Here is a 275,791-nt window from a genome sequence, read left to right as displayed (position 1 = left end):
CTACTAGAGGTCAGAAATGTATACAAGGAAAGAGTTTGATTATAAGCAATATAAAATTTAATGTGGGGGACAATGTATCTATACTATTTGGCTTGTCAACCTTTCCTTTAAGCATTGGAAATTTGGAGAGCACGAGGAGCTGACCCATGGGGCATGACACACCCCCGTATTCACACTTGCGAAGTGATGCGACCATCCCGATATATTAAACATTATATATATGCAATCATCTCATCTGTCTTCATCATGGAGGGTCGAGACACCGTGTATTGGACCGCACACCAATCTTTCAACTCAACCGACTCTCAGCATATTATCTTATTTATCAAAAAAAAAAAAACCGACTCTCAGCATGAAGGTACATTTAGCTAGCTTGATTACCAGTTCTGCAGGATCGATATATGGTTTAATATTATGATGATTAAACAAATGAATATTTGCAGCATCAATACGTACGTAGTGCGATTAACTATATAAATAAATGAATCCTGAAAGGCAATGAATGTAAAGGCTGGCATGGAAACGGGTGGCAAATGGCAATCTGTGGGAAAAAGGGAATAAGAGTGTTCTGGGCCGGCATTATTTGGAATTTTGGACCGCCAGATGTTGTATGTATATATGAATCGACGAGGATAGTTGTATGTGTTTTGACTTGCATGCATATATATATATATATATATATATGTGTGTGTGTGGAAATTGAATTATATATGCATAGATCGGATCATCAGATAACTCGAAGTTTCTCCGTCATTTCGATGCTTCAATTGCATGTACATATATGCTGATGGATATCATCATCGTCAATCAACTATATGTGTGGCCACCTTTATCAGTTAATTAATAGTCTTGGTTTGTTTGCTCTTCTCTCCCATTGACAAGATCGGATCGGAGAATTTGAAGAAATAATTGGGCACACGGCTTCTCTTGGATTTATTGATCTGGTTATTAGTCAAGATAATCCGCAAAGAGAGGAGAGAGACTAGAAGGATCATCGAATTTATATCTGTTCACCATGTGTTGGATGCACGTAAAACTTTTTGACGAAAATATAAGGTTAATATCAAAGCCTCTTGGCATCTTCCCTAGCCTTATCTCTCGAATTATGCCTTTTTTTCCCTCAATATGTGTATGTACATGATTGCATGGGGAAAAGAAGACGGGGAGAAATTAATGAAAGGGAGGAAGGGGGGAAAAAAAAGATGAAAGGAAGCCAATTTTAAGCTATTGCTAGAAATGTCATAATAACCTTTGTCTATATCTCGTCTTGTTTTATATTAGTTGGCATATAATATATATATATATATATATATATATATATCACACTGGTCATATGACACATAAATGGATAAAAAAGGAATTATGTAGGAAGATGCATGGTGTTCTATCGAGGGTAATATTATGATGGATTTGATTTCGTTGCTTACGTAATTTCAATAAAAATCCATATATGATTTATTATAGGGGTCCATATTGTACACCGCGCCTACATTCTTTATGTATATGATGTAATCGATTCGGTTGACGGATCGGCTACGTTATTGATCAGTGCTAGCCATAGCATCTTCCCCAAATAATTTTGGTCCGATAAGAACTTGGAAGGGTGTGAAGTCTTGTTCATTTTCATTCGCTAGAGTCATATTCAACTGTGATGAAGAGTTAGTGGCATGTTTGGTTAAGGTCCTTTTCTTTATCAGAAGGTCAAAAAATATAGAAGAGGACACATTATATTTCTTTAGCATATATATAGACGAAGGAGAAGTTAACAATATGCATTCAAACTTTCGGATTTAAGCAATACTAGCTGTAAGGCCCGCGCATATGCTTGAGCTATTTTCTTGGATTAGGAAATAATGGTTGGATAGTAATGGGACAATAACTATGAAAAATAATTTATATAGACGACAAAGTGAACAAATTATAGTCAACAATAATGTTCTTCATTATTTAAATGAGCAAAATAACAATAAAAACTAATCTCAAGAATTATTACTCCCAAATTTTTTAATATGAAAGTCATTATTTTAGATAAATTTTATAATTGACTTACAGTAACTATTTGATATTGCAAAAACTTAGATATGATTGATTTCAACGAATATTATTTTTTCGTATCATTAGTGTAAGGTCTATCTTCTAAGAGCAACTGACTTGTGTATGCAATTGAAAATATGGTAAAATTTTAAGGTGTTATAACAATATTTAGCTTCTATATGTAACTAAAAGACTCGCTTGATTAATGAAAACTTCTTTGTTTTGGCACAAAATTCCATCAATTATCACATCTTTATTAGTGGTGACTCCAAAAGACACGCCTATTGTAAACTGTAAATAACAATAATAACATTTAATTCAACAAAAATGCAAAATATAAATATGTGATTCATAGTCTTCCCTTTCGGTTTCTAAAAGCGATATGGCAGCATATTATACCACTTGTCGTATCCTTATTAGTTGTGACATGAAATGTCGCGTAATGTAAATATTCCTTTGTCCTACGTGACATTTCAAGACGCATCAACCCGACTTTTATAATTGTACATAGATTCTTCTATTTAATATTAATGAATGATGAATTAATTAATCGATAAACAAAGAAAGCAAAATAAATATCAATTTGAATAAGAGAAAGAAGGTGTGGAGCAATATTGTACGTCCTCGCCCGGTAATCAGAGAGTTTCAAATTTTATTCATTTTGTGGGACTATACATCCAAGCTTCTTTATGTTTTTTATGAATAAGGGGCTGAAGCCTACGTTTATTTAACTAACACACCGCTATAGCTTTTTCGAACAAAAATAGCCTAAGCTATTAAGAATAGAATCAAGGACAAGAGCACCTAAAGGACCATTAGAAGCCCTTCTAGTAAGCTAATTCGCATATCCATTACCTTCCTTAAAAGTGTGAGTGATCTCTACTTCCCAATCACATGCAAGACTTTTTAACTCATTGCAGAAAAAAAAAATCAATTTGAATTCTCAATTACACCTTTCAAATAGGGTGTTGAGAGGGGGAGAGAGATCTAGAGGGATGCTTTTCAGTGTACTAAAGACCGATACAAAGGATTAGTCTTCTCCTACCCCCCCCCCCCCCCCCCCCCCCCCCCCCCCCCCCCAAAAAAAAAAGGATTAATCGTCACATCGGAATATTACAGAAGCTTCTATTTAATTATGGGTCTTTTATTAGGACTATTTATTATCACACACACCTAATTGGAAAAATATTAATGTTCTGAAGACAGCTTCTAAGGAATTATGATTCAAATTGAATTGGTCGAATATTATTGATAAAATCACACAGGCACACATTTTGTATGTATACTTACATATGTGTGTATATTATGCTGGTACAAGTCATAATCATGTTACCCCACCCTTTATTAGGTTTTCTCGATATCGATTAGAACATGTAGACATCATATTATAAGGTGTCGGTTTGTTTCTTTACTTTGCCTCCACGCTGTCTTATTTGGTCTTCTTGATCCATTCCATTCTGTGCTCTCTGCCAAATTATATATCATCCATCATTCTTTTCAAATTAATAGCCTTGTGCTCATCCTCAACTCCACTCATACGGCACATATCCCCCGCACACACACCATTTCAAATCAACGCGGCCGCATCATGCCTGCCCTTCTAATAATCACTTTCACAAATTTTTAATTTTTTAAAAAAATCTTAATGTTAATTAGTTAAAGAGAGAATTCCATTGATTAATCAACACGAAAGATATTTAATTTTCAACCAAAATATATTATTTAAAACATAATTTCCAATGAAATATATAACTAAATTTGCTGAATTTGGTGATGTATGTTGTTTTCTATCGACTCGATTCCATGTGGGATTAAAATGGAAACGATTCGGACCAATTTTTAGTGTCAGGCATCTCTTCTTTCCACTTCATAATTTGTCGATTTGGCGTTCTGCAGTTCGGAATCTTATTCAAATATGGGAATGAGCTAGTGGAACCGTATATAATATGTGTGATGGAAATGGAAAAGGATATACTTTTTTTGGGTCGAAATCGAAGAATAAGATTTTTATTATATGGAGAGAAGAGAAAGTTAGCTATATAAGAATCAATCCACTGAAGAAAGTTTGCTCTATTTGGACATTAGAATAAACCAAATAGAGAACACCATCGATATCAATACAGACACCCCATAGCATTAATCAGATTATTATTTCATGAAATTCAATATATATATATATATGTATCTGCTATATATACATTCTAGTGCCAATATACAACCTGAGTCTATCACGTGATGGATTAAAGCTGGAGGATAACTGCATGATGGGCTCTTTCATGATTAAGTATTCCCTGATCTGTAAATGCTAGCTAATAGATCATGGATCCAACGTTCTTCCTCGTAAAAAAATATGATTTATTTGTCATTTAATTTTCCCTTTTTTTTCGTGGTCGATGGAAACTGGAGGAGGCTACGCCTATTTGATCGTGTACTAAAAGTACGATAATAATACAAAATTAAAGAAAATAATTGATTCATGGTAATAATATGTTTTTATCATTTTCCCACGCAGTGCAATAAACGACAGAAAACCAATTGATAGATCAAGATCCATCGAAATAATGACGTATAATGTAAGTGGGCGGCTCCATTTCATTGAGCCAAACCAAATATATATACTCATAGAGTAAGATTCGAGATTTCTCATCAATTTTCATTTTAAACGATTTCCTGATTTTACAAAGACCTATTACCGTAGCATATATCTAGAAACAGAAAGGAAAAGTAACGAATCTCCACGATATATAAACACGTCTCGATCGGAGATGAGCTAGCTCCAATAATGAAAAGTAGAAAGACGATGACTTTTTGTTTGTGGATATAGCTAAAAGCTCGCATCCACGGGACGGGATGGTCTAATATTACACATGCATGCATAGCCCTTAGATAAGAAATTATTTGTGTATGGTCTAATGGACCACGCGAGCCCGACAACAACAACTTCTTTGAGACGAAGTTGAAATGGGCCTTCCCAATTTTAGAATGCCGTGCTGCTAAACGGACTTAGCTCATTTGATTTTGCTTTGGGCCCATCGTTGGTCGAAGCTCCACCATTCTTAATATTAACTTTTTATTATTATCGACTCGGTTCCACTTCTCGCCCTTTGTTATAGGCTCACGAACGAACTATGGAAGCATTTATGATCGCAATCTTTTTTTCTTTTTTTATTTCCTTCTTTTGATAGGCAATTTGGCGTCCAAAATTATAAAGGATCCGACTAATCTAATTCGAACATGATAGACCTATTAAGAATAAATTTATCATAATATGAATTTTCTCTATTCATAAGACTTAAACTCGAAACATTATTTTAGGGTAACAAACGATTAACTGTTTGAATCAACTCATGTTGATTAGGCATTATACACCATGATATGCTCTAAATCATTGCGGTGCTATAATCTCCTGTGGTGGACTGGTGACTAGAATCGATCGAAAGAGTAACAAGCAAAACACATGACACATACAATACAACACACGCAATTTGTATCAGCATCTGCCAATTAAGACTAATTATGGCTCAAAGATCGACGCTATCGTGCCCACAAGATATTTTCTCGTTTCATGCATTGTAGTTAAAGTCCGGATAACACGTTTTTTTTTTTCGCTAAATAAGGCGTATTATAGATTAAAGAACGGAAGCTACAACATTGTTTCAAAGGTTCGGATATCCCTGGAAGATACAAAGCGAATCAAAATTTGACTTTGAGCCAGACTGGCCCAAGTCATGAGCAAGGGAGTTATTGGACCTTGGAATCCAAGAGCAAACCCGATGCGAAAAGTTATTAAGACTAGAAATAATATCCGATTCTAAGCTCCTAATCTCCCACGGCAAGGTATATGGGCGCAAAATGGCATCAACAAGTAGCAAGGCGTCACTTCATAGCCAGATCTAGGTCAGTCCTCTTTCCGCTACAATTGTTACCGTTAGGAGTGCTACACGGGCCTCGACTTGGAGCGGGTTGGCTTCTTGTGAGTTCTTGAACCATGAGAGTGTTGAAGAGCTACACGGGTGTTGTAGAACCCCCGATAGGCAAGAGTTACTATTGTTCCATGAAGCATCCGTGTTGATGACGCTCCAGTCAAGTCCAGTGGGTTCTTGCGAAGGATCGGGTTGTAGAGGCGGTGCGGATGGGCTTCCTTCTTGGATCCTATTGCTTTGACTTCTCCCGATGTGTTCCGAATAGCTGGATTTGATTCTCTTGATGGTTTGGTGAAGATCTCCTGGTTTACCTGCATGTAAGACATCGTTACGTGAGTTCCATAATAGATAGAAAGTAACTGCTGCATATAAAGAGAAATTAGCCTTATTCAATGAGTTATCAATCAGTGTATGCGGAGGGCTAGCAACAAAATTGATCATGTCCTTAACAAAGGAATACGGGATAACGTTTGACTGTATATCCTAGGGTGATTTCCTCCAAGCAATACGATAAAAGATACAATCTCCATGGAGATGATCTAAATTATCAGAACCGGTTTGACAAAGAGGACACGGGGTGTTCTATTCGCTAAACCAGGAGAGGCATTCACTAGCAATTCTCTAGAGATGGAGTTTGAAACGTTCATGGATTTTCAGATTCCAAATAGCTTTCCAAACTATTTCATTGTTGTTTTGGAATCCATGAGACTGATCTATTAAATAGAAGGATTTGACAGGATTTAATAGAGTGCTTCAATGAAGAATTTGGAGTCCATTCTGCTGTATCATCGAAGTCTTCTTGGGCCAAGTGAATCTTGAGTATGTTCTCCACGGAATCTTGCTCAAAGAGGTTAGTGAGGACCTGGATATTCCATCTTTTGGGGTGGAAAAGCATTAGATCGCGTACCTTGAGCTCCAGATTTGGAATTACATTTAATATAGGAGATGGCTTTCGGTAGTGCAAACCTGGTATTCATGGGTTGATCCATGCTGAAATGGATGAACCGTTACCTACAGAGAAGTATGTGCTTACCTGGATGGTGTCCTTGCACCATCGGAGGCATTTCCATATTGGCGAAGGGGAGTTGTGGTTGACTGAGTTTAGAAAGTTTCCGTACTTCGCCTTTATAGCCCTGCCCGCTAAGCTATTGTTTGAATTTGTTAATGCCCGGGCTGTTTTAGAGAGCATTGCCTTATTCGAGTCTTCCGTTTTTCTGAATCCTAGGCCTCCCTTTGATGTTGGTTGGCGGATGGAGTCCCAATTCTTTGGCGCGTAGTAACTTCCATCTTCCGTTGTCGTGCCCCACTAGAATCTTCTCGTCACTTTGTCGATGGAGCTCAATCTGGATTTAGGTAAACGGAAGAGTGACATAGTGTAGATTGGGGTATTGTTGATGACCGAGTAGATCAGAGTAGCTCTACCAGCCTAAGAGAGTGCTTTTGCTTTCCATGATGAGAGCTTGCCTTTGATTTTGTCAATGAGGAATTGGAATGATTCCTTTCGCTTCCTTTTGATGAACATAGGATTTCTTAGGTATTGGGCATCTACCTTTAGTTTCCACATACCAAGGACAACTTTTGCGTTTCTTTTAGTGTCAGCCGGAGTGTTTTTGGAGAAGAAGATGCATGATTTGGAGCAATTTACTTCTTATCCTAACCGAGAGCAGAATTTGTCAAGTATGCTCTTCACATTTCTGATGTTTACATCTGTGGCTTTGGAGAGAATGAGAAGGTCGTCTGCAAACATTAAATGAGAAATTTGTGGTCCACCCCTGCTTATCTGGACTCCCCTGATGTCTCCATTGGCTTTAGCCCTATAAAGGAGTCGAGACAATATTTCCATTGATATTACAAATAAATAAGGTGAAATAAGGTCTCCTTGTCGTATACCTCTGGATGGTGAGAAGTGTCCATGGGGTGAGCCATTGAGGAGAATAGAGAATGTGGATGTGGAGACATTGGTATATCCAAGATATGAAAGTAGAGTGGAAGCCTAGTCTTTCCATGATTTTGATGATGAAGCTCCATTCTAGCTTGTCAAAGGCCTTTGTAAAGTCGATTTTCATCCTGATCCATCATTTTCTCACTTTTGTTTTCCTCATTGTGTGTAGGAGCTCTTGCGCAAGAAGTCTGTTTTCGTTGATCCATCTCCCTTCGATAAAGGAGGTTTGGTTCGGGGAGATGATCTTATCGAGAAGCGGTTTGAGCCTGTTTACTATTATTTTTGAAATGACCTTGTAGCATGCATTGCAAAGGCTGATGGGTCTGAAATCTTTAACCGTGGAAGCTCCTTGGCGTTTTGGGATAAGGCGGATGAAAGTGTTGTTCCATTCTTTGAGTATGTGGCCTGAGATGAAGAAGCTTTTTATAGTAGAAAGGAGGAGAGGCTTAATTGTTTCACCGTAATGTTTGTAGAACAGTGAAGGTATTCCATCAGGGCCTAGGGCTTTGAGGCTTGGAATTGAGTTAAGGCCGTCAAGATCTCCTTGTCATCTAGGATTTGGATCAGACTTTCATTTTTAGACTCTGAGATGGTACGGTTGATCAGATTCTCCATGTCGTCAGGTATGATTGGGCAGAATGTATTGAAGAGATCTTGGAAGTTCCTAAGGAAGTAGTTGCTTATCCCTTCCTGATCCTGGACCCAATCCCTGTTATCCTCTTTTATGGCTGCTATGTGGTTTGATATTCGTCGGATGACAGTTGAAAGGTGGAAAAATTTTGAATTTCTGTCTCCGTCTTTCAGCCATAGCTCCCTCGACTTCTGATGTCATATTAGGTCTTTTCTGATGAGGTTTTCTTCAAGATCTGCTATGAGTTTTTCCTCTTGCTCTTTGGTCTCCGGAGTAAAGGGTCTTGCTTGAATTTCTTCAAGTTTCTCCATAATATCTGCAATGTTAGTATCACAGTACCCAAACTGTTCTTTGTTCCACTTCCTGGGATCTTTTTTAACCGTTTTAATCTTTGAAGAGAGTTGGAAAGCCTTAGAACCTATTACAAATTTGCTCCAAGCATTTCTAACAATATCCTTACTAGATCTATCCCGGGTCCAAGTTTCCTCAAAACGAAAAGGTTTGGGTTTGGTAGATGATTCCATCCAAAGTTTTAGTAGAATTGGATTATGATCAGAATGAATTTGAGGCAGATGGAATACCCCTGCCCTTGGGAAAATAGTTCTCCATTTGTTATTGGCAATAGCTCTATCTAAACGTTTTTTCATGGAAGCTATACCTATTCTCTTGTTCCGCCAAGTGAAGGGGTTACCCATGAAGCCCAAATCAATGCACCCCGAATCGCTAATAAATGTATCTAGGAAGGAGCGAGAAGAAGAAGCAAAATTGCGGCCTCCTAACTTATCATTTTTAGCGCTGATTTTATTAAAATCATCCACTATCAACCATGGTTTGTTAATATTATTCGCAATATCAGCAAGTTCAGCCCAAAAGATAGATTTTGCATGTGCATAAGGGGGCCTATAAACCGCGATGAGAATCCAAGGAACAGGTAAAACATGATGTTCAATTAAAGCATGGATATAATTAGGAGAAAATTTCTGAATGGTTACCTTTAATTCGGTGTTCCAGAGTAGGCAAAGACCGCCTGATACGTTTGAGGATTCGACCGTGAAGATACCGCCAAGGTTACAACGTCGTGCTATCTTGTTGTAGTGCTTGGAGTTGGACTTAGTTTTTGAAAGAAAAATCATGCTGGGCCGATGCTTCCGTACGAGGAGGCTTAAAGCTCGAACTGTCGGTTCTTCCCTCATTCCCCGACAGTTCCATGCTAGAAGACTCATAGCGACGTTGGAGGCATGTTAAGGCCCGCCTCCTCAGCCATTTGGACTTCATCGGTGTGGACATCGTCTTACATCTCATCAACATAATAATGAGTCCCCGGTTGTAACATTTGTTGTGGGGGGTGCCATTCCTCTGTTACTTCCATTGTTTGTTATGTGTACCAGTCTCTGTAAATCTCCTCTCCTATGGTGCGCATCATTTTCTTTAAAAATCTAGAGTAAGGGGTAGCAAGCTTAAGGTATTCGTCCAGATTCATTTCATTTTTCCTTTTCCTCCTAGGCATGGTGGTCAAAGCTGCAATCTGTAGGTCCCGAAAATTTCCGAAATTCTGTTTTCCAAGTTGGGCTTTGTTTCTGCTGAGCGGCTAAGGAGAGTGTTGGGCTTGGGTGGAGGTTGGGCTTTGGTTGCAGAGAGGTTCAGGGTGGGCTTTCTCTTGGGCCCTGTTTCTGCGGTGTTGAGTTGGGCTTCAGTGTGGGCTGTCCGAAGAATAGAGGCTGGGGTCCTGGTGGCTGATTCGATTGCAGTCATGGCTTGGATATGGGCTGGCCTGGGCTTGAAATTGGGCTTCGGCTTGGAGATGTTCATCGATCAGGCCCGTGTAGAGGCTATCGGTCGCCAGGTAAATCCGGATAACACGTTAAGTTAATTGGAATAAGAGAAAGAAATTACGAGATGACTAGGTCTCCTCCCGCCGAAAGATTCGAAAAATTGTATTAATAACCTGACAAAGTACTGACCCTAGGCTAATTGGCTTTAGTGTAGGGTGCGGGTCCAGTCTAAGTAAATTTCCTAGAGATTTCGTTCACTGTCCTTTAGCGGGACCATTGCTAGCGAAATTGATGATGTATATATATATATATGCAAGCATTTTGCATGTGCGCGTTCCCATTTTCCCTTCCACGTGTCCATTAAAGAGTTGGGAGAAGTCGATAAAGAGTTAGATTTTGCCGATTTATCTATTTTTACTTTCCCTACTCTTCCTCTCCAAGGTTGAACAAATTTAACGCATGCTTTAACAAACGCTTCCCCATATAATTACTGTCCCATGCATCCTAACCATATGAATTTAGCTGCCATGTAATGTAAATTCTCTTGACCATTTTTGTAATATACTCAAATTACGATATGCAGTGCAAACTACACTCTAATGCAAATAATTCGAGATCTATTAAAATCGCCATGACGAAAATAATGTTTGAACGGAGTTTACTTTTATAATATCGCGTCTTGTTGTTTCTTGAATGAATTAGGTTGAGTGGTCGACTTCATAAATTATGGGTCCCACCAAAGATATCGGAGCATGATTAAATCAAGGCGACGTCAGCCTGATTACGACCAATTAATTCGGAGACAGATGATAATACAATCCACGTCAGCATCATCAATCCGCCATTTGCCTATACCCGCCCCGTGGTGTAAGCCTACCCCCACTCTCACGACAGACACTAACCCAACAAGTCGTCGGGTCCGCGTGTTGACTCCGCCATGTGTTGGATGGGACTTTGCACTTCGCCCCTTCCGCCTCAAAGTTTCTTAGTAGAATCAAATCAAATGATATCGGGGCACACTCGCACCCACAAGTTGGCCCTTCCACTTGCTAGTAAATTGGACCATCTTATCTTATACATACTAATTAATAATTGTCCTTATATAACTCATTCGGTTGCATTTGTGTGTGCGCATGTATATTATTGGTCCACGTGATTTAAGTGGAGGATGAAAGTAACAAGTTTAGATTTAATCAAATTGAATTTGATTAGAACCTTCGTGATGGTGAAAACATAATAATGGAAAAGGAGAGACGAGGATTAGCACGTGAGGGAAGTTTGAATTGTAAGGCAGGAAATGACAATACGATCATTTGCGTCATAGTATATATTGGTTCTTTGACAGTACGAACCATATAAAACTAGAAGGAAGACAACTCCATTTGAAATTCACAAGTTGTCTTGAAATTACATGAAAAATACATTACAAATACCTATCATAAAAGTGCAAATTATGGGGGAAAAATGATAATTAAGAAAATTGTAGCCCTAATTATCTTTAATTTTTCTTTTGGGGTGGTGGGTTGGGAGGCTTTGACATGTTTGTTATGGTATAATCATTGGTGCCATTGATTAACGGCTGTTTCTATAAATTATTATTAATTTTATTATTTCCACCGTCTTGGAACAGGAAGGAAAGTGTGGGTTGATTCAATATTTATTTAATAATTCGGAGGCAAGCTAAAAATATCTTCAATATCACATTCCTCCGACAAAATCCAAATAAAAAAACTTGCATTTTCCAACTTTAATATCAATCCGCCATTATAAGAGAAGATAAATGATCAGAAAGCCAATCAAAGAGGATGCGGTGCACTTGCACACGCCTTCACATGGTAATCAAGATGATTATAGTATGTTGGTGCATATTCTCGTTCGGTAATTATAATGTTTTATATTCAATACTCGTAGTGAAATTATCCGTGTCTCTTTATTTAGTCATTAGGATTATAATTTTTATTTATTGTACTAAACTCATGAATCACTCTTATAATCGAAATATATATATATATATATATATATATGTATGTATGTATAATACTTATTCACCAAAAAGGAAAACAGTACTTTGCATATTTTAAAAGCCTTGAAATTTCATATCCTAAGATATTAAAATAACAACATAGATACAAGCGGTAAGAGACTGACCAAAAGGGGTAGTCCCTTAAAATTGCTGGACTCTTATCATCCATTTGAATGGAGGAAAATGGAGAAAAAGAAGAATTATATGAGAGTTTTTGAAAATTTTATACAAGTTTTTCTTTCCTTCCCTCGTCCCCCCCCCCCCCCCCCCCCCCCCCGGCAATCAAGTTCATAGAATTTTGTATATATATTCTCTTAATTCCCCATACAATTGATCAAGGGATCTCGCTCCTCTTTCTCTATATACTATTTCTGGGCAGCTAGCATGACCTAATTGAGCGAGTCATGCATGATGTATCTATGTATAGCCTCGGTTGCGTACGTCGTTGACTCAACTCAGTCAAGGGGTAACTTTAATGGATTCCGAACTCTTATGTCGGAGGTAAAATATGCTTATTTTAAGTACAATTTGTCAATTATTCGTCGCGTTTTTAGGGATTATTATATCGATTGGCGACTGTGAGTAGAATACAAAGGAAAACCTCGAAACAGAAGCCTCTTCAAACTTGTCCTCTGCCTCTGGTCTAGATTCTATTTTTTGGGCCACAGACTGCAAACAATAATGATTATATGTGTAGCCGAAGTTTTGCGTCGAAAAGTGAACAGAAAAAAAAAAGCAAAAAAGAAAAAGAGAGGAAAAGGCCAAGGCATTAGGAGTGAAAAGAAAAGAGAAACTGGAAGTTAGCGGGGAAGTGCATGCATGCATGCATGCACTGATGATGATTTGATATGCAGTTCGGTGGCCGATGATCGAAGTCCCTTCCACACGCATATAGAATAGGGTATCAGATAAGGTATCGGGGCCCAGTCCAGTTCTTATACCACCTACCTGTCACTGTCATTGGACCAATTCTACTACTTCCTCGAATATGATACCATGTGATTGTATAGATCCAATCCGATCCGATCCAATCAATAATGTCAACATCTCGGTATATACGTAGTACTCAAATCACTGATAAGTGATGTACACGAATGAAGTATATATTCACACTTACCAATGGATATAGGGTAGCTCGAACAATAAATAGAATAATGAAAATTCGATCCCAAATCATATCCACGTCAAAATAAACCCCATGAAAGTGAACGGACATACCAAAAAATGAATGGCAATCTTTGTCAGATTTGATCTTTCAATTTTCATGATTGGATGAAAGTAAACGGACATACCCAAAAAAAAAATGAATGACATTCTGATCAAATTTGATCTTTCAATTTTCATGATTGGTTTGTTACATTCAATCTTAATTAGTACTTCATTATTATAGCTACAGCATGCAGTTTCCCGACATAATTGGTTGATAGACGGAAATTGTTTCCGAATGTACGAGGTTGTCTCGAACTTTGTCCGTATAAGGGTAGAGGAACAAGTAATTTCCGTGCATATCACGTGCCGGACCGAGAACGACAGTAATCCGAATCGTATGAACGGGCGAGGGTTATATTATCCGAAGCCGATAATATGAAAGAGAAATTCGAATGGCCGTCGTTTATGATTATTAAAAATAATAATAAATAAATAAAAGTGAAAAGCCATGAGAGTAGCCGTCGTCAGCCGCTCGACCCAATGAGAAGGGGCCACGCCTATCCAAATCCGCCACGTGTCCAACAGTGGCCCCCCGTCCAAATTCCACATACATTTGCCAGTTACCTACCACGTGTCACCGGCTTTGCGTCCGCCTTATCCGGAGATCAACGGCTCAGAACTCTCTTCCCGTTTAACCCAAGTTTTCCGCAGCCGGCCCCCCCGTCGACATAACTTAGTAGGTGCGGAGGCGGAGATGATTTTTATCTGACAGTACCGAAGCTGCTGACATAGAACAATTAATATTCTCGGCAAGCTTATCCGACTCCGAAGTATTCATTATGTAAGTTGCTTGATCCATTTATCATAAGAATTGACATCATATTAAGATATTCATCATGTATTCTTTTAGAGTGTTTTTAACTCCTTTGGATGAGTTAGTGATCATACTTGTATCAAAATTAATGGTTTATTGAAACAAGTAATATGAAACCTTGTTGTGAATATCTTATTATTTCCTGCTGTTGGGATATCCAAATTTAACTTTTTAAAAAATACATTTTTTTTTCAAATTTTATAAAAAAATCATCATGAACCTAACACAAGGATGAAAGGATAATAAAAAAGGTGTATACTTATAATAATCGATTCCAATTCAGCAAAAATATAATAATCGATTCGGAAACATTTTGATTATACAAGCGACGAGATTGTCCCTTTTATTATAGGTTGCAACGGGATCGTACCATTCGAGCAATTTTTTTAGACAAAAATGCATTCCATTATGATATCGTTAACCTCTTTTTCCTTTTGTAAAACATTTTTTTGTTAACTTGGACAAATTCACCATATCGCGAGTTAACTATTAAATCTGCTCGTGTGGTTTCCACTTTGATATCTTGTCTCGCATATTTAAGACATGTAATTCAAAGAAAAAAGTTATGTATTTTGAATGGATAGTTGCATTAAGGTCTCGCATATTTAAGACAAGTAATTCAAAAAAAAAAAGTTATGTATTTTGAATGGATACTTGCATTAACGAAAATCGAATGTGAAACTTTAATTCGCGGATGGAAATGTCATTGCACAAATACTTTTCCTTTGTTTGGATCGTTTTTAGTTTTTAGGTAATGAGATTGATAAAAGGTGTTTCCTTGTAACAAAGCATATAATGTTCTTGTGCCCCTTTATTTTTTTGATTTGTACATAATATTCGAAAATTCAATAAATTTTGACTAATTCAGTTAAATTAGGTTGACCTGCTAAGAAGTAAATGTCGCACGGTGTGAATTTTTTCCATTTACAATACTCGAACCCAAAATTTTACTAAAGAAGAATAAACGTCGAACCGTTTAAATCAATTCACGTTGATCTTCTTGTACTCCTTTATTAGTTATTTTGATTTTTAGTCTTTGCAACCGATAGTATGTAATGCTCCTCCCCCGATTAGTACTTTTTTTTTGTCTTGTTTCGAACCTTTTTCCATTTGGCAAATTTCATCTTTAACCTTACTATCTTTTATTTTAAGTCTAAATAATTGTGTTTGTTTCAATTTAATTATTTTATTTTAAAGACTTTCAAATTCATATAAAAAAATATTAGAAGAATAGACAAGGTAATTCAAAATACTTATCCACATATATATTTCTAATTTGTCAACATGAGAAATTTTTCGATAATTCTATCTCGTCATATGACGAGAGAAAACTCCAATCACATCGATTCAACCGAATAAATTAGTGTTTAACTACTCGAGTAATTGCCATAGGTGTTCCCGATTGCAACAATATAATTGATTTTTGCTAACTATTTGGTTACATGTTTTACTTGGAAAGTTATCCTCAAGGTAGCACAACATGAAAGAGAGCTCGTTCGCAAAATTCCAATTTTCAAGGTTTCTTTCGATATGAGATCACAAATCTGAAAACAAGTCATAATCTACGTACTTAAACTTTGGGCAAGGAAATGAATAACCTGAAAGGAGGGGCAGCAATGGAAATTTACTTGTTTCACTTTTACCCCCTAACATAATTGGATAAATCTGAAAACCCAATTTGAAATCGATTTAGAGTTCCCTCTTTTTACCTTTTTTTTTTTAAATTACCGGTTGGTTCAGGTCATGTCAGTCAGCTTAGTAACTGACCCAAGAATCAATGACGGGATTTAACCCACCTTAATTTCAAATTGAGTGTTCGTATTTCTTCGGGTCGTGTTTTCAGGTTTTGTTTTCAATTTACGCTCCTGGTAACGAGCAACACACGGTAGACTATATTTCAAAAACAAATGCAAACATGGTATTTTTATGAAACAAGTTGAAAATGGAGTTAAAATATGAGATATATAAAAATAAAAATTCAGGATTTTTGGAAAAGAAAAAAAATTAAATAAAACAGAAAAAGGGCAAAAAAGGAAAGACGTCTCTTCTCAGTTCTCCCGCTGAACCAACCAACCACCACCTCCCTCCCCCTCCTCCCCCCCCACCCCCCCCCCCCCCCCCCCCCCCCCCCCCCCCCCCCAAGCCCGCGCAGGCGCTCCCCCACCGGCACCTCCCGCCTCGTCCTTTTGACTCTATATTTTCTCCTCTTTAATAAGCTCCGACTTCTATCTCTCTCTCTACCCCTCTCTCTCTTATCTCTCTCTCTCTCTCTCTCTCTCTCTCTCGTGTTTGCTGCTTCGAGCTGCTCGCGGACATGGCGGAATCGGTCGAGTTGCCGAGTAGACTCGCGATCCTCCCATTTAGGAACAAGGTCCTCCTGCCCGGTGCTATCATCCGCATTCGGTGCACCTCTCCCAGCAGGTGGATTCCCCTCTCCTGCTTAGGATTCCATCTTCTGCGTCTGCCTCTGAATTTTCTTCAATTTGATCGCTACTGCGACTTGGAAGATAGTAGGTTTTAGGAGTTCGATGCTGCTGTTACTGTTTGAGCTTCGGGATAATTTGCTAGGTGATTGATCGAGGATTAGCGGCTCAGCATCAGTCATCACTGTTGATTTTTGATCCCTCTCGGTGTTTAATTGCGCAGCGTGAAGTTGGTGGAGCAGGAGCTGTGGCAGAAGGAAGAGAAAGGCTTAATTGGCATTCTTCCTGTGCGAGATTCTGCGGAGAATGTTACAGTCAGCTCCATGGTAGCTCAAGGTATTGATTGTTGCTGTTGATATCTCTTTTTTTTAACTGTTATTGCCGATAATATCAGCGTCTCTTTCCGGTTAAGATATGAGCTGGTTTCTACCTACTATTGCCTATACTGCGATTTTGATAGAAGACGATCATTTTGCTTTTTACAGGTGGGGGAACCGATCCCGATGAACGGAGCCCCAAAGTTCACGTTGGTTCTTCAGATTCTCACAAGCTTGATGGAAAAAATCAACAAGAAGTTATTCATTGGCATGCTAGGTATGAACCTGCCTGTGGCTAATCTTCCCTTCATGCTCATCACTGACTTTTAAACATGCTTACGTATTCAATTATTGACATCAGGGGAGTTGCTGCTCGAGCTTTGCATCTGTCCAGAGGAGTGGAGAAGCCAAGTGGGAGGGTCACTTATATGGTTGTCCTTGAGGGCCTGAGCAGGTTTAGTGTGCAGGAGTTGAGCACAAGAGGAACTTACTACACTGCCAGGATCACTCCTCTGGAGATGACAAAAGCTGGTGATATCCCAATCCTCAATTTTCTTTATCTAGTTTGTGTAATGTAGCAATTCCTATCTATTTCATTTGTATTTTTTCTTTATATATATATATATATATATATATATGTAAGTTGCAGTAGAACTTGCTCTTCTTTCTTCCTGCTGCTGTCATGAATTTTTCACTATATTTATTCACTTCTTTCTGGTATATAAATTTTTGTACCATCCAGTTTTGCGTGTGATATTGTGGAAGTTTCCACTTGCTTGTCCCTTTCATGTAATTACATGGGCGCCATAGTTGGAAACCTCTATTGGATTTTGCAGTTCTTTTTTCTTAGGTCTTTTTTTATTTAATTAGATTTATTTTAAAAAATTTTACTCCATTTTACAGAAACTTGACTTTGCACCTTTATACAGCTATAAATTGTTCAAGTTCCTAAGGGCTGATATCTTGAGCTATCATGCTAAGCCTCTTTCTTTCTACTTTCTCTGGTAGAGATGGAGCTTGTGGAGCAAGATCCAGATTTCGTATCATTGTCACGCCACTTCAAAGCTACTGCGATGGAACTTATCTCTGTCCTTGAGCAGGTAAATAAATTGTTATGCATACTTAATCGCTCTTCTTCTTTCAATTTGAAGTAAGAGTAACTCTACTTGATTATTTAACAGGTAGATATCTCAATAATATTTTTCAGCTACTGGTGAAGTGTTAACGTTTTATGCATGGGATTTTGCGATGCCTGTAGAAACAAAAGACTGGTGGAAGGACAAAAGTTCTCCTGGAGACAGTTCCGCTTCACAAGTTGGCAGATATATTTGTTGCCAGCTTTGAGATAAGTTTCGAGGAGCAATTGTCCATGCTAGATTCAGTTGACCTCAAAGTGAGATTATCAAAAGCCACGGAGTTAGTTGAGCGGCACTTGCAGGTATTGACACCTTTGCATCTTCTACACATTTCAGCATCAATTGGTCAATTCTTTCTTCTGTTGATGGATTCTGTCCTGTTTTTGTTTCAGTCAATACGTGTAGCAGAGAAGATCACACAAAAGGTTGAGGGACAATTATCCAAATCACAGAAAGAATTTCTTCTGCGTCAACAGGTTGGCTTCCTTGTTCAATGATTTAATTTGCCAAACAATCATCCTGCATTTTCCCTGCATAATCTTGATTATTCTGTCCTTTCTTTGATTTTGCTCTTTTGAGCATGAATTGAGCATGGTTGTGGCTAATGATATTTATCTACTGATTTGCTTGCCCTTGAGTGTCAAGGCATGTGTTAGTTCTAGAACCATTGTGTGTTTAAGTGGAGTAATGCGGTTTGCACCATTAGGGTGTTTGAGACTGGATACTGAAGCCACTAATAATTGAAGCGTAGTTTTTATGGTCTATACTTGGCATAATCTATCATTATGAACTATATTGTGAAAACAGAGAAATATAAAGCTATTTTGCAATTTTTGCTAATAGTTTAACGGAAGTCTCCTGTGAAGAAGCCTTTCCTAAGCCCAATCTTCTTTTTTCTTTTTCCTTTTTTTTTTCTTTTTTTCAGATGGACCTTGTACCCACCTTTATATACAAAGTTGCATCTCTCAAGCTTATGGTTCTTTCATGTTGTTGGATGCTTTTTGCATGATGCTACTGCAGTGTTTATTTGTTATCCTATCTCTCTCATTTGAATTTTATACAGATGAGAGCTATTAAAGAAGAGCTTGGGGACAATGATGACGATGAGGATGATATAGCTGCCTTAGAAAGTAAAATGCAAAGTGCTGGTATGCCTTCAAACATTTGGAAGCATGCACAAAGAGAGTTAAGGTATTCATTTCATTTGTAAGAGAATGATGACTCTAAAAATTGAGTTATGGGATGCTGGTTCTTAGAGTTCTCGGAACCTTTCTATTGCCCTGATGGCTTTTATTATGATGAAAAATCTGTTTTAAGAATAATCGATTGCTATTCTATCCATATATCTGCTGATTCTGTGCAAGTTTCATACCTTGAATTCTTCATGCAATAAAATCTGCTATATGGGTGCTGCAAATCTCAGGAGACTGAAGAAAATGCAACCACAGCAGCCTGGCTACAATAGCTCTCGTGTTTATCTGGAGCTTCTTGCTGATCTGCCCTGGCAAAAGGCTAGTGAAGAACTTGAGTTAGACTTAAAAGCCGCAAAAGAGCAGCTTGACAGTGACCACTATGGCCTAGTTAAGGTCAAGCAACGGATTATAGAGTATTTGGCTGTTCGCAAGGTTGATAAATTGTCTGTTTTATCTTCCCCCCATTTGCTTGATATATACAATGCATCTCGTTAACTAAAATGTTTTTGCAGCTTAAGCCAGATGCAAGAGGGCCAGTATTGTGCTTCGTCGGTCCACCTGGTGTTGGAAAAACATCCTTAGCTTCATCAATTGCTACTGCACTAGGAAGAAAGTTTGTGCGCATCTCTCTTGGTGGTGTAAAGGATGAGGCTGATATAAGGGGGCATAGGAGGACTTACATTGGTAGTATGCCTGGACGTCTCATTGATGGACTAAAGGTAGTTTGCTGTTTGGGTTTTGTCTGATAACAAAGTGAATATTTTGACTTGTGAGACAAGACAGTTGTTACTTTTGTGGGGAGAGATTGCTAGTCTTCATGGCCAGCTCTGGTTTCGTACTGATTTTGTTACAGCTGTAATTAAATAGTTTAGTTCTTCAACTTTCTGCCTGATTTCTATGCCTTCTTTGCATCTTATGCATGTGTGCTGGGAGATTCATCTTCTCAATCTGAATCTGCTTGGAATAATCCTCTTTGATTTGGAAACTAATATCTTTTTCTATTTGATTTCTAGAGAGTAGCTGTTTGCAATCCAGTCATGTTGCTGGATGAGATAGACAAGACAGGTTCTGATGTGCGAGGGGATCCAGCCTCAGCTCTCCTGGAGGTCCTTGATCCAGAACAGAACAAAAGTTTTAATGACCAGTATCCTGCAGTGTTTTAGCTCTTTAAAAGTACTATCTTTCCTTTTTATTAATCAAGTTTTCACTTAAATTGCTTTGAAATCAGATATATCTATGTTGTTCATACATTGATAATTCTCTTTAAAAAGTTAGAACCATTATGGTTTACTTCAATAATTTAATTTTATCTCCCATTGATGGGTGAATGTGGAGCACCAAGTACTTCCTTAATGATCAATATAGCTATTTGAATGTGCCATTTGACCTTTCAAAGGTGGTTTTTGTGGCAACTGCCAATAGAATGCAGCCCATACCTCCACCACTCCTGGACAGAATGGAGGTTATTGAGCTGCCAGGATACACACCCGAAGAAAAGCTGAGAATAGCCATGAGGCATTTAATTCCTCGAGTTTTGGATCAGCATGGGCTTAGTCCAGACTTTCTTCAAATTCCTGAGGTAGTTTGATATATCACTTTTAATATTGCTAAAACCTGTTGAGGTTTGCAGATCTGGTTCAATTATAAATTTTAACTATTATGGTGAATGATAGCAAATGATATGATAATCTTCCTGTTTGGAACATTTACTCTGATTTCCTAGAATTGTTTATGATGTTATTGTTAAGACTGCACGTATATGCATGAAGATTGAACAAAGCGAGGGTCAAGAATTCACAAAAGAAGGGACAGAGAAGCTCTAGGGTCTAGTTTATTAGGATATCACCTTCCATAGAATTTTATATTTCCCTACTCTGCAGAGCCTGATTCGTGATACAGAATCTTGTTACTTTTCTGGTATGCTAGGATATGGTGAAACTTGTCATTCAAAGATACACTAGAGAGGCTGGTGTTAGAAATCTGGAAAGGAACTTGGCTGCTCTTGCTCGGGCTGCAGCTGTAAAAGTTGCCGAGCAAGAACAAGTTGTCCCACTGAATCAGGATATGCAACGGTTGGCTTCACCACTGGTTGAAAATAGACTTGCTGGAGGAGCTGAAGTGGAAATGGAAGTCCTTCCAATGGGTGTAAACAACCATGAAATATCAAACACATTCAACATTTCCTCACCGTTGGTTGTAGATGAAGAGATGCTGGAAAAAGTTCTCGGGGTAATTCTCGTCCTGATTATGCATTTGATTAACTGGATCTGCTTGTGCTATATCGTTAGACTTTTATATTTGTTATTAAAAGCATTTGAGAGCACTTTTCAACTAAAGTTGCGTGGTATATTTGAATGAGAGAATATAATACTCACTGTCCTGGGACCAAACAATTTGTAAGTTTCACTGCAAAATGTTTGCTCACCCCCATCTGGCTTTATTATTCAATCTTTGGTTACATCTAGGTCTCTATCTGTTCTGTTTTCTGCTCATGTAGTTTCCTTGTCTTCCATTCCGAGAAATAAATGCATTCTCTCCTTAATAAGTGCAAATAGGCAGATGCGTGTCTGGTTCTGTTACTAGGTGCAGAGGCAAAAGCATTTATTGTAACTAATTTAATAGTTTGTATCTAAATTTGGAATGGGTTAGCAGATTTCATGGTTTCACATATGACTTGGGGTCGCGGATCAGTGTCCTGGATTAGTAGCTATTAGCAAGTTCATGTACTCTATCCTGTGTTTAAGTTTCCGTCATAGCTACCTGTAATAATGGTGAATGGTGAGAATGGGATGCAGTTAGGAAGTCTTTCGATCATTGACTGATACGTACATCTGCTCTCACAATGCAGCCTCCAAGGTTTGATGACAGGGAAGTAGCAGAGCGTATTTCCAGTCCTGGTGTGTCCGTTGGGCTTGTCTGGACCACTTTTGGAGGAGAAGTTCAGTTTGTAGAGGCTACAACAATGGTGGGAAAGGGTGAACTACATCTCACTGGACAGCTTGGTGATGTTATTAAGGAATCGGCACAAATAGCTCTGACATGGGTAAGATATCCATATCCTTCTGAGCTAAATAGCGTATTATACACACACTTCCCTATCATATTGGACAAAAGAATGGAAGCGAAGCAGAACGCAATTGGCATATTATGTGGTTGCACTTTGTTTTAAGATTGCGTTTCACCTCATTTCCATTATGTCATACCAGCAGTCCTAAAAAATGCATGCTTTTATTAAAAGTTATTTTCTTGTTTGGTGTTATGTGCTGGCAATATCCAAAATGATAATTGTTCTCTATGCATGTCATCACAGAGTAGAATCTTCTCAAAATCAAGATGTGAAGTGTATTAGGGTAATTTCTCTTGGAGTTGTTGATTTAAATTGGGAATGTTATCTTTTGCAGGTAAGGGCTAGAGCAGCTGATCTCAAATTAGCTTCTACAGAGGAAATCAATTTGCTTAATGGTCGGGATATTCATATTCACTTTCCGGCTGGAGCCGTTCCTAAGGATGGGCCATCAGCTGGTATCACTCTGGTTACGGCATTAGTTTCCCTGTTTAGTCGGAGAAGTGCAAGAGCAGATACAGCAATGACTGGAGAGATGACTTTGAGAGGCCTCGTATTGCCAGTTGGTGGCATCAAGGACAAGGTGACGTCTATAGACGACCTCGCTAATGTTTAATCTTTTGTACGGTTCGTGATATAGATGAGTATTTGTGACATTTTGAAGAATCCAACGATGTGTTGGATATATAACAAGGAGTTTAATGGATTCAGGTTGAAGGCCTTTCATCTTCTATTTTGGAGAAAACTTTCGCTTTTAGACAGAAGATGGGGTTAATCCATATCCTAATACATTTAAATTCCTAAGAGATGATTTTTGGTTCTCCATGCGGCAGATTTTGGCAGCACATAGGTATGGGATCAAGAGAGTGATACTGCCAGAGCGGAATCTGAAGGACTTAGTCGAAGTGCCATCAGCTGTGCTTGCCAGCTTGGAGGTATCTTAATATTGGATTCTGCAAGATGTTTATTACTTGGCAAAAGACATTAGCAAAGTGTCTCAGAGGATGGTGTTTTCTTTGCCTTCTCTTCCGTTTCTAATGATACTGCTTCAAAGATGTTCTTATAACGAACATAACATACAGGGGAAGCATTCTTCTAATCATTTGATTGTAGCCTAGTCCGGGATTCATTTAATAGATCTTTTTCATCTGCTGCAGATAATATTCGCGAAGAGAATGGAGGATGTACTGGAGCAGGCTTTTGATGGTGGTTGCCCTTGGCGACAGCACTCAAAATTATGACATCGAACGTGGATGACTGCCACCTTTTTGAGAGATTGGCTACTCCTTGTGCTGAGTTGAATCGAGTTCAGTTTTAATTCGTTGTCAAATGTCTCTGTGGTGTTCTCAGCACCTGTTGGCCTTGATAAGAGCAGTGTTCATGGATACATCAAAGATCAGCTAAAGCAACAACAGCCTAGAAACCAACGGAGGTTCAGCTGCTGCTCTTCCGGGGGATGATGTCCTGTACCTGAATGAAGCTCTCCACAGGGAATTGTTGGCATTGTAATTATTTTTCTCTCTCTCTAATACGAGGTGTAATTATTTTGCCACCCTATGTTTTCTTTGTGATTTTTCTTCATGCTTTCTGATTCCCGCATGTAACTGTTAAAAGGTGTGTAAATTAAGAGTTTGTGCACAGGGAACCTGTGTTTCCCTTCCTTCGCAGCTTCGCTTCACGATTAAGTCTCTGTCGTTTTCCAGCTAGAATTGGGCTTTTTGCCGTCACCTGGCCAGTAGGAAGTGATGGATCCTGAGTTCAACACCATGCTGCTTATTTTCGATAGGTAAGGATGAGAGGAATATTATTACGAATTAAAATCCCAAGGTATACATAGGTCCAGATAACCCTCAGAGATACAGAGGGAATCAAAATTCGTCTTAAGTAAGTCATGGGCCTAAGAAACCTCAAGGAGTTTGGTCAAGTGGTTAAAATACGCCTAAATTTGCACTCGATCCTGGGTTCGAATTCCCTTGGGACCATCTGAACGCCTTTGACGTGATTACTTATTATGTGCGCCGCCGAGGGTTCATAGAGCTTCGGAGATTAATCAAGTGATGTCTGAACACCCCGGGTTAGTAAAAAAAAAAAAGTCATGGGCCTAAGAGTTATTGGTACGTAGAATCCGGGTGCATTTCCACGCAGCAAAACCACTAACAAGCTGTCACCAAGCTTGATATATCTGGAGCCTAGTTTGGATTAGAACCAGGCTACAAGTATATGGCCCGTCGTTCGGTTCATGCGCTGATCAACCAATTCATGGCCCAGCATGGCCAACTGTCCAACTTACCTTAATAGATATACCACCCAGAGTGCATAGGAACAAATACTCATGGCCCACTGGAATGCGGAGTTGGCACAGACGAAGTCGAGTACTTAGGCTTAGCTCATTAAGATGAATAACGTGGGAGCTCCTCCCCAGACGCAAACCCTGCTTCCTTCCAGTACCCATTCACGAGTTTCACCAGAGGAAACATTGTAGAAGTTCCCCAACCCAAATGTTAGGGATTATAGCATTTATACCAAAAATTTGGAGGAAAGGAATAAAGATCCCACACAAGTTCCACATCTTATTTTCAATAAATGCTAACCCCAACAGGCAGCAGCCCATCTCATAGCATAATTAGAATTTAAATGAGGGTAATCACATCTGGACTCCAAAGAAAAGGGAACTCATTTGAGCATGCAGTAAAAGACATCTGCCGTTATTTCATTTGCTGAGATAGAAAGCAAATTTATATAACCTTCTCACCAGAAGAAAACAAGTTCCAAACAGGAGATGTCTCAAGCAGAACCGCCATGAGAATTCTTGACCTTTATTTCACTTGAATGAGAGTGAAAAAGAGATACACTAAGACAGCACAAAATGGCCGGTTGTTCACTCCAAAAAAGAACCAAACTCAGCAGTGCCAGTTGCGAGACAGAGAGATTAACCTGAAAGAGCAGAGTTTAGTGCACTGTGTACATCGACTCCAATCTGTGCTTCGGCTTTCTCCAAGTCAGTCGACGCCGAATTTACCTTCTGGGTGAACTCTGCAAGACCTTTCTGGACCGAGTTCTGGTCAATGCGGTCAACTGGTACAGCCTCAACAGCAATTATGTCAGCAACAGAGTTGGCATGGATAAAGGCAAACCCACTGCTCAGAAAATATTTTGTCACATCATTCCCCTCATGAACTGATAAAATCCCAGGCTTCAGCTCTGCAATTGTTGGCACGTGTCCAGGTAGAACACCCATTTGCCCAGTAGTAGCAGGTATAATTACCATATCAACCTGATATGCAATAACATGAAGACTATGAGAATGAGCAATGCACGAAATCCACATGACACTGTGAACAGAAATTAATTGCATTTTGCTGCACTAAAGAAATCTCAGCTACTATGCATTGACATATCTCATAAGCAAATACTGTCCTACACTCAGAACCTCTTACCTTCAATTCGTAAAACCCCGACTTGGAACCGACATTTGAAGAAAAATTAGATACCCAAAAGACTTATCTTAATATAATATAGCCACAGATGATGGTCAAGAACTTCAACGTGTTGCATGTAGTAAAAGTTCAATTGTATGGATTATAATAAAGCACACGAGAAATGCAAACCTTCCAGATGCAGGACCAAAAAACAAATGACATAAGCCAATACAATTCAGCAATCTATGGCAATAAGTTGCAAAGTACAAATTCAGAGCTGCTATCAAGTTTCTCTTGTCAAGATAAGGAAGGAAGAGGTTCGGGTCAAATGCGAAGTTAACGCTTCTGAGTAATCTAAGCCGATCTACATCCATTCCAGATTTTCATTTTCTGAGCCACGAATCATTCCAAAGACAACCACAGGTCTTCCATTTCCAGCTCATGTTCAGTTGATAGTAGATTTGGAAGCTGAAAGATCAACTCATTCATCATTCGCTTCAATGATCAAGCACTTTACCCAACGTAACTCAAATGCCAACTCTATAGCAGCACCCTCTAAGCGATCGCCTTAATCAGTTCGCAGTTACCGAGATCAACAATCTAGAAATTCCAATTAAACCCTAATCAACACGAAATCTAGAAAGAACGGCAAGAGTCGGACCTCCTTAGTGGCGAGCTCAGATGCATAAGGAAGCACGAAATTGACGGTGATTTTGGAAGGGATAGTGGAGGGAGTGGGAGGCCTCGGGCTCATGAAGGAAGAAGGAGTCTTCGGCGGCTCCATGTTTGGATTCACCTTCTTCCATGAGTCTATGAAGGTTGAGTCCGTCGACGGAGTAGCCGGCACTTCCGTGGACAAGGCCCGAACGCTCAACCGGTTCGAGAAAACAGGCCGGGATAGAATGCGAGTGGCTTGCCGGAGCATCGTGGCGGCGGAGGCGTAGCTTAGGTCTTATGCGGCGGAGATTGGGGGCTTTGCAGAGAACGACTCGGTTCTGGCGCCTCTCTCTCTCCCTCTCGTCTGAGCTCCTCTTGGGCCAGGTTTGCTAGTCTATCACCTATTTACATTTTGACCCCTGAGATATAGTTATTTAGATTCTACCCTCTGAGATATAGTTATTTGGACACTGCCCCCTGATTTAATGGCTTCTCCTTGAATCTTTCCCCATTTTTCTCTTTCCTTCTTCTTTTTCCCATGAACGTACATAATGTTTTTAAATTTTTGCCCTTGAAAATATGCTCATTAGCTTTCTTTGCTCATCTAGTTTTAGGTCGTGTTTCTTAGAGCAAATGAAGACCATGTAACCTATGCGGAAGCATTATTTTGATTTGATCGATGACAAACATGACCCACGAATGATATTACGTACTATTATATGTACAAAAAGATTTCAATGGTGAGGAATATCGGGGAACTAGATCGGCCGACGAGGTTTTTCTAAATTGATATGAGACTTTCCCACATTTTAGGATTTGGAGGAACTAGATAGGTCAGGGTTCACTTTTGTTAATATGACAAAACCGGGCACCAAAATCCGATGTAACCTGAAAAAGATGGAAAGATTATCTCCTGAAAAGCACGATTCTAGAGTTCATAGCAACAGCTGCTCTCCCTCTTGCAAATCATGTAAGGTAAGCCGAATTAACGGGAGTGAAAGGGGGAAACATATGCATACTTCTCTCAGTACCGGATGGACTGGCCAGGTCAAAAGTTCAGTCTCCATGTACCGAACGATGGGAAATACAATGAAATAAATCTTTGACTATCCACTAAGCTCTGAAGACGATATGCACATCTATGTACTCGGAAAACTCTCCTAGGCAAGGTCAGAAAATTGTTATGTACAGGAGGAGCAGTAGCTTCACCATTAATCACAAAGGAGGCGGTCATGAAGACTCATGTGCCCAAAATGTGTTGGGATCGGAGTCGAAGAGAGTCAAATCTTGTACTTCCAGGTTTGCTACATGCCAGTCGACGAAACGAGCTTGTATGGCCTTGAAGAACACAAGGATGGTGGGGAAGAGCCACCACTGATCATCATCCCTAGCAAGAAAAACAACACTCAAATGCTGTCATGAAATTCTACGAAGAAATGCAAACCGAGGAAATCACGTTTATTAGTAGGAATAGGAGATTGTCATGTGTGCAAGTTCCTAAATGATGCCGCACCTTTTACTGCTCGATGAATTTGACTTGCTTGGTGGCTGAAATGAGGAAATCCCATAATAAATAATGCCGCAAATGAAGGCCACAATCTGCAAGAACCAAAATCATCAGTAAAAGCAATTGCAGAGTTCATATATAGTAGTTCAGAAAACTAATGATCAGATCATTCACACGTCAGCATGAAGAGATGCTTTAAGCGCTTTCTGCTCGGGGGCCACTTACGATATTAGATAAAGATGCAGCATTCCATAAAGCATATACACGAGCAAGCAAAGCTCTTCTAGGTTCTTTACTAAACAAGGCATTCAGTCCTGCCGGGAAAGGAGAGAGCAGAGAAAGAGGAAGAACTAGTAGAACAGCAAGAAAGGCCCCCAGAGAGATCCAATAATAGAGAAGCAATGTGAGGAGCGTGACAGATAGATCTGCTAAGAGCATGACCGTGATGATATACTGCGTCGTATCCTGAAAGAGGGAAACTCTTTAGATACCATAAAAAAAAAAGGGAGGAAAATATGATAGAAGGTAATTATTAATGACACAGTATAATCTCAGAACCACCTGATGACCAATTGGTCTCATGTTCCGCAACAATAGGCACATGGGAAAAGCATAATCCCTCTTAAATTGCAAAGATCTTAAAGTAGCATCATTTATGACTCCACCATTTATTCCTCCAGTTATTCTCTTCCGAGCTAGCACATGACTTGAATATGCTGGAATCTGTTGCGGATGCTTAATTCCTTTTCTTGCAGAATCATCATTTTTCCTGGAATAGAGATCAGCGAGATTATACGTAATTGTTTGAAATAATTCAGCTCATTTTAACAGTCACCGACTTTAAGTGAATCTTGCCCTCAATTACATTCACTCTCTCTAAAAGTACGCACTCCTGATCTGATATATAACTGAGCCAATTGGAATTCGTGAGTCAATTAACTTGTGTGTGGTTGCAGAGACAGGAAAATTCCGAGTAGGCCAACAGACTCAATGAACAGCCTATTAACGAATGCCCCTTTCAGTTCATAAAAGCATTTAGAAATTAAAGCTTAAGAACTGGAAGAGTCAACCAAGTAATGCTCCATTTTCATGTCAAAAGGATCTCTATTATTTGCATATTTTACTGAAGCAAGCAAAACAATGTCAACCAACAAAAATTTTAATTGGGAACAGCCGTTTCAAAACTCGACAATCTGTAAGTACCAGCAGTAGGAGAAAAAGAAAAGCTTAAAAGCTGTTAAAAAGCACATCTACCCAATTGCAACTTGTCTCGGTTTCTTTCCTTACTTTTGCGGCAATAAAAGTTGACAGCAGCTGAAGTGCTGACCTATATATGCCGAGTTTGTGGCACAACTCACAATAGGCTAAACCATACGTTCTAACAATCAGTCAGATTCCAATCACATTCATTTAGAGTCCGAAGTTTTACCTGGAGCATTCATCATTTCTTTCTGATGAAGGGTACTGGTTCAAAGTCTGAAGTGAGAAATCACCGACAGATACCAAGATACCCAGTTGATAGTAACCCGAAGCTGTTGCTTGAAACCACCCAAGATCAATCTTGACCCCATGAAACTCAAGCTGTGGGTTCCCATGACTGTTTATCCAATCAAGGACGGGGCGCAATGATGTCCGAATCGATCCATGCCTCACAGTCCTCAACTGAGCATTCAAACCAGCCACCAATCGATTCCAAACAGTCGCTGGAACATGCTAAAGTGAAGGTGGAAAAAGAAAACCCTTCAGCAGAGACCTAATTAGGCTCCAAGTATCACAAGGGAAAAGAGGCTAGTTTTAATTTCTTCCAGTAACTTATGTGTTGTCTAAAAAGTTGAACATCCATTATGACAACTTACCATAATACACTCATACCACAGCTTCCTGTGCAGAATTTGGTCATGTGCCACTCATGTGACTTCAAGGGCGAGGCTAGATGAGGGAGTTCATGCACATGCTTAAACTTTGGAGCATGGCCAGCTGATATCGAGAAAGACAAAGCTACCTTTTACCCTTTTCAGATACTAAAACAAAAAGAGATTGGGTTTGCATATTTTCTTCAATTTCAACCTACTGAGCCCCTACTATTTGAGCATGTGCATGAAGTCCATAATCTCACTTTGCCCTCACATGAGCGGCACATGGCCAAAGTCCATCAACGAAACTAGTGGCGTCAACAGTATGGTATGGTATATCAACATAAAAGGCATATTGAAGCAACTTAAACAGTATGGTGCATGCTAAGACTATGTTACATTAGAATTGCAGATTCAAACTAAACTTAAAAATGATACAAGGCATATTAGAGAGCCGAAGAACCTGGCCAAGAAGATTAGTCAATAAAATATCACTGTGAATGCTGTAAGGTGACATATAGCTTCCATCCCCGCCAAAGAGAATGCACATTGGGAATCTCTTCTCTATGATAGATACGATGTCCAAACGCTTCTCATCACCACCAAGAAAGAAATCTATATATGCAACTATCAAGTCTGGTGTTGCCCCCACCTGCAGAAAGAAGATTGACACTTAAACAGCTGATTGCTATGTCAAGTAATGATCTTGTGATAATTACCTAATTGGCTGTAAAGCTGAACCGCAAACTATAACGCTTGAAAGACAATAGCTGTGGGTAAGTTTTATAGACCTTAATAGATCAGATACCTAAATTTAATCAAGAGTTACACTACTATAGTGCCAATAGGGTAATAAATCACCTAATCATTAAGTACATCAAATCAAATTAAATGATTTAAGCAGCCTTGAGCTTATTTTAAGGTGTTCCTATATCAATTCTCACACCCGCTCAGCGAATATCTTTCCAAACCAGTATTGAACTATTGACTAGGAGTTTTATCAGCTTCCACCTAAACTGCTTTCGTTCATTCGTATGTACGTAGTATGTATGTATGTATGTACACAAATACATCTTTTTTTGGAGGCAGTATTTGATGATGCAGCACATGATGGTAAGAAGATAGGTGTCTGAGTCATATAGAAATTCAAACTATCAACGGAGGTTCTTTTGATTCATGTCTCTGTGAACACCAGGAATACTATACTGCATTCGTTCTCATGGCAAAGCAGGAGACCTTGAAATGAACAGCTATATCAATTAATGACTAATTGAGCTGCAGCCAAAACATGAAAAGGCAGAAGTGTTATTATCCCAACCTTCATGCCCTTGTATAGAGCTCGAGACCTGCAAGAGCGAAGACACGAATGATCATATTCAGACTTAACATATTCCTGAAGGCGGTGGATTTTCTTTCTTCGACGCCATTGTTTCCAGGACCAAGCACAGGGATAGGCGAGAACTGACAGTATGCTGTGTATTGATCCCTCCCACCAGTCATATGCAGCAACGGAATTAATCTCATCTATGAATCTGTTGAAAGCATCTTCATAACTGCAGTCCAGTGAAATCAGCATCTACGTATTAATATTAGAAAGCTAATTATAAAGGAGGAACTTTCTATTAAGAAAAAGAAAGGTTAATTTCTTTCTCACACTATATCAATAACAGAGTCGGGAGGAGAATAAGGAAGATGCCATGGCTCTCTAAAAGTATTAGGACCCATAAAATACATCCTGTGAACATGACTCTGAGTCTCTTCAGCTCTCGCCCCGCGAACCTAAAGTTGAGACAGAAGAAAAGAAACAGTGTGACATTCTGATGCAAACTTCGACCCCGTTCAACAGAGAGTAAGCTAGATTTCGACCAAAAAAATCTTAATGTACCTCTGATAGAGAAAGAAGATATGGAAAATGGTGATGACTGTGGCGCTCATTTGGGGTTTCCTTGTAATAACCACAGCCGGGTCCCACTACCTTAATTCTCAAAGTACTTAGCAATAAAGCTAGAAGCACCAACAGGCAAGACAAGAGAAGAGCAAAAGGCAAGGGCCCCCCAAAAGTATACATGAGCTCTTCAACAGGATTGTAGCATTTTGGCATTCGGTACTTGTCAGATATACATTTGTATGGACAGGAAGGCCCTCTGACCCCTCCTGCAGCAAGCATTTGCAGTCATATAAACAATGGTGGAAGAAGCCGAGAAGAAGAAAAAATTGAAGGTATGGAAGCAGAAGGCACATAAAACAATTGTACCTCTTACGTATATATAATATGCACGTCTAGGAAGCAGGTCAAGAGAGCAAGGAGTACAAAGACTTGCATCAGAACCATCCACATTTTTGTAAGTGCCAACTGGGCATTCCTATTAATAACGTGCAGCAAAATCAAGTTAACTATTCTGCTTAACCTTCTGAAACAATTGTTTAAATTCCCATTAAACTTGCATAAACTTTGTGGTGTTTAGACTCATGCAAATTGTGAAACAAAAATGTAATACTCATGTTACTAGCTAGTTAAAGTAGTGTAGCATTTAAAAGTCACTAGATATAATCAACTTTTGCCTTGGTCCAAATTTAAATAGAAGTCCTTCCCTTTCTTCCTTTGTTAGTCAAATTTAGCAGACATGAAAAATAATATTAGACTGTTGAGAATCTATCATCTTGAAATATCCAAAAGATGATCACAAGCAACGCAGAAGCTAAAAGAAGGTTGATTCATGATTACTGTCAGATTAAGGCAAAGAACTGGAGTACCTTGCAGAATGTACCATAGAGACCCTTGGGACACCTCTTTCCAGTTATTGTGCCCTTCTCTCCATCAGAACTGCCATTAGCACCAGCTCCTCCACTGTTTAAAATCAAAACTCAAGCTTTTTCAACCATCAGATAAATAAGCAACATGTATTGTCTCATGATTTTTCAAACCATATGAAGATAACCCGTCACTGTTTTTGTTCAGATAAGTACTTTTTTCCTTAAATTTTTTGCTAGTTATTGAAAGATGACCATAATTGTACTGAATACCTGCTATCAATGGAGCCTTCAATAGTGGCAATCGGAACGTATTCCTCCCCAACATCAATCTTAGACCAGTGAAAATGAACTCTCCCACCTCCTCCACCACCACCTCCAAAGGAGCCACCCTTTCCGCCAAGAACAGATAATGATGAATTCTTGACTAATTTAATCTCTTGAAGGAAGAGAAGTATTGTTCCACCAGAAGCTCCTCCAAGCCTTCCAAGTAGAGAGGTATTCCCAGTTCTTGTATAGCCCTGACCATTGGCTCTCAAGAATCCATAAACTTCAAGCTTAAGGAGCGGCCATTGGGTAGATCCCATCACTAATGAAAGACGAAGAATATACTAAGACATTGACTGACATATGGCAAAGTGCATGCTAATTAGAGAAATCATACATTGGTAGTGTAAACTATGACTGCCGTTTTGCAACCACAGAAACAATCAGTCGACTACTCACTGCATAACTTTTTGTAGTGCAGTAACAATCAAATCAAATGGCTGGACCCCTGGCCAATCTGCAAACTAAATCCCAGAAAACTGGATATGCAAGTTTACCACTGGACAAACTGGTTGAACCACGCAGTGCATTTCAGTTTCTTGGTGATTAGGCAGTTTTTACTTTGAACCAGCTCCTCTACTTTCTTTTTTTTATTCCTTCTTTAGCCAAAGCTCCTCTAAGTTTATTCTGTCAAACATATTATACTGATATTTTGTGTTATTTCCAAATGCCAGTTGGGCCAATTGAGCCTTCCAATCCCATGAACACATAAATAAATCAGTTCGAAGTTCGCTCCTGCTCCGAAAAGCAATTGTATTACATCAACATGAAAACGACTTTCAGAAAATAAAATTTTTCGTAGAAGGTTTACCAATCATTCCGCCTCCAACCATGTGCCCATACGACTGATTAGGACCCTCTGTTCCACTTCCCAGTTCACATGGAAGGTCAGCGCTACCATAATCTAGACCACCATTGCAGACTATCCCATTGTAGTATCCTGTGCCACCTCTTCCCCCATGTCCAGCACCACTACCAGCACCGTTAGTATAGTTTCCCCTTCCAATACCATCACTGCAACCTGAAACCCAAGGTACTAGAAAATTTGTAAATAAACAGAACTCTGATGAAAAAAACTAACTAAAATCAGTAAATGCTGGTCACCTAATTCAGATGCAGTGATCATCCCATCAGGGTCAATAATGACTGTCCTTGCCCTGTGGATGTGAATAATGCTCCCCTTGATGAGACCAGTTACAAGAATGTCCTCCACACGACAGATCTACCAATGTTTTAGCATACAACGAGAATTAGAAAACACCACCCTATTTCAGTGTCTAAATCCAAGAAAAGTTTCTAAGTTGCAAACAGATGAACCAAAGAGAATGTCACCAAACTTTAGATTAAAAGAAGTAGCAGTATATTATATGTATGGCTAAAATAGTTTCCAAACAATAACTATAATATCTGCCCGCCAGACTTGATTAAGACCATCTCTATTACCTGATTTTATTAAATTCCAATCAGAGAATTGCAGTACAATAATTTTCTTTTGTATCAGTGGGACATCCGTTAATACTTCAAGATTAAACACACACTTACTTGTAGAGAAAAGGATAATGTATAATTAACATGGCAATCGTCCGGAGGAGTAATTATATCTGTTGGGCATGTCTGACTCTCACAGAGCGATTTCGTTACACTGACAAAATTATACAAGAAGTCAGCTAATTATCCTAAAACGAAAAGCCAGATTGAGAGAAATGGATCAAAATAGCATACTCACACACTTCTACTGGCATCATCATCCCATGGAGCCTGAAGTTTAGCGCCTGGACCCACCTGTCAGGAGTGGAGAGAAGTGAAATCAGTTTACCGAATTAGACCCTTGTATTTATGGATGCTCAAGAAACACAATTAAAGAACTTTCAGCAGAAAATGGGCCACAGCAGTTGTTAATTCCAATCTTTTATTAAAAAAGAAAAGAAAAGAACAAAATGAAGTTCATCAGCATCATCATAATGGTCTAGAAGTAGCATATGTTAAAAAATGTCTTACAGTTATATTATAAAACAGAGACAAGGAAAGTCGCTGGCCCTTGATTGCATCCCCATGACCTGTTAACTTGAGTAGTCCCTGGCCATATACAGCCAGGTTTGTATTTGATCTGATAATGGAGTTATGCTGCAAGAGGAAAAAAAATTCCCATCGTCAGTTTGAACAACGAAGACTAAGTAGGGATGTAGCTAAATATATTATATAATCACATGAGATGGCATACCCTCAGAACTACAAGATTTCTCACTTCAAGAACAGAAGTGGTGACCACTGTGTTTCCGCCGCCATCAATTTGAATTTCCGAGTTCCACATGAGTAACATTTTAACAGCAACTCTAAGCGCACCATAAACCTTTGTACGTGGAAAGCAATTGAATCAACAAAAAGGCTGGCATATTGAAAAACTGCCAAGAATCTCCTACGTAGTTTATGGAACTTGCAGAAAAGGGCTTATGTAAATTGAAGTAATCTAGATGTCATTAACAAAACTAAAGGCAAGCCCTCAGATGTTCTGCTGTTTTCACGAAGGGAAATGACAAAAGAATCAGAAGAAAATTTACAAGGTGATATACCTTAATGATGGAATCACTCATTAACAGCTCCTCAGCAACCAGCTCAAATTCTGAAACTGGGAAATCAGATAGGCCAAAAATGATACTGCTATCACGGTAGAGACTGATTTGACCACGCACCTTTATATTTAAATAATTAAAAGAACCATTAGAAACAGTTTAAAGCTTCAAGAAGAGAACTGAAGCAGAATACAGAGCATGATGGGTTCAAATGTACATTGAAGTAGTTACACTACATAGGGGATCCCCTCATAAAATTCTAGGGAGAATAATACACAGATTGGTGTACATGAATACCACGAACTGGTTAATTATAATGGAAAGTATCTTCTCCAGGTTCACATCTTCTGAAACATTCTGTACTCTTTCATGCTATAGCACATACTTATTCCCATATATATGTGTATATATATATATATATATATATATATATATAGATAGATAGATAGTTCAACTTGTCTCCCAATACTATGAAAATTCAACTTGATATTACGATTAACTTCAACTTTCTGGGCTTCTCAATCAAATAGGTGCGCTAATGGTAATAGATACAAATAATTTTGTGCTATACATTTCTAATGACTTCCTACTACTATTTATATTCAGAAATATTAAAACGAATAAAATAAAATAAAGGCGGACATAAAGTAAATGATCTGGTAGGATAGAGAGACCTGGACTCTAGTCCAAAGTAGCGGGACCAACACTTTTGCTTTATTCTCCACAATGACATTAGACCATAATTTGGTCGTGGGAAAATCAAGTAAAGGCGTCTCCGTTTCCGTTGAAATATAGTCATTTCCAACTCTTAAACTCCGTAGATTTGCATTGAAGTATGTACCAGCTGCTCCAGCATTATGCGGACAGCCAATACTTGATCCACCTGCCACATGAAGAGCTCAAAGAGACTTAGACATAGAGGAGCAGAGCCTGGCCCCCTTTTTGACCTTAGACTGAAAATTTGTAAGATTCCTTTATTTAGATATAAAGAAGCTATGCTAAATTGCTCATGTGACGTTTTACGTGATTATTACTTCTAATTGAACCACCAAAAACAAGGTTTTAGCTTTACGCAATCAATTTAGATGTAATGTGCTAATTCTACTTACTATGCATGTGCCCAATCTAGGATAAAAATGTCCGGTTAGCATGTTTGTATTATCTAAAAGAGCTGTTGGAGAGCGAACCATGAACAGTGATTCGGATGTCTTCTTGTATGCTGTAACAGTCCAGAGATATTCTTCCTCCACCACCTCCTCCCCATCCTCTTCCGCCTGCTGCACTGATGGTACCATATCCCTTCCTGGGTAATGAGAAGATGGCACAATCTTCTGTTATTGACACTCACCTTTAATATCAGGTCTCCAACTTCATAATTGTTAACTAGTAGTAAATAATTGCAAGAATGAATGCAACGAACTACCGACTATTACTGTAATACGAATAAGCAGATAAATCGGGTGCCAATTTAACCTCAGGCTACTTTTCTTAAGGGGATCCCAGGGTTGGATTAACTAATTTGATGGCAACTTCCAGCCCCATAATCCTATAAAATGGGATGCCTGGAACGAGCCGATTGCCAGTGGGGTAGTAACCCGGGTTATCTCATGAGTGGTCATATTCCTAAGCCGGAAACGTTATTTAATCAGTAGCCAGCTTTTTCTAGGAGAATGGAACATGTACTTACAGCTTTACAGCGTGCATGAAGATGCTTCCACCAGATCCTCCTCCCCCATTAAGTCCACCATCCCCACCTTCTGCAAGCACCGATCCATTTAAATACAGCAAATCCTTCACAAGAAGCTTGATGCGCCCTCCACCATTCCCTCCAAACTGTTTCTTATCAGAGGTTCCCCCACCCTTGCTTCCGTAGCTCCATGGCTCGGACAAGTTGGACCAAGAATAAACATCACCTCCCCAAAAACTTGTCGTGTTGCTCTTCACACAAGAAGCTCCTCGCCCGCCATGTCCTCCACCAGCACCATCATAACCCACCGGTGTGCCGCTTGTCTGGGAAGGAGGTGCCCCACCAAATGATGTTGTATTTATCGAAGCACCATTTTCAAGAGTCATATTTGCAGCGGAAAAAACAAGAGAACCAGCAAGGATAGCTGCATTTTGACCGATTCTAACATATCCAGACACATTAAAATTGATGGTGCAGCCTTCTATCAGGCAAGAGATATAGACATGTGGTAGTATCTCAATATTTCCAAGACCATAGATGGAAAGATCTGAACTTAAATACAAGTTTGCACTAAGCAAACAGGTGGTATTAAATGATCCTGCACCTTCCAGGTCCTCACAAGACACTGAATCATTTGATGGGAATGACAAGGCGGGTGATTTAGTTCTGATAGCGCTGCTCCTCCCTGAGATACTGCCTGTGACTGACCCAAGGTCATGAAGCTGAGGATTGGACCCATCAGTTCCTACGTGAAATCCTGAATCTAGAGATGCAGCAGATATGCAGACATACTCCAATAGAATCCAGCATAGAACCGAACGGCGCATTGGTGACAATTGCATCACCAATGCCACACTACCGCATATTAGAGCTTCTACCCAGAGTGGAGCTACTCAATGCTCTGATAGTATAAACAAATTATGAAATTGAGCACCTCAAGATAGACCTAAATGATCTTCACGCGTTATTTGATCCAGGGGCTATAGCATCGAGAATTATTTATCAGCTTGTAGCAGTCGCCAGTCGGTCTTATCAGGGGCAGCCTCTGAGGACCCTCACTCCACGTAGCAAGCTTCAATTAATTCTGATGAGGCATTTCAGCATTGATCGGAGAGAGCTACTGCAGCTCATCAAAAATCTCTCGTCAACCATACTTGCATGTATCCTGCCATAACAAACTTTAACTAAATAATTTACACATGAGTAAATTCATTAACTTTATGAAGCTATAGCATATATATATATATATATATATATAAAACACAAGTCCAATACAGCCAGCTCAACCGGAAATTATAGCTGGTATGACAATGAGAGAGAGTAAAGGAGCTCAAGCCCCGAGAAGATTTAGCTTCAGCAGTTCACTGGGATCCCATCTGTGTTTCTGATTTATTGTTCGGAACAAATGAAGAACCACAACTTCAATAGAACAAACCAGGAGTCTCCTTGCTGTCATTTTTTTGGCATATACTTTATTAAAGTTGAAACGTGAAAAGGGCAGTGAGCTAAAAGTTGGCAAATCATCGTACATTTAGACACACGATAAAAAGCACTTCGACTGAGGGAGATTTCCTTGCCGCATTGAACTTGCTTCCCACTGAATCCTTTGCTAGAAGAGAACAGCAAAACAACAACAGAGACGGAAATTCAGCTATAGTACTCGGAATAGGCAATGCATCAGCTAGAGCAAGCATGAATTATATGCATGAATTAGCAGAGAAGTGGGCGGAAACCACGGACTTCATAGCTGCAAGCTCAAACTCACCAACTCAGGATCTACCAAATTCAGTACATAATCACATTTCGCTTCGACCATCGCATAATAAGCAGTCAACCGATCAACCAAACGAAGAGGAATTATTCAACTCCGAAGAAAGAGATGGAGAGAGAGAGAGACAGTACACGGACAAGGATCGGGAGTGAAGTGAGAGTGAATCCGAGACGGGAAACTTCGTTTGGTGTCTCTTACTGTGCGTGTCTGTCGGTCAGTCTGTGAGATGAATCCGAAGACTGCGAAGTGAGCGTTCGGTGTTCGTCTGATCAGCTCAGCTCAGCTCATCTCATCGGTCAGACTCAGAGAAAGAAAAGAGTTCCTCCACTTCTTTTCCCTTTTCTTTCTTTCTTTTTACCTTTTCCATTAATCAAATTTTCGGCTACAAATAAAATCAAATTATATAGTAGTTAGTAGTAACCTAAGCCCATGCACCCGGAAATTAGTCGGGCGAAACCCCAAACACCTCGAGTTAGCAGAAGAAAAAAAAAAGAACCTGTCTTGCACCTGCAGACCTCACGCCACTCGTTAATACTGCGAGCCGAACTCGAGCTTGGATATTACACTTGCTTGAGCTCGGACATTGCCGTACGCTCCTATTAATTAGAATATTAGACAATTAATGGTGAATTATATGATACAAATAATTCCTAGTGCTGGCATAAATAAATAAATAAATAAATAATTGTAGAGTGTGAGTAGGAGTACGAGTATAAGCTACGTTCAAGCTAGCGGTAGGTAGTTGGATAGATGTGGATGGATGTTGACCTTCTTGGTTGCGTATTCATACTCATCATGTTCATTTGTTTTATCTTTTAGTTTATCGTTATTTATTGTTTCTGTGCTCTTGCTAATTAATGCGATTTGTAGTTAGTAGAGTTAAATTAAAATTGTGATTCTAAAATACCACTCACAAACCAAACAACGCTTTACACGCGGAAATTCTCAAGTGCTTACATCAAATCGGCCAAATGAAAAGAATGGAATAAAGGACAATGTCTAGCTTTTACTCTTTATCCCCTATGTCTACCACGTATCATCTCCATGATATGCTTCCTCATAGCACTAGCTTTTGTGGTTGTGCTATGAAATATCCTTTTATTCCTTTCACGCCAAATAAGATAGGCGGTACAAGTCCAGGATAATCTTTCGAAGGCAGAATCTTCTGTCATACCTTTGCTGGAGTAAACTTGGGCTTACAATTCCACAAGAACAAATATTTTGCCGAATAGGATACGTTTTGGGGCATCGGTTCCTGGATATCAATCCATTCTTTCTTCACAACTCCACGAACCAATTTTGGTAAGGGAAATTCCTTTTCCTCTAATTCGGCACACGTTGAATGTCCCTTTCTAAGAACATGCCCCGGCTTTTTCTGATAATTATAGTAATGACACTCCGTGTATTCGCCAGTGCTAAATTTGGAGGATAGAGCATATCTCTTTTGATAAACATAGTATGCAGTAATCGGACAAACCACCATTGTGCGATGATTTTTTGAGAGGACGGAAATGAATGTGGCAAAGTACCGTTGGATACACTTGATTAATTATTTTAAATACTCAACTTTTTTCTTTCGTGTTGTCCTTTTCTTATTGATTTAGTGGTTAATTATGTCATTTGGATAAAGTTGACGAGGGAATGGTAGGGCCTAGCCCATGAATTAATGGACTACACATTTCTCCATCGGTCATCATTGAGCCAAAGACGGACGTTGCGTGGCTCATTGTACTGGCCCTTAATACCTTAACCATTGGTCATCGTTGAGCCAAATGCGAACGCTGCATAGTTCATTGTATTTACTTTCTCTCTCTTTACAACTCATCGATCATCGTTGATCAAAAAACAAACGCTGCGTGGCTCAATGCACTGACCTTTGATATAACTCATTGGCCATCGTTGAGCCAAATAACGGACGTTGCGTGGTTCATTGTACTGATCTTCGATCTCTTTACAAATTATTGGCCATTACCGAGCCAAAAAACAGACACTGCGTGGCTCATCGTACTGATCCTTAATACCTCGATCATTGGTCATCAATAAACCCGAACACTACGTGGCTCTTTTTCTTTTTTGAAGTGAACTCAGATACTGCATGGTTCTCTTCACCCCTTTTTTAGCCAGGATACTATGTGACTCTTCATTTTCAAGGCAAACCCGAACACTGTGTGATTCTTTTCACCCCCTTTCGAATCGAGCCCGAACACCACACGAGCCCGAACACCACACGGCTCTCTTTTCCATTTTCGGAGTGAGCTTGGATACTACATGGCTCTTTTTATTTTATCTTTCGAATTAAACCTGGACATTGCACTAACTTTTGATCACCGTAAATTCGAAATAAGCACAGTTCTCTCACATTTTTATTTTGATCAACTAATAACACACCTTCACTCATTTCCCTAGGGAGTCACCTTGAGGAGGAACGCTGTGGAAGTTGCACCCCGGGCCAATGTGATCTCTTTCCAATCTTTGAGCCATCACTTTGCGAGCACCGACTGAAAGAGGGGTAGCTGTAGACACCTAGCCTAGTGACTCTTACAAGTTCAGCTACTTGTATATTTTCATATTATCAACCTTTATGTCGTCCTCATATTCCATGAATGGAAATACTAATGCAAGATTTACGGGGCAAAGTTGATTCGTGTTCCTTTACAATTATTAGATTCATAATTTGTTGTTTATACATTATATTAAAAAAGGCGAGTGAATAGACACTCAATTAGGAACTAAGGAAATAATCCAAAATCCGACATGGCAAGCTCTCATCTAACGAATAGTGACATCTCGTTGCATAAGCTCGAGAAGTCAAAATTAAATGCCTATAATATAATGAAGAGACTCAACCAATAATTAAGAAAATAATTTAAAATTTTATGTGGCAAACCTCTCGTCGAATGAATGATGACATCTCATTGCACAACCCTATAAACTATAATAGATGTCGACCTACTAATAGGAAAGTTCATGAGCCTGTCCCCATTATAGGGCCTACCAGCCCAATTGCTCATATATATATATATATATATTTTATGGACCATGTCCATATCTTCAATTTTCAAATGGAAAGGGAGCATCTTCCAATTTTGGCCAGAGTTAGTTATGACGGAGGTGCGTCGAGTGTAAGCATACTTCCATTTTGCCATCTTTTTTAATCCTTTTTTGGTATTAAAATAAGGCAGGGACAGGTAATTTCCGACCAGATGGATTGATTCGCGGCTAAGGACAACAGGTCAGGACTTGCCGACCAATTGCATTGAACGCGTCCGCCGCTTGACGTGACTGAGGATAGCTCGACCTTTTCTCCATTTCCATGGTGGGAGCAAGAGAGATCGAGATCCCCGGTGGCCACAACCTCACCATCCACGAGCTCGACAACGTCTACGACTCGCTCACCGGCCGCGCCCTCACCGGCTCATGGCTCTGGGACTCCGCCCTCGTCCTCTCCCACTGGATGGCCTCTTCGGCCCACCTCCACTTCCCTCTACGCGGTACGTCCGTCCTCGAGCTCGGAGCCGGCACCGGCCTCCCCAGCCTAACGGCTGCCCTGCTTGGTGCCGCTCGCGTCGTCCTCACCGACGTTGGGCCCATCCTCCCTGGCCTGGCGAAGAACGTGGAGGCCAATGGGCTGGGGAACCGAGTCGAAGTGAGGGAGCTCGTGTGGGGATCTGTGGACGAGGACCTGACTCAGCTCGGCAGGTTTGACCTGGTTCTGATGAGTGACGTGTTCATTGACCCAGGGGAGATGCCGGCTCTAGCGGAGACGCTCGAGACTGTTTGTAGGGAGGGCACGAGGATATGGGCAGCAGGTGAGGTGAGGACCGGGACAGGGGAGTGCCTGAGCGAACTGGTGAATCGAGGCTTCACGGTGGATGAGGTGCTGAGTCAGCCCAGTGCAGCTCCATCAACCTCGCAGGGAGACGATGATTCAGGGACATTCGCCGTGTACAATCTGGTGCTGCCGAGAGCAGACGCACCTCGCAACTCACCTCCAACGATCAAGAGTAAAACCCTCACGTAGAAGTAGTTCCAGCACTTACAGTGTCGTCTACAAATTGTAACATTCAGCTTACACACATCGTTATCAATGTTCCAACTTCTTGCTGCCACCTGAAATATACGTAGTAGTTCTACTACTTACCATCAGGGTCCAAGAATTCAAGAGAGTAATCCTGACAAGTAGTGAAAGCATAATATATTCAGAGCTCGATGCAACTTCAAAGCTGACCCGTAAAAGCCGATATCATCGGCAATGTAATAAGGCCCCGTTCGGGTCACATGAACAGATCTGTAAACCAAAATAGAGGGAAGAAAAAGGCATGATGACCACACGAAACAATCGCTCCTTATGATAATATAATCGATCCACCGAGAGGCTGTTCTATCACTGGGACACACTAGCAACATATTCTCATCATCAACATCGTAACAATGCACAATTCTTAAGTCAAAGAGAGTAGAGTTACAATTCAGGAAAAGCCGAAAAGGGGTCGGGCGTGACCACCCCGCCATGTTATGCCTAAGAGAATTCTGACCGGTGTTATTCCTTCTCCTGTATGAACAGACTTTGCAACAAGTCGAGATGAATCGCCCGTTCGGTTAAGTACCGAAAACCCGCCAATTCGACATAAACCATCCATGCAAGTGCTCTTTTTTTCTTTTTTCCGGACAAAATAGGCAATGCCTTCTTTTGACCATGCAGAGACTGTAGGATACATCACCAAGCAATTTTAATGGGATTTGTCCTCTTCCTTCTCAGCTGCTGGAATGTGCGGCCCGTACCAGCCCAATTCTCTCTTCTTCATGGCTTACCTGCAGCCTCGAGATAACAATCTGGCTGCTCCTCACTCCCATAGTCCACAGCCAACAAGTCGGCCATAGTATCAAAAAGGCCTGAAACAGCAAGACCCTTAAACCTTTTCCGCATCTCTCCAAGCCAAACATTAATCAATTGGGCATTCATATGTGACGGCACAAGACACCAAGCTGCTGAATGCGAGGTAGGACTATAACCCATCACCTTCAAAATATTCACTAAAGGCACTCTAACCATTGTAATGAATCTTCTGATTTTGAGAGTTTTGGCCTGGCTGAGGCTGTGGCTGCGTCTGCTGGGAAGCAGCAGTGCCCTGCAAGTTAAGCGGCTGCATGTTGTACTGCGGGAATGGTTGTGAGTAAACAGAATTCATCAAGCCCTGCAAACGCACAAAACAGCTTTCAGAAATGAAGGATTATTGCAATAATACCAGAAACCAAAACACATGGGATTTTAACCGTATCACCTGAGACTGAAAAGCATTGGGATTGCCCACACCAAAATGGTTCTGCGATACATCGTCCTGTGAGGACTCATTGAAGCCAACCTGGGTGAAGAGAGCTTGTGATCCATGGGACATGTAATCCTGAAAATTTTGAGTAATCCTAGAAATTAGACCATGAACTTGCATAACACCGTGCTATTTATCTTCCTCAAGAATCGACTAAGCAACTTGTACAAACCTGAGACATAAAGTCACTTCCAGCACCAAAACGGGAATATCCAGCTTGTGAATTCTGATTCAAGAAGTTCCCTGGAAACCCACCCTGGCCACCTTGTGTGACATAGTCAACAGCATATCCACTTTGAGTAGCCTATAAGAATTGGAAGAAAGGGTCAACATCTCACTCAGTCAATTTGACTGCATATCATTTTATAATGGCTATGCTTTCAAACCCTATACAAAGTCAAGGGACGTGTACTTGTGTGGAGAAGTCAGCAACATTGTAGGGAACATGTGATCCCTGGCTTTTGAAGTCGTCACCCAAGAAGTCCTGATTGTCAGTCAGCAGAAAGAAGCGAGTGGCAACAAGCAGTCAGCACTGAAAAGCAACTTCATCAAAATATCCTAATATAATCGAGTGATCTCTAATCTAATTACCTGTGACATGCCTCCCATGGAAAATCCATCACGGAACGTTTGGCTAGGTCCTTGAACAGGCATCTACAAGATTGAACAGAGCGTTATTACTGACATAATTGAAGAATAGAAAACATCCGTTGAGTCAATGGAACAAGGCTAGAATATGAGCATGAGAAATAATCATTACGTTATTGACAAAGCCAGGCTGAGACAGAGGGCCGCCCACAGAAGGTTGACTGTTTGCACCTTCAAGGGCAGGGAAGTTGAAGCTAGACCCAACATTTCCAATAGTTTGTTGGTTCCCTTGCTGATGTGGCAAGTGACTGCCAATAGGAGAGGCAGCATTGCCTCGCCCAGTCCCAAAACCACGACTCCCCGGTTGAGGAACATGAGGAACAGCCCCGACTGGTCCATGAACTCCACCACGTGTTGGAATAGCATAAGGCTGAGAAGGTGGTCCCCCATGAAATGGTGGGATGGGGACCCGGGGCATAGGGAATCCTGCCGGATGCAACCCAGGCTTGTGGGTCCCATTTGGTGGCATGAAGGAACCTGAGAAGAGGAATAATAGGAACTGTTTCAGAGGTCTTTGTATTTGGAGAGTGAGAAAAGTCAGCTTCCATGTGACAGCAATGTACCACGAGCACGACTATTTCTTCTATCGCCACTTTGGCTGCCAGAGCCAACTGCTCCAAAATTGTCGTTTTGCACAATTCCAGGCCCACCACCATAGAAGAGCCTCCGATCATTGTATATCTGCCAAAGACACCTCAGCAACATCACTTGCTTGAATTACATCTAAGTAGCTTCACAAAGTGAAGCCAATCATATGATAAATACAAAAAGAAATCATCCATTCATATATATATATATATAAGCCCACCTTTTTAGGTTTTTGAAATTGAACCATACTCTGTTTCAAGTTGTTCAAAGGTCCTTCAACCAAGCATTCATGTTCCTGATGAGAAATTTTCAACAGAGAGAGATGATTATTTGTACGTGTACTTCTAGAGGAAATCAACAACACTAAATTACAATTGGACCAGAAAGGATGATTACCTTGTAGTGAGTCAATAAGCTATTCCACAGAGGCTGTTTGCTAAGAACTTTGGGGTTGCCCAAAATAACAATCCCATATCTAGCTCGGGTGAGAGCAACATTGAGTCTGCGTGGATCATTCAGAAACCCAATGCCCTAGGGAAAAATAATGGCAGAACAACTAATCAGTTGCAACCATCAAGTAAATAATTACACAAAACTAAAGGCAGAGTGCTTGGGAATCTATAGAAAAGACTAAATCATATTTTCTATGCTATGTTCTAAGACTATTATATGCCAACCTGATGTTCATTGCTCCGCACACAAGACAGGATGATGTAATCCTTCTCCCTTCCTTGAAATGAATCTACGCTTGCAACCTGTATGGAGTGTAGAAATTACTATTCGATCCATACATGAAAGTAGCATCAACAACAGCACACTCCAACTATAATTTTTTTTTTTTACCTCAATTTCCTTGTACAATTGCTGCCTGAGAGCACCATTTCTGGACATGTAGTTCACAATATATGCTCTCTGTCCCTCGTATGGTGTTATCACCCCTATCTGTAAGATTCAACTTAGTGAATTCAGTAACTAAACCATGGGCGTACTAACAACTACAAAATGGAAAAACGTATAAATTACCTGACCAGGGACTACCCCGCTCCTCAAGAAAGTAGTCACAATTTTTTCAACATTTGCAGCTTCGGTCCTGTTAAGATAAGATGTTCCACTTGCACTGATCTCCTCTTGCCCCATCTAAGAAACAACCAGAAGAAACTTATAACGATTACGATTTAAGAGAGCAAAAAGACAGTAAATCAAGGAGTAAGAAATTAACCTACTCCACAATACCTGGACATAAAAGAACATGGGATGATGTGGAACAGGCCAAGGAAAATCAATGCCTGTGGACTGCCTCTCATTGACTGTCACTCCATTTTGTAGTGTACCTTCATAGAAGCTGTTGGATGGGAATTCTGATAAGGATGGGTGCATCCTATACTGAACCTGTTGAAAGCAGAGTATATTATGCAATCAGTCTACAGTTACAGCAGCAAAAGAATGTGGAAGACTCAACAAGTAGAAAACACAGTCCACAACCACAAGCACATAGATTGGATTTCCAAGATACATGTCATCAGAGTTCATACCATCAGCTCAGTCTTAATAATCGCAAGGGAAAAGACTATCCTCACTCTTAAGATGGTCACGTTGTTTTCATTTACATTAAGTTCAGAGAAGAAAATTATAAAATAATCAAGAACGGCAGCAACAAAGCAAACGAAGGACCACTGACTAAAGCCATTACCTGCAATCTGATTGGTTTCACCCCAAGTAGAACAAGACGTTCAAATAGAGATTGCGCTAAACCAGCACGAGCAGCCTTCTTGCACATGATTACTGGCCCAAGCTGGCAATGATCACCAACAAGAACAACCTAGCACGGAAATTTCCATTAAGATGAAGAATGATATGGAAAAGACATGAAACTTATTAAAACATATAACTTTTCTTTGTACCTGTTTTGCCCCGAGCACCAATGGAATTAGACATTCAGGTTCAGTTGCTTGAGTAGACTCATCAATAAGGACCTGCAAAAGCGCACAAATCATACAATGTTATTGTTAGCAACAATTCAAAAGTAATACAACACAAGTTAAAGACTCTTTGTAATAAAAGAATCCCTACCTGGCGAAACCTAAAGTTTGCCAAGCGTGGATCACCAGCACCAACACAAGTGCAACAGATGACATCAGCACTTTGAGAAATTTCTCTCTCCGTTGCACGTTTCAGGGCTTTGTACTTTTTCTCATCACTGCTAGACAATTCTCCTGGTAAATTCAGAAATAAATGTCCAGTGAAAATCACAGCCCTAGAGGAAATCTAGGGAATCTTATTTTCTTGTCTAAGGGCAACAAGCAAATTATTATATTCAAATAAGAGACAGCTTCAACGTCTGTAGATTGCATGCAAATAACAGAGACACTTTCTTCACCGACATTGAAAAAGAGATCCGGGAAGGGGGAAAAACTGCAGGAACAGAAAACCAGACCTTGCTCATCTTTCAATTGTTGTAGTTTGTGCAGTTCACTCTTTTCAGATGTGTCTAGATGCCGAACCTGCATGAATTTCAATGTCAAGTTAATCGCCTCAACATTGGTGTTTCAACATAAATTATGAATAGTTACACAGAGAGACGTTGACAAACCTGATAATGGAGAGTCAAATGCTCAACTGGAGAACTGACAGCTTCTCTTGATTTTGCACAAATCCTAACAACCTTCAGCAGGGGAAAGTTCAATGCACAATTAGCAAATCATAAGTTCCGCAATAGCAATGACATCACATTCAAGGTATCAGTAGTAGTAACACAAGCACTATAAAACATCAAGTTCCAGTGTGTAACAGTAATAACATCTTCAGGTGCACAACAGCAATAACATCAATGAACATGGTAACAGTAATAACATTTTGGATAGCTCTTTAATACAGCTCTTTTATACATTTTCTTTTATTGGCATTTCACAGCAAGCTTTTGTTTAGTGGAATATTGTCTTCAGATAAAAGCAATGGCAATAGCAGTAGCAATAGCAACAGCAGCAATAGAAGTAGCAGAAGCCAGTTACAAAGCCGAAATAACCCAATGGAAGGGTAAATATAGAAGTTGGACACTCACTTTCAACCCAGTTGCACTTATCTTCTCAGCCAGCTGATCAACAGCTACATTACTTGGAGCACAGACCAAAACCTGGGAAATTAGACGATTATCTTTCTGAGGGATAGAAGCAATTACTGCAGGCAAGAAGAGAATGTTCATCCGCTTACTTGTCCCTGCCCTTGTTTAGCCATGTGATATACAATCGCTGCAGAAGTAACAGTTTTTCCAGTCCCTGGTGGACCCTGGATCAAACTTATGGGCTTCTGCAGGACACTCTTCACTGCAAAAACCTGAATGAAAAAGTTCAATGCACAACCGCCACAAGAAGTATGAGAAACAAGAATACTAAATGGGCAAGCCGTAAGCTAATTAATGAGCAAGATCAATTTGTGATAACAAAATGACCCACTCCAGTCATGTCCTTATCAGCATAGACATTGCTCATATTTGGCATTCAAATATAAATTGCAGAACCGTAATCAAATCAGAAAAAGATGACGAGGGCACACATGTTAGAAAGATAAAGGCATGCATAGAATTACGCAGAAGAAAAACAGCAAACCTGAGATGCATTAAGCTCAGGAAGACCAGGTGCACCAAAACGACGAGGCAACGTATTTCGGACCATTTGAACCTCAACCTCATGGCCCAATAGGTGGTGATATATATACCTGAAGAGCAGGGAGTTTTACTTTCCACAACCAGCTAGCTCAAGAATGTATAAAATGTTAAGTAACTTACCCACTAACACTTGTTTCATCCACAGCAAATGTTTTCATTGCACCCTGCATTCTATCGAAGCTTGTACTCTTCCAAACAAAATCAACACTGAAACCATGGTTTACGTCAACAGGCGCTCCCTGCAAAAGGCATGATGGTAAGCAATAGCAAGATATATGGGAGTACAAATGATGGGGCCATGATATACCAGCTCTACCTGACTAGCACGAAGCTCCAGTGCAACCTCCTCTTGTGCGGTAAGCTTGATCTAAAATGCCATCAAAAAATAAATAAATAAAAATATGGTAAATCACCATCAATGAAACTGAACTGAAAACTCATGAGTGAAGAAATTCAGATTCAAGGATAGCATACCACATGACCCACAGACTGCCATGCCGGATGAGCGGCATCTCCTGAATAACGAAGTCGCAGCTCATCACCAGGCACCAGACGCAACTCATTGTCTTCCTACAATAGTAAAGCGCGCAACATGAATAAACTGAACTAAGAAGTTGCAAGGCATGCACGAAATCTTTCTTAGACTGGAACCTTTGGGAAGATGAAGTACGCAATGCGCTTCTTGTTGAGACCGATATCCCACCGAATTGTAACATTGTCCTTGCTTTGAGATTCTTTCATCATCTACAGTAGGCAATATAATTAGATGCTATTGCCAAGAACTTACAACACAGAATACACAAATCAAATAAAGGTACTAGAAAAGCCCAAATAAACACACTGTCCATCAAGTTCCAACAAAATTCAACCATTACACACTGACACCATCTTACATTTTCTTATCAAAACTCAGAACATATTAAAAATTCGAGAATGAGTAAGTAGTGAGCATACTTTATCATAATCAGCTTCAAGCTTAATCAGCGGAGCAAAGACATTTTGATACTGCAGGAAAGAGGAAACTGTCAGCTCATAAGCGAAAGTGAGAGAAGAGAACAGTCAATAAACTGAGAATTCTCGCATGGGAAAAGTACAAACCTGATATGCATCTTCATACTTTAAGGCAACGGCTTGAGGTTCATCATCTACGCCAGGTTTTTCAAGATCTTCCAGTGAAGCATCAGGATTTGATTTCCAAAGTTCCTCTATCTTATTTATTTGCTGGGCACTGATCTGCCGAGCCCTCAACTGCTCCTGCTCTGATGGAACCTGTAAAGCAAATGTCAGCAGGGCTCACATAATGCAGCTACCTTGCCTTCGTATTTAATCAAGGATATGATAATTAGGTAAAAGAACCAACCTTTACAAGCCACTGCAAGAAGCACCTGTCATCAATCAGGGGACACCATTGACTCAAGTCCCAGTTCATATCCTTCAGAGCATTAACACTCAAGCAGGGTTCCCTACAGAGCAGAACAACCACACTCTCTGTCTTGGCTGAAATAAATCCAAGGAGGAATACATTACGACATCCACAGTTATAGCACTCGAGAATTGTTTCTCCCAAAGGACTGTCTTTGTGCAGACAAACTTCCTTGTGTTTAGCTCGAACCTACACACACCAAAGAAATTGAAAAAGTTTAGCATAGTACAGCAACAAGTCATAAGATGAAATATCGAATTAGAAATATCTGCCTGATGTACTTTATTTTGTATGGGAAGAAAAATATAAATATGTCAAATAAAACTCAGATATACTTATTCTAACAACAGCAGACACGAAATCCAGTCATAACTCCCAAAAGAGATCATGAAGCTAAAAACTGGAATGTATTTTACGCTCCCCAATACAAAGCAATGGTGAACTGGATCCTCATTCTCCATTTGGCTAGTACTGACTATCAAGACATGCAATTCTCTAACTACCCATAGTTCCTCAAACTAGCTTGTCATTTCATGCATTTGATTCCAATTCCACATAGAACTACATGATCAGAACTTAAAAAGCTAGTCCAGCATTCTCGTGAGCTTCAAACTGTACATGCATCAGAAATTCTACCAGTAGTTTGCCACAAAAAGACTTAGACGAGCGTCTCCACATCCTCAGCTTTCTCAAATATCAACTACACCCAAACTTACAGAGCACATCGCCTCTAACTATATAAACATCCTCTTTTCTAGTAAATAAACACTGCAGCGGCTTTCCAGTCTTCCAATCCTCAAGAATACTACTAAACCAAATCACATATTTTACCAGACATTATCAGATGATTAGATCACCATAATATCAGCTGTTTTACAGAATTTCTATGTATAATCATATTTGACAATTATTATTTATTTTGATGAGGATATCATCCATGAATGCACAAACACAGCAAGAAAATTGTATTTATGGACTCTATCTTCTTCCGTTTCGGTCAAGCATCCATAACAGATCAAACTTCTTGAGCATAAAATACCCAACTTCTGCAATCTCACCCGAGATGTGCTTCATTGACTCTCACGAGAAAGAAAACGATTGTGTAGTCCCCCAACTCGTACTAAAATAATCCCGTCATAAATCTATGATTTACCTCTATCAAGATCAGATTTCTTGTTATCTATCCCAAACATAATTCCAAAGCTGCTCAAGACACACTCACGTGAACCTAGAAAGGGATGATATATTACCAACGCGCATGTACTGCTAAAAACTAAGAGAACTCACCAAGTGATTAACAATATGAGACCCGGACGTGTTCCCTCTGGAATTACAGAACCACTTGCGGCAGGAAGGAACATTGCACCTCACCACACATGCTGGGTTCGAAACTCCGCAGTACCGACAAGCATGCTCAGTAAAATCACCCTTTCCAAACTCGTAATTATCATCATCTGCAGTATCTTCGAAATTCAGCCCGCTCATTCCAGCAGCAAGAGCGTCCACCATCTGATTCCCAGCGCCACCCCCGCTCCCAGAGCTTTCCGCCCCTCCACCCCGTCCCTTGGCCGCACTGCTAGGAGAGGCGGACACCGGCGAATTATCGGACTGTTGATCGGCGCCAGCGCCAGAGCTGATGGGGTCCACGAGGGAGTCTGACGGGGTGGGCCATGCGCGAATCGGGTCCCTGAACCCCGGGTAATCGAAATCGGCATCGCCCTGAGTGTTGAATTCGTAGAAGGTGTAGGCGTCATTGCTTGCGTCGGGCTGGGAGGCCGTCTCGAACAGGCTGTTCTGCTGGGAATCCATTGGGGAAACCGGGGCGCAGACTTTGGGCTTTGGAGCCTGATGGGTCGTACGTCCGGAGCTCAGATTAGGGTTTTTAACAGACTCTTCCGGTCTGTGGTTTTAGGAGTTAGGGTTAGGGTTTGACAATGGAAGTGAATGAAAGGAAAAGAGGAGAAAGGTCTGAAGAGGGGGAGAGAGAGAGAGGGAGAGACGAAGGAAGGGGAAGAATTTCTTGGGCGAGTGTCCATTTTGTGTATAAGACGTCACGAAGGAAGAAAAGAAGTCTGTGAGAGTGAATGAAAGCATATTTTCTTCTCTCCTTTTTCCATTTATTTATTTCTCTCGTCGTGAAAGAAACTTTTATTTATTCATTCACTCGCCAAACAATTTCTGAAATGAATTAACATTTTCACTTGCAGCAAAAACAAAAAAAGAAGAAATTTTCACAAGAAACACTTCTATTTATATATGAAATAATAAAACTCATGACGATGCATTGGAATGTGTTGCGTAAGATAGAGTATGACTCTAGCTACATAACCTTTCAAGTCAATCAACAAACAAGGATGTAACAATTGACATGATATCGTACTGCTACTAATCATAAAAGTAAAAGAAATTTGAACTCGTAAAAAGTTATATGTCTTTTTTTTTTTGCTGGAAGTAGAAAGTTATAAGTCATATGCTTATATTACATTTATAAATAGATTTAATTTGATTATTGAAATCTTAATACAGTGCCGTGCTCGAGGCAAAAGAATCATTTTTTGCTCTAGATCTTTGACGTGGAAGAAAATTTGAGCATGAAAGTTCTTCATCAACTTTCATGAACAAAAACTACGAGATGTGGTCTTGCAACTATACAGCCGTTCATCATCTCATGGCGTGTAACTTATTATATAATATAAAGATTAGAAACCAAATTTTTGCTTAGAAAGTTGATAAACTATCCGTGTGTTTTTAGAGAAGAGACGGTCCTATAGTATATAGGATCTTGCATGTTGTTTTGTGTTTTTTTTTTGGATGAATGAAATAAAATAATATTCATTGTAAACAAAATTTAATCAAAGAGAATTAATATATCTAGTTTGTTTTTATGGTGAGTTGAGCAGTAGTTGAGAGACTGCATTCATCAAAAGCTATAAATATATACAAGAATAAACAAAAAATAATGTTTTTAAAGATCACCATGAAAGAATTTATAACAGTAATTTAATTTTGTTAATTATTGCAATAACTTTGTTCCGTGCATATATGCAGAGTCGTTCATTTTGGTTACCTGCAAGACTCAAGAGGGGAACATGGAGGTTGGACCTCGATATTGGAAGAATTCATGAGCTAACTATTGGGAATTGGTGTATGTCCTAGAGACAATCTATCATCAGTTCTGTAATATGATATCTATTTCAGTATAATACGAGGCATTTTTGTTATTGTGTAGATTGCGCTAAATATGATTTTACACAATAATGTCCTTGGAATAGTATGTTCAATAGGCATCAAGTGTGACTTGATTGTGAGATCCTATAATTACCGACCATTATTCCTAAATGTCCATAGTCAGAGTATTATCGTTAATTAGGACAACGATAATACGGTTAGACTAGTGTGAGTGTTGATTGATGACCAAATCTCATAGGTCATGGATATGGAGATATCAAATCACACCACATGTATACATTAAGAGTAATGTGTATTGGACTGACCCGCCATGAGATTGCTACATGGTTTGTTACGTGATTGTCATTAGCATATCTCAAAGTGACTATAGTGTAATGGTCCTTTGACTTGAGGTCACCATGGATTCCTACATGTAATGTCATATACTTTAATACTGTCAAACGCTACCGTAACAGGCTGGTTATAAAGATAGTTATTGGGTATATCACAGAGCATGGAGAGGAATGTGAGTAACCAAGATAGGATTTGTCCCTCCTACGAAACGGGAGCGATATCTCACGGCCACTTGGTGGTTAAGTCTAAAAGTGTATGCATACCCAAATGAGTCGATATAGCGATATCGAGCTCATTTGTTCTGATAGACTTACCCAGTAAACCAAGAAAGAGAGATATTGAGCCATACAAGGATGTCATCGACCATGCCTTGGGCTCAATAGAGATATAGAGGACAATGGATTATATTACACGGTAATATAGGTCACAAGGTTCGTCGAGAAATTGACTTTTCGATTACTTGAGTAACAGTGATGCATTGCTAGATGCCGCTCACTGTTTGTAATATTAAAATAGAGATTTCGATATTACTATCAACGTAATTGGGAACCTACAGGGTCACACACTACGACTAAATTGACGAGATATTTTGAAACAATAAAATCGTCTAATAGAGATTAGATGATTTATGGTGCGACTAATTAATCGGATATTTAATGAGATTAAATTTGTTGATTAATTAGACTCGATTTATTAGATTAAATGGACCAAATTGATGCACGATTAATACGGTGACACATGGGCCATACATATGTCTACATTTATACATACACATGGGCTAATTAAATGATGCCATTTACCTAGACACATGTCATGTAGGGAGCCCATGTAATTCTAATCCCACATCGGTGGGATTTGAATTTTCTTCCCTTCCTGTTTGTTATATAAAGGGTACAGAGCATACAAATATAATATAGATGAGATATATATGTATGCATGTGTTTGTGTACGTTTACATACACAAATATATAAGATATACATGTATGTATATAAATGGGCATAATTGAGTTGAATTGTTCAACTCATTAGGTCCAATTAAGTCTAATAAATTTCGAGAGTCGCACCAGTGTTTCTTTCGAGTGTTGGTCACTAGCACCGCCGATCTCAAAAACTCGTCGACAAAATCGGTGTGGACACCGGTAGAGGCGTCACGCGTGGGACGCTCGGTCGACAACTTTAAATATTCCAGGTACGCTTTTATTTACTCTTATTTTTCTAGTAGGTCTTGGAATTAGTTTCACGGGTATGAAATTTTGAATTTCTGTTCCTTTTCGCTTCCGTTGCGCCCCGTGGAACTAGCAATTGGTATCAGAGCCTAGCTAGTTAGAATCTGAGTAGATAATAGTATAAAATATGATTTTATACTTGGTACTGGTGTGATTATGTTTGATATTTGCGGTGCATGACTGTTAGACATGGACTAGGTCCTAGTTGTGTTAGTATAATAGTTATACGTGTGGACTATTATGTAATTGTTACATAATAGTGTATGGTGAGATCGATTAAATGTTAATAAAATCCCTCAAAATATTAAGTCCATATCCTTCCACCGTGTAACACTCGTCAAGACCAAGATCGATGAGTGTGTAGACCTTGCCTTCGCAGGATGCCCTCATCTATCCTAGTAAGACGTGGTGTTTACCAATGGGTCGGACTTAACTGAGCAAGCCTAATAGGATTAGGAGTTCAGAGGCATGTAATTGGGCATCGATCTACAAGATAAATTTGAATAAGGAGTTATTCACCCAACTAATCAAGAGTTGCATGTGATGCAATTGGGAAAGTGAGTTCCCTACCTAAATAGCCAGTTTTGGGTGAATCAGCCCTCGCTGACTCAGAGCTTGGTGAGATATGGATCTTGAATTACTATGAGAATGATATTCTCTGAATCAATGTTCAGGGTCATTGATTTGATATAAATAGTGGGAGCAATATTTAATAAAGTCCTCATTAAATATTGTAGTGTCATAATACTTATTTTGCATATTTTTTGTGGTAGTTACCATGGCAGGGAGCACCTCTAGTACTTTCTGTTTGCGATCCGTCCTTGATAAGGAAAAACTGTCAGGGAATAATTTCCTTGGTTGGTATCGAAATTTGAGAATTGTTCTCACCCAAGAAAAGAAACTATATGTCTTAGAGCAACCTCTTCTTGCGCCACCACCTGACGATGCCCCCCAAGCTGAGAAAGATGCTTATAGTAAGCATCATGATGATGCCGTAAACGTCGGATGTCTCATGTTAGTCACCATGGACTCGGAGCTTCAGAAGCAACACGAGAACATGAAGGCGTACGATATGATCGTGCATCTTAGGCAGCTCTATCAAGAGCAGGCCCGACATGAGAGATTCGAGATCTCTAAAGCACTTTTTCAGGCAAGGCTGACTGAGGGTAGCCCGGTGGGTCTTCATGTACTCAAGATGATTGGGTACATCGAGACTCTAGGACGACTGGGATTTCCTCTGGGTCAAGAGTTGGCCACAGATTTAGTCCTACAGTCGCTGCCCAGCAGTTATAGTCAATTCATCATGAGCTATAATATGAATGACTACAATAAACCATTGCCTGAACTGCTTAACATGTTGAGAACAGCTGAGCATGATATCAGCAAGGGGACGTCTGTTCTAATGGTCCAGGGGACCAAAAGAAAGGGCAAGGGCAAGAGTAAAGGCAAGAAGGCTAAAGGTGCATCCAAGTATGACTTGGATGCATTGAAACCTAAAGTTAAGGTGGCGAAGAATGATTACTGCTTCCATTGTGGCAACACTGGACATTGGAAGCGGAATTGTAAGGTATATCTGGAGGAGTTGAAGAAGAAGAAGGGAAGTGAGACTTCCACTTCAGGTATCCATGTTATAGAGATCAATGTATCTACTACTTCTACATCTTGGGTATTAGATACCGGGTGTGGTGCTCATATTTGTGGAAATATGCAGGACCTAAAGGACAGTAGATCGTTGGCAAAGGGCGAGGTGGACCTACGAGTTGGAAATGGAGCAAGAGTTGCTGCATTAACTGTAGGGACTTATCACCTGTCTTTGTCTACTGGGCTTGTATTAAATCTTGACGACTGTTATTATGTACCTGCTATAAGTAGAAACATAATATCGATTTCTTGTTTGGACAAGAAGGGATTTTGTTTCACTATCAAGAACAAGTGTTGTTCTATGTACATGAATGATGTACATTATGGCAGTGCACATTTAAGTAATGGTCTGTATGTTCTTGATCTAGATACGCCTATTTATAATGTGGAAACCAAACGGCTCAAATCTAATGATTCAAACCTGACTTACCTCTGGCATTGTCGTTTAGGCCATGTTAGCGAGAATCGTATCTCTAGACTCCATAAGGATAGATTACTGGACTCCTTTGATTTAGAATCGATCGAGACATGCGAATCTTGCTTAATGGGGAAAATGACTAAGGCCCCTTTTATCGGAAAGGGTGAGCGAGCTAGTGATCTTTTGGCTCTCATACATACCGATGTATGTGGACCAGTGAATAAGCTTGCTAGAGGTGGGTATCTCTACTTCATTACATTTACTGATGATTTCAGTAGATTTGGATATGTGTATTTGATGAAACACAAATCTGAATCCTTTGAAAAGTTCAAGGAATTTAAGAATGAAGTGGAGAATCAGTTGGGTAAGAGCATTAAAGTTCTTCGATCAGATCGAGGAGGTGAATATTTGAGCTATGAATTCGCTGACTATCTTAAACAGTGTGGGATTTTATCTCAACTAACTCCACCTGGAACACCACAATGGAATGGTGTAGCTGAGAGAAGGAATCGAACTTTATTAGATATGGTTCGATCTTTGATGAGTCATGCAAACTTACCTGACTCCTTCTGGGGATATGCTCTACAGACAGCTGCTCTCATATTAAACAATGCTCCGTCGAAATCAGTTGAAAGGACACCATATGAGATGTGGTATGGGAAGCGTCCCAAGATGTCTTTTCTAAAGATATGGGGTTGCGAAGCTTATGTGAAGAGATTATCTTCGGATAAGCTTGGCCCTAAATCGGACAAATGTTACTTTGTGGGGTATCCTAAGGAAACTCGAGAATACTATTTCTATAATCCCATCGAGGGCAAAGTGTTTGTCGCTCGAACTGCGGTATTTCTTGAGAAAGAGTTTCTCTCCAAAGGAACTAGTGGGAGGAAATTAGAACTTGGGGAAGTTCTACCACAAAATGACATTGACCAATCGACGGGTGATATTGCAGAACAAGTACCACAAGGTGTTGTGGCACAATCTTCTGCACCGGTGACACAGGAGCCTCGTAGGTCTAGTAGGATACATCATGAGCCCGAGAGATATGGATTTCTCGTGACTCAAGATAATGACGTATTGCTCATAGATAATGATGAGCCTACAACCTATGCGGAAGCCGTAATAGGCCCTGACTCTGAGAAATGGCTGGAGGCCATGAGATCTGAGATGGAGTCCATGTACACTAACCAAGTATGGACTTTGGTTGATCCACCTGAAGGGGCAAAACCCATTGGGTGTAAGTGGGTCTTCAAGAAGAAGACTGATATGGACGGTAATGTGATTGCCTTTAAGGGCTGACTTGTGGCAAAAGGTTTCAGACAAGTTCATGGTGTTGACTATGACGAAACTTTTTCCCCGGTGGCTATGCTTAAATCCATAAGGATCTTGCTTGCAATTGCAGCTTATTATGATTATGAGATCTGGCAAATGGATGTCAAAACTGCTTTCCTGAACGGGAAGCTCCTCGAGGATGTGTATATGACACAACCTGAGGGTTTTGTCGATCCACATAGTGCCGGAAAGGTTTGTAAGCTACAACGGTCTATTTATGGGCTGAAGCAAGCTTCTAGGAGCTGGAATCTTCGTTTTGATGATGCAATCAAAGAGTTTGGTTTCATCAAGAATGAAGATGAACCATGTGTTTACAAGAAGGTTAGTGAGAGCGTAGTGATCTTCCTAGTGTTGTATGTAGACGACATACTTCTGATCGGGAATGACATTCCTTCCTTACAGTCTGTGAAGACTTGGTTGGGAAGGTGTTTCTCTATGAAGGACTTAGGCGAAGCTACCTACGTGCTAGGTATTAGGATTTATAGAGATAGATCCAGGAGACTGCTTGGCCTAAGTCAGAGTGCATACATAGATAAAGTGCTTCGGCGTTTTAGCATGCAGGATTCTAAGAAAGGGTCGCTGCCTATGTTACATGGCATAAGCCTTTCGAAGGCTCAGAGTCCTTCTACTCGAGAGGAGAGGGACCGCATGAATAGGATTCCATATGCGTCGGCTATTGGATCCATCATGTATGTTATGCTATGCACTCGATCCGATATCTCGTATGCTTTGAGTATGACGAGTCGATACCAATCAGATCCAGGTGAGAGACACTGGATTGCAGTAAAGAACATCCTTAAGTACTTACGAAGGACTAAGGAGATGTTTTTGGTATATGGAGGCGAAGAAGAGCTCGTTGTAAGAGGTTACACCGATGCTAGCTTCCAGACCGATAAGGACGACAGTAGATCGCAGTCAGGGTATGTGTTCTGCCTGAATGGAGGTGCTGTGAGTTGGAAGAGTTCCAAACAGGAGACAGTAGCCGACTCTACCACAGAGGCCGAGTATATTGTTGCCTCTAACGCTGCAAAAGAGGCTGTTTGGATCAAGAAGTTCGTGACAGAACTTGTTGTGGTTCTTAGCATCGTTGACCCAATGGATCTCTATTGTGACAACAATGGAGCCATTGCGCAAGCTAAGGAACCCAGGTCTCACCAGCGATCCAAACATATACTCAGGCGCTTCCATCTCATTCGCGAGATCATCGACAGAGGAGATGTGAAGATATGCAGAATACCAACAGATGAGAATCTCGCAGATCCACTTACAAAGCCTCTTGTGCAGCGCAAGCACGAGGCTCACACTAGATCTATTGGCAGTAGACAAATGCCAGATTGGCTCTAGTGCAAGTGGGAGATTGTTGGGAATTGGTGTATGCCCTAGAGACAATCTATCATCAGTTCTGTAATATGATATCTATTTCAGTATAATACGAGGCATTTCTGTTATTGTGTAGATTGCGCTAAATATGATTTTACACAATAATGTCCTTGGAATAGTATGTTCAATAGGCATCAAGTGTGACTTGATTGTGAGATCCTATAATTACCGACCATTATTCCTAAATGTCCATAGTCAAAGTATTATCGTTAATTAGGACAACGATAATACGGTTAGACTAGTGTGAGTGTTGATTGATGACCAAATCTCATAGGTCATGGATATGGAGATATCAAATCACACCACATGTATACATTAAGAGTAATGTGTATTGGACTGACCCGCCATGAGATTGTCATTAGCATATCTCAAAGTGACTATAGTGTAATGGTCCTTTGACTTGAGGTCACCATGGATTCCTACATGTAATGTCATATACTTTGATACTGTCAAACGCTACCGTAACAGGCTGGTTATAAAGATAGTTATTGGGTATATCACAGAGCATGGAGAGGAATGTGAGTAACCAAGATAGGATTTGTCCCTCCTACGAAACGGGAGCGATATCTCACGGCCACTTGGTGGTTAAGTCTAAAAGTGTATGCATACCCAAATGAGTCGATATAGCGATATCGAGCTCATTTGTTCTGATAGACTTACCCAGTAAACCAAGAAAGAGAGATATTGAGCCATACAAGGATGTCATCGACCATGCCTTGGGCTCAATAGAGATATAGAGGACAATGGATTATATTACACGGTAATATAGGTCACAAGGTTCGTCGAGAAATTGACTTTTCGATTACTTGAGTAACAGTGATGCATTGCTCGATGCCGCTCACTGTTTGTAATATTAAAATAGAGATTTCGATATTACTATCAACGTAATTGGGAACCTACAGGGTCACACACTACTACTAAATTGACGAGATATTTTGAAACAATAAAATCGTCTAATAGAGATTAGATGATTTATGGTGCGACTAATTAATCGGATATTTAATGAGATTAAATTTGTCGATTAATTAGACTCGATTTATTAGATTAAATGGACCAAATTGATGCACGATTAATACGGTGACACATGGGCCATACATATGTCTACATTTATACATACACATGGGCTAATTAAATGATGCCATTTACCTAGACACATGTCATGTAGGGAGCCCATGTAATTCTAATCCCACATCGGTGGGATTTGAATTTTCTTCCCTTCCTGTTTGTTATATAAAGGGTACAAAGCATACAAATATAATATAGATGAGATATATATGTATGCATGTGTTTGTGTACGTTTACATACACAAATATATAAGATATACATGTATGTATATAAATGGGCATAATTGAGTTGAATTGTTCAACTCATTAGGTCCAATTAAGTCTAATAAATTTCGAGAGTCGCACCAGTGTTTCTTTCGAGTGTTGGTCACTAGCACAGCCGATCTCGAAGATTCGTCGACAAAATCGGTGTGGACACCGGTAGAGGCGTCACGCGTGGGACGCTCGGTCGACAACTTTAAATATTCCAGGTACGCTTTTATTTACTCTTATTCTTCTAGTAGGTCTTGGAATTAGTTTCACGGGTATGAAATTTTGAATTTATGTTCCTTTTCGCTTCCGTTACGCCCCGTGGAACTAGCAATTGGTATCAGAGCAATTGCTAGTTCCACGGGGCGCAACGGAAGCGAAAAGGAAAAGAAATTCAAAATTTCATACCCGTGAAACTAATTCCAAGACCTACTAGAAGAATAAGAGTAAATAAAAGCGTACCTGAAATATTTAAAGTTGTCGACCGAGCATCCCACGAGTGACGCCTCTACCGGTGTCCACACCGATTTTGTCGACGAGTCTTCGAGATCGGCGGTGCTAGTGACCAACACTCGAAAGAAACACTGGTGCGACTCTCGAAATTTATTAGACTTAATTGGACCTAATGAGTTGAACAATTCAACTCAATTATGCCCATTTATATACATACATGTATATCTTATATATTTGTGTATGTAAACGTACACAAACACATGCATACATATATATCTCATATATATTATATTTGTATGCTCTGTACCCTTTATATAACAAACAGGAAGGGAAGAAAATTCAAATCCCACCGATGTGGGATTAGAATTACATGGGCTCCCTACATGACATGTGTCTAGGTAAATTGCATCATTTAATTAGCCCATGTGTATGTATAAATGTAGACATATGTATGGCCCATATGTCACCGTATTAATCGTGCATCAATTTGGTCCATTTAATATAATAAATCGAGTCTAATTAATCGACAAATTTAATCTCATTAAATATCCGATTAATTAGTCGCACCATAAATCATCTAATCTCTATTAGACGATTTTATTGTTTCAAAATATTTCGTCAATTTAGTCGTAGTGTGTGACCCTGTAGGTTCCCAATTACGTTGATAGTAATATCGAAATCTCTATTTTAATATTACAAACAGTGAGCGGCATCTAGCAATGCATCACTGTTACTCAAGTAATTGAAAAGTCAATTTCTCGACGAACCTTGTGACCTATATTACCGTGTAATATAATCCATTGTCCTCTATATCTCTATTGAGCCCAAGGCATGGTCGATGACATCCTTGTATGGCTCAATATCTCTCTTTCTTGGTTTACTGGGTAAGTCTATCAGAACAAATGAGCTCGATATCGCTATATCGACTCATTTGGGTATGCATACACTTTTAGACTTAACCACCAAGTGGCCGTGAGATATCGCTCCCGTTTCGTAGGAGGGACAAATCCTATCTTGGTTACTCACATTCCTCTCCATGCTCTGTGATATACCCAATAACTGTCTTTATAACCAGCCTGTTACGGTAGCGTTTGACAGTATCAAAGTATATAACATTACATGTAGGAATCCATGGTGACCTCAAGTCAAAGGACCATTACACTATAGTCACTTTGAGATATGCTAATGACAATCACGTAACAAACCATGTAACAATCTCATGGCGGGTCAGTCCAATACACATTACTCTTAATGTATACATGTGGTGTGATTTGATATCTCCATATCCATGACCTATGAGATTTGGTCATCAATCAACACTCACACTAGTCTAACCGTATTATCGTTGTCCTAATTAACGATAATACTTTGACTATGGACATTTAGGAATAATGGTCGGTAATTATAGGATCTCACAATCAAGTCACACTTGATGCCTATTGAACATACTATTCCAATGACATTATTGTGTAAAATCATATTTAGCGCAATCTATACAATAACAGAAATGCCTCGTATTATACTGAAATAGATATCATATTACAGAACTGATGATAGATTGTCTTTAGGGCATACACCAATTCCCAACAGTTAGCTCATGAATTCTTCCCTCGCAAAAGACACAAGCACTAATTCATTTCGATCGTATAAATTTTGTCATCTATGCAAAAGATGGATCATGTCGAATTTCAATTTCCTTATAGGCTTTTACTCATCACCATGTAAGTGGTAATCCATTTAGACAATTAGTTGATGTATTATAAAGTTTGGTTGATTTTGGATACTTTGCATGCAATAAAACTTTACTTTACATAATTGACTTAAATTTTGCCTAATTTCCTCGCTTTTTTTTTTTCCTATTTTCCTTGAAAGGCTTTTTAACTTGGTCCCCAACCAAAGATTAGAAGGCCTCACTTAATTTGTCTGGCTCAAAAAATGAAAAAACAAAAAAAATAAAAAATAAAGGGCCTTTCGGTTACAATATGGGCCTCCCTTAGATGGGCCAGTGAGGGAATCCCAGCATCTGGGCCAACGCCCAATGCCCAAAATTGGAGAGAGAAACACAAGTCGCTGTCTGGCTGTGCGGTTTAAGCAACGACAGCAAAAGGACAAGTGTCAACTAAAGGTTGAGCACGCGTGTCACAGGCGGAGCAAAGAGCGGACGCAGATGAAGCCGCCACCGACACCAATGTTAATAGAAGTAGTAATCATGGTACGAGTGGAAATGACACCGAGAATTAGCTGAGACTGACAGAGAGAGGGCCAGAGAATCAAATATGTCGGCGTCGAACATAGACGCGCGCGACAAGATGAGGGCCAAAGACATCAACACTGCCTTGGCCCGAGGCGACCGCCCCCCCCGCCCCGCCCCGCCCCCGAGCCCGACACCGTTTCCAGAGCCCTTCCTCCCACCGCCGTCGACAATGACCCGGCCAAGCCCAAGGTACAAACTAAGACGAAACGACCCTCTTCCCGCGTGCATGTCGCATAGAGTTCAGTTCAGTAGCTGGTCTGTCAGTGCATGCGACTCGTTTCCTAATAAAGTCTTAACGGAATGACTGCGAGTGCGTGGTTTGGCATGGAACCCTTATGCTGGCGGAGGACTCGAAGACCGCGTCCGCCGATACGCATCTCCTGCGCCACTGCTACGCTAGTTACCTTGAGTATCACAAGTCTGTGTAACTTTTGCTAAGAAGTTTTCTTAGTTTTTTCAGCGATACAATCAATTAAAATTGTGCAATGCGCCGAACATGCAGGTGCATTAACGAGAAGGTTGAGGATTCGCGGAATGCAAGAAACTCGCAAAGCATTGCCAGTCACCATGCCCTTCCGAATGGGTAAGCAAAATTAACTACGATCAACCAATATGACTTAGTTCAAGCGGTTCAGGTTCGAGTCCTTAATGCAGAAAATTCACCTCATGCTGAAAGAGTTTTACCTAACTCTTAGTAGTCTTAGTGGATAGATCATGCTTGACTGGATTAATTGAGAATTGAATTTCCGGATATTATGGTTCATACTGAAAAAATTAACAACCACCACTTATCCCAAAAAAAACAACATTTTTCTTCCATGGTCTTAAGTTTTCTCTTGTGGATGTTTGTATTTGGTTGCTGAGAGACTCAATGCTTCTGCCATTCAATTTACAGATTTGGGACGAACAAAGAGCTCGAGGAACATTCCCAAGTCCGATGTGAAGGAGACCTGGGAAATTTTGCATTTCCCTCAAACTTCAATCGATTTCCGAGTAATTTAAATTATAAATAGAAATCAGTAGAAAGAGATGTCAAAGGTTGAACATTTGTTATCACTACTGCTCCATGTCCTTTGATTGAATCTCCACTTTCATCTGTGATAATGTAAGGCTAGCTCTTGGTGAATTCTACTTTCTGCTTTATTGTTGGTAAGATGCATGAACATTCGAAACATCCGGATAGGTGCTACTCAGAAATCCTATATATCCTCTAGCTAGTCCCCGTGATATATGACTACTTAATGACTCACACCTCGCTAGCTCGAGTCACCTTAGACAGTTTAATACTGTAGATTCATAATGCTAATGAATGAACACCAGACATGAAGTTAATCTGTTTTCGGATGGTCATAGGCTCGGAAGATCAAACAAGGGGACAGTGATTGAAGAGGGTAATCAGCTCATATGGAGTTCTGCTTTCAGGCATAGGGAAAGTGTGACCGGAGAGAACAATTTGGCTTTTCTTTATGTACTAATGAGTTCCTATTTCCTGCAAACTGCTGAAGCCAGGAAGCTTCCTTCTCTTCCCACTCTTTTTAGCCTCTAACATGAATACCTTATGTCGTATCGAGAATTAGTGAAGACCGAGAATTGGTCGAGTGCATGTTATGTACCCGATAAGTTTCTTCCCCCACTCGAGATTCAACCGGAGAAGAAAATGCAGCGATATGTTCGACCTTCTGCGCCACTCGTTCTCTTGTTCTGCTGTTGCTGCTTCTTTGCTCTCATGTTTTCTTGGACAATGAGGAGAAGCAGTCTACCTTACGAACCCGACAACATCAATGGACGCTAGTTTGAACTCTCTCTGACTTGCAATTATGCCTTTTGTTCAGCTTCCCTTGGCCGGATCCCAGTCGCGCACACCACGAACTCCTGGGCCTAGCAATCATCTCGATGGAACTTGCACCGCAGAACGCAACAAACACAATCTCCACCATCAAAGCCCTCTTGGAAGACAAGTCCCTCATCTTCGAGTGACGGCTTACTTTCTTGGCATGGAGATCAGGCAGGCTCCTTATGAGATATTCATCTGTCAGAGAAAGTATTTACAAAAGATTCTGAAGAGATTTAATATGGAGGAGTGCAAAAGTGTAAAGACTCCCATGTATGATAAAGAGAAGTTGTAAAAAGAAGATGAGACAGAGCCAGCTGATGCAGCACAGTACAGGAGTTTGGTTGGTTGCCTCATGTATTTAACAGAAACCAGACCATACATTATTTATGTTGTGACTCTTTTGTCGAGGTTCCTAAACTGTGCTAAGAATCTCACAAGATAGCTGCAAAGAGAGTTTTGAGATATCTTAAAGGGACATCTTCATTTGGGATAAAGTTCAAGAAGAGCAAGGAGTTCAAGCTATTTGGCTTCTCTGACAGTGATTGGGCAGGCTGTGAAGAAGATATAAAGAATACTTTTGGATATTGTTTCACTTGGGATCAGCTTTTTTCTCTTGGTGTTCTAAAAAGCAGGAGATAATCGCTCGGCTCATTGTTGAAACAAAGTTTATAGCAGCAACAACAGCTGCAAATCAAGCACTCTGACTGAGGAAGGTGATGCAGGATCTGAATCTAAGTTCAAGAGCTTTAGTAGCTCTTGTATGAATGAAAAGTAGAAGTTTGCTTTCCCTTATCTGCACTATCTCTTCCCGGTGCGATCTTAGCTTTATTTTTGTGAGGATTACAAAGAGAGTTTGGTTGTTTTTAGCAATACAAAACTGACATAAGCCACCATCTGTAACTTCTTGGGCCTCCTCTACCAGCACCATCACCTGCTGGAATAGATCACTCATGGAGGATCAGATATATAATCATAAAGGATGAATGAAAAAAAAATGATGATTATGATTCACTGACCTATGGAAGTAGGCTATTGTTCGGCTTCTCGAGCTACGTCCATGGACGTCCAAAGATTTAGGATCGGAGTAAAAATCAATCAGAAACAGACCCGAGATCAGCATTTATACTTGGCTAGTGGATAAAACGATATCTTGTCCAACTTGTCTTGTAACTTTTTGATGAATGTCACCGTCTGTCTTTTTGACCGCCGTTGGAGTTGCCGTTCGAGTCAAGGTTGGTGGGCAAATGGCAAAAATTGCTCCTTTCTACCAGTAAAGATGAAAACGGCAATGAGTTTGGAAAATATTCGCATTCTTTTTTTGGTGTAAACCTCGGTATCCGGAAATTCAATTGGTTCCAACTAATTCAATCGAATCGATTCGACCCATTAAATGAGTAAAACTCTCTTAGCAAATATTTTCTCCATTTGCGTTTAGTTAGTTTAAATTCAACTATATGCATTCTTTGCTCCGCTCCTCTCCAAGTGTTCCATCAACCACCATAATAATTCCACTGAAAATATGGTTTTAGAAGTTGGCTATCATTACAGCATTAGAACATGTGATCTAAGGAACGTTTACACCCATGGTGAAACATAATATAGTCTTTTATAAGACGAGGAAGGACGACAGTGATTACCCAAGAGTTAGTCCATATTCATGGTTGCCGGTTGGACCGAAAACCACAACTTCAGGCGTATAACTCAATCAGACCTGGGCCTAGAAAGCCCAGTGCAAATAGCAGGCCCATGCGCCAATTTCCCTTGCCTCAGAAAAAATTGAAGGCAGTTTAATTTTATAAAATGACTTTATTCAACTTATTTACAATTTAATAATACAATTATTATTATTATTTTCAATAAATTTAACTATTCAATTCAATTTTTAATACTAAATTCTCTCAACTATTTATTACTTTTTTCAGAATTCAACAATATAATCATTATTTTCTCTCAACTATTTATTACTTTTTCACACATTTTCTCATAATTCAACAATACAATCATTATAAACCAATTAAAATCAAAACTTAACTTTATTCGATTTTAAAATCAACCACAACCTAATTAATTAAATCCGTTGAAGAAAAAGACAAAGCGGATAAAGGAAAGAAAGGGAAAAAAAAGATGATGTTTTTTTTGGCAGTTTCGATTTGACTCCGGTTTGAAAACGGTCCAACCGCAGTGGCCCACTCAAATTTTAAAATAGAGCTCACGTGGCGCCGGTTTTTTGAATCCCTCACCCGCAGAGCGGTGTGGTCTACGCACATGCTCCCCGGCGTACCTAAGCCCATGGCAATCGCGTTGCTCATTTTGAAGGGCGAGTTTAGACCAGGCGCAGGAAGATGCTTCGGGGAAGCAGCCAAGCATATGTCCTCCGTCACCATCAACCTTGTGCCCCCACCCCGAATATATCTCCCATTAATTAATTAATCCCCAGGAAAAAGTTTCTCCAGTGAAAATCAGCGATCGAAAATAGCTTTCCAACTGCTTCTTCCTCCTCTTCTCCTTCTCCATCTTCTCCTCCTAGCTGTCTCCATCGCCACTCTCTGCTTTCTCTCTGCCTTCGCTGTCCGTTCCAAGTCCTGCTCGAAGTCCAAAGCCAGCTGCGGTGGCACTGGCGGCGCTCGTGAAATGACGGCCACCATGGAGAGCTTGATCGGGCTGGTGAACAGAATCCAGAGAGCTTGCACTGTCCTCGGAGACTACGGCGGCGACGCCGCCGCCTCCCTGCCTACTCTCTGGGAGGCTCTCCCGTCCGTCGTGGTTGTCGGCGGTCAGGTGCTGTGAATAGTACGGATGTGTAACTTAACTGTAGTAGCACTCTTTTGCATGTGGAGCTTTATGCTTCAGCTGCTGTCCCTCTTCTTCATAGCTGTTGCATTTCGTAACTCGCTCACTCGAGCAGATGAATGTATGATTGTATTGATTCGTTGAATGTCTTTGTGTGAACGGTAGAGTTCTGGTAAATCGTCGGTGTTGGAGAGCATTGTCGGCCGTGATTTTCTGCCCAGGGGATCAGGTTTGGAGGAGCATGGCTTAGATTATTATCTTCGTTTCCTGTTTGGCGCAGTAGACTTTGGCTGATTTTCTTGACCGGCGTGTAGGGATTGTGACCAGGCGACCTTTGGTTCTCCAACTCCACAAAACAGAGCCAGGGCAACAAGATTATGCTGAATTTTTGCACCTGCCAAGGAAAAAATTCACAGACTTTGGTATGCCACAAAACAGAAGTCTATTGCTGCTTCATATTTAGTTAAAGGTTGGCCATATTGATGGCAACTTATATGATTACGTAGTCTTAAGCAAGAAAAAAGATTTGAGTTGCTTTATGAACTGGTTGATTTTGAGACTCTCTCCATTTGTTTGGTATAAATAAAACTCCTCTGTTGTTACTATGCAGCTCTGGTTCGTGATGAAATTCAGGCTGAAACCGATAGAGTGACTGGGAAAACAAAGCAGATTTCTCCGGTCCCTATCCATCTTAGTATCTCTTCTCCTAATGGTAACTGCTTTATAATTCAAGCTTGGTTCTATAGGGTATGAATCTGTTTTCTGTTTACATTTTTTGCCTTGCTAACATTACATTTTCCATGGATGACTTCTCAAACCCTCATTGTCCTTCAAATGTGCATTTTAAATTTTGGCCTGTCTGATGATTTTCTGTTATTGGCAGTTGTCAACTTAACTTTGACAGACTTGCCTGGTTTGACCAAGGTTGCTGTTGGTAAGATTCATCATTATTTTGCAATTTGTCGATGCTTGGTACTATATCTTTCTTAAAAGCGATATTATTGTTGTATAAATTGATACTATGCATTATTATTGTAGTCCAATTTTTGATACTTTGTGCTGGCAGAGGGACAACCAGAGAGTATTGTCATAGACATTGAAAACATGGTTCGTTCTTATGTTGAAAAGGTAAGAATGCTATTCTACACATAATCGATGAGCAATTGATTGATTCATGAAGGTCTTATTCTGAGAAATATTTCACCCACATAATACAACTTATGAAAATGGTTTGCGCTGAAATATGGTCTTCCCCTTCTTCTCTTCTTCTTTAACTGATTGAAGCAAAACCATAGCTTAGTCCACCTATCAAGATTTGCAAGTCGTTCCTTTCAAGTTCTTTTTCCTCTTCATAGAGTTAAACTACATATCTTTGTTTCTCATGGTGATAGCCTAACTGTATCATCTTGGCAATAACTCCGGCAAATCAAGATATAGCAACATCTGATTCTATCAAGCTTGCCAGAGATGTAGATCCTACAGGTACAACCTGAATAGTTAATTTGCAATCATATGGCCTATTATAACTCTTTTTCGTATCGATAGGTGAAAGGACATTTGGAGTGTTGACGAAGCTTGATCTGATGGACAAGGGCACAAATGCAATAGAGGTAAGTTTTACCTTCAAATTTATCGCTTTGTAATGTAAGGTCTTAATATTTGAGAATTTGGTTGGTGTACAGCTGTTATATTCTATCAAGATATGTAAGGTATGGGACCCAGACATCCAATACCATTTTCTTAAAACTTTTGCCATTTCTCTATAAAAGGTTCTTGAAGGAAGATCCTATCGGCTTCAACACCCTTGGGTTGGGATTGTGAACCGTTCCCAAGCTGATATAAATAGGAATGTTGACATGATTGCTGCTCGTCGGAAGGAAAGGGAGTTCTTTGCTACAAGTCCTGATTATGGACACCTGGCCAGTAAAATGGGTTCCGAATACCTTGCAAAACTTCTTTCTAATGTAATTGCATTCACATTCAATATTAACCTTTGGGTTCTTTGTAACCTCGGGAAATCTCCTTACATGAACTATTAATCATGGTTTCAGCATTTGGAATCAATTATTAGAGCTCAACTACCAGGCATAACATCTCTGATAAACAAAACCATCGATGAGCTTGAAAGAGAGTTGGATCACTTGGGCAGACCTGTTGGTGTTGATGCTGGGGTGAGATCTTTCGAAATATTTATGAGTACTCTTTACTATGTGAACTTGGTCAAAATAATGTCTAGGCTGATAGACTTACTCGTGTTACTTAGGCCCAGTTGTACACAATCTTAGAGTTATGCCGTGCATTTGATCGGATATTCAAGGAACACTTGGACGGGGGGTGAGGTTTCTTTTATCACCTTGCTTACATGTGTATCCAAACTGCTCTTTGCCGCCAATATATAGTTCCTATGCTTCAGGAGACCTGGTGGTGCTCGTATATATGGAGTTTTTGACAATCAACTCCCTGCTGCTTTAAGGAAGCTTCCCTTTGATCGCCATCTCTCCCTTCAGAATGTGAGAAAAGTGGTTTCAGAGGCAGATGGTTATCAGCCCCATCTAATAGCTCCAGAGCAAGGTTACCGAAGACTGATTGATAGTTCACTCAATTATTTCAGAGGCCCAGCTGAAGCATCAGTCGATGCTGTGAGTTTACTTGCTCTTTATTTTTGCCCTCTATGGTCATCTCCATGCATGGACATTAAATCATGATAGCTGGTAAGAAATGATGCCATGAGAGTTTCCATAGAAAGGGAAATTCATAGAAAAGTTACTAGTAATGAAATAGAAGTAGGTAAATATGCACTAAAATTATCTCTTATGAGTTCACCGAATTGCTTGAGATTCAAAAATGTATCAACCTACTTTATTCTGAAACTTCATTTGCTTCCTAAAGGAGCAAAAAAAGAGTATATGTTCAACCCTCTTTTATCCTTCCACTGCATCTGTTGTTGCAGGTTCACTTCCTGCTGAAGGAGCTCGTCAGAAGGTCAATCTCGGAAACTCGGGTACACTACAATTTCCAATTTAATACTCCTTGCCATGTTAAAGTAACGGCTTTCTTTTGACCATGTAACTTTAATGGTTCAGGAATTGAAGCGCTTCCCAACTCTTCAAGCTGAGATTGCGGCAGCGGCCAATGAAGCGCTGGAGAGGTTCCGTGAAGACAGCAACAGGACGACCTTACGACTTGTGGACATGGAATCCTCGTATCTGACTGCTGATTTCTTCCGAAGACTTCCACAGGAGAAGGAGAAGGGAGGGAACCCAGTTGCCACTGCTGGAGATCGATACTCCGAGGGTCACTATCGTAGGATCGGATCAAATGTTTCATCTTACATAGGAATGGTGTCTGGGACACTTCGGAACACAATCCCGAAGTCAGTGGTTCATTGTCAAGTCAGAGAAGCAAAGCAAGCTTTACTAGATCACTTCTATGTTCAAGTGGGGCAGAAGGAGGTACGCAACACCCAAGTCAATACGTTCATAAGAAGCATTTTAAGGCTCCTATAGTAGTGATTGCTGATGATGGATTTCTCTCATGTTTCTCGTAGGGCAAGGAGCTTGCGGAGTTGTTGGATGAAGATCCTGCCCTGATGGAGAGGAGGCAGCAGTGCACTAGGAGGCTCGAGTTGTACAAATCTGCTCGGGATGAGATCGACTCAGTCTCGTGGGTGAGAGAAGTATAAGGCGTTAAATGTTTAGGAGCAGTTGCTGTGTTCGATGTGTTTATATAGGGAAGTAGTGTTGTTCGTGTTGTGCTGCTTCTTGCTTTTCCTTTCTTTCTGAGAATGTCTGTATCCAAAGGGCCGGGAAACAGGTTTAAGATCAATGCTAAGTTTTGTTATATGAATGCCATGTTTAATTTGCCTGTGGAAGCACAAATTCAAACTAAATAGTTGGGGCTTAGCGACGCGATTAGGCCTTGTTGGATTGAACTGCAAGATAATTGGACCATTTTGTTGCAAGAATCAGCTCGACATGCGTTTGTAATGGAGTGAGTCAACGCACGTCCTCCACCATTAATGTGGTCTGCATTTTGACGTATATAGATGATTTTCACAACGAGGTTGATTCTACCATCAGCTTCTTTGACAGACTAAATTTGACAACACTAGGGACGGTTGGGTCTAAAACCTCCTTTGTGGTTCCCATATCATGGCTGATGTGATCCAATGCTCAATGGATTGTCAATGAACAGGATGTCAATAGCCTGATTTCGTGCTGACTGGGGGGACACTGCGGAATCAAATGTTTGCCGGGGGAGTCATCCTGGAGGTCAAGGTTGTACATATGAGACTCAGAATGGGAAAAGGTTGAAATTCCAAACAGCAAGTGCAAGATCACCTAACTCACTGTGCTGGTATTTTCCATGTTAAGAACGTTGTCAAAATTTCCGTTTCCGTCCTAGTTGGGTAAGTCAGAAGTCGATATCGCTAACAGTTGGACCGAACAGCAGAAGCTGCGGTACAGTTAACAGCCTAAACAGAATCTAGGCCATATCTAAAGAAGCCACGCCTCAGAAAATCGAATGTCTACCTCTCACCGGCTGCCTACTTCCACTAGGTTGCTGACTAATGACAGGACGGAGCTCTCGGCGACTCAGCAGGCATTTCAGTGGTTTCTGCTGCCTGCGGACGGATGAAGAATACCCGGCATTCGACTGTTTTATTGGAAAATCTCCGAACTGTGATATCCGGCCTTTTTTCTGTGCGTGCATAAAGTCAAGTACTTTCATAACTAGGAAAAGAACACTTGCACGAAGAGAAAAGCACTGTTCGATATATATGATAATATAACAAATTTTCAGTTAGGGTCAGAGGGCAGTTTTCTACATTCTCGAGTAATGGCCATGTCAAAGTCTAATAACGTAGCTGAGTAAACCCGTAGTCGAATGCATTTGTCCAAATTAGATGAATCACAAATTTTCAAAGTTGGATATGATTACCTGGGCAAGGCGAGTTCGCTATAAATTCTCGAGATGTCAAAACTTCATGCACTATCACCTTGGCGTTCTTCACCTGCGACTTGTTCCTCCTACTTGGTCTTTTACAAATGGCTCTAAAGCTTCACTCGCTTTTCGCCCTCTCGACGGCCCTAATTCTCATACAAGCACCAGCAGAGGCTGCCACTTGCACCGGCTGCTTCGTGCAATCTCGAGCTACCTACTATCCAAACTCCGATGAGCAAGGAACAGATAGTAAGCGACTCAAAACAGTATCAAGAAACAAAGCATATCTCTAGTACATGTTGCAGATGCTACTGACAATTGCAACATCGAGTGACTATTTTTGATTTGATTGCAGCTGGTGCTTGTGGGTTTGGTTCTTTTGGAGCAAACATCAATGGCGGTGATGTATCTGCTGCATGGGACCTATATAGAGATGGACTCGGTTGCGGCGCTTGCTACCAGGTGAGCAACACTCCATCACGAATCACATACACAACACTCTGCTTAATTGCTTTTAGGGTACATTAAAGAAGGCTTCGCCGATTGTAAAGAGGATGTCTTTGTTGGATTCTTCAAGGTGAGATGCACAGACAGCAACTACTGCTCGGACAAGGGGGTGACGGTAGTTATAACTGACCAAGGCTCAGGTGATAGCACAGACTTCATCTTAAGCAGGCGAGCATTTGGACGCATGGCTCAAACCACGGATAAAGCCTCATCTTTGTTCACCATCGGTGTGATTGGAATCGAATACAGACGGTAAGAGCAACAGGCACAATATCTGCAACACCGCATACAGTAAAATGTTATGCTAACCGAGGAACGTCCGCCCTCTCTGTCTCTCAGAGTTTCATGCAGCTACCCAAAAAAGAACATAACAATCAAGATCGATGAGAGCAGCAGCTACCCTCATTATCTCGGCTTTGTCATATGGTATCAACAGGGAGACAAGGACATCACCGCCGTGCAGCTGTGTGAGGTAATCTGCCGCTCTTACTCAACATGAACTGAGATTTATGACCTCAGGGCTGCACTAACTTAGCATCATATGCGATTATGCACACGCAGAGTTTCACTTGCAAGCTTTTGGAGCGGTCCCATGGAGCCGTGTGGACAACTACCTCGCCGCCCAGCGGGCCCCTGTCAGTGAGGATGTTGCTGAGTGGGGACGGTGGGGATGAAACATGGCTAGTTCCTGTTAACGACATTCCGGAGGGATGGAAAGGTGGAGAAACATATGATACCGGCGTGCAAGTGAACTAGAGAGCGAGGGCAACTCGTTGCACCTTCATTCTTTCATAGGATGTTCCATTTACGATTGAAATAAGGTCCTCCTCATCGCTGGTTTCCATAGATTTCTTTCTTTTCATTTGTTAAAAGACAATCTCGTTAAAGACAACAGATTGTCTTGAACGAGAGAGATCTGTTGTGATCGATAGGATTTCGATAGGTACTTTGCCAGAATCCCAATAATAATGTAATTTTCTTCTGTTCAAAAAGTCGTTAAAGAATCATTGAATCTTTCCATAATATGATCAGAACATTTCCGGTTTATCCATCAAAACCGCTAATAAATGTTAACATAATTATGCTTGGATAAGATGAACGATTTATAAGACATGATTAGACCTGAAATATCTGACTCAAACCCGACTAAGTTCGCTGAGAGTACGGAAACCAACCAAACCAGATGCTATACGGCCTCTACTGCTTATTGTAGAGCCTGTACATATGTCCAAGACTCTGAAGACGTCCCATACCCAGTCGTTCGGGCTAACTCGGTCCTAGCAGCATCGAACTCTACTCTGGACTTTCAAATAGGGTTTAAGTGCGCTGTCCACATGCTTTCAAATCTCGCTGAATCCCACAGTAGCAGCAAAAGACATGTATCACAGTATTACTCTCTGCATCGAAGAGAAAAATAAATATTTTCGTCACCCAATCTACTCCTGAGCAATGCAAGTTCAGCAGATCCATTGAGCGGAATTTCAGCAGTACAGATAATAGCTCACAACTCCAGCAGACAAAGGTTTGCACTAAAACAGCGCCATTCCTTCAGCTTCAATCTTTCCTTCCAGCTCCGGGTTACAAGGGGAAACAATTACATGTCAGACACGGACCAAAGGTAAGCTTCTCTTTCAGTGGCTCGTTTCTCATTCATTCTCTTGAACATTGCATTCTCGAAACCTGCGAAAGCCGAAGAATGCCACTCTGGGTAAGTTTCTGAGACAGGGAAAAAGGTTACTGTTCGAATAATTCACAGTATGGCGTGTCTAAGGGAGCAAGAAAAGTCACAAACCGCTGCTACGATCAACCCCATCCCAGTGTCTTCCTGGTCTTATGCCGTATCGATTTGGTGCAGAAGCGCAGCCCCTCCTTATCCAGCTGTGACTGGGAATCTCTTGAGGAACTATGAACCCTGATTCCTTCATCTTCTCGTTGTCCCCAAAATCCGGAAGGACTGGGTCTGAAGCTTTTCTCTACAAGGTGTAAAGTCAGTTTAGTCAATTAATGCAGATCAGCTGCAAGATTCTCAACAACCAAATAAGCAAACATGAGCAATTACCTTCACCAAGTGTGCCATTGGATCTCCCCATCTCACTCTATCCTTCAGCACTTTATCAAGTTCTGGATCATCTCTGCAGATACCAAAAGCAGATGGAACGCCAGTTTTTATTCAAAGCCAAACGAAATGATGTTAAGAATCCCCTATCCGTGAAAAGTAGCCTCACCTAGTCCTGGCAAATGGTTTTTCTTTCTCAAGTTCTAGCTCCCGTAGTCTCTCTTCAGCCTCCCTTTTCTGAGCCAAGCCTTTGCCCCATTCCAATTTCTTCTCCTGCCAAGACAACAAATCCGATTTCATCCAAAATGAAAAGAATTTGGGAATACAGTTGAAGTAAGATATTGTAATAAAGAGTGATGCCACCACACTAAAACTATTATCTCCAAAGACTAAATATGTCACGAGCAACCCAATTTTGGATTTTCTTAAGTACCTTGGGCTTCTCTTCCTCCTTGGATTTCAACAGCTCCTCTTTTGATAACCGTCTTCCTGCATAAACAAAATCATGTAAAGAAAAGCTACACTTTTGCATCTTCTGAAGTTTAATAACACACTTATAATCCCAAAAAGAAATCCAGAATGTAAAGGTACCTGTTAATTTGTCCCGATATACAGGCTCGGCACCTTTGCCTGTCAGAGAAGGATCCAAAGCTTGGAACCTGCACACATTAAAATTCCATATTTATGTGAGCGCACACGGGGCAACGCGACACGAAGAGATAGAGACTCATACGTATGTGCATGTTTTGTGCGAGCGCCCAAACGGACATCAAAAGAGAAAGGGAGTACTCAGTTACCTCAATTGCTCGTCTGCTTTAGTTTTAGCTATCTCTTTGCTAGTGTCCTCGGCCAAAATTAAACCACCTCTCCTCCACTCTTTCGAGTCTATCAGATCTGAATCCTTCCTGTTTTTCCTTGGCGGAGAAAGATCAGAAACTGAAGATGCAAGTGGAATATCAGCTCTATCTTCCCTCCTCCCCCTTCTTGGAGGTGAAAGGTCTATGTTATCAAAACTACGACGACCCCTTCGAGGGGGGGAGAGATCAGAAGATTCCAGTCTTCGAGACTGAGGTCGTCTGGGTGGTGAAATATCAGGTGATAGAGGATGGCCATTTTTCTTTTGCTGCCGCACAGGTGATAAGTCATCATGTTCCCGGCCAAAATCTGCATGGATCCTGCTTGGCTCAGGAGATGGTTTGTCATTACGAACCCTGTGTCTGCGAGGTGGGGACATATCACCAGCTGGACCAGATTCACGAACTGCAGCAATTCGAGAATGAGGCCTCCTTGGTGGAGAGGCATCAGGTGATAGAGTAGTCTCAGTTTTCCTCCGCTGCCGTGGAGGTGACAGGTCATCCTCTTCCTTTCCAAGATCTGAGCGCATCCTGTTCGGCTTGGGCGATGGTGTGTCATTGCGCGTCCTGCGCCTGCGAGGTGGGGACACATCACCATCTGGTGCGGATTCTGAATTCAGTCCATGGGACTGTCTGGGTTCAGGCGATGGAGTATCCTGGCGTCTCTGAGCAGATCTAAGTTCTGGTTCCGGTGAGGGGGTGTCATTCCGGGCCCTACGTCTTTGGGGCGGGGAGATGTCAGGGTTCTGATCGATCGTATCTGGATGATCTGTCGATAGTGACACCCAACCACTTCCATCCTCAGCTATGGAATGATAAGGACGCCTGGACCTGAGTTGCTCCAGCCTCTTCATTCTCTTAACTTCGATATCTTCATCAATCTGGGGCTTCGCTTCATCTAAAGAACAACCCACATGTCCACAATACAATGTCAATCAGACATCGAGGATTCTACATGATCTAGAATAAGATGAATCGAGAAAAACAGAAAATGGTTAGAACTTTACCAGCTGAATCCTCATCATTCTCTTCTTCGAGGTTTATTGGCTTCTGCCAGATGGGATCCTCGTCAACGACTAAGATAGCACCAGCACCAGCTGTTTCTGCTCCGCCCTTCTTCTTCGTCTTCTTTTTCTTCTTCTTCTTTTCCTCCTCCACACCGCTGCTTTCGTAACGCTTAAGGTACTCCTTGAGGGACTTTGATCCTGAAGTTGAAGCAGCCATCGTCTTTTAAGCAGAACCGAACTCCTGATTTCACAAGGTCAAAGCAAATTCACTAACCCAAAGTGATACCAAGATATGATTCTTATTTGCCTTTGCTTATCCACTGCGACTAACCAACCCAAAAGCAGCTGCAAATTCAGATAATCGGACGCATTCTTCCATTACTTTTGAGAAGATGACCTAGTTAAGGAGATTGACAAGCTAAAACAATTGAAGGAAAAAAAACTGACACAGATACAAGAAATTGAACAATTCTAGACCAAAATCGGTAAAGCTTCATCGTTTGTAGAGTTATCAGAAACCTCGAACTCCGTAGAAGTGTGTGAACTATCAATTAACCCCGAGCTGAATCCTAAAATCGAAGCGAGCCAAGGTCAACGGAGAGGATAATCACTTACCAGGAACACTGTGGTTCAGTGAATGCGTCGGCTCCGATGGAATTGACCGGAATCGCAAAGAAAAATAGCCGAGACGAAAGGCGGGGAAGAGCCGCCACGGAGACGAGAAAGACCGCCTTACGAGCACCGGGAGCTTTGCAGAAGTGAGGACTGGTTGGCGAAAATAAGAAGAGTTGAGGGACTGAAGTATAACATGAGTAGATTCGTTGATGGGCTTTATTTAATTGGACCGGGTCCGCAGGCCCAATTCGCAGTATGGATCTTCTATGGTTTTGGGCCCATAATGTTGATTATGATTTGGTGATTACAATTGATTATAGCGTTCAGGGAAGGTCTAACATGCAATCAATTTAAAAGTGGTTGTACTTTAAAAGTGGTTGTACTATACAAGCAAGTAATTACCAAAATTTGTAGTAAAATAGCTTAATTTTAAATTAATTACATGTATTTCTAATAAATTACACGTAATCCGAAAAATTAATCGAGGTAAATTACATAGATTCACAAACAAATTACTTATATTTATTATATAGAGTTTGAAGAATTATTTTACTTACATTGTTTAGTAAATTACAAAGATTTTGAGGGAACTTTACTTGAACTTTTAATAAAATACTTGAATGCACTATGTCACCACTTTTGGTTATTGCACCGTAGAATTTCTCGTGAATTCATGTCTTTGTCAGGAAGATTCATGGTGCACTCAACGTTTAATTGATGGTAGAGTTCATAAATTAGTCGGGAAGGTTTATGGTGCAACAATCAAATTAAATTACTTTATTATATATATATATATATATATATATAAGGTGTAACTTTATTTGTTGATTGCACCCTCAAATCTCCTATTTCGATTCTAGCCAGGCTATCAAAATTGACTTGTCATTTCCTTTGCGATTCGACCTCTCGGCAGGCCAAAAGCGAGTCATGAGGCAGTCCATGAGTGCTCTGCCTAGGCGTGACTCGAGGATTTTCTTGGCTTGGTCTGTTCGTTTTCTTATTTTCCCTTTACTAGAGAGTAATTCGATTCGACGGATGATAAGTAGAGAATTAATTACGTGCCTATGAGATTCGGATTCGGATTTGGATTTGTCTGTTGTATAATAATATGCTGAGGCCTAATCTGAGCATAATCCATCCAGATAGTTTCCATCTTTCTTTTCAAACTGTATAATAGATGAAGAACTATGCATGGAATTGACGTCGATCTTATTCTTCTCTCCCTCTCGAAGTGATTGTTGTGATTAATTGTTCAGAAGCACTGGTGATGGTGCGAAATGCATTCTATAGTTAAACGACCCCACAGAATCGGTTTCAGTAAGCAATTATAGCTCAAGCTGGCGGTATAGTCGGAACCATCCCCTCCTTACTGTCGGGGCAAGTGCAGATATTGTCCAGACACAGCGCAGTCCCGACTTTGCAATAATGTCGCTTGCAATCTGCAATCGATAAACACGATAATTCCGGAATCGCTGCGTTCCTCAAAAAGCAACGGCACAACCCCCGCTGGCACCGAAGTTGCCTGTCCCTGCAGTAGCCTATCGGGCAATCTGCGGATGATTTGCAGGACTTTCCAAGAGCTTGCGCTGGGATGCCATGCATGCATGCACAGGCCAAAAAGAAGACATTGCGTCAGATCAAATCAAAATAATTGTTTCGTGATGAAAAGATCATATAATTACAGCATGCACGCTTAAATATCGTTGGTTCAGACTGTGAAAGAGATCGTGGATGCATGAGATGAGAGTGCTTACACGACAAAAGGACCAGAAGAATCAGGCCGAGGATCAGCTTAGCGAATGACGAGGACTTCTCCATTAATCCTTCTGATCTTGTGATATTGTGAGGTTTGCTGCAAATGATTAATCTTCGTTCGGAGAACTTTTGATGTGCTTAATCTCCCGCGACGTGAAGCGTATTTATATATCCATGTGGGGGTAAATGATTAAATACTCGATAATAATGCAATTTCCATAAACATTGAGAGGAGAAAAACTGGGATAATTGTTATGACTTATTTTCCATCTTTAGCGGTTTAGCCAGATGCAAATGGAAAGAAATTACATTCACAAATTAATATTGTTTGTGAGATTTATAGCTCGTTTGGTTTCAAAGTGTGAACTTTAATTTAATTCTACCCATAACAAAACAAAATAACTCATATAAAGTTAAAGGGTGGACCCCATTTATATCACTCTTTTTTTTTTCACAACAAAACAAAATAACTCATACAAAGTCAAATGATGTGCCCATACATAATCATTTATACCACTCTTTTTCAAAATCAAAATCTGATTTTAAAATCCTACTTTGAAATTAAACACAGCATTATACTGGCATCTATATACAATAAATAAAAGCTATGACGAATATCCAAATTATGTCACGTGGGACAAAAAAGACTTTACATTAGGTGACTCTGCCTATCCCAATCAATTGATGAAAAACTTAATATAATTATGATACGTTGCAAATTATTAAATATATTAAAGTATATACTATCCGAGAGGTTGTAAGGTTTAACTAATTTAGTTGAGATGACCTTTCGGATTTTCTTTTTTAATTTATAAACGTCGATCGTATAGAAATTACATAGGGAATTTGATAAATGTGCAAGAAGTATGCAACAAGCTTTCTCAAAATTAGAAGAGTTAATCAACGAGGAATATAAAAGGTTGAGCAAATTAGTAACACAAAAAAAAGGTTGAGAAAATTAATAATTAACAAAGATTTTAACTATAATGAATACCAAACCGTGATGCTCAAACCTTTTCATACATGGAAAATTAATATAATTTCGCCAACTGATTTTCTTTTTCTAGTTTTAAGTTTTTTTTTTTGTTTGTATCTTGATTTCTGAAAGTCCAACGAATAACAGCTAATCGAGTTCGAGCATGGTTGGCCCTTTAAGAGGTAAAGTCCTCTCAATCAATAATTTTTTTCCAATCACACAAAACTTGAACTCAATAGTTACTTAAGAGGAATAAGTGCCGAATCATTTGAAATCAACCATTATAGTCAATTTTTAATTTTTTTTGTTCTAATCGGGGCACGTCGAACTAATAAGTAATAAAGGAATAAGTAAGGGACATAAACAGGTATGAGAGTTTCCGATGATAACCCAAAACTCCTTGATTTCATATAGGAGTGTGTATTGCTACATTATGCACCTTACTCAATGGAATTTGACTTTCGAAAATTGGAGAAGATATATATATATAAACAAAAAACAAAAACAAAAGCTTGTGCCAAAGCAACTTACAAATCCAACTTCGCACGGGGAGTTTTTTTTTTTTTTTTTGGGGGCCACTGTCAATGTCTTTTTTACATGCGATAACGACTAGTAACATAGCAAATAAAATCGAAGAATCTGAATACGAGCCAAGATTAATTGGCATAGAATTGATATATCAGTGTACAGAGAGCCCCTGCCGTCCCGATAGATAAACTGAGAACATCGAGATCTGATCAAGAGATGGGGAAAAGGAGTCGAGGGACTGCTTTGTAAAGTTCTTAGCTTCATTAATGGGCTTTTATTTAATTGGACTTGGTCTATAGGCCGCAGGCCCAAGGCGTCGCGCGGACTCTCCCCTTTTTTTGGGATAAGAATGACAAATGATTTTACTTAATAATGGAGATCATGCTGGACTCTGAGTTTCTGGTAAGGTTCGGATCACGCTCGTCGGATCAAATATGAATTGAATCTAGGATCAAACTCGGCTTGCCAGTCTCATTTTCTTCCCGTCGTGACGTAATTGTAAACTACAAGCGAGTTGTGCTGTCATTTACTTTTTCCTTCTTTTAAGAAAGTAATTTGATTCGAGTGCTAATGAGTAGAGGAGTGAGTACCAATAATGGGATATTGGATCTCTCTGTTGTATAATAGACGCTTAGACCTCGCTCGCGTATAGTCCAATGGTTCCCGACTCGTTCCAAATTAAAATAGTTCAAACACTACTTGACGGAATCAGAAAAAGAGAAGTGCATGACTGCTATCTGTTGATATAATAACTTTTGTTAATATATCACGCGGTAAATTTGATACTGAATTTATTCTTCTCTCCCTCTCAAAGTGATTATATTGTTCTCTGACTGTTCAAATGCACGCAGTGCAGTTCCACGACCCTAGCAGGTTGGCTTGCAGTCGGCAATATTAGTATAACAACATCACATTATAATGCGCCCGGGGCCGGAAAGCAAGCACATTCTCCCAGCTCACACACCGGAACCCCGGCTCTGCAAGTGATGAGTCCTTCGCATTCTTTAGCCGAACTGCAGAATACAGTTGGAAGCATTGCGCTGATCTTGTCGCCACAACCGCAATGCCCATCCATACACATTGGAAGCCCAACTCTGCAAGTGTGACTTTTGCAATCTGCATTTGAGGTACAACTCTCGTTCGGGACCGCTTGTGCTGCGCAGGCAAAAACTTAGAGGCCTTAATTATCAGTTGATCCATGAGACGATTAATATAATAATTATATTGAATAAACATCGATCGATGCCTTGAGCCATAAATTAAGAACTGCATGCACGTACGTCATAATCTTCCGTGAGAGAAGGCTCAAAAGAATGAGGCCAAACAATCAGCTTACAGGACGGTCTCCTCCATATTATCTTCTTAATAATGAACTATGTTTACCGAGAAATTGCCTCTTCGTTTCGGAAATCGTTGTGCTTAATGTATGAGACATCACGCATCCTATATATATATATATATATATATATATATGCGTGTGCGGATAGGTAATACAACCCTGAATAATAATATCTGTAATTTGTTCACCCAAAAATAATAATACTGTAATTTCCATAAACATATCATAACTAGACACATATAATTAATGACTTAGTTTCCATCTATAACCAAAACCGAATCCAGCGAGTAAGGAAATAATTAATTACATGTACATATTAATTCTACTCTACATTAGAATACATCTCAATTGACGTTGACTTTTGAATACTAGAAAAAAAAAAAATATATATATATATATATATATATATATATATATATATATATACCCTTTATATAAAAGGAAAAAAATCTAAAAAAGGGATAACAGTACAAAGGGTCTAACTATTTCAGCAAATTGAAAATTTATTTTAATATTTCAATGCGTCTCTCATATATTATTTACTTTTGTTGAACCTTGTCGGTCAAATTCAGATATTTATGGCTTGTTTGGTTTGCAAATATGATTTTAAAATCACAACTTCAACCTAATTCTATCAATAACAAAACAAAATAACTCATATAAAGTCAAAAAGTGAGCCACATTTATACCGTTTTTTTTTTCCACAACAAAATAAAATAACTAATATAAAGTCAAAGGGTGAACTTCATTTATACAATTCTTTTTCAAAATCAAAACCTGATTTTAAAATCCTATTTTGAAATCAAACGCAACATTAATGGCCAAGATGGGTCACATTTTGGACAATATTGACGTTTTTTGAGATTATCGTCGATAGTATACTATTTCCGAACACATTTTTCACAATTCCCAGTTTTCAATGATAAAGTCTATGATCGGTCTCATTATCACATATAATAATGTTGTGCAGTTCCAATTTTTGAAATATTCAAAATTATCATGTTGTTATAATTTAGTGAAAATAACACCCGTACAACCTAAACTTTGACCGTTTTCTTTCTTTAAAAAATTTATGAAATATCCCAACGTTTAGTTTTGTTTCAAATCTATCATGCTATCAATTTTCAGTTCAAATTTGACTAAAATTCTGACTTGATACGTTATCTAGGGCCCACATTACTATATCATAAATATTTTTATATACATTTAATTCAAAAAATGCAAAAAAAAAAAATTTCTCTATTTGCCGGCGATCGATTTGCAGGACTTTCCAAGAGCTTCCGCTGCCGTGCCATGCATGCGTGCGTAGGCAAAAAAGAAAACATTACATCAGATCAAATCAAATTATTTGGTTCATGATGAAAAGATCATATAATTACTGCGCACTTAAATATCGTTGGTTCGGACTCTAAAAGAGATCGTGGATGCATAGATGAGATAAGAGTGCTTACACAACAAAAGTACCAGAAGTATCAGGCCGATCGGCTTAGCGAACGACGAGGACTTCTCCATTGATCCTTCTCTTGTTTGTGAGCTGCTTGTGGGTTTGCTGCAAATGGTTAATCTTCGTTCGGATAACTTTTGTTGTGCTTAATCTCCCGTGACGTGAAGCGTATTTATATATCCATTTGTGGGTAAATGATTTAACACCCCATAATAATGACATTTTCTTAAACAGCGAGAGAAGAAAATCTGGGATATCAATAGTTATGATTTATTTTTCATCTATATCCAGAAGCAAATCATATATATACATATATAAAGAAATTACATTCCACAAATTAATATTGTTTGTGAGATTCATATATACTTGCATTACTATAATGGCGATACCTTTTCATACATGGAAATTTATCACAATTTCCGCCAAACTGATTTTCTTTATTAGATTTTTACCATAACGAAGGCATGTATGCCTAATAAAGGAATAAATCTTTATAAATCTTTAAGATGTTTGATTTTACTTAAACTTTAATAGCCCGTTTGGATTTAGAGTTAAAGTTACTTTGATTTTGATTTTGATTTTGAATTTGATTTTGATAGTGGAAAAGGACAAATGAGAATTGATTATAAATTTGACTTGAGAAACGTGTGTTTTTGTTATGTAGTGTGTTGAGTTAAAGTTAAAGTTAAAATTTTTGAATTGAAAAATATGTATTTTTATTGTGTAGTATGTTGAGTTAAAAGTTAAAATCATTGAACTCGGAATCCAAACGGGGTATTAGTAATTTATTACTTGGTTGTAGGCAAGGTGTAAATATTTTTGTTGATTGCACCATAAAGTTTCCAATAAATTTCAATCGATGTTGGATTGATCCGAATGAAATATAGCCATGCTCTCAAAACTGACTTGCCATTTGCCTTTTTCATAGAATTTCTATAGGTCTCAGCTCCCCTTTTATAATCTCTGATTGAACCAATCGGGTATCCGGACTAATTTGATTTGATTGTCTTGGTTGATAATCGTTGGTTTGAACCGATCAACGAAATCTGGTTGCTTGATTTGACTATTCAAGGATTGGGTTTGTTTAGGAATTGGTTTGATTGATTAGATCTAGAGTTTTGACCCTTGAAGGGTTCTTGCGCCGAGTATCGGTTCAAGATACCTCTTGACTCTACTCCTTTGTTTCTGCACAGTAGCAGCTTTATATGGTTTGCAACTTGATTCGGCTTCCCAATTTTATCTGGGACCATATAGAATCTAGTTCTAAGAGGTTGAAAACAAATATACAGCAATTAGAAAGATCTCTTCAACTGTATATGTACCCATTATTTGTGTTTCGTCACTTTGCTTTTTCTTTTGTAGTGATTTCGGTGATCTGTTATATTTTTCTGTCCATATAATCTTCTCTTGAACGTTTTACCATTTAATCGTTTTTATTATCAATGGACAATCATTAATTGTTGAGCAAAAAAATAAAAATCACTTGCCATTTCCTTTCGGGTTCGAACTAGTGGCAGGCTATATAAGCAGAGTTGTGGCGGGGCTCTGACTACGCCAAACTCGACGGCTTACTAGGCTCGATTTGTTCGTTCTCTTTTATCTCCTTTGCTGGATAGTAATTCAATTCAAGAGACAAAATAGCTAGAGAAACACGTGCCGGCAGGATTTGGATTTGGATATGGATTTCCATGCTATTGTATAATAAACGCCAAGGTCGTTTAACTAGGACATAATCATCCATCCAGATAGTTGCCAACTTCTTTTCAAATTATATAATAGATAGATGAAGAACTATGTCGACAAAATTGAAAAGCGTTACTGGTGCTTATTGATACGAGTTTGTGTTCGGAAACATATCAAATTGAATTCTCGAAGTGATTGTTCTGATTGTTCAGTTGCATTCGCAAATGCCGGAAAGACACAATCCCATTCCGCGACGCTTGCAGAAATCCTTGCAGTCTGCATTCAATTTACAAGGTGGTGGGCAAGTGCACTTCCCTTTCAAACACACCACGGGCCCTAATTTGCTGCAAACGACATCCTTACACTGTGCACCAGAAGAACACGAGACCTCCTGAACCACTGCCGCAACGTCGGGGCAAGTGCAGCTCCCGTCCATACACGTCGGTAGCCCGAATTTGCAAACAAGGTCCTTGCACTGTGCACTCGAATTACATTTTTACGGAACCACTGCCTTGCTCAAAAGGCAAGTGCACTGCCCCTGCTGGCACGCAGGTTTCCCTTCCCTGCAGGAGTAGTGTTTCTTCTCGCATTCTGCCGTCGACGTGCAGGACTGTCCAAGAGCTCGTGCTGCGCATGCAAAAAAAGAAAACATCATAGATCAAATCAATTGGTTCGTGAAAACATCATCGTATAGTTACTCGAGATGAGAGTGCTTACGGGACAAAAGGACGACCGTAAGAATCAGGCTGAAGATCAGCTTAGAGGACGATGACGAGTTCTCCATTTCTTCTCTTGTTTTTCTGATGTGAGCTGCCCGTGTTTGTTTTGGTGCGGATGATTCTTCGTCTGGAGAATTGTTGTGCTTAATCTCTGTGACGTGCAGCGTATTTATATCCATGTCGGAGTAAATGATTCGAAACTCCATAATAATGTGATTTCCATGAACATCGAGAGGAGAAAATCCTTGACAATATATGTAATCATAGCAAATCATAAATATATATATGCATATATGTGTATGTATAGAAATTACATTTGCAAATCATTTGTTTGTGAAATTCATACTTGCAGTTTATTAACTATAATGAAGACACCTTTTCATACATGGAAAATTATTTAATATCGCTAAATGGACTTTCTTTGTCATTTTAAATTATTTAATAATAACAGAGATATGTATTGTAGACGTTAATAAAGGAATTCCTCTAGTAAAGAAAATAAAAAAAAAAAAATTGGTATGATATGACAAATTATACTGGAACTTGACAGAAGGCCCAGAAAAAACCAGGCCAGCCATCGCCTTACAGGACAAGGTCTTCTCCGTTATATTTTTCTTATGAACTGTATTTACCGATAAATGATTCTTCGTTTCAGAAATTATTGTACTTAATATATATATATATGAGACATGGATCCTATATGCGTGTGAGTAATTAATACAAGTAATTAGTACAGCACTAAGTAATAATGTTATTAGCCCGTTTGATTTTATGGTCGATTTTTAAAATTTTAACCGTAATTTTAACTCTACTCACTACATAATAAAATTCAACAATATAATTATTACTTTTTTTTTCTTTTTTTTTAATTTTTTAATCATTCAATTCAATTTTTAATACTAAATTCTCTCAACTATGCATTACTTTTTCATATGTTTTCTCATAATTCAACAACACAATCATTACAATCTAATTAAAATAAAAACTCAACTTTATTTAATTATAAAACCAAACACACTGGTAATATTCGTAAACTTGGAGATTTTTTTTATTTTTATTTTTTGTAATCAAATGGGGCCCAGGCCACAGAAAAACAAATAAATTATGAATGACAAATGCCGGATATGATTATTGCTAAAAAGCGGCGCTCGCAAGTCCTATGGGCGGGATCTTGATACACATGATTCCCAAATGGCAGTTGAATAGCAATCGTTGCCGACCAATCTGTGCAACGGTTCCCTTTCCTGTATGTATGAACAACTTGCGTAATCCAATCTCTGATCGCAGAGACACAGCTAACTGAGGGGCACAATGCTCTTGGCTTCGAATCAGTCGGCACACCACTTCCAAGTTGTTGACTTCCGGCGTGACCCGCCTCCTTCCCATCTCCCAAGCCAACTCCAATCCCATAAGAGCACCCCATAGCTCGGCCACGACAGCCAAAGCAATGCCGATGTTACGAGCAAACCAAGCATCCACTGGCGCTGTTCATGTCTCTGATGAACAAAATTCTAGATATTTGCAATGAATTGTTTTCTATAAATAACCAGAAAGTGAGTCCAGAAATAAAGGGATACGCTTAGCGATAATCAAAACTCTTACCTTTTGGGTACAGGCAAGAGAGTATGCCCCTATGCTCACTAGCGGTAATCGAACCGCGACGTCCCCAAGTTATGACCCAGGCGTTCAAGCCTGGGGTCTGCTGTGATTCGCAATATTCCAGCACAATAGCGACACTATGTCCTGTGCTTCAGGAGGCAACTTGTCCCCTGAGAGGAGCACGCACGCTCTCCCTCTGATCAGTACCCAACTGCAGCCAGGAACCTTCTTCACGCCCTTCATTCCCATCTCCTTCCTCAGGACTCTCTCCTCGACATGCTGACCCTTTGCTGCGTATATGTTACACAGCACCACATGCGCAGGCCCATTCAAAGGTTCCAGCTTGAGGAGCCGTTGGGCAGCACGCGCTGCGACCTCGTGATTATTCTTCAATCCACACACACCGAGCAGAGCCCCCCAAATGGCAGAATCTGGCTCGAAAGGAAGCCCAAGCACAAAGTCCTCAGCCTCCTCCACTTTCCCGGCCCTCCCCAAGAGATCGATCATGCATATATAGTGATCCCGAGTTGGATTAATTGCATAAACGCCACTCATGGAGCGAAACAACTCCTTCCCAAATGTGACGAGACCTGCATGGCTGCACGCTGATAAGATCCCCAAAAAGGTTACCGAGTTTGGTGGTGTTCCATCATTCAGCATAGCTTCAAAAATGCGCAGAGATTCATTCACCATCCCATAGTTCGAGAACCCCATAATCATGGTGTTCCAAGAGACCACATCTCGATTTTCCAAGTTAGAGAAAATGTCATAAGCATCCTCGATCTTCCCGCATTTTGAATACATGGAGATCAAGGAGTTCTGTACTATCAGGTCAAGCTCGAGATGCGATTTCAAAACCAGACAGTGGTACTGCCTCCCGAGGTCAAGATTCGCTATGGCGCCTGCTGCTCCGAGGAGAACCGAATAAGTGGCAGCCAAAGGATGAATGCCTTGTACCCGCATTTCCGAGAATAGGGACACCGCCTCATTGAAAAGCTCATTATCAACATGCCCCGATACCATTGCTGTCCAAGCAACAGAGTCTTTGTCGGGCATTCTGTCGAAAGTATCACAAGCATTTAATACTTGTCCATCTCCAAGATAACCGCTGATCATAGATGTCCACGAGACTTTGTCAAGGATTGGAGCTGTTTCAAATAAGTCTCGTGCCCTTTCAAGTTGCCCAATCCTAATATAACCATTAATTATTGAATTTAAAGACTGAACACTGAAGTTACCGAAATTTTTTGCAAATATGTGGTGTGCAGAGTCCACTAGACCAAACAGAGAGTACATGTGGATGAGACCTTTCGATAACCTGCCGTCGTAATCATTTAACTCCAAACCATCAACTACCAAGTGAGCATGTAACTGCTTCCCGAGAAGAGGGTATCCTATTCCACCACAAGCATAAGAGAGCGACACGAATGTCTCCTCGTTTGGTCGTACCTCCAGATCTGTACTCATTTCACGAAAAAGAAGCAGAGCATCTTCGTAGAAGCCATTCCAAGTTAGCCCACTGATCATAGCTGTCCAAGAGACGACATTCTTCTCGGGCATTCTCGAGAACAGAGAGTACCCTGCTTCAACATCTCCACTCCTGCAATATCCTGCCACCATGCTAGTCCACGTAACGACATTCTTAGTCTCCTCTCCCATCTCTTCAAACAAGGCCCTCGCCTCTTCCACTCTGCCACTCTCAGCATACCCAGCTATCATAGCATTCCAAGAAACTACATTCTTGACGGGCATTGCATAAAAAATCCTCCCAGCTTCCTCCAAATGGCCATTCCTTATCAACCCAGCAATCATTGCATTCCAGGAAACAACATTCCTCTCGGGCATTTCACCAAACATCCGCTTTGCTTCATCAATTCTCCCAGCATCAAACAAGCCACAGATCACCGAAGTCCGCGAGACCACATTCTTCTCAGGCATTCGCTCGAAGAACCTAACAGCCTCACCGAGCCTATTGCCCTGCACGAGAGCCGATAACATGGCATTGTGAGTGACGAGATTCTTCTCGGGCATGATATCAAAGAGCGCTCTGGCTTCATCGACGAGACCCACTCTCGAGAACCTCGAGAGAAGCGCAGTCCAGTGGCCGACACGCCCGTACTGGCCTCTCTGAGGCATTCTGTCGAGCAGGTTCCGAGCTTCATGGAACCTGTACGCGGTGATACAGTGCAGGATATGGAGATCAGTGGGGAGGAGCTTTGATTGATAGGCACTGAGATTTGCGAATTGGGTAATGGAAAACGGAAGATGACGAACTCGTGCAATTGTTCTTGAACGAAAGATGGGCATCCGCCCCACAGCCACAGACCGTTGGAAAGCTTCAAAGCTTGAAATGAAAATTCAAGAAAAATCAAATATTATAAAGAAAATAGCACCGTAGGCTACGATTTTTTCAACCCTTTTTAATTTAAATCAATTTATACAGAGCGAAAAAGATTTCTTCTTTCACCGCACTGCATGCTGACGAAATTGACGTCCATATTTGGTCAAGAAATTGAGGAAATGCTGACGTGACAGCCGTTCGAAGGAGCCTTGCAACAAACAACAATTTAAGACATAAATAAATAAAATATAAGTTAAAAAATATATTAAAAAAAACTGAGATCCCTCAAAACGGAAGGTCGAGGGTGGCCCTGTCTGGTGCCCACCCCGATCGGGATTGCCGGCGTGATATGAGCCGATCGGCAACCCCAATCGAGGGGTGGATGGCCGGCGGGCTGCCCCAACCGCCTCCTTTGATCCCAAGCGAGGTTTCCGTTTTTCTTCCTTTTATTTTTTTATAACTTACATTTTATTTGTTTATATCATAAGTTATTATTTGTTGTAAAACTCTTCTTAAACAAGCTGTTACGTTTGCATTTCATCCATTTTTTGACAGAATATGAACGGTATGCTTTGCTGGTGAATTTTTTTTCATGTTACATAATAAAATGATTTGAATTTGTGTTGCAGTGCGTGATGCGAGTACTATTTTTCCGATATTATATTTATCTAAGCTTCAGCTATAAGAACCTCAAACGGTGTCGTTTCGGGGTGCTCGTTCTCAGGTCAATACGAGCGTCCTCTTCTCCGACCCAATCTCGCTGTGCAACAATGGAGTTCTTGGACGAAGACGCCAGGCCCAGATTCCTCTTCCAGTCGCCCCGCCATCAGAACCCTCCTCCGGTTTCTTCTCCCCAAGGTCTAAATCGTCTTAGCAAGCCCTTCCTCTTCATCACGACCTCCACTTCCGCCCTTTTGGTCTCTCTCTCCCTCCTGTACATCCACTCGGAGCCCTTCAAGTCCCTTCTCTTATGGGTTGCCCTGTCCCTCCTCGTCGGCCCGTTTGCTCCGCCTTCTCTCACCGGCGGCGATATTCGGGTCGGTCAGGGCCCCATCGTCGAGTTCCCGGATCAAGAGACCGAGCCCGAACCGGAAGCTCGGAAGAAGCCAGCTCAGAAGAGGCCGAAACCGGCTATGGTGGATGATGCCATTGTTAAATCAGTTCCAGCAAATGAGATCGTCAACAGGCCGGTGAAGAATGAAGAGAAGATTCCAGCTCAGGCAAATAGCAATGCCGGGTATGTTCAGAATATTGATCAAATATCCCTGCCATGTTCTCCAGATTCGTTCTGATTTGTTTGATCTCGATAAGAAAGCTGCTAAAAGTCACTAAATATGAAAATACATGCTGAAATGTGGCAATTTGATCAATGAAGTTGTGAACTTTGATACTAAAACTGTCAGAACAATGTAAAAGTGCCGTCTTTAATGGAAGTCGAGCTCTGCTCTGTTATTGCCTAGAATATCGGATATCAGCTACATTTAGATCAAATGCAGTGACAATGTTCGTAATTCGGACTTTACAACGTTACTGGAAATATTAGGCAGAGGTTTTCTTTATGAGCATCTAAATCTCATATTGCCTGATCAATTTGTAAAGGAACAGTACAAAAGAAGAAGAGGAGAAGGAGTGGACCGAGGACGATACCGAGATCTTGAGGAAGCAATTGATGAAACACCCAGCAGGGAAGCCAAGGCGGTGGGAGATAATTGCGGAGGCATTCAATGGGAGGCACAGGGTGGACAGCGTAATCAAGAAAGCAAAGGAATTGGCTGACAGGAAGATGAGCGATAAGGACTCGTATGCTCAGTTCTTGAAGAACAGAAAACCATTAGATAGGCGAATAGACGATAACTCAAATGACGGAGCTGCAGAGAACGGTCAGGTGAAGCAGGACAGCGAGTGGAGTAGCAGTGAAGACATTGCATTGCTCAGTGCCCTGAAAGCATTCCCAAAGGATGTCTCGATGAGGTGGGAGAAGATAGCAGCCGCTGTTCCAGGGAAAACAAAGGCAGCTTGTATGAATAGAGTTGCTGAGTTGAAAAGGGATTTTCGGAGCTCAAAGGCTGCTAAGGAGTAGACCGAGTTTGAAGGCTCCACAGCTGTTGCTTCACGTTGAGGTCGAAGCTCAAGTTAGACAGGTAACAGATGATCAACCGATACAGTTTTCACAAGTTCTTGTCCGTCGACATCTGACGGTAACAAAATACATGCAATTCAATTACTATATGTATGCAGCATCCCGTGAAATAAGCTGGTTTCGGCATTTTCCATTGTATTCAACCAGTTTCTAATGCAGAATTCATTTGTTACTCATCCAATCGTTCTTCTGGTAGTTCCTTGCTCCTATGATAATGGCATATTGATTAAGCTGCACGAGCAGTGATTCACTTTTCGACACAAAAGCAGTCATATTCTTTGAGAAACCTTCAGATTGATAGATTCAAGATTTCAAACTGCTTTACACGATGGCGATTGCATTCAGAAGTTCAGGTTTCTGTTCTACTCCAAACTGAATGGCGAATAACATCTGAAATCTCGTCTGAAAGCTATTAGTCGGCAAGAAATCTACAGGTGAAAGTTTCCTCTGGCCTCCTATCCTGAAAATGGCTTCACAATATGGAGAAAATTCACATTGGTTGCTGGGAGAGTATTATTTCTTAGTGGGCTGACTTGGTTTAAACTGAATTAGTCGGAGCTTTTGGCTTTCGGATGTCAGCATACATGCCGAAAAATAAATGGTTTCACAATGCATGTGCAATTACAATGTTTGGTTTGTGTCTACGATCTGCTGAAGAAATTGGCCCAGGCCCAGCCCACATGCAATAATCAAGGGCATTCAGGTAATTTTGGGGTCCTTTACAACCCAATCTATCACCTTGCACAGAGGAATCATTTTTAACTGGCCAACGCTAAAACCCTCGTGAGACCGACCAGAAAAATCCCAAATTCCCTTCAGAACCTCGTCTGAGCTCCGATTCCACCAGCATGGGCCTCCTCTCTTGGTTCAGAGGCTCCCCGAAGCCCCAATCCGATCCCAAATCCATCAGCTCGCCCCCGAAATCCGCCGCCGTCGCCGAGGTCCCCGGCCTTAACGGCGCAGTGGAGGTGGCCCGGCCGGGGAACGTGACTGTGTTCGAGTTTGGGTCCGTCGCTGTGACTGCGGACAAGGTCACCCTCGCCGGCTATTGCCCCGTGTCCGACGAACTCGAGCCTTGCCGGTGGGAGATCCTTCCTGCCAGTGGGTCGGACGCGCCCCAGTTCCGCGTGGTCTTCTGAGAGCGGATCGAGAGGGAAATTCGGCTGCCTCTGTTGTAATTGGAGTGTTATGGAATGGAGAAAAAATGTTACCTTTGTACGAATATTCAAGGTTTTAATTCGATTCTTCTCATCATGATTTGCCCAAAATATGGACTTTTGGATCTTGAATGCGTGCTTTCAGTTTTTTTCAATTGCAGACTACTGAACTATAGCACCTTTCGCTAATATTGATGTGCAAAAGGCGTTAAATTTAAACGAGTTGCTGTCGATCGAGTGATGCTCCATTGTCTTTGTACTCTCATTGCAGCAACCGGTCGGGTGATTTTTCAAGGAACAGATTGATGAGCAGTTTAATGCCCGTGCCGCAGATCATGGTGATTGATCTTTCAGTGGACAGTTAATATAGAAGAATGGTCTCATGTCAGTCGAAGGTTTAATGATCCGTCAACAAGGCTTGTTACTTCTCTTCTGCTGAGAACCGATGACCTGTTTTTAAGGAACCCGCGTTGTTTGGAATCACTAATGGGGTTATGTTCGGTTTCTTAAGTGATCACAAGTGATATCGACTCAATCATCCTTAGACAATCCCTGCTCAAGAAATAATTCAATCGTGGAAGAAAATTGAATAAAGGAAAAGCAGAAAAGCAATAATTCAATCGCAGGTTCTGATCAAAAGGATCCAGCTCTCTCTCTCTCTCTCTCTCTCAGTTTCTGTACAAGGACAACGGACATGGCCCAGTAATAAAAACACTCTGCACGCAATAAAGGAAAAGAATCAAAGATCGACCAGAGAATCGTGTTCGGATTCATTACAATTAACTTGCATACAGTGTATATGGGCCTCAACCTCAAGGCTAATGCAATGGAGTCGACAACACTTCCAGATGAAGTGTGTAAAACATATCTCATAGTACACTGTATTCATCATCATCGCTCATGCGTATGTAACACATTATAGACAGGACAATGACGAAGAATGATGAGAGCTCCATTGCTAGGGATCCCCAACCAATAACACCAGCATGCTTCAAGATTGCCGGTATGGCTATGCTTCCGATAGCTGAAGCTCCAGTCAAGAACTTGGTTGCATTCACCCAACTGTTTATTCATAATCCAGAAACAAGAGTGAATCATTATCAGCACGCCACAAACAAGTTAAAGCATTAATGATATAAAGGAGATTAAGAAAGAAAACTGACCCGCTGTTGGATTCCGTGAACAGAGAAGAACCATCAGACCTAGCCAAGAAAAGCAGAGGCATCGGAAGAAGCACGTACATTATCACTGCGCAAGAAACAGCAGTTGTCGTGATAATGCTCAATGGATATAAAGGGCATCGATTGATCTTCAGCATAAATAAAAGTTCCATAAACTGAAGGAAGAACACAAAGCCCTCTCTTCCTAAAAGAGAAAGCACTTGTGCACTGCAAAGAATGCTCTTCCAAAGAGAGAAAAAATTACAGCAGAAAGAAACATCGAATAGCAGATGGATATTGGACTACAAAAGAAACTCGTAAAGCACCAAAATCCAATGTTTACTCACCAGTCAGCATTGGCCACCAATTATCGTACAACGCACATGCCTGCAGCGTCACAGTTGAAAGTTGAGAGAATGTTAATGGCTCTGTTGAAAAACCTCCACGTTTCTATTTTTTTTATTATTGCTGAAGTATCAATAGAGTCAATCAAATGTGGTGATATTACTGACCAAGATTTGTAAGACGATCCCTCCGGAGACCAAAATGGCCAAGAAAGCGAGTTTCCCCGAATGCAAGCAGGCCCGCATATGACCAGGTATGTCTGCCATTGGTAGGTTTTGCTTCACTTCATAGATCAGAACAGCTGAAATTCGCATAAAGCCAAGTAATGGACCACGTGATGTGACGAGAATATCAATCATCTAACAGGGACCTAAAAGGATAAGGGCATTTCAGTGCTACTCTAAGCCAATTGCTTCAAAAGCACATACATGGTCTAGGGCATTCCATTACTGATGCAGTTCGACTAACCAGTTATGAATAGAGTTATGAAACAAGGAGCCCAGACAACCAATTATTCATTCCTTCTGCAACAAACAGGGATCTGTTCATGCCCTCAAAGCCCAAGTAAAGCATCCCAATTCTATCAGTTCACAGAAAGATTCTTTAATTTTCACCTGAAGCAAGAACAAGGTGAAACTAAAATCGCAAATCAAGATCCTTTGTCGTTCAAATTAGGGATCCAAATCCAACTGACAATAAGAACTTGACATCTGCACAGACAGCCAGACACGGGAAGAGATACACAGAGAGAGAGAGAGAGAGAGAGAGAGAGAGAGGGAATACGCTGAACTCGCTACCAGGGCAGCAGCCTCAAGCTCAAAGATGACAGCTTTAATTAATGGAATTCCTATCCTCGGTGGTCGAAGCCCAGCAAGACGATCTGGGCATCCTAAGAAATCCCTGGCAGATGCGGAGGGAGAAGAGGAGGGAGATGGCGATGGCGATGGTTTAGGTGGGTTCAGCTCGAGCAGCAGTGGGACTAATCAGACTCGGATGTCGAAACGTAGAGAACTCTCTCAAGATTCAACGAGTTTCGATTCCGCTCAAAGCTCGGAAACTACCGGACAGCTCGGCCTGTCTTGTTTGCTTCCCTTTTTTTTTTTTTGTTGGGTTACAGCGACAGAGGAGCGGAAAGCAAGAAGTTCCGGTCGACCAAACAGGGAATTTTACTAGGCTTGTGTCATTATTATTTTATTAAATAATCTCTTTACTAGCAATAATAATCATATATAAATTTAAATCATGAAGAAAAAAATCTTTAGGGAAGATGATCATATGGGTTTTTCTTCAGTGGCTTGGTTCCATAATTTTTTTTTTTCATTTACAGCTAAAAGCAGAACCAGCTGTAATTCAAAATCCAAAAGAATATCTTAGACTACATGATTGAGCCATGTACAAAGATCCACATCATTCAATGATGACGATGGATTTTCAGATGCCACTATACCTAAAGGTCCACATGAATCCAGAAACATGATGACGATGGATTTTCAGATGCCACTCTTGCAAATGATACCGCATCCCGTATTGCCTCTTTAGATTAAATTCATGATACCTCCTTTCCTAGAGTGCCAAAAAAGGAATTCGAGAAATAAATAGAGATATAGAACGAGCCATGTAGTTCGAGTTATTGTGAGCGTGACCCAAAATTAACAGGTTTCTTTCATGGACCATATTTTGTCCCGTGGGTCCTTAAAGAGAAATTGTCGTTTGGGTTGACAATGTCATCATCAAGAGAGGATGATTTTAATTTCCCATCAAAATGGGCCGAAAAACAAATTGATCTTCCGTAGAAGCCCATCAAAAGCCCAAATCAACTCAACGTTAGACCAGCCCATTAGAGTTCTGGGCTTGCGTATGCCCGGCGCAGATTACAACTCGTCCTCTACCGGTCTGCCATATAAAACAACGGCAAACTCGAAGCTGTTTTCTCACTCACTCTCTGTGCGCTTTGCGCGAAAAATGTCTTCGACTCCGAAAAGGCGCGTAAAAGCTAAGCTCGATCCTTCTTCGTCTTCGAGATCTTCTCTGCACTCCCTCGGCGCCCTGGAGCCGCCGTCAAGCTTCTTCCCCTCGAGGGAAGAGCTGCTGAAGCTCGTCGCAGTGCTCGCGATCGCTTCTGCTGTTGCCGTTTCCTGCAACTTCTTCGCCGGCGTCGTTAATCCGCAAACTAAGCCTTTCTGTAACAGTGACGCCGAGTCTGCGGAGTTCTCCCCCTCCGGTCAGCTCCATATTCCTTTCCTTGGTCTTTCCATGTAAAAGATTTGCTTGTTTCTGTTTTTTTTCTACGATGTCTCATTTCACCTAGATACAAGAAATCGACCCATCACTTAAAAGATTGCTTGTTACTTACTTCCATCCTGCGATTGTGTCACCAATATGTAATCAATCACATTATCTCAGATTCTTGTGAGCCTTGCCCGAGACATGGAGAATGCCATCAGGGAGAATTGGAATGTGTCCGAGGATACAGACAGCAGGGAAGGTCATGTGTAGAAGATGGAGATATAAACGAAACAGCTAAGCAACTTGTCTGTCCCTCTTGACACCATACTCAATCTGTTACAAAGTGACACGAAGATGGTTGAGGTTGAACACCTCTGTTACTCCACCTAATTTGCAAGTATTCGTGATATAATTGCAGTCAGAATGGGTTGAAACTCGTTTATGTGAAGAGTATGCTCAACTTTTGTGTGGCGGAGCTGGGACAGCTTGGGTTTGTCACAATTGCTACCTCCTTCAGTCGTTTATTTGCTGTTTCACATGATGTTATTTGCACTGGTTGTTGGGAATCTTGGGATGCTGTCTGTATTCTTACGTGACATGACCATGCACAGGTTCTGGAGACCAATATATTAAACGATTTAGATGGACAACTGCACATGAAAGATTTTGGTGGGGATTCGTCTCTTTTCATGTACACAAAGATAAGGGCAATGGAGACCATCGTAAAATTATTGGAGACCCGGGCAAATCCTGCAGGGTACCTACTTTCAAATAAAATATTTTCATTGGAGGCCTTTTATGTTTAGAACTCTGTGCTCATATCTTATTTGTTTCCTGTAGGATGAAAGAATATAGGTGTCCTGACTCATTAGCAGAATATTACAAGCCATATAGCTGTCGCATTCGTCAATGGGTCCTTGAGCATGCGTTACTTCTTGTGCCAATTTGCGCTTTGGTACTCCTTTCTAAAGGCAAATTTTCCGTGCTTACGTTTTAACAACAATATATAGAAGCTTGTTGACTGTATTGAGGTCCACAGCTTATGGGTTTTATGGTGTTTATCCGGAGAATTCGTAAGAAGCAGTATCTGTCACACAGAGTGGAAGAACTTTATCATCAGGTAGCAAACCTGCCATTCTTTATATCATATTAAAATAGAGTTGGTGCCTAAAGCCTTAAACCAAATGAAATGGACGTGAATTGAGACCTAAGCAGGGAAGTTCTTCTGCATCCATAGTCATCATATTGACTTTTTGGTGAGGTTGAGGTTATATTGGCATCGGGATTAGTAGGCCAATGGCATTTGATAAGGTAGTGATTCTCAAGGTGGTAATTAGTAGCTTTCTACAGTGGCGATGGACTGGGAAAAAAAAATGACAATATTGGAGTCGTGCAAAAGCAGAATTTTTTTCTATGAGGAGAGCCAATTATTCAAATATTGTTGGTTCTTTGGGAGTCTGGTTGCCCGGAAACCTAAAGATAAGTGAAGGTGTTATCTCTGTGATAGGTGTGTGACATACTTGAGGAGAATGCTTTGTCTAAGGGAGATAATGGTGAATCATGGGTAGTTGCGACTAGATTGAGGGATCACCTACTTTTACCCAAAGAAAGGAAGGACCCCTTGCTATGGAAGAAGGTAAGCCCATGTCCTTGTATCCAATTCTCCTGCAACCACAACTTTACTTATTCCACAAACCACAGTGCCCACAGTGCCCGGTTGCCTGCACTTGATTTTTGCAATTTTATGAAGTAAACATGACTTGATCATTTATATTGCTCAAAGTAGTGCCTGTTTTCATACTTATCCTGTTTGGACGGATCAGAGAGTTGCCTTTTCTTTTATCCTTATTCTACGACTTTATATAAAAGTTTTGAAGGAGGATAGTCAGTTTTGTTTTTAGAATGCTGGCTTATGTGATCGTACATAAATGTTTAATGAACTGATCATTTCACCAGGAGCATATACTTCTTTTTTTATTTTTCTTTCCCCTGCTCAATGTTCATTGTGTATCCTGAGATGTTGTTCTATTGTATGTATGGTGTGAAGTAGCATTCTTCTCTTTCTTTTACTTAAAAACTTCGTCTTGCTTTCATCAAAGAAGAGGTCAATATGTTCCAACTAAGTCACTTTTGCAGGTTGAAGAACTGGTTCAAGAAGATTCCCGTGTAGACCGGTATCCAAAATTGGTGAAGGGTGAACAGAAAGTGGTATGGGAATGGCAAGGTTTGGAAATCTGATTAATCCTATGATCAGGCGAAACCTAACCATTTTTTTATAGCAAAATCTAGCACAAACAATCTGGATATATTAATTGATATTCATTTGAAAAAGTCATCAGTTTCATTGCATCCTCATATAAGAAAATTGGGTGACCAATGCTTTTTTGATGATGACGAACTCGTTATGGAGCTAACCGAAGATATATGATACCAGTTACTCTTCAGAAATTAGTATATAGTTCATCAGACCTGAGATATGGATCATGAACTGAAATCCTACTATATGTTTCTGTATTCAGTGTTGACGTGAATTCTCTCCTTTTGTTATCCTTTCTTCCATTTTGCCTGCAGTTGAAGGCTCTTTGACCTCTTCAAGAGTAAAGAAAAAGAGTCAGTCAGGCAAATCCAAGTCTCCTCGAGAGAGGGATGCTAATTCTCTACATCACGAGTTGAGAAGTGGTATGGTGACTAGGTCTTGCTTTTATTTCGTGACTGCACAAACGACCCGCTCTTTCTTGAATTCGTCTTTCTTGAATTTTACAGATAGCATGTTTTCTGCACCTGGATATATTATATATATCAGTATTTTCTCATACATGATGTTAATGCAGAGCCCAGAGTGTTGCTATTGTGATGGGGAGGAAGCACTAGAAGCTTACGCATCAATTCAATCATGACCCACTGCAGAGGATCCAAGCCTTTTGGAAGCGTTGTGCTATGCAGATTCAGCTCGATGTGTAACTTTTGAGAGTGGTCTCTGAGGTACTATCGGATGTATGGCGTGTTCAAAGGATCAGCAAGAGCAAACAGCTGGTGTTTTCAAGTCACATCTTCTCCTGTATAATTTTCTTCATCCACCAGTTTTCTTATGTATGCATTGAATATCTCTTATATTTTGCTCATTCGAGTCAAGCCTAGACAATGACACTTAAGGGTACGAGGAAGGAATTTAAGAGGAAGTTCGGTTATTTACCAACAGCAAGAATTCGAAGCTGAGACCTATGCTCTACAATCTGCTCACAACCGATTCTAAAGTTGATAATGCTGGTATAGGTTTTCACTCTCTCTCTTATTCGTCCCTGTTTGTATCTCCATCCTGTTTCCACAGAGCTCCAAGCATCAAACGGCAAACAGGTTTGTCTTCATTCTTGAGAATTATTTTTCTCCCTGTTTGAATTTAAAGCTCGTTGAAGTTGATCAGTGGTTCTTGAAAATCAGTGGGCAATTGGCCCTCTGATCTCTATTATTGGCTTTTATTACTTGAAACAAAAGGAGATGAAACCATCTATGCTATGTTTGACCAAAATATAGCTGTGCAGTGCAAGTCATCTTCCCTTTAGATCTGTTGGGCCATTCCTTTCTATATAGTGGCCGACCACCGCATTGAGGCCCTCCTTGCATTATCACTCTTGGAGACTGACTGTTCACTGGGAAGTTGCTGGCCTAGATTTTACAAAAAAACAGCTCATGCACGTCAAGTCAATACGGCATTGAATATTATTCATTTTCCATCATAATCAACTGTCATATGAACTGCTGCAACAGTCAACTGCTGTGATTATAACTTAGCATACAAAGAGTAGCGAGATTAGAGAGTATCATTGTGGTGCTTGCTTTGATTGTAGTCGATGTTCTTTTACCGATCTGAATGTATGAAAATGTTCGCCGGCATATATTTTCTTTTACCAACCAACTACTTTTCAATGCTTAGGTACTACGGGGTACGGAGTATTATTTCTTGTTTGTTGATAGGTCTGATTCCGTCCCTTGTGCAGTTTGTGAGTCCAAAATTAAGCTCAGCCCATGGAGCCCTACTCATCAATGATCTGATTCTCCTGTCCTCTCTCCCCATCCCCTTCCAACCTAGCTACAACTTCACATTTGGTACCGAATAAGTCAGGATCCTCTGATCGATCTTGGGGTTCTCTTCCGTTCGGTGTAGTTCTCTAGACAATCGGCCCATACTCTTGCGCGTGGAGTGGGCGGCTCCCTGGCACGCGCATTAATTAATTAATTAATTTATTTATTTATTTATAAAGGGATATGTAATGAAGGGTCGAAGTTAGCTGAGCGAAGATTTGATTTATGAATCGCGAATGAAGTGAGAGAGCAGAGCAGCAATTGCCAAAGTTAGGCACATTTTGAAGTCTGAAAAGTCATTAGACTGATAGATAAACGTCTTTCCAGATCCACCAGTGACACTGTGCAATGAATTGAAGTCTGAAAAACTGTGGGCTGGCTTGTGCACGGAAAGCTTTGGTAGTACCTAACAATAAAAGATAAGCTTCCAGTGATCTATAATCCCCGGGAAATTTCTAACATGCAGTGGCTGATCCTTAAACCATTTTTGTCTTCTTTTTTTTTTTTTTTGTTGTGCGAAAACATTGAACTAAAATACGAAAAGTTCTTGCATTTTAATTCAACTTTTTCGTACAACGAAAATCCCTTTAGTATGAAACATCTAAATTCTAGTGTAGAACTCTTGATTAAAGTGCGAAAATTTTTCGCGCAATAATCCCTTTAGTACAAAACAGTTGAAGTAATGTGCGAAACTATTGAGCTAAAGTGCAAAAACATTTCGCACAATGTGCGTTTGGATTTAGAATTGAGTTGAGTTGAGTTTTGATTTTAATTGATTTATAATGATTGTATTGTTGAATTATGAGAAAAATCGTGAAAAAGTAATGAATAGTCGAGAGAAAGTAATGATTGTGTTGTTGAATTGTGGAAAAAGTAATAAATAGTTAGAGAAAATTTAATATTAAAAATTAAATTGAATGATTAATAGTTTGAACTGAAGTGCAAAAGGAGATGAAACCATCTATGCTATGTTTGACCAAAATATAGCTGTGCAGTGCAAGTCCTAAATGAAATTAAAACATTTGAACTGAAGTGCAAAACCATTTCCGTCCACTAATTATTTGGTACTAAGTGAAAGGGTTATTGTGCAAAAATTGTTCCCAAATTATACACCGTATAATTTTAGTTTTTTCACATCGTACAAAACTATTATGAGCCCTTAGATCTCCCTCGTTTAATATGGATTGTTCAACTTTTAAGTATTTTCATTCTTTACTTTCCTATTTTCATCCTACAAATTTTCAATAGTGTTATAAATTAGCTCTCGCACATGGACCAAAAGGAAGTGCCCCGTCATCGATGGATGCACCTAAAAAATTTATGATTTCAAATCTTACTCAAGTTTAGCATGGTCCAGATTGAAGATTCCATCTATTAACAACAAAGGATTAGGGTCCCTGAACTAGTTGAGATTTGAATCCCATAGAACGATAGCCATTACGAAGCGTCATTCTTTCAGCGAGCTGACCAGCGAAGCTCACACGAAGGCCTTCCTCAAATTCTTGTAATCTCTATGCCTCTCTCTCTCGCTTTCATTTAGCCGCACATCTAAAGACCATGTTCCATGTTCGTCTCGCATATATATATATATATATATATATATTCCAAACTGTGTATTTATCGGAGGGTGTTGTGCCGCGTCATAGTGCAGCGGTCATTAAAAAATTTGTGTTCATACTTACACTGGGCAGACAGAATTCTTTGATTAGATCGTCATCAGAATTGGATAGCAGTAGATGGCAGGCAAAGTTGACACTCTGGTGGGTTTACTGAGAGAGCGGCGCCAAAAAGTGATATTGAACACACACAACAATGTCTATCTACTGCCACGAACAGAAGTTTAGATTGCCTTGCAAAGCTTTCACACAAAGGGTCAATGGGTGAAGTCCTGTCCTGCCACGAGCAAGACCATCGCAGGCTGTCAGCATCTGAACTTGGATACTTTACCCTGTTGAACTCGACCTCGTTGTACCTTTCAGTTTCATGATGAAACTCTTTGGCAATGTGGACGTACATTATTCATATATTTATTTTCCATGGGACTTGGATCGGCTCCTTTTGGAACCCCTTCTGATCGTGATGACGAGCGGCTTGACGGAAGGTGTAAAGATGCACCAAGGTCGGATCATATCGGTTAAAGGGCTACACAATAATAGGAATCCACGTCATCTATTCGGATTTGTGATGAGATTGAAGACTGACGGAAAGAATAGTGGACAAAAATCACATTTTATATAACAATGGGATCGGATCGTGATTTTCGAGGGGTGTTTTTGAAATTTTAAAACTTATAAAAATCAACGATTCAAATTAAATTGAGGGTGATCTAAGGATTCAAATTAGTTATGTACTGAAAAAGAATCAAATAATGTTAGCACTTTAACTCAATAGTTTCGCACTTTAGTTTAAAAGTTTCGTATTAAAGGATCTATATCGTGTGAAATAGAGTTGAACTAAAGTGCAAAGACTCTTTCCATTTTAGTTCAATGTTTTCGGATAACAAAAAATGACAAAAGTGACTGATGGATCAGCCGCTGAATGTTAGAAGCTCCGTAACATCCAATGCGACATAAAACATATCCGTAATGCGGGGTATAATTGATCCGTGCTTGCCCCTGATGCAGAATATGCTGTTCCCTACCTCGGATACGATCCAGGGCACAGGACCTGCAACGTTAACCTCTCTAGTTTGATTACAATCTTGCAAGATTTACATTATCGGAAACATCTGTTTATTTGGCTCTCTCTCTGCACATTTCGTAACGAAAAAGTCTTTGATGGATACTCAATCGAGATGGCTATTGAAACCCGACGTCTAGTCAGATTTCCATGTATTTCACTTTATGGTAGATCTAGATCGAGGATTGCTACCATGTGAGATCCTTAATCATCGAATTGAACGACCGTGCCATGACAAATCTTGTGGCTATTAAAGCATTTGAGAGAAAATTCACCGAAAGGAGACCCCCAAAAAGGCGTGGATTAATGGGAACCAATTATACTGATGAAAAAAAGATCAATCATTTGACTGATAATGCAATAATAATTAGAGCTTTTAGACTAAGATTGATGTTGGCGTGTAATTTTCCGGTTTGAGCGCTCATTGTAAACCTCTCTTATCAGGATAAGGAGGAAAAATAGAAAAAGACAAAGAGAAACAAAAAATAGAAAAAATGAAATTGCATTCCTAAAATGAAGTATTTTTTTTTGTCATTATTTAAAAATAAAAACAATAATAACAAAAAGTGGAGGAGACAAGGGATCTCTAAACCGACGAGTTCATGATCTCGTGGGATTCCTCCCCGCATTTCATGTTCCCCGCTCAAATGGCTAATCATGCCATGATTTGTTCATATTTACAGATGGTCATAATTTTTTCTGGTCGATATCGGGCAAAGTATCTGTATACGATTGAGTAAATTAATCCTTTATCCTTCCATGACACCGCGGCACGAAGGTATAACTTTTATGCGGGCTGCAGCAGCAAAACTAAAGATGAGATGTTTGAAATTAATGTATGTGTCTGTCCCTCATGAGAGGTCCGTGGCCCAGAAGAAGGTCATATCATTATCTAATTATCTGTAAACTGTCCCAGTGGGAAATGGAAAGGATAGGATCTCTTGCATGCTTGCTGCCTTGCTTTTGTTATGACTGCCATCATTTAGTTTTATTCATATATGGAATGAATTATTTTTAATATAATTTGCAACAATGGTTCACGTCAATGGCGGTCCATTGATATAAATAAATAATAACAACCCTAAAAATACCGAACATCGATCGTCTCTTATCCCTAGTACAAAAAAAAGAAAAGAACAATTTTGATATCGATATAGCACTACATAATAATTAATCCTTTTTTTTTTCTTGGACAAGAATGAAAATGCACCGGTTGATCGAATTTTTATATATGAGTGCTATAGGACCGAGTGCACCTCATAGCTAGAATTCATTTTACATTATACAAATATTATGAAACGTGATGTTGTTGATTTACATACGTTCGTTCGATTAAGTTCTCGAGAAGTCTTTAGCGGGGGATGAATCGAGTCGATTATTTGGGAGGTGGCCGTATGCTGTAGGCTTACATGTAATGCCCCCAACAAGTCCAACAACACATTCACCAATTTCACTGGACAGGCTATGGGCCCTTTGAGATCGACACCACACCACATCACATCAAGTTATATATATGTAAAGACTTTCATAATGTCTATATACATATAATTATACGTGCTTGGTTGGTGATTTTACTGCCGATTTGGTAACTTTTCCTACCAGTCTTCTATTTGGACTCGTATAAATAAAAAAAAGGGTGACTCTAGCGCAATATAATTCGAATTAATTCTACGAATTTCGGGGTTGAGTTAATAAAAAAAAGTATGTGGTGGTGAATGTAGATAGGAGAAAGAATTGAGGTCGTTGTGGAACAACAAAAAGACCGTCACAAGTGGTTCGTGACTCTTTTGGCAACTAGTAAAAGTTCTAACCCACTAATGATCTGATCCCAACCTTTGATATGACTCGTCATTCCTTTGCTTTTTTATGTGTATCGTAGTATTATATGTATCCCTTATCATAATTTACCCAACTACATCAAAAAAGGATCCAAACCATCACCGAGCCACCATGGGATCTAGGGTCGTAGCTCATGGCCCAACATCATTCGCCTCGATCAAAGGTGACGAGGTCATCGTTGGATGCTAAACATCGTAAAATCTGCTACCCGTGCATATCGAATATTTTTCGATCGTAGACGAGGCGGTTCGCCAATGCTGTTGTAAGCAAAGGTTTTGTTGGCAAGCTAACCCTTCCGAAGATTCTCGAGTTTCTTCCATCCGGTATCCAATGAACATGATACGCCCACAGAAACTAGAAGATAATGACATATTTCTGTTATATCACTTAGGTTCTAATTAAATGAAGATTTCAATACTAATAAATAAATAAATATGTATATATATATATATTCTCCGCGATAGAGAGGACAGTCCTCTGTGTCTTTTTTTGATGAACGACCGTCCTCTATGTCATTGACAAAATTGGCGCAGCAGAATTGGCTAATTTATTATATTATATTATATTATAATATATGGACAAAACTTATTAAATTTGTCCCTTTATCGGTTTTATCGTAAGAGAAACTTCTGATTCATAGGAGGGCCACGTAAACCAATTACGAAGCATGCGCGTTCCCTTGGTGAATAAAAAAATTGGGACTAAGTTTTAGTTGATGATACTTCAATCTCGATTACTTTAGCTTTTGATATAAAATAATTAAGTAGTAACTAACCAAACTGCCATTTCCCATTAAATAAATCTCTTCAGCATGGTTAAACGGTCTTGAATTAACAGTTTTTGCCCTGTCGCAATTTTTATAGTCTTTTTTTTTATTAGTGTTTCCCAAACTGACTCATTATTAATTCTTATTTATTGACATAATAGAAATATGCCATTATTTTTCGGAATAGTGTACCGAGCCACGACATAACTTTTTTTATACGAATAACCGAAATCGAGGTTTCGTTAATGCATTTTGGTTGGAACTATGTGGCATTACTCACATTGAACTCATGGTCAATAGGAGTAGGAAAAAAGGTGACAATTATATGTCGGAACGAAAAGCAATGAGTGTATTTAAATGGACAATCATAACCTAATAGTGAAATAAATAATGTCAGCATAAAATATAAAGCAAAGAAAGCTTGGAAAGGGCAGTCCACAATAATCTATTTGTCCAAAGACAAAAGGAAAAGGGGACTTTGTTGAGTGCAAAATCTTTGTTTGAATTACTCTATTTTTCAATTTATTTATTTTTCTAATTTTACTTATTTTTATTACTGTATTATCATCAAAGCTCGTTTGAAGATTTTACTGATTTGTTGTTGCAAATGTGAGTTTATATATTTCTAATTGTAGGAGCAACTTATTATACATATATGATGTTTTATTTCAAATTCGGATGAAATTTTATATACCTGATTTATATTAAAAATTCTTAGGAAAGGAAGATTTAGATTAAGAATTTATCGAGCATGAGTTATCACTTATTAAGAATATTTCTCAATTTTTGTCAATGTAAAAATATTTTAAACATAATATTAGTAAATATATTATTACACTTTTATTAAATTTTCATCGTTACATTACTCCAAGATCCTGATCAAGATTGTGGATTTTTCCTTCTGGCATACGTTCGGTTTGCCCGGAAGAACATATCATCATATTGAATTACCAACTTATTATTATTATTATTATTATTTTCTTTTAGTTTTCGAGACCAACTTACTTTTATTTTATTTTTTTTGTTAGGTTCATTCTTTTTTGAAGGGGCAGTTTAGGAATATTCACCTAAAATACTAAAAGGGTATATTATTATATTATTATTACTGTGAGAATAAAAAAACAAAAAGAAAGGTTGATGAGAGAGATGACGGGGGGGGGGGGGGGGTTGTTTTAAAGGAAGGGGCCTTTTGGGAATATCCAGAGGCCACGAAGGGAGCAAGGAAGCAAACTGACAGCAACGGAACAGTAAAGTCCTCAGACCGCACTTGAAAGGGAGAAGAAAACTCATCCCCCCCCCCCCATATCTCCCCCTCCATTTCTTTACTCCATTCAGCCATTCCTCTGTAAAAATAAAACAGGAGAGAAATACTGTCCTCTCTCTCTCTCTCTCTCTCTCTCTCTCAGGCCACATTGTTTCTGCTTCCTTCAGACTCCCAGGAAGAATAGCACCAAAACAAAAGCCGAGACTTTTGTTTCTTCAGTGGGGGGGACTAACTGGGTCGCAGTTCACCGAAGGTGGTGGGATTGACCATTTTCTCGAACACCCAGCTCTCCATGTTATGGCCTATTTATGCTGGTTCCGTGTTCTGCTGAGTCTATTCTTCTCTTCTTCCCTCATGCCCATTTCTTGATGAGCTGGTGATCTCTTTGCACTGGAGCTAAGTGGTCGCGAGTCGTTCCTGTGCAGTGTAATGAATCCAAAAACTACTTGGATTAACGTCGTGTTTTGTCTATTAGCTGCCTGGGGGCATGTCCCATATCTTTCAAGATCTTTGCTTCTTTGTAAAGATCTATATTTTTTTTTCAGAGATATTAGTCGTGTTCACGGGGGGTCATCTGTTTTTTCATCTTTCGATCAGTTGAAGCTGAAGAGTTTGCAGTCTATGGTGCTAGATTTACGATCTAATCATTTTCTGCTAGAAAAATGTGTTTTCTTCTGTTCAGATCTTTCATGGCATGCTGCGCAGCGTCCTTGCTTTATTTGGAGATGACAGTTTTCATCCCACGATCGGTTCCTATAACTATTATTTTTTGTAATGGAAACCTTAATCGAGCCTTTTGTTTTTCCCTTTTCTGGGTGCAGAATTTTGGGCTTAATACAAGATTTGATTGGCATCTAAAAGACTATGTCTGTTTCCTGAGAAACAATGCATAACCAGCTATGGTTTGCACCGCCAATGATCTCCAGGGATGGAAAGATTTTCCAAAGGGCCTCAGGGTCCTTCTCCTTGACCGAGACTCGACTTCTGCTGCCGAGCTGAAGGCAAAACTCGAGGCTATGGACTACACGGGTTCGTGGATTCATATATTCACTTCTACGAATTGCTCTCTTTTTGCACTAATTTTTTTTGTGTTCCTGAACCAATAACCTTACCGTACGCCCTAGACAAAGTTGATCCATGGCACTTTCCAGCTTGAGAATGATTGTTCGTCTTCCTTTTCATTCGGGTTGTGATTCGGGCCTCCTAAAAGCTCAATCCTACTGCAAATAGATGTGTCATTAAAGCCGCGAAGAAAAGTTTCATCAGTACAAAGCAAACCATCGGTCTGGACTATCATCCTTTTTTGAGGTTTAATTTGGTGCAGCAGTTGGAGCTTTGCCGAAACTATCTCTTGCCAATGGGAAATGTCCTAGTTTAGAAAGCAAAAAAAAATGTGATTAATGCAAGTACGACGTTTCTCGTCATTTTAACTGCGCCAGCTAATACCGAATTTCATTAACTGTGTGGTCCTGGAAAAGGTTAATATTCCACCGAAAAAGAAAAAAAGGTTAATATTTACGTTTACGTGTATATTGAGTAATTTCTTTCTCTTATGCAGTTTCTATATTCTGCGATGAGAATGAGGCTCTGTCAGCTGTTGCAAATAAGTGTGAAACCTTCCACGTTGCTATTGTTGAGGTATTCTGAACAATTAGAGATTTCTTTTACGTCGATAGAAGCTGCTTCGAAGTTTCTTGTTTTGACCATAAATGTGCCTGAAATCCCGAACACGGGTTGCAGGTGAGTTCGAGCAATAGCAGCGAGAGCTTCAAGTTTCTCGAAACTGCTAGAGACTTGCCAACCATCAGTAAGCTCGAATTCTTTCTAGATCTCTAATAAACATGGACTATCTTTTTTGTCTTTGAAACCGCTGAATCTCAAAAGTGTATTAAATCTTCTGTTGCAGTGGTTTCGGATGTTCATTGTCTCAACACAACAATGAAGTGCATAGCGGTGAGTTTCTAATCTACTGTGCTAGGCTAGTGGTGTCAATTCGTCGTTTCTGTATGTTCTACTTCTGTCCCCTCAATCGTTTCAAATATTGGACTGAACTCTTAAATCATTTTAATTTTAATAAGAATAGTGTTTACATCTCAAATTCTCCAGATATCTTAACATGCTCGGGTTGTTATTCTTGTGTTCTCAGGAATTGAAAAGAAGTTCATTCTCGTGTTTACTGATACAATTTTTATTTTTCCCTAAATTTACAGCTCGGAGCAGTGGAGTTCCTCCATAAACCACTCTGTGAGAACAAACTCAGGAATATCTGGCAACACGTGGTTCATAAGGTTTGGCTCTCTCCATGTTCTCAAAGTCATGGGAATGTCACGTTTGGTATGTACGAATGTAAATGGAATAGAATGGAACTGCTTTAGATTTTTCCATGAGCATCCTTTCTAGTTTGTTTCCATTTGATGGCACCAAATATGGCCCGAGTTTTGTGCACTGCCAAGATGAAAATTCTGAGTTCATGAACCTCGAGCAGGCTTTTAATGCAGGGGTTGGCATCGTTTCGGAGTCCTTAAAACCTGTGAAAGAATCTTTGGTTTCAATGCTGCAGTTACCGATAGAAAATGGAGAAGTTAAGAAAGCTGCATCAGCTGATACCGAGAATGTCTCTGTTCACGAACCTTCGACCCCGCAATTGAAACGTGGGGCCCCTTTCATAGACGACGGAGACTGTCTCCAAGAACAGACTCACTGCTCCACCGAGAAAGGCAATGGGGAGCAAGATGTAGAATCTAAATCTGTCGAAACTACTTGTAATAACTTAACTGCCAAGATTGACAGAACTGAACATCGGTCAGTGAAAGAGGCTTCAGTTAAAGTGGAAGACGAATCGGGTGATAATAACTCGAAGAGTGAAAGCAGCATATCTCCCCTCGCACAGGCTAAAGACGATTCCCATGGTTCTCATGATTGCGCTAATAATACTGCCAAATCATCATGTCTCCAAACTTCTGCAGGGAAAGTCAACCGAAAAAAACTGAAGGTGAGTTTCTTCAAATATATTGGGAAAATGGCTCGATGTTCTTGCACCATGTTTATAATTTTAATTTCCATGCCTTTTCAGGTGGATTGGACCTCTGAACTACATAAGAAGTTTGTGCAGGCTGTGGAGCAATTAGGAGTAGACCAAGCAATACCATCTCGCATTCTTGAGCTCATGAAAGTCCAAGGGTTAACACGGCATAATGTAGCAAGTCACCTCCAGGTCTTGGCTGAAACATTCCCTTTTCCTGTTAATATATACTAGTAGGTGCATCGAGCCAGAAAACCGAAACAATAAAGAAAGATTGTTGGTCACTTACACAAGATTTACCACATGTTGGTCCCGAAAGGTTTTTCGCTTCCTTTTCTCATCATTTGTATATGCTGACTAGACAATCTGTGTCTTGTTTTGGAGCAGAAATATCGTATGAATCGAAGGCACATCTTACCCAAGGAAGATGACCGGAGATGGCCACAGCATAGAGACATGGTCCCGAGGAGTTACTATCCGCATAGGCCAATCATGGCCTTCCCTCCATATCACTCTAATCATTTGGCGTATCCTGTGTGGGGAGTGCAAGGCAATCATCAACCTGGCATGCAGTTCTGGGGTCCACCGAGCTATCCCCCGTGGCAACCCGCTGAAAATTGGCAGTGGAAGCCGTATCCTGGGGTAAGAATTTACATGTATCTCTGGGAGGAGTTTATACATTGTTATACACCCACTATGCTTTCTTGAAGAAAATAAAGTGCCTCTTCTCCGTGTCGGTCATACTGAATGAAGGCTGTCATGGGTCCTACTCGAATTCTAACCAGCACCACAGTTGCAAATGGTGCTTTTACTGGGAACTGAAATTCTTCTCTCTCTTTTTACCCCAACAATAACTTCTCCTTTTTTTTTTTTTGGTTCGTGTCAGCTGCATGCTGATGCATGGGGGTGCCCTGTGATGCCGCCTGCTCAAGGGCCGGGGTTCCCTTTCCCTCAAGTGAGTATCACCATATTACAGATCAAATTCTGTACAATCCGAGATGATTCCTTTCTCCTTGTTCGGGTGATAGAACCACCCTTTTTCTTTGAAAAATGCAGGATGGATCGGGGTATCACTGTGCCGGTGCAGTTCACAACGTTCCACAGCAAAGTTCATTCGAACTCCACCAGGTATTGATCTTAAAAGTTTCCAGCTAATTTAAATGGTAATACTCACGCCGTCTACCTACTAAATTTGTCGGCTAAAACTGATTACTACTGGGCCAACTTGTCTTGGGGTACCAAAAACATAAGATAAGAAGACAGGCCTACCGATGCTAGACGTTTCAGAAGAGAGATTTCTGACCGATCATCGGCACTGAAAGAGACGTGTCATAGATTAACTCTTTTTTTTTTTTTTTGGGGGGGGGGGGGGGGGGGGGGGGGTGGAATAGGTGTGTCACGGACGTGTGTTTCAAACACCAATGCCATGGTGAAGTCATTGGTTTTGTTTTTTCGTTTTCTGTTGACGACAATATTTTTGTTGGTTGCAAGGCCGAGGAAGTCGTCGACAAGGCTGTGAAGGAAGCAATAAACAAGCCATGGCTCCCTCTGCCCTTAGGCCTCAAGCCTCCCTCCACCGAGGGTGTGCTGGCCGAGCTCTCCAGGCAAGGGATACCCTGCATCCCTCCTCGCCTCAATGGCACGGAACAGCACTGACATCGCGCTGACTCCGAGAGAGGTACCGCCAGGAAACTCATGACACGCGCCGGGAGCTCATTAGCGATCGCGTCAAGTGAAACCGGGTCGAAATAATGTGCCATCCAACAAGATCAAGAAAAAGGTGGACAGCAGCAAACATCTGAGGACCGGAGAGTTTTTCAAAAGGTCATTCATTCATTCAGTGACATTGATCCTATCCCGAACCCATCCGCCCGATCAAAAAGGTCAAATGTGGAGGTCGACACGTGGGTGGTTGAGGCTGTGCCACTTGTGTGAATCTTGTCCGCACAGAGTGGCGACAGGACATTTTGCTGTTGGGCCTGTTTTTGGGATGTAAATAAAATAGCTGGCTTGTGGGCCAAGGAATGGGCTCTGTCTTTTCATGGGTTGAGTTGGGTCGGACCTCCTCTTGTCTGCTGTCTGCTTCGTCTGGTCTCAAATAATGGGAAAAAAAAAAAAACTTGAGGAAATTTTTGGATAATGCCTCCCAAAAGATCATGAATTGCTTATTAGTTTAGTGCTCGGCGCTTTCTTATGTGTCTTGTCTTTCTGTCTGGTGTTTATAGTTCTTTGATATGGTAACAAGTCATTCTCTCGGCCTATCGTTACCCGAAGGACGATGTTTCTATTTTGAGAACGCCGCATCCACTACTTTGTGCTTGACTAAAATAAGGATTATCCGTCCGTAAACGATGACCATTAAAATGTACAGGAGACTGGCCTTGTGATCGGAATTATCTAGATTAAGGACTGTCCGTGTCATATTGTCGTATCGGGGATGGAATTATCTCAATAATTGTAATTCTGCAGATGCAACCAACTCCACAAAAGGTGCCCCATTGTCCTTGACGGGTAGCTGGGTGTCTTGAACGACCGTTGCATCCTTCCCGCCATTATTTCTAATCGCACCGCATCTGACAAAATGAATTGAAAATATTCTTCTTTTTGTTGGATCTAATTTATTTTATCTAGTAATTATTTATTATCAATTACCTCCTTTTTCTTATCTCTCTAATTTTAATTTTGTCCACAAAGAATTTATTAATATATATATATATATATATAGGGTTGAATTTTATTAATTTATGACTATATATTCTTCTTGCGATAGAGACTGCCCCAGAGAAGGACCACTGCACTGCGTACAATATGACTTCTCCATCGACCAACTTTTTTATTTTCATGAAATGTCTTATTTATTTATATAATATATATATATATATATATGTATTATATATTGATTGATTTATTTTGAGGATTAGGTTAGTGTAATGATAATTTATTACTCTCAAGTCTCAACCATTAAATCCCACTATGTTTTGGATTTTTATCATTAAAAACCAGTCATGCTTTCATGTCCGTTTTAGCTGGAGATCAGATAACGCACTCATTCGATTAATTCAAAACTCTACAATCAAAATGAAACGAGATGATTTTCTTTTTCGGAGCTCGAGATTTTTCTATTTTTTTTTTTTAGGGGAGTAACGGGTAGTTATCCAAATGTCTTTGTTGAGTATAATTGTCAAATTATTTCGTTAAATTAAGTGATCTTATCTTATAATAATATTGTCAGATTTAGTAAACTAATAATGAGTGCACGTCATTTCACACCTTAGACACACAAACCGCTTCGCTAATGCCCAGGTACTCCTTCCTTATCTCGCATGACCCGATTGACGATTTTACCCAGCGCTGATGACGAATTTTGGGAGAAAGCGGCTTTCCTGCCCAGGGTGTTTACGTCATTTTCTCTCGAGGAGTCCCGAATATAGAAAGACACGGAGTGCCCGTAACCAAAGTGCCAACCTGGCATAACGCGACCAGCGACACCTTTCTCTCTTTTTCCTCCTTCCTTTTTTTCTGTCTTTGTGAGAATTCAGAATCCAAAGGGAGAAGGAAAGAGCAGCTCGCGATCCGACGCGATCGATCCTACCTCTGACTGTACTGTAAGTTTCTTTCCGCCGATCCTGTTCTCCGGCGGCGATCTGACCATTCAAACGTTCTCTGAGAACTGTGTTTTCGATCGATTGCTGCCATTTATCGTTTGCTTGGAGCTTCTGCTCTGCTGAATTTGATGTTTATTGGATTGAATTTTGTTGTAGATTGTTGCACATTGTATTTTCAGCTGGATAATGTTGTCTGATATTGGGTCAGTGGTCAACGGATTGTAATCAGGGGAGTCGATTGGATGAAACGACTGTGTCTATCCATGCTTTCAATTCTTGGAAAGCTTAGGATGTGGAAAGCAAGTTTTTTTTTTTTTTTTTTTATCCCTTGAAATGTAATATAAGTACAATGCGACGCTTCTATTACGAACTTGAGTTGCTACTGTAAGCTTTTGTTTTATAGTTTGAATGCAAGTTTGATTCTTTTGGAGGGAGAAGTCGATTAATCTGGAAATTTGCTCCCGCCTCTAGCAGTCGATCTACTTTACTCATGTATATCTTTGTAATATTAATCTTACATTCAGGCTGTTGGTTTCTGAGTTGAATTCGTCTTCTTGTTGAAGGTAACTCGTGGATTGATGAATCAGAGGTGACCCAGTTGATAGTCAATCAAAGGGGTCGAAGAGGTTATAGGAAATGGCTTGTAGAGGGTGCTTAGAATGCCTCTTGAAGCTCTTGAATTTCTTGTTGACACTTGCGGGACTGGCAATGGTGGGGTATGGGATCTACTTGTTTGTTGAATACAAGAATTCGTCCAGCAGCACTCCGTCGACCTCACCTGTGGCTGGGGATCCGAATTTGGTGGAGCTCGGCCGACCATTGCTAATGGCGGTCTCCCTGTCATCCAGTATATTCGATAACTTACCTAAAGCTTGGTATGCCTTCTTTCCTTGCACGATATTTCCTTTATCTGTAATGAGTTTTTAGAGGGATTATTAGGCGTCTAGTATGGCACTTTAGGTCATGGGCCTTGCTGTGATGATTACATCATTACTAGAGTTACAGATATTAGCTTGCAATACAATATGTTTGAGCAATATAGCTGAAAATGTTCGTCTTTAATAATAATCATCAAACATGGTTGGTGACTTGTGATAAGCATTGTTCATTATGTGGGATCTTTTCTGCCCTCAGCTTACCAGATACCAAGCTTAGGGTTGAATATGCTCATTATTGCAGTGGAGTGACTCTCCATAATATATTTCTATGTTCCTGCAAGGAAGTGCTATTATATCTTGTTACATATCTAGCGACATGTCATGCAATGAGCCACATTGATTAAGTTCAGTGGGTTTCTGCTAGAAAATACAATTCCTCTTAGTACTTTTTTGCTCGTTAGAACCTCCTCTTTCCAAATGCATCTCATATTAACATGTTCTCGTTTGCTCTTGCTTTGAAATTACTGGTCAATGGGAATACTTTTGAGTGTTTACTTCCCATTTAGTTTACCATGCAATTTCCAGTCTTCCACATGCCAGTACATAGTTTGTTGTCACTTAAAATGCAAGCTCGTTTTGTTTAGCGAGGTGTTTCTTGCTACTACTCTACCAATGTTCTAATTTTTGCATGGCTTTGCAGGTTCATATACTTGTTCATTGGTGTTGGGGTGGTTCTCTTTGTTATATCTTGCTGCGGATGCATCGGAACTGTGACCCGGAATGGATGCTGCCTGACTTGTGTATCCTTGTCTTTCCTTTGTATTAGAAACTTAGTTTCTTAATAATCTTAAGAAGTTATGTCATAGCAAGAGTTAGATTACAGCTCTCTGAGAGGAAATGATTTTATGCATCCATCATATTATGCTTCCTCAAATTTTAAGCCATCTTTATATTAAGCTAACCCTACTAGCATTAACCTCAAGGGGTTCGGCCTAATGGTTAATGTGCACCCAAGTTTGTACCGAGATCCGGGTTCGAATCCCCTAGTGGCCACCGGAGCGCCTTTGGCGTAATTACCCGCTCCGTGCGCCGCCGGGGGTTCACGGAGCCCTGGGGATTAGTTGGGCGAAGCCCAGACACCTCGGGTTAGTAAAAAAAAAAAAAAACCCTACTAGCATTGCTTTGCCTTTTTTTCATTTCTTTCTGTATAGTCTTTCCGATTGTTGAGACTTGATTCTAGAGCAAGTGGTTTCCTTAAGTGAACACAGTACGCAATCTTGGTGATCCTGTTGATATTGGCCCAGCTTGGGATCGCAGCTTTTATTTACTTTAACAAGAGCTGGGAGGATGTGAGTGTTATTGTTGTTGATCTTTTACTACCACTAGATGATAAAGCATGCAATGACCATCTGCTTGAATAACTTTGTAGGATATTCCGACAGATAAAACTGGAGACTTTGCTATGGTATATGACTTCCTGAAGGAGCATTGGGATATTGTCAAATGGGTTGCCCTTGGAATTGTTATTTTGGAGGTAAGATTGGCATGACGTCATTGAAAAGCACGCCCTCCAACTTCAATCTTTTCCCTCTTCCATTGATGTTTAGAAACTGCCACAATCCCTGGCAGAGATAAATAAACTGTTTTGTTTCCTCGAGAAACCTTAACAATATCAGGTTTGTGATTTTCTTTAGACATATTGAAATGATTCCAGGCATGGCATTTTGAAAATCCAAAAGATGATATTGGACAATCTGGCTTTGGTTTTCTTTCATAATTTGTATCACATGAATTCTTTTTGCATCTCCTTCAGACCTTCAGTTAAGCATATAGTATAAATACGTAGGGTTATGGACCATCACATGATATCAATTTGGGCTTTCTGGCTTGCTTTGGAAGCTGGATTGATCCTCCCGGCTCTCATTAGTTGAGAAAACACTAGTTACTCTGCTTCCAGAATACATTTCATAATGTCTATGTGAAATGATTGCAGGCTCTCGTCTTCTCGTTAGCCCTTATGGTCAGGGCTGCAAATCGGCCAATAGAATACGACAGCGATGACGAGTACATCGTCCCAAGACAACAGATCAGACAGCCACTGATTAACCGGCCTCCACCACCAGCTACAGGTGTACCAGTTGCTGGGGCCCTCGATCAGCGCCCAAGCAGAAATGATGCTTGGAGCACTCGCATGAGAGAAAAGGTACTATCTCACATTCACCTTCTAATAACTTGTTGACCTCTCTTGACTATGATGCCACTTTTCATTGGAAGGAACGGGAACATTTGGAATGAATTTGCCATATTAAATGGGATTCAGATCTGCGGCGATCCCTTGCTTTCATCCATTGGTGGGGGGTGGTAAACCATGCTCAATATATACCTTAATATATACCACAAACTTAGGCTTTTATTAGAATCAGTTCAGAATGACATTAGAACATAGGTTCTTGTTTTGAGTCTTGATCATCCATAGTCATTGCGTGCTATTTCAAGTTCTTTCTGCACATGTCAGGTGATGGCTTGTATGTGAAATCATGCTCAGATAACACCGTCACTACATTATACGAGATTAAGCTTTTGGAAATTGTCCACTTTAGAGTTTTTCAGGAACCCATATTGTCGAAACTTGGTACTGGTACTGTCCCTCCCATAGTGTATACTAATACTGTTGTTGATTTTGGAATTGGATCAGTATGGGCTAGATACTTCAGAGTTCACATACAACCCATCTGAGTCGGGTAGGTTCCAGCAAGTTTCCGCACAGCCAGCAGAAGAAAGGAGCTGTTGCACCATTATGTAACCGTGCTATGGAATTCTTGGTTTGTTTCCGGAGGCTGAGTGTTCAGCAATCGCGCGACCATATTTTGCAGGAGCTTGTGTCTCTCCATTTTTAATTTCTTTTTCCAATATTTTTTTTTAAAAGAAAATTTTCAGGATCATACCTTGACCTTCTGGTGTTTGGCATCGACTACATTTTGGTGTGAAGGATTGTACTGCTACTAGTCTTGTCGAGTTTAGCTGCAGAAGACGTACATTTTCACATCTGAAATTTTTGCTCGCTTGAAGTTTTGCCCTCAGGTACAGAGTAATATTTTCAGGATCCGTTCATTTATCGATGCTGATAATTTCCTGAATGATGCTACGCTTAGAAAAGCAACGATAAGTTGAATATCTTTTAGTTTGGTTACTATATTATCGGAAGGTTGAACTATTCTTGTATTAAGAGGTGCTCCAAAGTCACCGGGAGTTTTCCTGACGATATTCGAAGCAAATAATCGACTAGCAGTTGTCTATATGATCGTCCTACAATCTCCTTACTGGTTCTGCATCATTCAAGTAACTAGATCGGATGGGGAGGATGCAAGTCTATTCGATGTCGTTGGCCAAGAACAATAATGATTGGTGTCTGAAATGGATTCATAAGTCATCATGTCTATGATATAACCTACGTACCTAACAAATTGAAGTCATTCTGCAACTGCCAAAAACATTCGCACCAATCGATTGAGGTTGCTTCTTTTAGGAGTGGTAGGGGCACTCAAGAAAGAGAGAGAGAGATTGAGATGAGATATTTCATGATCTGATCCCCTGTCAACTAATGTTTTCATCGATCATCACCGTCAGCAATTTCGGAACGTTATTCCTATTTGGATGTCAGGCTTCGATATCCTCTCTTTTTATATCATGAATGAGATTTGATTATTCCAAACAACACCTCTATATTCGCCAGTGGTCCAGACATAGTACGACGTCGATTGTGCAACTTGTCCCCGTTTTGATGATCCATTCAATCAGTATCAATCATTTCATAATACATATATCATACATGCATGCACGATGCATAATTATATTTCTTGGGGGGCATTTTCTTTAGCTCCTTGTGTGGCTAAGGGGCCGTGCCAAAAGTTGTGTCTTTTAGCTGTCGCTCTATAACCAGTACCTCGTCCCTAATTTTGGTATGGTGTGCGATGGATTGATATGACATACAAATTACAATACAATCACATATCATAGAAAAAGTATACGAGATTTTGCTAGATGATAAATATTAATCTATCGAGCGCAAACTGATCGTGACGGAGACAACTCGATGCGCTAAGCCTTCACAAAAAGAGACGTGCAGTTGTGTCCCTCAGCAAAGTGATGAACAGCTGTGTATATATATATTTCAATGGCGCGATTGTAATTTTTCATTGTCGATCGAATTGGCCAGCTGCAAATAATAATAGGAAAGGAAGGAAGGAAGTAAAAGAGGAAGAAGACAACCCTCTATTTTCCTTCTTGAATGATCGCTAGCTTTTTCCATACATCTTTTTTGAGGTCAATGTACTTGTACACACACATATATATATATATATATGTATGTATGTATTAATATATTCATCCACTCGAGGTCCAAGACCCAATTTATGTACGTATCCGATCAATTCAACTGTGTCAACGTACTATCTTGTCACGGCTGGGAAAAAAATGTAGATTTTTTCCTCATAAATGTGGCTTTTGTTAAAGTGGGAGTATTCTGATTAATTGTGATTTTAGCAATGAATGAACAAATGAAAATGTTAACATGATATTGAATCAGGAGCACACATTTGGTACCTGCAATTCAAATGTCTAGTACTTTCATTATTTGTAATGAAAATACAAAATACTGAAACTGATGAAATACTAAAAACGAAACTGAGAGTACTAAATATATTACCGTGATTTACTGTCATGCTAAAATAACCACTTTTTCATGAGGTTAGGAAGCAGAAATTTAAAGTGCCCAATGTCTATTATGAACATATATATATATGTGTGTGAGTGTTCATATATACACCCGGTGGGGTTGCAGGACGCACAAAATTTCTTGTAAAGAGGAGACTTCGGGGATCAATGGCTGAGAAAGTCTCGGGATGAGGTAATCGATGAGTTCAGAGTTTGAAGAGAAATTCTAACGAACCAGCGGACTAAGTAGACAGCGAGTGAATAATTGGATGCCATTAATTAACGAATAGTTCGCGTTGCTAATTAATATTTCATAATTTGTGTATATACACATGTGGCCACAATTAGACATATTCAATATAAGAACATATTAAAGCTAGCCTCTCGATATTGAAACCAATGGATCTTGAAAGTACAACTTTACCGATTCAACTGATCATACATCTCTGCCATGCCGACATTGCTATGATTTGGATGGTGTCTTTTGAATATGAGGATCGATGAAATTATGGTATTAGTTATATAGTATATATATGGAGTCCTAGCAAGGAAATGAGACGGAGATGGCCGGCCCTGTTCCCATATGATCTGAATATGATCATTCATCAAGGTAGAAGAATATATCGAGTGCCGGTATATTGAGTCTCTCTTAATTTTTCAATCTTCTTCAAGGTGGACTATATATATATATATATATACACATGACATGTCCAACATTGTCAGAGAGAAGGGCAGATCCTTTCCCTCGTTAATGGCCGGGGAACGAAAAGTATTTCCCATAAGAAGTTTGCAGAAAACTTTGCTTTTCTCAAATAATCCGTGAAAACACCCATTTTCAGTCAATTTACATGTATTATTCACTACAACGATGTATACAGTACGCCCAAAAAATCGAATATTTTTCCACACACAAAAGAAAAAACACGAGATCGACAATTTACTAATTCCAGGCAAAATTATATAGTATTAGGACACACAGGGGAGAGGAACAAAGAAAAATGAAAAATGAAAAAAAAAGGAAGACGAAGAAATTTTGAAATTAGGAATGAGCATGGAGCTGCAACTACGATCACCCAATAATAATTTCTTCAAGAAAAACACCAAATGATAGCATTACCAGCAATATGGATATGCTTTTTCTTTTTTCTAACGCTTTTCTATTCAGCAAAAAAAAAAAAAACAATATGGATATGCCCAAGTCATCAACCCAATATCATATCAATGCATATTTAATTAATATTTATGGCTGTTTTGCATCCCTGATCATGAGAACAACTTTCCTATAACTAAATAGCAGCTGGGAATTTCCATCTTGAAGATGAATAGTGACAACCTCTCAATTTATATTCCTTCCGGACAAGCTATATATTCTCTTGCTCGAATAACGTTGTTTGTTGAGAGGACCATCTAACATATTGGGTGATGTGATATATGTTGTAATGTCTAGGTAGCTACAATTGCTAAAGTGACTAGCTAGGCGAGTCGATGTTCTTTATCTATACTGTCATGAAAGGGAGAAGAGAGGTAGGTAGCGTTCGGTAACGAAATATAGTATGATTCTATTTAACTTCACGGTATAATGATAAAAGTAGTTAGAAGAATTTATTATTAAAAAAATTAATTGTAATAATAGTTATAAAAAAGTATATGAAAAAATTTATTATTGAATTGAATAATAATAAGATAAAAAGTAATGATTGTGTTGTTAAATTGAGAGAAAAATAATGAATAATTGAGAGAGTTAACTATTAAAAAACTAATTATAACAATGATTGAGAAAAAATATGTGAGAGAATTTATTATTAAATCGAAAAAAAATAATAATAATGATTGTGTTGTTGAATTGAGAGAAAAATAAAGTTGAGTTAAATAGAGTAGAATATGACTCCATAAACAAGGCCTTAATTTGTCTAACTTTTGATTTCTTACGCTCTATTTGGTTTTACAATCATGTTTTTAAAATTTTAACTTTAACTTTAACTCTACTCACTACACAACAAAAATCAACAACACAATTATTACTTTTTCATTTTCTTCAAATTTTTAATCATTCAATTTATTTTTTAATATTAAATTCTCTCAACTATTTATTATTTTTTTCATAATTCAACAATACAATCATTACTTTTTCTCAACTATTCATTACTTTTTCACACTTTTTCTCTTAATTCAACAACACAATCATTACAATCCAATTAAAATCAAAACTCAATTATACTTAATTCTAAAATCAAATATACCATTAAAATGTCCTTTGAAAATATACATGAATAATTAAAGAAATTTAAGGACAAGTTTGTAATTTCAATTTCTTTTTTGATTACTCACCTTTCAATCCCTCCCTCGATTTCCTCCTCCTTCCTCTCTTTTGAACGTTCCCACCCATTTTCTTCTTCTTCTTCTTATATATATATATATATATATATTTTTGTAGATCTTCTTCTTCTTCTTTTATTCGCAGCATACCAATGAATATATCATAATTATTCTGAAATATAGTTTTATCATAAACTTCAATATCTATAATTTAGACAAATTGATGTATATTGGATTATATAATAACGTAATATCTTTTTATTTTATTTTTTTGGATAAATTATCTTTTTATTTTTAGATACAAGTATAATAAAGTATTATCTTTAAAATATAATATAGTTTGACAAAGTATCAAATTTAGGCTTGACTTACTTTTTAAAATATTGAAATAACAGTTGATTTTTTGTGTAGTGCGGGTCACGCTCTAGTATAATATTGTACAGGGAATGGATTCCCTATTAATTTCATCTATTGATGATTCTCTTCCATGCAGGTATACGTACATTTCCTCCTTACTAATAATGTTCTTTTATTAACCCCATAAAGATCAAAAAAGGAAAAAACGCAGGAAGAAAGGAATAAAATGTCATTCACTCTAGCTAGCTATACAGCCAGCATAACTTAGATGATGTTAATGTTAAAAATTCTATTCACGGAAAAAAAAAACACAACACGAAGAACACACAAATCAATAATTAAGAAAAATGAGAAAAAACTTTGTATGTAGAACTGGTTCAAGGCACACTGTGAAAGGCGCTGACTTCAAAGTAGATTTCCGCCTCTACCTTGGTGCAATAACGTGATGATGTCCTACTCTTAAGATACAACGAACCACGCAGGATCTTATAATGTGCACTCAAAAAGAAAATCCTAAGAACTCGAAAATCTCTCAACTGCTCTTGAAAATTTTGCGATACAAAGGAGGTTTTTGAACTCAGAGTATTTGGAAGAATTTTTGAGAGATGGAGAGGGATAGAGAATTGTTGAAAAGGTAATGGAGTTTTCTGAATAATTTGTAAAAGAGAGAAAATGGGTAGTTATAATAGTAAATATCACTTTCGTGTCCTTTCAATAAATAGACATATTCATTTATAAAATGAATGAACACATTCCTTTAATTACAGTACACGACTCTCTACAATTAAGGAGACTCATCTCCAATAATTCAAAAGTCATGTCTTTCTACAGATAACTGCCCAAGGCATTTGATTTTGAATCACCAAAATAAATAATTAAAATAAAATAAATCAACAGTTAACGGGCTCATGCTGGCTGGCTATAGCTTTCTCTTCTTCCACAAGTGTCATCTCATCGATCAGCTTTGAATCTTTTCTTCTCGTGGGCACCGCCCCCAAATTCAAAAAGTTGGCCTGGTTATAAAGCAAGCTCATCACGATCAGCTAGCCTAACGGATTACTATAGATTCGTATTATCTGTGAGAAATCACATCATATTCATGATCCATATATATAGTGTTAAGAATTCTACAACACACATTGGAAATATAGAAAGATAATCATGGGTTTATAATCTTATTAGCTTAAACTTTTGAATTAGACGTGCGTCCAATCCTTGTAAGTCACAGCGAAATTTTAAGATGGTACCAGACATAGAATTCAGGCCCCATACCAACGTGTTGTGTGTCCATGCAAGTCCCTCTACTCGTAGCTTTATGTTCACGTTGCGCGTGAGGGTGCAAGTTAAGGAATATTAAATCACTTATCGGAAAAATAGAAGAACAATTCTGTCTTTTTAAGACACCATTCTATTAGCTTAAAATTTTGGATTGAGTATGAAATTTTAAGAATATATAAACATAAAATTTGATTGATTTAAAATCGTCTAGGTCGGTAGGTCATGGGAAGATAAGAAGGTGGGGACCTGGCTACCAAAAACAAGATCAGCCTATTAAGATCCAACAGAAGATTACAAAGACATGGCGTTGCATAACTAATATATCATTATTTTAAACAGCTTTAATCCTCACATATAATACCTGCATTATTATTTTCATTTTGCTCGGAAAGTACATAGCCAGAGAAAGTGAAGTGCTTTCTTGGGGCAGTATACATAGGTATAGTATATATACAGTGTAAAAGAAAGGAAACTAAAGTATACAGCATTATTCTTTCGATCATGTACGCAACCAGGGCTAGTCCCACGGTATCACCCTTCTTTTTCTTTTGGGTGTGTGGAAACGCGGGTAAATTAAGAAAGCTTTCTTTTCATCCATATAATAATTTTGGTGGAATGAATTCCGTGAATTTAAGACAAAAAAAGAAAGGCTTTAATTCGTAGCCACAGTAAGTGCAGGTATAAGCTGTCTTGCTTGCCTGCATTTCACGAGAGAGACTTTCGATCGAAGAAATGTAAGGTTTGATGAGAGAGGATATATATATACATATATGACAGGAATTTTTTTAGGACACCTATATATGTGCGTGTGTGTATATGTATATATGCATGCAATTGTACAGTTCATGCAGTTCTGTTCTACTCAATTCCTGTTTCTTGAAGAAGTGAAGAGGTAATATATACGTACGTCTTCTGTCGAGGTCCTGTCTTTTGGCATCCAACAAAGTACGTAGTATATATACAGTACAGTTCCGTACTCGATTTGGAGTTCGACGCACGGCCACAAACATATATATCTTCTTAATTCTTTTTAAAATCATAAAAAGTAATCAATCATCAAAGTGTTTATTGATTGATAATTAAGCAGTTCTAATATTGCAAATGAGGAGAATACAAGTTTGAGCTCCAGGAAATGCATTTGTTAGAAGGGAGAATAATCTTTAATATTCGACTCTCTGAATTGCAACAACAATGTACTACTAATAACACTAACAACAGTGCTTAATTAAGAGTGCCTGCAAGTACTACTAATAACACTTCCTACACACATATATATACACTAAATATTCAGTAAAGTCGATGAGTAATAATCAATCAAAATACTTGTAAGTAGAATCGTAAGCCCACTGTAAAGCCAATATTTCATTTTTAAACATTTAGATTGAGCATTACACATCCAAATAGATAAGTAATACTCACCCATATATACATTAATTGCGGTCTCAGGGGAATAGGTTTAGCATATACAAAGAATTTGTCAATAACTACCGAGGGCAATCCACGTTGGTTGGTTTAAATGGTTCGACGCTTATTCTGCTTAGGTCAGGTCTCGGTTCGAGTTCTTGTGAATGTAAAAAATTCACGCTGTAAGAGTTTTACCCCTAGTGGGACGACTCGGCTCGACTATATTAGTCGGTATCCAATTGAATTTTCGGATATCATGACTCACACTGAAAAAAAAAAAGTGAGGAGGGCATAAAACCCGAGATTTGAAATCATCAACATTATTCTAGAACAAAACAACAAAGGAAAAGGGAAAGAAACGAAAACGAAAAGCAAAAATCATCCGCTGCCTGCGCAGCTAGAGCTAGCTGAGGCTGAGCTTGCTAAATGGATTGCTTATCATTTCTTTGGTCACTTTTGTATATAATGCATTGCAAGCGTTTACTGTTTGGAAAACTATTTATTCGGTGGTCCTTGCTTGAATACCACAAGCAGCATATCCAAGTGTGTCGTGGTCTCAAATTACGTAATTGCTGAGAAAAAAAGATAGTCTAGCGCATGTAGTGGCACACGCTTTTGGCTGTCAACCAATAGAGATCGAATAGCTGATTCTTATGAAGAAACTCCCCGTATCACTTTATTAGTTATTAAAATATCCGTTTCATTGTCTTAAATCCATGCATCTCTCTTATAACAAAAAATAAGAATCACGTAATTATTACCGTTCTTTTAATTTTTTTCGTTGTGTACCCTAGTATTCAAAAATTTAATGGATTCTAGTTAATCTAACTTGAACTGGGTCGACTCACTAAGTAGTACAATTATGAATATATGTGTGTGTATGGAGGGTTTGTGTGTGAATGGTGAATATATATATAGTAATTTAGAATGCATGCATGTATCGTTATATATATATATATATATATAGATATACCAGATGGGGATGGAATTGCATGCGATGATACCGCGTGAAATTTTCTTGAGGTATGGATTGGACTTTTATTTTATGAACAAAAATTCTTAATCAGGAAGTATTCTCAATATCTATATACGATATATAGTTATTGAGGTATATGTGTGTGTGTATATATATATATATATATATATATATATGCTTGTGTGTGAAGGGGTGGAATAAATAAGGTCGGACGATTCAAAACTTTTTGTTTGCTTTCTATGGCACCCACATATAGTGCGCTAGCAAGCTTGGTCCACCCCCTTCTAAATCCCCCCACTTGCCGCAGCTGACTCTGTCGATCTTTTTCTTGCTTACTACAGCTACAGTCCTATGTACTCAAAAATATATATTAAAAAAAAGAATTAGAAAAAAAAATCGTTATGGCTTGACCGACATCTAAATTAAGATTTTTATTGGCTCAATAATTTACTATTAAGATATGTTGCGCTAAAGCAAATGGGGCTCGGTACTGTGATTCTATCTGTGATATTTAGGTTGCGTTTGGTTTCATAGTAGGATTTTAAAATCAGATTTTGATTTTGATTTTGAGTGGAATAAATGGGGCCCACCCTTTGACTTTATATGAGTTATGTTGTTTTGTTGTGGAAAAAAGTGGTACAAATGAGATCCACTCTTTGACTTTGTATGAGCTATTTTGTTTTGTAGTGAGTAGAGTTAAGTTAGAATTGTGATTCTAAAATATAATCTTGAAACCAAACTGAATGCCTTGTTTGGTTTTAGGATATTATTTTAGAATCACAATTCTAACTTAATTCTACCCATTATAAAACAAAATAACTCATATAAAGTCAAAAAATGGACCCCATTTATATCACTTTTTTCCACAACAAAACAACATAAATCATACAAAGTCAAATGGCGAGCCCCATTTATACCATTCTTTTTTAAAATCAAAATCTAATTTTAAAATTCTACTATGAAACCAAACCTAACATTAATATAGTGAACTTCTGCGCTTACTTTTCATCCCAAAAAAGGTGTTTTTGTGCTGATCACTCCCCTTCCTCTCAATCTCTATCTCCTATGCCTACGAACCTCCTTTTCACACAAAAGAAAAAAATTTACGGTACATGTGCTCATCTTAATTATTCCTTCACCGTAAAGAAAGTTCTCTCTCAAATTACCTATACTCGATTCTTTAATTATCTGCAAACTTCAAATGAACTAGCTCGACTGAACGTTATAATTTTTCTCCACATTATAAATGATATAAAAACTGGAGATGATGAAATGAGGTTCATTACAGCAGGATATATTTTATCGTATTTGAGAGACGTGTTCGATTCTCATCGAGGGCCCTCTGTTTCCACTTCCTGCATAGTATTTATATATCCTGCAACTTTTATACATGTCAATTGGTTTTGCAAAATTAGGATAGAATTCTTTATCATTTGTAAGTAGTTTAGATAAAATTATAAGAAAGAGAGTGAGAGAGAGAGAGAGAGAGAGAGAGAGAGAGAGGGACGTTCTATTAAAATGGGGCAAAAATTTTAATATGCAAAGTGGAGTTTAGCATGAAGTAGGTTGAACAAATCAAAGTCCGATGGAAAATGACTCGTTGTATTAATAGAAGTTCACGTACCCATCCAAGTTGAAATGGATTCCTTATTTACACCTTGCATGAGCTGCCTGCTTGCATGGTCACCATATTGATTGTTTTGTATTTTTAATGCATACAATTTAATTAATCAGGATTTATTATAATCAATCCAATATGACCCAGCTTGCTTTTTTATTTTTATGGATTTTTTGTTCCAAATCAAGGAATCGAAGCTCATCAAACCGCCCTTCCAATGGGTCTACACAGCCGTATATACCATATATATATATGTATATTCGTCCTCCAGTTACCCGTTTGACTTGGACATTCATATTTTAGCGTAATTAAGCATCAACCATGCTTTAAACTAATTTGTGGCGTCCCACGGTTCGGGCAATTCTTTAATCGGTGGGGTCTCAAGAAAATCTTGGTTAAGATAGTTTAGAGCATTTAATATCTCGTGTTGTTTTATCGGGTTCTCTACCTGTAAATTAGGTGCCGTCATTCATTTGGTGCTGCTTGTCTGCGCCAACATTAGAATTTTAGTGTGTTTAATTTGGCGCATGTGTGATGTGGGGGAGTGAGAACTGAGCAAGAGATGGGCCCACCATCAAGTTGCAGTCTTTCTGAATCCTCAGCTGGAGTAGTTGTGTTGTTTTGACTCAATTTCGGCAGCTCAGTTAAAGCTAGCTGTAATTAATTAGAGCAGAAACCTTGTTAAGGGCTCAATGGTATTATGGGGTTGTTGATTTTTCTTTTTGGGTGTGTTTAAATGGACCTGCATCATGATTTATTAATTTGACTCACTGTGTCATTGAAAGCAATGGCTGTTGCATCAATTTGATTTTAGGACTGCAATACTTTGTCATCCCTGAAAGTGATATTTTTTTCGATCTTTTATGGGTTTTCAGTTTTATTATGTTCTTGATTTTCAAGATCAGAAAATAGGGAATAGGACCACTCAGAATTTTCTTTTTTACTTTTGCTTCTTTTTTTTTTGGTTGATTTATTGCAAGTTGAAGTTGTGGATGTTTGTTGAGGTTTGAGTGAGGGTATGGGCTACTGTTTTGCTGTCATTTCTATTTGGTCCTTTACTAAGAATCTTCCTTGTGTTTGGCATCAAAACCGCCCTTGCTCTCTGATAGGCCTCAACCCTCTTATTTAAACATTAATCTCCCCAAAAACATTTGAGTGACAGACTCAAAAAGTCCTGCTTCATTACCGTCAAGAGTTCCTGTTTCGCTCTCGAGAGACACCATGAAGAGCCGTAGAGGAAGGCGTTCCGAGGTATCACTCGTCTTCTTTCACGTTGCCACATCGTGCTTGAATGTTTAGCTCGTCGTCTGATCCCATGATGAATGATGTCTGTGCATGTTTGCATTCTGGTTGCAGCCCTTTTGGCCTTCCATTGTGATGAAGAAATGGTTGAATATTAAACCAAAGGTGAATGATTTCAGCGAGGACGAGGTCGACACTGAAACAGAGAGCGAAGATGATGGTACGTATGTAGCTTCAGCAGCTGATGAATAGTCCGTGATGATGCAATGCCCCAAAAAAAAAAAAAAAAAACTGTGTCTGATTGTGCTCTTTGTTACTGCAAAATGGTACAGCTTCCTCCGTTAAAGATGAGAGTCTTCCCCAAAATGATGATTATTCCCGAAGAACTCAACCGAACCAACCTGAATGCCCGCCTCGAACCTCAGGCAATTCGCTTTTTCTTTTTCCCCCCCTCAAATTTTATGTACTCTGAGCGAAACTCTGGCATACTTTACTTTATACAGATTACTCTTTGTACTGCCGAACTCAGGAGGGCTTTCCATAAGATAATCTTGGCAAGCTTTAGATTTTTTACCACGTAAATCAGCTCCTGAAATTGCTAAACTCGTCCCAATTTTAATATTCAACATCACCTGAATGTTCTGCTTGAAATAATTTTGTGACAGACATGAATTCAAAGGGCAGCTCTCAGTTCAGACACAGGAGAGGGAAGTCGGAGACGTTGCGTGTTCAGTACATAAACACGAAGGAAGTGAGGTTTGGGCATGAACAGAGCTTTTTGCTTTCTCGTCTCTGCTTTGATCGTGTTCGTCAGTTTGAATTATCCTAAGATGGGGTGCTCTTCTTAACTTGATCCGCAGGGTAACCATAGGCACTTGGAATGTTGCTGGGAGACTTCCAAATGAAAATCTTGAGATCGATGATTGGCTCTGTACCAAAGAACCTGCAGACATATACATCATCGGGTCGGCACCTTTCTCCTGCCTGTATCTCTCTCATATTTATTTCAATATCCAGCATGAATGGACATTCTTATACGAAGCACCCTGTGATCAGGTTTCAGGAGGTTGTTCCTTTGAATGCGGGAAATGTCCTGGGAGCTGAGGACAGCCGTCCCATCCCGAAATGGGAGGCTATCATTCGGAGAACCTTGAACAAATCTGCTGAACCAGAAACCAAACACAAAAGCTACAGCGCCCCACCATCTCCAGTGCTAAGGACTTCCTCTGCTGCTGACTCATTGGCGGATGCAGTCGAGGCCCAGGATGCACTGGAGATGATAATCAAGGACGATCTCATGGTACCTGCCACGGTCGGCTACAGCTTTGACGATGATGATCCTAAAGGAATTATGGGTGTAGGAAGGAACTTGCAGTTGAGGATAAATGGGGACTTGAGTAGTCATATCGACTGGCCTGAACAACCACTAGATGCAGGTCCAACAATAATTTCTTCAGGTGCAAAACTAAGGAGAGTGTTTAGCAGTTCTGCAAGAATCGGGTGCGAAACTTTTGCCCTGAGAGGTGACTCGTTGAGAAGATCGCACCACAGCTACGGAAATCTTGGGTTGGATTTGAGTATAGAAGAGAAATGGAAGCCTGGAGTTCTCAATTTACCCTTTGACGAGCCTGGCAGGTTTTCTCTAGAGGATGATGATCCCCTCCTCAAAACATCACCTGAAAAACAGGATAATGGAATGACTAGAGGTAATAAGGCAAAGGCACGACCGAAATATGTGAGAATTATCAGCAAGCAGATGGTGGGGATCTATGTTTCGATTTGGGTTCGGAAGAGGCTCAGGAGGCACATAAACAACCTTAAAGTGTCCCCTGTAGGAGTTGGCCTTATGGGCTACATGGGAAATAAGGTAGAGTTCATATCCTTTAAGTTGAAACTGCCCCAAATTTCATGACAAGGATGCTGAAAGTGGCCTTTCATAGCTTTTGCTTTGAAAGATACTCCTTTCTCTTCACGAGAAGGTGCGAATTTCTACTCTCGTGAATGATTTTTCGTGGGGATGGAAGCAGTCCGCTCTGTAGATATATGATGCCAGTACAGCTTAAATGCATTCTACTTAATTCCTCTGCAGGCATGATATTACTTTCTGGTTTCGAGTTATTAACTCTAATTTGGAATTTGTTTGGTGATGCAGGGATCGGTTTCTGTTAGCATGACTCTCTTTCAATCCTCGTTATGTTTTGTTTGCTCTCACCTGACCTCTGGTCAGAAGGATGGGGCCGAACAGAGAAGGAATGCTGATGTTAGTGAGATTTTACGCCGAACCTGTTTCTCGTCAATCTTTGATAACGATCAGCCACAGACAATCCGATCACACGAGTATGCTCTTTCTCAAATTGTATAAACTACTCGCCCTCTCTCCCTACAAACCCAAATTCGCTTTGATTGCATCAGCGATTGTATACTTGTTTCTTATGGATAAGTAATGTGATTAGGAATTGATTGGGTTATTCTGGTAATACAGTCAGATATTCTGGTTCGGAGATCTAAACTACCGTCTGAATATGGCGGATTCGGACGTGAGAAAGCTTGTTGCTAAGAAACAGTGGAACGAGCTAATGAACCATGACCAGGTAAGTTTCAGCATATTCTTCAGCGTGACATGCAGATAAGTAGGCACTGGATGTCTCTTTAGAAGATTTGTAATCTTGCAGTTAAGCAAAGAACTCCAAGTTGGCCGTGTATTCGAAGGATGGAAAGAAGGTGCAATAAACTTCCCACCAACCTACAAGTATGAGATCAATTCTGACGGATACGTTGGTGAAACCCCGAGAGAAGGCGAGAAGAAGAGATCACCCGCATGGTAAATTCGATAGTTCCAGGAAATTGAAGTGCCTAAACAAATTGAGGGAGGTGCTTCCCCTTACGATAGTTCTTGCTGGTGGAATTTTCAGGTGTGATCGTATACTGTGGCTTGGGAGAGGAATAAAACAGCTTTCCTACAAAAGAGCGGATATAAGGCTCTCAGATCATCGGCCAATTAGCTCTGCATTCTCAGTCGAAGTTGAAGTATTGGACCATCGGAAGCTCCAGCGGGCTATAAATTTGACCAGCGCTGCTGTGCATCCTGAGGTTTTGCTCGATGAAGACAGGGAATTGTGACAAGGAGATTGCACAGCAGGAAACCGAGACTCGAACTACGACACTGATCTATCTGGCTGAGATCCTCGCAGCATCTGCTGTGCTAACATGATCACTTAATTATTATGCAGATGATTGATGCGAACTTTCAATGGAGCAAAGATCATACGCCCACACCGTTACAGATAGTAATCGAAGGAAAAAAAGACTTCCAAAATTTTTGCCATAAATACATAACACACTGGTCAGAATTATGAAGATGATGATTTGGTTCTGAAACTGAAAGTGTGAACAGAAGAACCAAGTGGTGTTGACTTCATTTATTTATTAATGGAACTCTCTTTCACCTCTGGAGCTTTTTCTGACTAATTTTATTGTCAGCAACATCTCTGAGCCTCGTAGTATATCTGTAAATCCAACAGAATTACATCTTTTACTTTGAGTTGGAGGACTTTTGTTTAATGATATTGCCTCTGTATATTGTTCCTTCCTTTGTTCTTTCCTTCACCTTCTCCTTAATAAGAAATAAATATATATAAACTAGAACAAAGCAAACACAAATGCAACAGAAAACTCTTCAACTTCACTATTGAATATGTCATTGGAAACACACACAAGTAACCGAAATAAAAAGAAACCGCAGGTTAAAATGGAGAATGCACCACTTCTCTCGAATTCCTTGTCTGCTACTCAAAGAATCCTGAGGATTCACAACTTGTCCATAATATAACAATCAGAGAACCAAAGGTTGATGAGAGAATGCCTGCAACCATCCATAAGAGAGTATAACCGCAATAATACTGATCTGGGAGAAGTGTGCTAAGTAAAAACATACGCCTTCACCCTTTCACTCTCTTCGGATTAAGGGTGAAAAGAATAATTACAAATTCATCGATTACAAATTTTCCAAATAGGACTAATTTTTCCCTTTCCCTCCCTCCCCATTAATGAACCACATCCAAACACAGCGTTACTGTCTTGATAAGAAACAATGGAATTGTATTCATCTGAAGTCCATCAAAGGGAGTGGTAACACGCCTCTATTGCCTATGGCCGCCAGATCTAATTTTTGTGTGACGAGATGATCATGGCGAATCCATCAAGGGTGAGTTTGAAACCTTTTCATGGACTGGAAAACTTCCTTTTCTTAGAATGAAATTCAGAAACTGTCCAGATCTAAGAACGGGTCACTGGCCTTTTCTGCAATGGATTAACTTTAGAAATTGAAGCTTAGGTACACTATCATGTCATGAAAGAAGCACTTAGCCATCAAGAATGTCTCTAACAAGCACAGCCATAGGATCAGAAACATCGGCTTCTGGAGAAGCCAAATCCCTAAAAAATCTAGCGCCAAGCATCAGAGGGAGCACTCATTATCATTACACATAAAGGTGTGCAGGCAGAGGAAACTATTACTGAGTCAGGGTGGGCATCAGCTCTCCAAGGTGAAATAGCATCAATGATAGTTCAGACGCAAATTACCCATTAATTGAAATGAGATTCATCATCTGCCCACTCTCAATCCAATTTCATGTGAAAACTATTATCAAAACTGAATCTTTAGATTAAAATTCAGAAAAAGAAAAAAAGACAGAACACAACGTAAGAAATACTTGTTCAACTGGGGAGTTAAGGTATTGCGATCAGAACCTGTCGGGATTCACGGTAACATCACACTGTTACATAGTCAGTGGATTGACAGACTAATGAATTTCTATCGTCACCTCGCACAACTCAACTCCCATATCCATAATTTATCCCAAAAAAAAACAACTCCCATATCCATAAACCAATCAATCTCCCGGCAAAAATAAATAAATTCGTAACTTGACTCGGGTAAGAATAAGCTGAAAAAGGAGGAGGAAGATGAACATAGTACACTGTTCAGAACTTCTTAGAGGTGTATGTGACCGTCACCGACAAACCACAAAAGGGGCCGCCTCCGGTACACAGATATTCAGCTCATCACTACAGCCCTCCAGGATCGTTACGCACGAACATACCGCAACTTGATGCTAAAAATTAGAACTTTGAAAAGAAGAACGTCAACAATTTTTGAAAGCACAAGTGCAAACTCAACGCTGTAAACTGGTAGAGAGAACGAGTGGTATGAACGAGAGCATCGTAAAGAATAGCTGATGGTGCTGCTGCCTGCTTTGCCGTGATGCTGATGAGGTGGGACGGAAGAATTATATAGGCAAAGGCAAGGAGAAGGGAGAGGAGAGAGAAAAACCCTACTAGTGTGACATTGCTAAGGGGACAGAAACCCTAGCAGATTTTATTCCGTTGAGCCGACAGCATGATTCACATCTTCGTGGCCCTGCTCAGGCCCATTTCGCAATGTCGGCCCATAACTATTCTGTGAAGACTCCTTTTCAAAATTACACGGAAAATTCTCGTAGTCCGTACTGCGTCACCCCTAATATACGACTTGAACAGGACGAAGATCCAATGAAATGAATAATAATTGCACACGGGTGATTTTGATACGAAGGAGAAATGCTGAGTATACTGCGTAACGGTTATTATTCATTCCAAATGAAACAGCACAGTTGGTAGGGTAATGTAATGAATTACAGTGCTATACATTTCAGGCTCCATACAAATTTACAGAGAAACTCATCCGAGCACGAAGGGAAAAGAACTTGCGGGATTCCGGCTCTCAAGAGGCTTTCCGCACAGCAGCTGTTTAGTTCGGCTCTCTTGACCCACTGATGGAGTTCAATTTCCTCGATCCACTTCAACTGTAAAAAATTCGATTTGCGGAAGCTTCAGAGGAGAGGATCAACTAGATGCCTGCATTTCAAGGTTCAGAGGTAAATGTCTCAAGTCAGATCCAACATTATGGTTCTGCTAAGCAAACATCAGATCAAAATAACACTTTCCCGAGAATTGACAACGTTAAAAATCTGGGGGACTAAGCAAAGGAAGAGCTCATGTTCGAGTATATGTGATCTTGTGTATCAAAGGAGATTTCTGACCTCCCTAGAGACTCCGACCTGGGACAGAGAACTGAGCTGGTTGCTCTCCATGTTCGTTAGCAACTGGGCTACAGTTTTCAAATGAGGAACACTGCAAAGATCCGACAAGGCATGTCAAATTTTGCTGCATAAAAAGAGTTCTTTGCTGTGATGTCCTGTGGTTTCAAAGAATTCTACGGTACTAGAAACAAAATGCAGCATGCTCCTGGGACAAGCTCTGTACTATAGTCTCAGCTTCAGATACCCATGGTAACTCGCATTGCTATTCTAATCATTCATGAGATTGGAAGTGAAGCGATCGCTGCCTGAACGAGTTAAAAAATCAAACCTTTGCAAACCATTCTCTACGTGTGAGTCGAGAGAGGTTACAACTTGAGGCATCTGCTCCAGTACCTACAAAATAATAAGGAGGAAAAATCAACAATCAATAAGAATTGAACTTCAGAAGTTCAGTACTTCAGCTCACTCTACCCAATTCACGTACTTGCCGAGTGTTCTGAATAGTCGGGACTTTCGCTAAAAGATTCTTGGGAAGCTTCACTAGTTGAGCCTGAAGACCACATGGTAGACAGGAATATAATCAAAATCCATTATCAACAATAAATAAAACAATTTTAACTTAATTTCATCCCTGTTCACGACCGAATTCCTAAGAAAATCACGAGCAACAGGAACCCTAATCGAAAGATTTCACTTTTAGCAAGAATTGGACAGAAAGACGATTGGGCTTTCCCCAGTTGCGTATGGCTCATCATGCCTCCCCAGTTTAATTTGAGTCAGACTCATAATGGATCAAAAGCATCTAATCGCACAAAACTACGCAAATGTATCAAATTGGGACCAGATAGACAAAATCGAGAAAACAAACAACTGATCGAGCCGAGCGTACATGGGAAGGAGTGGATTGCTGCATAAGGTGAAGAAGATTAGAAGTGGACTGAACGGCTTGAGATATCTGATCGGCCACCACAACTTTGGCCGAGTTCTCCCGTCTCGTGCTTCCACTAGCCGTCGACGTCGCCATTGTGGAGCTGCTCCGCCTCTCTCTCTCTCTCTAGAGCGCCGGTTAGACTGTCCAAGTTTGCAACCAACAAAACGATTGATACCGGCCCGATTACAACAAACAGGGCCAAAACAGGCCCATAATGGTCCCACTTTCGGGTCTACGGTCCTTAAAAATGCTGTTTTTTTTTTTCCTCCCTTACCCGGTGAGAGTACGAAGTATTCTCAATTGAACTGGACTAATTCTATTTGGAAATCGTTTGAAAGATTATGCAACAATAAATTAAGACTGCTGAATGGAAACCCCATATCCCGCACTTCGACTCGCCCAAACACTTATGCCTTGCATAATGCCTTGTTTGGTTTGTGAGTATTATTTTAGAATCACAATTCTAACTTAACTCTACTCACTACGAAACAAAATAATTCATACAAAGTCAAAGAGTGGATCCCATTTATACCACTTTTTTTCACAACAAAATAACATAACTTATACAAAGTCAGAGTGAGTCCCATTTATATCACTTTTTTTCACAACAAAACAACATAACTTATACAAAGTCAAAGAGTGGACTCCATTTATACCACTCTTTTTTAAAATCAAAATCTGATTTTAAAATCCTACTATGAAACCAAACGCAACATTAATAGCTAGAGAATTTAATCAGAGTTTGTCACCAAGCTCCAATCAAGAACGAGTGGAAAGAGGCGAAAGGGAAGTTCAGAAAGGGCAACGATATTAAAAAATTCTGCTGTGGGAGATGAGTAATGAGCAAATACACGATCACAATCATGATGAGTAATGCACAAGGTCGAAGCAAATAAGAGTACCTGCCTCTGCAGTCTTTCAAACTAATCATACCATACATCTGTATAGTTTTGCAGACAAAACATCAGTAAAACCATCCCAGGATGAGAGTTATTTTACATTACATCAAAAGTAGCTTTGTGCAAGACAACATCAAGACATAAGGGAATCCTGTCTCTAACCCTCACGATTAAGAGCAACAGGTTTCGGTTTCGCATCAGGGGATTGCCCATACGAGATTGATATCAGCTCCGTCCTGTATTTCTCGGTAATGTCACTGTTCACTGCTGCAACACCATTACCGTTGCTCAAGCTTTCGAGCAGTGAGACGTCCTCGCCTAGAACATTATCAGGTAACAAGTTCGATATGGCGATGAGCGATTCACGAGCCAAATCCTTCGAGACCTCCTTGTTTGGTGATTCGATATCCATAAAATGGGCAGTTCTACCTGCAAATCCAGGAGCAAGCAATGCAACTTAATACCATCACTTGCTTAATGAAGGAGAAAACTTTGCATGATAATGCAAAACCAAAGCGCATTTCCCGCAAGGACCTTGAGCGTATAACACCTACCAGAACTACTTGCTCAGAGTCGCCATACAATTTTGACAGAATGGCCAATCGCACCTCATCAAATAAAGTAAAATCTACGAGTTCAGGATATTATGCGATCTACTGTGGGATGGATTAAAGGTCTTGCTCCAGATGGAACAGATTATGGGGCAAGGAAACCTTCACCATACACGCTTTTGACTCGAGCAGAAACGTAAAATTCATTCCCCAGTCTATCCAATACCAAATCTGACTGCATGCTCTCTATCAAGAAAAAGAGTAGGTTTTTGGTGCCACCCGACTTTTATACGTGAGAGACTAAGCGAGGTACATCATCTCTGCATTCAGCAACACATTCTCTTGACCTACTGCCTTTCTCCACATTCTTCTCAGACTCGAGGGAATACATGCAACTGGAGTTGCATTTCCAATGTTGTGAAGGAAAAATGCAATCTGTGCATCAAAAGTTCGACGGATAATTCAGAATGAACCCCAACTAACTGCATGCATCATAATCAGCACCAATAAAACTGTGGTTCTCACGCCAAAATCATGCAAACTCCCCTCAGATGTTTGTTTCAACCTTGTTCTTTCATATGGCCCAGGAAATCAAGAAGCAGCTGGTCGATACTTAAATAGCTTACCCCATACTCCATACAAGACAGTCATGCCTCAGACAGATACAAGAGTGAATCCGATTTCGAGAAAGGAAGATTGGGCGAACCCTAGATTTCTGGATTTGCAGAACAAGAGTCCCAGGTAAGAAGCTAAGAACAAGTAACCGAGCAAAACCCTCGATCTTTCCGAGAAATCGACCCAACAAAACGGAAAAGGATGCTTTTCCATCATAGGGCAGCCGATTTATCATCCACAAGAAGTAAGAAACTTTTACTTTTTTCCCAAATTTTGCGAAGAACCGTACAGAATGAGGAAGCAAATCCAAAATCATAGTTGACCAGAAAAAAAATATCCAAAAATCTAGTAGATTAGATTAGATTAGATTAGCCGGCATGATAATCGGAGTAATCTTGAATTAATCTCGCGCTGTAATAACAGACGGAGATGATGAAGAGAGGAGGGAAAGATCGTACCTTTGACTTTTTCTTCACACGTACAATCTACAGTGCGACGCTGGTTTGAAAGCTCCGAGCCAGCATTTATATAGGCGAAAAATTAGCAGCTGCTTTTATTACAGTCGATTTTTTTTTCTTTTTTTGCAAAGCTACCCAATATTGTCTAGAAATTACGACCCTCTCACCTATCTTTTCCTACAATGGTAGTAAAATGGCAACTACCCAAAAATAAAAGGGTAAATTGTACCGGTGGTCCAAACTATTTTATAAGGGCTTGTTTGGTTTTAGGATAGAATTTTAAAATTACAATTCTAACTTAATTCTATCCACTACAAAACAAAATAACTCATACAAAGTCAAAGAGTGGGCCCTATTTATACCATTTTTTTTCACAACAAAACAACATAACTCATACAAAGTCAAAGGGTGAGCCCCATTTATTCCACTCAAAATCAAAATCAAAATCTGATTTTAAAATCCTACTATGAAACCAAACGCAACCTAAATATTTCATTATGGTTCAAAATTTTTTTTCGCTACATAATGATACAAAATGTTTCAAAATTGTTTCATGATAGTACAAACCGTCAATTCGAGCTTGACGCCATCAAGCCGACGCTAACGTGACTACTACGTGTCACATCCTTGCTGACGTGGTCAAAAAATCTTAAATAATTCTAAAAATTTTAAAAACTTTTAAAAATAATTTTTAGGAGGGGAAATTAAAAAGAAGGGGAAGAGGAAATTTAAAAGAATTTAAACAAAGAAAAGAAAAATTTTTAAAAATAAAAAAATTATTTAAAAATTTTAAAAATTTTAATTTTTTAAAAATAATTTTCAAAATTTTAAAATTATTTTTTTTTTTTTTTTTTTTTTTTTTTTTTTTTTTTTTTTTTTTTTAAAAAAAATTAAAAAAAAAATTAAATTTTTAAAAATAATTTTCAAAATTTTAAAATATATATTTTTTTATTTTTTCTAAATTTTTTCTCTTTTTTATTTTTAAAATTATTTTTTGTATTTTTTGGGCTTTTTAAAATTTTATTTTCTCTTAAATGACGTGGCGCACTATGATTGGTTCCACGTAACAAAAGTGACACATAGGACATGCCACGTCAGCAAAATGTTAAGGGCATTAGGGCCAATTAACGGTTTGTACCATCATGAAACTTTGAAACATTTTATACCATCTTGTAACGAAAAAAAAATTTTGAACCATAATGAAACATTTGTAAAACATTTTGAATCACCAGTACAATTTACCCAAAATAAAAATAAAAATGCATCAACCGGATAGATTTCTAGCCAACTTTATGACTTTGGACTCGTGGATCTATCCTCTTAAAATCGAAATTCTGACATTACGGGTTACTTAATCTGAAAATCATGATTTTTCTTTTTAAGAATGGTTATCGAACATGATACATGTGAGTGAGAGTTTGTACCTGTGTTTACATTATATTATAGGGATCAAATGTATGTCCCATAGTGTAGACTTGGAAGATGGGATTTTAGTCAATTTTGACAGGCTATCTGATTGATCAAGCTTTGACTGATTTTTTTTAACAACAGCTTGTTGTGTGACTTGAGAATTAGCTGGTCCCTGACTATCAGGGACTTCTTTGCAAAAATACTATAAATCATGGGTGTTCTTGCAAGAAACCAATCATCATAAAATAAACAAAGATAGAAAAACCAGAACATCATCTGTTTGCTTCGCTGAGTCAGATGGAAAATGAAGATAGGGGATTAATTAATTGGGATAAGTCTCTACATTTGGGAGGTGAGAAACAGCCCTGGAAGGATAGTGAAATGCTGATTGCTGACAAAGGTTCCATCAGGTTGCGTGGAAGTGATCATCATCCCACCCTCTACCAAAACAAAAAAAAAAAAAAAGTTTTTCCTTTGCCCATAAATGAATACTGACACTGATGTTTTGTCTAATAATCATAATCAAAGTTTGCTAAATCAATCTTTCGCTAATCAAAGCTTTAAGTCAAGTCAAGAATGGTCAAAGCTGAACGCGTGAAGCCTTAATTATAAGATGTTGGCATGTTGCCAGTCAAATCTGCTCAGCTATCAATGCGGTGCAGCGTGTAATGCAGAGTTCGTAACTGCTGACCTACAACCAGCAAGAGCAATACAGATCTTGATTTTCTTCACCATTAAGCTGCTCCCTAAAATAAACAACAAATAAGCAGTATAAACATCTAAAGTATCCATCAAGGAACAAGTTTTCCTCCTTTAATTACATCCCGAGCATCCAACTTATGCTGCGACAGCAGGTGGATTCTGGGACTGGACCCATGACACCAAATCCTCGCGGGTTGCCACGAACCAACCCGCCCTCTCCTCACTTTGCCTAAAGGGGGCAGCAAGCTTGCCTACGTGAGAGGCGAAGGCATTTGCAAGTCCCTGAGAAAATTTGTGGGCTCCTGTGCCTGTTTGGGCTGAAAATACCTCGGGCAGCGCTTCCTCGCGCTTCACGATCCTAGACAAGGTCCTCATCCACTCCTCGAGCGCCGTCTGCGCAGCCCCAACCGAGAGTGACCGAACATCTAGACTCCATTCATCAGCAGTCTTGTTGTGCAAACCTGGATATAGCCCATACATAATTCCCAAGTACAGGAGCTCATGGGCCCTATCGTGCAAGTTCTGGTTTCGGCATATATCAATCAGGCAGTTGCAAAAAGGTCTCCTAGCTTCGACTGCGGTCTCACTGATAATACTCTTAAACTCTACGGTTACTTTCTCAAAATTCACACTCTCTTCTTGAAGGAGCTTCACGAAGGCAACTAACTTTGGGTTCGCTCTACCCAAACAACCAAGAACCTTGTGCAGATCCTCACCCTCTTCGCGCATCGAAGCCACTGAGAGCAAACAACCGCAAAGACGATCATCGGGCTGGACCCCGCGATTGACCGAAGCATCAAAAACCCTTACCAAATCATCGACTCTTCCTGCCTTCCCCAAGCACTGAATCAAGCACGTGCATCCCATCACATTGAGCTCAACCCCTGATCGGGACAACTCTTCAAACAACTCCATAGCTCTGTCCGAATTTCCATCACTGCCATGTATGTTTAGCATCGCGGTGTAGCTCCAGCTATCCGGTCGAGAACTCTCCGACTGTTTCATGTCCTCGAACAGCCTCTCAGCCTCCTCCACGAGGCCAAGATCAGCGCACATACTCAACAGTGTGTTATAAAGGAAGAAGTCCATGGGCCATCCGTTGGACCTCATACGCTCCCACAGCTCGAGGGCATCTCTAGCCCACCGTGCTTTTCCGTAAATCTTTACGAGGGCAGTTAAGGTCTTCTCATTTGGGGTCAACCCTGATTCGACCATTTCCTCGAATAAACTCCTTGCGAGACCAGGCTTTCCAGCCTTGCCCATTGCCTCCAACAAGGTATTGTAGACGACTACATTAGGCTTCACTCCAAGAGATCTCATTTCCTCCAACACGTACCGAATGCCATCATAATCCCCAGCTTCTCCGAACATCTTAGCTAAGACGGAGAATGTGACGGGGTCAGGCTTCCATCCGGTGGCCCTCGCCCTCTCATACAAACTCAGCACCTCCTCTACTTTCCCCAACTTAGCATACACGTCTAAGATAGCAGAGTAAGTGACCTCATCAGGCATTAGACCGGTTCGATACATTCTCTCGAACCACTCTACGGCTTTGTCGAAAAGGTAGCACCTTTTGGCACAGGTAATGATGGTGGAGTACGTGATGTTATCGAGATCAATCTCATTGCTAATCATCTCATTGGCAAGTTCCTCAACGAGCTGAAATTGCCTCCCAAACCTCAGGGACTTCATTGTGACGTTGTAGAATATGGTCTCCATGGGGAATGAGTTCTGGGTCTTGACCCAGTTGAAGAAAAGGTGGGTCTTTTGCCAGGATTTCAAGCTGTTGAGGATCAAAAGTGCATTTTCCCTGGTGGGAGGGTGAGGGATCTCTTCGAGAACAGACAGGAAGGAACTTTCAGAGGACTCACACTCATTCAGCTTCTGCGCAAAGAGCCTGAGCTCTTTAACCCGGGGGTTGTACGAGTGCTGGGACCGCTTCTGTCTCCGAGGGTTGAGCACAGAGCGCTTGGACCTCGTGGGGTTGACCCAGGTTGACTTGGGCTTCGATTTGAGGACATGCGTCTGGGCAGTTGTCGGCGCGGAGAGCGTAGTTGTGGAAAGAGGCTTCAGCTGCTCCGACAAAGATGGGTTGTTCCTGCTCTGCTCAGAAAAACTCTCCGGAGCCCTCGTTGGAGACTTGGGAGCACTGCAGACGACAAAGAATCTCCTCCTTGAGGGATGAGGCTTGAAGGAACTGGTGAAGCAATTTCGGTTCTTGGGGTCGGCTGGATTTGACAGAGAACACGGGAGGTCTATAGCGGCAGAGACCGTAGACGCCATGGAAAGAGAAGAGGAAGAATGAGCAAGAAGGAGAAATGGCAGAAGGGTTTATCCCCGAATAGTTTTGGGGCCTTATCTTCTGCATTCAAAGAGCAAAACAAGCTACTAATATCTCGGGCAAATCCCCGGGACAGTTTTCTTGATTTTTCACAGTGAAATTGCCGATAAATGAAAAGAAAATAAAGCTAAAAAAAAATTGGGTTAGAGATCCACCACGAAGGTGGGTAGCCTTAACCGGATGTGTGGTAACAGGTAAAGCCCGAAGGCTGTTCCCGTCCCTGTCAGGGGAGATGCCAACCATCTCTCCTTTCTACGAACACGCCCTTGGAAAGCCTGTCACAATCTTATAAACGATATGTAAGATTGGTGGCGTTTCGGTGTGGGAAATGACGAAAATTGGGTTGATGTTCTGGACTTCTACTTCAATGAAATTACACATCCACCCTCGTTTTATTTCACGCTTCTCATCCCCATCAGATTCACGAGTCCCTTACATATTTACATGTACTTGTTCGAGCGTTAGGTTCAATTCTGACTCATTCTGCACCAACAGCAGTGATGTCCCCATGGTACAATACACAGACATTTAGGATTATCATATCATCCAAATCTCCTAAACCTTCGATTATTTATTTTAAATTTAATATGATGTGTACACAATGAAATCAAAATACAATCGATACACCCCCCCCCCCCCCCCCCCCCATTTGCAGAACAATAGCAAAAATCTGCCCAAAACAGATGAGCTCTTTGACAGGATGTACAGATTCCACGTCCGTCGTTCTCCGTAGTAGCGACAAAGCTCTTCATCGCGGATCCAACATGCCTTTGATCTGAGTCTCGATCTTCTTCCTTATTGAAGGATGAGGCAACTGAGCAATGACCTCGGCTCCAAAAGAGAAAACCAGGGCCTTTCTAGCTGTTTCTAAGTCGATCCCACGAGCTTGGAAGTAGAAGAGCTGACTCTCCTCCAAGTCGCTGATCGCAGCTCCATGGGAGCACTTCACATCGTCCGCTATAATTTGGAGATTGGGCTTGACATTAACAGTCGCTCGGGGCTCAAGCAGCAGGCTTCTTGTTAACTGTCCCGCATCTGTCTGTTGCGCATACCTATGCAAAAGAAGCATGAGATAAATTGGCATTGCACAACAACACTCGCAGCAAAAAACAAAAACTCCCACCAGTTACCAGGCAATTAGAGCTTCACCGACATTATTGCATACAATTTATAGGAGAGCAGCATAACTTTGTAAAGGGATGGGTTTTGCACCCAAAATTTTGCCTCTGGACCATTTGGCACCCTATAGTTTCCGCTCTGAACAGTTTGCCTCCTATAGGTTATATCTCACCAGTGAATAGGCCATTAAACAGAGGAGCAGTTTACCTGTTAACTTGTACGGTTCCATCGAACACTGCTTGTCCTTCCGAATGAGCAACAATGCACTTGTGGAGTTGTCGGGAGTAACCTCGGGGATGGTCCAAGACCAGTATACTATGTAAATCCTGAGTCTGTTTGCTGACAGACAAGTGCAATGTCGAAATTTCTGTTTCAGTTTCGGGTCCAAGTTGCTGGATGTGGAGATTGTGCCTGCTCAGCCTGCCCCCTGTACTAATCTCTACAAGCTGGTAACTGCTAGCTGATTCCTACAAAGTCCAAGCAAGTATCAGTAATTTATCGTAGACAATGGTGAATAATAGCTCATCAACTAGAAATTCCTTTTTCATTGAATGTATAAAATAGTGGTGCAGTGGTTAACTGCAAACACGTAATAGGCATGATTTTGGATTTAAATTGCATCTACTCCACATCAAGCAAATTGAAGGGTGTGGAAGTTTCAGTTCCTGGAATATTCTAGTGGCCTGTGGCTATTTGCGTTTCATCAGCACAGCACAACACATTTGCATTTCCTTATCTAGCACAAGGAATTAGCAGGTAACACCAATAATCGAACTTTAATCTTTCATTCAATAAAATGTCTAATTTTGAGGAAATCCCCCATAATATCATGATGCAACCTCTTTTAAATCTTTCATACGCTTGATATGCACTTAAAAATTTACTAGTCTGCCCTCTTTCTTTTGTTCACTGATGTTACAGATAACAAAGCTTAGCAACGCAAGTTTGGCAAAAAGGAATACAATCATACAATTCGAATTCACCTGCCGAACAGAAGTCCACTTGATATGAGCTGCACGAGTAGACTGACTCTGCACATACGAATGCCGAAACCTGGCACCTTCTCCAATAACCACCTCTAAAACAGGATTAGCCCAATAGCACTTATCCCCGTCCCCGCTGCAGAACTCTTCAACCACACTGACTTCCCCACCTTCCTCCACCAAAACAAACACCCTCGGGTTCGAAACTGGCAACTTTCCTGACCCCTCATTGCCGCCTTCAGCTGAATAGTACCTCAAGTGGATTGGTTCCTCAACCCGACAACCTGCAGGCACGTAAATGACTGCCAAATCGGGGGTCCCCAACCCATTGATAGACCAAAACAAGTCTCCCCAATCAAACTCACCAACAAGCTCATTCACCTTCTTTGGAATACTTTTATCGCTATCGCTCTCAGAGAGCGGGGCATTCAACAAGCTACCCACATACACCCCATCGGGCAAACTTCCCAAATTGGATAGAGAATCCACAATGTGGCCATCGACAATGGTGAGACCCAGCTCTGAAGGGATTATCTTCAGAGAGTCCAGAGACTGGGGAGGCTGTGAGGTGGGGTATATGTCAGAGTTCTTGATGAAGGAAGTGTCAGTGAAGCGAAATGGCTCGTCCTTGAGGGAAGGCCAGTGGGTCGAGAGAAGGGTCTCCGAGGAAGTGTCCCTAATCTTCTGGAGAGGGGAGAATTGAAGGGAGGAGGGGGGAGGAGAGGGGAGAGAATCTTCTAGGGTTTCTGCTAATTGGAGGACGAGAGGGTCCGAGAAGCCGAATTGAGGTGTGAGAGAAGACTGAATTGGGGGGATTCTGGAGATGTGTTTGCGTTTGAATTTGGGAGAGAGGAGCGAGGGCCTTGGAGGGATGGGATTGTGATGGATGAAGGCCAGAGCCGCCATGGAAAGTGGAGGAAAGGTGTGGACTTTGTGGGCGACTGTCTCCGCCCCACTGCTTCCACCACCTCCGTCTTCAATGGAAACTTTCAGCTTATCTGAGTCCCATTGGTGCACCCGACCCAGTGCAGTACTCCTTGCCCAACAGCAGTGAGCCGCACATGAAATCATAGCCGGTCCCTACTCAAGACAAGGGAGCGGTGGACCGGGTGCATAAGGAAACCATTGAATCTTGGGCCGGATCGACCGAACCGCGGGCCGAGCCTTGAATCTGAATTGGAGTTTCACAATTTATAATACGCTACGCTTCTTTGGGACAGTGGGGGCTTCTCTTTGTGCAATCGCAGGCCCACTTAGTCTAGTCGAGTCAGGTTTTGCCATTTTTATTTTCTTTGCCTCGGCCACAAAAGGAGGCTCAAAGGCATACGTTGAAAGCTAAAATAAAATAGTATAGGTAGTCTCGCTAATAAAAATCAAACTTTAATAAATTTCTTAATTCCTAAGCGAGAGCACGTGCCCCTGCACTGCGTCCAAAAATTACAACTCAGCCATTTTCTCTATGAAAGATTACTGGTGCTCTATGTTTACATTGCCCAACTAAGAAGGCCATTAATTAAAATGGTTCAACAAAAGTGCAGAGTTTTCTTGTAGTCTGGTACTCATGGCAAGCCAGCTAGTAGGTGAGCAAAAATTTTAAAAGGGAGGGAGACTGTGAGCTTGCCAGAGGAGGAAGGTGGATTGAGAATCAAAGGATTTGGAGAGTTGGAATAAAGTTGGAGTTTTGAATTGCACTCATGGCAGATTTTGCTGAAAGGCGCCATTTATACATAGTTTCAACATTATTATTTTAATACGTTGTTTACCGTTTAACCAATAATTAGTGTCATATCCTGTGCATTCCATTTGCACTGGTTCATTATCATTGCCTATTATCATTTTTATGGGAATTAACTATTTCCCATTTATAAATAAATATCTCTTATTAATAAAAATAAATGATTGATTTGAATTCAAAATAATAATTTTCAATAACATTATACTAAGTATAAATAATCTAATAATAATGTTGCAACAAATTGTCTGATTCAATATGAGTTATATATCTATTAAATCATATTAATACTAAGATAAACCAATTTTTAGTTGAATTATTATATATATATATATATATCTAAATATTAGATTCTATCTAGAAACCGAATTCTACATAGATTATCACCTTTTAATAATTTTCTAAATTACATTATCACCTTTTAGTAACTTTCTAAATTACATTATCACCTTTTAATAACTTTCTAAATTACATTATTTTGAAGGAGTTTGCTCTTATATACATTAAATTGTGTCTTTAACTATATACAGAGTGTGGACGTATAGATACTATAATTAAAATATAAATTCATAACTATATAAGTAATTTCTAATTATATTGTATTTTGGACTTTTATTATATCAAATGTAGTGGCTAAAGTAATAGAAATTTATAGTTCCTCTACATTTTTTAAATTTTATAATAACATGAGAATTTTTAATCATTTATCGATTAAGCAGATTGATGGTTCTAACCCTATTAAATATAACCCTATTAATTGCTTTTGGGAGTATAGATAAATTTGTTGGGTTTTTTTTTTTGGTGATAAAAACGTTGCCAAAACTATTACACCAAGAAGGTGGATCTAATAGTCCATTCTCTTTCAAAAACATGATGCCATCGAGAGCTCAAGTATATAAGTAGACAAGCCTGTGTTTGGTTTTCGAGTTGGATCATGATCCAACTTAACTTGATTTTATATAGTGATTGTAAGTGTTGACGAATATATGGATGGATGAGAATATACATATGTATGTATATATAAATATGAAAGTAGATGGAGAATTTATTATTAGAAAATTCATTATGAAAAATGAGTAGGAAAAAGTATGAGCGAAAAATTATTATTAAATGGAGAAAATGAGAGAACGATAATGATTGTAGTGTTGAATTTGAGAATGAATAGAGTTGAGTTGGATAGAATAAAATTTTTTATTTGAAAATCAAACGGTGTCTAAGCCTAAGGGTGTCGCATCCAAGTCTGGGCCTGGTTATCTGGAGATGTTTTCTTTCCTTGTATCTGATCGGATCGTATCCCATGCCATCCTAGTTATAAGTTTGAAACTGCGCAAATCCGTACGAAACCGTTTGCTAGTAGTGGGAATTGACACTTCATTATATTAGTTCACCGTCCAATGAAGAATCGATTGTGCGTTTGCATAAGTGTGTACATATTCAGGGTATCGACCCGAGTTTTGAATTGAGGGGTGCCAATTGCCAAGGTGTTTGGAGTGACCACTAGGAAGGTGACGGCGCAGTTAGTCGGTACATATATGACTTGTCCTTAAAGAAGGTGAGGGGAGAAGTGGAGGGTGCGGGGCTTGAAGCAGGATTATTTGGGGATCCATGTTCTGCTTAAGCACTGTTCCTAGGATGGATGTTGTCCCTTGCTAATCTTCATGGAAGAAATTGATGACTGGCTTGCAATCAACGTATGCAGGATGAGGTAGTACAATCCTTACGCGAGGGTCCGGCATAAACCCAAGGGGAAGAACTTCGTCGGTACTGTCATGACAGTGCTATGATGTGCGCCTCTTCTCTCTCTCTCTCGCTCTATCTATCTATCTATCTATCTGTCTAACTTCCTTGGCTGCTGTGTTGACTGGATGAAACGTACATGCAATTTTAACATGCTTCAGGTGAGACAATGAAGATTGAGAAATCGTGTAAGTTAGCAGTGTTTATATCCGATGCCGAGTGTTTTCAGAAGGTTCAGCAGCTGTGGCTCTCTAGGTAATTTTGTCGAGCAATGGTAGCGAGTTAGTAGCTAGCTGAGCTAGAAACAGGGACTTTTGTGCACGGGATAGGGAGGAGAACTTGCAATGCATACAGAGAGAGATTTGGTTAAGCTTGATTACGGGGGTGCTCACATACCATCCTTTTATTTTCTTTTGCAGTTTTGCCGATCGGAGTGCTAATGAGAGAGCTGCAGAGGAGGCCAAATTTGGAGGAGGACCGGGTAAGAAGAACAAGAAGAAGGAGGAGAAGAATTAAGAAGCAGCCGAAGGCGCTGTAGCTGCTGTGCTGGGCCCTGTGTCAAAGCCTACTTTCTTCTTCTTCTTTTTTTTAAATGTTGGTTTCCTTGTGATTTTTCCATTACTACCTTAAGATCCTGTTGTTTGGTATGGTGCGGTAGTTTTATATATATATATATATATACATGCTCTCATGTACTTGAGACTACCAAACCCAATCTTTATTTCCTTTCGTAAGAAAGCTACTTCTAGTTCTAGTCCCATCTCAGATGGCCCTGCTCGACTCGAGCCTTGGCCCCTTGTACTTCTTTACCAGAGTCCCATGTATCATCACTCGTAACATCATCTTCAAGCGTTTCGTTACGCACTCCCATACTCCATTAAAGCGAAATAATATAATCTGTTCACTTATTTCACTGAAAATCCTTCGAGCTTGGAGAATATCGAATAAGCAGATAAGGAACGTGCAAGGAAGTCTAGAAAAATAATTTCTGTACTTATATTTATTTATGCATTGTTTGTGATCGCTTATTCCTCAATAAGTTATGATATAATATAATATATATAAACTTGATAACGAGATAATAAATGGGGTCATTAAATTAAATATTGTGATATCATAGGGTATTAAAGGTAAATTTATAATAAGTATTTTATTATTATTATATAATCTATAAAAATGGGCCAACTGGTGATAAATATGAGTAGAATTGTAAATCTCTACACAATTAATTTACATAAACATTAATTTTATGTATTTTTAAATAATAAATAACTTAATCCATAAAAATCTTCATATAAACTTCCCTCCTAATAAATTGGCATAGAATCGTAAAATAGATAATACATTATAGTCAATTTAAGTAATGATTTGAATTAATAAAAATAATTCATAAAGAGAATATCTATTCGCACTATCAATTAACATAAGGCGTAATTATACATATTTTATTTTGATTATAATAGATATAAATATATATTTTCTAACAAAAATTATATGATAAAAAACTTGTGTAAAATGAACCTTTTCTCCGATAATGAATTAGCACAAAATTTATTCACCTATTAGTATAATATAATATCAGGTGAAATTATATAAAACTTTCTTTATATAGAGTTCATTTCATCTCCAATTAACATGAAATTAACAATAAAATTCAAAGTCATACATATTTTAATTTAGTTATCGGGACCTAAAAACTTATAAAACCACCTGCAAAAATAATACATCAACGAATCGAATGAAAGAGGACACTTCTCATTTAATACCCTTTTTTTCCTTATTAATCATATATCTGAAATAATTTGTAGGTTAATTTCTGTCAAGAATATTAAAAAATCCCATTTTATAAATATATACAATTTTATACTAAAATAATTGATTTTGTTGGTTTGCAGATAATTAGTAGAGCTTATCTGTAAATAAGGAAAAACAACTCTAATGCCAAGTCATTTAATTAATTATGGAATAATTAAAACAAATTGTGATTAATGACACTCTTTCAATAAGGATAATTAAAAATAAAAAAATTCAGTTCAATGCCCGAATTGAAATTAACGTGCACGGGACATTATTTCAAAGTAGAATATTCAATACAATTTGAAAGACATTAATATGTCGACATAAAATCATTGTAACTGAGGTACTTAAATGCGATAATATTCCTCAATCGATTCCCTAATTAATAGTGATTACACAAGCAAAATGTTATTTTTGCCTTTGCGATACTATTCTATAGAGTGCCTCCATTTCTCTAATATTCCATGCTCTTCGAGAAAATATTAAATGATCTTACCTCGCGTTGACGTGGCCAAGCATGCTCTTCAATTTCTGGAAGATATCAAATCTTACTGAGGAACCCAGAGACCAAAAAACAGTAAGAAGAGATTACAAATATGTAGAGTGATTATTGGATAAGTTCTTGCATCTAATTGCTTAATTTGCTTTTGTGACCGTGCCTCTACTTATTGCTAAAACTGTATTTTGGTCATATATTCGCAAAATAAACACAAACGGAAGAATTTTATTAATATATACATAAAACAAACAAGAATGAGAGAAAATAATTCATATAATATCCTCAATGGAAAGAAAGAAAATTATATCATATCAAGAGTATTATAGTGGGACCACCATAATACATAGTTCTATAACATTTTTTTCATCAATGGTCGTACATTTTTTATTTTCACATTTCTATTTTAAATAGTTAAGATAATATGAGTCTCTCAACATTAATGATTATTTTATAAGCTTAGGCGTATGATTGCTTTCTACGTCTCAATGTTTCACTCGGGCTATGTTCTACAATTATGTCAAAAATTGGGTCCTGATCACGTATTTTTGTATTAGAATTTTCATTTGTAAGAAATATTGAATTTTTTAATATATGAGAATTTTGTGAAAGCAATAATTTAATGGGATTCTAATTATATGATTTGGATAATTATATGACAAATTTGGGTATATTTCACAAAATATATTGAGGTTAATACGCGCAGTGATAAGTTATCATTCCATGTGATAACCTTAATATAATTTATGGTAATCTCATTATATTTAGTTCACGCATAGTGATAAGTTATCAGTCCATGTGATAATCTTAATATAATTTGTGATAATCTCATTATATTTAGTGATGACTTATGAAGTTATTACAAATGCTTCCCAAGTTATCCTAAATTTTGATAATCTCAATTCATTTTATAATAATTTTCAAGTTATCACTAAATATACTAAGGTTATCACATCCGTACGTGTGATAACCTAAGTATAATTTGTGATAACCTCGGTATATTTAGTGATAACTTGTGAACTTATCACAAATGCTTCATTAGTTATCCTAAATTTTGATAACCTTAATTCATTTTATGATAAATTCCAGGTTATCACTAAATATATTGAGCTTATCACAAATTATACTAAGGTTATCACACGTAGTGATAAGTTAATACAATTTGAGATAACATATGTATATTTAGTGATAACTTCTGAAGTTATCATAAATTCTCCCTCGGGTATCATAAAATGTGATAACATAAATACATTTTATGATAAAGTTATCACTAAATATGCTAAGGTTATTACAAATTATGTTGACGTTATCACACGTAGTGATAAGTTATCATTCCGTGTGATAACTTTAATATAATTTGTGATAACCTCAATATATTTAATGATAATTTGTAGTATTATCAAGAATTCACCATTAGTTATCATAAATTGTGACCACCTTAGTATATTTTGCGATGAACTAGATAATAGTATCAAAATATTTACGCATTTTAATAATGAATCCCTCTTTTATATTTTTGTACTTTTTATTTATTGAACATATGAACAATTTTTATTAATAATTCCATAAATTTATTTTGTATTTTACACTTTATTATTAATATTAGAAAGAGAACAGCAAAATAAATAAATAAATAGATAGATAGATAGAGTGGGGGGTTTTACCGGTTGGGACCGGAAAAATCGGCCCCAAGGCCGGATCAAGCTATTGGCAAGTAAAGCCTTCATTTGAGGCTCCCGGTCCATCAAACCCATTATATCAATCTGTTTAGGGCCTCAATTTTTGGCCTAGTAAGGCCTATATATATGACTCATGATCCCAAATATTTTTTACAAAATATGGCATTCATAGTTCACACGACACATATAATAAATCAAGCCACTGTTAATTATCTAACAACCCAATTTATCTCACACTTCCCCATAATTGCTTATTGATTTCTTTAATCTCAATTACTTCCTAATAACTCCTCTAACGTACAAATTGGTGTTTTAGAAAAATTACACAATTAGTTATTTTTCCAAATAAATAATCAATCCAACAACGATCAAATTAATAAATAGTAACAATAAACTAAAATTATTCATTCCGTAAGTCCAACTTTATTTACTCATTCTAATTGGTTTAGATTTTCAATTATTCGTATTAATTCATCCATCGTCCATATTGTTTTTCAATTACTCTCCAAAGTCCAACGAGTATTTTGATATCATTGAAAAACCCATTTTTGTTCCTTTATTTTTTTCACTCTAATTTTCTAAATTGTTATGGGCATAAAAAGTTAGACGAAGTTGATTATAAAAATTTAATTAGTAATTTTGTATCTTGCTTAGAGAAAAAAATTAATTCTCGATCTCAAAAAGTTAAAACAATAATGGCTTATTTGGTTTCAAAGTAAGATTTTAAAATCTTACCTTAACTTAATTCTACCCACAACAAAACAAAAGAACTTTTACAAAGTTAAATGGTGGACCTCATTTATACCACTCTTTTTTAAAATTAAAATTTAATTTTAAAATTATATTTTGAAACCAAACGCAGTATTAAACTTTCATAAAAGTTTATATTAATTTCGTTAAATAAATAAGAGGTGCATTCCTACAGTTTCGCTTTAAGCCCCAATTTCCTTTAAACCGTCCCTAATCGGTCCTCACTTTTTCTCTCCTCTTCCTGGACGGGTCTTGGCCTGGACGAGATAAGCTTCTGCATGGAAAGATTTTGGCATCCTGCTACCAGTATGGTATCGCTGGCTTTATAGCCATTAAACTCGAGATTTTATTTATTTAGCAATCTAACTGTTAAAAAATTAGCGGTACTATTCCGCTAATGGGATGTCAAAAAGCTCCCATTCCACATGGTATTTTGTTGACCGACATCAGTGAAGTGACGTCTAGATGTAGACAAGACATGATACCATTGGCATTATGAGATTTTTCTTTTTGGTCGAAGCATTATGTGATTCGATGGCTGGTTTCTTGGGATATATGTATTGAAGAAAAAAAAATTCTCCCAAACATTGTCTTGAAACATAATTCCATGCATTGACTCAAATAGCCACCATTCCACGACTCTCATTGTGCGACATAAATGAGAAACATAGTCCTTGAGCTCGACAAACTCCTAACCAAGTCATCGAAAGTCTTTCCTTCTTTCTTTTTAATGTACGGGCAAAACTGAAGCAAATGAAATTACACAATAACGGAGCATGACAACATAAAAAATATCATAAAAAAGGAGAGTTTGAAGACTCCAAGGGAGATCAAGTGCCATTCGAGCAGTTTAATGAGAGCAGCAATTGCCTTCTATAAAAGTGTGAACTATATGCACTTGCCACTATCAGTATCAGCAATTAACCTGCGAACAAAGTTGGAATCAACGTCAACGGTAATTCTCTTAAAACCGAGTGCCCAAGCAAGCTCGAGCCCTGACTTTAACACCTTAGTTCTCTGCAACAGCAGTTGTGGCTATCCCGATATTTTGAGCGAAGCCACCAAACCAACAGCAGTTGTGGCTATCCCGATATTCCGATGTATACTCTTGTATCCGGAAGTCTAACGACCTTCGACTAATCCATCTTAAGGCGGATCGGCCCATTAAGGAGTAAAACTCTCACAGCATAATTTTTTTTCTTTCACACGACTCGAATCCCGAGATAAAGAAAGCAAATGTTGAACCCGTTGAACCAACCAATATTGGTTCTTATTAATTTGAATGAAGGGGAAGTATTAACCCCACTAATGAAATCAATTTTTTTTCCATAATAATATATGTAAAACGGATCATTTATTTCTTAATTTAAGAATAAATAAATAAAATACGTACAGTAAAAATAACATATACCATAAATGAATAAATAAAACCTTCATTAGTTTGAATTTTCGACTTTATATGTAACTAGGTATATCTCCAATAATCCGTTAGCTGACATCTCCATTAGCTATTCAGTTCCCAGTGTGAATCTAGCTAACTTTTTTTCAGGTAAAGGAAATCCAGCTAATTTATAAAATGATTATCGGATGACGTTGTTACCGTATGATTGAGATTAAGAACTTTTATACCCAATTAAGAGTAATTTTCTTGACTTCGATCAAAGGAGGTTAAGAGTCATATATTTGGACTTTCGGTCTTCCCTTTTAACTCTCCCTAAATAAGAAATTTCTCCTTTTTTTTTATCTTCTTTTCCATGATGACCATGATCGATCAAAAATCATTCCATCTCAGGACTAAATCCACTTTCCCATTTGAAGATCAAACATATATATATATATATATTTCAACAATATATATATATATATATTATGGACATATGAAAGTATAATTTGGCGAGGGATATAATAAGCCAAATGACTTGAAAACACTTTTTTCTCTCTCGACATCTGCGTTGGGAAGCACTGAAGAGAGATCCCATCTCCTCCCAACAGTTTTTCACAGTGTGCTGTCGTCGTAGATCGAAGACCACAAAAGTGGTTCTAATCTTCCTCTTAATGATTAATGCACAGTAGTGCCTTGTCGTTGATTATTTGGACGAGTTCCCCCGTACGACATTCTTCTTCTTCCTTCTTCTTTTGCTGCTGCAGAACAGTAAATCCCATGTTCCGCAGGTCAACACGAAACTGTTCATTCATGAGGCCAATAAACCACGTAGTCGTACGTACATACAGCGGTGTGATTCGATCGACTCCAGGTTGTTATGGTAGACTCACAATGGTACGTGGTACATTGCGTGAAAAAGAAAAACAACATATGTACAACACTGTCACGTGCTGGTTGAGCTTAATTCCTGTATTGAGATGTGTTTACTTTCTGTATTATATATGATCTTGGATATTTTTGGTGTTTTCTCGGTTATAGTTGGTGAGTAACATTAGTAATCTAATGCCTGTGTGATTGCTTTGATGATACGTTTCTGATTCCATATAACCGAAAAAAATAATGTTTGCGCGATTTCATTTTGGAACATATTAGCTCCCAATATGAATCAGATTTTGAAAGGAAACATGATCTTTCTCTTACATGGTCTATAAGACGTACGTACATGTGTGCTTAGCATGACGCAACTTAGTTTAGCTCCTCAAGCCGTGTGGACAAGTAGGAGAGGTAGGTTTATGCAAGAATTCCTTCATATTTTCACTTGGCAAGTTATAAATATATATGGGTGTGTGTGTATGTGGAAGTATTCTATCAAAGGGTAATTAAAATGCTAAAACAGTTATCAAATAAGGATGTACCGCAATCGTGCATGCATTCGTCTAGCAATCAAGAAGTTTCAAGTCTGATATTCAATGGAATTATCTGTATTATTAAGAATTTTATTTTGTTGTACTAAACTCATAAATTTCTCTTATAATCGGAAAAAAAGCGCTAAAACAGCTAATAAAGTACCGATTAATTTTCAACAACGTGAAGCAAAAGCGTGAACGATAGTACTGATTAAACAGAGTGACAACATAATTAAGGTCTATTATGACCATGAGGGCTTCGCCCAAATTTGTCCATTTCCCCATAAAAGGCCCCTTTTCTCCCCTCTTCTCTATTTCAGCATTGACTTCAACAGCTTTTTTGCATGTGTATGTGTGTGTATATATATATATATATGTTTGTATAGATCTCAGTTAATCAGTGTCAAGCTTAATTAATTAAGAGATCAGGAGAAACACAATGGGCGTTGCCGAGTTATTAACCTTAAGTACTGAAATTAGCGTAGCTTTTGATCGATTGAACAATTCGGGTGGGACGGCAAGATCTCTTCCATGACAAAAGTTATTGTCCGGATCCACGGGCTTGTCAGTCTCATCAACTCACATGCATGAATTTAGATGGAAATTCAACATCTGGTGTTTATATATGTTAGTGCATTCGTTACAATCTTTTCCGGGATAGATACGTAGTGCGTGTAATGAATTTGACATTGTGGCAGAAAGACATAAAAAAAATTCTTTATGACAATCACAATTTCTTTATGATTTCTAAAAATCAATAGGTATTAGTGAATTCTTATTAATTTATAAAAATATCACGTAATATACTTGTTACATACGTGACTTTCTTTGTATGAGGTGATTTTCTGTATAAGTTTTTAAAATTTAATTTCCATTTATGTAAAAGAAGGTCCTCCAAATGATTAAACTGTTGACTACTTCGTCTGATAATTGAATCATTGACCACTTCCACTTGTAAACACATTATTGCGGAAATTATGGAAGGATGATTTTGGTGGTTCGATTTATACGTACGAAGGTCTAATCAAATATTGTAGACGTACACAACCTTTTTAAGTTACGATCATTTATTTGGCCAATCCCATCCCTTCAAACCTGTATCTATATATATGTATAGATTTCGTGTATTAATCTTTTTAGAATCGCCGATCTATAAAAGTGTCAATGAAAGTCATCGTATACATATTATTTTCTAAGCTTTCATTATGATTACACTGTAAATCCCGTGAAAGCCGAAAAATCAGAAAGCCTCATAAGATCTTTTATTACTTTTTCAAGTCTATTATTGATAATAGCGAATTAATATCAGCGTTAATTGCGATCTTTGAATATTTGATCGGATATGATTATGTACCTTCAATGATAGATTCCGAAGAATGCTTTTTTGGTTAGTTAAATTTGTTGTCAAAGACATGACAATTATGCTTTCTTGTTCGTGTATCAATTGGGCACCTATGATCTACTTTGATGGGTTTTGGCTTATCGGGAGACACAATAGTGCAACACAACAGTGCCACTATTGAACACTTGCAAGCTCTAGTCAAGAATGTCATCATTCTTTTCCCCTTTGATTCCAATATTTTTTTTAGAGAGAGAGAGAGAGAGAGAGAGAGAATATCTATATGAGTATTCATTTGTTCATTTATAAAAAGACACATGGCATTCCTATTGATGTTTAATTAATCACGAAAAAAGGCATTAGATAAGGCTTTTAATTTAATTGCTGTTTAATTCCCTCAATGTGAAAAGCAAGTAGGCCCAAACGTTCCCCTATATGTATAGCTCACCAATGGCCATCTGCCTTTTTTACCATTAAAGTCGAAGTTTATCCTCACCAAAACCAAACAGCTATTGCCACCAATTCGATATTAGGTATTTTCACAGTCAGTTCTTTTTTTGAACTTATCGTTTCATCAATGGATACAAACGAAACAAAATAAAAGATTGCTATATGCCGAGCATTGCTTCAGATGGGTCCGGCTCCAAATGTGATTTCCCGAGATCAAAACATGCGAATTCGAATGAGAAGTTTTGTTTGATTTTAGAGTTTATTTTTAACTTTATTCCACTTAATTTTACTTATCTTCAATTTAACAATATAATTATTATTTTTTCAATTCTTTTAACCATTCAATTTAATTTTTAATCATTATTTTTTTCCACAATTCAACAATACAATCATCATTTTTTTCAATTATTCATTACTTTTTCATATTTTTTCTCATAATTTAACGACACAATCATTACTTAATTCAATTCTAATTCCAAACAAGACTTTATTTTCTTTACTCTTCTGGTTTTTGAGCTCCCACTATGGTGGCTCTGCTTTACTCAATTCCAAAAGGTTCAAACACAGCACTTAGCACTTTTAGGACTGTCTTTTGAACCGTGTGGGGCCCCGTTGATGACACCATCACTTTAGTTTAGATTTGCGAGAGGGTTAAAGGGAAAGCGTTTGTTAGTCTGACTCAGGATGATGTGGAAGCAGCTTGGCCTTCGAGAACAGGATCAACCGAAACCTCCATCTGCATCTCCATTAGCCTTGAAGGCCACTCTTGATGTGAATCCAAGTTTGATGAACTCGCTCAGCGGTCCATACCGTGCAAAAAAAATCAAAACCAAAATGATAAATACATTAATCGAGGATGTGTTCCGGCCTTTTTCTTTCGGTTTAAGTAGAGTTTTTGCAGACAGTAGAAAAATTAATACATTTACACTATCTTCCTAGGCCTGAGCAACGGTCAAAACTTGAAAGTTGGCGGGAATAACAGTTTCACAGGTGTGAACTGGGTTCGGGTTCGTGGGGGGCAAACCTATGGAATTTTGAGGGTGCATCAGACAAGCAATCTTAACCTTTCGGTGTATGTTTTTTTGCCTTTGGAGGGGGGGAGGACTCTCTTCAAAATCCTATATAAGTCCCTCCACATAACTCCTGTACTCTTACTCTCTCCCCTCCTCATCAACTTCTTCCGCAGCAGCCAAAAAATCTTTGCTTTTCTGACCATATCTTGACCGGTTTTTCGTTCGGTTTCCATGTGTTGCCACAGGTTCCAGTTCTGGAAGTTCTAGCTACTTCTTCAGGCCAAGTTGGATTTCCGTGCTTTCAACCTTTTCACTCACCCTTTGGGTTTGTGAAGTTATAGAACGTAACGGGTTATTTGGTCTTGACTTTGGGATCGAAACATTGAGGGGGTGTTGGTGGGTGCGTGGTCATAAGAACTATCTTCTTTGAAGACAATGATTTTGTGGTGCAGCTGCTGCACTCTGTGGAAGTTTTCCTCGATTCTTGAGAAGAAATCCATTGTTGAAAAAAGCTTCTATTTTTGGATTTTCCAAATCTTCAATAGGTACAGCCTCCGTACTTAGCCTCGCCATTCAAAGATCATCCTTACGAGTTTTTCAGTCTGCTGCATACCATATCTTTTCTTTCTGGGGTCGTTGGAATTTCCTTATTTTTCGGGTAGAATCGGAATTTGGAAACTTTCATAATGGGAGGGGCATCATTGCCACCTGGGTTTCGATTCCACCCGACTGACGAGGAGTTGGTGGGATACTACTTGAAAAGAAAAGTCGAAGGACTTGACTTTGAGCTCGAAGTGATTCCCGTGATTGATTTGTACAAGTTCGATCCTTGGGAGCTTCCAGGTACATATTAGAATCAATCAGTTGATTTAGTTTCAGCGAAGATGCTCTTCTTTCTCTTCCTCATTCAAATGATTAGGAACTTTTTGTAGCAAAAGCATTCCTTTTCTTGTTATCTGTGCAATTATTCATCAGCTTCTGCCTTTGCTTTATCCAACAAATTCCTTTAAAGCAATTCCTTTTCGGCTCAATCATTTGATTTTTGCCATTGCAGAGAAATCGTTCCTTCCCAAGCGAGATATGGAGTGGTTCTTCTTCTGCCCACGGGATAGAAAGTATCCGAATGGATCTCGGACTAATAGAGCCACCAAGGCAGGCTACTGGAAGGCCACAGGAAAGGACCGCAAGGTTGTCTGTCGCTCCTCAGTCTGGGGTTACCGCAAGACTCTCGTCTTCTATCAAGGGCGGGCTCCCCTTGGTGACCGAACCAGTTGGGTCATGCACGAGTACCGCCTCTGTGATGATGATCCTTCCCACCAAGGAACACCGAACTTCCTGGTAATCGAATAACTTCACCTTCTCTTCAAATGCAGAGGTTCTATTTTTTAAAGAGCATTGGATGACTAATGCTTGAACTATGTCAGGGAGCTTTTGCATTGTGCCGTGTGATAAAGAAGAACGCGAACACACAGAAGACAAGTGATTCCAGTGGAGAACCAGTGAAGGGGAAGAGGGTTGTAAGCAATTTTGGAAATACCTCTGCGGAAATCTCCAACGAGCCTCCAAGTGCTTTCTTGGATACTTCTCCTCAAGGAAGTTGTTACTCAAGCCCTCTTCCCTCTCCTCATGAAACTGGACCAGTTCCAGATTTTGGACCAGCTTCACATCCGGAGAGCTTCTGGGTCTCGCCAGATCTGATCCTCGACTCCTCAAAGGTACCAAGGCTAAGTTACGAGTGAAAAGGCAACATTTCTTCTAATATCTTTCTGTTATGATGTCGAGCAAAATGGCCAATCGATATCTAACTTATGTTCTCACAGGAATATTCACGAGTACAAGAGATGGCACCGGCATTTTTTAGATCATCTGAGATCCCTAGTCCAATGAGTTCCTGGAGGCCCTACGAGCACCAAGAAATTTCCCCTTGCTCATCGTTTTCAAATTTTACTGGTGAAGCTGATGTTGCACTTCCTGGTGATTTCAGCCAATTTGGCTATACAAATGGAAACTTCACTGGGCTCGATGGAAGTGGAGGGAGTGCTTACGACAGTTATGACCTAGCAAGCTCATTAAGAAATTCAAATCTCTCCTGAGAAGAAATGAAGAAAGCTTGAATTCGCAGTTCATACAATCTCTTGAATCTTATTATTAATCACGACAGGATTGGTTTATTGGAAATGGAATCATTGGGAGGATTACAATCTAGAAGTCGTTACCCGAGACAACGCCTTTTAATGTTGGTCCTCGGAATGGGAAGTAATGGTATAGCTTATTCTATATGTTGTCAAGAAAGGATTACCTCACAGTTTCTTATTATATGTCTTACTATTCCCGAAAAAGAAAGCTGTGAAAATCATGAAGAATTAGACAGCAATGGAAATCGAAGAACAGCTGATGTGAACTTTATGACTGCTGTTTTGTTCTCTGTTTTGTTACTCAGCAGTAAAAAGTTGCAAAATAAACTCAAACAACTGTGAAAAAGGACAGCCACAAAAGGTTCCGTGAATCCATAATCCCGATTTAAATAATATCTATAAATCTTCATTTGCCCGAATTGGCTATGATTCCTTTGTCGAAATGCTTTTCTTAACAAAGTCCTAGAAAAGATGTTAACTTCAATTCGTGTTGAGAAGCGACACCATGCGAAGTTGAGACCCGATTGAGTCGCAAAATCTGCAAAGACAAGTGAGAACACGAATTTAAGAAAAGTGCTCATCTCCTCGGCAAAGTTCTCGAATTTGTTCCCTGTCCATTCCTTCCTTTGCTAAGATTCTCAAATAAAGTGACTTCACTAATGCCTGCTTTAGATTTGCTTTCCTCCTGCCCCCCCTATGTTTATGATAATCTGTACGCTTTTCGCCTTTATCTCTTTTTATGTGCAGTATCACGAACTAGCCCCGAATGTACCCTTACGTCATATAAGCGTGTGAGGCTCCAGTTTGCTCAGCGAGTGTGGCGACGGATAGATTGGTTAGTTAACAAAAATATCGCTTTGCAAAGATGCTCAAGGGAAAGTTAAAACTAGTGGAACTTGATGGAAGTTCATGATGTCCCTGAATTGAAATAACATGGCATGGCAGGACTGGACACTGCACCTAAATAACGACAAGCAGACGGGAATTTTTGTCTTCCACCAGCAGTCCTATGAAAAGGGACAATGGACAGGACAAGGGAAATGAAGCAGAGGATAGCGGTGCGATGGGCTCCTGTAGTCCCTCCTGCTCTGCTGTCCTCAAATGAAAATGATTATGAATTCCACCAGATTTTGGGTCCTCGTGTAACAACAGCTCGATCATCAGTTTTTAGCATCCTCGATGACTCAATATCACGAGCTCCTGTAGCCTAGCAGAGCCTCTACTAGAGGAGAACCAAGAGCAGCAACGGCGGGTGCTTCCAAGAAGTTGATGCTCGATATCATGAGGATACTCTGCTGCGGCATAAATATATTCTGATTGTTGAGCATCAATTTGGAAACCCGGGGGGGTTGGGACTGGCGAATAGGATGGTAAGTTTTCCAAATTAGATGGGCGAATATAAGGAATTTCATGAAAAATTGACCGATAATATAAATTTTCTTAAGCGTCAACATTTTAGAGGGTGATTGCCCCACTCAGTCCATCCCTAGTTGTGAGTCACAATACAATTGTTGCTTTAGAGAAACAATGGTTGGAATTTCAGGCAGTTTTGAGGTCCTCTAAGTCTCTATGAAGATGATGGGACAATATCTCATGAGAATAATGGCTTCCGTTCCTAATACTGTGAGAGACCTCCATTAATATTTTCGATACTTCTCTAGAGAGTTTAATTTATTGTTCTTAAACAGAACCTCTGAAAAAGGCGAAGTATGTTTACGCATCCAACAGATCCTTCCAAGTTGGTTAGGATAGTACCTGTGTTTTCAATTATTTCTGGCTGTTACCCCATTGGATATATTCGAAGATGGAGTCGATCAAAGCAGAATATATTATTAACTCAATCCTACATCTACTTTAATCTCGGCTTGAAGAGCCATTCCTAGTTTCACGGTACGGAAATGATCCATAGAATGAAATTGCATGTTCTCTGGCTCCCAGCTTTCGTACAAAGCCAGTGCCACTAATCAGGAAGGAGGATGAGGAGGAGGGATACGGATGAAAGGCTATCGGCAATCTGTCTGGAATAATGTATTCTTATAATAGGTTATTCATGAACTTACAGACTGTTAAGCCAAATTGGATGAAGTGACTACATGAAGTAATCCTGAAATAGGAACTTCGATAAGGAGACAAGGCTATAAAAGCATCTCTGAAGAAACGAATTTCGGGGCAAAACAATCAATGGGAATGTTGTATAGTCCTAAAAAACAAATAATCTACTCTATGCCGTGAGTGGGCAGATGGTTGGACGAAACATCAACTCGAGGTTTCTCGCAAGTGATAGGAATCTCATCACCCAGGTTGAACTCCTTAAAGCGAGCAATTCTACCCAGCTCCTCAACCTCCTCAATGACGAGATCGAGCCTTGCCACAGTCTCCACGAGCAATGAGGCAAAGGCAGCAATGGGAAGAGCTTCTGAGAACTCGAGGCTCGTGATTGCTATTTTACTCAGCTGTGGCCTGAGCATCTTCCTCATCTCACCACCTTCCTTAGGCGGCAACTCTGAAGCCCTTTTCGATCTCCACTCCGCAAGGGCAGAAGTGTCTGTTTTAACCGTTTGTAATGAGGCCGATGAGCCCTGTTGGTTCCTATTATTCACAGGGTTAGTTTCTGCCCCTAGGAAAAGTCGGGGCTGGGACTTTAGTGCCGTGTTAAGGTCCTGTAAAGCCTCGTGTAGGTGATCGGATAGAATTTCTGGCGAGCAATTCCGGCGGTCTCTTATGCTGCTGGCGAGCTCCATTAGGACCTTGGAGACTTCGCCAGCGAGTCGGATGCACGGGTCCTTAAATAGTAGACGAACTGCAAGTGGAGTCTAAGGAGCCATAATAAAAAATTTCAGAAAACATTCTACAAAACTATGCTTCGGTTGAAACGAGATGTAAACCTGAGAGTATTACCTGTATCTCTGTTCGTAAACACCCGTGTAGAGCTACGACAGTGTACCCGAAATGGCGCAGAACTGTCCCCAGCTTTACATATTGCTGCCATGGGTAGATGTAACAATATCTCGAATGCCTTGGCTCCCAACTAGCATGGAAAGCCTGCAAGGTTTATCAAGTTCAGAATTTGATATTACTATATGAATAAAGTTACAAGCGGAGCTTTTTATGAGAAGGTGGGGATGGAATGAAAAGCTTACCAGAGTCTCATCAGTTGATTTTGAATCCAAAACGGCCTTATAACCTTTGTAGATTGGATCCTCGGAAGTTTCATCCTTCCTTTCTGCTAACTTTGCATCAAAGTACTCATTCACACAAGCTGCAAGATTTCAGTACCAACCTATAATCTCTGTTTAAGCATATCATAATAGACAGAACACTAGCAGTTGAGCTTACCTTCGATGGATTTTGCTAGCCCTTCGAGTTTGTATATTGTGCAATTGTGAAGGGCTTCACCCGACCAATTAGGAAATATCAGCAGGCTCATGAAGAGGCATATTCCACAGCCGATTGCGATCGTATAGAACCGTTCATGGGCGATTTTTAGCACATTATCAACCCGGTAACTCGACACGGTGATTAAATTAAATGTCAAGAGGAATATCACAACCCCATAGTCGTAATTCTTCTTTATGTAAGGAATGAACCTCATGTAAGTCGCAGCAGCTCCTGAAAATTCCATAAGCGCCTTAAATTTAGTCAAGAAAGCATGTGATATCTTGAGATGATTCATATAGTTGGGGAGATATAGGACTGACCGATCATAAAAACTATAGCTCCAACAAAAATTGCTCGAGCAACCTGACTCGTTTCATTCGCTACGTACTGAATCAGATACGCCAGCGATCCTGCTAGGAGTGTGCCAAGTCCTCTGTTAAGTCCCTTACAAAGAGTTGCACCTAAAAATACAAAAAGAAGCACGCGAACTCTGTCAGGACAATTTTATTAATGAGCAATTCAACCATATCTTTTTGAATTCGAGTTATTTTGAGATGATGGAGCATATATGGGTAATAAAAAGATAAGAAAGTAGAAAGACACGGGTTCCCGAAAAACACACCAGCAGTGAACTCTAGGACAACAACCACAGTCATGACTGCCCAGATTGAATTCTCGCCGATCCCTTTAAACAAAGGCTCCATCAAATAAAGCAATGACACCAATGTTAATGAGGTGCCCACTTTCAGAGAATGGATCACCCTCCGAGGATCTTCATGGCCCACCTCCCATATTCGTGCCCAAACCCGACGTTGAAGTCCCTGCATTCTCGTGGAAAATGATTTCCTCTCATTGTTCTCTTCCGTCTTGCCTGAACTCTCATTGCCCCCCATCTCCATCTCCATCTCCTTGCCCGCATGAACCTTAGAAGACATTGATCCTCCTCTCCTAATATAGTATAGGGAGGGAACCAAGGATAGATTGTTCCCTCAAGATGCTGTTTTATGTTATTATAATCAGTTTCAGGGAGCCGAAGATGGAGCCAATACATGGGAGAAGATTAATATATATAGTGGTGTTGGCCTCCAGTGAGAAAACGCATCCGCTCTTTCTCTGCCTGTGCTGCTCTTCACATGTCATACCCAATAAAGTATCCTTCTTTTTTTGGCTTAGATCCAATAAAGTCCTCAGATATTATAGATGGGTCGGTTTCAGAAAATCGCTAGTAGGTCAAAAGGGAAGGGAAATACATTTTTATTTTCACGGAAACAACAGAGCCAGATTATCATTAGGGAAATCAAGGTTACGGGCAGATGCAGACACCACCACTACTAGGATGTCTTCTCTATGGACAACAAATGGAGCAGTTTAAGAGGGATTATCTCTCTCTCTCTGTCTACTAGGAAGAAAGTTGTCTCGAACTTTAATGAAAATATAATTTGGAATTTGGGCATCACAAATTTACTTTCTGCTGCACTTAAGTTACAGGGGCAGATGCAGAAGTGGGAACTGCAAGGCGGGCTGATGCATTCTTCACTCTGTTTTCAATAAAGATTTGCCTTTTTTTTTTTTCTGGGCTGGAAACTCATCCTTGATCTGTGTGATGGGTATTTTGCAACGGCAATTGCAGCACAGATGTCGACAGGTGAACGGCTGGTTTTGACCAGAAGGACTTCATTGATGGAAAGTTTGCAAAGGGTTGCAGCTGGAGTCGCCTACTTTCCTCAGGTCACGGGTTACTCATTTCTGGTACAACTGGTGCGTATAAAGCTGTGTCCTTTCCGTGAAGATGGATCTCGTTTAGTTAACCTAACACCACACAGAACTCTTTCGCCTACAGCTGTGCAGTTCTTGGTTTTTAGTTCTACTGCTGGAGCAGTCTCTCTCAACTTTGAAGCTCTTGTATGCTGCAATGTGTTTTTAGTTCTTGCCATTGAAGTGCTTGGATCTTCAGGAAAATGGACCCTTTCAACTGCTAGCAATCCCTCTCTGACACTTTATTTTAATTTTTTTACTAATTCAGTCGGGCCGGATCGGCGCTCTAAGAGGTAAAATTTTTCCATCGTAAATTTTCTGCATTCACAAGTACTCGAATCCGAGATCTTATTTAAGCAGAATAAACGTTGAACTGCTTGAACTAATCCAGGTCCATAATACCTTTGTGACACTTTTAGATGACGTGATCATCAGCTCCACGGACCAATTGCTTGCCCACAACCCAAAACAACAACGAAGAACTGAAACCTATTTCAGCATCTGTTGTCGGGTTCCTCACCGTGGGCCGAACCCGCCCATAAAAGGCAAGCCGGATCGGGTTAAAGGTCCTGTCTTGGAGCTGCCCGCTCAGGCAGCACGTTCCTCTGCCATTTCTGCAGACTTCCTTAAATTCTCCCCTCTTCTGAATCTTTCTCGGATATATCTCTGATACCTGGAAACCTCGACTTGTGGGGTTCGAGCGAGCTGCACCCGCTTCATTGAAAGGTGCTTTGCGAAACTTTTTGCTCTTGATTGAAGCTGGGATTATTGGGTGTCTTTGACTGACTCGAATTGAAGCTCGGGCTCTTGGAGGGGTCTTCTCCGATGTTTTTCCATCGGTCCATGTTAGGTTCTTGTCGATCAAAATTCAAACTTCTGCCTTCATATCGTGAGAATTAGTCGGAAGTTGCTAGGTTTACACAAGTTCGGTTCTTGTTTCGCTTCATTCCTCGTGGGGATAGATCTTATATGCTGGCAGGGAAGAATTTTTTTTTTTTTCCCTTTTTCTTCACTTTCTTCCGGCTTAAAGCACAGTAAGACCAAAGTTGAAGCTTCAAGCATTGATTTTGGATTAGTTTCGTGGCTTCTTTGCCCTGTTTCTAGGTGGTTGTGATACATTTGACCCAAGTAGATCCATTTATGACTCTACATTTGTGAACTCACTAGTATCAGAGAAAGTTCTTGCCTTATGATGTGCACTGGTGCTGCGATTAAGGCAATGGAGGAGCTGAAGCTCAAAATGATCGGAAACGATCTTCCTTCATGCTGCAATTAAGGAGGAATGGCGGAGCAGAAGCTCAAAAAATATTTAGGGGGAGTTGGTTACTTTCTGTAGGAAATGTTTATTATGATTGACTTGCGTATTGTTGGACGATGCTCTCCAGTCTTGCTGACCCGCTTCCTAGCTGAGAACAGGTAACATGATGGACGGGGCATCTTCTCTTTCCCATACGAGCAAAGATCCAGTCGAGAATGTCGTGGAACAAAGAACAAAGGTGTATGTGTGGGACATGGACGAGACTCTTATACTGCTCAAGTCTCTGTTGAATGGGATGTATGCAAACAACTTCAATGGTTTGAAGGATGTAAATAAGGGCTTAGAAATCGGGAAGATGTGGGAGAAACTCATCCTTGATCTGTGTGATGGGTATTTCTTCTACGAACAGGTGGATGTGTCCCTCATAGCAGATTGAAATGCAATTTAGCTATTGATTTGCATCCCAATTATTGCATTCGCATGAATCTCTCTCTAAACTAAATAAATTGCTTCCGCAGATTGAGAACTTCAATGAGCCTTTTCTTGAGGCCTCGCGTCAATTTGATGATGGGCGCGATCTTTCTGATTATGACTTCCATAATGATGGGTTTAGTCCTCCATATGATGATATCAACAAAAGAAAATTAGCATACAGGCTTCGGTTCATTGCCTCAATGTATGAACGGGTAATGATTAACCTTCGTATAGCTTAATATATATCTCGTGTTAATCTAGCAGTAGCTCTCAGAGTTGCATATAATTTGACAAGACAATGGATAACCATTTAGCTGTTGGAAACTGAGATGCCCTTTAGATTGGTTATTTTATCTCTTCATCTGAAAGCGAGCTGCTTAATTAATGCGAATGAATTTGGATGTTATGACTATGGAAAGTAGTGCTAAAGAGAACTATTGTCTATATTACTTTTCACAGGGTCTGGAAAACATCTTTGATCGAGACATGAAAGATCACTGGGAAGCTTTGTATGAAATGACTGATAAATATACAGACGGATGGCTCTCCTCGGGTATAATTCCTGCCCTCAAATTACCTGCATTTGTCGATTAATTACTCTCCCTGATCATAATCTTTTCAAATCTTTAGCCTTTTTTTTTCCTTGGTGAAATAAATGGCTTGATGAGAAGCTTAGGCAGATACTTCGTTGGCTGAGTATCAGAACAGATCTTTCAAGTATCTAATGGTGGACGTATTATTGGTAGGTTTACTAATGACTACTGATTCATAATCAATGCAGCACGGTCCTTCTTGGAGCAGTGTTCTAGCGGAACGGAAGATCCGATTCTGAGACTAGATACAAGCAATCACATCAGCAGTGATGGCAACAAATTGCACCACATTAATGTTTTAGTGACTTCAGGATCGTTGATACCGAGCCTAGCCAAGTGCTTACTCTTTCGATTGGATAAATTGATAAACCATGTAGATGGTAAGATTGGAATTCCTTGTTTCGCTTCATTTATGATTTTCTTTAGCTTACCGGAAATAACCGAACCATGTCTTACAGTGTACAGTTCATGGGAAGTCGGGAAACTCCAATGTTTCAAATGGATCAAGGAACGATTCAGTGGCCCAAATGTTAAGTTCTGTGTGATCGGGGATGGGTGGGAGGAGTGCAGGGCTGCCGAAGGAATGAGGTGGCCTTTCGTGAAGATCGATCTGAGACCCAGCGGTTCCCACAGGTTCCCTGGCCTCACATTGAAGACACTGGGCTACTATTTTTCTGTTGTATACGGTCATAGTTCTGCCGAAGAAACTGAAGAATAAGCCATAATCCAAGCTGATAGTTGTGTTCTCCAAAGTCTTTATAGTGAACTCACTCTGTACAATTTCCATGCTTCATCTAGCTCCGCGTAAAATCAACAGATTGAACACCGCCTGTCGATTGATTTCTTTGCAGAAATGCTTAGTTGCTAGGTGATGCACGGGCCAAGATCCGATCCTCAGCTGTAACTTATGCAGATACAAGGAATTTATTCAAGTCAATTACTATCAGCAACATCGGAAGCCGATGAGCTTGAGAAAGATCACCCGAAAAGTGTACGTGGATGAGGGTTAGATAGAAAGTAAAGATAAGATCAATACGTATAGTCATGCTTTTGGTTCATCTGCTATTACCGTCCCCTTTCTGCAACATCAGCAAGACCGCTCGAGTTTAGCACGTTTACTGGTTACCGCATGGTTTCTCCCAAACCATGAGGTGGCAGCAGAGCAACGTTTGCATGTTTGCCGTGTGGCAGCTACAGACGCGACGATCTGTTTGATCTTACCCGCTGCATGTATGTACTTCCCGCTTCCATGTTCGGTTGGCCTTTATAGCTAACTGAAGCACATGAAAGAGGGAGAGGGAGAGGAGGAGGAGGAGGAGGAAACGAGAGCAGCAGAAAAAGATGCAGTCTGGAAAACAGAAGATCAAGGACATGGCCAGTGCGGCCAAGGAGCATGTCGACATCTACGAGGCCAAACTCGAGGAGAAGGTTAATGCAATTCTCTTACTTATGGATAAATATATGGTAGTTTTATTCTGCCAATCAAATACGGATGTTACAGGCGGAGAAGGCTGCAGCAAGGACGCCGGAGGAGAAAGAGATGGCCCATGAGCGGAGGAAGATGAAGGAGGCCCAGGCCAAGATGGATCTCCACCAGGCCAAGGCCAGGCATGCTGCCGAGAAGTTGGTTGGCAAGCAAGCACACGTTTATGGTCACGTCCATGAGCCACCAGCTCCGGGTACAGCTCACTATGGCACCACCCAGCCAGCAGCCCACCAGCCAGTCGGATCTGCTGATCCAGTGACCGGAACTGCGGTCCCGACGTACCCACTCGGAGGCCACCCGACAGGACGTAAATATAAGTAGTTGCTTCCTTTAAGGAGGTTCTGGACTAGTAATGTTCTGTTTGTGGATTTCTTAGCTTACTGGTGGTCAGATGGTTCTGTTTGGAGATAAGACAACAGAAGATCTATGAAATGTGTACGGTTTGCCTTATTTATGCATCGTATTAGAAAGTTCAAATCAGCTGAGAAAATGTGGTTACAAAGTAAATCTTAAAAGGTTCAACAAAGATTATAGCATTCGAGATTTCACAATATTGGGCAGCACTTCAATATTTCCATATGCTACAGTTATCGATCAATCCATAATGACACCCTAAGAACTCTGCAATAATAGCAGAAGAAATTCGAGAAGTTCCGCCCACGAGGGAAGCATCGATACAACTTCAAGGACACGGCAGAATTTCTGAAAAGAGACTGGAACATCTCCTAAAGAATACACTGAGCATACCTTCTATACCCATTGGAGTCTACCTTGGTGCTCCACACAATGTTGAATCCTTCCATCAAGGGCCATCACTTGCTCCTTTACCTTAGCCGGTCGGTTGCTATAACGAACCTGAAACTTTGGGAACTGTCTCTTGTGCTCTTCTGATCCAGAGGACACCTCGGGTAATACCTCGTCCAGGAATTCATGTGCCACATCTCCATCTTCATCTATCCTAAGACGCTTTGCGTACCAGCGGAGGCCCTGAACCCAGGGGACAGATCGTCAATTCTAATGCTAAGTTAGGTTCATAAAAGCGAACAATCTCGTGCTTGAACAGCTGATAAATAATATGCATTGAACAGATCGCACGGCACTAGCAGTACTTGTATCATCATTTCCAGGCAGATATATTACATGCGAAGTGTGCATCCCATCATCAGATGACAGCATCTATATCTGGAGGAGTCGAGATTTACCCAGATTTTGTCATAGATTGCGGTTGAAGTGAACATTCATATCAGGGTATCGCTAGAATAGTATTCACATCCCACAAGCTATACTATGACTTAGCAAAGGCCAATTTCAACTTAACTTGCAGTATCTTTGCACCAAAACAAGATCAACTAAGCATTCATTCAATCTCTTAGCTTTATCTAAGGGCTGAAGACCCCCAACTTATAGAAGGTGTTCACTGCCTAGTCCTCAAGAAACATGGAACACAACACTTTCGACACTTGCTTCCTCCAGGAAGTTAACCGAGTCCTACAAATGAAAGAACATGATGATCTACACTAAACTGAAAATCAATTCTTGGGTTGTCTCAATCTCAAATCTAGCATCCAATGGAATGCATTCGTCTACAAAGCAAGATCAAGAACACCTAGAACCAAGCTCGGTCGTGTGCGTTTATCCCACAACACCACAATTCAAGCTTCCAGATAATACAGTGAAGCATGGAATCGAAGTAATCATAAGATGCAAACTGCAAAGAGTGAACTTTTAAGCTCGGCCGGCAAAAGCTATTCACGTAACCTGACATTTCTAAGTTTTTAAGAAAGACGGTGACTGACCTGAACGCCGCCGTCGCCGGAATTGCACGGAACGAGGACGGGGCCGGGATTGGACCGCTCGACGGGGACTTGGACGGGGACGCCGAAGCCCTTGCGGGGAAGCCCAGTTGGCTGGAAGTTGGCAGCTCCTCGATTCCGGTCTTCTTCTTCTCCTCCTCCTTCTTCATCCTCCTCTTCGTCCTTGTTAACATCGTCTTTCCCGAAACCGAACAGCCCAGCTATCTTCCTGAAAAGCCCCATAAATCCTCCCAAATTCCCTACCAGATCATATGATCGAGAAGAATGGTCCGATGCTAATGGCTCAGTGGGTTGAATTTGGAGAAATTGAGTTGGGGAATTTCTTGGAGAATATGCAGTAGAAGAGGATCTGAATGGGATCTTCTTGGTGTTCTTTCTTCTTCCAGGAGGAGGGGAAGAATGGGAGGAAAGGGGAAGAAGGAAGAATGGGGGGTTTATGCTGATATCTCTTCTTCTCTCTCTCTCTCTCTCTCTCTTTTTTTTTTTTTAACTCCAAATAATTATTATGAATTAATAAAAGTTCGTCATCAAAATAAAATCAAGAAAAGCAAAAACATCCATCCAAATTCCAAAAAAGCAATTTTAAATGATAATGATTCATGCTAATCTTCTCTATTAGGGCCACTTTCTCTATTTCTTTTCGTTTTTGGCTCCTCCCCTCGCATTTTTTTCGACCTATTTTGTTGCGCTCATAAATTTATGAATGAATATCATAACAAAATTTGTCATAATGTTCATGTGGCAGGCAAGGGATAAGTACTTATAGTTTGATCTTCCATGTTACGTAATTGCTCACTATTAAACATGAGTTAATTTGGATATAATAACAAGTCACTTTTTGGGTTAGAGGTTGTCATCCGATTTCTCACGATATCATTAATTTTCATTTTTATTGGAGTGTGCTTTTTGGGCACATCAATTATATAATAATCGAGGCTGGGAGACAATTGAACATCATTCTCAAGGGATGGTTTGCAACATGTGCTGGAGGCTGATGTGACTCTACTCATAATTTGGGGTACATTTCAAAAAGAGCAAGTAGGTCTTGGTAACCTTGCCCCCCCATAGCATGCTTGCCGAAACAATCGAGCGCATGTGACTTTTTTACATGGCGCGCAATGGCACAAAATCTTAGATAGAGCAGCCGTTTTAGCCCAAAATTAAGGCAAAACACGCAGCTAATTGTTCGATGAATCAAAAGCTAGTCACTTGTACGCATCGAATCGATGGGAGCCATACTATGCATTAGTATGGAAAGATGGCATCTTAGTCTATATACCTTCGAGCAAGTTACTTATTTTGGCCGTATGAGATTGTAATTGTATTGTTCCCCAGAACAGAGGTGGTTGGCTTGGAGTTTGATTCTTCATTTTTGGCTTACTTCAATTAGTCTTTGATTTGAAATAAGCATGAGAAGTTTGACTGAGAGGACACTTTCCTCTGAACATTAGTCATGAAAAAAGGCTGGTGCTTTACAGAGAACCACCCCCCTACTTGTCTCATTTGGTTGCATTTTTAAGGTCGTATCTATTGCATTTTCACCTTAAAATGCCAACAACTTTCTATCTAATAATCTAAGTGCAATAACAGCTGTGACAATCAAAAAGAAAGAAATGTCAATTTGCTATGACATCCGCTGAGAATCTAGGACAAAAAGGATGGTCATTCTAGCAATGAGCTGATTCTTCGATACGATACGACTGGCATTATTGTAAGTAAGTGTTAGGCGAGTTGGAATCGTCCCCTAATACATTGCAAAGAGTTGTTTCCTTTTGTTTTGATTTTGGGTTGATAAATTATGTTGCAATCACAGTTTTCATCGGTCAGAAGATTACTTGTGAGCGGTGGAGGTAATTGGTATCAATGCGGACTCACAGGATTAACCAATATCTCTATTCATGACCAAAAAAAAAAAAAAGCATGAGCGGATATTGTGGCCAGGGCAAGTTCTCGTGCCACGATAGTTAAACGAGTCCATCCTTTATTTTTTTTTTTTAAGTCCATTTCGATTACACGACGTGAAAAAGTGCAACGCTCCAGTTGATTTCAAGCATATTTGATCAACTAGACTCCCTAAAACAAAATAATCAAAGCTAAAAATTTTTGCGAATGATTAAAAAAAAACACACACACAGACAATTACGCCGCACATATGATGTGCACATTGTATTTTATTCTTTTGCCCTCAATCCATGGAGAGAACTGGAAAATTAGGTACTTTAGGTCAAGAGTAGTTTCTTTCACATGGCATGATCGTATCATCACCGAGAAGTCGATGAGCTAAATGCCGCGACACATGCCTTGCAAAAGCAGTTGTTTGCTATTGTATTCGTCGAGTCACATTTGAATAATCAAAACATACGACGTATTCGCAGATAATCACATGCCCAGACGAATGCACGTACTGCAGTAACAATTAAATGAGCATATGAAACTTCTCACGTGACGTGAAGCGAAATGAACAGAATCGAGTCGGTTTTGAGCATCTACACGTACAGAGGCTGATTCGAACTCGACAAGCAAAGATACCGAAATTGATCCACAATTGTCATAGTTCGGTTAAAAATGCAGTGTACCCTCAGTAATGCATAATCGAGAAAGGAGCCAAACCGAGAGACATGAAGTAATAGATGATCTTTAAATTTGTTGTTATTAATGGTGTTGTGCTCCACAGTACCAACCGCAACAGCGGTTAGATTAGATTGACATAAATAATAAATCTCTCCGTTAAGTTGTAATTTTTCATTATGGTGTGTTGTTTGAGCAAATCACCCAAACGCACAGAATCAAACCTCTACAAAGTAGCACAAAATTTTGCTTAAAAATTGAGATTTGGGGAGAGAATCCTTCATCTCCTTCTCCATTCTAAAACCCAATCAATCCCTTCACTTTCTCGGAAGGGGGAGAGTTTAAACCCTAACTTCGGCCCCGTATTTCTCTCCCCTGACCACTGATTTCAAAATCACTCTCTCTCTCTCTCTCTCTCTCTCTCTCTCTATTCTCTCTCTGCGCGAATGAATCCTCCCCATCCTCCTCCTCATCGCTTGTTCCAAAGTGGGTTTCAGCTTTCAAGTTGATAACTTGTCATCAACCCAAAGCAGCATTTCTCTCTCTCCTTCCTCCACCGGTTTTGCTTTGAAAGAGCTCAAGCTGTGGCGGAGAAGATCTCGCCTTTACCCAAAATTCAGCATCAGAGGATGGACTCCAGAGACAACCCACAACCACCGCCTCATCAGCCGCTACCAAACATGATGGTGGGCCCCCCGTCCTACCCCACGGCCACCGCATCTCACTTGATCAACAACCCTAATTCCGCCACTCCAGCCTCCACCACGGGCACCACCACCTCCTCCTCCATGATGATGCACCACCACCACTCCCACCACCACCACCACCACCACCAGCACCAGCAGCAGCAGCAGCAGCAGCAGCAGCACCATCACCAGCAACACCACCAACACCAGCAGCAGCAGCCACCCCCCAGGTTCCCTTTTGTGGGACCCCCTTCATCTGAGCCCTTGGATTCTCTTGCCGCTGCCACCGGCCTCTACGATGGCTCCTCCCCTTCCGGGTTCTCAATCGAGCCAGCCAAGAAGAAGAGGGGCCGCCCGAGGAAGTACGCTCCTGAGGGTAACATTGCGCTCGGCCTAGGTCCCGCTTCGACTCCCCCCTCCTCTGGGGCTGCTCCTGGGTCCCCCTCCACGGAACCCCCAACCAAGAAGAACAGGGGAAGGCCCCCCGGGTCGGGAAAGAAGCAAATGGATGCTTTGGGTATGTTTTCTTGCTGCTATTGTTGATCCTTATCAGTCTTTGGGTATTGTCTTTTTTCCATTTTCCTTCCTTTTCTCTTTTCTTGTTGAAAGTTTGAGGCTTGATTGATTTTGAGTTCTTCCATGGGGGCAGGATCTGGTGGCATTGGGTTCACTCCTCATGTTATTTTGGTGAAGGCTGGTGAGGTACGTGATAGTTTTGCCTTTTCCCTGTTTGCCTCGGGGTTAGAGTTGAATGTGGTTGCGGAATTGTTGTTATGATGGCTTTCTTGCTGGTTTCTAGCTCCAAGCTTGAGAAACAAACATGAACGTTTGAACTGCATGGGCGAATTCAAGCTGATTGGAGCTGGAACATGTGTTTATCTTGATGAAAATGTGACCTATGTGCATGTATATATGTAGATTTGACTCCATTCCATTTGATTGTGAATTGAAGAGTTAATGTCATGATTTTGCTAAGGAAATGTGGTTGCTAACTTCTCAAACTTGATTTTGAGAAAGCAGTGAATTATCGTTGAACTCAATGCTTGTGTTTTCTATATGATGCGCGTGATTTTGAATTGCGGAACTCTATACGTCATCAGGAGCATTAGGTGGGATAAGTGGTCTAAAATGCTATCCTAGTGAAAGTATTCATAGCTCTGGTGAGGTTTTGTGCTGATCTGTGCAAATCACGTGCATTGTGTCCTGTTCTGACATTGAACGGGCGACAATGGTGTCCTATAGTAAGGAGATTATTGGAAAGAAAAGAAAAAAAGGTCTTTGGACAATTACTCAATATTAAAATGACAATAACAATGAATATCTATTTGCTGGGTAATAGTAAAAGGCCTTTAATAGGAGTACATGTCGACATAAATCGTCAGCTTGACTATGTTTGCGTTGCTAATTTATAATTTTTACGGAGATCTATTTGTGAAGAATGCAGAGCATTCTACTTTGGCAATTATCTTTCAATGGGATTACTAGCTTTCTGCTCAGCTTATGTACGTGTCTGATATTGTGTTTTTGATGCATGTGTCTGCTGTTATGTTTTTTGTTTTTATGCTTGAAGGCTGATGGTTTTTGTTTTCTTCACCCATTAACGAGAGTGAAAACCCCATTCCGATATTTTTCGGTAGTTTACATGTTAGATAGTTTCTTGATGTGGTTCCTTCAAACTTATAAATAAGGAACCAGAGATGGCATATACCTCCTTCCGTCTATGCTGATATTTGTAGAAATCAATTTCGATATCAAGAATGGACTCTGCGCTCGGCACGTGAATGGCATAGTAAACTTTGGAACTGTTTCTTTACATTGAAACATGGTAATTTACTATTTGAATATCATTAGAATGTCAGATTTTGGGGTTGATCCTATGAGTTACTAGTTTCATGAAATGGTTCATCCTATGTGTTACTATTCTCAGATGATTCTTATCCTTGTATCTTTTCATTTTGCAGGACATTGCTTCTAAAATCGTGGCTTTCTCACAGGAAGGACCCCGCACAGTCTGTATTCTCTCTGCAAATGGTGCAGTCTGCAATGTTACCCTCAAGCAACCTTCCATGCCTGGTCCAGCTGCAACATATGAGGTAATCCATCCTTCTGTTTCCTGTCTGGCCACAGCAACATTTTTTCCTGTCTTTTATAGGATTGACACTTGTGCTAATTCGCGATGCAAATTTATCTAACACATTGTATCATCAATAGGAATATATTTATGTTAGAAATCGCAGAATACTCAATATGGCATTGTCTTTATCCTTGGTACTGTGCTGCAGGGTCGATATGAGATCATTTCTCTCACCGGTTCATTCCAATTCCCTGGTGGTGATATCAATCACAGCAGAATTGGTTCCCTGAGTGTGTCCCTTGCTGGTCCTGATGGTCGTGTTGTTGGCGGTGGAGTTGCAGGAATGCTAATAGCCGCTACTCCCGTACAGGTAGTCTCGTAGAGCCCATACTTTGCTCTTGGAATAATGAAATGAAAAGGAAATTTGGACTGATCAATTGTTTTCCATTTTCCTTTTAAACTAACAGACCGTCATTTAATCTAAAGCAATTGCAACAGTTGGTGACAATATAAAGGGGATGAGGAATCAGATAGAAATTTCAGGGGGCAAAGAGCAGGGTTATTAACAGTGAAAACTAGGAGAAGTTAGGCAAGAAATTGAGGAATAAAACCAAATCTTACTAAACAGGCAATATACAGAATTTAGCTATATTTAAAAAATAGAAACAGATTGAAAATCTTTAGTGTTCATAATCTTGAGGTTGCACCAAAAATGTCTTCTTGAAACTTTTTGAGTATGCTTATTGGCAGCATAATCGTAGTTTTTCCAAATCGTAGTTTTTCCGAATCTATACTCGGATGCTTATTGGCAGCATAATTATTGTCGTAGGTAATTACTTCATGTCCATATGTAGTTTCAGTTATGTCATTGTCTTTCTCATTTCATTTGTTGATATGACCAGTCTTTTGCATGAAAATTCTCAATTCTGTAAGATAAAAGTAGAAAAAGGCGAAAAAGCAGAAAAGTTTCCCGTGACAGCTAGTTCTCGTTTGGAACTTGTAAATCAAATGGAAAGGAATGGAATGCATTTATAATAGTGAAATGAAGAAGTGTTGAGAGAAAAATATTAATTTTTAGGTTGAATTTGAGAATATGAAGAGTGTATTTAAGCAAAATAACTCGTTTACCAAGATATCATTTTATACAGATATATAGTTTTAGATATGAGAAACTAATAGAAAATATATGATTATATAAAACTTACTGGAAATGGTGGAATGGGCACTCCTTGAGTTTTTTGAAGGAAAGGGCATTTTATCAAGTTGAACATATAATGGAATGGCCTTTCTAACTCTTAAGAGTAACAACATACAAAGAAATGAAGTGGAAGAATAGAATATCATTCCACTCCATTCCATGCATGTGTACCAAACCGGACCTTAAGGGACTGGTAATGCAATGCCGTTTTCTTTTAATTTCCTTATAGGGGTGGATCCAAATTCTGTACCTTTCAACAGCCAAAAAGTGGAAAAGGAGATTACCTGAACCTTTATGGCTAATTTATCAATTGCAAATGCTAATTCAACTACTTAATCTTTATTCCTATGTTTGCTTTATAGGTCATCGTAGGGAGCTTTCTTGCGAACAAGAAGAAGTCAAGTTCGAATCCTATGAAATCGGGGCCCTCATCGGCTCCTCAGTCCCAGACACTGAACTTTGGTGCGCCACCATCGATGGTGAGTCCCTCTCAAGATGGCTCGAGTGAATCGTCTGACGAGAATGGGACCGGCGGAAGCCCAATGGCACGGCCCTCCTCAGGTTACTACAACGAAGTGAGTCAACCCATGCACAGCATGCAAATGTACCATCACCTCTGGGCGGGTCAAGCCCACCGATGAAGAGAAGAGAAGCCTGACTTCTTCTCATCCAGCACCAACGGAGGACAGGATTTTGCGCGTAACTTCCTTCTGACTTAGAGAAATGCCGCTTTGGTTCTTAGTGGTGGCAAGTAGAGAAAGAAAAGGTTCTTAGATAAGACATTTAACTTTGGTACTGCTGAAAGGAAATCTTAGAGAGGCTGCTGCTTTAATTTTTAGTTGTTTATTATCTCTTTTTTATTTCTTTGCCGTTTCTCCGAGTTGAGTACCTTGTTTCATTTCTCATGTGATTATGAACGAGATGGTTGTTGATAGTCCGATAACATGCTCTGCTCTCCTTAGGATTTGATGACCTGTTCGCCTTTGCTAGCACGTGATTTGCTATGTCTTCTGCCATTCTCTGCTTTATTACTGGGCTTCTGAGCTGAGTCTGAGTTCGATATTTGGAGGCTCTGGCTCTGATTCTAAGTTATATCTTTGCTTTGATTGCTTTTGAGTTAATGCTATGAATTTTTCATAACCAAGTCTCTAGGTCTTGGAGGGGGTCGCTGCATGCATGCCTTGGCCTCACTAATGCGTCAGGTTTCGACAAGCCTACAGTAGATGTGCAGTCTGGGAAGCTGTTCCGGTGCAAAATCCGATCTTTGTTTGGGATGGTTCAGGAAGTGATCTTTTCGGTTATTTTCGAACTGCGAAGGTTCCATTTCGAAGGGCGAGCAGATCTAGATCACAATATTCTGTGAGGATATTCATATTCACTATCCTCGAAACTATTAAGCAGAATTGTAATTGCTCACCAACTTGGACGAGCAACATACTTGCAATTGGATCGATTCCAAATTAAGCAAAAGCACCTATCCCAATCAATTAGATTAGTTCTTGGATACCCAACCCCCCAGGCCCCTAGATGCTTCTGTTCTCCTAGTTTGTGAAACCGTGTCCAAAAACTCGGTTCTCCCAAGGACAGTTTTCGGGCGCGACTGTATCTTGGAAGCCGGAAGCCGGACTGTGATGCTCTCTTAGGAGTGAAACCGAGTCCCAAGTCGGCAGTTACGATTCAAATTCCTGACCGTGTTTGGCCAGCAATGGATAGCCTTAAGAAGATGACATAAATCTAATATAACAAAAGGAAAATCACTTTCTAATTTGGTACGAAAAAACACTGCTTTCACTAGCCGTTAGCAGGCCAATTCAACGAGAGAACTTGTCAAAGTCCTCGCTCCACATTGAAACCTTCGCTTTCACTTCCAAACAAGCAATCGATCTCTAACACATATTTGCCTACATCCGTAAGAAACCCACATCATCTCCATAACAAATAAGCAGTCTCCCTCTAATTTGTTGCTCACCTCCTTTCCTTGGCTCTGTCTTCTTCTCATGGATTGTTTCGTCTTGCCTGGGTCCATACTGCGGAGGTGGAGTTCGGGATCGAGTCTCAGATACCGGGCACTGGAGGCCGAGGAAGGGCTCTACGAGGCAGAGACTGGGCCCGTGACTGTGGTGGTGGGGAAGGAGAGGAGGGAGTTCCTCGTGGACCCTTTCGTACTAGAAGAAAGCCCGTTCCGGGCCCTGATGGACGCTGTCAGAAAGGAAGGCAAGGGAAGAGCTCCTCCTGGCAGTACCAAGGCGAGGAATAAGGGGGTGATCTTTGTCGATGTGGATGCAATTTTGTTCGAGCACATGCTTTGGTTGTTGCGGAATGACTGCTCGTCCTTTTTCGAGCTGAATGTTGAGGAGATCATTGACTTCTACGCCCAAGAAAGCTAGTCAATGGAAGAGAGGTAAATAACTAATATAGTTTGATCACAGATTAATTCGAGTTATAACAAACGTTATGGTCTTCTTCGATAAATTAAGGGAAGAAGTTCCTGATCAACGAGTTATGTTTGTTGATCGATTCAAATGAATATGTTATGGCATCTTTGTACATAACAATAAAGTCTTTCTTTGTTTACTACCGGAAACGAGACAAAATGTTATGTCTTATCTTCTTGGAGAGTGGTGACATCAATAATGTCTTGGTTAATCTGCTGAGTGTGTTGTGTTCCTTAATCTTCTCGATTTGTCAGAGCTAGGGAGAAGCTGCTGTTAACTAATGCAGAGATATATATAGCTCTTCTTTTCCTTGTACACCAACTGTGTCTGTGGTGACATTTCGGTCGAACTTCCTCCTATATATTGCCAATATCGAATCATTTTTAATGTCTCAGGACGTGCTTTTTCCCTTTGAGGCGTACACATAACCACCGTGAGGCCGATATTGCTATTGCAAAGCTGAACCGTAAATGATCTCAATTCTCAGAAGATATTAATTCCTCCTTCCAGCCAGGATTCAACCTTGAAAAAGAAACATATCCGGGAGGCACCCTTGTTTCTGTTAAACTAAACTGGCCGTAGCCCATAATCATTTTTCGTTTACAAATCGGGCCCAAAGATGGACAATCCACATGCAAGTCGGCCCAGCCCACCATCTCAAGTGGACCACCAGAGCGACCATGTGGGCCCAAATAGATCAGCATACCTCCATTTTTATTAATTTATTATTATTATTATTTTTTTTTTTTTGCTGGAAGATCAACATACTCAATTCGAGATTACCTCACGAACACATGGGAATAATTTTATCAAAATAATATTGGACCAAATGTTTATGCGACACGGTTTGATAGTTAGGAGCATCAATGAGAGTACATGGGATTACTTTTAGCAAAATAATATTGGAGCATCATGCTAATTTAAGCTAATAGTGAATTTTCTATACTCGATAGGAATCGCTTTCTTTCCCCTCGGTGTGGAGAAAGTATCTCACTTGTGTGAGGTGGTTGTCAGATAACCAGCACTTACAGTACGAATATCACAACTTACGGGGATGCATGAAATGATGCCTCCACTTTTCCAGAAGAAATTATTACACTAATTAATAAGAATTGTCCATCCTTGTCCTTGTGATTTCATCCATCTTATTCCGAATGACGATTCTTTGCTTGATCTTTTGCACATTTTGATTCTAAACCTATACTCCGCACTGAAAAAGCACAACATGTAGGTCCTCTATCCATAACTCCAGTTGCTATAATAATGTGATAGAAACTTGTGTATGAGATTTTATTAAGATGGTCCATAAATTGATTTTACACCCCTTTTGCTGGCTATATACGTGTGTGAGCTGAATGATTGCAACACGCAAACACTTTTTATGGGATCATGGGGTCTTTCGAAATTTCATCATCATCATCATATGTATGTTTTAATTTGGACATTCAAAGTACAATTGGAATCATGTGTTCTTTGGACCCATGTTGTCTCCAAGTGGTTCAACATGTAATCATTGAAACACCCCACATCCCATAGGAGGGTGTTTGGGCTTACACGAACACTCATCATTGTATATCCGCCTTGGATCTCCCTATAAAATATATATAACTATATTAAATATACATATCCACACTCATTACATTATTAGCTCACCCAGTCCAACCTCTTTCCTTATATATATTTTTTCATCTTCTTGGAAAAAATTTGCACATTTTGATAATTTACGTCCCTTGCATCTCATAGTTATAATGCTATAATATTGGATGATTTGTTTTAATCAATCATCTTTTTGTGTATAATATATATATATATATATTTGTATAAATAAAGCATGGCAGCCAGTTACCTAAAAAAAAAAGCGCAAGCGTGGCAGCTATATCTCCCATCATTCTTATGCCTCTAAGAATCCTATTTACGTTACAACCTTTTATATGATAAGTATGAATCTCACTTTAAGTCATGTACATATAAAAATCGAAACATTCCAGCTGGGAGGGAAAAAATGGATTTTTACCTAAAACGGCTCATGGTTTATCCATTTTGTCAAATCTATCATATGTTTTTTTTATCAAATCTATCTCATGGTTTACTTTTTGTATTAAATCTATCCCGGCGTTATCTTTTTCGTCAACATTTAATGGCCGTGCTGACGTGGCACGTGGAGAGATAGTGGACCACACTTGCCACGTGGGCGCCGCGTCAGCACGGCTGTTAGATGTCGACGGAAAAAATAACGTCGTGATAGATTTGATGTAAAAAGTAAAACCATGTGATAGATTTGACAAAAAAAACATATGATAGATTTGACAAAACGGATAAACCATGAACAATTTTAGGTAAATTTTCCAGGAAAAAATAATAAAAAGAACGAGACCAAAGAGCCATAATATCTGTAAATCAACGACATTCTTCTTTGGGAAGGTATCCGCTTGATTTAAGCGAAAAAAGGGCAAAAAAAAAAGTAGAAAAGAAATGAAAAAAATTATATTATCTTTAGATCATATATATGTCTAAGTGTAGCTTCAAATGCTCGTGCTCTTTTATTATTGGCCACATCGGTCATTAACTAATTATAAAGGTGCATATTGTAATCTTTTTAGAACATATTACTGCCATAATTTTGAAAGATGGATCATTCAAAATTATTCTCTCCCAATAAGTACACTTTTAGGGATTCATATTACTAGCATTTTCCTCCTTATAGGGTTATATTACTCACTGTTGAACTAACATGCTGTTGGTAACATGTGATAGATTTCCAAAGCATAAATATAATCGAAATGCGGATCCTCATATAGAAACTTAATTTAGATTGTTGCTGTCTGATTATAATATAAAAGGTGACAACTTGGGATCAAATTAGGTGAGCATATGAATTATGCATGCATATAATATTTCTTTTTCAATAGGAAGCACCAAATGATGCAAGGCTTTCTTTATGGCAAATTCCAACACAACTTGCAGTTATTTTATTTTGTATTAGCTTGCAAACATGTTCGCATATATATATATATACACTCGCACACGCGCACGCGCATACACACATTGTCTCTTCAAATTATCAAAAAATGTCCAGACTTTCTTCAAGCTTTCAATCTCATTAGCTTTTTTCGAACTTTTCATCGCCAGAAGAGAAACTTGTCCTCTCTCCAGGGATTCATTCATCACTCGAAACATTTTCAATTTATTGTCATAACAGTGGAAATTATATCCAATGCTTACAGCTTGGATATAATTTTATGTGCCAATAAAACGTGGTTCTTCATTCTCTTTCAAATCTTGTTTCTGATCAATTCACCCTAGCCTTATATGCCAAGATGTAGAACCTCGAAGACCTATTAGGAAAATAGTGATGACGGAGCACTGTTATTTTATAATCATGGTCTGTCCGAAATCTTGGTTTTCCGATGGATTTTCGTTTTTTTTGGGCCAAAAAGAGCTTGTTTCTCTCGTTATGCAAGTTTTGCTCGATCATTATGACGATTTCTGTCATTACTCCAAAACGAGTATACGGGGAAATTGTCCAAGAAAAAAATATTAGAATAACTGAATATCGGAAAGATCCTTCAGGCTAACTACAAGTTGTGCAAGTTGAAGAGCAATGAAAATGCGTATGATAATATGCTCTCATATTCAACAACGAGCAGGTAGAAGGCTTTGCAAAAGAAGAAAGCACAAAGAAAAAGTTTAATTACTATTTAATTCTTTGCAATATTTTAGAAAAAAAAGGGACAAAATAAATTTAAACGTGACCAATTCAAGCTAGATTTTAAGATGAATATCTTCATCTAGAAAAAGGCTAATGAATACCAGCTTTCTAATAAAGGCATGATGATTATACAATAGCATTTTCTATTTCTTGGTGAATAGGGGCCGAGACCAAAATGAATCAAACAAAGCTAAAATGTGGGAGTATCTCAACATAATTATATTATACCCATTTTGTTTTGGGCAAGGTATAAAAATATAGCATTTCAGTGTAGGACTAATAAATTACTTATTATAAATTGACATAAATTATTATTTCAAATCAAACGAGAACCTTAAAAAGAGGGACAGAAAAATTCAATACAATCAACATGTGTTAAGTTGAATATGGCCGTGTAAACAATTTAGAAGACTTCGTAATTAAACTAAAGAAATGCCTCTGCTTCCTATAAATTGAAGAAATTCTTCATCGGTTTTAAAAGTAACGGAGATTTCAGTCGTCAAAGATGATTCAATGAATAGCAGAAATTTCTGTAATATATGGTTTCATCGAATGAATGGATCAATACTAAATTTGTTCCAGCTAGATGAGATAATAATGAATTATTAAGAAAATAGAATGACATAACTTCCCTTATCTGGTGTATATACATATACTATATATATATATATATATTGTGTAGAATAAAATATAATTACATCGAGTAGAGGGAAAGCAAGGCATTATCCGATAAAATAGAGAGAAAGCCGCTATGTATCCAACAGGTATAAGCAAGAATGCAGTAAAATACGCTTTTATTTAATCTATTTTCCTGTAAAACTGCAGGAAATATTTTGCTTGCACGGGTAGTGTATAGGACTAGGAGCACATTTAAGGGCATATAACTATATCAAACACTGTTCCAGCCCGAACATATATATAAGAGAAGATATTGCCAAAAAAAAAAAATGGCATCTTGAACATACATACACACAGACGCACAGATAATGTTTACACATAAAAAAATGCAATTTATGTCTTTGGGGCGGGGTGGAAGCAAGCCAGAGTTACCATCCTTCAATCAAATATTAATCTGCTATATTATTCACAGTTTCATTTCAGGCATATACATATGAGCACGTTTACAAATTCCACAATAAATGGCATCTACTGACCCAAAAAGAGAAAAAGAAAGAACACGAGCAGACACACATGTACATAGACAAACACACACACATACACACGCACATATATATATGTATATGTAGCCAAGCTAAATGTAAAATATTGGTTTTGAAATGTCGATTTAGGAGGGGAAAAGCAATTGAGAACAGTTGCAATATATGCGGCTACTTAATACAAAAAGAAGAGCAACGTATCATTTAATTCACTTTTGCTACCTGGGACTTCACACACTAAAGGCAAAACCTACATCAATGTATGTACAATTTTAGAATTTAAATCATGACCGTAGTTTCGACATTGATAATGATGTCCACTACTACTCCTCCTCTGGTTTTGGCTATATATATGGTACTTGCCCGAGCTAGCTAGCTGGTTCTATCAAGAGAATTTTGTCAGTGATAGAGAGAGCTATGGCCCGTAGTATTAGTTTTATTTTGCTGAGTATTCCTACACATATATCAGTTTTTAACAAAACATTCAATTTATACTAAAAACTAATTGATATCCTCATTCAGTTAATTGATATATTATCAGGTAAGGATACGGTCAGTTAAATGAACATATCCAATATATGTAACCAAAAATATAGACAGACTCCAAGACTAGGAATATTTATTCATATTTGTGTTTAGCAAATTTATGGTATACAGAAATTACAATACATAAACATCGAGAGGAAAAAGGGACAAGACATAATTATAGAGAAGGCCTACATTGCAGTTTCCGAATGGACAACCAAACGTTATTATACAAAGATACTGATCGATTGTTCTACAAAGCAGAATTTTCAAAGGGCTTCGATCCATACAAAGAGGAGAGTAGAAGAACGAGATGATGAGATGAAAGAGAGAGTGTAGCACTACTGCGCCAGACCAAACACTTGTCAAAGTTAAGCCCAAATTACATCAACGGACTAACAAAAAAAGAAGAACCAAGAAGACCCTAAACAGACATGATCGCATCATCACCATCATCATCATCATTGGAAGAAGAAGAAGAAGAAGAATAAATTTTCCCTAACCTTTCCCTCGCAAGAATTAATTGCCGATCGACGATTCGCTTGATATTATCCCATCATCAGAATTGTGGACGGGCCGTGGGCCCCGAGTTTCCGCTCCAACCATCTACTTGTAGCTGCACGTTCCCCATATTGTTGAGCGGCAAATTGAAGAAGGGAAGCCCCGAGGATGGATCCGGGAACGGGTTATTGCCACCGACTCCTCCACCGCCCAGGGGCTGAGAAGCGGCTGCCGGTGGCTGAATGTGCAGCTGCTCCTCGGCCTCCTCCAGAGGCAGCCTCTCATAAGCCACATTCGTGAACGACGCGGCAATCACGATCACAGGGCCTGCAGCAGTCAGCTCTCCAACCACGTTGCCGCCCACCACCTGGCCCTGCCCGCCTGCGAGGAAGACGGTCAGGCTTGTGGCGCCGGGTGGGGCTGGGGGAGGTAGGAATGACCCTGAGAGGGACAAGATCTCAAACCGACCATGGAGGGTCACCACGGAGCCGGCCGCTGCGGGCTGTCTGAGGCTCACGTTGGTGACGGTGCCGCTCCCACTGAGGACGCAGATCCCACGCTGACGGCGGCGGGCGTAGGTCGCCACGCTCTCAAACACATCGCAACCGCTCCCCACCTCAAGGATGTGGGCACGGAGGGTGTTGGCACTCTCCCTCGTGATAATCACGGGCGGCTTCGGCTTGTTCTTGGAGCCCGGGGGACGGCCACGTGGGCGCCTGGCGACGATATCTCCGGGGCCGGCCGAGCCAGCTCCACCATGGCCAGCGGATGCACCGTCATCAGCCTGCTGATGATCGAACTGGCTGTCATTGGAGTCTCTCTGGAGTTGGAGGGAGGGGTGGTGACCGGCGGCGAAACGAGAAGCAGCGGTACCCAAATCAAGACCAGCCATATTCATGCCCGCAACAACATCAAAAGGAGGGCAAGCCCACGGAATGAAACAGAAAACAAGGCGAGAAAAAAAAATTCAAATAATATTTACTGACATAAAATATGAGAGAAGAAGTGAATTAATTAAGGAGGATGGAACTGTTTAAAGGTTTTTGTTTGTTTATTCAAAGAGGATAGATGAAAAAAAAAAAGAGACTTAGAGCTGATGAGCTCTAAAATCTTAGGTTCCTTAACCTTATATCAAATTCACAGAACAGATTAATTATTATTAGAACAGTACAAGAACAGGAAAACACAGAGAGAGAGAGTTAGAGAGAGAGAGAGGATGATGAAAACAATGATCCAGTGTTGTGCAGAGCAAGTAAAAGAGGGAAGAGATGAAGAGCAAAGAGAGAGAGAGAAGACAAGGTCATTTTTTTTGGACAACCCTAAATAGTTTAAATAATGTGGGGAATAAAAAAAATTAGTGAGCATTATAATTATTATTATTCGTCGATTAGTTTTATTCTAAGTCTTACATATACATAGTTATGGTATCCATTAATTTAAAAAATTGAAGAGAACAAAGCCATGATTGGAGCCCTCTTCTCACTCCCATAGCGCGTAGGGTTTATCATTTCTTCCCTTTTTTCGACCCTTTTCTGTAGGACATAGAGATAGAGATTGTACTTCTTTTTTTTTACTGAATAAAAGGCTGGGAGGGGGAGACCAGTGTATCAACCCCACTCTGGAGACCAGAGAGGCTCCTCAGCCGCTATGAAATGTTCCATTTGTCCAAATGGGTAAAAGGCTCGGTGAGACATCGGTTCACCTAAGTCATCGTGACCCCATCAAAACGCACAGTGAACCAGAATAGCTCCCATAAGGTTGAGGACAAGGGTTTACTAACGTAAACGCTTTTGTGTTTAAGTTGAGTTTCGATTCTTTGACTTCCCCTTTGGAAGACAAAACCCGGTCCACTAAGCTACCACTTTGGTGGTAGATAGAGATTGTACTTAGCCATACAAGCAAGGTGATAACATAAGGAGAAGAAAATGAAAAAATTTAATAATTAAATTAAATTAAAAAATCACGATGCACTTTTTGACATTATAGCGTTATTAATCCCGGTACATGATTAAATGACTTCCATAATATTTGATGAAGTATTTTTTTTCCATAGACATATTTGATGAAGTCTTTGTTGATTATACATATTTACCGGAGTTAATTATATGTTACAGATTGTGAATTCTCAAACCCCATTATTTGCATGCCAAAGCAATTTGCAAATCGAAGGGAAGTGTTTTGTTTTTTCGATGTGAATCCTGGTATCTAGAAGTCAATTGGGCCCCAACTAATCCAATTGAACCGGGTCGGCCCAGTAAGAGTTAAAACTCTCCAAGTGTGGATATTATGCATTCACAAATACTCGAATCCAAGAGCTTAGTTAAGCGAAACAAACGTCGAACCGCTTGAATCAATTCACATTGGTAATGAAATTTTTTCTCTGATACGAAATAATCTAACTCTTTTATAATAAGCCCAATTATTATGGGAACCACTTAAATATATGTTTAGAAGAATGGAAAACCATAAATAACCTGCCTCCCTTTACCTTTTTTTTTTTTTACCGCGCTAGAACCTGCCACCCTTACTTATGGAAGGTATATGTACATACTAAATGGAAACTTCATTTGCTGTCAGTTGCCAAAATATTATTATCTTTTTTTTTATCAATACCATATACATCAATGAGAAATTCCACTGTGTTCATGCATGGGGCTTATCGTTGATATCAAGAATGAAGGTTGGATGCAAATTAATTTTGTTGATTATGAGAGTAAAAGAATTGTTAAATAGATGTAAAAAAAGATAATGAAAATCTGCCTTTACCTATATATCCAAAAAAACTAAAAAATGAATGGCTCTTGCACAAAGCGCGTGTTAAGAAAACGCGTGCACAACGGAAAGTTTTCGTATTAATTTTTTAATCAAGTGTGATCTTGTGATCATAAAAATAAATATGTAATGGTTGGAGTATATAAAAACCCTAGATGGGTGTGTGTGGATGGGGTTAGATGATTAATGTTGGTTGGATGATTAGACTTTGAGATCGGGAATATAAATTAATTAACTAAAGATTTAATTAACCATGGTTTAAGAGGAGTTGACTAATATGGAGGGTTAGAATAAGGGACAGCTTTGAAAATATTAAAATTAAAGGGGCCAAACGGCAAGTGGGAGGGTGGTGCAGCGGCGCGTGGGTGCCCCACCTCTCCACCCTGGACGGCCTTCTCCTCACCTTTTTCCGCCGTCAATGCAAACCTTCACCTGGCCAGCTCAGCCACGCCAATCTTTTCTATATTGCTACAAAAACCTAGCCAAGATCCATATGCATCCATGGACCAGATGAATTTCAGCCGTTCAACACAAAATATATGGGTCCACATAAATTTCATATATATATATATATATATATAGACATGTTAAGGATAATTATTTGAACGTATTTAAATATTTTTTATTAAATAATATCTTCTTAAACATAAATAATTATTTATCAATTGCAGACATATATCTAAATATTTAACAAAGTTTAGCATGAAAACGGGTATCCATTAACTACTGGTGAACGCTCATATATATATATGTGTGTGTGTGTGTTTTTCGGTAGCTTATATAAATATATATATATATATATATATGTTCATATTACATATTATGAGGGGAATCTTGATTCATATTCTTCCATAAGACTAAATTACACACTTCCCTCATGGCCTCCAATTTACGAAGGAAGTAATACCAATTGAAACTGTTTTAATTTTACAATCTCCAATAACAATTACTATTCTATTAGTAATATTGTCCATTAATTGGCTGCTTTTGTACCAATTATAATTTATCTATTTTGTGTCAGGAGTCACAACTCACATAGATTTTATTATATTATATATTAATCCTCTTGCTTTAATTCATAGGTTATTACTAAATATAAAGTCCTTTTTTTTTTCCCAACATCCCATTTTGATAATAGATAGCTTACTTTTATATTAGACCTACTTAGATATTTAGGGATCGCGCCCATGTACTAGACATGGATGTAACTCACCTAAAAAATTACAATAATTCCTTTGGCCCGGATAAACAATTTAATTAATATAAAATTATTTAAGTATTCATATAAAAAAATGCCATCATCAATACTAAATAAGATAACTTTTTGGGGTATTTATCTAAAATGTCCCATGATTTGTCCATTTTGTCAAATCTATCATATGTTTTTTTTTGTCAAATCTATCACATGGTTTACTTTTTGCATCAAATCTATCCCGGCGTTATCTTTTCCGTTGACATCTAACGGCCGTGTTGACGTGGCGCCTACGTGGCAAGTGTGGCCCACTATCTCTCCATGTGTCACGTCAGCACGGCCGTTAGATGTTAATGGAAAAAATAAAACCGGGATAGATTTGATGCAAAAAGTAAACCATGTAATAGATTTGATTAAAAAAAAACATATGATAGATTTGACAAAACGGACAAACCATGAGGCATTTTAGGTAAAAACCCCTAACTTTTCTCAAAAACTTATTAACTTTTCAATGAAACCTTACATGAGCCATCAGTTATTCATCAATATATAAATCATTACAACTTAGCACATAATATATAATTCATATGGTAGGTGTGTTTGAGTCCACATATCACGAAACGCTTACATACATATATAATGTTGAAGAAAGAATCTATCTCTGGCGAACTTTTCCTCCTATAGCTCTTCAACCCATGGGCGTCTAATTAATTTTCTGAGTAATTTGGAGAGATTCTGACAGGTACTTCAATTGGATTAATAGGGTTCTCATTGGGAAGGAAAACTAATGAAAGAAAACGAAATATATATACGTGTATGTATGTATATCCCACAACGAATTTAATCAAAAAAGGATCGAAGAATATTCCAATTTTCACATTCTAATGAATAATCAATTTCAGATGTTATTTGTCTTTGGTTTTTTTCTTTTTTCTATTTACATTTGTTTTAGGATAAGCTATTGCTTAATTCTGTCACCTTTCATTTTGTTCCTCAAAGCTTTCGTCCTTGATCTCTCTCTTTACATCATAATCAAACATTGTTAACTCATCTTGTTTGGTTTAACGAACGAAACAAGTGAGTTAAATCTTATTATATTTGGTACAAGAGATGTAAATTATTGAGACGGGGGAAAGAGGCGGGAAGGGATATAGAAAACCCTAGAACTGGAAGAAAAGCTACATTACAAAGATTGAAATATTTTCTGAAATTATCCACTGGAAAATTTTCTCATATGATTGTCCTATGTAAACATAGTTGACTTTGACTCACCTAATTGGTAAAAGATAATATATCCTATGAACGTAATGAAAATGATATATATTAATTTTTTTTATGTAGAATAATTTTTTGATTAGATCAAGAGAAGCCTACCCCATTCCTACCGAAAAAGAAAAGCCTCCCATTTATAGCCTCTTCTTGAGAATTTCATATAGGCCAATGTGAGTTGGTTCATGCGGTTCGACGCTTGTTTTGCTTAAGTAAGGTCTCGAGTTCAAGTATCACGTTGTGAGAATTTTACTCTTTAGTGGGCCAACCTGGCTCGACTGGATTAGTCGGGGTCCAATTGGACTTCTGGTTACCAGTGTTCACATCGAAAAAAAACTAATGATGACTAAAATGAAGATTACTTGAAATTTACGTTTTCTTTTTGTTATTAAGAATAAAATACAAATTCAATAACTAATAAAAGAACACATGTAGTTCCACAATGAGTATCAAATCTGAGACCTCTTAATTATCGGGTGAAAGCGTTTGCTATTGCACTATGCTTTTTTTTTTTGAAATTTATGCTCTTAAAATTAAGTAATATTTACATGTCGTTACCGAATTTAAAGTGGGTCCAAGACAAAACATTACGATTATGATATATGCTATAATAAATCTTATTTATCCTTCTTTTACTGAAAAGATTTTCCTTTTCAATATCAGATTAAATTGCATATAAAATAACATGATTAACTATGAATTTATTATACATACATATATCTATTTCGGACTGTATTTCATTTAAAGTTTGAAAAAGAATATGAATTGGCTTGATTAGAAAAAAAATACGAGATCACGTGATTTTATTTTATGAATTTAAATTTAAAATGTTTGGTTTTTTTTTTCAAAGAAATTGAGTAAACGACATGATTTTATATGCATAATAATTTGCAAAGAGAAATATTGAAGCCAATAGTTTCATGCTGAAGAGCAATATATGAAGCACGAATCTAATGGCTAATTAAATTAGAATTTCAATCCCACCACGTCTAGGTAACGTGTACATCGATTTACCCTAAATAACATATACAATAGTATTTATACTATAAGATCGATTGATCATTAATTTGCATGAAAATTTGAAGCTGTGTAAGATCAAAATCATTTGTATTAATAAAGATGCTGCGTTGAGCTTGATTAATTAACACGTGATTTTTGCTGGTTGACATGCTTGTTTTATATGGAGCCAGTTGATCATCATGAGGATTGGTCAAAGGGGCTTCTTAAATATTGATCACATCACCCGGCAGAGTGAGTGAGTGATGTGATGCAGGTTTTTGCAGATGCGTCCGCAGAGAGGAGAGGAGGAAGGAGAAGTTGAAAGTCAGTGCGTTCGTTCGTGTGGGGGTCAAATGTGAATCATATCTCCCCTTAGCCTCTGCCAAAAAATCAACCATTATTGCATTGGTGTTAGCAAAGTGACCGGATATCAGTACTCTGAGAGAGACAGACTTATAGAGAGCAGCAAGCAAGCAAAGATGCATGGTTCTGCCATAGACATCACGTGCGGTCCATAGCCATGGCTTATGTAGCATTAAATGGAAGAACATAATATATGTGCATATGGTTATTCCCTTAAAATTCCTGTATAAATATTTTGAAGAATCATAGAAATATATATATATATATATATATATATGTAAATTGCCCTGTTGAAAACTTTGGAAGACTTGCCTGCAGTATTATTCAGTCCAAGGGAGTCTTGTATAGACGTTTACGGTGGACATGATGGATCGAGGCACGGCGTGTATATATTCGTAGCTAATTGTCGCCCAAGAAGCTCACCAGTTGTCGTCATATATATAAATCACACACATATATATATATTTTTTCTGAATATATATTTTCTGTTTGGCCTATGTTCTCTTCTCTCTATGACATCTTTCTCTCTCTCCCTCCACGGTGACCATTGGGAATTGCTCTTTCCACTAGCCCCATGAATCCCGGGGGTCTTTTACAATGTGTTTTCATCCTCGTTCTCTCTCCCTCTCTCTCTCTCTCTCTCTCTCTGCGCTCTTGCGTGTATACCTGCACATTTTCCCAAAACCCTAATTAAAATTCCTTACTTATTAGCATGATTTGCTCATCACCTATTTAAAATATATATATATATATATATATGAATATTTCACAAGTATATAACTTCTGTTTTTTTTTTTTATTAGATAGTATAACTTCTAAATTTCATGAAGCCGTGACTCTATTGTGACACGGTCGTTGTAGATAGGTGATATATTGCAATTCTCTAATCAAGTGGATTCAAATTTGGATGTAACTCTAAATGTCCAGTTGTTGTGAACACTAGTCTTATAGTTAACCTAATCGATATGAACTAGACAATAATAAGCTTATTGTTAAGTAGTCAACCCATTAACTTTCGTTAGTTTGGCTAAATTTTTTCCAGACCATGACTTTGATGAATGCAGTTACAAATGTAAATTAGCTCGGGTTGTTGTGAAGTAATTAAATTCAATATCCACACTAGAAAGGAGAAGAGAGAAAGAGAGGAGTATAATAATATTCCTCATGTCTCTCTCTCTCTCTCTCTGTGGGTGTCTGTGTCTGTGTCTGTGTCTGTGTCTATCTATCGGGCAGGTGGGTGTGTGTGTGTGTGTGTGTGTGTTGTACACAGGCTTTTTTTTTTTTTTGGTTGTAGGGGTTGCTTGGGTTGGAGATAAAGGCGGGCATTTGCATTTACTCACATTGCCTTGTCTCTCTTGTTCCTTTTTACAGAACCAAAACTCATGACATCTCCCACCCTCTCTCTCTCTCTCTCTCTCTCTCTCAGTCTGAGTTTGGCTCAGAGCTGAGGCCTTTATTTTCACGAATTGAATCCCCATGGGAGTCATCATCTGCCCAATGAGAGATCTCATGGACAGAGGAAAGAAAGACACAGAGAGAGAGAGAGAGAGAGGGCGGAGAAATAAAGAGAAGAAGCAGAAGAAGAGGACAAGTTTGGGGCAAAATCAAAAGGAAAAGGAAAGGAACCCTTGACTTGCTGATTTGACCCGATCTGTCCTTGGAAGATCCACCCCCACTTCATTTCACCAAATCCAAAAATACCAAACCCCACCCCCCACTTTACTTCCTAAGGCTGGGACCCCACACTATGCCTGCACCGGATACCATTATATCGATTGTCTAATTAGAAGAACGGGACTGAACTATACGATTGTGCGTTGAATTCATATAACTCGCAGAGAAAAAGTCTATCGTGGAAGAATCTTATCACGGTCATACTAGGGCGAATTGGTAAAACTCATTTTGACTCATTCAAATACGTTGTGTGCTGATTTTGATTCGATCATCTGAAAATCAACTTTTTTTAAGATTAAAAATCCTCAAATTCCATTTCCAAAGAGTTAAGCTTTATATAATTTCCCAGCCACTTTGAGGGCTCTCTCTCTCTCCATTAGGGATTTTCTTGGATTTTGGTCCTTCCCAAACCATAATGGGAGTTAAAACGATTTTGCCACCTGTTGAATCACATAAAGGTATTTTGCCTCAAATGCTGTCAAACCCGTTAATGTACGTATGATATTACTAAAATATAAAACCATAGTCCTTTATTAGATTTACTAATTACCCTATTGATATTTCAATTAGGGTCTTCTTGTGTAGTTACTAATTTATTTTATTAGTTCATTCTTTGATTATGTCGTATCTCTGTTTTTCTTATAAATGCTGGTTGCAATGGAACTAAGACATTTTCGATGCATCGGAAGAAAATACCAATGCAGATGTGGAGTATGTGGAGGATTAAGGAGTTTCGGTGTTTGAATGAATTTAGTTTGTTTGTTTCTAGTGAACTGCTCTGACATATTAAGAGTTGTGTTCAAAATCATTTTCAGGTTCTTTCTTTTGTTGGACTAAGGAGTATCTGCTTCATTTTTTATGTTATTGGTGAAATTGGTGTGACCAAATATTCATTTTGTTGTTACTGCTATTTCAGGTCTTTTAATAACAGTTTAAATTTCATTAACAGGTAAAAGACGGGTTTTGGAAACCTGTTAACAGAATGAAAAGGTTTATAATTTTTTCTCTAAATTTTTAATGGATTTGGGAAGAATTTGGAGGCCTTATTGTTTTAAAGGAATTGAATTTGGAAAAGATCCAACCTATTCAGACTGAGCCTATGAACATCCCTACTCTCTATCCGTGCGTGTGAGTAAAAAAAAAGTCAAGTCAGTAAATTGCATGCTATGCACGCAAGCAGAGCCATTGCCATGAGGAAAAGGCCAAAAGAGATTTCTCCTCCATTATCGCCACAATGGATCGAGAGAGAGAGAGAGAGAGAGAGAGAGAGAGAGAGAGAGAGAGAGAGAGTGTGGGAGAGATAGGTCCCCCCCCCCCCCCCCCCCCCCCCCCCCCACGCCATTAGGGCTTACGGCATTAGGGTTGGGATTTCGTTTGCAATTTATATGCAGGAAGTTTATTCATGGAACTTCCTTCGTTTTTTTTTTTGGCACTTTAAGAACTTCCTCCGAATTGGTTCCATATAAAACCAAAGCTATTAATTCCCACACAATTCTGATTTTTTGTATCACAAGAATGAAGAATCTTGACATGCTACAGAGTGCACTGTTTTGTGCATTTGGTTCCTGACGCAGCGTACACGCTAGTAATCTATCACAAACCCGTTGATTTCTCGCACGAATATCGAAACTACAACCTTCTATCACCTGTTGATTCTACGAATGCCAGGAATAGGCATCAACTCGAATCGACTCCGAGATTGGACAAAACACGAAAGCTCTAAATTTTATTCACTGATGAAAAAGACAACTGATTCAACCATAAGGCTTACACGAAACTTAAAATAGGATTTAAGAAAACCTAAATTGCATAAAAATAACTAAACTTTTCTAAAATTGCAAAACACCCTAATTAACATAAAATTACCTGTTTGAAGCCCTAAATGATGGAATTTGCCTTAAATATCCAAAAATCACAGCAAAGCAGTGAGTTTTGCTCCGGATGCCTTTTCTTTCGAAATAGGGTCGTCATAACTTATTTTTCTCCAGGTACCGACTTGCCAGGTCTTCTGCCGCATCAGTTCCCCGAACTATTTGTATCTCATGTCACATGCACGCAATAGATTCGTTGTGGTCCACTGTGTTTCCATGTATGTACAGGATAATACATGTTAAGCCATAGGGCCCAAGAATCACGTCTTGACCATATATTTATTTTTCTTCATCGACCCACTAGGCTCCTTGTAGTCGTGATTTTCTCAGCTTTGAATTTCCAAGCAAGTGCTCACAGAGTTTGTCTTAATTAAATATAAAATTAAACCATTATAAAAGTTGCATAATCTTTTCTTAATTAAAAACTAACCTAATCTTTTTCGATAATCTCAATCAAACATCACGACTGACCAGTAATAATGCGTCTCTCGGATGCCAAACCAGCAATTAATCCTCCCCTAATCCCCGCTTAAATCCGAGATGATGACCCATTTGTCTTTAATTAAATAAACTAGTTAGCTTCTTTTTGAACCTTTCCCAAATACGACCATGTAACCTTGCAAAAGATTGGTAAAAAATTCCAAACGTGGAACAAACACTATATATATACATATTATATATAGTTTCAATTAGCATGAAGAAGGATATGCTGTTTGATTGCAGCAAATCAATGTTGAATGGAACTACTGTTTTCTAGCTAAACAATTATTCATATAGCAAAATATAATACATGCGACTATTTATAAGAGAATATATATAATAATGAAGCTATCATGAGACATGAATAATTTAATCTACCTTTTAACTTTTATAACAAATAGAAGTACCGTACAATCGAGGGGACTAGTGTTGTGTTAGATATTGATAATAATTGATATATATGTTCTTACTATTTAAGAGAGATCTCGTTATCATATTCCCGTAAATTATTTATATAAGTGCACCTTTTATTTTAATTTTCCTATATTCAATTAGTGTCTTTTTCATCTTGGTTATGATAGATACCGATAACAGAATCGCTCAAACCTAGGATTTATTGTTCCCCCAAAACATCATTAAGTATATAAGTTCAACATGAGCTTAGTTTTTCTATTTAGGCCACTGAGGATTATAAAACTATAATTCAAGGCGCAAAAGAAAGAAGAAAAGATATGTACACATTATGAGGATTTTGATTTGCGACATTGTCATTGATTATATATTTATAAAATAAAATTAATTAGTCATAGATTATCAACTATTGTTGATGCTAGTAAGACCATAATTAATTTCGATATATGTTCTATAATTTATCCAGAAAAGTTTCTTCTTTTTTCCCGTTATATAGGAATCTACGTCCAACGAACGCATTAATATTTAATTATCTAATAGGAAGGCTCACTTCAAGAAAAAGTAATTACATATTGCATGGGTCAATATATATTAAGTTTAAGAGTATGCAATATGACTAGAGGGCGAAAAAAATAATGTGCCTTTTTGGTAGAAATATATATATATATATATATATGTAACTATGTTCACTGATTACTGAATAATAATAAAAAGAATGGAGGTGGTGAATTGAAGTTGTCCCCCCTCCTTTTTTTTCCGTGTTTCATTGAAGGAAACATCGTATTTATCTTAAATCATTAAATTAAATTTATTGATGAACTTGACGTCTCTCTTTTAAAATATTTATTTGAGTGAACTGATATATATATATATATATATTCGATCACAGGTGTCTAATTTTCGACACATCTTCTTAGAATGCTTACTGTGAACTAGAAAAAGGATACATCGATATGTTTATCTATTAAAGAGAGGAGAGTTCATTTGGTAAATTAAAATCAAAGAATATTTCATCGATGTTTATCTATGATTCGATGCACCTGAAAATGTTTATTATGATCTAACCATATATACAAAATTTCAGGGAGCAATAATGTGTATTTAGGATTGGCGTATATATACATGTATATATAGTCCCTTTTGTCACGTGCACCTAATATTAAGGTCCCCTGGCACTGGTTCTAGCTAGCTACAATAACATACGTGAGAAGAATTTATATATAATCAGTCCAAAAGGACTAGAGTCCAAAAGGCCCACATACATACACGCACGGTCCATGAAAAGGGCTTACCCACGTGGGCACGTGCAGCTCACGAGGCCCAAAGACCTATATGTGCTTTATCTATCTATTCCATCTATCTAGCAATGCCATGCAAGCATGTGCTGGGGCTTTAATGGTTGGATTTGTTCTAATCTCCTCCATTCCCATGTGACAGGGGAATCCCATTCTCTCATGCTGTGATTAAATAAATTAAATGGGACCACACACCCTAATTCAGAGAGCCCGTATATCTATGAATCGCGTGATTGCTTGCATCCACATTCGAGTACATCAAATGGTGCCGGAGCATAAACAATTATAACAGGTCAAGTATTGATCTCATGAAGAAGGGCAATATACAGAAACCGAGTGACCGACTCAGCTCCTAAACAAACCAGATAGAACGAGATAAGTATGTACAATAATGCATCGGTAGAGAAGGGCATGGTAGCCCCTGACCCTGAGAAATGAATCTAGAGAAGAGCGACACGGATGTAGTTCGGCCTTTTGACAACCCTAAACAGATCACACTTGGGCCCTTTTGCAAGCCCAAAGACACGGAAGGAGCCCAATGCAGGCCCAAATCTAGGAGGTTTCTTGCTAGGTAGGCCCAATGGAGGCCCAAAATCTATTCAACTACGTATCCCTCTCCTCTGTAATTTAGCCTTAGTCGTCTCTTGTTTACAATGTCAATTCTCGTTACAAACTAAAAACCAGTCAAAACAGAGAAAGGGCATATACCGAGAAGTACTCACTTTCGAATTGAAATTAAGAGAATCTGTATCAATAATTCTCATTGATCAATACGACTACCCGTGTTAGTTTACTTATATTTATTCTTTACAAGGTCCATGAACCTTTCTTATAATAGCATTCTATGCGCCATTAATGTATAAAATATGTCTATACGTGTGTACGCGACTGTACTAATAAAAAGCCAGAAAAAACAATTGATCGAGTTCACATTCGTATTAGTAGTTAAATGGAGAACGAAACAAAATTGTTTTCAACATAGCGTTGACCATTAGAGGTTCAAAAACTCGACGGATCAATCCTGGGTAGATTAATTTGTATGGCCATTTTGGAAGAGAGACATTCATGACATGGCATTGTGTATGTTGATGCAAAAATCAGACTTTAATATTACATATACGGAATACACTTTTGAGGGAGTCTTGCATGATATCTCCGTTTTTATAAACATGCACTCTGTCTCACCCTTGATCTTTGGCGAGCTTCGACCCTCTCTGTCTGTTCCCTTGACTGTAGGAAGGAGCTCCATTTATAGAAGAGCCAAGCTTCACCAAGAAGCTTTTCCATTTGGATAAATCAACTTGCATGGTGCAAGTGGGCTAATTGCGGCCCACGATATCTTCTTCACATTGTACTGAGGCCCGCTCATGATGGTCTTATATGCATATATATACATATACACACACACACGAACGATACTGATCTTCATTCCTTCGATCAATATGCTGAACTAATCCTTCAAATTAACTCGATCATTTGCCCCCAACCTAAGTGTCGATTTCGATACTTAGGTTGTGTATTTCTTCTTCTTCTTCTTCTTTTTTTAATGAACTTTGTGTCATGTCTTTTGCTATTCATCGTATCGTGGATCTTTATTAGGTCCATGGACCTAGAACTCGTTAACCCGTAGATTTCTTGTTAAGATCAATCCGTAGATCTTTATTACATCTCAACTGCTACATCTTCATGAAGATTGTAGATTTTGATATTGAAGAACCAGTAGGTTCTTTCGTGGATCTTTATCATGTTCGTAAACCTTGAAGTTCTAGAACTCGTAGGTTCCTTATTGACCTCGTGAGTCTTTATTAGGTCCGTAGAGTTAAAAATTCTGAAACACGTGAGTTCTCTATTGACCTCATCAATCTTTTATTGGGTCATTAGACCTTGGAATTTTGAAACCCATAGATTCTCTACTAACCTTGTAGCGTAGATCTTAAAATTGTGGATATAGTAGGTTCTTTATGAATCCGTGAGTCTCATTGAGTTCGTAGACCTTGAAATTGTGGAACCACAAGGTTCTCTATTGACCCGTGAGTCTTTATTGGATTCGTAGAACTAAGGCATTGAGGAATCTGTGGGTCCGTCATATATATGTGTCCTGACGCATATCTGCGAAAATAACAAGACAATACTTTTATGTCAATTACTATAAAACCTTATTCAATTCTCATGAGAGTAGTCGGAACTTCTCTTGCCCCATTTCGGGTTTCAATGCCTCAAGTGTTTATTGAACGTCGGACGTCCTTTTTAGAAAAAAAAAAAATCCTCGATAGCCTTTTCCACACCATGTTGCTTCTTGATCCTCCGCTGTTCCAGTGATTTGTGCACTTCCAATGTGCGTTGTATTGATGCAGCTTTTTCTGCTTCATAGAGACTTGTTGGTCTTTCTAACAACTCTTCCATATTTCCTTGGAGCTTCTTACAGATGGAGTGACTGAAACCTTGGGTTTCTTAATCAGTTTGTAAGCGCACGTATCGCTTACCAATTCCTTTTAACATGTCATAGCGGCGACCGTGAATTGTTGGATGTTTTCACATAAGTTTTCTTCAGTTTCCTGCAAAACGGACATTAAATTTCTAGCGTTTTTCTTCATTTCCCTTTCTGATATGTCACATAATGTATAGATTAAACCAAACCATCGATAAGTCAAGAGTATATATTGCGCATAAGAGTAATTTCTCTATTAAAAAATTAATGAATCAATATAAAATAATTCATTATGATATTGTCGTCAAATGTTTAGAGATTTATTACTCTCTTTTCCTTGCTGAATAGAGATAGATTATTTTTTTCAGAAACAAAATCAAATTGATAAAGACCAATGGAGGCCCAGTTTACATAATACTCATGTATACATATACATGTATGTATATAAAACTAGTACCGTTTAAAATGTCATTTTTGAAAACATATCAAAAGTCCTTAATCGTTAAGGGACGTTAATATATCTCTAACGTAAATGCATGTTTTGAACTGATCGAGCATATATATATATATATATATATGTATGTATGTATGTATGTATGTATGTATGAATTAGCTTATTATTATCCCACAGCATGACCGACCTTACCATATAGCCGACATACACAGTGTAATACTTTATGCTTTTACCGGATACGAAAAATAACATCGGGACATCAAGTCTCTTGTTTTACGCCTTTCGAGTCCGTGTCAGCAGTTGAATTTCTTTACTTGTGTCAGCTTCCATTGCGCAAACCATCCATTAGGTTTGAGTTGCCTCTAGTATTCCAAATAAAGCAAATTATATTATTTTCTTGAAATATCAATATCAACATGTATGAGCATGGATTTTATTACTGTTGATTTTCGAAGATGAAATATCTTATTTGGGCATTTTTGAAGTAGTTTGAGATCTTCTCTTTCGGATCTCATGCCGGATCTTTAGGCTTCGGTCCTTTTGTGACTTGGCTCGATGCATGTCTTTATATGTAGCGACCATAGTGACGTTGATTCAACATTTTTTCTGATGCCCCCATTTGGTTTGGTAGACCTCGATTGCTTAAATAAGGTGCATATTTACTTTTAGTCTTGAGCAACGACCTTTCTTTCCGAAAATTCCCACAGACGGCGCCAAATGTGGATGCAAAAATCAGAATTTAATATTACGTGCACCGAATACACTTTTCAGGGAGTCTTGCATGATATCTCCATTTTTATAAACATCCACTCTGTCTCACTCTTGATCTTTGGCGAGCTTCGCCCCTCTCTATCTGTTCCCTTTGCTGTAGGAAGGAGCTCCATTTATAGAAGAGCCAAGCTTCCCCAAGAAGCTTTTCCATTTAGATAAATCAACTTGCAAGGTGCAAGTGGGCAAATTGCGGGCCACAATATATTCATCTAAGTAACCAATTCACATCGTAGTGAGGTCCGATTTGATGGCTTCATATATATATATGTATGTATATGAATGATACCGATCTTCATTCCTTCGATCAATATGATGTACTTGTCCTTCAAATTAACTTAATCATCAGTGTATATAGATGAGTTTCCGGTGAAACCGATCGATACAGTTGTTCCGATCCACATTGATGTCATATACGACTATATATCAAATATAGTCAACTTATAAAATATAAATATACACTACGGCCTTAAATCTGTAAACAGGGAATGATCGAGAGCTAGAATTCCTCGATGTGTCGTCCTTCTAATAAAATATTTGCTAACTCTCTTCATTAAATAATAAACAATTTGATAGCACATAATTGACTTTTCGATCGAATCTAAGCAATCAGTCACAACCTAATTAAACTGCTGAGAACTTATTGAAAAGTAATAATTTCCACACTTTTCTCGAATCTAGATGTTCTATTTGATAGCCTGCAGCTTGGAATTATTTGGTAAGATTTTTTTTAAAAAAATTTTCTGTTGTAAACTAGTATAATTTTTTTTCCCATGCAAACAGTGTATGCAATCGAAAGTTTCAGCAAGCCCTCTACAAGCTCTTGCTCATTTTATCTCTTTGTATTTGGCTGTATATTTCTCATTCGACTGATGAAACCAATTTATATTAATTTGTCAACTGATAATTAAACCGACTGACTGGAAGTTATGTGATATTAATATATTCTAGTAATTTGGAATATCCTTTTCCTGCGATAAGGCCGATTGAATTGCTCAGAATTGAATATGACATTTTGATTGTACTATCTTTTAATACTGTATCATTAGTCACAATTAAATATATGAACTGAATTCTGCAATATATATATATATATATATATAAACTGAAACAGAAAGGAGACATAGTTTGACTCCTCCACAAACTGGCTAGCCAGTAGAAAGTCAGCCCTTTAATTGTACAAGAATATGTGGAGCTCAGCATGTCTGGAAGCACAGGAGAACGTTCTTTTGCTGATATTACTCTTTATTTATGTCTACAGCTAGCTGATTCACCGTATATATGTTAGAGCAACATTATTAATTAATTTGGTACATTTTTTCTTTTGTTAAGTCCTAGGTTGAAAAGGCCGTATGTATGTACCTCTGATTATCGAAACACTGTTGTCTTATTGTTAATTCTCTGGTGATCCTCTTTCAATATATATCGGCATCACCTTTGACTTATCAAAGTATTTGTGATTTTCACTTTAATGTTGCACTCCGGTGAAGCATGTAAGTGTGTGTGTGTGTGTGTGTGTGTGTGTGTGTGTGTGTGTGTGTGTGAACGTATGATAAATTAAATTATCTAACTTCATGAGTGTCTTTATGTGCTCGCATAGACGATGGTTCCAATGTTTATGTTTCTGCAGACACGAACTTTATTCCAAAGAACATACCTATGAACGGACGGGTAATAATTAATTAAGGTGCAATTTGGTTTCAACATGTAGTTTTTTCTTGTCACTTTTAAGACAAAAAGAAGCATACAAGACAGGGCATTATATCTGGAGGGTTGATAATTATGTGCATCGCTATTCATTTGTTCGCGTCTGATATACTTGGCACTGTCTACATCCACATGGAAATTACGTATGAGATATGGTTCAATTGATTAGTTTGTAATCCTAGACATTACTAATTGATATGGTTTCCGAGTTTATGAGAATCGCGACTTCTAGTACTCCTTCACTTCCCTGTTATAACTGAAGCATGAAATATTGGTCTTTTCCAAATTATTATGGGTCTCTAGAAGGGAAGGGAGATTGGGGACTTGCTAGCTAGCTAGCAAGCAAAATGTATAGGGATGGACGTTAAAGCCAAAGTCAGTTCCTGTCTAAATTTCATATGTCTTCTATTGTTTGGACCTAAATGTCAGTTCGTGCATATACTAAAATCCAATGGCAATTGCTTTGGTGTACACGTCACACTGCGTGTAGGGTAAGCCCAATTTTCCCTCTATATATAATATTGAATTTCACCCCGCTCTCTCTTATCTTATATGGTCACCATTAATAAATCCTCCATGGCTGCAGAGCTCGGCCTTGTCTCTTTGACCCAGCTCCAGCAACAACTGCTCCTCTCGGCTGCTCATTCTCAACCAGATACCAGCTCAACTGGCGACCGTAGCTCTTCGTGGATGTGGAACCCTAACCCTAGCCCAAAGCATCAGCAACCCGGGGGCCTGTTAGAAGAGAAAGATGACTCATGGGAGGTTAGGGCCTTTGCAGAGGATACCGGCAGCATTATGGGCACCACCTGGCCCCCCAGGTCCTACACCTGCACATTTTGCCGGAGAGAGTTCCGGTCTGCCCAAGCCCTGGGGGGTCACATGAACGTCCATCGCAGGGACCGTGCCAGATTGCACCAGACACAGTATTCTCCCACAGGCCGCCCTTGCAGCTTCCCTACAACCTCGAATTCCACCACGCCGCCTCCCCCTCTGATAATCTCGAACCAAGATTTCGCCGCCCAACGAGGACTGTGCCTTCTCTACCAGCTACCTAACCCTAACGGCTTCATCAGCACAAGAACAATCAACAATAATACGTGTCTTGATTCTTCCTCACCCTCTACTCTTCTCTCCATCTCGGCTTATCGACCGAATACAAACAGCTCAAGTAATTCTCCTCGCAGCGAAGCAGAAACTTCTTCTGATGAAGGTACCAAGATGAAGAAGAGTAATAATATCAGCAAGGAGTCTTCAGTAGAAATTGATTTGGAGCTCCGACTTGGGCAAAGACCGTCTTGATCGAAGAACAAACAAGCACTCACATGATCAAACTTAAGCGTGTAATTTTTTTTTTTCCCCTTCTTAAGAATGCTGCTTGAAAAAGAAGAGAGCACAAGCTCAAGCTGTGTACCATAATATCTGTTTGTCATACATAAATACAAACTGTCTTCCCCCTTTACATAGAATTTTGGTAGTGATTTTTTAGTTTATTCATTTCACCAGTTCTGCTTTTCATTAGGTTTTGTGTGCAAACTCTGCTGAAGTAAAATGCAAACCCTGCACTAATTGCAGAAAGAAGAATATAAATAACCAAACAAGATTGGGTTTAGGGTGATTTATCGCGCTGTTAGGGGAGACTCTAAGGTGCAATCACCAAAAGTGGTAACATGGTGCACTCAAATAGTTCACTAAGAGTTTAATTAAGGTTATCTTAAAATCATTGTAATTTACTAGCATTGTAAGTAAAAGCTATTCGAAAACCGTGCATTTTAATCTAAATATGGCAATTTACTAACAATCTAAGTAATTTATCCCAAATAATTTCTTAAAATACGTGTAATTTATTCGAAAGACGTGTAATTTGCTTAAGATTGAATTATTTTATTATAAATTTTAGTAATTTACTTGCATGCATTATGCAACCACTTTCAAAGTGATTGCACCTTAGACATTTCTCACTGTTAGACTTTGCTAGTTGTTCGGTGTTCTCATATTATTTATGTGCAAAGGCTCGTTTGTATACATTCACTTTTTCCGATTTCTCGCTAGGCCCATGAGTCGATCTTACATATATATATATGAAATTAGACTTCATCTCTGTTTTTAAACTCCTAAGAAGAAGTACGGCACGTGAGTTATGAAGAGAGATACATAAAAGTTGAGGATTCCACATGAATTCTATCGAAAAGTTCTCTATATATAGCTATATATGCTTGTCTTTGAGTGAGTAGGCGGGTGCAAAAGAATTAGATTGAATATGCAATATATTTTTTGATGGATCAATATTGGATATGCAATCTAATAATTAGTGCGCATGTTTCGTATATTTTGTAAAACAGAAGGATTATCTATAATTATATTTTGGAGGAAGGCGGTGCGGGTATATTGATATGCTTAGTCCTTTGTTGCTCATTTTTCACCGTTTTTTTTTTGGTAAATAGAAAGGCTAGGTCGGGTTATTAGACCGTTGTAGCTGCCCTAACTAAGAGAACCTAACCGTCACGAAATGTTCCTTTCGCCATAACTCGCTGAGACTTTAGTCTAACTTGGTCACCGCAGCCCCACCAACACACTAGTGAATTAAGTCCAACGCCCACTGGATCAAGCATTATGGGCCGGCCACCGCCATCCCATAATACACTCACATAGTGGCGAGCTCTATGTCCTCAGTGAGATTCGAACTCGTGATGTTCAAGTGGAGCGCTTGATGCTTAACCACTAGACCACTGTGCTGGTGGTGCTCATTTTTCACCGTTATGTTAAGTAAGTTACATATGGAATCTTAATTGGATACTCTGCACCACACAACAAACTTCGGGTGTGTTTGTTTCAACTTAATTAAATAAGTGCTTAAAAGTCAGTTATAAGATAGTTATAAGGGAAAATGAATGGGAGAATGAGGGAAATATGAGAGATGAGTGTTTAAACTATTTAATCATTAAGTAAAAGTTTACTTAATGAGTTAAATCAAAAAATTTAACGTAATGAAATAAGTCATGTTTCACTTATTAGTACATTTAACTCCTCAAAACATATATCTCCATCCTTATCAATCCTCTCATCTTCTCATATACTTATTTTCTCAACTAATTAAGTACTTAATTTTTAAGCGCGTAATTTATCAAACTTCACATTCCTCTACAAAGCTGCAAAACCCTCCACGAAAACTTAAACCCTTCACTCACTACTTTTTTTTTTGTACCCTGGTATTCAGAAGCCCAATGTGGTCTAACTAATCCAGTCGAGAGATCGAGCATTAAAGGTTATTCTCCCTCCCAACAAGTACGCTTCCCGGAGTTCGAACTTGTGTTCTCCTCCTTACGGGAGTGAGCTGCTTACCACTTAACCAACATTATTCACTCACTACTTTACCACATCTATAAAACAACAGAGACATTATCTTCTAAGTCAGATATACCTCAGACTTTAAATGATGACAACTCCACTCTAAACCATGCGAATCAATTCATGATCAGCACAAGCTGGTCATTGTCGCATGTGTGTCTATATACCATCATATTTGAATTATTAATTTTCACAGCAGAACACACTGTGAAAATTATCTTCACCCCCTTGAAAATTACGGGATGAACTGCTTACCACTTAACCAACACTATTCAGTCACTACTTTACCACAACTATAAAAAAAAAAAAAAATAGAGACATTATCTTCTAAGTCAGATATATATTGCGATTGAGTACTTCTACCTCAGGCTTTAAATGATGACAACTCCACTCTAAACCATGCGAATCAATTCATGATCAGCACAAGCTGGTCATTGTCGCGTGTGTATCTATATACCATCATATTTGAATTACTAATTTTCACAGCAGAACACACTGTGAAAATTATATTCAATCTCAGTTCGTATTCACTGTTCATATTTCGAAAATGCTGGTCCATGAAAGTGTCAGTGATGTCAGTAGGGCAGTTTTGTTGGAAGTTAATGAGCAGAAGACATAATAGGACATGACTCACAGATCATGCACTTAAAGTGGTCCATATGCATTTGCATTGCATGAGCTAGCCCCCAGACTTGTTATTTATTGTGTCTCAAGCAGAAGCTTACATATATATGGAATTCATCCCACTGCGATATATATGTCAAAAGAAGACGTAGCTGCTGATAAGAGCTAACGGCAAATATCCACAATAATATTGTACTGAAGAGGCCAGCTTTGTAATAAATTAAACATATTTCTTTTTAATAAGAGTTGGTGGAAGGGTTCCTGCATAAGAGCAAGAAGCTCCTGATCAGTGAAGATACAGAGTTACAGTGTACTCGCCACCATGAAATGTGAAACGAAAGGATCGAATTCCTCAAAAAAAATTCCATCTCAGGCTCAGGCCCTCGATTTCCATTTTCATCCAGTCAAGTTATCAATTAGCCATCACCACAACCACAAGAATGAGATGGTGAAAGGGACGACTCCTCACTGTTGGGGCTCAACTATTTCGCTTTCCCAAGAAATGCTAATCCACTATGGGACCGAGACGATACCGTACACATAATACTGCTCTTCAGGAAAAATGAACGGAAAAGTTATTTAGTGGTATCCCAGAGTACGTCATTACAGAGGATAACGTTCACTCTGTCATGAGACTATCAGATTTCTTAGTGAGACACATTAATAGAAAGAGACAGATGATTGGAGAAGAGAGCACGTCATAGACCTGACTGTGTGCCGGTTATTTAATATCACCTAGTACACTCTTTTGCTTGGTCCCCCTCCTATGCGTCTTCTTCTTGTGATCGATATCGTTGCCAAGATATATCTTTGGGAACCATCACATCTACTTCTCTCTAGCTGGCTCTCTCTTGTTGATGAAACTTTTCCCACGTTTTAAGTAAAACGGAATGAGAAAAAACTTCATACAACTTCTCTGCTACATTAAAAAAATGCAAAGTTAACCTTAGCTAATTTTTTTCCCTTACATAAATAACAGCAAATTCCTAGAAGTTTATAATGTCGTAGGCGTATTTATCAGATAAATGTTGATCAAATTACTGGATTAATGAATTAATTAGAATAAGGTGAAATCAAATTTCTGACTCTCACTCGATGCGCAACCAATCAACTCAGATACTGTTGAGTGGAGCTCACCATGGGATGGGAGGACCACTTTAGTTTGGAGCCAAATATGGCCCATACATACTGTGTCACTGAAACTGAACGGTTCAGCTTCTGCAAGCTCATCACCTGCTCTTGCCTCGGCCCCAAAGACTGAGCTGATCAGTTCTACTTTTAAGGGTGGAGTGGAGATATAACCTCTTAAATGGTAAATGGAAAATAAAAAATCATTATATTTATTCAAAAGAAAGAACATGAAAATTTTACGCATATTTGATCATATCTATTATCCTCGCATATACGATCAACATGAGCAATTAAACCAATATTTCTTCTGTAACCGTCCATGCTCCACTTTTTTTATCTTTTAGATTACAGACCGGGTCCTTATACTTAAAAGACAATAGATAAAAGAGAAAATATAGGGTCATTGAGAGCCCAATTTGGTGAGAATCAAATCCAAGAGATATATATATGTGTGTGTGTGTGTGTGTGTGTGTGTGTGTGTGTGTGTGTGTCTTACATCGTAGGTGATGCCATAGTAATTAAGCCTTGCACGAGTGATCACAAGGATTATTTATGGAGCTGATCACGAAAGCTAGACTCTAAAAGGGCATCTCGTGTTGCATTTGTTGCATTGGCATCTATGTATAATTAGTCATGGAGTCTAAGTGTTGCCCGAGATATGACGTGATTCGTTTTCCTTTTTGTAAATTTTATTTATTTATCATATACATGATTTAAACCTTTGCAAATCATAATTTACCATCAACAAAAATCTGTTATATTAGATATATATATATATATATATATGTTCAATATTCATTGAATTAGAAAACTATTATATTGTTAAAAATCAATATTAAAGATTAGAAAAGCTCAAAATCATTTGTGGTCTTTTAAAAAATCAAAATTTTGTGATTTACTAAATATTATTTAATTAATTGGATCTCATCAGAAAATAAGAAAAAATATTAATTTTTATTCTAATTTTACCATAAAATATCTTTTAAAAAATTTAAAATAATTCTTTATTAAAAATTAGTCTATAATTTAAAAAAACTCAAAAAAACTGAGAAAATTTTATTTAATAACCGAACGTTCTGAGGTTATCTGCCAAGTCTCACCATGTTCTTACTTTCTATATTTATATATAATGCTTTAGACAATTCAGTAGAAGTAGTCATTTGTACTAAAAGCTCAAATCCTAAGTTTTCTCGTTCTCTAACTTTTCACATTCGTAGCTTAACATTAATTAACGCACGATAAATTCAGTAAATTTATTATCTAATAATTTACGTACAGTTTATAATAATTAGAGGTTCATTAGAATATGCCACATATAAGTGGAAAGATAATCATGGATTTCACTTTAACCAACCTTTTAATCTTAAAAGAATCTAACTAATAAATCTAAGTTAAATATAAAAATCAGTGTTTCGGAATAGAGTGAAAATATAGTTACTTTCTTGAAAACAATTTAAATATAACAATAATAAAAATTTTAATTACATAAAAAAACCAACAAAGAATAATGAATTGCATGTGTTTCTGGAGTTAAAATATTTTTTAACATTAATTAATTAATTGCAAATGATAATTTTTAATTTAAAAATTATCATCATTAATTAACATAAATATTTATTTATCTAATAATAATTTTTAATTTCAATACAATTTTTACCATCTCAATAACGATACTATATACTCGCAATTTTAAAAAAAAACTCAATATTTTAGTGTTTTTTACTATCAAATTAATTAACAAAACATACTAATTTCAGTCATAAGTAATAATCCCGCGCATGCACGGGCATAGTGTCTAATTAGTAATAAATCTTGAAAAAGGTGAACAGTCTCCATGGTTTCGTGAGAAAATTTAGGTGAATACTTGATAATTGGGATGGGCTTCAACAAAAGTCAAGCAGCTCCTTTGGGCCGGGCCGACAGTTCACATGTTTAGGGCTGAACATTCCGTAGACAAAATTGATAAAGACTTTTATTGACAAAAACCACGAAACCAAAGCTGTGAACATTCCGAACCAAAAGCGTATGCAGACTTACATTTACAATGACCATGAAACCAAGCTGTGAACGGAGGGAGGAGATTTATGCTATCTCTGCAAGTATTTCCAGTTGGCTTCACGAAGCAAGAACAGAGCTTTCGAAAGGGTTAGAAGTCTCAGTTACTCCTAAACTAAATATTTACTCGAATTCGGGATGCCGATGCATCATCACTTGAAGCCCAAAACTAAATATTTACTTGGGTTCGGAATGCTGATGCATCATCATTTGAACAGAAGACGGCGCCTCACCGACTTCGGAAGATTCGAACCTGACCCTTTCCGCTTCTCCTTTGCAGCGGATCCCCCTTTTTCTGGACTTTTTATCAAATCATCATCTCCCGGCTTCTGCTGGTTATGCACTTTGGTCGATTTATAGAACTCAGTGATGCTTAATTGGACACCTCTCGGCTTCGGTGATTCCGATTCTGTCCCTTCCATTATTAAGCCAGAGCTTTTTCGTCTCTTTGATTTTGCCTCTTTCAACTCCTGACAATGACAAAAGACGTGATCGAGTGGCACCGAAGACAAGGATAGAGGCAGAAGAGTAGGGAATAGAGCAGTCGGTACCTTTTCCTGCAAAAATCGGTCGGCCTCTTGGGGAAATGCGGCTCTTACAAGCTCCATATCTTCATCGGACAACAGAAAACAATTACCATCATCTACATGGACTAGTGGAACGTCAGTCTCGTCCAAAAGATCAACCAATTCCTCAACTTCATCAAACTCCTGTGGCTCCAAAGAAGCCTGTTCAGCATGGACTCTGTAGATGGTACTACCAGCAAAATCATTTGCAGCTCTTTTCCACTTAACTACAAAAAACCGATGCCCATATCTCATCTTCACACGCTGGATAGAGTCAAACGCATACTGGCCATGAAGCAGATCTTCTCCCCTGTCCATGGCCTTGTCTCGTAGATATATGGTGGATAACATAGAGAACAACTTCTGTCGAATATAGGACGGCTCCCAGTTTTGGTGAAGAGATAGAAAGTCGATCAGCATCTCGATTTTGGGGCTTTCCCAAGACATATGCGGACCCTCATTCTCTGTTAAGGCAAAATTTCATACAGAATTCAAATCACCCAAAATTCCATAACCATGTCTTTATGCCAGAAATGGATTCAATTTGATTGGAATCTACTAAGAAAGTATACCGTCGAAATAGCCATGGTTGTTGGACAAATACATTTCCATTATCTCATGGTACGGGAAATTTGATCTCAAGGCGATCTTGCTGCAAACTTTCATTTGCCAACTCTCACGCTTCTTCAGTTCCTTCATTTTCCGGTCCTGCAAAAATTCACATGATTTCAATCAATTAAAGATTACTTTAAAACTGAAATGATGAGAAATTTTACGGTATAAACCTCATCACAGGGGGCGCAATCACATCTAAATCCTTCGGGCTTTCTGGTGCATCCATCACCAATACCATTGATGCAATATGCACAAGACGACTTGAAATGGGCTCTCTTGGACCCAGGATGCCCACAGAAGGAGCAGTGAGATTGCCTTCGATTTGGTGAGATTTCGTCTGAACTGTGTAAGTGAGATCGATCATCGCCTGATTCCACATCGCCATCAAACAGAAGCCTTTGACCGCTAGCTATTTCATCTAACCTGGATGAAAAAAAAATCAAACCAGTTAATGATCAGTAAATATATTCTTAATTCAGTAATAAATGACCATTAAGAGAAGCCCAAAGGAAGGTCCTTCAGGTAGACCTTTTAAGTATCTCTTCTTCGCTACCAGATTTGGCAAATCGAATAGCTGTGTCAAGACCAACACCGTGGACTCCATTTAAATCGTGGTCGTTTCCTACCAATAGAGCGATGGCAATCAAGTGGTTCCTCTTCAATCCCAGACCTGCTTCAATATCTGACATACAGTAGCATTCCAGCGGTTCCTGCACACAATCAGAAGCTCATGCTCGCTGAAAGAAAGCAAAGAATAGCTGATGAGCAATTTAAGGAAAACTTGCATCTATATACATCCATTGAGTTTCTAAAATAAGATCAACCAAAAGCTTACTTTGGAATTAGGACGGATGCATTTTATGACGCACTTTGCCCCATAGAGAAATGCATCACTATCAGCTGTTATGCAAGCCTCAACAAAACCTCCACTATTCAGCTGGGCACAGAGGGCTTCAGCCTCACCCTTTGCCTCCAACACAGGAATGCCAAGTAGTTCCAGCAGTTCCTAAGTATAATGACAGATAGAATAAACATATGACAACATCATAGATGATATAATCCAAAAGACAAGCATGTGCAATCACGAACGAGTTTAGTATATCCAGAAGAAAATAGAGAACTCACTGCACATTCTTTCACACACTTTTTGAATGCCCCGTTCCTCTCCACTGAGTCACCTCCCTCTGCCGTTGGAAAACTTGACGGATCAATACCGGAAGTTTGGAGGAACCTTGTGATCCTCGCCCTTGATTTTAGAGATGATGGTGTACCATCAACAACAAAAACCGGAAATGCTCCAAACTGAAGAAAACAAGTGGAAAGAAAAGAAAAGAAAAGAAAGAGAATAAGGAATGATCATAAGAACTAAACAATTGGCTTCGATAAAATAAACTGCACACAGATTATAAGACTATTCATTTGGACCAACTATCAGCTCAAAAAGGGCAGAGGAGATAAAGACAACCAATTTAAATTACCGGAAAAGAGAGACACATAACATAATAAATCTGCCCGCATTCAATCAAACATGCAACATAATCAAGTCAAGATAAAGATCATAACCTGGAAACGGGGTAAATAACAGGAACTTCAGAACAAGAGAAGTGAGCGAGAGAACTGTGCACTATACCTTGGAAAAGAGGTTGATGGTGCGGAAGAAGGTGAGCCGGAGATGGGGTTTCCGGGCATGTGCCGCCTTGATTGCGGTCTCGTGCTGGACAATCCAGTAAGACAGATCGACGGCGACCCGCTTGTTCCTCAAGAACCCGAACCCCTCGTGCCGGGCGTAGGGTTTCAGGAGGTCCCAGAAATTCCCCCCGACACCCATTGCTGCGATGTGCACAAAGTTTACAACTTTACGCGATTTGAGTGAAGTCGACGGAGATTCGAGCAGTGAATCGGTGTTGCGGGTTGCGGCATCGGAAGGGGAGGAAGAAGAAAAGACCAGAGGAGAGGGAAAAGGGGAGAGAGGATGCTGATGGATGTTACCGTTGGGGAGTAAAATAGAATGCCGACCGTTACAGGGTCGCATGAGCAGTCATGGGCCCTTCTAGTCGTTTAGAGGCCTCGGCCCATGAGAAAGTAGATTAGTGGTTGGTCGACTCGCCCATGAAGGAAGAGGAAAATACAAAGCTCTGGCTCACGATTGTTCGACCATCAAAGTTAAGACAGATGCAGATGCATTATGAAGTTATACATAGGGGTTATCGAAATAGATCGAAAGCGATTTGTCTAGTGCGATCGATCCATGTCTCAGAGGAAAAATGTAATGAATCCTGGTAAAGCGGTGCCATGCACATGAAAGGGACATACTATAGCTTGATGAACACTTTGACTTGGAAAGTTGCTGTAAGCATTTAGTTTGTGGAAGCACTTGGGTGAGAATTCACTTGATGGTTCTCGTGAAAGCAATTTGTCGTGGATGAACTTTCATCCGCGTATGGACTGGACACACAGGGCCTCAAGACGAAAAGCCGCAGAGGTTCATTGAAGGTCGATGAAAACCACCACGCTTGAGTCTATAGAATAGAAGAGGAATAAAAAGAATGAAGAATCCAAGCTGAGACAAGTTGAGAAGCTTAAAGGGCATTAGTGGTTCTGCAACCATTCACTACAGACGACATTGGATCCCATTTTGACCGTGTGTTGACTCATTGAGTTGGACAGATTAGGAAACCTTCATGGATTCTTTGCATCTAATTGAATGCACCAAACAGGCTGGATTGCATCCACTCCTTCTGTGAGTGCACCAGTATCGCTTGTAAACCTTTCCGGGACTGTACTACTGATTATTAATGTTCCGAATATCTGAATCCATTACCTGGAAGAATGGTTTATGGAACATGATCAAATCGCATAGCCAGAGCAATCTCAATCTCATTATGGAGTTGAATGCCCCTATAAGGGGCGAGGAGCATATATAATCAATGCAGATCATGAGATCTCAGTTTGCTGGTACGCTTCAATCAGACATCACTGTATCTGCATGTGATCATAACATAAGGTTCACGAGTATAGTGTCTTCAGATTTGTCGTGTATAAAATATACGTACGTATGATGCAGCAGTTGTACTCTCTGTGTCTGTCGACAGTTAAGAAGAGGAGAGAGAGAGAGAGCTCTATTAACTGATTAAAACTTCTTGCATGCTGCTGCAATCAATTACCACTTGCAGAGAGGGAGAGAGAGAACTCAGCTCCTCTTCACTCACAAGACATGATCTCTCTTCATAGCCCGTCAAATCTACATGAATCCTGACTGTCAGATTCAGATATATATGTCCTCTCCAATGTCTATATTATGATAATATATATATATTGTCAGCAGAACTTGTTCAGTGAAGAGGAGAGACGGAGGAAGCATCCTTGTATCTCACACTTGTTTTGTCATTTCTTGAAGTGCTTGATAATTATTGAAGTCTCATTGTGACTGTGCTCGTGGGGGTTGTTTTTTCTTCTTTTTCCTTCACTGAAACAACTGTTCTTACCTGGACATTTCCAAGGTTAGGATAGGAAGTTGCCCTCCTCTTTCTTTCTTCACTTCTCTCACTTGACACTTCTTCCCTTGGTTTTATATATATATTCTCCGCTCTCTGATCACTTCTACTATTCTACTCATCACCTCTCTTGCTAATGAAGGGAAAAATTCATCAGTTTCCTGCACATTTTCCTCATTTTTGCGCAGAGTGCGTTTTTCCAATTCCTAACATTTCTTTTGTAGTCTTTCCTTTTCCTAAAGGTCCTCCTTTCCGAGTAACTGTTTAGCTGCCTCCGATCTCTGCCTTCTGCACTAAATCTGGTCTTTGATTTTACGTTCTTCCCGCATGCGTTATCTGTCTTTCCAAAGGGAAGAAGCGGTGTTAGACCGAGTCTAAGGTTCTAACCTTGTAACAGACACCGCCATCATCTTTTTCCTCAAAGCTGCATTCGATATGCCTCCTTCGGGTTCTTTTGATTCTCACTTGAACAGAAAGATGCCTATCTCAGCAGAACGTAGTCCAAAAATGCTGAAAGATTTCCTCGCAGAAGAAGCTAATTCTATATCTCTAGGCACGTTCGCATCATTTCCTCGATTTCCTCAAGAATCATCAATGCGGGGACTCATCAAAACCAACCTGAAATCCACTGCTCCATCACCAGCCAAGGCGATAATGCTATTGAGGAGCCGATCGAAGGCTGCTTCAGTGACGATCTCGGCTCTCAGGGCCATGGTCAAGGTTCTCAGGGCCATTCCTAGGACTCTGTCCAAGCAGCAGAGCTTACAATACGGGATTGAGAATCCTAAAAACACCAAAGAAACAGCAGAGGGCACCGAGAGCAAAGTGGCGGTCAGGATCAAGGACATAATACGATGGAGATCATTCAGGGACTTGGCGGAAGAGGACCATCAGCTGCTAAAAATGTCTCCTACTTCGCCAGTCGACTGCACCACTGCCACCACCCTCTCGACACTTAGCACTAGCTGCAACTCAAGCTGGTGTGAGAGTGATTTTTCATCTGATTACTCACCACCTTGGAGTAGTAATAAACAAGCCTTCGACGACAAGGAAGTCATGCTACGTGAAAAATTTGCACTGGACTGTAACTTTGACAGTGGTTCTATGCTTGACTATGTCAGCTCGCACGAAGATTCAACTGCGGAGGATTCGCTTGAGAAGAGGGCAAGAAGCTTCTCAACCATGGAAATTGAGTCCAAGGTGAGTAATACTTTATTGAAGATTCAGTAGATCTGGTAGTTAGGAGTGGTAATATAAAACTTTGACTTGTCTCTGTACTACCGTACATCATTCAACATGAACTTGGTCCATTGATCTACGCATAAGTCCAATGGAAGATTTTGTCTTATCTGAATACATCACCTAACATATGAGACAAAACATAGCCACCCTTTTGCACATGTATTTCTGTATGGTTCATGTTCATATGTATTATGCATGAACCTTTGTAGCATATTGAAACGCTAGACTATAGTTCGGACAGTCTGTTCCTATTTTTCAGTAGGTAGAGTCATGAAGCAGAGAAAAAAAAGTCGGATGTTTCTCTATGATATGCACCGCAAACCAAATGTTCCTTCAGCAATTAACTAAGTTATCTTGCTTCTACAGCGGCATACACCGTGGAAGGAAAACAAAGGGCAAAGCCCAGTTTCGGTTATAGACTTTGAAATCGGAGAAGATGGAGAATGGCGCTGGTCATTCAAACAAAGCCCTGCCCATGAGGAGATCGTCACAGAACAAGGAGAAGAAGATCAAGATGGAGAAGAACAAGAACCATCGGGAGCTGAAGAGAAAGCAATGGAGCTGCTGAATCAAGTGAGAGCCTCCACTTCAAAAGATTGCATAAGCGCCAAGTGCTGTGAGGATAGATTGTTGGTTGACTTCTTTAGGAGTGAGCTGACTGAAGGGGCAAGATTCCATGCCAGAAGCAAGGATGAAGATTATGGTGAGTTGGTGAAGAGAGCAAAGTCCTGGGTGAGAGGGGAATGCGATATTGGGTCAGGCTATGAGTGGGGGATAGATGGCAGGAAGGAAGCTTACATAATGGACATGGAGAGGAGAGAAGGGTGGATCAAGTTTGAAGAGGACCAAGAAGAGACGGTTGTTGAGATTGAGAGTGGGGTTTGGAGCTTCTTGGTGGATGAACTCCTGGTCGAGATCCTCTCGAATTGACCCCCAACACGAGCTTTTCGAGCAAGAGGGCCTACCTTAGACCGGTTCCGAGGCTCTCTACTCTCTAGTCTCAAAACCGAAAAGAAATTTTGTAATTATAACAAGTGATTCACCCGTATAATTTCAAACATGTGTGTAACCGTAGTTCTTTCATGGTTGGTACTTAGCTTAATGCCATGTCATGAAATTCACAGTGAAAAAGTAGTACCCTATAATAGTGCCTATCAACTCCCATTTAATATACTCTAATTCTAATTTGACATCCCCCGCCATAATAAATAGGGGTGGCAATTCGTGTCGTGTCGTGTTTATACGTATCGTGTCTAAACGGAGTTCGTGTCATCGAAGTCATAACCCGTACACGACACGATTATTAAACGGGTCAAGTTTTGAAAACCCATACGCGACACATTTATATCTGTGTCAAACCGTTTAGACGCGTTTAAACTCGGTTATTGAAACGTGTCATAATAGGTACACGTATACACGACACGATTATAAACATTATCCGGACACGTTAACACTGTTGGGAATTGGTGTATGCCCTAGAGGCAATCTATAATCAGTTTTGTAATATGATATCTATTTCATTATAAAACGAGGCATATCTGTTATTGTGTAGATTGCGCTAAATATGATTTTACACAATAATGTCCTTGGAATAGTAGGTTCAATAGGCATCAAGTGTGACTTGATTGCGAGATCCTATAATTACTGAACATTATTCCTAAATGTCCATAGTCAAAGTATTATCGTTAATTAGGACAACGGTAATACGGTTAGACTAGTGTGAGTGTTGATTGATGACCAAATCTCATAGGTCATGGATATGGAGATATCAAATCACACCACATGTATACATTAAGAGTAATGTGTATTGGACTGACCCGCCATGAGATTGCTACATGGGTTGTTACGTGACTGTCATTAGCATATCTCAAAGTGACTATAGTGTAATGGTCCTTTGACTTGAGGTCACCATGGATTCCTACGTGTAATGTCGTATATTTTGATACTGTCAAACGCCACCGTAACTGGTTGGTTATAAAGATAGTTATTGGGTATGCCACAAAGCATGGAAAAGAATGTGAGTGACCAAGATAGGATTTGTCCCTCCTACGAAACGGGAGCGATATCTCACGGCCACTTGGTGGTTAAGTCTAAAAGTGTATGCATACCCAAATGAGTCGATATAATGATATCGAGCTCATTTGCTCTGATAGACTTACCCGGTAAATCAAGAAAGAGAGATATTAAGCCATACAAGGATGTCATCGACCATGCCTTGGGCTAAATAGAGATATAGAGGACAATGGATTATATTACACGGTAATATAGGTCACGAGGTTCGTCGAGAAATTGACTTTCCGATTACTTGAGTAACAGTGATGCATTGCTAGATGCCGCTCACTGTTTGTAATATTAAAATAGAGATTTCGATATTACTATCAACGTAATTGGGAACCTACAGGGTCACACACTACGACTAACTTGACGAGATATTTTGAAACAACAAAATTGTCTAATAAAGATTAGATGATTTATGGTGCGACCGATTAATCGGATATTTAATGAGATTAAATTTGCCGATTAATTAGACCCGATTTATTAGATTTAATGGTGTGCTAAGTGGTTATTTTTATGGAACCACTTGGAGCCAATTATAGAAAGAAACATGGGCCAATTGTATGATAACACTTAGCTATACACATGGACTAATTAAATGATGTCACCTAGACTTACACATGTCACTTGGAGCCTTGATTCTCCTTAATCCCACATCGGTGGGGCTTTGAATTTGTCTTCCCCATATTGCTTATAAAAGGGGCAGCATGCATGTTTAGATATAAGAGATATATATATATACATGTATATGGGTGTACGTGTATAAGTGTAAGGAAATTCAAGTTGAATTGTTCAATTTGAATTAATCCTACTAGTCTAATAAATTTCGGGTGTCGCATCGGGGTGTTTCTTTCGAGTGTTGGTCGCTAGCACCGCCGATCTCGAAAACTCGTCGACAAAGTCGGTGTGGATACCAGTAGAAGCGTCACGCGTGGGACGCTCGGTCGACAACTTTAAATATTCCAGGTACGCTTTTATTTACTCTTACTCTTCTAGTAGGTCTTGGAATTAGTTTCACGGGTAGGAAATTTTGAATTTCTGTTCCTTTTACGTTCCGTTAGCCCCGTGGAACTAGCAAACACAACTTGTTTATCCGATCAACTCCGTTACCCGGATATATTAACACGACATGTTAATCCGATTAACTCGTTTACCCGAACACGTTAACATGACATGTTTACACGTTAACACAGAGATTGAGATGGAGGGGAGGGGGATGTGGACATGGAAGAGGCGGGAGACGCATTCGAGGGAGGCAACGATGGCGAGGATGAGATCGAGCCATGAGGCGCATTAGCTGGAGCGGGAGCTAGCGAAGTTGTGGGCTTCAAAGGGGAGATGGTGGGAGTGGAGTCGGCGGCGAGCTTGGGAGCAGGGGAGGGCGAGATCTAAGGCGGATCTGCGGACAATATGAGGTGCACGAAGAAGAGAGTAATAAGAGCGAAGAAGCAGAACTTCGCCATTAATGGATGAGAAGAAGGAAATCAAATCGTAGATGAGATCTGAGGGAGGGTAGTAGAGAAGTAGAAGTAGAAGTAGAAGTGCGGTTGTGCTGTGTTGGATTGGGTGAAAGAAATGAAAGGAAATTAGGTTATGAACTTAGGAAGTTAGAATTACATAAGGATATTTTGGTAAATCCAAATACATAAACGGGTTAACGGGTTATATGATTATAGTAACACGATTAAACATGTCTAAATAAACAGGTTTAATCGTGTATAATTGGGTTACACAGGTTCAATCCGGTAAGAGACACTTATTAACTGTGTTTAAACGGGTTGGATCCATTTAGACCGATTATCAAAAATATCCAACCCAAACCCGTTTATGTTCATATCGTATCCGTGTCGTGTTATCGTGTCGTGTGAAATATTGCCAGCCTTAATAATAGGCGACTAGAAGAAACATATACGTACTTAACACATCTTATTCTCAAACGTCAAAACCATAGAACATGACTATATTTTTCAAGCTTTTGAATGCCAAATTAATCCTTGGTGGGAGAGTATAAATAGAAAATTCACTGCAAATTTTTTCGACTATAAAATAAATATATGGTTGGTCTGATTTGACTGGAGCTGTCATGCTGTACACCGAAAAAAAATTCCATAAAGAAACACAATTTTTTTTTTTTCGCTAAATAAAATGTTATGTCAGGTTATTAGCTCGCTGTGACTGTCCCAACTAAGGGAACCTAACCGCCACGGAATGTTCTTTTCGCCATAACTCGTTGACACTTTAGCCCAACTTGGTCACCGCAACCTCACCAACATATTAGTGAATTAAGTCCAAGGCCCACTGGATTAAGTATTATGGGTCAGCCACCGACATCTCATAATACACCTATATAGTGCCGAGCGCTACGTCCTCAGTGAGATTTGAACTCGTGATGTTCAAGTAGAGTACTTAATACTTAAACACTAGACTATCGTGCTGGTGGTGAAACACAAATAATGCTACGTAAAGAGTGTTTACACCACTTTGATAAATCCACTGAAAATTTATAGGCTTCTTGCCATACACCAACCCACTTGGGCCCTGCCATTGTCTCTGCCTCCGTCACAAGTCCACTGCCATATGTATAAAAACTTCTGATTCCCATTCTGAAGAGGAAGAGACACAGACAGAGACAGCAGCACGGGGAGAGAGAGAGAGAGAGAGAGATCGGAAACCTGAGACTCTGTTTTTCTAAAGCACCGTGTCCTCAACTGTGTTACCTTAGCCTCCTCTGCTCCAATCACATCTCTCTCTGTCTCTCTCTGTGCGTTTCTTTTGTGTGAATTCTAAGCTCACACCAACCGCTAGTTAGGTCTCCCTGTCCTGTCTCAGCCTTTCTCGTGGCTCTGAATCTCCCAAAGATTCTCTGGTAATAACCCCTCCTTCCTCCCTCCCCCATTTTTATCTTTATGGCTTACGTGACATTACATACACTCTGCGTCATTCTTCGAGAGAGTAATCGTTCTGGGTTCTCGTCAAAACCCGATTGATCGGTGCTTCTCTTATCATCTGGTCACTGAATCTTGTTTCTTACCTCTCAAAGGTTGCTCCTTTTTCTTTCTTCAGGATCCTATTTCAGATCTTTGCCGGTCCGGCTCTGATTCGTGCCTGTTATCTTCAATCCCGTTGCAGATTTGACGCTGCAATTGCAGCTTCTTCCGATTGCATCCTCCTTTGAACGAAGATTGTCATCACGGTAAGATTCTTGGATCCGTGGTCCATCCTATCCCAGCTGTTATTACCCTTCTGTGACGTATTAGATAATACATGTTGTCTTTTTGATACATTTAATGATTTGCTTATTATATCTGTTAATCCTGGATGGATGAAAAGTGAGATTCCATTTCACGTTATATGCGGCTAATGAATGACTGCTAGTGAACTCAATACCTGTGCTTTTTTTGTTGAACCAGCATAAGTTGGACAAAGACTTGGGCTCTTTGAATAGCCTAATAGAAAGTGATGCTGTGACTGTTGGACCACAGGGGGTTTAGTGCATTGGTTATTTAATGCAGATGGTGCTTTGCATTAGTGCATTGGTTTTTTTTTTTGCACCCGATCCCGGGTTCGAATCCCCTTGGGGCCACCGGAGCGCCTTTAGCGTAATTACCCGCTCTATGTGCCGCCGGGGGTTCACAGAGCCCCGGGGATTAGTCAGGCGAAGACTGGACACCCCGGGTAGCCAAAAAAAAAAAGCAGATGGTGCTTGTGCTATGTCGCGGCTGTGCCTTGGTCTGAACTTGTGTGTGTTTTTTCAGATAGAAATGAAATAGGATCCGTTTCACAGCTTTGACCGACTGTCCATCTGTTTACGGTATATCTTAGGATTGAATGGGTCCCTAAAGAACGTCTTCTGTTATGTGCACTCGAGTAAGTTGTAGCTGAATGATTTTGAGGAACTGATAGTGGGATGGTGTGTAGTAAAGAAGAAACTGAATGATTCGATACCAATGATGAGAATTGATCTTCAAATTATACTGTCATTCTTTCCCTGGCACTTTAAAGCTATGGTAAATGATTCAGAGCTTATGTCTGTGCTGGTCATCATACCCGACACAAAGAACCACGTGAGATCCTTCACGGGTTAAACTGGAATAAACTGTATATTACTGATTCTAGTGCATGCTTTTGCACGTTCTCTCAACTGTCCAACAATATTGCCTTGCATGACTATGCTGATGCCTCTTTATTTTCAGATGGGGGATGTGGCGAAGGACTTAGCCTCAGGAACGCTTGGTGGGGCGGCCCAACTGATTGTGGGGCACCCATTCGATACCATCAAGGTCAAGCTTCAGAGCCAGCCGGCCCCACTCCCTGGGCAGCCGCCCAAGTATGCTGGGGCAATAGATGCAGTCAAACAGACATTGGCTGCTGAAGGACCAAGAGGCTTGTACAAGGGCATGGGGGCCCCACTCGCCACTGTGGCCGCTTTCAATGCTCTTCTCTTCACTGTGAGGGGCCAGATGGAGGCCCTCTTGAGGTCTGAGCCCGGGGTCTCACTCACTGTGAATCAGCAGGTTGTTGCTGGGGCTGGTGCTGGGGTTGCTGTCTCATTCCTTGCTTGCCCAACCGAGTTAATCAAGTGCAGGTTAGTACTGATAATCATTTTTCACCAGACCTTACTTTTCTTCCTAGTTCTGAGACTTAAACAGCCCATCCCGTGAGATAGAATGCAAGGAATTAATTGGATTGCATCAAGCCTAAAGTCTTGGTGTTATTCTCTCCATATTCATTCTAATAGCAAGTTTTTATCGAGTTCTTTCCTCTTTTTGACTGTTGCCTGTATGATTTGTGAATAGAATCGCTTTAGATAGCTTCACGGGTTTGACTTATTCTCTAGAGGTTTGTCAATTTATTAGTATTCTCAATCCGATCTCGTCTTTGGTGCGGAAAAGTTGGAAGGAAGAGGAATTGAATGTTCCCACAAATTTCTTGTTCCTTCGCACCTAAGTTGGTCTAACAGTGTGATTTCATTTCCAGTGAAGGTTCAGTGGGAATAATTTCCTTCCACTCTTATGTTAAGAGCATTTGATTGGGATTTCTCAACCCGCTGCGAACTCATGATCTAATGATGGAAAATAAGCAGGTTACAAGCACAGAGTGCATTGGCAACTGCTGGCCCTGGTGCTGCCGTGGCTGTCAAGTATGCAGGCCCAATGGATGTGGCTCGCCATGTCCTCAGATCAGAGGGGGGAATGCGTGGACTTTTCAAGGGCCTGGTCCCCACCCTGTCCCGCGAGGTGCCTGGAAATGCTGCTATGTTCGGCGTGTACGAGGCCGTGAAGCAGTACATGGCAGGAGGCCGGGACACCTCAGGCCTTGGGATGGGGTCCCTCCTCGTAGCAGGAGGCATAGGTGGGGCGGCGTTCTGGGCATCTGTTTACCCAACAGATGTGGTGAAGAGCGTGATCCAGGTCGATGACTACAAGAACCCAAAGTACAAGGGTTCCATAGATGCCTTCACGAAGATTCTTAGCTCCGAGGGAGTCAAGGGCCTCTACAAGGGGTTTGGGCCCGCCATGGCCCGGAGTGTCCCTGCGAACGCAGCCTGCTTCCTGGTCGTCGAGATCACGAAGGCTAGTCTGGGCTGAGATCCTGATTTTATTTCTTCATTTTCATATGAAATTTACATGCCCCATCATTTCCTGTACATTCATTGAAGCAGTTGCAAGAAGTTCTCTGGCGAAATCGATTCGCGACATTCTTAATTCATTGATGTTTTTGCATTTGCTCTTTAGTGAATGACAGCAATTAGTTCATAATAGACTTGCTCATTGAGGCATTTGCTTCCGTACGTTTGCAGCAAAAAAATAATTACTAATAATCCGAAATCATGATGTTTTCGTGCAGAGTCCAGACCTGTAGATCTTAAGAAAAAGGGGCAAAACTTTACCAACCCTTATCGATTAGCAGACTACGGAAAAGAAGAGATCATTATTAGGTATATAACCGAATCGATTATCCTGTGGCAATTCCATATATATCCCGAAGGCTCTGCCTAAAGAAAAGGGGAAATTGGTGAAAGAATGTTGACCAAGAAGCATTCAACAAGCTTTAACAAAAATGCCGCATGACTTGATTAGATTTTACTCGATCAGTCCACAAAGATGGAGGGAAAATCTAACCAACTTATAAATTTCGCTCGCACTCTGTGTTTCCCGGATTTAAAACTCAGTCTCTTGAAACCGGAGAAGCTGTGTGAAAACATGGACCCGGAGAGAAGGCTTAACTCCACCGTTCCGCTCATTTCCCGGCTGGACCATCTGGACTTCATCGTGAGGGTCATTCATTTCATACCTTCTTGCTCCGGTTCTTTCTTAATGCAGTCTAACTGAACCAGTGCTCGGATTTCTGGAATGTGCATGACAGATGAAGCGGTTGGAAAGCAAGCATGATTTGCCGAAATGGGCAAGCAGAAGCTCAGAGATAGTACCATTGGACTTGGCTATCGGGGAGGTTTACTGCAAGGGGTCGCTCATCGATCGAGTCAATTCTCTTGAGCACCGTCTCCTTCAGGTACATATTAATTTTTGCTAAGGTACATATTATTATTATTATGTTGAAGAATCAGACGGAGTCTCTTGTTACAGTGATTAATAATTTTGTCATATGATGTTGGCAGCTGTTACTGGAGATAGACTCGAGCGGTTCATCTCGGACATCGAAACTGACACCATCACAGGATACGCCATCGAGCGAAGGATCTAAGAGGGAACTGTCAGGCTCATCAACCGCATTCGGCTTTCCCAATCTTCAACCAATACGGGAGCCTCGAGCAGTCCCTCCCAACAACAAACCTGAAATCCAGGTAGACATTTCTAGCAATCTTAGGTGTGACATAGAACTTAAAGATACACATATGCGCACTCATTGCTCGAAAAGCTAACCTTGTCAAGTTTTTTTAAGTACATTATCCCATATTCAGCCAAAAAAACATAACATTATCACATGTTCGGCTCCTATCCCCGCCAGGTCTCATTAAGCCGTCAAATAAATCGGGAAGCATGCATTACATCATTGCAGGCACAGGCAACATCTCAGCGGACGGTGCATAACACAAAGAAATCGACTGCCGCCTCTCAGGTGAAGGCGCAGACAAGGAAGAGCAGAGCCGCTGGGGAAGCTAACAAATCCTGCAAGGCACTAAACAAAAGGCAGCAGAAGCCTCGAGCTTCTTTTTACATTAGACTGTTGGGCTGCTGATAATGCCATCCAATTCCTCTTTAGTTTTGCTCATCTTCTAATAATAATGATAGTAAAATTTGATCTTCAGGAGACAGTCAATTCTACCTTTCGTTATAGTTAACTGATCGATTGCCCGAAATAACCCGTCATGTCCTGAAAACAAACCATCTAAAAATTGAACGATATATTACCATCTAGAAATTGAACAATAAATTTGTGTGTAGACGAATTGAAGCGATATCTATCATTAAATGCGTGCATCACACGTCAGCAGAAGAATAAATCGGTACATATGAAATAGCTAGTAACAGGCTTTTTTCGCAACTTTATAGGTTCATTTTCGATAAAATTGACTGGATGTTGGCCAAACATCTCCTGAGCGGGCGCGTAGAAAAACTGAACCGCAAATGGTGTTGATGAATCTTCAATGAGGATATTATTGGTTGGAGAAGACAAGCTGCAGGCACTTGGGCACAAACTGACACTAAACATCCAATGTAATTTGTCACTGTCCAATCATCCCAAACGGATGCCATCCATTTGCAAGAATCTTCAAAAAGTGCATAGGCCTTACAAGTAGTAAAATGATGTATAGAGATCATTCTCACGAAAACTCGTACTAATAATTTCATTGGCATTTAATGTGAGCAACCTAATTAAGATCAAGCCAAGTGTGAATTCAGACTTTAAGAAGTAAAATTAAATATAAGAAATAACTCAACAAAAAGTTCAATCAATGGGAAGACTTAGGATTATGATTTTCCCCGATATTTCACTAGACTACCCAATACTCTTTATCATTAATTTACCAAGAACCCATTTATTAATCTCAATTGCTCTAATATTTCCTAAGTATCTTCTGAGTTACTTAGGAAAAATATATAACTTAACCAACTCCATGTATTCCTATTGGAATTGTAGTTAAGCTAAATTCATTACGTTGTAGCTTGATATGGCTACCTAAAAAGTGTGTGTATATTCTTATCTTATTCACTATTCGACTCGAATCCTCAAAATCAAACATACGTTATCATATCTCAATTCTAAACCTAAAATCTCTCTTCCAAGTTCAATTAGGTTAACCGAGCAATACAATAATTGACCAGACTAATACAAGCATTAAACTCAAGATAGAATAAGTAAACAGAATTCTCAATCCAAAAATTCAAAAGAGTATAAAAAAATCTAGTTACATATCAGGTTTCATCATAACCCTAAACAATGAACTTAGCTCATGATAGTAACAGTAAAACCAAAAGAATTCATCCTAGGGATGATTCTAAGAGAGAAGAAAGAGAATTCAATGAAAAGAACAAGCTTCCGCCGAGTCCTGATCACAACCCTCTTTCAAAGCTCGAAGAAGTCACGTCCAAGAAGTCTCCCCCCAAAATGCTGAGCGTCTCTCTCTGTTCAGCCGCTCTTAATGCTCTTAAAAACTCCAAAACAATCCCCTGAGAATCTCACTTAAACCCTATAATCTTGTTTCCTAATTATGATCCATAATCTCCCCGATTAAATCTCTAGAGATATCTCAAAAAATAGTCACTAATACAACCAGTAATCTCCCTCCTGATTTTCTTCCTTACATAGCCTCGGGACCCACTAAAAATATTGCAACAAGTGAATAGTGGCGGAATGGGCTGATCTGACATGGCCTATGCCTTCGATTTCACGGCCTGGGCACTGTCAGTTCAGTAAAACAACTTCACCCGCCGAATTTGATCAACCATATCTTCTTCATCCGGGCATCAAATCGCAAACCGTTCAAACCGCTGCACTTCTAACTTGATAAGCTTTCTATCCATAGGCAATTTGCATCAAAAGATTAAGTTTATCCTGTCCAAAAATAACAAAAATTTAGAGACTGCAAAAGATTGATCTGCTGAATGACTCCGAAAATCACCTAAAAACAAATCAAAAACTAATAAAAACTCCTAAACTCTTTAAGAATGCACATGAATGAAAATAAACCAAAAATCTACTCCAACTAATCTAAACTCAATAAACTAGCTCCAATTATACCCCTAAAAAGGTACAAGTAATTCTATTTTCGTTGAGTTAATACAGGCACTCGGGCACAAACAGACACTAACGACACGTTTGGTTTGATAGTAGCATTTTAAAATGAGATTTTGATTTTGAAAAGGACAAAATGGAGTGATGATATTGTGAATTTATTATAATAGAGTTGTATTATAATGGAGTGGTATAAATGTTTATGTATGGGGCATACCTGTTTGACTTTTAATGAGTTATTTTGCTTGATTGTGAATAGAATTAAGTTAAGTTATGATTTTAAAAGCACTTACAAACCAAACGAGCCATAAACATCCAATGTAATATGTCACTGTCCAGTCATCCCAGACGAATGCCATCCATTTGCAAGAATCTTCAAAGGAACCAAAAACAAACAAAGGTCGGCCATTATCCTTCCCAAACAAAAATTCTTCCCACAATCCTAAAAGGGTCATTAAAAAAAAGCCTGGTTAAAAAAATGATAATAAATAAAGGAAGTATCCAATGACAAAATCGATAATTAAGAAAATTGCAAAAAGAAAGTTACATTATTTTGTCTCGAAAATTAGTCAGATTATTGATGAAACAAGATAATGGATATGAAACTTCAAGGAGTTTGACTTAGTTGTAAGAAAGAGTTTAAGTATCCATCCGATCCCAAGTTCGAAATCCCTTGGAGCCACCGGAGCGCTTTTGGCGTGATTACCCGTTCCGTGTGCTGCCGGGAATTCACGGAGTCTCGGTGATTAGTCGAGCGAATCCCGGACACCCCGGGTTAGCAAAAAAATAATAATAATAATGAATAGGGCGACTGCGGGCTGCGCGAGTATATTATTTGAAGTTTCTTGAGTGATGCTTCCATGTCCATTCCAGAAAGAGTCCTTTAGGAAAATTGTTTGTTTGTGGCTTTGGGGATAAGGCCAACCCTTACAATAATGCCCTATGAGGTGTGTTAGCGGCTTCCATACACAAAAGGGGAAGACTTTGTTAGTTGGAAATCCATTGTGGAGAGGAAGCGGACTGAGACAGCGACGTCCGATCCGAACTCCTGAAGATGCTTTATCCCGATTCAACTGACTCAGATAACCTGACGATTTTTAAGGTACAAAAAATGTGATTCAGTCTGCGCCGAAACTTATTCAAAGGGATCCAATCCAATATGATATTTCTCTCTTTGTGCAATTTTCTGTTTCCCTGCTGGCTTTTAAACAAAATGGAATCCCTATTTGCGTAATGGAAAAGGGGGAAAAGGTTGCTCTTTTGCGTGTGGCTTCTTTTTTATCTTGTTCTTGTCTTTCCCATCTTCGACGGGAAATTTTTTTTTATAAATATATATATCTTTCTTCTATATAAGTTAAAGTAGAGTTTTAAAAGGCTCTAAAAGAGAGTAGCAAACACAAGTCTATTCTCAAGAGTGAGGTTTTAATATATTCACTCAAATTAATTTTTTATTATAGTTTATATGTTAAAAAATATAGATATCTTTAGATGTAATTTATTTTATATGAGTAGCCCTATCATGTTACTATTAAGTTAGTACTAAAAGATAGAGCTACAAGTGCTAGAAAAGAATGACCTATTTTCTATCTGATTTATTTTATTTTATAATACTCTTTCATCTTTAGAAAATCCTTTTCTTATTTTTCATTTCTTTCCTTTTTATATTAAGCATAGAAATATTTTTTGGGAAAATTTAATAAAGTAAGTTTTCAAGAAAAATTATCCTTTCATGCAATAAAAATATCCCAATCAATAAAAATGTCCCAATGAATCCATGGTTTAGATCTAATAAATTATCACGTAAAAACTCCCAAATTACTTTTATTTCTTATTATATGCATATATAATAATTATGAAATTGCAGAAAAATAGGAAGAACATAGTAATTAATTGATGCAAAAGGCAGCAATTTGACCGACTCTATTCATTTGCGCTTTCATATATAGGATTAAAAGTGTTTTTTTCCCCAAGTACATATATATTTTGGAGAAAAGAGTTTTTTTCCCCAAGTACATATATATTTTGGAGAAAAGAAAAATGATAGAGACCTAAAAGTGAACAATTAAGAAAAGATTGAGAATAATGTTCGGTTCTAAGAATGGTTTATGATGAAAATAAAATATTAGAAAACTCTGAAGAATATTTGTTTTAAAATACAAAAATAAAAAGAAAATAATTGTGTTATTTGATAATTATATGATAATCAAATCAACAAATTCTTGAATATTTTAATTAAATATAAACCATCATCGTGACTAACATAAACTTGAACACAGCAGTAAGGCGCGAGTTTTTAATACTAGTATGTATGTGTATATATATATATATATATATATATATAATCAAGTTATCGACTTTGCCGCATCCAAGGGGCAACCTTCTTTTTATATTCCTAAAAACAGCAAGCCACAAACATTTTATTAATTAGTTGAGAGATGCCGTTGCCATAATGCCATTTGCTCACATGAATAATCTAATGGGGCCTCGAAGGATCATCTATTTTCATGCGAAAACAGTTTCTAGTTAGTTGTAAGTCTGTAATAACTCATAAGCTTTTCTTATCATTTGCGGTTCTTTTTTCGTTAAACTGCACGTGATGCGGTAACCTAGGCAACAAAATCGGTGCAAGCCGTATTGTGCTCCAACTGTCCACACAGTCAGTTGCCATTCGATACGAAATTTTGCTGGATTCGTCCCGATCGAAGCTAGTGCAAGCAATTGCTAGTTTCACGAGACTAACGGAAACGAAAAAGAAACAAAAATTCAAAATTTCCTACCCGTGAAACTAATTCCAAGACCTACTAGAAGAATAAGAGTAAATAAAAGCGTACCTGGAATATTTAAAATTATCGACCGAGCGTTCCACGCGTGACGCCTCTACCGGTATCCACACCGACTTTGTCGACGAGTCTTCGAGATCGGCGGTGCTAGCGGCCAACACTCGAAAGAAACACCGATGGGACACCCGAAATTTTCAGACTAATGGACCTGGAATATTTAAAATTATCGACCGAGCTTCCCACGCGTGACGCCTCTTCCGGTATCCACACCGACTTTGTCGACGAGTCTTCGAGATCGGCGGTGCTAGCGGCCAACACTCAAAAGAAACACCGATGCGACACCCGAAATTTTCAGACTAATGGACCTAATTTGAATCAAACAATTCAACTCAAATTATTTATATATATATATATATGCTCACATATATAAAGCATACACACATATGCACGTACACATATATGTATAAGAACACATATATATACATATATGTGTGTTTTATATTCATCCCTTTAGCAGTATATATATATATATATAGAGCTTGGGGGAGCTTTTCAAGTCCCCAAACCGGTGTGGGACAAGAGGAATTAAGAATTCCAAATTGTCATGTGTCCTCACATGGATCGTGCATCAATTGTGTCCATTTAATCTAATAAATCGAGTCTAATTAATCGAAAAATTTAATCTCATTAAATATCCGATTAATCGGTCGTACCATAAATCATCTAATCTCTATTAGACAAATTTATTATTTCAAAATATCTTGTCAATTTAGTCGTAGTGTGTGACCCTGTAGGTTCCCAATTACGTTGATAGTAATATCGAAATCTCTATTTCAATATTATAAACAGTGAGCGGCATCTTGCAATGCATCACTGTTACTCAAATAATCGGAAAGTCAATTTCTCGACGAACCTCGTGACCTATATTACCGTGTAATATAATCCATTGTCCTCTATATCTCTATTGAGCCCAAGGCATGGTCGATGACATCCTTGTATGGCTCAATATCTCTCTTTCTTGGTTTACCAGGTAAGTCTATCAGAACAAATGAGCTCGATATCGTTATATCGACTCATTTGGGTATGCATACACTTTTAGACTTAACCACCAAGTGGCCGTGAGATATCGCTCCCGTTTCGTAGGAGGGACAAATCATATCTCGGTCACTCACATTCCTCTCCATGCTCTGTAATATACCCAATAACTGTCTTTATAACCAGCCTGTTACGGTGGCATTTGACAGTATCAAAGTATATGACATTACATGTAGGAATCTATGGTGACCTCAAGTCAAAGGACCATTACACTATAGTCACTTTGAGATATGCTAATGACAGTCACGTAACAACCCATGTAGCAATCTCATGGCGGGTCAGTCCAATACACATTACTCTTAATGTATACATGTGGTGTGATTTGATATCTTCATATCCATGACCTGTGAGACTTAGTCATCAATCAACACCCACACTAGTCTAACCGTATTATCGTTGTCCTAATTAACGATAATACTTTGACTATGGACATTTAGGAATAATGTTCGGTAATTATAGGATCTCACAATCAAGTCACACTTGATGCCTATTAAACATACTATTCCAAGGACATTATTGTGTAAAATCATATTTAGCGCAATTTACACAATAACAGAAATGCCTCGTTTTATAATGAAATAGATATCATATTACAGAACTGATTATAGATTGCCTCTAGGACATACATCAATTCCCAACAGCAATCACCAAGGTCAAGTGGCACGGGGATTGCCTTGAACTCTTTATGTTCAAGTTGCCTTCCATGTCACTTCAGTTCTTCTAAAGCAAAAATTTTGGAGGTCACCAAAATAGTCTCGAGGTGGAACACAAATCCAGGAGAGTTCAAGTAAACTATCCATCACTCATTACTAGCGTCTTGGTGGGAGGACTACAACCTGTGATAGTAGCGCTGCTAATAGAACACCGGAGTTCAAGTAAATTGTCCCTCGCCCCATCACTAGAGTTGAGTTGGGTAACTGTCCAATTCTTTGGATCTGTTTGTTTTGAGAGTTAAAATCACTTTGATTTTAACTTTAACTTTAACTCAACACACTACACAATAAAAATACACATTTCTCAAGTCAAAAATTTTAACTTTAATTTTAACTCAACACACTATACAATCATTTATCTTTTTCCACAATCAAAATTAAAATTACTTTAACTTTGAAACCAAACGCACCGTTCAAATCCCTTATTTAGGGGGGAGGGGGAAGGAACTAGTACAAGTAGGTCATCAATAAAGAAGCAATGCATCATATAGGAGTTCGGGATAACAGTTATTATATCTACACCAAGAAGGAGAATAATAAATAGAAAAAAATGGCTTGTTTACTTAATGTTTATTGCCAACATTAGCAAGAAAATGAAGATGGGCAAATAACCTGAGTACAAACAACTTTCCATAAATACCCTCAGCTTTTTGCCGAAAACCCACTCCCTCCTCCCTCTACTTTTTCTGTTTCCCCTGCATAAATAAATTATTCCCAAATTATTCGGACACTCGCCCTCACACCCACTCTCTGTCCGGCTCTCTTTGTCCTTCACACAAAGGAGCCCTTCCTTCGATGGATCGGAAAGCCGCCCCCGCCGCCGAGACCTCTCATCAACAGCAAGGAACCGAGGAGGACGAACAGGCCGGTGCGACCTCCCACCACCACCTGACGATCCCGGCGGGGCTGACAGAGGCGGAGTTCTCGGAGCTGATCCCATTCGTGAAGGAGTTCCACAGCTACAAGGTGGGGCCGGGGAGATGCTCCTCCCTCCTCGCCCAGAGCGTTCACGCCCCACGCGCCGTCGTCTGGTCCATAGTCCGTCGCTTCGACAAGCCCCAGGTCTACAAGCACTTCATCAAGGCCTGCTCCGTCGACCCCGACTTCCAAATGGCCGTCGGATGCACGAGGTACGTTACTTACACACACAGCTCGTCGCGATCCGATTTGATCCAATTGCTTAACCCCGTGCTTCTTATCCAATTTGCCATGACTTCAATTAGCTTGGAACTCTTCGGAGGAATTCGAATTCTTCCGTTGAGATGCGACTTTCAGCCGTTTTCTCATTTACTTACTTGATTATGATTTCCCGCTCATCCCTTCCAGGTACGTGGATGTGATATCGGGGCTGCCGGCGGAGACTAGCACGGAGCGGCTGGACATACTGGACGACGAGAGGTTCGTGACGGGGTTCAGCATCATCGGAGGGGAGCACCGGCTGAGGAACTACCGGTCGGTCACGACGGTCCACGAGGTGGGTGGTGGGCCGGCGGATGCAGGGGGCGAGATCTCCACGGTGGTGCTGGAGTCCTACGTGGTGGACGTGCCGGAGGGGAACACCGAGGAGGACACGCGCCTCTTCGCCGACACAGTCGTGAAGCTCAACCTCCAGAAGCTGGCGTCCGCGGCGGAAGCCCAGGCGCGTGATGCTGACGTGAAGTCGACCGCGAGTGGGTGAGAGCGAGAGGGAGGGGCCATATTATGTGAAGTGGAGAACATGACATTTTTTTTTTTTTGAAAATAAAAAATCGGTGGACTGGACATGACCGGAAATTGGAACTGTTTGGGGTTGCGGTGGATTGGAATATTCTGTCAGCCTTTATATGGGATAAGCTATTGTTTTGAGGGGTAAAATTGTCAACTTATCCCGTCTCCTGCGCCGCCGCCTGTAAAAAAAGAAAAAGTCAAAAAAAATATTGAAAATGTTTTGTCTCTTTTTCTTTTTTTTTTTTTTTGAGATCATTTCCATTCTGAATTTTCCACTTGTGAAGAAACATATCCCATAAAGTTTGACGTGTCGATATAATTATATCTTCGTCTTTTCCTCATTGGGTAAAGAAAACGATTCCAGTCGTAGACCCCGCGTCTTTTTCATAATAATAATGGAATTTTCCATAAATAAAAAGAGTAAGCTCACTCGACCCGACTGCTTCGCTTCCAATGGAGACGTGCACCAAACAAATTGTCCAAATAATTGATTGAGAAGGTGCGATCCTTGTTTTTAGTAAGGGACTTTATATGTGGTTCCTATTCAAAAGAAATGACATATATTAAGGGCGCCGCGATCGCTCAAATATCATTGATTAATTCTGAAGAGACCGTTGAAAAAAAAAAAGGTTTAGTTACGATGGATCGGAAAGCCGCCAATGGGAAGGGCACCTCTTTCTCTTTGTCTTCGGTTGCTTTTCGTAAGAGGACTTGGGTTCAGCAATTCAGACAAGCTCAAATGGCACTACAATCACGATTGGGAAGATCATCCTGAGATATCTTAGTGGAAATTAAAATTAAATGCCCTTTGACCAAAAGATCATTTCCCTTTAATTAGCTTTTTAAGTGCTGCTGCCATCTTCATTCAAGTCATGGGCCACGGCGGTGCATATACACGATCTCATGGGAATAGGGACCCTGGCCTTGGCGAGATGAGATTGGCCATCCGCCAATGGGAAAGGCCGAATTTTAATTGTTTGGAAGGACAATAATAATTATGATAATTTTGGTGAATCGAAATTAGTTATAGTATTAGATTGGGAAGTAATTAGAGTAGGGTCAACGTTCATGATTTTAATATCCCTGTGATGGGTATTGGGTGTGGACCACGCCCATCATATAAGTTTATGCAGCTAGCTAGGAGACAGTAGTTCAGACAGATCCGATTTTCTTTTCATTAAAAAAAGTTATAATATCATATATATTTATGAAAATTATTTGTGATGGTAATTTAGGTATTTATAGCTAAAGAATAACTAGAAGATGCTAGCCGTTGATAATTAGCAATGTCAACATCCCCATGGTAGGTTTTCACAGGAGTTTTCAATATTTTTATTTTGGATTTTGAGCTTTGCATATATTGGCTCTCAGTGCGACGGACAGTTAATGCCCGCCCCAGAAGGGACCTGCGAATCCGAGGGCCAGCAAAGAATGGCCTGAACTCCGCCGCTAGAGGAAGGACACTGGACCTGGTCGTGTCCGTATGTCAAGGCACGTAATGTACATTATGAGCTACTTGACAATGGTGGTGGTTTGGTTGTAGTGGCGGCATGCACCTTTCAAAAGATATTGATAGAGAGGCGGTCGAGAGCTCTGCCGCCTTTTATATCTATCGATGGCCATTTGAATCTTTTCTCGAGGAAAACTTCATCCCACTACAAGTTGCTCAGCTTGGTCATCGTATATGTTTGTGTGTGTGTGTGTGTTATATGTGCAGCGCAGGCAGAATCTATATATATCAGTGTTACTAGTGTGTGTTTTGTTGGAAAGCTCATGTCATAGATATGCAGGCATCTTTATCAGTCAATGCATTGGTGAAAGGGAGTGGTGGGGGCGACTGAATCCCACTTCCCTTGTGAAGACGAAGATATGGAGACGACTTGAGTGAGCGAGTGATCAGCTGAGTATCATAAAAGAAAATTTTGTCTACAATTTTCTTTCTTAAAAACAAGACAAAAAAAAAAGAAAGAAAGAAAAGAAAAGAGATCCAGATTGATAATTGGACGTCTATGACTGGTCTATTGCCCAAAAACCTATCAAATTACAAGGAAAAAAAAAAGTGAGCTTGTCAAAGTAATTGGAGATTTATTCTCTTTAGATAAAATTTCGGATTCGAATCTTGTCAATGAAAGAAATCAATATCGATAGAGTTTTACCCCTTAATAGATTGACATAATTTGAATTGAATTAGCCGGATCTCATTAAGGTTTCGAATTTTATGATGCACATCGAAAAACGAAAAAAGAAAAAAGAAAAAAGAACAACATATGTTCCTGGGGGGACCATGTGAAGGGCATTTATTGTTAGCCGAAGCCCCATCACAAAAAAGTCTGAGGAAAGTGATTGCGTCCCGTGCCTATGGTGAAAGAAATGGCCATCCTCATTGGCTGCAACTTGCCCAACTTGCCATCATTTAATTTTTAGATTATGTAGAAAAGAGTAGCCTTTTCTAAACCATTCCCATTCGTGACCTAGAGAGAGGAGCACAGCTCGTGCCTATGCATCGGGTTCCAAGCTTAGTATATATTTAGACTCGACTAACTGCTGGTAGATGCACAATGTTTGGGCTCTATATATATATATATATATATGTATTATATGCGTGTGAAATGCAAGAGAAACAATGAAACATACATGGAGATTGAATTCTAAAGAAGGAAACCCAAAAACTTTTTGAGTACGGGAGCTCTAAATAATGGATGTTCACAGTACAGTCACGGTCAAACGGGGGAAGTAATGGATGGATGATAAATAATTTAGGCTAGGAGGGGGCCTAAGGGAGGGAAGAGTGTTAGGTGAGAGATTGTCCATAGTAAGATTCTTTCTTTGTCCCGTCTTAACGCATTATATATATGAATATAATGGGAGGAGGTTCCTTATTAGGGTAGTTCACTGTGGATATGGACATGGAGATAAGGTGTGTAGTGTAGGCGGGGACGGAGCCAATGAAAGAGAAGGGGCAATTACCCTCCTGAACTTTGAAAATTTTAAATTTTATTCTAAAAGTATGAGTTTTTTTATGTAAAATTAATACTTTACCCTCCCTGAACTTTAAATTTTTTTACATTTTATCCCAAAAGTGTAAGTCTGCCACCGCTGGATAAAAATCTTGATTCCGTCCGAGTGTAGGGGACGGATTATGAGCCAAAAGGTTTGCTTGGCAAATGGCCATAAAGCATCTTGACAACATTATGAGTATTCTCTCTCTCCTTTTTTTTAAACATTATGAGTATTCTCAGTTTAACAATTGCGACTAATCTAAAATTAATTTTCAATATATATTAATAATTTATTACGTAGAGAAATAAACTGATCCAAAGCCTTTGCTTTGACGAAATTGATAATATTTCACGTATCACAAGAAACCTGAAAGAGAAACGAAACTGATAGTGCTTTTTAGCTCCTAATCTTTTTGTATGGAACTTATTGATGATGACATAAACCCTTTTAAATAGGCAGAACGAGGGACTCTTTATAATTTTATTTCTTTATGTATCCTCCTATTAAAAAGATATTAATTGCAATTCACAAGATAAGGTATATATCGCTCAAATTACGTAATATATTATGACATGAAAGCCATCCAATTGAGAGATTATTTCCTTAATTGCATACATATACAATATATTCTTACAACTAATATATTTTGAACATTAACTTAACTCTAATTACAAAGTGTTTTATATGAGTTTTGAACTCCTATATTACAGATATAGTCCACTCATCAAAATCTCTATTTGCCCTTAAACTTCATCCTCTTGTGGTTATTCCCTTTTCTTTTGACACGAAAGAATTGACATCACTAGAGATGAAATTGAGAAGAAGAATAATAATAGAATATAATCACCTCAAAAGGAACAAACGTATCTTTGAGGAGCTATGACCTCACGAGGATAGAGGACCGGGAGACTGGAGAAATGAAAGTGAAGACCTAGCGCTATCCCCTGATGCGGTTTTTTTCTCTCTTTTTTGAGGTAAATTAAAACATTTCCATGTTCTTCTTCTTTCTTTCTTTTTAAGGAAAGATGTATTAATAAGTTTGATCGATACATTGTGTTTAACGGGAGAAGTGCCTTAAAAACTCCAAAAGATTTGGCTTAGTAGTTAGCGATGAGCTCGTGTATCTATCCAATGGCGAGCTTGAAATCTCTTGGAGTCACCGGAGCGCCTTTTATCGTGATTACCCACTCTATGAGTCACCGAGGTTCACGGAGTTCCAAGTATTAGCCTTCGACAAGCCACCACCACTCCGATTTGTCAGGAAGGCAGATTGGGCTTTGGTGGCTCGTTGGAGGTTGCAACTGACCCATTGGAGTTCGTCGGCCACTCATGTAGCTGCCAATGACTCGCAGGTGGGGGGTTGTGGCTTGCCACAAGCCACAACCCCGGCCTGTTTCTTTTTATTATTATTATTTTTAAATCATCATTTTTTAAATTATAAAATTAGTAGGAAGTCGCATCAGTAGATATGTTCACATGGGGCCATATAAGTTGTCGTTTCACCAAAAATACGGTTTAGTGTCATTTTTTAAAAATGGGGTGAATATGACTTTCTGATAAACTTAAGGGCCGTATGTTATGTTAGGCATAGCTATGCCCCGTACGCAATATCCATTTGGAAGGGCCCGTTGGACATGCCCATCAAATCAAATTCCATCGAGTCCAATAATGTAATACTATTGTATGAAGCCGTGGGCCGTAATTGTATTGCCTTACAATAATTCTATTTCATATGGGAGATATGCAACACACGGTATCACATACTGTGTCATATTTGTTGCTTCTTTTTTTCCTTTTAAATACTGATACCGATGCAGCATAGATATCATATAAGTAATATCTCGTTGTCAAGAGAACATTGCGTAGCACGGACCGTAAAGTTGCTATCACCGCTCCCAACTATTTTTATTCATTAAAAAAAAAAGTTGTCATGAGAAGGTAGGTTTTTATTTTCCAGTCCAATTCAATGAAAAAAAAAAAAGCCCAAGCCCGTTTAAAGTTTGAGGCCTTGCATTGTTCTAGAAATTGAGCTTGAGTTGTTCCCTTTCTAAGCAAAAGAGCTGTTTCCCCGTGATCTTTGATCGATTACGTATTAATCAATATCTGATTGATTAATGTGAGTTTATCAGTAGAAGATATTTATCTAAGCTGTTAATAATCATAACAATTATAGTATATTATAAAAGAAAGAAGATAATGAACAAGAAAAAAAAAAAAAAGTAAGAGGAAAAAGAAAAGAGAATGGGGTGAGAGAGGCTCGAACTCTCGACCTCAGGATCACTCAGAAGCTATGAGACCTACGCGCTAGCCAACTGCGCCACCACCCCAGCGTACTGCTCTTTGCTGGTGAAATTATAAATTCGACTTGCTTTTCTTTTTTCCTTTTCGGCACTGCCATGAAGTTCCATCTATGTTGGCCGAAACTAAATTCTTACTTAACATCGACTTGTCTTGGTCACTAATAGTAATGATAACATGGTCTTTAATTAATGTGTGTATGCACATAGCACATACATTGAAATGGGACGATGAGGTTCCTCATTTGTTGATCATGATAATTTTTTTTTTCAGTCAACTATTGTAGAATCACCCATATAATAGACTAACAAAAATATCTCTCATTTGCATCATATATATATATATATATATATATATACACTAGTCGTTGAGCCCGCGCGTTACACAAGATAAAACATGATCTATTTTTCTTTTTTGTCAATTATATATATCTTTTGTGTATGGTTTAAACTGCTATAAATTATAATTTACAATCAATAAAGATTCTATCATATTAGTATGTATGATTAATATTGAATTAGAAAAATATTTTGTATTATTCGTACCTTATCATAAAATATCTTTTAAAAACTTTTTAAAAATTCGTTTTTATGAACAAATACTATGAAAATTGGAAAAACTCAAAACACCGAAAGAAAAGTCCATTAAGTGATCAATATTAGAAACAAAATCATAAAATTCCAGTATGTTAATTTTTATCTTTAATATTCAATATGTAAAATTAGAAAAAAAAAACTCAAAATCATTTTTGGATTTTAAAAATTCAAAAACTTGGGATTAAATGTTATGTAACAAACAGTATCTCATTGGAAAAAAAAATACTTAAAAAATTATGTTTTATTCATACTCTTTAATAAAATACCTTTGGAAAATTTAAAAAAGAAATGTTTTTTATAAAAAAACTATTATATAAGAATTAAAAATTCAATAAACCTAGAAAACTCCATTCAATAATCAATCATTCTGAGGCCATTTGACTGGTCTCGTCATATTCTTGCTTTCATATATATATATATATATAGAGAGAGAGAGTGTGTATATATTTTTTGGTACCGAAGGAATTGGCTGAGACATGTGTTTTTGTTAAAGAAGTTTACATATTAAATTGTTACTTAATTAACAAAAGACCTTTGCTTAGGGTGTGTTATTTAGTATTGAGTGGCTTCTAAAAGAGAAAACCGCACTTTCAGATATGTTTCAAGAGGTTTTATGTTTGCTTCCATGGTTACAATAATGAAGAAAAGGTAATATGAAAGGAATAAATATGTTCATTATTATATTTCAGTTCAAAAAGGCAAAAGAAAAGGAAAATTTCATTCAACCTTCTCGGCTATTATCTGAAACCCATTGTTCTGTTCGTTCACACCAGGACATTGCACATGGACAAACTCCCTACCAATGTCTAAACAAAAATAATCATTAGAAGAAGCAGTTATGATAAGGGAAAAGAATAATCTAGCAATGCGATTGACCGTCTTTTCGTTTCTTAAAATACAATTATATAAACCTCGTAATGAATGAAAATAAGAGAAGATAAGAATGCACGAAAAGTCTCGTCTCATTGAGTCCGAATAGAAGGTGAAATTGATATCTAAATTTGGGTTCTTTCAATTTGTTTATCTATATTAAGATTTATTTAGAATTTGTTAATTAGTAAACACGAGTGACACAAAAAGGTAAATCTCTTCTCTCTGGCATTTTTCCATTTTTTTATGGTAGACCCCGACATGATATGAAATATCGAAAAGAATTTAATAAGAATCAGCAAAAGTTTCGGCACAGCATAAATTGGTCCGCTGACGTGTAATATACAATTGGCCACATACAGGGAGGTTAGGATTCTTTATTACTATATAAAATCTATATCAATCAATATGCTTCTCTCATGCTTGAAGTCCCTCCTACATATTCTTATGCACCATCATGATTCACATGCCTTCCAACAATACTATTAATTAATTATTTAACTAAATTATCTATATCTAGAGAAAGTAATGAAACCAAATGCTAAGAAAACCAGAATCATATGATATGATGTGATTTACCCACCTTACATCTTGTTTTTATGCTAATTAATTACTTTAGATATTAAAAAAAAAAAAAAAACAATGAACTTGATCCTCCAACTACTACCAAACAGGTCCCTCTCCTTCCTTTCCTTCAAGATCAAAACTCTCCTTCGAAGAAGATACCGATATACAAGAGAAAAATAGATCTCGACTCTGGTTTTTCATCGGTCAAAAGCAAGAACTCCGGTATTTTATCGGGTTGGGTTAGAGCAAGAAACCCACTGGGGGTGTGACAATGAGGAAGTTGTTATCAAGAAACAATTTACTGCAACTGCAGGGAGACACCCAACAGAGCAAGCATTCAATCCAAAGACTGGCAGTCCAATTCTTGATGACAATGAAATTACTGCCAACTCGCAGCATTTGAGTGACACACAAACTGTATCGAGTTCCCAGAGAAAGGAGCAGAGAATCTGAGCCGCCTTCTTTTTTTTTTTTTTTTTTTGGTTTCCTTTTTTTGGGGCGAGGAAGGGGGAAAGAGAGAGCAGAGCACATGCACATTGAAAACGCTGGTGATAAAGGGGTGGGGCGAGAACGCCTGACACGGACATGCACTGAGGTATCCCAATCAAGGGATCGTTCACCATTCACTGCATGGGACCGAAGGATTTCGTTTTCAGGGGGATGAATCCCTTGGTGGATAGATCTCAGCCTAAGCCTGATCTCACATTTGTGGCAAATTAAGCTTTACAGGCAGAGACAGCACAGCACAGTCCTTCACTCCGCACGTGCCTTAATTCCCAAAACCAGCTCCATCATGTCCCTCGACTCTCAACAGTTCCCACTCTGCCTTCTTCTTCATCGTTAAGGAAGAAAAATGATTTGATTGCATTGAAGCAGACCAAACAGTTTTAAAGCACGTGCCCCTCATTTTCATCTCCACCCACTCACTCTCCTACTCTTCTACTCACTCTGCTCAGAAGAAGAGCAATATCACAGCAGCCCGAAAAAGCTTCAGTTTTCCAAGAACAAACATGGCCAACAATCCCGATCTATTAATCCATTCAAATGAAGATAGAACCCAGAAACCAGAACGAGAATCGGAACAGCATGGATAAGAAGAGAGATCTTCCATTATCATCTCATCACAATCAAATATCGAGATATTTATGTACATTAGAGAGGACAGACTGACAACCGAACCTAAAATTGCTAGTTTCACTTGTCTAGTTCTTACGTCCGACCAGAAGAAACGGCACCCTCGCCCTCACTAACTAAAACTCCCAAGACATCTAAATTTACCCAAAGACCCGGAAAAAAAAATTATTATTATTATTATTCTAACAGCTACAAGATTAACTACAAAATAAGATAGGAGAACACTACTATACAGAGCTTTGCTACTGCTAGCTGCCAGGACACTCGAGCTTTCCCATGATGAAACCAAGCTTCGTCTTCGTGATTTCATCACGAGACGAGCTCTCTTCGTGATTAACTAAGTAATAATTAATGCCCGCGAATTAAGCTCTCCATCATCAATATCTTATCGGGCTTCTCCAATCTTGGAAGATAGGGCTACCCTGAGCTGCTCCTGCGTGTAAAACCTGCTGCCCATCTTCACCGTAGCCTGCTGGATCATAAGATCATTAACCACCGAAACACTGGCGTGGTGAACGTCTAGGTCTAGCTCCATTAAAGCATGCATCAACCTCGCTGCAGGGTGGTTCTTCTTACTACTTTGGATCCTAATCATCACGTCCCACCCGATAATCTTCACGTCAACATCCAACTCTATCAGCTTACTCCCGAGGCTGTTCGACGAGCTGATATCTTTGTCGCCAGGGGGAGGCAGGGTTCGCGAGTCTTTACTCGAAAGCTCCTTCTTCAATGCATCCAATTGCTTCTGCAAATCCTCCCTGTTGGTGTCCGCTTCCTGGAGCTTCACGTTGAGCTCCTTAATGTACGAGATAGCGTCCCCCAGGAGAGAAGCTTTGTCCATCTTCGACACATTTGGAACCACAGCCCGCAGGGCGTAGAATCTCTGATTCAGCTTCTCCCTCCTCTGCCTCTCAGCCTCCACATGATTCAACGGCTCCTCCCTTCCATTCGCGGGCTTCCTGCCCCGTTTCCTCGGCCTCTTCTCAGTTTCCACGACCCTGCTAGTGACAGCTTCCTTTACAACCGAAGCCTCGAGGTCTGAATGATCTGAGTCCCCAGCACCTCCGCTGGACTTTACCATCCCCGAGGAGGGGAGGACCACGCCTGAGGTGAAGGAAAGCATCCCTTCCTCATTGCTCCCGCGAGAAGTGGGGGACTTCTTCCTCTTATTATTATCCTCTGCAGCAGGGAACTGCGGATTCCCGGAGTACAAATCCCCATTCCCGTTGCAGGCGCTCCGCTGGCTCTCCCCAAAGTTCAAAATTTCTCCGGTCTCCGGCTTCATCAAGTGCGAATTCCCATTTCTCGGATTGCTGCCGTCGTGCCCGAACTCAGAGAAGTTCAATTCCCGGGTGAAATAGCTCTGGCTCTGCATCGGTTGGCTACCCCGCCTGTGGTTGTCGCGATGGATGGTGCCAGGGTTCTCGCTTAAGCTGCTCGAGCTGGGGTGGTTCTCGAAAGCCATGCTCTTGGAAAGAGTGTGATTTCCAGCTGGGTTCGAGGAAGCTAAAGGGACCGAGCTGCTGTTCTCCTTATTAATCTCGATAGCGCTGGTGGAGGGATCGTTGATCCAAATCGAGGCCGGGTCATTCTCGCCCTGATTGGCGGCGGAGCTGTTGTTGAGGGGCGGCCAGGAGCCGGTCTCGGGGCTGCCGTTATTGAAATTGAACAGAACCCTGACCTTGCTCATCAGATCTGAGTTCTGGAAGATGAGCTCGGTGGAGCCCAATTCGACGACCCCATTAGCCAAGGGGATACAGACCATGGTCTGGAGGCCGAAAACCTGGCCCTGACGAGCGCGCTCGCAGCTGGAGCTGGCCATGCGATCGGAGCCGGAAAGCCAGATGGGATTGGAGTTGAAGAAGGCCTGACCGGGGAGGCCTCCGCCGTTGACGAAGGACTGGGTCATGGAGACGAGGAAGAACCACTCGGTGTCGGTGACCTCCTCGTCGACGGCGTCGTCGGAGGTGGCGGAGGGGCCGGCGATGAGGGAGTTGAGCTCGCGGAGGACGCGCTTGCGGTGCTCCTGCTCGGCGGCAGAGGTAGGGGTGAGGGGGGACTTGGAGGGCTTGGGCTTGGACTTGGACTTGTCCTCCTCGCCTTTGTAGTAGCCGTCGCCCCAGCCGAGGACGGGGACGGGGGCGGGGCCGGCGTAGTCGTAGGAGCACTGCCAGAAGATGGCGTAGGTCCAGCTCTCGTGGGCGCCCTCGATTAGGGTTTGCAGGCGATGCTGGAGGGTCTCCTGGTTGAAGGGCTGGGGCTGGGGCTGAGGCTGGGGGCCGGATGAGGTGGCGGAGGAGGAGGACTGGAAGGGAGGAGTAGGGACAGCAGGAGGAGGAGGAGGAGGAGGAGGAGCAGGGGGCCAGAAGGAGGAGAGATCGGAGGTCATGAAGGCCTCCATCATGGAGGCGTTGTCGTCGGTCCAGAGATTCATCGTCGGCGGTAGCGCACGGTAATCAGTCATCAGACCCACCGGGCGATTAAAGAGTTAAGCTGGTGTTGGGAGTGAAAGGGTAGAGAAGAGAGGGGAGGGAGAAACGCTCGAGCTTCAACTGCTTTGCGGCTATGGCTACGGTGGCGGGGTGAGCTGCGTTGAGTAAGTTTTTTTAGAGAGAGAGAGAGAGGGGGGTGGAGAGAGAGAAGGAATTTGGGGTTTATTTGGGATGCATTTGAGCTGAATTTTAGAGAGAGAGAGAGAGACTCACACAGACACACACACGCGGGGCGGAGGGGGGGGGGGGGGGACCTCAACCAACTAATCACTCTCCCTCTCTCCCTCTACCCCCAGGCAAAGGCTAAAAACGAAGTGAAGGAGGACCAGCAGAGAAGGAAGAGGAGAGCTTTGATGAAGATCTTTTTTGGCAGCAGCTTCTCCGAAATGCCCTCGCCGATTTGATCGCCAGCTACTCTCCTCTCCTCGCCCTGCCAGCCCCCCCATTCAGTCTCTGCCACATCAGCTCCAACCCCACACCCACACCCACACCCCCAATCAGAAATTACACATAATATCTAATCCATTTTCCGAACGAAACAAACAAAATTATTTGATTACTGAGATCATACGAAATTAAATTAAATTTATTTTGATTTGAAGAGATAAAGATAAAAATAGTTGGAAATATATGTGAAAAAATTTCAAGAATAAGATTAAAAAAAAAAAGTAAAGATTGTGTTGTTGAATTGAGAAATAAATGTTGAAATTGAGGAAAAAAAAGTGTTGAATAGTTGAAATAATTAAATATTAAAAAATTAATTTAAATAATAGATAATAAAAAAAGTATGGAGAGAATTTGAAAAAAAGAAGATAAATAGATAATGATTGCGTTGTTGAATTGAAAGAAAAGTTAAGTTAAGTTAAATCGAGTTACATTACGTTTTAATAACGAAGTTAAGTTTGATTTAATTTAACTTAGTTTGACTTGAGGAGATAAAGATAAAAGCAATTGAAAAAAGTATGTGAGAGAATTTGAACAATAATATAAAAAAGTAATAATTAAGTTGTTGAATTAAAAAATAAATGTTGAAATTGAGGAAAAAAGTTTTGAATGGTCGAAATAATTTAATATTAAAAAATTAATTTAAATAATAAATAAGAAAAAGTATGATAGATAAATGAAAAAAAATAAAGTTAAATTATATTTTGTTACAAACAAAGCATAATTATATTTTGTTATCAAATAGATTTTGGGGCCTTTCCCATGCGGCTGTAACATATCTCCCTAGTTTAGTTTGGCCATTCACGAGTATGAGCAATTCAAAATGACCTATGGGAGACCAGAAATATATGAAATTTTTTTATTCATATATCGGGACCTTATTATTTGTTCTTATGATATCTATGGCGTGTATCCCATTGATTTGATATAGCAAATAAATCGGCCGTTATTATATCTTGACCAACTCAGCTATAGCAGGACAGTAAATTGATTAAGTTATTGAGCTCAGTAAGAGAAAAAAATTGCAAATAATTAACTCTCAATGCCACAGCAATAGTTTATTTATTTCGAGTTGACACACGTCTGATTCCTAGATATTGATTGGAGAATTAAGTCACACATTCCAGGTGGTTATGTGGATGGTATTTTGACCCGATTGGAGGAGGGAGGGGTAAATTGGAGATTGGGGTTTGCCAGGGTCTTATTGTGCGTGCAATTGGATAGAAAAAATTCAATGGGATGAGAAATGGACTCCTAAAGGAAAGGATATGGTTGTTTTCAACTTCAAGTTAAAATAGTGTTCCCCTTTTTATTACTACCTTTTGAGTATATTAATTAAAGGTTTTTCATGTTAACTAATCATTAATTGTCATATTTGATCTAGTTGATTAGTTAATGAGCTTATTTGATTTTTTAGTACCTAATTTACCCTTTCATTAATCATGGAAAAATTCCATCTCCAATTAATTAACTCTTACTAAATATAATAACAACCAGTATGGACATCTACATCTATACTTTATATAATAGTATGATAAGTTTTTATAATTTTCAATATTTCAAAAATACCTTTAAACTCTCATGACTTTTCATCGCACTTTTTTGACTCGTGACTTTTGAAAACATATTTTCATAATATATTTCAACCGACTCTTCCTATTCATTACTTATTTTCGACACTGATATAGAAACTTATTAATAAGGGTGATGATGGGACTTAAATGATCGGCCGGCGGTCACTTCACTTTCCCATTTAATTAAGCATCAATTAACTCTTCTCTGGTTTGTAATTTTCTATGAAAAACATATTTAAAATTAAAAAAAAAACTATATAAAAATTGACCAACGATTAAAACAAAGAATGGGGGGGAGAAGAGCACAGAAATTTTTGGAAGACGGAGGCGTTGGCGTCATATGAGAGAGAGAGAGAGAGAGAGGTCGTCCACATCCTTCGTTCGATTGGTTCGTCCGCTATCGTCCGATTCTCCCCCTCAATCAACTCCAATTTTTTCTTTTTAAAATATTTTTACATTTATTTTTTCTTGGGTAAAAGTTAATTCTGAATTATTTAATTGAACCGATAAATAAGAATTTTATGCAGCACGTTTTGCTTGATGCGTGTCTGGAAAATGACCCTTTTGTATATTTAGATTATATATGTGTGTGCGCGCGCGCTTTTGTTCTCTCTGTATAAATCTTTTGTGGGGCAGGTGTATTAGCCACTTTTTCTCATGTGGAAATTGAGTTTTTTTTTTCAAATTAGACTCTCTTTTTTTAACTTATTTCCAAACTAGACTTAGTTTAATATTAATTCACAGTCTAAACTTCTCCGTGTGAAGTCATTTCAATTCAATCCATATTCTTTAAATTCTTCTAAAAACACCTTAAAAAAGAGTATAATCGGATAACCACATAAAAATTTTAGTTGTTTTGCCAATTCGGTTAACCAGCTAAACGAATTTTTAAAAAACAATGAATTTTATATAGAAATTAACTAGTTTGACTATTTTGGACAAGTTCTTAGGGGTAAAGCATGAATTGAAGCCAATTTCCGTACCTTTAACGATACTCCTATGCTTTATTTATTATTCCTTTTTTTATTTTAATCTACATAAAAATAGTTATCAGGTTCGGCTATGTTAGACGCAATTTTTAAGAGTCAAAAGTAAATTGAAGTTGATTATTATGGATTTTTAGTTCTGTAAATTTAATTTTAAATTATTTTTACTGTTTAAATGATTATAGTTATTTGACATAATTTTATTTAGTCATTTTAGTATATTATATCTTTAAAACTATTTATGATTAAAGATCAGTAAAATGTGAGTAAACAGATTGTAGTAAACCACTAATCAAATCCATTGTTGGTTGCATACCGAATTGAAGTAGAATTGATCGTCAACCTACATCCTCGATTTTTTTTAATTGAACTTACCCACCCTCGGCATTGGTGAATGGCAAACGTTTAAGGAATTAATTAAGGATGAATGTTTTTACTTTTCGCCTATCTCTATAGGGTTAAGACTTAAATCAAACAAATTAAAATGTTTTGGAAGTATAAGTAAGAAGAAGAATAATGTTACCTATTTTTCATTGGGCTGAGGATTTCAATCAAACAAATCAAAATGTTTTGAGGAATGTAAATAAATAAATAAAATAATGTAAATTTATTAAGGGAATTAGTTTGCAAAGAAGTTTATTATAGGAAATATTTTGCGAAAGAGATCTAATTTGGGCAAAAGCTCCTAAAAAACAAGCCCCTCCAAAAACTCTGCATATATATATATATATATATATATTTTGGCTAGCCGTGTAACACGTAAATTTCATTCTAAAGTTTTGCACCCTTTCTTGATTAGATTCATCTCACCAGTTAATCAATCTGATGATTAGTCATCACAGCGTTTGATCCAATTTTCTCAACTTAATCATTGGTTATTGTTAAGGTAACATTCTCAAATCATTACCAGCCAATACCCACCACCACCGCCCGGTAATTCAACAGTATGGCAGCATTTGCTCAACTTTTTAATCATTCGGTTTATTATTTGGGTCCATATCATGTTCAATTCATAATTTTGTGGTCCCGTGTACTCGGTTAATTATTTCAATAGCCAAAGTATTCCAGTAATTTGTCTTCTTACTAAAAGTATCTATATACACTGCTGTATTTCTTTTTTTTTTTCCTGTTACAATAGGAGGCTCATGGCCTAATACAAAAAAATAAAAATAAAATCTAAATAAAGGAGCACAAGTAATCACATAATCGAACCTAAAACCTCTAGGTTACCAGATAAGAGCGTTAACCACTGTACTACACCCCATTTCTCTTTTATTTCATATCCTACTATGATTACAAACCGTGTCAAGTCGAATATATACCTCTTACTTGAGTCCAGTAATACATATCAGAAATCATTTGGCAAAAATGTCCATTTATTAATATATTTTTTCCTTTCCTCTCCCTTACTAAAGAAACCGAAGCTAGGGTTGGCCATACCATGTTCTCCATTTACATTTAAAAAAAAAACCTCTCCAACTATTTTCATTCATTGTTCTGAACTCTCAAACTTCTATTTCTTTTTATAAATCACCGCATCTATAAATATTATCGGCATGTGAACATCATAAAATGTTTGTCCTACTTAAATAAAGAGAATGTGAAAGAAATACTGAACTAATTAATTAATTAATATATAAATCTCAATTTTAATAAATTAATTAAAATTGTATAAAATTACGTGTGTAGCGCGGATCAACAATTTAATATACTTAAATTATCTGCTATTATATTAATTTTCTTATGCATTTATTGTTTGGGGATTTTTTTTCTAAATTATATTTTGTATTTAAGAACGTCAAAATTAGATGTTCACTTTCGTGATTGGGAGATACTTGTTCCCCAGCGAACCGATTAGATTTGAAACTGTATTCATCGAAAATTATAAACTTCTGGATATCAAATAGTGTATGCAATCTGGAAAAAAAAAAAGGAAGAATATGTGGCCTCTTTTTGTCATACCAAAGACAAAACCTTATACATAAGAAAGGCGAATTCGGACAATGAAAATGGTTCTTGTTCGATATAATATAACAGCCTTTTCTCCCACGTTTTTGGTCTACTTGATCATACATCACGTGTGGAGAACCTAAAACATTCCCGAAAGAAAAGTTCCCAATACCATACATAAATTCACGATAATACCTCTATGTTCTGTTTAACTTGTATGTAATAAGAGTTCAATTCAAATTTTAATTTGTTTACAGAATATTGATGTGACGAGAATAAAAAGATGTTTACTTTCAAAAGCTTTTTTATCATTCGATCCCGCGGAACATTGAACTTGACATATAATGACGTTGTCTAGATAAATCAATGGGCAATTCGTATAATTTGGTCATATTTTACGGTTACATAGCTAAATCATAGAAGGCTGACGATGAAAGGGTTCCCTTCCTTCTCAGAGGCGGGGACCACATGAACGAGAGGTGAATATTTAGAAATATATATATTTATATTTAATTAATAAATTGAAGATGATAATAACAGACTAAAAAAATACAAAATAAAGGGGCAGGACAAAAACGTGGGGGGCAAGTGGAGGAGTGGTGTGGGACACGCTTTTAAAATTGGGGAATCATTGCCTCCTGCTCAGCTCCCCCCTCCCTCGTTGGAATTGCCAATTAATTTTTTTTAATTATTAATATCATATATTTTGCATAAATAAATAAATATATATATATATATGCTTGTTTTTATTTAACTGTATTTCCCATTTTACCCCCAGGTTGCATCTACACGTGATTCATTCCCTTTGGCTGCTTTTGCCGAGGACACGTGACGTTTGTCGTTTCTGGCGGCTCGGTCATTTGACCCGTCACGAGGCGGCTTCCCCGCTGGACGGTTCCTTGTTCCCTCCTCCTCTTTGGAACCTTCTCCTCTCCCTCTCTCTACCCCCGCGTAATTAAACTTTCTAATTTAGAAATTACTATAATAGTTTAATCATAATAAGAGCAGCCCATTAAAAAAAAAAAGAAAAAAAAAGAAAGAAAGAGCAGGATATTACGGGGAGCAATTAACCCAACTATGGGCTCTCTCCAGTCTCCACTCTACTATTATTGCATTAGCTATCTTATGGAAAGTACATCTTTTTTAAAAAAAATTTAAAAAGTATATCTTTCACAGTGTTGAAAAGTATATTCAAGAAATTAACATATTAGTTCGAGATTTGAATTCATGAACCAGTGAGACAAAAAAAAGCCTTATAAATTAAATGATATGATGGTCGATAAAAAATAACTAGAAAAAGAAAGGTGTATAAAGATTAATCTAAAATTCAATAGCAACTCAAATCGACTAGAAAAAAAAAAGGAAGAATGAAAACAATAAGAAAAATGGAGAGTCATCGATTTTTTAGGGTGACTTATGACCAATGGTCAGATGCATTATCTGATTAACGTGATAATGAGGATTTAAATTTGCTATTTTAAACAAGCTCAAAGGGGCTAGGAGTCTTGAAGATACCGACCTTCAACTTGAATATTTATCTGACCTATCTCGAGCGGTCATGGTACCTCTGTCACTTACAATTCTGGTCTAATGGGGTTAAGTATACTTAGATTGGCGTCTAATTATTGGGATTGAAGGTATAAAACGAGACCGAGGAAAGAATGTCTTGTTGTATATATTTGTGTAGTCATGCGTGGATTATATGAAAGCAATCGCAATGGGCCGGTCGGTGACTCGGTCGGAGCCAACAATAACAAAAGGTGGGCTCGCACTGCAGTAATTCATTGGGCCCCATGAAGATGTCAACTTAACAGTGGGCCCACAACATTCAATTTTGATTAGGCGCATACAAACTAAAAGACAAATAAAAATTAGATTGGAGTAAATTAAAGGACAGTTTAAAACCTTGTTTGGGATGGATTAAGGACTAATGATCCCACGTGAAACTTAATGATGGAAAAGCTTGGAGGTTAAGCGTGATTCAGATGCTAAGGTGGCCCCTAGACAAAGTGATGAGTCACGTGCTTGTTAAGTATGTATGACACTATTTGCCTTCCATACTCCATAGGCACAAGGTACAGATGATATTATTATTATTTGAGATATGATAAAGTACATCGTTCCTGAATATTTTTCTACTACAGTTAATCATGAGTGATTTTGTGTGGACATACACGTCCGAATAAGTCTGGATATATTTGAATGTGAGCGACTCCGAGAATGGGTACTCATTCTGGGGAAAATGTTGGAAGTTATGTCGAATTGAGATCAGGACCGGATCAATTTGAATAAGTTTTCCCATGTATGTTCGGCCGATCCATTGAGAGGTCCAACTAAAATTATAATGCTCCTAACATTAGATTTTTTATTTGTTGGAGGCCCAGGTTCGACATAGGTGTTTTTTCTTCTTTTTTTTTTCAATCAACTACTACGTACCTCAGTTGCTGCAGTCTCTTGGCACTTCATAAATTCCAAGAACAGCACTGGAGCCCAACAACAACATATACTTAGTAAGATCGATTTCAAGATATATCGGTAAGGGAATAATTTGTTTTGTAGCCCAACATTAACAACCGGCCGAAAATTAAGAAAATTAAAAGAGGCCCATCTTCTGATTGGGGTGCAAATTTTGCGTTTGCATGCCAATGTAATTAATTAACATCACCAAACCTTGCTTGAATCAATCATTTCGATTTGATAGCGAACTCTTGCTCCATAGCTGATCGCAATGAGGATCTTCGAAACAAGAAGCCCGAACAGCATGCAGAATTTAATTATAGTACTGCTGTTCGAGTTCTAAACCAGCTACCTAGCTATAGCAGCTCGTGATTCACCTTTCAAATTTATAGAGCAGCTGCGCTGCCCATCTTTGAGTTAATTATAGTTTTTCCAGCACCGTCTTTATGGCAAACACAACAAATGGATTCCTTTGTTTTTTAAGCCTAATCGAATTTGACCTTTGAGATTTCATTCGGTACTGTCGATGTAGAGAACATCTAATTCAATTCAGTTGTCGGTTGAATAAGCTGTTGATTTGTGATACTTGGTCAATTATAAATCTCGGTTGGAGTGTTACTGCAGTGGCGCACTCGTCCTCAACCGTTCGGGAGCCAAATGGAGAGTACATAACATCAGATTATTAGTGATCAACGTAAGACAAAGAGGGAATACAGGAGGCGGAAGTACATTACATCAGATTATTAGTTCTCTCGTTCGTCGTCAGGGCCTCTAATCCCTGCTCTGTCTTGTTTTTCGGGTGGGCAGTATTCCGTCTACGAAAATCTCATGGGCCTGAGGCTGATCGGAGATCATCCATTGTGGATAGTGCGCTTCAATATAATGTTACTGTCCATCATAAGAATGGCTAGTCTTGATAATGTCTGCTTCCCCCTTCTCCTTCATCATCACCATATTGCACCGCAATCTTTCCACATAGAACTCTCTGTTCTTTTTCATATGCCTGCTTCCGAATGCAGGCTTACATTATTAATTCGGTAAATTCTGATGAACAACGCAACATATCATGAGAATTTTCTTTTATTGAATATTCTTGTTTTCCCGTTTCTTGTGAGTGACTGTTTCTTGTCAATTAGTATTAGATTCTATGGCATTACCTGTCGAACACGACCCAGGTAGCATGGAGGTTGGTGATTTTCTCAACCACGAGAAGCTGGCATGGATATCCCATGACAACCTCTTTATGGGGCACCGCCTGCATTATTAATATATGTATCTTACATGAGATTGATCAACTAACAAATTATCATTAACATGTATGATCAGAAACCCAACCTCAAATAATGGATTGTGACATGGTCTAATATATTGATATGTAATCCTACCGCATAACTTTTGCAGAGATCGATGATTGCTTGAAGCTTGAGGTGCTTGGGGTCGCTCTTCCACTCAACGTTGTTGTCTTGCAGGTTCTCAAATTCCATCGGCCAAACATCATGCCAGGTCTTGACGGAAACTGAAGACAGCGGAAGATATATACTCAGAGACACTTGACATATTTGGAGTACAGACGTAAATCTTACAATAATGAACATTACAGGGCGTAAGATATAGCTGTTCCAATATATATATATATATATATATATAGCTGGAGAGAGAGGAAAACTCACGGGGAATGTTAAGCCACGGCATGACGCCGAGCAAAGTGATGACGCAACCTGGGGTGATAATGTTCTGGAGAGCCCACTTGAGTGGCTCCGTGGTGAACTCTATCAAGCCATCCATCACCACAACCACATGCTGCTGTGGCGAGGGAGTGCTGGACCCCGAGGAATATCCCTTATGCAGGAGAGATTGATCCCCTTCCAATTTCTTATTGAATCTGGAATTGACACCCATCTTCCAGTACTACCGCAAACAGAAATGGTTAGATAGATAGTGCTTTACACGAAACCGTCTATGACACAGTGGCTGCCGGAGTGCGCGGGAAGGATTCGTGGACTTGGCGTAAAAGCTTTTTATAGGCGGAGAAATTTTGTCAGGAAGGAAAGAATGCAGCCTGAGAAAACTAGGGACCTTTGCCTAGGTGTTCAGGAATTCTTAGCTTACAGAAACAATGGCCTCTCTTTGGAATTTTATTTAAGAGGACAGAAAAAGATAAAGATATGCAACCCGCAAGGGTTAGCACAAGAATAATTCACGAGGTCTTAGGTTTGAAACCCCTTGTGCGTATAGTTCTTGATGAGACCACCCACACATGTGCTTGCACATGGACTTACCTAGATTTATGGACTTGTAGGGTGTTTATGACCCGGAGAGAATAAACTCCTCGTTATCAAAATAAATAAATAAAGATATGCAATATGTTTACTCTCATAAATATCCAAATTTCCTCCATTTTCGTTAAACACAAAGTGAAAGTAATGTGTGTAAGGATTTGTAGCATTGTTTTTAGCATGTAAAACGGATGCCATGCATTACTCCAATTCCCTGCAGGTCAATTTATATAGGAAAAAAATTATTCATAAAACAGATGATACCTATGAGGAAATTAGCATTTCTATTTGTCTCTCATTTAGTTCTCCATCTTCCTTAATAGCATGCACGCAATGTATACTAATTAACCGTCGATCCAAGTAAGTAGTTCTTACCGACCCTTTCATCAAAATGTCTTGTTTAAACTAAAAAATAATAATTCACTCAACTATAACATTATTTTTTTTAGTGGATAACGGGGCAGGCTGGAGCTCTAGGAAAACAGATAAAAAAGAAGTTAGGAAACACAAAGATGGGGTCAAGAGACTCCAATGATTTCGCTAAACAATAGGCTCCTAGTCCAATTAGCATGTGGATGCTGATAATAATGTATTCCCATGGGTAATTGCAAAATTGATGGTCAATATTATTGTATATTAGTATTATCATTAAAGTTCCTTTAATTTTTTGAGCCCTTTAAAAGAAAACAGGAAAAGGGAATGATAACATGAAAATAGCACTTTTATTTTTTGGTTATAAGAGAAACCGATGAGTTTAGTACAAAAAAATAAAAATTTTAAATAAAACACGTATAGTCTCACCAAGAGAGTGTCAAAGCTGGAACTTTTTTATTACTAAGCGAAAACGTGCGCTACTGCGCTACACCCACTTTTGATAATCGGAAGTCCTGATTGCTTCAGGGGTTAGGATTTTAAATGCTCACTATGGTTCATTACTATACTATCTTATAGTTCCTCTTTCGAGTTGCTAGCACCAAGTATTTTTTATATCTTCTGGGCTTGAATATCTTCGCGTAATGTTTGTTGGAGTGTTGCTTAATCGGCTTCTCCTTTCCATTAATCTTTACGATTAGAGTACATATTAATTAATTAGTCGTATGATATTTATCTGGGAGAGAAGGAAGGGAAACTGGGAAAGTATATGTGCCCATGTTCCTCCCGGTCATGCATCATTGGCAGTAGACTGTTTCCATCCCCATGCAACGTACGTAAAGTTGCCTTATTACACGGCAGTTAAGGTTAACATATGATAACTTCCCCCCCCGTTACAACATGTGATAACTTTCATATGGAAGAAGAGTGCACCAAAAATATATATTAGACACAAATTGCACCATATATTATATCATATATATCGTAAAGCCGTACGTGCAATACAAACTTAATGTCCCTCCATTCCCATTTTAGATGTTACTGCACTTTTGATTGGATATTATAATTAAATTTATGCCAAATTCATGCAAGTAGGTGATAGAGCTAATTAAACGGATCTCGTCTCCATGACACGATGAATTAATCTTATTTTTGTTTAGGATAATAAGTTGATGGAGGGGATGAAGGTGCACTTTGTTTCCACTTTAGGAAGCAAAGTGTTAATCATCAAAATAAGATTAGTAGCCGCCGCCATGGCCACCACCTTCCCCGCCCCCAGCACCACCTCCAGCTGAACCTCCTCCGCCACCACCTCCAGAGCCACTACCGCCTCCTCCACCATGGCCTCCAGCACCACCCCCAGAACCTGAACCGGCTCCTCCGCCACTGCCATACCCACCTCCATGTGCTCCTCCAGCATAACCTCCTCCACCACCCCCACCACTCCCTCCGCCGCCGCCGCCACCACCTCCAGCTCCTCCGGCACCGTACCCACTACCAGACCCGCCTCCCTCGCCACCACCATAACCAGCACCTCCAGCACCGGATCCTCCACCACCACCACCACCACTGCCGCCTCCACCACCGCTACCACCACCGGTATACCCTGCACCACCACCACCATATCCAGCACCCCCACCTTCCCCACCCCCGTATCCGGCACCATGCTCACTGCCAGCACCATAGGCGGCTCCACCACCACTTCCACCACCACCACCTCCACCATGTCCTCTGCCAGCTCCTCCAAAACCCGCCCCACTCCCTTCTCCACTGCCACTTCCACCAGCATACCCTTCAATTCCATGCCCTACTACCTCGGCATAGCCACCGCCGCCACCAGAACCTCCTCCACCTCCATAACCACCAACACCCACCAAGGCATGAGCATCAGCCTCGACCGAAAAGAGTGCCCTAGAGGCCGAGCATATCCCCAAAGCAATCGCCACAAGAAGGACCACACCAAAGACGACCTTGTGGGAACGAGAAGCCATTGAGTATGTATCAATGGGCTTGATCGATTTGAGTCCAATCCCTCATCAAGGCAGGGGTATATATAGGCTTAGGGGAAATTCTTATGGTGGGCTCATAAAGCGCGTTTGATGCACAGAGAATGGTTGAGGCACATGCAAAAAGGCCAATAAGGTTTCTTCAAAATAATGACAACACTGGAGTGGGGCTATAGAAGTGAAACACTCACTAGGAATAGCGTGCTTGAAGAGACCCCTTTTAAAGTTTAGTGTGTTCTTGCTGTCGTCCACATCTCACTAATTCATTCATATACCATATATATAGTACATGTAATATTTGATAATTGATATCAAATACTATATCATATATACACATTTATGCATCACTCGTCACATAATTTATACACAATATGTCTTTAGTTTTCCTCACGAAATTCTATTCACGCACTTCCTTCTAATCGAAATAGCTCTTTCACGTTAAGCAAAGTCTCATAATTAAGACATTGGGTTTGAGTCTTGTGAATGAAGAAAATCTACCCTATAAAAGTTTTATCCCTTAGTCGGCTGACCCAACTCGAACTGAATTAGTCGGGATTCAATTGGATTCTAAATATATCAGGGTACGCTACAAGCCAAAAAATAGCTCTTTCACACTCCTCTTATGGGATGGATAATCCACTCAAGTTACGTTCAGCAATGTTAGTTCTTAATTTGGTATCCGAGAAAGATATGTCAGAGACTCGTATAATTTATATCTAATCTCATATCTAATGGCATACTCGATCTGTCCAGTGTTATATATATTCCATATCACCATAAACACATAGCTAGCAAATGTTTTAAATTTTATTGCACCTAATTGATCCTGATTGTAGAGTAAATATGCCCTAGCTATAAGAGAATTGTTGATGGTCTTCTCTTAATTCTTGTGAGATATATGATTGGCTTACGATTATCTTTGGTAATGCTGATGATCATATATTTCTGTGTACGTACTATACATGGTATTCTACATCATTACATGGATATCTCCCACACACGCACGCACACAAAGATCATATCCAATATGGCAAAATAATATATACAAACAAACTTTAGTGGACAATCAGATCACATGCTACAGTGTGCCCAAAACAAAAACCCTTCTGCTACTCCAAGTAAGTCATGGCTTGCAAGCTACTTGCTGTGTAGTGGGAAATCCAAATCCTTTTAATTCATTCATTTTAATTTGCGGCCAAGTGGAATCCTTTTGTTTCCACACTCAGGTGATCAGAGACGGCCGGGTCCCCTCCCATCATAATTTTTGGAATTTGTAGTTGCCTCTTCTAATTTTTTTTTTTTTAAAAAAATATTATCATTCGCCTATTCAAAAATCTCAGCCCTCTTAATCCAAATCTTGGATCTCCGTCACTGAAATAGATGCGCTTATAATTTTTCAATTTGCACCACGATATATCCAGAAACTCAATATGATCCTAACTAATTCAAATTTCAATTTGATTGGCCCTTTAAGGGTTGTATCTTCTCCGATCATAGATTTTTTTTCTATTCATAAGTTTTGAACCGAAATTTTACTCAAGAAAAACATGCGTTGAACCAACTGAACAAATCATCATTCACTACAAGAAAATTTTCTTTTAGAAACAATGATATTTGCTTCCAAAAGCCATTTATTTGCCTCTAACGATATTAGAGACAAAATAGTAAATTGCCTCATTTACGTGTGTTGTTCTAGATATATAGAGGCAAATTAGCAATAATAATTAAAAGTAACTAATTAGTACTTTTAGAGTTAATTAAATTTGCCTCTAATAAGGAGTTATAACAACAAATTTTATTACTAAATTTGATATTTTTAAGAACGTTTGTAATTGCCTCTATAAGGTTTTTCAAAATAAATTATGGTAATTACATGTGCTTATTATCTCTCTTATATATTTCTATTGTACATTGAACCCGACTTGTTCCCTTGACTAGCATAGTATTTTTAGTCTCACGTCTTTACTATTTCACCACCAATGCATCTTTGAAATGAATGACATTTCATTTATATTTAATATTTTTGCCAACCCTTAATAAATACGTAAAATTTAAATTAAGGAAATAATTAATATGCATACTATATTAAATCAAATATTGTGCATATATATCTTTAACCTTCCGGGTGGTAAGTTGAAAATTGTTAAATTACCTAAAAATATATGTAACAAATCATAAATAAACACAAAAGATGAACTAAAATACACAAAAAGAATACTAGTTTACCATATTATATAATTCAAAATCTGCATAACGTAAATCTATAAATAAATAAAATATATTTTCTACTTATTTTGAGAGTAATTTGAATATCCTTTAATTCATGTCGAATAAATTATTAGGTAAAAATAATCCATCAAACTTTTTAACATTTTATCTACTTACTCGGTGGGTAAAATTTCGTAAGTTTGATGCAAATGAGAATTAGATCTAGAGGCAATTGTATTTTACCTCTAAAAAAATATATTAGGCGCAAATAAGATTGGATATAGAAGGAATTAAGTCCTTTGCTTCTGAAAAAATATTTAGTGACAATTTTTTTTAAATGTCTCTACTAATATGTTTCTAAACGTTTTTTTTTTAGGCAAAAGACTTATTTGTTGCTAATAATTGTGATATAGATTTGTAATTTAGTAAAGTATTTATTTTAGGTGTTTTTAGAGGTAAATAAAATCCACATAAGAGATATATATTGTATTTGTCTCAAAATGAGAATTTAGAGACTAATGTTATCATTGCCTCTCATGATTAGTCTCTAATAAGGGTGTTTGTTGTAGAGATTGGTGTATATGGGCTTATGTCTACACAAATCAATATATTATCTATTTGGGCTTTAGAGAATTGTTAAATTATCATAAGTTGGGCCACACTGTGCCCGGGATAATAATAATGTGTTTGGGCCTTCAGATCAACTCCCACCGAAAGCTTAAGTATGGTACTTTTCATGTTTGAAAGGCCCATTCGCCTTCCGCCCAATGAAAGAAATGCCCATTGCTCTCAGCCAGCTTGAGCTCCTATTTTGGATTGGATCCTTTCCTCTATGGGCCGGCAACCTTTATCACGGGTCCACACACAATAAATCGAGAACTAACTACGCACCATTGAAACTGCCTATCATGGCGCTCAAAATATCCGATACATGTCGAGCTAGCTATCGATCTATTTGAAGACATATCGCCGATTAAAAGATGTGCTAGATGACACACAGATAGACAATGGACATGTACAGAGTCCAGTCACCGTCACGAATTAGGCAGAATCAAGTCCATCACGAGAATGAATGATCCTTCATCTTGTATGATATTTTGAATTAATGATCTCTCCATATATAACTAGCACGTACACAACATAGTGGACGGTGGTTCCACTTGCTTTTCCAGCCGATGAAAATGATTTCGAGGGCTGGTGTGATTCATGCCTGCTGATAATCATTAGGAATATCATTTGAGGCATATATTCTCTTTGCATCATTGACCAAAAAAGATAAAACACCTAATATATATATATAGGAATATAAACCCTAGCTGTCCCCCTATACCTAGGTCGCTATACTTATAAGCAGAAACCTAACTCATTAAGTGTACCCTAGGTAATAGCATTTAAAAGAAAAAACTAATATTATAATTATATATATTGTAGAAATTACATATATATATATATATATAGACAACAATTAGGTCATGGAACTGTTAATAATTAATTCGAGGATCATAAATTAGCTGGTCGTGGCGATATTTATTTAAGGAAAGAAAGCAGATGGCTAACTGAAATTCCCAATTTGCATAAGACATCATTAATTGCTGTGCTGGCAAGTAGCTAGCTATCAATCGCAACTAATTAGTTATCGATCTTCTGTTGCATGCATGAACTTATACTTGTCTTTGTAGATATCACTTGCCAAGTTGTGCCAGCACTTCATTTTTAAGTGAACACTCATAAAACAGAAACACATAATTGTAATTGTAAGCTTATATATATATATATATATACCTGTATATGTATTATATATGTACACACACCCAAAGCATAAGTCACGATAATGGACAAGGCATAGGGCCATAGCCCATATTTGTTTGCCAATGATAAAGGATGACCTCGAACTCATCTAAACATGCTCTTTTTTTTCTCTCCCTTTTTTTTTCCTTGAGAAAGTTATAGCTTTTTGGCTACAATAATTAGAAGAAAAATAGGTGCAATGCCTAATAATGGGTTTGCATGGAGTGGGTGCGGGTAAAAGCAGCAACTTGACCCTTCCCATTTCCCGTCCTTTGTCTCGTCATCTCTCCAAGGGGTCACGAAAGTCCATTTTTCCAATTAATAATATTAGGGAAACGATCGAAATTAGGATGAGAAAAAGAATAATATGAAAATATTTACTGATTTATTGATTATTTAATTAATTGTTTATTGGTTTAAGTCTTCCTCACTTTGGAGAGGAGAAAAAGATGGTGTGGAAAGGGAACAAAAAGATGAGAACAAAATATATATATACATTATATATATATATATGGGCCACAAGAAATGCAAGTCTTCCACTTTCTGGCTAGCAACTTGCCGGGTCTTCTTAATTAGAAGCCAAAATAAATACGCCACAGCTTTAATTAATTAAATTATTTAATAATTAATTTAATTGATTATTTAATTTTAAAATGCAAACAAAAATTTCGTGGTCGTATCACATCAGAAATATGTACATTAGTGAGTGGCTAGGCCGAATCCGCAAAATGCTATGATTGTTTCGCTTCCTTTGATCGACTGCGGAGATATTCTAATTTGCTAATAAATATCTTTTTGTTTAAATTAATCAAACATATATATATATATATATGTATGTATAAATGCAACCCTAGGTATGAATTATATTATACTAATATATTGTGACTTTTCCTATGTATGTGTGGGTGTACTTACATCACTAAACGTATGCAACCTCGCATCTCTATATATAATTAATGAATATATGAGGAGATGTCCGGGCATTACGTTCTCCTGAATCATAGATGACAAATGAGACTCATCTTGGGGAAAATATGATACGACCATGAGAATGGAATGGATAATCCAGTAATTTCCGTCGGCCGTCGATATATATATGGTCAGCTTCTACATATAGTCGACTTTCTCAATAGCTAAGCATGAGACATAATATATATATATATGTGTGTGTGTGCGCGCGTGTATATATATATATGCTAGTTCGGCAACTCCTGAGGACCATATCATATCGATCGAATATAGATGGGCCAGAGATAGGGCCCATGAATGTCAACGGCGAACGCTTGAGCGAGGGGAGAATTGGAGAAGTTGGAAGTCTTTTTCTTGAGTAGACTATTCACTTATTCATTAGTCACCGTTAGTACCCTTGACATATTTTTGTCACCAATTAGCCCCAAACTTTGACATTTCGTTTACCATTTATACCATTCCGTAACGGAACAGTGAGAGAAAAGGTAACGCCGTCTATAAAGTTTTCGTCACGAAAGTTAACGGAATGGTATAAATGATAAACGGGATACCAACGTTTAGGGCTAATTAATGGTAAAAATATGTTGAAAGCAAAAATGGTGACTAATGGATAAATGAGTGAAGGCAGTGGTATTCTATTATTATTATTTTTGAGCGTGTTCAATTATAGGAGTGGGGCCCACAGGGGAGACAGAGTCAGACGACGAAATTGTAAAACACGGCACACGTACGAACGCTCTTTATTAGTAATTAATTAATTAATTATGTAATATAAATAAACGATGGGGACCGGGGTTGGGTTGGGTTGGTCAGCCGCGGCGTGCGATTCTTCCACCTTCTTCCATTTCAAGTCTCAAGTTCAATTGGGATTACTTTGACTACTTTGCCCGGCCCCCGCCAAAAGTCAAAAGTCAAACTTCTCCCACCATACTTTTTCATCCCATCACTTGGGCTAATTAAAAATATTGGCAATACCAACAAAAGTCTTGATCGACTGGTAAGCAATTCACTTCCGTAAAGAGGAGAATACAAGTTTAAATTTCGGGAAGTATACTTATTGGGAGGAAAAATAACATTTAATGTTCGATCTACTGACTGAATTAATCAGATCCTATTGGACTCTGGATACTAGATACACACCTAAAAAAAATCTTGACAATTTGAGTAAGAATATGTAGCAGGAGTAACCGTTTTCGCTTACCAATTAAGAAGTTACGGGTTTAATTTTTTATTATAGGGTTACCTATATCTCTTTATTATTAGTTATATTAGAATTTTTATTTTTTTATATTAAATTTATGAGATTTGTTATAATCGAAAAAAGAGAAAAAATTATCGGTTACTTATCAAGAAGAAATTAAGATTAATCTCTTGGCAGTCCAAGCCAAGAAGATAGGAACTGAGCTAGAGAAGAATCTCCCCATTGCGAGGCTCAATTCGATCGGACATCCATTTCGACGTTTATTTGGCGTAAATATGCAGGTATTGTCTCCATTGAGACAAGCAGCATTCCTGGAGCATCATTATCCCTCTATACAGAAAACGCATCCGTCAATTATTATAACAATTCATCCATTTCTTATACTCCATGTGTATTGCGTTTCTAGTTTTTCTCAGTATTATGAGAACTGGAATGAATGTTGAATCGGGAGGATCATAGGTTTACGGGTTCAATCAGGAATTCGATAGGTCGGACCACGCGTTTAATTAAAATTAAATTTATATTTATATTATTAAGAAAATCGATGTTTAACATACACCAATTCAAAATTACATGGAATGCATTCTTCTTTTTTTTTTACTTAGCAATTAATGATTGTCCATTGATAACAAAAACGAATACATGGGAAAATGATCAAGAGAAAATTACAAAAACATAGAACATACAATAGATCTCCGAGATCACTGCAAAGGAAAAAATAATGTGACAAAGCAAAACAACGAGCACAAATACAGTTGCAGAAATTCTTCCAGTTATTGTATGTATGTTCCTGACCTCTTAGAATTGAACTGTATATGATCCCAGACAATGCCGAGAAGCAAAGCCGATAGCAAACCATATAAAGCTGCTACTGTGCCGAAACAAATGAGCAAAACCAAGAGGAGCCTTGAACCGATACTCGATACAGTGACTCTTGACAAATCACAACTTCATATCTAGTATATCAAACCAAATCTTAACAACCCAAACCCTCGATAGTTAAACCAAAGCATCCAGACTCCTTTAATCGTTTCAAACCAATGATTATCATTAAAGACAATCAGATCAAATTAGACAGGATGGTTCACACTAGCGACTATCGCAAGGGAGCCGAGACCTGCCGAAAAAACGATAAGGAGGCAAGCCACAAAAGGTCGTTTTCTACAAGTGATGGTTTAATCAATCAGACTAAACCTATAATCCTTTCACTGGAGGGTGGGGATACTATTGTAGCTGGAAGCGGATAAGCCACAGATGAGAAGCCACCACCAGGGGGTGACGAGGAGGTCCGATCAGTAAGATCGGTAAAGAGTGGGAAAGTCGGGTATAATTTTAGTGGGGTTGGGTTAGGATCAGAAGTCAATTAGCTCCGACAATCGGGTCAAGTCGAGCTTGGTAGTTGGACCAGGTCAAGTCAGGCAGTTGGCTCCACCACCAATTGAAAGAGGGTGGCAGTCAGGCAGTAGGTTATCTCTGATCCAAAGCTCCATCACAGGAGCATGCCAACCGCAACCGCTCTCCACTATAAGGCTAACCGAAGAGGGAGAGGGCGTGGATCACGGAGGATAGGGAAACCCACCGTCATAAACCACCCTGCGACCTTCGTGATATCATCTTCACCGCCCTCGACAGAGATCTACAACGTAGAGATAGCAAAAGTAAGCTGTCCGATGACGATGGATTTGTGGTGGAGAGAGCCTGTAACCCTAGCCGCTAGGAAAAGGTGACATATCAGAAGTGGCGGAAAGTCGAAAACGCTGAGAAGATCAAGTTGATGTGGTTGGAGAGCTAAAGATCCAAGCTGGTGATCGGAGCTTATGAGGAGGCTGATGGGAACTGACTCTGAGAGCCAAAGCAGCAGCACCGACGGCCACGGCGGCACCCTACACCTCTATTACTAAAAGAGGAGGAAGAGGAAAAGGGAAGAAAAATATAATTATCTAATAGAGAAGCATGGTTGCGCGGTTAGTGAGTGTTGTAGCATTAGTGGCTAATGAGAGGTTAGGAGATTGAGTCCTGCCCTAAACATAATAATTTTGAACATTTTTAAATACAAAAAGTAAAGCTTGAGAGCCCATTAAACCGACTTTGCTTAAAAATTGGCCGGTTTCATGTGTTCAACGGTTCAATCCTTCATATTTGATCTTAACTAAGAACCAAACAAATGAGGGTGTTGGTTTCGGTCAAACCGATCTAATCGGTCGGTTCGGTCCGATTCTAATAATAATGGTACTTCTCGCTCTTCTGGGACATGCAAATAGAATATCTATCTATCCGTCCCTCGGACTAGATATTATATGGTACGTATGCCATTAGTGCAAAATGTGCATGTATATGTAAAGCATGATTTTCATTGGAATATTCGAACCATTTGACTTGTCATTTTCTTTTTCGAAAATAAAAATATAAAAGTAACGTTTATCTTTCGTATGTAGTGACCTGTGATTGATTATATATCGGATGTGCAGCATATATATATATATATATATAATATCGAATATTTATTGTTCTAGTGCTGGGGGATTAATGTGCAATAAAGCTCGATATGCTCTTTTCTTTTAATAATAATAATAATATATTAAAAGCACACATAGTGTGTACACATCGATGTTGTGGAATTAATATTCCAAACATAATGGGATGACCACTGAAGTCATCAACTGTGAATTTTCTCGGAAGCATTTAACATCCAAGTTGAATATGTCCATTCAAGTCTCTCTGAGGGGGGGGGGGGGGGGGGGGGGGGGGGGGTGGGAACCTGTGTGGGTCCCAGTCCTTTTGCCTCTTCCAAATGTGTACATACACACATATATACCATACATACATAAATACATACATTTATACATAATCGAATAATTCAATATATAGTATATAATATCACATCATATTCCCAACTAATAGTAAACACCAAGGGAGCGTTTGATTTCAGAGTTAAAGTAACTTTGATTTTGATTTTGATTTTGATTGTGAAAAAAGACAAATGAGATAGTATTATAAATTTAACTTGGGAAACGTGTGTTTTTATTGTTTAATGGGTAGAGTTAAAATCAAAATCACGATTCTAAAATCAGTTTTAAATTTCAAATGGGGCCCAATTATCCTTTCGCATGACATATAAAATCCAACCAAAGCAAAAGGGCTCTGTTGCATTCTCTTCACGATAATCCTTTTTTCCAATTTTTGAGTTTAAGCTAATAGCGCTATATCGTAATATTTTTCATTTATAAGATCATAACTTTTTGAAAATTATATTTTTATTTCTGAGCTTAAAACACTTCTATATCATTTTTATGACAATCATTCTGAATTTTGAAAATATATATTGATCTCTTAACATAGCAAAATATTTTTAACATTTAATTTCAAGTTTTGTACGATAATTAGATAATAAAATTAGACTAATTTTGTATAGTTCAATATATAATTTGCATCAAACAGTCCCAATTAGTGAGTATTATAGTACATATTTATTTAGTAGTAAGTATAATAGAGAAATTTGTTGTAGATGACACCCCTTATGATAAGTTCATATACATTTATTTTATTACCCATATTTTAAATATGCAAAATTTGTGACATCCTTGTTTAATTCTTATATTATCACAAATTCAAAAATAATAATAACAATTTATATCTTATAATGGAAATTAGGTTAACGTCTAATTGAATAAATGAAATTCACATGATTAAATCAACTCTCTTAAACTATTTAAATTTTGTTCACTTATGAGAGATCATTTATTAATATAGGGTCAATTTCAGTATATGACTATAAGTTCGCAGAATTAGTGATTTGTTATTTTTCTTGGGAATTTTTTTTATGAAAAATTAATTATTCTTTGTATTGTACGCGGGTTCATCTTTTCATACGTTTATTTCATTTATATATATATATATATATATATATATATATATTAAAATGATTTGCTTATTAAGAATCATAAAATTATCAAAAAATGGTTTAAAATTTCACACAATAATATTTCAATACAAACTTTCCTTTTGAAATGTCTCTTACAAATTTGATTTATACACTGTATACTCTATTTCATAAATTTTAGTTTGTGGTTTAGACTTATATATGATCAATTAAATATTTCATTATTATATGATTATAAATTGATCATTTTAATCCTATTGTCTATGAACTTATTTAATGTAAAGTTGAATTTTAATATATAGATATAGATATATGTGTGTGTATATGTATATATGCAGGATCAGGTCTAGAGCACTTTAGAGAAAATATGGCCTTTCGGTCAAGTCATTATTTTTCAATAAGATTGATTTGTTTTAATTTTAACTTTAATTCAACACACTACACAATAAAAACACGTATTTTCCAAGTCAAAAATTTTAACTTTAACTTTAACTCAACACACTATATAATAAAAATACATATTTTCCAAGTCAAATTTATAATTATAATTTATTTATCATTTTCTATAATAAAAATCAAAATTACTTTAATTCTGAATTCAAACGGTAAACAACTTGGAAACATGGTTTGTTCTATTGTCAGGCTATTATCAATGATGTGGAAAGTTCTTACCATAACTTTGTCCATGGAAGTGGAAACATATGATGCCGGTTTCCCTTCTCTTCCACTTCACTTGGTTTCACCAAAGAAAGATCTACACCGGAAACACGATTTACACATGTTGAAGTTGAATGCATGCTCCCCACTTTTTACTGCTAAATATAATATATATATGTATGTATATTTATTTATTTATTTATTCGGACTCAACCTCTTGTAAATTCAATGTCATCTTTTCATCTCGAACATGCATATATATATATATATATATACACGCACACACAAATTAGGCATCAACAAAAGTTGCACCGAATGGATGGATGAACAGTCTATTATTAGCACATGAATAATGAACCATTAATTTGCATAATAAAATAATAATGGAATTAATTCGTCCTTATCTCTTCATTGTAAGATTAATTTTAAATATATTAATAATATATTATGCAGCGAAATAAATTGATCTCCAGTCATTGCTTTGATTAAATTAATGATATTTCACAATCTGAAAGAGAAACGAAACCGAGAATATTTTCTAACTCTTAACCTCTTTATATGGGACGTTCAGATGGACACACATGCCTTTTAAAATGGGCGGAGCTAGGGGCCTTTAAAATTTTATTTCCTTATATATCCTCACATCAAAAGGATATTAATCGCAATCTACAAGATATGAAATATGTCACTCAAATCACGAAATATATTATAACATGAAGACCACCTAATTGATAGATTATTTCCTTAATTACATACCTATACAATATATTCTTATAGTCATTGCTAGCTAATGAAAAATCATCTGAGATTTTCCCAATATAATAAGGGCACTAAGCACTTGGTGCTAAGCAGTACAACCTTCGTTTGTAGTACAAATGAGAAAAACAAGAGAGAAAGGTATGGTTGATGGAAAATGAAAAATTGACAAGGACTAGTCGGATACTTAATTAAAGCTCGTTTAGCCAAAAATGCTTAGTTACAAAATCATGCTAGAAAGCAACAAGCCCCAGTGGATATTCTAATTCCATGTTTTGTCAGCAAACGGATTAAGATCAAAGAGTTCAGTATGCCTTATATTAGTGAATGAGGATTATTATTGGAGATGTTTGGAAACTCAGAATTATTGTGGAGAAGAAGAAAACAATATACATACTATTATTATTATTATTATTATGGCAAAAAAAAGAGGTGCCGTATTAATCCAAATCTAATTCAACTAATGACAGAATGGAATGCCGGAATCACTATTCCATTTCAATAATTGATTATTGCGAGGAACACAAAAAGAAAAAGAAAAAGAAAAAGAAGGGATTTCATCGTCTTTATTAAATGCTAATCCTCCAATAATGGTCCTTCATTGTGATTATTATGGATTATAAAATTGGGTCACAGGGAAATTAAATTAAAAATATTAGGAATAAAAATAAATTAATTGATGAGACCAAAGTATTTTTTAAGAGCAACGAAAATGAAAGGAAACGAAGAAAATTAAAAGGAAAGGAGGAGGTTGGTTCCTTGCAACTAACGCATTCCCGAGCCGGTTCGGCTTCGGACTCAGGTTCGGGGCTTGGTCCGGGTGTAGACTTTGATCGGATAAGAACGAAACGAGGCGACTCACTCTCTCTGTCTCTGTCTCTCTCTCTCTCTCTCTGTGTCTTCTTCTCTACAAGAGAACCCATTCTCCCCACTTTCTCATAAAAACTCTTTTCCTCGAAGAACCCTCGCACTTCAGACATTCTCTCTCTCTCTCCCCCTCCCCCTCTCTCTCTCTACTGATACATACAAGACTGAGTATAACAGGGACGGTACTCTGTTCCACAGATTCAAGCTGGCGATCGAAAACCAGGAGACCACTGTCCGAGAAATCAGGCCCAAGAACCGCAGAATCATGGTAAACAACACACTTACCAAGCTGCAACCTCTCTTTATCTCTCTCTGTAATCTGTTTTCATCTGCGAAATGATTCCATTCTTGATTTCTCAGCTGGTTTTCTCCGTTTGAGTGAATCTTGATTGTTCTGTTTCTTCAAAATGTAATTTTTTGTTATGGATTTTCAGCAGGGCAATCGCTCTCCGCAGAGAGCTGTTGTCAGTCGAATCTTTCACACAGACGCCGTGTTTCAGTTTGGATTGATTTCACTGCAGTGGAAAGTTCTGATATTTACGGTTCTTCTTGATTGGATTGAGAACAGGGTGCGGGGGGTCCTGAAGATGACGACAACAGGTGGCCGCCATGGCTGAAGCCTCTGCTGAGTGAGAGCTTCTTCGTGCAGTGTAAGATTCACGCGGACTCCCACAAGAGCGAATGCAATATGTACTGCTTGGACTGCATGAACGGTGCTCTCTGCTCTCTCTGTCTCGCCCACCACAAGGATCACCGCGCCATTCAGGTCCAGCCCATGTCCCTTTCACCTGCATTCTCTCCAAGATTCCTCCTTTACAAATCCCTTTTACCCGATTAAAGTTTTCCCGATTTGGTTTGGCCTTTCATCTCTCTCTCTCTCTTTCTCTCTCTCTCTCTCTCTCTCTCTCTGTTTATTGTCTCTTTTGAAACAGCGGAATCCTCTGTTCTGACACTTTTTATGCGACTCTTGAAGTTCTTATCTTATCACTTTGAATTTCATTCTCCCCTGATTGAATGGCATTGATCGACTAAATCAAAAACCAGCATCCGTCTGGTCCATTGCTGCTCCAAAAGTTCGAATTTTTCCGTCATTCCCGCAATCGTTTCCTGGTTTGACTACATCTAAAGGCTGGTTTGTTGCTGTCAATCTTCTAATAAAGAGCTGATTTGATCGTTGTTACAGATAAGGCGGTCGTCGTACCACGATGTGATAAGGGTGTCGGAGATACAGAAAGTGCTGGACATAAGCGGAGTCCAGACCTACATTATAAACAGTGCGAGGGTTGTGTTCTTGAACGAGCGGCCACAGCCTAGGCCCGGAAAGGGCGTCACCAATACCTGTGAGGTCTGCGAGCGCAGCCTCCTCGACTCCTTCCGCTTCTGCTCTCTCGGTTGCAAGGTATATTATCACTGATTAATCATCTAGCATTGCTATTGTTTTCTTTGGTATTTTAGGAGATGAAGCAAAAGAAAAATGTTTCAGAAAATTGATTTCAGTGCCAAAGAGGGTGATGTCTTATTTTTGCCGGGAAGCCGGGGAGCTTGGTCTTGGATTGCCTAATCTCCGGCTGCTTTCCCCACTTCGTTTTCTTTCTTTGTTGACCCAAGAAATGCATTGTGTATTTTCAGAAAACATTTTTTCCCGGTTTTCTGCTGAAACTGAAAGTTGAAGGACTGGAATGGCTGCATTTTCCTTTAATTTAACTGTAAGACGAAATCGGGTTCTACGGGTCAATTATGGTTTAGTTCTCAGTGGTGGATTCATCAATTATTGACAGCTCTTGTTACTTTCCGATTGAATGACAGATTGTGGGGACATCGAACAATTTTGTGAGGAAAGCTAAGGTGATGAAGCAGCAGCGGTCGGCCCCGACAATGGGGTCTGACTCAGAGGATTCATACAGCAGCAGCAGCAGCCGTGGCCAGGGCCGCCACAGGAGCACCAAGATCCACAGCTTCACTCCCTCCACGCCCCCTCCCAGCTCCACCAGTTACCGCATTGCCAAGCGGAGGAAGGGGATCCCCCACCGGGCCCCAATGGGCGGTCTAATCATAGAATACTGATAACGTAACTGTTATGAAGGCCTTACATACACTGCTCATGACAGGATAAAACACCAGTGTGCGATCGAACTACAGTTCTCTCTCGTATCTCCTTTTATGAGATCCAATCCTGTACCCGAGCTTCGATGGGTCTGAGGCCGGTACGAGGTTTAAAGGACTTGCATGTGTATATAGAAGCATAATAGAAGGAAGGGGGTTGGAAGTGAAACCATTGGCGGAGTTCAAATGGTAATAATCAATATGGTCCTCCTAGTGGAAGAACATCGGGAAAAGGAGAGAGCCCGAATTACGTAGAGTTGATCATACGTAAGTTTTGGGGATAGTTTGTTTCCGAGCTTTGTCTATGCAAAATGTACATACTGTTTTGTGGGGATACAAAAGCACGTGACAGCGTGTTAGCTTAGTCGGTAAAAACCTCGTTATGTATGCCCCTCGGCCCCGAGGGACCTTGTGTATATGTGGGAATGGAATAAAAAGGGAGGCTCTTGTTATCGTACTAGCTTTTGCGCCCCGTATGTTGGCAATGTGTTTTATTTCGGTAGTTAGCGAAATTTGGGGCTCGTGAAAAGTATTTTCGGCGTTGTCGCCATCGGTTAATTTCTAAACGCGGGAGGTTTTTCCATAGGGTCGGGTCCCACAGCGGGCGGCCCCGTGCGGGACGGGAGGGTTAGTTGACGTGTCAGCTGCTGATTAGGCAGTTGAAAGCTAAAGTGTACTGGTTCGCCGTATAGTATGATTTTCTCCTATCATTCACAGCCGCCCAAAACGAAAGTGAAACGTCTCTTCTGGTGTGGGGGCTCGGACTCTGATGTGGGTTCTGTTCTGGTCTTTGTTTTTCCTTTGGGTTTCGTCGTTTTTGTCTGGTGGGTCCCGTTTTCAGAATCGAGCTTATCAAAATGTCTTGTCCTTCTGATTGTCTCTGGGGGGTGATTGGCTGTGTTGATGCCCATTGTATACGCGGGTCAAAGGACCACTCCCACACGGTACGATCTTCGGCCAAACCGTACCAAAAACTGCAATTCTCTTTCAATTTTCTTCTCGATCAATACGGGATGAGAAAAACTCTAGCGCGTCCAAATGGATACTATAGCTTAAGTTCGTGCCAAAGGTATCGTATTGAAGATCGAGGAATATCAGAGTTAAATGTAAAGGATGCTTTCTTCTTTTTTATCGATCGTAAGACGATTCAAATCCTGTTTTGGAGGAATGTGACGGGGCGCAGGGTCCCATTTCGAATGGGGAAGACCAAGTTGATCCTTATATGCTTTCTGTGTGCAAGCCCCACTAGCTTGACGGGGCTGAACAATTCCCTTTTCCTTTCTTTTCTTTTCTTTTTTTTTTCTTTTAAATTTCAAAATGGCAATAATGATGATAATTAAATTAAAATACATAAAAAGGAAAAAGATGAAAGAGATTCTAAAGTGGTGAGTGCGTGCTTTCTCATTGTTCTTGTCCATCCGAATCTTTAGTTAGGCTCAAATAATCTCTTTATCAAATAATATTTACGGATGATCACAGGGAAAAAAATATTTAAGAAAAACATTTCTCCTCCCCCCCCCCCCTCCAAGTGTATGCCAAACACGTAAAAATGTCATATTTACGAGACCATTACAGCTCAAAAAGTATATAATTACGTATTACAATTGATTCCATAAGATATTCCCTAGCGAAAATGAGCAATTCAAAATATCAATCCGGGTTACTTAGTTTGAAATGAATCATCAAGTCCATATCAATCGATTCACAATTAGTGAAAGTGATGCGTAATTTTGGTTTAATCCGTATCAGCTTCTTTTCAGACTTTTTAACTTTTAACCATCTCTTGTCCATGCTTTTTGACTATTCACCCCCGTAACTCTCTCATGTCATTTTCCTTAGACAGTTAATTAATGATCCTCGAATCACCACCAATTAGTCATCCATATTTTTCCAGGTACAAATTTAGTCTATTGATCAATCAGAACAACCGTAGTCTACTAGCTATCCATGGTTCAAGCTTAATTTATAGCCATCGCGTACCTTCTTACAGACATGAATGGCGAATAGATATATAGATTCTTGTACGAAGTAATGCTAATTAAAACCTACACAAAATAGATTTCTTCGCGAAAATCACTACATGTGGTGGAGCTAATTTTCTTTTGCTGTGTGCTTTAAGAGACTATATATATAATCATCATTATTCAAAAGAA

The 275,791-nt window shown here is 39.1% G+C and overlaps 39 protein-coding genes and 5 non-coding genes across 81 annotated transcripts; 22 read left to right on the top strand and 22 right to left on the bottom strand.

Annotated features, from left to right (window-relative positions):
• Positions 1–16,492: 16,492 nt before the first annotated feature.
• Positions 16,493–24,159, top strand: LOC116204708 (lon protease homolog 2, peroxisomal). The gene is made up of 17 exons (XM_031536950.1): positions 16,493–16,769; positions 16,995–17,107; positions 17,257–17,365; positions 17,450–17,619; positions 18,097–18,188; positions 18,347–18,526; positions 18,617–18,700; positions 19,288–19,415; positions 19,648–19,849; positions 19,930–20,136; positions 20,431–20,561; positions 20,783–20,996; positions 21,344–21,646; positions 22,266–22,460; positions 22,819–23,064; positions 23,315–23,416; positions 23,639–24,159. The coding sequence occupies exons 1-17, from the start codon at positions 16,663–16,665 to the stop codon at positions 23,720–23,722; spliced, it is 2,667 nt and encodes an 888-aa protein (XP_031392810.1). The 5' UTR covers positions 16,493–16,662; the 3' UTR covers positions 23,723–24,159.
• Positions 24,160–25,033: 874 nt separating this feature from the next.
• LOC116204709 (ATP synthase subunit delta', mitochondrial) lies at positions 25,034–26,938 on the bottom strand. Its single transcript, XM_031536951.1, has 2 exons — positions 26,562–26,938; positions 25,034–25,755 (listed from the first exon to the last, which is right to left on the bottom strand). Exons 1-2 carry the CDS (start codon positions 26,823–26,825, stop codon positions 25,411–25,413), a joined length of 609 nt encoding a protein of 202 aa, XP_031392811.1. The 5' UTR covers positions 26,826–26,938; the 3' UTR covers positions 25,034–25,410.
• A 585-nt stretch (positions 26,939–27,523) lies between these two features.
• On the bottom strand, positions 27,524–39,393 carry LOC116204707. 18 transcript variants are annotated; one of them, XM_031536935.1, is made up of 24 exons: positions 39,155–39,390; positions 38,782–38,861; positions 37,253–38,430; positions 36,753–36,868; positions 36,240–36,448; positions 35,566–35,685; positions 35,217–35,345; positions 34,994–35,119; positions 34,722–34,777; positions 34,538–34,637; positions 34,100–34,217; positions 33,807–34,016; positions 32,942–33,257; positions 32,672–32,765; positions 32,172–32,280; positions 31,803–32,071; positions 31,572–31,696; positions 31,236–31,470; positions 30,381–30,569; positions 29,494–29,777; positions 28,623–28,833; positions 28,290–28,529; positions 28,071–28,156; positions 27,524–27,944 (listed from the first exon to the last, which is right to left on the bottom strand). In XM_031536935.1, the coding sequence occupies exons 3-24, from the start codon at positions 38,092–38,094 to the stop codon at positions 27,788–27,790; spliced, it is 4,341 nt and encodes a 1,446-aa protein (XP_031392795.1). In that variant the 5' UTR covers positions 38,095–38,430; positions 38,782–38,861; positions 39,155–39,390; the 3' UTR covers positions 27,524–27,787. The 18 variants fall into 18 exon arrangements, 17 of the variants coding, with proteins under 17 accessions (XP_031392795.1, XP_031392793.1, XP_031392799.1 ...); XM_031536933.1 differs by having other exon boundaries at positions 37,253–38,417; XM_031536939.1 differs by having other exon boundaries at positions 37,253–38,372.
• A 2,680-nt stretch (positions 39,394–42,073) lies between these two features.
• LOC116203387 (protein N-lysine methyltransferase METTL21A-like) lies at positions 42,074–43,169 on the top strand. Its single transcript, XM_031535083.1, has 2 exons — positions 42,074–42,134; positions 42,212–43,169. Exon 2 carries the CDS (start codon positions 42,337–42,339, stop codon positions 43,042–43,044), a length of 708 nt encoding a protein of 235 aa, XP_031390943.1. The 5' UTR covers positions 42,074–42,134; positions 42,212–42,336; the 3' UTR covers positions 43,045–43,169.
• A 156-nt stretch (positions 43,170–43,325) lies between these two features.
• On the bottom strand, positions 43,326–52,737 carry LOC116203386 (regulator of nonsense transcripts 1 homolog). The gene is made up of 29 exons (XM_031535082.1): positions 51,958–52,737; positions 50,608–50,859; positions 50,346–50,516; positions 50,202–50,252; positions 49,899–49,991; positions 49,722–49,817; positions 49,564–49,614; positions 49,368–49,486; positions 49,189–49,297; positions 48,794–48,916; positions 48,645–48,716; positions 48,177–48,248; positions 48,021–48,087; positions 47,657–47,799; positions 47,488–47,559; positions 47,277–47,405; positions 46,820–46,975; positions 46,610–46,723; positions 46,430–46,528; positions 46,264–46,341; positions 45,983–46,117; positions 45,807–45,881; positions 45,562–45,679; positions 45,111–45,475; positions 44,942–45,004; positions 44,763–44,834; positions 44,523–44,654; positions 44,306–44,425; positions 43,326–44,218 (listed from the first exon to the last, which is right to left on the bottom strand). The coding sequence occupies exons 1-29, from the start codon at positions 52,477–52,479 to the stop codon at positions 44,069–44,071; spliced, it is 3,819 nt and encodes a 1,272-aa protein (XP_031390942.1). The 5' UTR covers positions 52,480–52,737; the 3' UTR covers positions 43,326–44,068.
• Positions 52,738–64,147: 11,410 nt separating this feature from the next.
• LOC116202692 lies at positions 64,148–65,360 on the top strand. Of its 2 annotated transcripts, none has more exons than XR_004156132.1 (3): positions 64,148–64,625; positions 64,710–64,790; positions 65,103–65,360. XR_004156132.1 is itself a non-coding variant. In XM_031534296.1 (3 exons), exons 1-3 carry the CDS (start codon positions 64,230–64,232, stop codon positions 65,218–65,220), a joined length of 366 nt encoding a protein of 121 aa, XP_031390156.1. In that variant the 5' UTR covers positions 64,152–64,229; the 3' UTR covers positions 65,221–65,360. The 2 variants fall into 2 exon arrangements, 1 of the variants encoding a protein (XP_031390156.1); XM_031534296.1 differs by having other exon boundaries at positions 64,152–64,396.
• A 3,115-nt stretch (positions 65,361–68,475) lies between these two features.
• LOC116203509 (dynamin-related protein 1E-like) lies at positions 68,476–72,695 on the top strand. Of its 2 annotated transcripts, none has more exons than XM_031535257.1 (15): positions 68,476–68,819; positions 68,997–69,060; positions 69,146–69,253; positions 69,442–69,543; positions 69,715–69,765; positions 69,898–69,959; positions 70,223–70,313; positions 70,377–70,441; positions 70,601–70,795; positions 70,883–71,002; positions 71,095–71,165; positions 71,305–71,470; positions 71,782–71,832; positions 71,915–72,283; positions 72,379–72,695. In XM_031535257.1, exons 1-15 carry the CDS (start codon positions 68,673–68,675, stop codon positions 72,511–72,513), a joined length of 1,797 nt encoding a protein of 598 aa, XP_031391117.1. In that variant the 5' UTR covers positions 68,476–68,672; the 3' UTR covers positions 72,514–72,695. The 2 variants fall into 2 exon arrangements, with proteins under 2 accessions (XP_031391117.1, XP_031391116.1); XM_031535256.1 differs by having other exon boundaries at positions 68,477–68,819; positions 71,245–71,470.
• Positions 72,696–73,638: 943 nt separating this feature from the next.
• Positions 73,639–75,289, top strand: LOC116203511 (expansin-like B1). Of its 2 annotated transcripts, none has more exons than XM_031535260.1 (5): positions 73,639–74,024; positions 74,131–74,237; positions 74,353–74,534; positions 74,622–74,754; positions 74,844–75,289. In XM_031535260.1, the coding sequence occupies exons 1-5, from the start codon at positions 73,880–73,882 to the stop codon at positions 75,036–75,038; spliced, it is 762 nt and encodes a 253-aa protein (XP_031391120.1). In that variant the 5' UTR covers positions 73,639–73,879; the 3' UTR covers positions 75,039–75,289. The 2 variants fall into 2 exon arrangements, with proteins under 2 accessions (XP_031391120.1, XP_031391119.1); XM_031535259.1 differs by having other exon boundaries at positions 73,642–74,024; positions 74,838–75,289.
• A 57-nt stretch (positions 75,290–75,346) lies between these two features.
• On the bottom strand, positions 75,347–78,973 carry LOC116203510 (BUD13 homolog). Of its 2 annotated transcripts, XR_004156263.1 has the most exons (10): positions 78,815–78,973; positions 78,200–78,440; positions 77,136–78,090; positions 76,930–76,997; positions 76,772–76,827; positions 76,508–76,611; positions 76,342–76,414; positions 76,075–76,255; positions 75,788–75,962; positions 75,347–75,679 (listed from the first exon to the last, which is right to left on the bottom strand). XR_004156263.1 is itself a non-coding variant. In XM_031535258.1 (9 exons), the coding sequence occupies exons 2-9, from the start codon at positions 78,414–78,416 to the stop codon at positions 75,877–75,879; spliced, it is 1,740 nt and encodes a 579-aa protein (XP_031391118.1). In that variant the 5' UTR covers positions 78,417–78,440; positions 78,815–78,973; the 3' UTR covers positions 75,347–75,876. The 2 variants fall into 2 exon arrangements, 1 of the variants encoding a protein (XP_031391118.1); XM_031535258.1 differs by having other exon boundaries at positions 75,347–75,962.
• Positions 78,974–88,231: 9,258 nt separating this feature from the next.
• LOC116203136 (pentatricopeptide repeat-containing protein At1g32415, mitochondrial) lies at positions 88,232–91,460 on the bottom strand. Of its 2 annotated transcripts, none has more exons than XM_031534798.1 (2): positions 88,861–91,460; positions 88,232–88,769 (listed from the first exon to the last, which is right to left on the bottom strand). In XM_031534798.1, the coding sequence occupies exon 1, from the start codon at positions 91,162–91,164 to the stop codon at positions 88,945–88,947; it is 2,220 nt and encodes a 739-aa protein (XP_031390658.1). In that variant the 5' UTR covers positions 91,165–91,460; the 3' UTR covers positions 88,232–88,769; positions 88,861–88,944. The 2 variants fall into 2 exon arrangements, with proteins under 2 accessions (XP_031390658.1, XP_031390657.1); XM_031534797.1 differs by having other exon boundaries at positions 88,232–88,754.
• A 23-nt stretch (positions 91,461–91,483) lies between these two features.
• On the top strand, positions 91,484–93,519 carry LOC116203137 (transcription factor MAMYB). Of its 2 annotated transcripts, none has more exons than XM_031534800.1 (3): positions 91,484–91,625; positions 91,923–92,435; positions 92,804–93,519. In XM_031534800.1, exons 2-3 carry the CDS (start codon positions 91,969–91,971, stop codon positions 93,276–93,278), a joined length of 942 nt encoding a protein of 313 aa, XP_031390660.1. In that variant the 5' UTR covers positions 91,484–91,625; positions 91,923–91,968; the 3' UTR covers positions 93,279–93,519. The 2 variants fall into 2 exon arrangements, with proteins under 2 accessions (XP_031390660.1, XP_031390659.1); XM_031534799.1 differs by having other exon boundaries at positions 92,798–93,519.
• Positions 93,520–94,082: 563 nt separating this feature from the next.
• Positions 94,083–94,627, top strand: LOC116203139. The gene has a single exon (XM_031534804.1). It carries the CDS (start codon positions 94,187–94,189, stop codon positions 94,475–94,477), a length of 291 nt encoding a protein of 96 aa, XP_031390664.1. The 5' UTR covers positions 94,083–94,186; the 3' UTR covers positions 94,478–94,627.
• Positions 94,628–95,085: 458 nt separating this feature from the next.
• LOC116203138 (vacuolar protein sorting-associated protein 55 homolog) lies at positions 95,086–97,145 on the bottom strand. 3 transcript variants are annotated; one of them, XM_031534803.1, is made up of 5 exons: positions 96,798–97,145; positions 96,168–96,301; positions 96,003–96,042; positions 95,659–95,743; positions 95,086–95,557 (listed from the first exon to the last, which is right to left on the bottom strand). In XM_031534803.1, exons 2-5 carry the CDS (start codon positions 96,264–96,266, stop codon positions 95,365–95,367), a joined length of 417 nt encoding a protein of 138 aa, XP_031390663.1. In that variant the 5' UTR covers positions 96,267–96,301; positions 96,798–97,145; the 3' UTR covers positions 95,086–95,364. The 3 variants fall into 3 exon arrangements, with proteins under 3 accessions (XP_031390663.1, XP_031390662.1, XP_031390661.1); XM_031534802.1 differs by having other exon boundaries at positions 96,784–97,140; XM_031534801.1 differs by lacking the exon at positions 96,798–97,145 and having other exon boundaries at positions 96,168–96,323.
• A 781-nt stretch (positions 97,146–97,926) lies between these two features.
• Positions 97,927–102,583, top strand: LOC116205482. 3 transcript variants are annotated; one of them, XR_004156512.1, is made up of 11 exons: positions 97,927–98,221; positions 98,404–98,531; positions 98,645–98,716; positions 98,838–98,983; positions 99,067–99,181; positions 99,266–99,346; positions 99,734–99,862; positions 100,363–100,450; positions 100,798–100,905; positions 101,058–101,580; positions 102,222–102,583. XR_004156512.1 is itself a non-coding variant. In XM_031538106.1 (10 exons), exons 1-10 carry the CDS (start codon positions 97,963–97,965, stop codon positions 101,078–101,080), a joined length of 1,149 nt encoding a protein of 382 aa, XP_031393966.1. In that variant the 5' UTR covers positions 97,927–97,962; the 3' UTR covers positions 101,081–102,583. The 3 variants fall into 3 exon arrangements, 1 of the variants encoding a protein (XP_031393966.1); XR_004156513.1 differs by having other exon boundaries at positions 100,363–100,434; positions 101,058–102,583; XM_031538106.1 differs by having other exon boundaries at positions 101,058–102,583.
• A 6,306-nt stretch (positions 102,584–108,889) lies between these two features.
• LOC116205025 (two-component response regulator-like APRR2) lies at positions 108,890–114,077 on the top strand. Of its 3 annotated transcripts, none has more exons than XM_031537458.1 (12): positions 108,890–109,280; positions 109,676–109,883; positions 110,413–110,492; positions 110,595–110,661; positions 110,761–110,807; positions 111,065–111,142; positions 111,415–111,846; positions 111,928–112,068; positions 112,264–112,518; positions 112,763–112,831; positions 112,933–113,004; positions 113,368–114,077. In XM_031537458.1, the coding sequence occupies exons 2-12, from the start codon at positions 109,754–109,756 to the stop codon at positions 113,530–113,532; spliced, it is 1,536 nt and encodes a 511-aa protein (XP_031393318.1). In that variant the 5' UTR covers positions 108,890–109,280; positions 109,676–109,753; the 3' UTR covers positions 113,533–114,077. The 3 variants fall into 3 exon arrangements, with proteins under 3 accessions (XP_031393318.1, XP_031393316.1, XP_031393317.1); XM_031537456.1 differs by having other exon boundaries at positions 111,340–111,846; XM_031537457.1 differs by having other exon boundaries at positions 108,897–109,107; positions 111,340–111,846.
• A 1,250-nt stretch (positions 114,078–115,327) lies between these two features.
• On the top strand, positions 115,328–119,496 carry LOC116205502 (tobamovirus multiplication protein 2A). Its single transcript, XM_031538128.1, has 7 exons — positions 115,328–115,481; positions 116,045–116,356; positions 117,060–117,159; positions 117,628–117,708; positions 117,789–117,893; positions 118,353–118,562; positions 119,055–119,496. Exons 2-7 carry the CDS (start codon positions 116,118–116,120, stop codon positions 119,160–119,162), a joined length of 843 nt encoding a protein of 280 aa, XP_031393988.1. The 5' UTR covers positions 115,328–115,481; positions 116,045–116,117; the 3' UTR covers positions 119,163–119,496.
• Positions 119,497–130,013: 10,517 nt separating this feature from the next.
• LOC116206365 (type I inositol polyphosphate 5-phosphatase 2) lies at positions 130,014–133,851 on the top strand. 3 transcript variants are annotated; one of them, XR_004156667.1, is made up of 10 exons: positions 130,015–130,272; positions 130,378–130,483; positions 130,596–130,688; positions 130,929–131,019; positions 131,124–131,228; positions 131,320–132,130; positions 132,416–132,619; positions 132,746–132,854; positions 132,936–133,084; positions 133,176–133,851. XR_004156667.1 is itself a non-coding variant. In XM_031539210.1 (10 exons), the coding sequence occupies exons 1-10, from the start codon at positions 130,243–130,245 to the stop codon at positions 133,381–133,383; spliced, it is 1,887 nt and encodes a 628-aa protein (XP_031395070.1). In that variant the 5' UTR covers positions 130,021–130,242; the 3' UTR covers positions 133,384–133,851. The 3 variants fall into 3 exon arrangements, 2 of the variants coding, with proteins under 2 accessions (XP_031395071.1, XP_031395070.1); XM_031539210.1 differs by having other exon boundaries at positions 130,021–130,272; positions 132,416–132,600; XM_031539211.1 differs by lacking the exons at positions 132,936–133,084; positions 133,176–133,851 and having other exon boundaries at positions 130,014–130,272; positions 132,746–132,859.
• Positions 133,852–134,786: 935 nt separating this feature from the next.
• LOC116206507 lies at positions 134,787–134,879 on the bottom strand. The gene has a single exon (XR_004156734.1). It is a non-coding gene; the product is annotated as a small nucleolar RNA Z101 (small nucleolar RNA).
• Positions 134,880–135,001: 122 nt separating this feature from the next.
• On the bottom strand, positions 135,002–135,091 carry LOC116206519. Its single transcript, XR_004156745.1, has one exon. It is a non-coding gene; the product is annotated as a small nucleolar RNA snoR14 (small nucleolar RNA).
• Positions 135,092–135,242: 151 nt separating this feature from the next.
• Positions 135,243–135,336, bottom strand: LOC116206510. Its single transcript, XR_004156737.1, has one exon. It is a non-coding gene; the product is annotated as a small nucleolar RNA U61 (small nucleolar RNA).
• Positions 135,337–135,843: 507 nt separating this feature from the next.
• On the bottom strand, positions 135,844–137,711 carry LOC116206366 (tobamovirus multiplication protein 2B). Its single transcript, XM_031539212.1, has 5 exons — positions 137,233–137,711; positions 136,828–136,893; positions 136,672–136,736; positions 136,344–136,434; positions 135,844–136,158 (listed from the first exon to the last, which is right to left on the bottom strand). The coding sequence occupies exons 1-5, from the start codon at positions 137,365–137,367 to the stop codon at positions 136,147–136,149; spliced, it is 369 nt and encodes a 122-aa protein (XP_031395072.1). The 5' UTR covers positions 137,368–137,711; the 3' UTR covers positions 135,844–136,146.
• Positions 137,712–138,140: 429 nt separating this feature from the next.
• LOC116206364 lies at positions 138,141–139,950 on the bottom strand. Of its 4 annotated transcripts, none has more exons than XR_004156665.1 (3): positions 139,798–139,881; positions 139,009–139,159; positions 138,141–138,602 (listed from the first exon to the last, which is right to left on the bottom strand). XR_004156665.1 is itself a non-coding variant. In XM_031539209.1 (2 exons), the coding sequence occupies exons 1-2, from the start codon at positions 139,373–139,375 to the stop codon at positions 138,331–138,333; spliced, it is 297 nt and encodes a 98-aa protein (XP_031395069.1). In that variant the 5' UTR covers positions 139,376–139,718; the 3' UTR covers positions 138,141–138,330. The 4 variants fall into 4 exon arrangements, 1 of the variants encoding a protein (XP_031395069.1); XR_004156666.1 differs by lacking the exon at positions 139,798–139,881 and adding an exon at positions 139,351–139,786; XR_004156664.1 differs by lacking the exon at positions 139,009–139,159 and having other exon boundaries at positions 139,798–139,950.
• Positions 139,951–141,782: 1,832 nt separating this feature from the next.
• Positions 141,783–144,503, bottom strand: LOC116203354 (pentatricopeptide repeat-containing protein At5g46580, chloroplastic). Its single transcript, XM_031535043.1, has one exon. The coding sequence runs from the start codon at positions 144,190–144,192 to the stop codon at positions 142,045–142,047; it is 2,148 nt and encodes a 715-aa protein (XP_031390903.1). The 5' UTR covers positions 144,193–144,503; the 3' UTR covers positions 141,783–142,044.
• On the bottom strand, positions 144,382–144,512 carry LOC116206509. Its single transcript, XR_004156736.1, has one exon. It is a non-coding gene; the product is annotated as a U6atac minor spliceosomal RNA (small nuclear RNA).
• Positions 144,513–144,847: 335 nt separating this feature from the next.
• LOC116203355 (protein ABCI7, chloroplastic) lies at positions 144,848–147,438 on the bottom strand. The gene is made up of 3 exons (XM_031535044.1): positions 146,353–147,438; positions 145,577–145,836; positions 144,848–145,302 (listed from the first exon to the last, which is right to left on the bottom strand). Exons 1-3 carry the CDS (start codon positions 147,421–147,423, stop codon positions 144,999–145,001), a joined length of 1,635 nt encoding a protein of 544 aa, XP_031390904.1. The 5' UTR covers positions 147,424–147,438; the 3' UTR covers positions 144,848–144,998.
• A 12,803-nt stretch (positions 147,439–160,241) lies between these two features.
• On the top strand, positions 160,242–162,544 carry LOC116202605 (NAC domain-containing protein 71-like). The gene is made up of 4 exons (XM_031534206.1): positions 160,242–160,978; positions 161,190–161,473; positions 161,560–161,850; positions 161,956–162,544. Exons 1-4 carry the CDS (start codon positions 160,822–160,824, stop codon positions 162,226–162,228), a joined length of 1,005 nt encoding a protein of 334 aa, XP_031390066.1. The 5' UTR covers positions 160,242–160,821; the 3' UTR covers positions 162,229–162,544.
• A 1,741-nt stretch (positions 162,545–164,285) lies between these two features.
• On the bottom strand, positions 164,286–166,845 carry LOC116205640 (aluminum-activated malate transporter 12-like). Its single transcript, XM_031538272.1, has 6 exons — positions 166,271–166,845; positions 165,969–166,109; positions 165,607–165,879; positions 165,411–165,529; positions 165,169–165,312; positions 164,286–165,083 (listed from the first exon to the last, which is right to left on the bottom strand). Exons 1-6 carry the CDS (start codon positions 166,581–166,583, stop codon positions 164,487–164,489), a joined length of 1,587 nt encoding a protein of 528 aa, XP_031394132.1. The 5' UTR covers positions 166,584–166,845; the 3' UTR covers positions 164,286–164,486.
• Positions 166,846–167,899: 1,054 nt separating this feature from the next.
• On the top strand, positions 167,900–170,706 carry LOC116205642 (eyes absent homolog). Its single transcript, XM_031538274.1, has 6 exons — positions 167,900–168,129; positions 168,820–169,070; positions 169,180–169,347; positions 169,595–169,688; positions 169,917–170,108; positions 170,187–170,706. Exons 2-6 carry the CDS (start codon positions 168,825–168,827, stop codon positions 170,444–170,446), a joined length of 960 nt encoding a protein of 319 aa, XP_031394134.1. The 5' UTR covers positions 167,900–168,129; positions 168,820–168,824; the 3' UTR covers positions 170,447–170,706.
• LOC116205645 (late embryogenesis abundant protein 18) lies at positions 170,659–171,694 on the top strand. The gene is made up of 2 exons (XM_031538276.1): positions 170,659–171,156; positions 171,230–171,694. Exons 1-2 carry the CDS (start codon positions 171,070–171,072, stop codon positions 171,533–171,535), a joined length of 393 nt encoding a protein of 130 aa, XP_031394136.1. The 5' UTR covers positions 170,659–171,069; the 3' UTR covers positions 171,536–171,694.
• A 2-nt stretch (positions 171,695–171,696) lies between these two features.
• Positions 171,697–173,484, bottom strand: LOC116205644. Its single transcript, XM_031538275.1, has 2 exons — positions 173,011–173,484; positions 171,697–172,201 (listed from the first exon to the last, which is right to left on the bottom strand). The coding sequence occupies exons 1-2, from the start codon at positions 173,248–173,250 to the stop codon at positions 171,965–171,967; spliced, it is 477 nt and encodes a 158-aa protein (XP_031394135.1). The 5' UTR covers positions 173,251–173,484; the 3' UTR covers positions 171,697–171,964.
• Positions 173,485–175,800: 2,316 nt separating this feature from the next.
• LOC116205641 (AT-hook motif nuclear-localized protein 8) lies at positions 175,801–180,528 on the top strand. The gene is made up of 5 exons (XM_031538273.1): positions 175,801–176,799; positions 176,932–176,984; positions 178,244–178,375; positions 178,565–178,726; positions 179,917–180,528. Exons 1-5 carry the CDS (start codon positions 176,226–176,228, stop codon positions 180,193–180,195), a joined length of 1,200 nt encoding a protein of 399 aa, XP_031394133.1. The 5' UTR covers positions 175,801–176,225; the 3' UTR covers positions 180,196–180,528.
• An 806-nt stretch (positions 180,529–181,334) lies between these two features.
• Positions 181,335–182,830, top strand: LOC116205646 (auxin-responsive protein SAUR77-like). Its single transcript, XM_031538277.1, has 2 exons — positions 181,335–181,955; positions 182,385–182,830. The coding sequence occupies exon 1, from the start codon at positions 181,552–181,554 to the stop codon at positions 181,939–181,941; it is 390 nt and encodes a 129-aa protein (XP_031394137.1). The 5' UTR covers positions 181,335–181,551; the 3' UTR covers positions 181,942–181,955; positions 182,385–182,830.
• A 4,618-nt stretch (positions 182,831–187,448) lies between these two features.
• Positions 187,449–189,148, bottom strand: LOC116202847 (AT-hook motif nuclear-localized protein 23-like). Its single transcript, XM_031534474.1, has one exon. The coding sequence runs from the start codon at positions 188,777–188,779 to the stop codon at positions 187,940–187,942; it is 840 nt and encodes a 279-aa protein (XP_031390334.1). The 5' UTR covers positions 188,780–189,148; the 3' UTR covers positions 187,449–187,939.
• Positions 189,149–206,130: 16,982 nt separating this feature from the next.
• Positions 206,131–207,026, top strand: LOC116205607 (transcriptional regulator SUPERMAN-like). The gene has a single exon (XM_031538240.1). The coding sequence runs from the start codon at positions 206,141–206,143 to the stop codon at positions 206,864–206,866; it is 726 nt and encodes a 241-aa protein (XP_031394100.1). The 5' UTR covers positions 206,131–206,140; the 3' UTR covers positions 206,867–207,026.
• A 5,591-nt stretch (positions 207,027–212,617) lies between these two features.
• Positions 212,618–215,889, bottom strand: LOC116206241 (flap endonuclease GEN-like 1). The gene is made up of 8 exons (XM_031539056.1): positions 215,534–215,889; positions 215,029–215,205; positions 214,739–214,909; positions 214,432–214,613; positions 214,074–214,326; positions 213,861–213,996; positions 213,274–213,752; positions 212,618–213,192 (listed from the first exon to the last, which is right to left on the bottom strand). Exons 1-8 carry the CDS (start codon positions 215,729–215,731, stop codon positions 212,929–212,931), a joined length of 1,860 nt encoding a protein of 619 aa, XP_031394916.1. The 5' UTR covers positions 215,732–215,889; the 3' UTR covers positions 212,618–212,928.
• A 1,375-nt stretch (positions 215,890–217,264) lies between these two features.
• LOC116202915 lies at positions 217,265–219,812 on the top strand. The gene is made up of 2 exons (XM_031534550.1): positions 217,265–218,597; positions 219,006–219,812. The coding sequence occupies exons 1-2, from the start codon at positions 217,833–217,835 to the stop codon at positions 219,567–219,569; spliced, it is 1,329 nt and encodes a 442-aa protein (XP_031390410.1). The 5' UTR covers positions 217,265–217,832; the 3' UTR covers positions 219,570–219,812.
• A 3,489-nt stretch (positions 219,813–223,301) lies between these two features.
• LOC116205936 (mitochondrial carnitine/acylcarnitine carrier-like protein) lies at positions 223,302–226,417 on the top strand. Of its 3 annotated transcripts, none has more exons than XM_031538636.1 (4): positions 223,302–223,560; positions 223,824–223,887; positions 224,888–225,279; positions 225,778–226,417. In XM_031538636.1, exons 3-4 carry the CDS (start codon positions 224,888–224,890, stop codon positions 226,280–226,282), a joined length of 897 nt encoding a protein of 298 aa, XP_031394496.1. In that variant the 5' UTR covers positions 223,302–223,560; positions 223,824–223,887; the 3' UTR covers positions 226,283–226,417. The 3 variants fall into 3 exon arrangements, with proteins under 3 accessions (XP_031394496.1, XP_031394494.1, XP_031394495.1); XM_031538634.1 differs by having other exon boundaries at positions 223,303–223,560; positions 223,758–223,887; XM_031538635.1 differs by lacking the exon at positions 223,302–223,560 and adding an exon at positions 223,584–223,734.
• Positions 226,418–226,609: 192 nt separating this feature from the next.
• Positions 226,610–227,971, top strand: LOC116205937. Of its 2 annotated transcripts, none has more exons than XM_031538638.1 (4): positions 226,610–226,966; positions 227,061–227,207; positions 227,314–227,499; positions 227,715–227,971. In XM_031538638.1, exons 1-4 carry the CDS (start codon positions 226,799–226,801, stop codon positions 227,892–227,894), a joined length of 681 nt encoding a protein of 226 aa, XP_031394498.1. In that variant the 5' UTR covers positions 226,610–226,798; the 3' UTR covers positions 227,895–227,971. The 2 variants fall into 2 exon arrangements, with proteins under 2 accessions (XP_031394498.1, XP_031394497.1); XM_031538637.1 differs by having other exon boundaries at positions 227,664–227,971.
• A 7,216-nt stretch (positions 227,972–235,187) lies between these two features.
• On the top strand, positions 235,188–236,415 carry LOC116202208 (abscisic acid receptor PYR1-like). Its single transcript, XM_031533651.1, has 2 exons — positions 235,188–235,610; positions 235,807–236,415. Exons 1-2 carry the CDS (start codon positions 235,276–235,278, stop codon positions 236,156–236,158), a joined length of 687 nt encoding a protein of 228 aa, XP_031389511.1. The 5' UTR covers positions 235,188–235,275; the 3' UTR covers positions 236,159–236,415.
• A 5,014-nt stretch (positions 236,416–241,429) lies between these two features.
• Positions 241,430–241,514, bottom strand: TRNAM-CAU. Its single transcript is given in 2 exon segments — positions 241,430–241,465; positions 241,477–241,514. It is a non-coding gene; the product is annotated as a tRNA-Met (tRNA).
• A 3,093-nt stretch (positions 241,515–244,607) lies between these two features.
• LOC116203876 (transcription factor MYC2-like) lies at positions 244,608–247,439 on the bottom strand. Its single transcript, XM_031535835.1, has one exon. The coding sequence runs from the start codon at positions 247,114–247,116 to the stop codon at positions 245,038–245,040; it is 2,079 nt and encodes a 692-aa protein (XP_031391695.1). The 5' UTR covers positions 247,117–247,439; the 3' UTR covers positions 244,608–245,037.
• Positions 247,440–255,164: 7,725 nt separating this feature from the next.
• On the bottom strand, positions 255,165–258,024 carry LOC116206378. Its single transcript, XM_031539231.1, has 4 exons — positions 256,226–258,024; positions 255,941–256,071; positions 255,713–255,810; positions 255,165–255,558 (listed from the first exon to the last, which is right to left on the bottom strand). Exons 1-4 carry the CDS (start codon positions 256,452–256,454, stop codon positions 255,441–255,443), a joined length of 576 nt encoding a protein of 191 aa, XP_031395091.1. The 5' UTR covers positions 256,455–258,024; the 3' UTR covers positions 255,165–255,440.
• A 124-nt stretch (positions 258,025–258,148) lies between these two features.
• LOC116206377 (glycine-rich cell wall structural protein 1.8) lies at positions 258,149–259,242 on the bottom strand. The gene has a single exon (XM_031539229.1). The coding sequence runs from the start codon at positions 259,192–259,194 to the stop codon at positions 258,442–258,444; it is 753 nt and encodes a 250-aa protein (XP_031395089.1). The 5' UTR covers positions 259,195–259,242; the 3' UTR covers positions 258,149–258,441.
• Positions 259,243–271,579: 12,337 nt separating this feature from the next.
• Positions 271,580–274,098, top strand: LOC116205099. Its single transcript, XM_031537575.1, has 4 exons — positions 271,580–271,803; positions 272,104–272,301; positions 272,719–272,934; positions 273,342–274,098. Exons 1-4 carry the CDS (start codon positions 271,801–271,803, stop codon positions 273,597–273,599), a joined length of 675 nt encoding a protein of 224 aa, XP_031393435.1. The 5' UTR covers positions 271,580–271,800; the 3' UTR covers positions 273,600–274,098.
• Positions 274,099–275,791: the final 1,693 nt, after the last annotated feature.

The sequence above is a fragment of the Punica granatum genome, chromosome 4 (genome assembly GCF_007655135.1).
Source record: "Punica granatum isolate Tunisia-2019 chromosome 4, ASM765513v2, whole genome shotgun sequence".
Taxonomy (NCBI): Eukaryota; Viridiplantae; Streptophyta; class Magnoliopsida; order Myrtales; family Lythraceae; genus Punica; species Punica granatum.
Note: the sequence above shows the minus strand (reverse complement) of the source record. Positions and strands in the feature narration are given on the sequence as shown.

What these genes read in the sequence shown, in the direction of transcription:
- LOC116202915 (XM_031534550.1), top strand. Translation starts at nt 217,833, where the DNA reads ATGCCTCCTTCGGGTTCTTTTGATTCTCACTTGAACAGAAAGATGCCT. An exon ending in CCATGGAAATTGAGTCCAAG is followed by an intron (nt 218,598 to 219,005) that starts GTGAGTAATACT and finishes TTGCTTCTACAG; the next exon opens with CGGCATACACCGTGGAAGGA.
- LOC116206241 (XM_031539056.1), bottom strand. Translation starts at nt 215,731, where the DNA reads ATGGGTGTCGGGGGGAATTTCTGGGACCTCCTGAAACCCTACGCCCGG. An exon ending in CCATCAACCTCTTTTCCAAG is followed by an intron (nt 215,206 to 215,533) that starts GTATAGTGCACA and finishes TGTTTTCTTCAG; the next exon opens with TTTGGAGCATTTCCGGTTTT. An exon ending in GAAGAAGAGATACTTAAAAG is followed by an intron (nt 214,327 to 214,431) that starts GTCTACCTGAAG and finishes TTTTTCATCCAG; the next exon opens with GTTAGATGAAATAGCTAGCG.
- LOC116205640 (XM_031538272.1), bottom strand. Translation starts at nt 166,583, where the DNA reads ATGTCTTCTAAGGTTCATGCGGGCAAGGAGATGGAGATGGAGATGGGG. An exon ending in AGCTATAGTTTTTATGATCG is followed by an intron (nt 165,880 to 165,968) that starts GTCAGTCCTATA and finishes TGGAATTTTCAG; the next exon opens with GAGCTGCTGCGACTTACATG. An exon ending in AATCAACTGATGAGACTCTG is followed by an intron (nt 165,313 to 165,410) that starts GTAAGCTTTTCA and finishes TAAACCTTGCAG; the next exon opens with GCTTTCCATGCTAGTTGGGA.
- LOC116202692 (XM_031534296.1), top strand. Translation starts at nt 64,230, where the DNA reads ATGTCGGCGTCGAACATAGACGCGCGCGACAAGATGAGGGCCAAAGAC. An exon ending in ATGACCCGGCCAAGCCCAAG is followed by an intron (nt 64,397 to 64,709) that starts GTACAAACTAAG and finishes CCGAACATGCAG; the next exon opens with GTGCATTAACGAGAAGGTTG. An exon ending in CACCATGCCCTTCCGAATGG is followed by an intron (nt 64,791 to 65,102) that starts GTAAGCAAAATT and finishes TTCAATTTACAG; the next exon opens with ATTTGGGACGAACAAAGAGC.
- LOC116204707 (XM_031536935.1), bottom strand. Translation starts at nt 38,094, where the DNA reads ATGCAATTGTCACCAATGCGCCGTTCGGTTCTATGCTGGATTCTATTG. An exon ending in ATCTTCTTTCTCTATCAGAG is followed by an intron (nt 31,697 to 31,802) that starts GTACATTAAGAT and finishes TCTCAACTTTAG; the next exon opens with GTTCGCGGGGCGAGAGCTGA. An exon ending in CTGCATCTTTATCTAATATC is followed by an intron (nt 28,157 to 28,289) that starts GTAAGTGGCCCC and finishes TGGTTCTTGCAG; the next exon opens with ATTGTGGCCTTCATTTGCGG.
- LOC116204708 (XM_031536950.1), top strand. Translation starts at nt 16,663, where the DNA reads ATGGCGGAATCGGTCGAGTTGCCGAGTAGACTCGCGATCCTCCCATTT. An exon ending in GTTATTCATTGGCATGCTAG is followed by an intron (nt 17,366 to 17,449) that starts GTATGAACCTGC and finishes TATTGACATCAG; the next exon opens with GGGAGTTGCTGCTCGAGCTT. An exon ending in TTGGTGGCATCAAGGACAAG is followed by an intron (nt 23,065 to 23,314) that starts GTGACGTCTATA and finishes TCCATGCGGCAG; the next exon opens with ATTTTGGCAGCACATAGGTA.
- LOC116204709 (XM_031536951.1), bottom strand. Translation starts at nt 26,825, where the DNA reads ATGCTCCGGCAAGCCACTCGCATTCTATCCCGGCCTGTTTTCTCGAAC. An exon ending in CTGAGCTCGCCACTAAGGAG is followed by an intron (nt 25,756 to 26,561) that starts GTCCGACTCTTG and finishes ATTGCATATCAG; the next exon opens with GTTGATATGGTAATTATACC.
- LOC116203139 (XM_031534804.1), top strand. Translation starts at nt 94,187, where the DNA reads ATGGGCCTCCTCTCTTGGTTCAGAGGCTCCCCGAAGCCCCAATCCGAT.
- LOC116203136 (XM_031534798.1), bottom strand. Translation starts at nt 91,164, where the DNA reads ATGCCCATCTTTCGTTCAAGAACAATTGCACGAGTTCGTCATCTTCCG.
- LOC116203876 (XM_031535835.1), bottom strand. Translation starts at nt 247,116, where the DNA reads ATGACTGATTACCGTGCGCTACCGCCGACGATGAATCTCTGGACCGAC.
- LOC116202847 (XM_031534474.1), bottom strand. Translation starts at nt 188,779, where the DNA reads ATGAATATGGCTGGTCTTGATTTGGGTACCGCTGCTTCTCGTTTCGCC.
- LOC116203386 (XM_031535082.1), bottom strand. Translation starts at nt 52,479, where the DNA reads ATGGATTCCCAGCAGAACAGCCTGTTCGAGACGGCCTCCCAGCCCGAC. An exon ending in TGGTGCTCGGGGCAAAACAG is followed by an intron (nt 47,406 to 47,487) that starts GTACAAAGAAAA and finishes TTTCCGTGCTAG; the next exon opens with GTTGTTCTTGTTGGTGATCA. An exon ending in CCAATGCTTTTCAGTCTCAG is followed by an intron (nt 44,219 to 44,305) that starts GTGATACGGTTA and finishes GTGCGTTTGCAG; the next exon opens with GGCTTGATGAATTCTGTTTA.
- LOC116205482 (XM_031538106.1), top strand. Translation starts at nt 97,963, where the DNA reads ATGTCTTCGACTCCGAAAAGGCGCGTAAAAGCTAAGCTCGATCCTTCT. An exon ending in TGGAAGAACTTTATCATCAG is followed by an intron (nt 99,347 to 99,733) that starts GTAGCAAACCTG and finishes TCTCTGTGATAG; the next exon opens with GTGTGTGACATACTTGAGGA. An exon ending in AGTGGTATGGGAATGGCAAG is followed by an intron (nt 100,451 to 100,797) that starts GTTTGGAAATCT and finishes TTTTGCCTGCAG; the next exon opens with TTGAAGGCTCTTTGACCTCT.
- LOC116205645 (XM_031538276.1), top strand. Translation starts at nt 171,070, where the DNA reads ATGCAGTCTGGAAAACAGAAGATCAAGGACATGGCCAGTGCGGCCAAG. An exon ending in AGGCCAAACTCGAGGAGAAG is followed by an intron (nt 171,157 to 171,229) that starts GTTAATGCAATT and finishes CGGATGTTACAG; the next exon opens with GCGGAGAAGGCTGCAGCAAG.
- LOC116206366 (XM_031539212.1), bottom strand. Translation starts at nt 137,367, where the DNA reads ATGGCGACGTCGACGGCTAGTGGAAGCACGAGACGGGAGAACTCGGCC. An exon ending in CTATTCAGAACACTCGGCAA is followed by an intron (nt 136,737 to 136,827) that starts GTACGTGAATTG and finishes ATTATTTTGTAG; the next exon opens with GTACTGGAGCAGATGCCTCA. An exon ending in GTAGAGAATGGTTTGCAAAG is followed by an intron (nt 136,435 to 136,671) that starts GTTTGATTTTTT and finishes GGATCTTTGCAG; the next exon opens with TGTTCCTCATTTGAAAACTG.
- LOC116203355 (XM_031535044.1), bottom strand. Translation starts at nt 147,423, where the DNA reads ATGATTTCATGTGCGGCTCACTGCTGTTGGGCAAGGAGTACTGCACTG. An exon ending in AGTGGACTTCTGTTCGGCAG is followed by an intron (nt 145,837 to 146,352) that starts GTGAATTCGAAT and finishes TGGACTTTGTAG; the next exon opens with GAATCAGCTAGCAGTTACCA. An exon ending in GGAACCGTACAAGTTAACAG is followed by an intron (nt 145,303 to 145,576) that starts GTAAACTGCTCC and finishes TCTTTTGCATAG; the next exon opens with GTATGCGCAACAGACAGATG.
- LOC116203511 (XM_031535259.1), top strand. Translation starts at nt 73,880, where the DNA reads ATGGCTCTAAAGCTTCACTCGCTTTTCGCCCTCTCGACGGCCCTAATT. An exon ending in CGATGAGCAAGGAACAGATA is followed by an intron (nt 74,025 to 74,130) that starts GTAAGCGACTCA and finishes ATTTGATTGCAG; the next exon opens with CTGGTGCTTGTGGGTTTGGT. An exon ending in CCGCCGTGCAGCTGTGTGAG is followed by an intron (nt 74,755 to 74,837) that starts GTAATCTGCCGC and finishes GCGATTATGCAC; the next exon opens with ACGCAGAGTTTCACTTGCAA.
- LOC116206365 (XM_031539210.1), top strand. Translation starts at nt 130,243, where the DNA reads ATGAAGAGCCGTAGAGGAAGGCGTTCCGAG. An exon ending in ATGCCCGCCTCGAACCTCAG is followed by an intron (nt 130,689 to 130,928) that starts GCAATTCGCTTT and finishes ATTTTGTGACAG; the next exon opens with ACATGAATTCAAAGGGCAGC. An exon ending in AAGAAGAGATCACCCGCATG is followed by an intron (nt 133,085 to 133,175) that starts GTAAATTCGATA and finishes TGGAATTTTCAG; the next exon opens with GTGTGATCGTATACTGTGGC.
- LOC116205641 (XM_031538273.1), top strand. Translation starts at nt 176,226, where the DNA reads ATGGACTCCAGAGACAACCCACAACCACCGCCTCATCAGCCGCTACCA. An exon ending in GAAGCAAATGGATGCTTTGG is followed by an intron (nt 176,800 to 176,931) that starts GTATGTTTTCTT and finishes CCATGGGGGCAG; the next exon opens with GATCTGGTGGCATTGGGTTC. An exon ending in TTTTGGTGAAGGCTGGTGAG is followed by an intron (nt 176,985 to 178,243) that starts GTACGTGATAGT and finishes TTCATTTTGCAG; the next exon opens with GACATTGCTTCTAAAATCGT.
- LOC116203509 (XM_031535256.1), top strand. Translation starts at nt 68,673, where the DNA reads ATGACGGCCACCATGGAGAGCTTGATCGGGCTGGTGAACAGAATCCAG. An exon ending in GGTCAATCTCGGAAACTCGG is followed by an intron (nt 71,833 to 71,914) that starts GTACACTACAAT and finishes TTAATGGTTCAG; the next exon opens with GAATTGAAGCGCTTCCCAAC. An exon ending in TTCAAGTGGGGCAGAAGGAG is followed by an intron (nt 72,284 to 72,378) that starts GTACGCAACACC and finishes TGTTTCTCGTAG; the next exon opens with GGCAAGGAGCTTGCGGAGTT.
- LOC116205644 (XM_031538275.1), bottom strand. Translation starts at nt 173,250, where the DNA reads ATGGGGCTTTTCAGGAAGATAGCTGGGCTGTTCGGTTTCGGGAAAGAC. An exon ending in CCGGCGACGGCGGCGTTCAG is followed by an intron (nt 172,202 to 173,010) that starts GTCAGTCACCGT and finishes CCCTGGGTTCAG; the next exon opens with GGCCTCCGCTGGTACGCAAA.
- LOC116206364 (XM_031539209.1), bottom strand. Translation starts at nt 139,375, where the DNA reads ATGACTGTCTTGTATGGAGTATGGG. An exon ending in TGTCTTGTATGGAGTATGGG is followed by an intron (nt 138,603 to 139,350) that starts GTAAGCTATTTA and finishes CTGGATTTGCAG; the next exon opens with GTAGAACTGCCCATTTTATG.
- LOC116205607 (XM_031538240.1), top strand. Translation starts at nt 206,141, where the DNA reads ATGGCTGCAGAGCTCGGCCTTGTCTCTTTGACCCAGCTCCAGCAACAA.
- LOC116203354 (XM_031535043.1), bottom strand. Translation starts at nt 144,192, where the DNA reads ATGGCGTCTACGGTCTCTGCCGCTATAGACCTCCCGTGTTCTCTGTCA.
- LOC116203137 (XM_031534799.1), top strand. Translation starts at nt 91,969, where the DNA reads ATGGAGTTCTTGGACGAAGACGCCAGGCCCAGATTCCTCTTCCAGTCG. An exon ending in CAGGCAAATAGCAATGCCGG is followed by an intron (nt 92,436 to 92,797) that starts GTATGTTCAGAA and finishes CAATTTGTAAAG; the next exon opens with GAACAGTACAAAAGAAGAAG.
- LOC116206378 (XM_031539231.1), bottom strand. Translation starts at nt 256,454, where the DNA reads ATGGGTGTCAATTCCAGATTCAATAAGAAATTGGAAGGGGATCAATCT. An exon ending in GCCGTGGCTTAACATTCCCC is followed by an intron (nt 256,072 to 256,225) that starts GTGAGTTTTCCT and finishes CGCTGTCTTCAG; the next exon opens with TTTCCGTCAAGACCTGGCAT. An exon ending in ACCTGGGTCGTGTTCGACAG is followed by an intron (nt 255,559 to 255,712) that starts GTAATGCCATAG and finishes ATTCGGAAGCAG; the next exon opens with GCATATGAAAAAGAACAGAG.
- LOC116202208 (XM_031533651.1), top strand. Translation starts at nt 235,276, where the DNA reads ATGGATCGGAAAGCCGCCCCCGCCGCCGAGACCTCTCATCAACAGCAA. An exon ending in ATGGCCGTCGGATGCACGAG is followed by an intron (nt 235,611 to 235,806) that starts GTACGTTACTTA and finishes CATCCCTTCCAG; the next exon opens with GTACGTGGATGTGATATCGG.
- LOC116205099 (XM_031537575.1), top strand. An exon ending in AGGATCACCGCGCCATTCAG is followed by an intron (nt 272,302 to 272,718) that starts GTCCAGCCCATG and finishes TCGTTGTTACAG; the next exon opens with ATAAGGCGGTCGTCGTACCA. An exon ending in TCTGCTCTCTCGGTTGCAAG is followed by an intron (nt 272,935 to 273,341) that starts GTATATTATCAC and finishes ATTGAATGACAG; the next exon opens with ATTGTGGGGACATCGAACAA.
- LOC116205937 (XM_031538637.1), top strand. Translation starts at nt 226,799, where the DNA reads ATGGAGGGAAAATCTAACCAACTTATAAATTTCGCTCGCACTCTGTGT. An exon ending in TGGACCATCTGGACTTCATC is followed by an intron (nt 226,967 to 227,060) that starts GTGAGGGTCATT and finishes TGTGCATGACAG; the next exon opens with ATGAAGCGGTTGGAAAGCAA. An exon ending in TTGAGCACCGTCTCCTTCAG is followed by an intron (nt 227,208 to 227,313) that starts GTACATATTAAT and finishes TGATGTTGGCAG; the next exon opens with CTGTTACTGGAGATAGACTC.
- LOC116205642 (XM_031538274.1), top strand. Translation starts at nt 168,825, where the DNA reads ATGATGGACGGGGCATCTTCTCTTTCCCATACGAGCAAAGATCCAGTC. An exon ending in AGACGGATGGCTCTCCTCGG is followed by an intron (nt 169,689 to 169,916) that starts GTATAATTCCTG and finishes TAATCAATGCAG; the next exon opens with CACGGTCCTTCTTGGAGCAG. An exon ending in ATTGATAAACCATGTAGATG is followed by an intron (nt 170,109 to 170,186) that starts GTAAGATTGGAA and finishes CATGTCTTACAG; the next exon opens with TGTACAGTTCATGGGAAGTC.
- LOC116203138 (XM_031534801.1), bottom strand. Translation starts at nt 96,314, where the DNA reads ATGCGAATTTCAGCTGTTCTGATCTATGAAGTGAAGCAAAACCTACCA. An exon ending in GGATCGTCTTACAAATCTTG is followed by an intron (nt 96,043 to 96,167) that starts GTCAGTAATATC and finishes GTGACGCTGCAG; the next exon opens with GCATGTGCGTTGTACGATAA. An exon ending in TTCACGGAATCCAACAGCGG is followed by an intron (nt 95,558 to 95,658) that starts GTCAGTTTTCTT and finishes ATGAATAAACAG; the next exon opens with TTGGGTGAATGCAACCAAGT.
- LOC116202605 (XM_031534206.1), top strand. Translation starts at nt 160,822, where the DNA reads ATGGGAGGGGCATCATTGCCACCTGGGTTTCGATTCCACCCGACTGAC. An exon ending in CGATCCTTGGGAGCTTCCAG is followed by an intron (nt 160,979 to 161,189) that starts GTACATATTAGA and finishes TTGCCATTGCAG; the next exon opens with AGAAATCGTTCCTTCCCAAG. An exon ending in TGATCCTCGACTCCTCAAAG is followed by an intron (nt 161,851 to 161,955) that starts GTACCAAGGCTA and finishes ATGTTCTCACAG; the next exon opens with GAATATTCACGAGTACAAGA.
- LOC116203387 (XM_031535083.1), top strand. Translation starts at nt 42,337, where the DNA reads ATGGTGGGAGCAAGAGAGATCGAGATCCCCGGTGGCCACAACCTCACC.
- LOC116205936 (XM_031538636.1), top strand. Translation starts at nt 224,888, where the DNA reads ATGGGGGATGTGGCGAAGGACTTAGCCTCAGGAACGCTTGGTGGGGCG. An exon ending in ACCGAGTTAATCAAGTGCAG is followed by an intron (nt 225,280 to 225,777) that starts GTTAGTACTGAT and finishes GAAAATAAGCAG; the next exon opens with GTTACAAGCACAGAGTGCAT.
- LOC116206377 (XM_031539229.1), bottom strand. Translation starts at nt 259,194, where the DNA reads ATGGCTTCTCGTTCCCACAAGGTCGTCTTTGGTGTGGTCCTTCTTGTG.
- LOC116203510 (XM_031535258.1), bottom strand. Translation starts at nt 78,416, where the DNA reads ATGGCTGCTTCAACTTCAGGATCAAAGTCCCTCAAGGAGTACCTTAAG. An exon ending in ATATCGGGACAAATTAACAG is followed by an intron (nt 76,828 to 76,929) that starts GTACCTTTACAT and finishes TTGTTTATGCAG; the next exon opens with GAAGACGGTTATCAAAAGAG. An exon ending in CAATGGCACACTTGGTGAAG is followed by an intron (nt 76,256 to 76,341) that starts GTAATTGCTCAT and finishes TACACCTTGTAG; the next exon opens with AGAAAAGCTTCAGACCCAGT.
- LOC116205025 (XM_031537456.1), top strand. Translation starts at nt 109,754, where the DNA reads ATGGTTTGCACCGCCAATGATCTCCAGGGATGGAAAGATTTTCCAAAG. An exon ending in TAGAGACTTGCCAACCATCA is followed by an intron (nt 110,662 to 110,760) that starts GTAAGCTCGAAT and finishes CTTCTGTTGCAG; the next exon opens with TGGTTTCGGATGTTCATTGT. An exon ending in TCAACCGAAAAAAACTGAAG is followed by an intron (nt 111,847 to 111,927) that starts GTGAGTTTCTTC and finishes ATGCCTTTTCAG; the next exon opens with GTGGATTGGACCTCTGAACT.
- LOC116205502 (XM_031538128.1), top strand. Translation starts at nt 116,118, where the DNA reads ATGGCTTGTAGAGGGTGCTTAGAATGCCTCTTGAAGCTCTTGAATTTC. An exon ending in TTGGAATTGTTATTTTGGAG is followed by an intron (nt 117,894 to 118,352) that starts GTAAGATTGGCA and finishes AAATGATTGCAG; the next exon opens with GCTCTCGTCTTCTCGTTAGC. An exon ending in GCACTCGCATGAGAGAAAAG is followed by an intron (nt 118,563 to 119,054) that starts GTACTATCTCAC and finishes GAATTGGATCAG; the next exon opens with TATGGGCTAGATACTTCAGA.
- LOC116205646 (XM_031538277.1), top strand. Translation starts at nt 181,552, where the DNA reads ATGGATTGTTTCGTCTTGCCTGGGTCCATACTGCGGAGGTGGAGTTCG.